Source organism: Coregonus clupeaformis, chromosome 17, assembly GCF_020615455.1.
Source record: "Coregonus clupeaformis isolate EN_2021a chromosome 17, ASM2061545v1, whole genome shotgun sequence".
NCBI lineage: Eukaryota > Metazoa > Chordata > Actinopteri > Salmoniformes > Salmonidae > Coregonus > Coregonus clupeaformis.
Window position 1 is genome coordinate 3,182,456 of NC_059208.1, and position 211,498 is coordinate 3,393,953.

Genomic DNA, 211,498 nt, shown 5'->3' on the forward strand with positions numbered 1-211,498 from the left:
TGTTAGAATGGATCAAGAGTGTTTTACTGTTGATCATGGTTTTCAAGGGGTACAATGTATAGGGTTGAATGGCGGGAACCTGGTTACCGAGATTTATCGGGATTTACCACCCAAAACCACTGCCCTTCCCGGGATAAATTACTGCGAGAAACCGGTAAATTATAATAAATTATTTATATGAACAGCATGGTGTGAAATGGAACTGTTAAATGATATGCAATGTCTAAATCTGTCTTCTCTACGGCCTCTGCATGATGAATCAACGCTCAATTGGGACAGACCCATCTCAGTATGGAGCATAGTTCAGAATGGATGTAGACCTATCATCTCTTCATGGTAACTTTTTTCTTGTGACAGGTAGGCCTACATTTGCTACAGCATAGCCTATGCTACAGTAATATAAAGACCAAATGTGCTTCTAATTTACCCATCTCCATCTGGCTTTTGGGGGTCACCTTGTTTTTTAATTATAAAGATGTTTAATTTTTTATTGCAGCTGCAGAGTTTTAAAACAGCCTATCACTCGAATATCGTTGCTTTAAATCACTGCAGGGGCAAGCACTCTCTCACAGTCTTTCTCTCTCTCCATCAACTCCATTCAAATTGCATCCAAAATTGATAATCCTGTTCTAGATTGATATATTGCCCTATATATAGATGTCCTAGCCAGTGCCAATTTTAGCATGTCAATTTTGGTGGTTAAAGCTCAATTTGATTTTTTATGCATGCCAGCAATGCCACTACACAACACAATACTAAACAATACATTATTTACACTATAATGGTGACAAACGATGCCCACAAACTGTTAGGGCCTACATTAAGCTGTCCCAACAGCAGAGCTTTCTTTTGAAGACCATGGCGTGAATCCTCACCACTGCTACACCTGGCTATCAGCGGAGCCTTGTCTGGCAGCGAAACAGTTAATTCAGCCTCATTTACTGCCTTTAAAAAAAACATAGCTGATATAGCTGACTTGCTTAAACAAATGTGGTTTCTACCTACAATTGGGATGTACAAACTATGGCATAAGGGGACGACGAGCGGATAAGAGGCAATCCGTAATTTCGATTAAGACATTTATGAGCGAGCTAGGACAGATGTAGTCAATATAACTATTTGCTCAGCACTTTTGAAATGTACAGCGACATAATTCAGAACATGGGCCGTTCTTACAGTATTCTCCCTGTACACCAAGTCAGAACCGTAGGATAAATAAAGGGGGCTATAAGCAGACAATGAAAGCTCTTACAATATTCAATGATTACATTTCTCTAAAACAGGCTATAAGCTACATGTGCACCACCAAGTCAGAACAGTAGGCGAAGTTATGAGGGGGAAAGGGACCAAATTATTAGGGTGAGGTACATGGGCTACTAACAGCTTACTACACAACATACACTTAGTATTACTTTCTTAGCTACAGTATACATATCTCCCTGGCATATTACATCATTTATGCAGCAGTATACAATACATTTTAGGACACCTTGTTGTGCTGTGCTCATTTGAACAGGAAGGTGGATCGGCGGTCCTTCTTGTGGGCAAATTTTGTCATCAAACTTTGTCATCAAAGTCTGGCATTCTCTGGATTTATGGTGCTTTCAAGACAACTGGGAACTCTGAAAAAAACAAGGTTGAATCATGACGTCAGTGATCTTCAGGTTGAAGCTCTAGAAAGTGGCCAGAGTTCCCTACTTAGAATTCCGAGTTGGATGACCGTTCAAAACGTATTTTCCCAGTCGGATCTAGTTTTTTTCCCCCAAGTCCCCAGTTGTCTTGAACTCACTGAAGTCTGAGATTTCCCAGTTCCGAGTTTCCTGTTGTTTTGAAACGTAGCAGAAGTCATGCTGGATTGACAGCATTGCCAATGTATTCAACCTTTTCTGGCCCATTGTGTCGCATGCGAATGTTTATCCTTTTAAGCTTGGAAAATAAACCCTTAATCCCAGACTTGGACCACACACCTACTCCACAGGCTAGTGATTGCTTTCCAACGCTTGCGGTTAGCCACTGATTCCTCTCAAACCTCTCATTGTTGAATTTGTGACTTCCAACTTGTTGCGTAATGTTTATGTCCAATGGCCGATGAGCAGCGATATGTTTTATCTATAATGTATCTTCATATGACAAGGATTGAAAAGGATTAGCCAGTAGATTGTTGACTTGATTCATGATGATGACTGCTTGTCTAGCTTGCTAGCTAAGATTTTGAAAGTATGATGTTGACATGATCAGTCCAATCAAAGCTACGGTAGATATAACGTGATTTGACGTCATTTTATCTGTGGCCAATGACCTTGAGCCTTCTTGGAAGGGCACTTCTAATGTAACTCTATGGCAGCACCCAAGGGGCTTGAATATTCGAGCTCTCCCCGTAGTGACGTAGTGTCCCCATGAGTGACAGAACACTGAGCCAATCACGGCGCAACTAGAGAACATTACCAACCCCTACACTCCGTATTTTCCGCTGGCTGCCCCACCACCACAGAAAGCACTGAGCTAGGCTGAAACACCTGCATTTTGGAGCTGCCTTACTCAAGAAAGCAAAAAAGAGACCATGTTTGTATGCGGCTTTATTAACTCATTGATTTAAAAAACCACAACATTGTTTGCAAACTGATATGTGACACGTACAGTGGGGAGAACAAGTATTTGATACACTGCCGATTTTGCAGGTTTTCCTACGTACAAAGCATGTAGAGGTCTGTAATTTGTATCATAGGTACACTTCAACTGTGAGAGACGGAATCTAAAACAAAAATCCAGAAAATCACATTGTATGATTTTTAAGTAATTAATTTGCATTTTATTGCATGACATAAGTATTTGATCACCTACCAATCAGTAAGAATTCCGGCTCTCACAGACCTGTTAGTTTTTCTTTAAGAAGCCCTCCTGTTCTCCACTCATTACCTGTATTAACTGCACCTGTTTGAACTCGTTACCTGTATAAAAGACACCTGTCCACACACTCAATCAAACAGACTCCAACCTCTCCACAATGGCCAAGACCAGAGAGCTGTGTAAGGACGTCAGGGATAAAATTGTAGACCTGCACAAGGCTGGGATGGGCTACAGGACAATAGGCAAGCAGCTTGGTGAGAAGGCAACAACTGTTGGCGCAATTATTAGAAAATGGAAGAAGTTCAAGATGACGGTCAATCATCCTCGGTCTGGGGCTCCATGCAAGATCTCACCTCGTGGGGCATCAATGACCATGAGGAAGGTGAGGGATCAGCCCAGAACTACACGGCAGGACCTGGTCAATGACCTGAAGAGAGCTGGGACCACAGTCTCAAAGAAAACCATTAGTAACACACTACGCCGTCATGGATTAAAATCCTGCAGCGCACGCAAGGTCCCCCTGCTCAAGCCAGCGCATGTCCAGGCCCATCTGAAGTTTGCCAATGACCATCTGGATGATCCAGAGGAGGAATGGGAGAAGGTCATGTGGTCTGATGAGACAATAATATAGCTTTTTGGTCTAAACTCCACTCGCCTTGTTTGGAGGAAGAAGAAGGATGAGTACAACCCCAAGAACACCATCCCAACCGTGAAGCATGGTGGTGGAAACATCATTCTTTGGGGATGCTTTTCTGCAAAGGGGACAGGACGACTGCACCGTATTGAGGGGAGGATGGATGGGGCCATGTATCGCGAGATCTTGGCCAACAACCTCCTTCCCTCAGTAAGAGCATTGAAGATGGGTCGTGGCTGGGTTTTCCAGCATGACAACGATCCGAAACACACAGCCAGGGCAACTAAGGAGTGGCTCCGTAAGAAGCATCTCAAGGTCCTGGAGTGGCCTAGCCAGTCTCCAGACCTGAACCCAATAGAAAATCTTTGGAGGGAGCTGAAAGTCCGTATTGCCCAGCGACAGCCCCGAAACCTGAAGGATCTGGAGAAGGTCTGTATGGAGGAGTGGGCCAAAATCCCTGCTGCAGTGTGTGCAAACCTGGTCAAGACCTACAGGAAACGTATGATCTCTGTAATTGCAAACAAAGGTTTCTGTACCAAATATTAAGTTCTGCTTTTCTGATGTATCAAAAACTTATGTCATGCAATAAAATGCAAATTAATTACTTAAAAATCATACAATGTGATTTTCTGGATTTTTGTTTTAGATTCCGTCTCTCACAGTTGAAGTGTACCTATGATAAAAATTACAGAAAATCTACATGCTTTGTAAGTAGGAAAACCTGCAAAATCGGCAGTGTATCAAATACTTGTTCTCCCCACTGTATTAATGCCAAAATAACATGCAAAACAGGCAACAACAACAAAAATATGTATTTTTTATTTTTGTACTTTTCTAGCTAAACAGGTGGGGCCCCACCTGCCCTGAATGACGGGTTGCCACTGGTCCTAGTCTACTTCTTTCAGGTAAAAGGTCAATGCAGTATTAGTCTTATATTTAGCTAATTAATGATGGGTTATGCATAATAAGCTTCTAACTTATAGCCTCTGTCTCTTGCGCAGTAGGCAAGCAGCTGTGATCTTCAGGCCTCTCCTCTGTCCCATAGTAATGAACGTGTCGGGAGTCGGGATGAGACAGAAAGGGAGGCAGCGTTTGTCAGCCAGTTGATGTCATGAATCAGCTGGCATCATTTTTATGGACATATACAAAGAAATGTAAATTTAAAAAAGGTAATACGAAACGAAGTGCAGCTAGTTTGCAGTCTTTCCAGCTTCAGTTTTGTCACGACTTCCTCCGAATGCCTCCTCTCCTTGTTCGGGCAGGCTTCGGCGGTCTTCGTCACCGGCCTTCTAGCCACTGCCGCTCCTCATCTCATCATTCCATTTGTTTTGTCTTGTTTATTACACCCACCTGGTTCATATCCCCTCATCAGTACCTGTATAAGTGTTCCATCTGCCCCCTTGTCTTTGTGTGTGATTTTTTATTGTGGATGTTAGATTAGCTCGGTGGAGCTCTTTGTATTTTGTATCGCCAGGATATTCACCCGTGTGCCTTGTCGTTTTCCAGGGCGCCGTATTTCCGCACTGGAGTGTTTGACGCATTGCTGCGTACCGCTGTGTTACAGAATAAACCTTTTATTCTGTGATTTACCCTCCTGCGCCTGACTCCTTCTAAATCACTCACCACAGAATCACACACTAAGACATGGAGTAAGCAGGAGAAGAGAACATGCCTGGAGTCGTGGCACATTCAACTATGCTAGCCAGCTTGGGAGAAGCGATGGATCGGGTTCTCCAGGTCGTCCAACGCCTGGAGAGGAGAGGACCCGACCCTTCGGGACCAGCTGAGAGACCGGATGCAACCACCAACACCCCAGCACCCAGAGGGATTCATCTATCCCGACCAAGGGATTATGACGGGACAGCTGCCCGCTGCCAGGGTTTCCTCCTGCAGCTTGACCTCTACTTCTCAACCATCAGCACGGCTCCATCGGAGCGGGAGAAGGTGTCCGCCCTCGTCTCCTGCCTCTCGGGGAAAGCCCTGGAGTGGTCCAACGCGGTCTGGGGTGAAGGAGGAGCCGCGTTGGACAACTACAGGGAGTTCGCTCGCTCGCCTCTTCCGGGCAGTCTTCGATCACCCGCCTGAAGGAAGAGTGGGCGGTTGGTCCAAATGAGGCAGGGGACAAGGACCGCGCAAGACTTTGCCCTTTAGTTTCGTACTCTAGCGGCTGGGTCGGGTGGAACGATCGAGCCCTCATTGACAGATTCCAGGGCAGCCTGCGAGAGGATGTCTGAAGGGAGCTAGCCTGCCGGGATGCCATGTTGACTTTTGACCAGCTGGTGGACATGGCCATCCGGTTGGCCAACCTGCTAGCTGCAAGAGGACGTCCTGGAAGGGGCCTGCCCATTTCAACCCGTTTCAACCCGGATTCAGTTCCAATGGAGCTGGGTGGTGCAGCGATCCGGGAGAATGGAGGGCGACTGCTCCAGTGTCACACTTGTGGCAGGAGAGGACATGCTACTGCACGCTGTCGTCAGGGTTCTTCCGGGTCTGGAGGCGGCAGGCAGGGCACTCTCACGTCACCCCAGGTAGCGCAAACACACACTCGTTCAGAGCCATCTGCTGCACACTGCACCATACAAGTCACCTTCCCTGATTACACAGTAGTTTTCCAGTGTAAGGCGCTGGTCGATTCAGGCGCAGCTGGGAACTTTATGGACAGGTCGTTAGCTCATAGTCTAGGTATTCCGTTGGTTCCCCTATCCATTCCACTGCTCATCAAAGCACTTGACAGTCGACCATTAGGATCAGGGTTCGTTAGGGAAGTTACAGAACCAGTCACAATGGTTACTCAAAGGACCCATAGAGAGCAAGGCACCTTTTTTATTATTGAGTCTCCTGATTTCCCTGGTGTGTTGAGTCTTCCCTGGTTAGCACTACACAACCCCACCTTTTCATGGCCGCAGAGGGTTCTTACAGGGTGGTCGCGAGAGTGTCAGTGTAGTTGTCTAGCTGTTTCCATTGGTGCAACCACGGTGGAAAGTCCAGACACTCCAGAAACACCCGTTCCTCGTCTGGACCACCGTAACCTGGAGCTCCTCATCTCATCATTCAATTTGTTTTGTCTTGTTTATTACACACACCTGGTTTATATCCCATCTTCAGTACCTGTATAAGTGTTCCCTCTGCCCCCTTGTCTTTGTGTGTGATTGTTTATTGTGGAGGTTAGATTAGCTCGGTGGAGCTCTTTGTATTTTGTATCGGCGGGATATTTTCACCCGTGTGCCTTGTTGTTTTCCAGTGCGCCGTATTTCCGCACTGGAGTGTTTGAGGCATTGCTGCTGTCAGGGGTGCTGAAGGTGGGTGTGGTGCAGGAATCAAGCGCAGGACGCAGAAACTAAGTCCAAAAGACTTTAGTGAAATATTCACGTAGTACACGAGCACAATAAGCCCGGAGGCGAAATAAAGGCGCACACAGGCGTCAAACAATAGGCGCACTAACATGTGCGAAAACCTCTCCAAAACAACGGAGGGAAACACGTAGCTCAGAACACCAAACAGAAGAGCAATCACACACAACACCTGACACACACAACGAGAACTAAATAGGACACTAATGAGGACTAACTAGACACAGGTGTACAACATCAAGACAACACCAAACGAACATGAAACATAGATCGGTGGCAGCTAGTACTCCGGGGACGACGACCGCCGAAACCTGCCCGAACAAGGAGGAGGAGCAGCCTCGGCCGAAACCGTGACAGCTGCGTACCGCTGTGTTACGGAATAAACCTTTTATTCTGTGATTTACCCTACTGCACCTGACTCCTTCTAAATCACTCACCACAAGTTTGAAGTGATTGTGTTAGCTGTGTTGTTGGCTAGCTTCTCTGAACAACAGTGTCCTGACGAGTGAGCACATTTTCTATGCCAGGCGAAATCGCGCATCATTTGCTCATTGTAATGGATGTGTCCAAATAAATGTCACTAGAAAACAGCTTAAACAAATGCAAATGCAGTTACTTTGCTCTTATTCTGGCTGCACTTTTTGATGTGACTGTAAATTAGCCGTAGTTGGCTAGCTTGCAAGCAAGGAATAAGACCGTTATAGATACATGAACAAAAAGACTGAAAGACTGGGTCGGGTTTCTGGCAACTGAACAGATAGAAGGAACGACCAGCCGGCTTCGGTAGCAACCCTATATTTGTGTCGGAACTATATCATGTGGAAGGATGAAATAGTATAATAAATAAATTCATCAAAATAACGTTTTTAATGAAAATATGTCAATCATTATTTGAATATGTTGGTAACCTGTTGTATAAAAGTGATAATGCCCTTGAAACCGGTGTTTGGAGGATATATTGGCATGTTTTGCCAGCCCTCGACTTCGTCTAGCTCCTAACAACACCCATGCCAATATATCCTCCAAACACGGCTTCTTGGGCATTATCACTTAAGTATAATACAATACAGTACAGCAATATAGTTTACACTCAAAAAGATTAGCCTACTGGAGCTAGTTTCATTTATTTACCCAAGAGAGCATATAACTAGCTACATCTATGGGCTTTTATGTTTTTCTGTCGTGCGTAATATGCAGTAGCCTATATCATACAGTAGTCTATGTATTGGATAACGGCACAATTATTTGGGCTTCTTTGGGCTTCATTAAATGTCATTAATGTAGGGCTCATAAAATGTATTGAATATATGGCTCACCAGGCTCAGGTAGGATCAGGTTTGAATTTTAATGCTGATCAAAGCTCTAATCAAATCCAGACATTTATATGCTTTATAATGCTTTTGAATGACACTTCCTGTTTTGACGAGAAATACCAGGTTACCCGGGAGAAAAGTGATTTCTTCTCGGGATGGAACATTTGTAAAATACCGGGAAAATATTACACCCTAGTACAATGACTGAAATGTACTTGAGATGGTCACCTAATCACATAATTATTGTTATAAGAATATATCTGGTAAATGGCAGCAACTGCTTGTGTATTATAGGACATCATGGCCAATGACTCCTCCAATCAGCCTATCTCAAGGCTGGTGTCACGATCGTCTATGAAGTAGGACCAAAGCGCAGCGTTGGTAGCGAACATATTGACTTTAATGCAATACACGAGAATACAAAACAAAACACGATCATGAAGTCCTCAGTGACAACGACTGAACATAGAACATAAACCCACAACCCCAAGGTGAACAATGACAGTTTAAATATGGCTCCCAATCAGAGATAACGAGCCGACAGCTGACACTCGTTACCACTGATTGGGAGTCACTGGACCAAACAATGAAACAACCAATAACAACCCAACTAATCCCCAAACACAACAAAAATGAACACACCCTGGCTCAATAATACAAAGTCCCGGAGCCAGAGCGTGACAGTACCCCCCCCTAAAGGCGCGGACTGCGACCGCGCCTCAAAGAACCCAAATAGGGGAGGGCTGGGTGGGTGTTGCTCCTCGGAGGCGGCTCCGGCTCTGGCTCCGGGCTTGACCACCTTCCTACATCCATCCCCCCGTAATGGCCCCGGTCCGATCCCACCCAGCTGGCTGGATCCGGACTGATGACGCGCACCCCTAGCTTGGCGCGTGAGGCAGGGACGGACCGGACCTGGCTGACGATACGCCTCCCTGGCTTGGTGCGCGTAGCAGGAATAGGCTGAACCAGGTTGACGACTCGCCCCCTTGGTTTGGTGCGAGTAGCCGGAACGAGCTGACCCAGGTTGACGACTCGCACCCTTAGCCTGGTGCGAGTGGCAGGAACAGTCCGGGTTGGGCCGGCGACGCACACCGTAGTTTTGATGCGTGGAGCAGGAACCGGCCGGGCTGGGCTGGCGACGCACCCCTTTGGCTTGGTGCGTAGAGCAGGGACAGGCCGGGCTGGGCTGGCGACGCGCACCACTGGCCTGGTGCGGGGAGCAGGGACGGGCCGGACAGGGCTGACGAAACGCACCACAGACTTGGTGCGGGGAGCAGGAACAGGTCGAGCCGGCCTAGCGACGCACACCGTTGGCTTGGTGTGGGGAGCAGGCACGGGCCGGACAGGGCCGACGAAACGCACCACAGACTTGGTGCAGGGAGCAGGAACAAACCGAGTCGGGCTGGCGGCGCGCACCACAGGCTCCATGCGAGGCACAGGAACAGACAGGACCGCACTGAGGACACACACCCCTGGCCCTACACGGGGATCAGGAACGGGCCGGACCGGACTGGTAACACACCCCAGTACCCTTCGCCGTGCCTCCACACCTTCCTTCCCCTTCGTGACCAGTGGCCCCCTTAACCTGGCGGCCTTTTCTGCCAACCTACTGCACTCCTCTACCCCGTACTCCTGCTGCCCCGACGTCGTGAGCCCCCCCCTAAAAATTTTCTGGGGATCTCTCCTCTCCGTGGACCAGGCCTCTATAGTCCTCTCCCAACCTTCGCTCTTCTGTCTCCACCACTCGTCATCCAACTCCTGGAAACGCTGCTTGGTCTCGTTGTGGTGGGTTTTTCTGTCACGATCGTCTATGAAGTAGGACCAAAGCGCAGCGTTGGTAGCGAACATATTGACTTTAATGCAATACACGAGAATACAAAACAAAACACGATCATGAAGTCCTCAGTGACAACGACTGAACATAGAACAAAAACCCACCACCCCAAGGTGAACAATGACAGTTTAAATATGGCTCCCAATCAGAGATAACGAGCCGACAGCTGACACTCGTTACCACTGATTGGGAGTCACTGGACCAAACAATGAAACAACCAATAACAACCCAACTAATCCCCAAACACAACAAAAATGAACACACCCTGGCTCAATAATACAAAGTCCCGGAGCCAGAGCGTGACAGCTGGAGAAGGAGAACTATCAAGGTGTTGTTTGGCATTGGACGATGAGGCACAAAAGGCCCTTATACTTTATTCATGCCAACCATCTAAGTTTCATGTTTTTATTGTCACGTGCACAAGTACAGTGAAATGGCTTTATTTTCCAATGCCCCAGCAGCCAGCTGACTCTGCTCACCTTCCAATCGCGCGACAGCGGGAAGAAGTATCATCCTCCATCTCATACATATTTTAATATGGCACACAGAGCTATCTTCATTATTCAAATAGTTTTTCCTCCACCGCTCTGATGTTAAAGGAAAGACAGTGCTTTGTCATTGGCGCCGGTCTCTGGCTGGAGAGAGGCTCCATTTTACCGTTCTGTCCCCATAATCAGCAGTGCAGTGTTTTTCATTATGATTGTCCCTGTTTCCTTATTCTCCCACCTCGATCCACAGCTCATAAAGAGGGTCTCATCTGTATGTCTTTACTGATGTGATGAACAGTTATTGTGCTGGCTTACGCTTTTCTTTAGTTTGCTTGTTGTTGTTATGTTCACCCCAGGGCACATACACTTAAAATGATTAACACTCTCCATACCTTATGGCATTGCCTAAGTCTACTGCTGAACTGTGACTGCTTTATTTGTATACACACACTTAAACAGTCAGCTTATTAATATTTTAGCAGACACTCTTATCTAGAGCGACTACAGGAGCAAATAGGGTTAAGTGCCTTCCTCAAGCATTCATCAACAGATTTTCACCTAATTAGCACAGGGATTTGAACCAGAGACCTTTTGGTTACTGGACAAACACGCTTTACCACTAGGCTGCCTGTCACCCCAGTGAAAAAGGGTGGAATTCAGTTTATAGAGAGCATAAAGTTTCTTTATTTTTACTTGATGTTGGCCTACTTTATTGGTGATCCAGAAAGGCACCTAACCAATACATTTGTTTATTATTGTAAGCTATGGTTATTTATTCAAGCCTTGAATGCTCATTTTGAAGTATTCCAAGATGGCGTAGCAGTGCGGTCGTGTTTTCTGTCGTGTCCTCGTGTAAATAGACAGTTTTTTTGTTTTTTGTCTATTTGTATATATTTCTCAATTTTACTTTTTTACTTTTCATTCTTTAACTAAATATACTTTCCTGCAACCCGCCTCACCCAACGTGGAAAGGATTCTATTATTTCTTTATAACTTTTATCAAGAACCTTAAACTGAAACTAGTCTAGCTGCAACCGAATGGCTGTTGTAGCCAGCTAGCTAGCTACTTGCTATTAGCCACCGTTAGTGGTGTAAACCATTGTCCGTGGCTTGCACTACCCACCAGCCAGCTCTAGCTCTAGCCTTGACAATTTGTGACGCTTGGATCCACCTCTATGCGGACAACACCATTTTGTATACATCTGGCCCTTCATTGGAAACTGTGTTAACAAACCTCCAAACGAGCTTCAACACCAAACAACACTCATTCCATAGCCTCCAACTGCTCTTAAACACTAGTAAAACTAAATGCATGCTCTTCAACCGAACGCTGCTTGCACCCGCCCACACGGCTAGAATCACTACTCTCGGCGGGTCTGACCTAGAGTATGTGGACAACTACAAATACCTAGGTGTCTGGTTAGACTGTAAACTCTCCTTCCAGACTCACATTAAGCATCTCCAATCAAAAGTTAGATCTAGAATCGGCTTCCTATTTCGCAACAAAGCCTCCTTCACTCATGCTGCCAAACATGCCCTCGTAAAACTGGCTATCCTACCGATCCTTGACTTCGGCGATGTCATTTACAAAATAGCCTCCAACACTCTACTCAGAAAATTGGATGTAGTCTATCACAGTGCCATCTGTTTTGTCACCAAAGCCCCATATACTACTCACCATTGTAACCTGTACGCTCTTGTTGGCTGGCCCTCACTACATATTCGTCGCCAAACCCACTGGCTCCAGGTCATCTATAAATCACTGCTAGGCAAATCCCGCCTTATTTTAGCTCACTGGTCACCATAGCAACACCCACCCGTAGTCTGCGCTCCAGCAGGTATATCTCACTGGTCATCCCCAAAGCCAACACCTCCTTTGGCCACCATTCCTTCCAGTTCTCAGCTGCCAATGACTGGAACGAACTGCAAAAATCTCTGAAGCTGGAGACTCTTATCTCCCTCACTAACTTTAAGCATCAGTTGTCAGAGCAGCTTACCGATCACTGCACCTGTACACAGCCATTCTGAAATTAGCCCACCCAACTACCTCATCCCCATATTGTTATTTTGCTAATTTGCACCCCAGTATCTCTATTTGCACATCATCTTTTGCACATCTATCATTCCAGTGTTAATACGAAATTGTAACTATTTTGCACCATGGCCTATTTATTGCCTTACCTCCATAACTTGCTACATTTGCACACACTGTATATATATTTTCTGTTGTATTTTTGACTTTATGTTTTGTTTACCCCATATGTAACTCTGTGTTGTTGTTTTTATCGCACTGCTTTGCTTTATCTTGGCCAGGTCGCAGTTGTAAATGAGAACTTGTTCTCAACTGGCTTACCTGGTTAAATAAAGGTGAAATAAATAAATAAATAAAAAATACATTTGTTATAGTGCAAATCATGGTCTTGTAGCATTTCTTCCTCAAATGTATTTGTTAGAGGATTCTGTTGAGACATAGGGCAGCAGCGGTATCTGATATGACTGTGAATATCCCATAATCCTATAGCCCACAGGAGGCTGCTGAGGGGAGGACGGCTCATAATAATGTCTGGAACGGCGCAAATGGAATGGCATCAAACACATGGAAACCATGATTTTGACGTATTTGATACCATTCCACTAATTCTGCTCCAGCCATTACCACGAGCCTGTCCTCCCCAATTAAGGTTCCACCATCCTCCTGTGTTATAGCTTCCCTGGATTGCTCTCTCTGATAATGGCTTTTAGCAGGCTCGGGATCCTCAAGACTAAATCAATAGGGAACTAGTTATGTGACCAACAGTAATGTCCCATAGCCTATTCTCAGCATCTTCTCAGTCCCTCATTGTTTCTTTCAACTGGAAACAAACAATCTCTATCAAACCAACACAACCCCTATAGTTTAACCCTCAAAATGTCTTTGTGGACTCTATGAAAGCTGTCACTGTGTTGACATAATCTAGGGCAGTTGCAGTTTCCTGATCCATTTGTTGATGCCCTGCAATCGTGGTGGTGCTTGGGTTACTGTGCCGCTGGCATTGTACTCCTCAGAGCCATCCATTATTAAAGGCCTAAAACTTTCAGATGGGCAGCAGGTCTTGCTGAAGGTACAGCACAGACAACAAAAGTTCACAGGTGGGATCTGAACACCTTTATTTGGGATTAAAAGTGGGTAGCTAAGGATGTCGAAGAAAAGATGGGTGGAATTCAAGATCTGCCAGACCATAAGCTGCACAGCTCCCGTCAGGCGAAGACACAGACCCCCTTCTCCTGCTGCTGCCGGTATGTAGGTGTCACTGTCTGTAGAAGCTTAAAAGGTTTGGTGTTTATTTTCTGTGAACTTTCGTGACCTAAATCACATTTACAATGCTGATTATCAGGGTTTGCATGGTTTTCCAGCTCAATGGCAAATCCAGAGAATGTCCCTAAATGCTATAAGTGGTATAATTTGTGATGGGGTTGGGGTGGAAGCAATTACTGCAAATGTCAGACGGACATGTTCTATGACTATGTGCAAATTGCGCTCTAATTTTATATTAGTTTTAATACCACAATTGCAGAAATAATCATAAGGAGAGACCACTATAAATTCGTCATTATATATATATATATATATATATATATACTTTTTTTTAACCCTAAGCTCAGTTTGAACAAAATGGTGAATGTTTTAACTGGGGCAATGTGAAATGAATCATGATGAGCAATTGTGCAACACAGTGACCTTGTTTGCACCTCCACAGAAAACATAATATTTATTTACTCATGCAAATGATTTCAATCTATAATCAATGTATATTTAATTTGTGTACACAGTATGTTTCCCTCTGTCATTTTTTAAATCAAATTACATGTTTTTACATTTCCTACAGTACGTTCATAAAGAGGCGTAGCTGCAGAAAACAGCCACCTATGTGACGTCAACACAATCAGTCTCGCGTTTACGTGGATAACATGGCGGCGAAGATGTGGCTGTAACAAGGAGTCTGTCTGCTCCTAATGCAAGCCTGTCGCAGTGATTTGAAACCATTACCAAACAAATGTAACGTCAACAAACAGACACTTTCCCCACAGACTCTGGGCGTATTCGCTGACACTTCGCATGAAGCCCTTTTCCTCTTCTCTCAGCCACAGTGACAACGGTAATGGAAGACGAGGAGAGGCAAAAGAAGCTCGAGGCCGGCAAAGCAAAGGTATGATAGCCTAGTACTAGCTATCTAGCCGTGGTCAATTATTTATCTGTGTTTCTGTTAGTCTGGCTTGGGAAGCACATTCATTGCTGCTCAGTAATACATTGGCTTATATCATTTTACTTAGTAGCTGTTTCGGGAGCCCCTTCCGTGTTCCCCTCCCTGTCAGCTGTCACTACTAGAAAACATGCGCCCCCATGGCATGGATGACAGACGGGGGTTTAGGTCTCTGGGTAAACCAGCTAACAAGACTTCTTTTGTCATGTGACGTCCCATGGGTATCTCATAGAAACGTGCTGTTTCCTCCTAAAATGTAGTTACCAGTTTTGAAGAAAAGTATTAATGTTAATTTAGCTAACTAGCGAACAAGTTAAGCCTTTCCTGTTAACGTCAGGCTTTATTAACGCCACGTGATTAAAATAGTGAGATTCTTGTGTGACAGGCTTTTCAGGACATGCCCCTAGTTAGCTTGAGCAAACTCACATTTTCCCATACGTCACTGATTCTTGGCTTCCTTTTTTGGCATGCTAATGTTACACAGTAACAACCAGTGCTACAAATGAGGTCATAACGACCCAGATGAATGATGTCAAAAAAAAGTTGCCAAAGGCTTATCTCATGCAGAAGGGAGGGAGCTCACACAAACTCTGCTTTCCATGAAATCAATAAAGGTTTGCAATGTATACTCACCTCACTGGCATACTATTTCAATGTATGTATTATTTTAACCAGCATTTTCAATACAATTTCGAAATATCCAGTGAACTGGCACAGTAGCCTACTTTATGATGATATGATAACACACCCTCATAGTCAACTGAGAGGGATGAAGATAGAGTAAAAATAGAATAGTCACTTCCCTGCTAGTCCCAAAAATATATAAAAGGGTGCTTGGAGGCAGATGGAAGGAAAGTAGACTGGACTCTTACTGCAGGTTAGCCGCTACAAATCCGAGAGTGGAAGACTTCTCTCTCGTCTCTAACATGTAGGGTCACTTTTTGTGAACAGTCACATCACAAGTCAGACTGTTGAATAAACTTCATTTGAACGTACTTTACCTGTTGTCTGCTGATTTTGTCCTTATGTAGGAGGTAATCTGAGACAAAATATCCACAGAGTAGTGTTATTAACAAGACTTTCAGTACGCTGGTCTGTATGTCGGTTTGTATTTTCAATGCTAACGCAATTTGCACGCGAGTTGCACAATATGTCAACAATGGCAGAGATTAACCGAAGCACAGACCAAAAGTTGTCCCACGCAATTGGCTAGCAAATTTCACAAGCTCTTCCAGCTGATTGCGAGGGAACGTGCTTTGGTTGACAACGTTCGGTTACATTCGGCTATTGTTTACATATTGTGCATCACAAGAAATGCATCAGGAGATGGAAAATACAAGCAACAGAACCTAGCAGCGCTGCAAAAAAGTTGAGTAAACAACACTTTCCTGTGGTTACCGTATCTCCACTTCCTACTTGCAAAAGGACCAACAGCATGGACAACCGGTAAAGTGTGTTTAAATATAATTGTATTCAACATTCTGGCTTGTAGAGACTTGCATCATTTTTACAGCGACTTCTTTCAGACTGATATCCATGGAGTAAGCACGGTAACAGTCTAATCTTTAGACAAACTGCAAGTCCTTTCAGAATTTGAGGTTACCGACCTTTGCAGTGTCATTCCCCTGCCTTAATCCTTTGACGAGCTTACGCCCTAATGCACAATACCATGACTTGGCACCTCTCCACTATGCCACTAGAGGTTTATTTTGAGTCATGAATTAGTCTATTTTGAGTCACTAGTATTTATTCAGTATTTGATGAGAAGGCTAGATGCTTTTGAAAGGGAAAACACTTTTTGTGTCACCACACCTGAAACTATTTTGGAACGCGCAAATCAAAACTAGCCTGTCTCAATAATCAATTAGCTAGGCTATATTTAAATGATCAATAACGTTAGCAGTAAGGCGCCACTGCACCCAGGCTGTGTCACAACCGGCCGTGACCGGGAGGGGGGCTTTCCTTGGCTCATCACGCTCTAGCGACTCCTTGTGAACGATGTTTCCTCCGACACATTGGTGCGGCTGACTTCTGGGTTAAGCGAGCAGTGTCTTAAGAAGTAGGCGGCCAGGGGGGGTCATGTTTTGGAGGACGCATGTCTCGACCTTCGCCTCTCCCAAGCCTATTGAGGAGTTGCAGTGATGAGACAAGGTCGTAACTAAATTAGCAATGGGAGAAAATGGGTTAAAAACTACATAATAAAATAAAAAAATAAGAAGTGCTTCAGAGTGGTTGCAAAAGTATAGGCCTAGGCCATCTAGGAGTCAAAGAAATGTAATGGCTCTATGGGAGATTCTCAATTATGAAAAAGTCTGTCCTCTCCTCGACTGCTTCGTCCTCCTCTCCTCCGTGACCCGGAAACCGATAAGTGGTCAAATGGTTGAGGAGTGTGTTAATTTGTTAGTATTCTCCCATCCTCGATAACCTACTTCGGCAGAGGATACACCAGAGTATCCTCCCGGCGGCTAGCGCGGAAGTGTTTAAACATTTGAATCAGCTGTTGTTTTCTCAAAAGCGTTTCAAAACGATACACTACTTATCCTTCTATCTACACTGAACAAAAATATTAAGGCAACATTCAACAATTTAAAATATTTTACTGAGTTAAGGTTCATATAAGGAAATCAGTCAATTGAAATCAATTTAATTAGGCCCTAATCTATGGATTTTACATGGCTGGGCAGGAGCGCTGCCATGGGTGGGCCTGGGAGGGCATTTTTACGGCATACTCTAGGTCAGACCCGTCGAGAGTGGTGATTCTAGTCGGGTGGGCGGGTGCCAGCAGCGTTCGATTGAAGAGCATGCATTTAGTTTTACTAGTGTTTAAGAGCAGTTGGAGGCTACTGAAGGAGTGTTGTATGGCATTGAAGCTCGTTTGGAGGTTTGTTACCACAGTGTCCAATGAAGGGCCAGATGTATACAAAATGGTGTCGTCTGCGTAGAGGTGGATCTGAGAGTCACCAGCAGCAAGAGCGACATCATTGATATACACGGAGAAAAGAGTTGGCCCAAGAATTGAACCCTGTGGCACCCCCATAGAGACTGCCATAGGTCCAGACAACAGGCCCTCCGATTTGACACATTGAACTCTATCTGAGAAGTAGTTGGTGAACCAGGCAAGGCAGTCATTTGAGAAACCAAGGCTATTTAGTCTGCCAATAAGAATGCGGTGGTTGACAGAGTCGAAAGCCTTGGCCAGGTCGATGAAGACGGCTGCACAGTACTGTCTATTATCGATCGCGGTTATAATATCGTTTAGGACCTTGAGCGTGGCTGAAGTGCACCCATGACCAGCTCGGAAAACGGATTGCATAGCGGAGAAGGTACGGTGGGATTCGAAATGGTCGGTGATCTGTTTGTTAACTTGGCTTTCAAAAACTTTCGAAAGGCAGGGCAGGATGGATATAGGTCTGTAACAGTTTGGATCTAGAGTGTCACCCCCCTTTGAAGAGGGGGATGACCGCGGCAGCTTTCCAATCTCTGGGGATCTCAGACGTTACAAAAGAGAGGTTGAACAGGCTAGTAATAGGGGGTTGCGACAATTTCGGCGGCTAGTTTTAGAAAGAAAGGGTCCAGATTGTCTAGCCCAGCTGATTTGTAGGGGTTCCAGATTTTGCAGCTCTTTCAGAACATCAGCTGTCTGAATTTGTGTGAAGGAGAAGTGGGGGGGCATGGGCTAGTTGCAGCGGAGGGTGCAGAGCTGGTGGCCGGGGTAGTGGTAGCCAGGTGGAAAGCATGGCCAGCCGTAGCAAAATGCTTGTTGAAATTCTCGATTATTGTAGATTTATCGGTGGTGAGTGTTTCCTAGCCTCAGTGCAGTGGGCAGCTGGGAGGAAGTGCTCTTATTCTCCATGGACTTTACAGTGTCCCAAAACTTTTTGGAGTTAGTGCTACAGGATGCAAATTTCTGTTTGAAAAAGTTAGCCTTTGCTTTCCTGACTGCTTGTGTATATTGGTTCCTAACTTCCCTGAAAAGTTGCATATCGCGGGGGCTATTTGATGCTAATGCAGTACGCCACAGGATGTTTTTGTGCTGGTCAAGGGCAATCAAGTCTGAGGAGAACCAGGGGCTATATCTGTTCTTAGTTCTGTATTTTTTGAATGGGGCATGTTTATTTAAGATTGAGAGGAAATTACTTTTAAAGAACAACCAGGCATCCTCTACTGACGGAATGAGATCTATATCCATCCAGGATACCTGGGCCAGGTCAATTAGGGAAGGCCTGCTCGCTAAAGTGTTTTAGGGAGCGTTTGACAGTGATGAGGGTGGTCGTTTGACCGCGGACCCGTTACGGACGCAGGCAATAAGGCAGTGATCGCTGAGATCCTGGTTTAAGACAGCGGAGGTGTATTTAGAGGGTAAGTTAGTCAGGATGATATCTATGAGGGTACCCATGTTTACGGATTTAGGGTTGTACCTGGTAGGTTCGTTGATAATTTGTGTGAGATTGAGGGCATCTAGTTTGGATTGTAGGATGGCCGGGGTGTTAAGCATATCCCAATTTAGGTCACCAAGCAGTATGAACTCTGAGGATAAATGGGGGGCACAGCTGGGGGCTGTGTCCAGGGCACAGCTGGGGGCTGAGGGGGGTCTGTAGCAAGTGTCAACAGTGAGAGACTTATTTCTGGAAAGGTGGATTTTTAGAAGTAGAAGCTCAAACTGTTTGGGCACCGACCTGGATAGTATGATAGAGCTCTGCAGGCTCTCTCTACAGTAGATTGCAACTCCACCCCCTTTGGCAGTTCTATCTAGACGGAAAATGTTATAGTTGGGGATGGAAATTTCAGAATTTTTGGTGGCCTTCCTAAGCCAGGATTCAGACACTGCTAGAACATCAGGGTTGGCGGAGTGTGCTAACGCAGTGAATAACTCAAACTTAGGAAGTAGACTTCTGATATTTACATGCAAGAAACCAAGGCTTTTGCGATTACAGAAGTCAGCAAATGATAGCGCCTGGGGAGTAGGAGTGATACTGAGGGCTGCAGGGCCTGGGTTAGCCTCTACATCACCGGAGGAACAGAGGAGGACTAGAATAAGGATACGGCTAAAGGCTTTAAGAACTGGTCTTCTAGTGCGTTGGGTACATAGAATAAAGGGGGCAGATTTCCGGGCGTTGTAGAAAAGATTCAGGGCATTATGTACAGACAAGGATATGAGTAAAGTGGAGGTAAACCTAAGCGTTGGGTAACAATGAAAGAGAGAGCATCACTGGAGGCATCAATTGAGTCGGTCTCCGCGTGTATGGGGGGTGGGACAAAGGAGCTATCTAAGGCAGATTTAGCTGGGCTGGGGGATCTACAGTGAAATAGTACAATTAGAAATAACCGAAACAACAATAAGCTAACCATAGTGACATGGGAGAGAGGCATAAAGCAATCACAGGTGTAATTTGAGAGAGCTAAGACAACAGCTGGTAATGACGACACAGTTTGGGCTGAGGCTAAACATAAACAGGATGCAGTACCGTAAAAAGGAACAGTCCAGTAGACATCAGCTGTATAGCTGAGTTATCATAAGGTCCGGTGAACAGCAATAGGATAGTTCGGAGGTAGTTCGGGGGCTGCTAAAGCACTAGCGAGCAAGAGGCCACGGCTAGCGTGTGCTAGCGGGCTGGGGCTAGCAGATGGAATCTTCGTGGTCGACGTCGTAACGGGACGGGACATGTGGGTGGGCATAGGCCCACCCACATGGGAGCAAGGCCCACCCACTGGGGAGCCATGCCCATCCAATCAGAATGATTTTTTCCCCATAAAAGGGCATTATTACAGACAGAAATACTCCTCAGTTTCATCAGCTGTCCGAAGTGGCTGGTCTGAGATGATCCCGCAGGTGAAGAAGCCAGATGTGGAGGTCCTAGGCTAGTGTGGTTACACATGGTCTGTGGTTGTGAGGCCGGTTGGACGTACTGCCAAATTCTCTAAAACGACATCTTACGGTAGAGAAATAAACATTACATTCTCTGGCATCAGCTCTGGTGGACATTCCTGCAGTCAGCATGCCAATTGCATGCTCCCTCAACTTGAGACATTTTTGGCATTATGTTGTGTGACAAAACTGCACTTTTTAAAGTGGTATTTTATTGTCCCCAGCACAAGGTGCACCTTTGTAATATCATGCTGTTTAATCATCTTCTTGATATGCCACACCTGTTAGGTGGATGGATTATCTTGGCAAAGGAGAATGCTCACTAACAGGGATGTGCACAAATGTGTTTACAACATTTGAGAGAACTATGCTTTTTGTGCGTATGGAACATTTCTGGGTTATTTTATTTCAGCTCATTAAACATGGGACCAACACTTATATGTTGCGTTTTATATTTTTGTTCAGTGTATAAAATGTCTTGCACAACTAGTTAAATTAGTTTATATCACTTTACACATTTATTTAGGGATTCCACCCCTGTAAATGTAATTTGCCTGATGAGATGCGAGTGGAGAAGTCTCATTTCATACAAGCGCATTTATTTCCACGTTTCCTCGCCTCCGCTCCTTGACTACCTTTGACCATTTTCAAAAGGAAGCTAGGAGAGGATGGACCAGGGATGAGCAACTCCAGTCCATGGGGGCCTAATTGGTGTCACACTTTTGCCCCAGCAAACACACCTGACTCCAATAATCAACTAATTATGATCTTCAGTTTAGAATGCAATTAGTTTAATCAGCTGTGTTTGCTAGGGATGGGGGAAAAGTGACACCACTCCGGCCCCCGAGGACTGGAGTTGCCCATCCCTGATATAAACCAACATGCATGGCATTTATACAGTGGGCCAGTTCAAGCTGCTTGATGCTAGATTTGATGTTTTGAACTCCTATTGTTTACATATTACCTTGATGGTATTAGTCCTTTTTGTATCTTGACCTTTCCTAGCTCATTTAAATTAATAAGCACTAGGCTATTTGTTAAACACACATGCTTTTCTTACATCTGTTCAGCAAATGTCTTTAGAAAAATACACAAACAGTAGAGCAGTATCAAAGACATTTCTTCATAATGAAGAAATGGTCCTCTGTAGCTCAGCTGGTAGAGCACGGCGCTTGTAACGCCAAGGTAGTGGGTTCGATCCCCGGGACCACCCATACACAAAAATGTATGCGCGCATGACTGTAAGTCGCTTTGGATAAAAGTGTCTGCTAAATGGCATATTATTATTATTATTATTCATGTTCTGCACTATGCTGTGCCATACATGATGATTTGGGACCTAGCAGTCCCCACAATTTTCTATCGAGAAGGGGGCATTGCTACTAGCGTTAGCGCTATCTGTTCCCATAGACTTCCAGTCATTGAGCAATTGAGACTGTCCATTTTAAAAGCGCGTCTTGGCAGAAATATATATATATATATATATATATATATATATATATATATATATATATATATATATATATATATATATATATATATATTCACTGCTCAAAAAAATAAAGGGAACACTTAAACAACACAATGTAACTCCAAGTCAATCACACTTCTGTGAAATCAAACTGTCCACTTAGGAAGCAACATTGGTTGACAATAAATGTCACTTGCTGTTGTGCAAATGGAATAGACAACAGGTGGAAATTATAGGCAATTAGCAAGACACCCCCAATAAAGGACTGGTTTTGCAGGTGGTGACCACAGACCACTTCTCAGTTCCTTTGCTTCCTGGCTGATGTTTTGGTCACTTTTGAATGCTGGCGGTGCTTTCACTCTAGTGGTAGCATGAGACAGTGTCTACAACCCACACAAGTGGCTCAGGTAGTGCAGCTCATCCAGGATGGCACATCAATGCGAGCTGTGGCAAGAAGGTTTGCTGTGTCTGTCAGCGTAGTGTCCAGAGCATGGAGGCGCTACCAGGAGACAGGCCAGTACATCAGGAGACGTGAAGGAGGCCGTAGGAGGGCAACAACCCAGCAGCAGGACTGCTACTTCCGCCTTTGTGCAAGGAGGAGCAGGAGGAGCACTGCCAGAGCCCTGCAAAATGACCTCCAGCAGGCCACAAATGTGCATGTGTCTGCTCAAACGGTCAGAAACAGACTCCATGAGGGTGGTATGAGGGCCCGACGTCCACAGGTGGGGGTTGTGCTTACAGCCCAACACCGTGCAGGACGTTTGGCATTTGCCAGAGAACACCAAGATTGGCAAATTCGCCACTGGCGCCCTGTGCTCTTCACAGATGAAAGCAGGTTCACACTGAGCACATGTGACAGAGTCTGGAGACGCCCGTGGAGAACGTTCTGCTGCCTGCAACATCCTCCAGCATGACCGGTTTGGCGGTGGGTCAGTCATGGTGTGGGGTGGCATTTCTTTGGGGGGCCGCACAGTCCTCCATGTGCTCGCCAGAGGTAGCCTGACTGCCATTAGGTACCGAGATGAGGTCCTCAGACCCCTTGTGAGACCATATGCTGGTGCGGTTGGCCCTGGGTTCCTCCTAATGCAAGACAATGCTAGACCTCATGTGGCTGGAGTGTCAGCAGTTCCTGCAAGAGGAAGGCATTGATGCTATGGACTGGCCCGCCCGTTCCCCAGACCTGAATCCAATTGAGCACATCTGGGACATCATGTCTCGCTCCATCCACCAACGCCACGTTGCACCACAGACTGTCCAGGAGTTGGCGGATGCTTTAGTCCAGGTCTGGGAGGAGATCCCTCAGGAGACCATCCGCCACCTCATCAGGAGCATGCCCAGGCATTGTAGGGAGGTCATACAGGCACGTGGAGGCCACACACACTACTGAGCCTCATTTTGACTTGTTTTAAGGACATTACATGAAAGTTGGATCAGCCTGTAGTGTGGTTTTCCACTTTAATTTTGAGGGTGACTCCAAATCCAGACCTCCATGGGTTGATACATTTGATTTCCATTGATAATTTTTGTGTGATTTTGTTGTCTGCACATTCAACTATGTAAAGAAAAAAGTATTTAATAAGATTATTTCATTCATTCAGATCTAGGATGTGTTATTTTAGTGTTCCCTTTATTTTTTTGAGCAGTATATACAGTGGGGAGAACAAGTATTTGATACACTGCCGATTTTGCAGGTTTTCTTACTTACAAAGCATGTAGAGGTCTGTAATTTTTATCATAGGTACACTTCAACTGTGAGAGACGGAATCTAAAACAAAAATCCAGAAAATCACATTGTATGATTTTTAAGTAATTCATTTGCATTTTATTGCATGACATAAGTATTTGATCACCTACCAACCAGTAAGAATTCCGTCTCTCACAGACCTGTTCGTTTTTAATTAAGAAGCCCTCCTGTTCTCCACTCATTACCTGTATTAACTGCACCTGTTTGAACTCGTTACCTGTATAAAAGACACCTGTCCACACACCCAATCAAACAGACTCCAACCTCTCCACAATGGCCAAGACCAGAGAGCTGTGTAAGGACATCAGGGATAAAATTGTAGACCTGCACACGGATGGGATGGGCTACAGGACAATAGGCAAGCAGCTTGGTGAGAAGGCAACAACTGTTGGCGCAATTATTAGAAAATGGAAGAAGTTCAAGATGACGGTCAATCACCCTCGGTCTGGGGCTCCATGCAAGAGCTCGCCTCGTGGGGCATCAATGATCATGAGGAAGGTGAGGGATCAGCCCAGAACTACACGGCAGGACCTGGTCAATGACCTGAAGAGAGCTGGGACCACAGTCTCAAAGAAAACCATTAGTAACACACTACGCCGTCATGGATTAAAATCCTGCAGCGCACGCAAGGTCCCCCTGCTCAAGCCAGCGCATGTCCAGGCCCGTCTGAAGTTTGCCAATGACCATCTAGATGATCCAGAGGAGGAATGGGAGGTCATGTGGTCTGATGAGACAAAAATAGAGCTTTTTGGTCTAAACTCCACTCGCTGTGTTTGGAGGAAGAAGGATGAGTACAACCCCAAGAACACCATCCCAACCGTGAAGCATGGAGGTGGAAACATCATTCTTTGGGGATGCTTTTCTGCAAAGGGGACAGGACGACTGCACCGTATTGAGGGGAGGATGGATGGGGCCATGTATCGCGAGATCTTGGCCAACAACCTCCTTCCCTCAGTAAGAGCATTGAAGATGGGTCGTGGCTGGGTCTTCCAGCATGACAACGACCCGAAACACACAGCCAGGGCAACTAAGGAGTGGCTCCGTAAGAAGCATCTCAGGGTCCTGGAGTGGCCTAGCCAGTCTCCAGACCTGAACCCAATAGAAAATCTTTGGAGGGAGCTGAAAATCCGTATTGCCCAGCGACAGCCCCCGAAAACCTGAAGGATCTGGAGAAGGTCTGTATGGAGGAGTGGGCCAAAATCCCTGCTGCAGTGTGTGCAAACCTGGTCAAGACCTACAGGAAACGTATGATCTCTGTAATTGCAAACAAAGGTTTCTGTACCAAATATTAAGTTCTGCTTTTCTGATGTATCAAAAACTTATGTCATGCAATAAAATGCAAATTAATTACTTAAAAATCATACAATGTGATTTTCTGGATTTTTGTTTTAGATTCCGTCTCTCACAGTTGAAGTGTACCTATGATAAAAATGACAGACCTCTACATGCTTTGTAAGTAGGAAAACCTGCAAAATCGGCAGTGTATCAAATACTTGTTCTCCCCACTGTATGTATATATATATATATATATATATATATATATATATATATATATATATATATATATATATATATACACATACAGTTGAAGTCGGAAGTTTACATACACTTCAACCACTCAACAAATTTCATTTTAACAAACTATAGTTTTGGCAAGTTGGTTAGGACATCTACTTTGTGCATGACACAAGTCATTTTTCCAACAATTGTTTACAGACAGATTATTTCACTTATAATTCACTGTATCACAATTCCAGTGGGTCAGAAGTTTACATACACTAAGTTGACTAGGCGTTTAAACAGCTTGGAAAATACCAGAAAATGATGGAATGGTTTTAGAAGCTTCTGATAGGCTAATTGACATCATTTGAGTCAATTGGAGGTGTACCTGTGGATGTATTTCAAGGCCTACCTTCAAACTCAGTGCCTCTTTGCTTGACATCATGGGAAAATCAAAAGAAATCAGCCAAGACCCCATAAAAATAATTGTAGACCTCCACAAGTCTGGTTCATCCTTGGGAGCAATTTCCAATTGCCTGAAGGTACCACGTTCATCTGTACAAACAATAGTACGCAAGTATAAACACCATGGGACCACACAGCCGTCATACCGCTCAGGAAGGAGACACGTTCTGTCTCCTAGAGATGAACGTACTTTGGTGCGAAAGTGCAAATCAATCCCAGAACTATGAAATAACACATATGGAATCATGTGGTAACCAAAAAAGTGTTAAACAAATCAAAATATATTTTATATTTGAGATTCTTCAAAGTAGCCACCCTTTGCCTTGATGACAGCTTTGCACACTCTTGGCATTCTCTCAACCAGCTTCATGAGGTAGTTACCTGGAATGTATTTCAATTAATAGGTGTGCCTTCTTAAAAGTTAATTTATGGAATCTCTTTCCTTCTTAATGCGTTTGAGCCAATCAGTTGTGTTGTGACAAGGTAGGGGTGGTATACAGAAGATAGCCCTATTTGGTAAAAGACCAAGTCCATATTATGGCAAGAACAGCTCAAATAAGCAAAGAGAAACGACAGTCCATTATTACTTCAAGACATGAAGGTCAGTCAATCTGGAAAATTTCAAGAACTTTGAAAGTTTCTTCAAGTGCAGTCGCAAAAACCATCAAGCGCTATGATGAAACTGGCTCTCATGAGGACCGCCACAAGAAAGGAAGATCCAGAGTTACCTCTACTGCAGAGGATAAGTTCATTAGAGTTACCAGCCTCAGAAATTGCAGCCCAAATAAAACTTCACAAAGTTCAAGTAACAGACACATCTCAACATCAACTGTTCAGAGGAGACTGCGTGAATCAGGCCTTCATGGTCGAATTGCTGCAATGAAACCACTACTAAAGGACACCAATAATAAGAAGAGACTTACTTGGGCCAAAAAACACGAGCAATGGACATTAGACCGGTGGAAATCTGACCTTTGGTCTGATGAGTCCAAATTTGAGATTTTTGGTTTCAAACGCCCTGTCTTTGTGAAACGCAGAGTAGGTGAACGGGTGATTGCTGCATGTTTATTTCCCACCATGAAGCATGGAGGAGGAGGTGTGATGTTGTGGGGGTACTTTGCTGGTGACACTGTCTGTGATTTATTTAGAATTCAAGGCACACAGCATTCTGCAGCGATACGCCATCCCATCTAGTTTGCGCTTAGTGGGATTATCATTTGTTTTTCAACAGGACAATGACCCAAAACACACCTCCAGGCTGTGTAAGGGCTATTTGACCAAGGAGAGTGATGGAGAGCTGCATCGGATGACCTGTCCTGTATGTATATAAACCTTTTTCAGGACCCTGTCTTTCAAAGATAATTCCAAATAACTTCATCGATCTTCATTGTAAAGGGTTTAAACACTGTTTCCCATGCTTGTTCAGTGAACCATAAACAATTAATGAACATGCACCTGTGGAACGGTCGTTAAGACACTAACAGCTTACAGACGGTAGGCAATTAAGGTCACAGTTATGAAAAATTAGGACACTAAAGAGGCCTTTCTACTGACTCTGAATAACACCAAAAGAAATATGCCCAGGGTCCCCGCGCATCTGCATGAATGTGCCTTACGCATGCTGCAAGGAGGCATGAGGACTGCAGATGTGGCCAGGGCAATAAATTGCAATATCCTTACTGTGAGGCGCCTAAGACAGCGCTACAGGGAGACAGGACGGACAGCTGATTGTCCTCGCAGTGGCAGACCACGTGTAACAACACCTGCACAGGATCGGTACATCCAAACATCACACCTGCGGGACAGGTACAGGATGGCAACAACTGCCCGAGTTACACCAGGAACACACAATCCCTCCATCAGTGCTCAGACTGTCCGCAATAGGCTGAGAGAGGCTGGACTGAGGGCTTGTAGGCCTGTTTTAAGGCAGGTCCTCACCAGACATCACCGGCAACGTTGTTGCCTATGGGCACAAACCCACCGTCGCTGGACCAGACAGGACTGGCAAAAAGTGCTGTTCACTGACGAGTCGCGGTTTTGTCTCACCGGGGGTGATGGTTGGATTCGCGTTTATCGTCGAAGGAATGAGCGTTACACCGAGGCCTGTACTCTGGAGCGGGATCGATTTGGAGGTGGAGGGTCCGTCATGGTCTGGGGCGGTGTGTCACAGCATCATCGGACTGAGCTTGTTGTCATTGTAGGCAATCTCAATGCTGTGCGTTACAGGGAAGACATCCTCCTCCCTCATGTGGTACCCTTCCTGCAGGCTCATCCTGACATTACCCTCCAGCATGGAAATGCCACCAGCCATACTGCTCGTTCTGTGTGTGATTTCCTGCAAGACAGGAATGTCAGTGTTCTGCCATGGCTAGCGAAGAGCCCGGATCTCAAATCCCATTGAGCACGTCTGGGACCTGTTGGATCGGAGGGTGAGGGCTTGGGCCATTCCCCTCAGAAATGTCCGGGAACTTGCAGGTGCCTTGGTGGAAGGGTGGGGTAACATCTCACAGCAAGAACTGGCAAATCTGGTGCAGTCCATGAGGAGGAGATGCACTGCAGTACTTAATGCAGCTGGTGGCCACACCAGATACTGACTGTTACTTTTGATTTTGACCCCCCCTTTGTTCAGGGACACATTATTCCATTTCTGTTAGTCACGTCTGTGGAACTTGTTCAGTTTGTCTCAGTTGTTGAATCTTGTTATGTTCATACAAATATTTGTTAAGTTTGCTGAAAATAAACGCAGTTGACAGTGAGAGGACGTTTCTTTTTTTGCTGAGTTTATATAATTGTTTTAAACATATTTTTTAATAAATTCTAAATGAATATCAGGAAAGCATTGAACATTTTATGGTAATCAACCTTAGTGGAGGCTCAAATCTTCCATATTCTTGAGTGCATGATCTACAATCAAGTAGGACGTTTTCCTTTCGCGTGCCATCATTTTAATCTGTGAATGCACACACAACTTTGCATCCAGAAATTGCGCCATGGAAACAAGCATCACCACTTAATTGGTATGCTGCATATAGTACTAGGCCTATAAGACTTTCAAAGATACTCGGCAACTAGCCTATATGAGATATTAGTAGACCCAGACTTAGCCTTTAGGTTTTTGATGAAGGAGGTACCCAACATAACCTGCTTGATTTAGGCTAATCCCCTGTCAGGGCTCGACGTTACTCATCTATCTATAGGCTATACTATAGGGCCCAACATCTTAAGTGTTTTATGAAACATGGCTAATCTTAAACTTTGATAATGTTATATCTTTCATAGATCTCTCCCTCAGCTCTGATTCTCTGTTATATTAAGGCTAAAAAGGACTGCAAGGTTGAGTGAATTTGATGGACCTGGGGTAAGAAAGGGTAAGAGACTGAAAATGGTTTTGCATCAGTTATAATGAAATCAGTTAAGCATTATCTGCACATGGCCACAGATTCCTCACAAAATGTAATCCATAGAAGGGTCCTTTTGGAGGAAGGATTGTTTACAAATATTTGACATTTGATCTTAATGCATAATTGAAGTTGGAATATTTGCAACATTTTGGCCTAACCCAGGCCTCCTTTAAGACTATGTTATATCTGTAGGTGCTACAAAGCAATAATTGGTGTCATATGAAGCTTTACTGTTTGCTCTATAATATGATTAGTATTTTGATATGACATAAAGATGGCAGATTACAGATAATTACATTATTTTAGCTCTATCCACAGTTTCTAAACTACGGGGCACGACATGGTTCAATGCACCAATAAATCAGCACAATCTACTTTCTCTGTTTTTGAAATTGCTGGCATCTTCGAGCTAGAATTGGGATCATACTATGCTAATGCCCATACAAAAAAAGTAATGTAGAGCAATCTACAATATGGTGAATTTGGCAAACGAGGCATTTGTGGTAAATGCATAGAGGCAGCCATCTTTATGCACGTTTTCCATTGGCATAGTAGGCAATGTAACCAATCACAAATCACCAGCAGAGGGCAACCATTTTGAATCCATTTTACATTTACATTAACATTTTAGTAATTTTAGCAGAAGTTCTTATCCAGAGCAACCTACAGTTAGTGCATTCATCTTAAGATAGCTAGGTGGGACCACCACATTGTCACATTTACTCTGTTGGTAGCCTAATGCTTACAAATTTGTTTAATAACGTTGTTCATTAAACAGACAATACACACATACTTTATAGTAAGAATATAATGGAATATAACTGAATAAAATACAAATAATATTGTTCCCACACAACTTGTCACAGGAATGTGTGGAACCGCTATCATATAAAAAGTCATATTTTGAAACAGAGCCCAAGCACACACAGACACTCGAACACACGCATTATTCTTTAGTTGTATTGTTTGTATTATTTTTGTGTTGTATTGTTTGTATATCATTGTATTTTGCTGCCTTTGATACTGTGAACCATCAGATCCTCCTCTCCACCCTCTCCGAGCTGGGCATCTCCGGCGCGGCTCACTCCTGGATCGCGTCCTACCTGACCGGTCGCTCCTACCAAGTGGCGTGGCGAGAAGCTGTCTCCGCACCACATGCTCTCACCACTGGTGTCCCCCAGGGCTCAGTTCTAGGCCCTCTCCTATTCTCCCTATACACCAAGTCACTTGGCTCTGTCATATCCTCACATGGCCTCTCCTATCATTGCTACGCTGACGATACACAACTAATCTTCTCCTTTCCCCCTCTGATAACCAGGTGGCGAATCGCATCTCTGCATGTCTGGCAGACATATCAGTATGGATGACGGATCACCACCTCAAGCTGAACCTTGGCAAGACGGAGCTGCTCTTCCTCCCGGGAAGGACTGCCCGTTCCATGATCTCGCCATCACGGTTGACAACTCCATTGTGTCCTCCTCCCAGAGTGCGAAGAGCCTTGGCGTGACCCTGGACAATACCCTGTCGTTCTCCGCTAACATCAAGGCGGTGACCCGATCCTGCAGGTTCATGCTCTACAACATTCGGAGAGTACGACCCTGCCTTACACAGGAAGCGGCACAGGTCCTAATCCAGGCACTTGTCATCTCCCCGTCTGGATTACTGCAACTCGCTGTTGGCTGGGCTCCCTGCCTGTGCCATTAAACCCCTACAACTCATCCAGAATGGCGCAGCCCGTCTGGTGTTCAACCTTCCCAAGTTCTCTCACGTCACCCCGCTCCTCCGCACACTCCACTGGCTTCCAGTTGAAGCTCGCATCTGTTACAAGACCATGGTGCTTGCCTATGGAGCTGTGAGGGGATCGGCACCTCTGTACCTTCAGGCTCTGATCAGTCCCTACATCCAACGAGGGCATTGCGTTCATCCACCTTTGGCCTGCTGGCTCCCTTCCTCTGCGGAAGCATAGTTCCCGCTCAGCCCAGTCAAAACTGTTCGCTTCTCTGGCACCCCAATGGTGGAACAAGCTCCCTCACGACGCCAGGACAGCGGAGTCACTCACCACCTTCCGGAGACATTTGAAACCCCACCTCTTTAAGGAACACCTGGGATAGGATAAAGTAATCCTTCTACCCCCCTAAAAAAACAAACAAACAAACAAAAAATTAGATATTGTAAAGTGGTTATCCCACTGGCTATAGGGTGAATGCACCTATTTGTAAGTCGCTCTGGATAAGAGCGTCTGCTAAATGACGTAAATGTAAATGTAAATGTATTTTAAAATTGTGTGACTGTCCTTGTGTATCAGTGTTTTCTTATGTTTTGTGTTTTTTGTGAACCCCACGAAGAGTAGCTACTGCTTCTGCAAAAGCTAACAGGGATCCAAATAAACAAATCCAAGCCCATGCCTTTTTGATCCACGTTTCATCTTTCCTACCCTCACTCTACTTTGTTAGGGATCAGCTGTAGTGTCTTCATCATGATACCGATAGAAAATAATACAAATCCTATTTTCAAAAGCATGTGACTCTCGTGTTCATATTTCACAACTTCTGCGGACCTTTGGAGTTGCCTATATGCGATCGGGCAAAATAATAGGCCTACACTTGATTTTAGGCTACATTATTGCATGCTAAATGTTTCTGATCAGTGATAAATGAGCAAACGAATAGATGAGCTTATACCACATCCACTTGCCCAGCAGGAAACCAATTGACCAAATAGCCTATACAGACAGATTCAGTGAAACAAAATCACATTGATTATCAGACAAGGCCATGAATTCACAGGCTTTTGGTTGGGAGTAGCCCTAGGCTACCAAGAGACTGCGAGTGAAGAGCAAAATAATACACTTGTTAAACTACATAACATGCTGACACAATTTTCTAATACATGAGCCAACTAAACAAGATGATCCTGAGCAGCACTCACCTCAATTTAGCTAACATTTCCCAGCCTAATTGTAGCCTAACCAATATCCAAACGGAGATTCAGTGAAAACCAAAATCTGATATTGATTTAACAAGACGAGTCCCCACGCTTGTCTCAAAGCAGCGCGATGGCGCTGTCCCAATCAAAACAGTGCTGAAATTATCATCTAGATGACCACGTGCGGGTAGGCTATTGCTTCAAATGTATTACAAGGATTGGATGACACTGAGTTTCAGTAAGCAACAATTTGATACATGCCTTCAATTGCATTAGCCTACTTGATTCAAATATTTTCATAATTCAGTGATATTTATTCCCACAGTAATGTTTTATTGATCCATCCAGTTGTGGTTAAGATAACAGTGCATGCTTAGTGGTGGGCTATGCGAAGAGATGGACAAAGTTACATGCCTCGCAAAGTTTATAACTGGCAGGATGGTAACATGGCGCTGCCTAGCAACCATAAAGAGTTTAAGAGCGTAGTGCGTGCCAATGCCGCGTTAGCATTGCGGCTACGTTTCATACTAACCTGTAGGCAGAACTTTACCGGAATGATTACTAGGTTGTTTGGCAGAAATAAAAGTTTAGGCTTTGATACCTGCCTAACCTTTCAGATATAAAGAAAAGGCAGAAAAAAAGTTGACGGTATGGTAAAGTTGGCGGAAAAACATCTTGCTATGAAAGGCATATAGGTCATTAGGTGGCTTTGAATTTGCCATAACCCCCTATCCCTTTCAGATATATGAAAAAGCTGGTATAAAAAAGCAGGCATGGTAAATTAGTGAGATTTTGGTCTGTGTATGAAAGGGATAATTCAGTGTTGTCCTTACCAATGCTAGCCCTCCCAGTTATGTTGCCTCTTGCCTGAAAGAATTTGACCTCCACTGCCCTGGGGGCTGTTACAGGGACCTCTGCACCCCACCAGCAACATTTGTTTTTAGGGAGAACATTGCCAATGCCATACTTTTCCTATTTCCCATTCACTTTATCAAACCTCATGGGTTTTACAGAGCATATAGCCTAGCATTGTAGTGAATTCCTCTCCATATTTCTGCACCTTCAACAATGACAGCCAGGTCGATATGCATTTGATAGAAAGTGTGTACTTTTCACTAATAAAACAACATGAACATCCTACAGTCAAGTCAAACCCTCTGCTCCATGGTGTGGTAATTGTGCCCCAACAGTTAATCCTTTCACCATCTTCTTGCGCGCCCTAATATTACGCTAAATATTTAAAGGACTGGAGCCATCATGTAGTAAGTTTTTGCCTGAGGAGAATCATAAATCCCACCATTTAATATGTTCTCTGGAGCACAGAGGCCCAAAAGGCTTTCGCTCAAAAAGAATACAGAAGAGCCTCTCCACTGTCTGCAATGGAGAACTGTTGGAAACATGAAAGACGTCTCATTAATTTTATTTCAGTTGCAATACTGTCCATTTTAGATCATTGACATGTTTTATTTTTTGCCATTATTAGACTTCGCTGCCTGTAGCCTATGCCTTTTTTGATGTTGTCGGAATCACTATGGGTGCGTTGGTAAATTCGCTCTGGCTATCTACTCCGATTTCAGAGCACTCTCGTCTGAGTGTGCCAGAGCGCAGAATAACTGATGAATTTACGAAAGCTCAACACCTGTTGAATATGGCCTGTCAGTAAACGTCGGCAAAAAAAAGCATAATTAAATTGTTGCCAGCAGCACAGTTAGTCACCAACGCTCTGGATAACATGAAAACAGCCTAACCAGTGAGGTTGTGAGGTTGTTCTCTCATTTGTGTCTGGAAGTAGCTAGTAAGCTAGCCAACGTTAGCCAGTTAGCTTGGGTGCTTGACTTCCGTTGTGAGGTCAGAACGCTCGGATCAACCCTACTCCTCGGCCAGAGCGTCCAGTGTGCGCTCTGAGAGCGTAACTCTCTGAATTTACGAATGGACAATCTGACAACGCTCTGAATTTACGAACACCCAGAGCACACTCTGGCACTCCAGATTAAATTTACGAACACACCCTATGTGTCATGATTTGGCTGAAGTCTATGTTGACATGCCAACTTTTGATTGTCGCAGCAGCTGTCAAGATGGCTGTCGGGCATTGTGCCAGCACCAGCAAGTAGCTTACCTCGTCACTGGAACGACACTAATAGTGTTTTAAAGCTCAGACACAGCCCATTTGAGTTAAGGCCTAGTTGATTTTATTAATCAGGGATTTTCTGTCATTGAAATCCTTGGGCGGCCGCCTAAGCGTTTCTTTTTTGGATAGCCTAAAATAACACAAAAACTAAATTGTTTTCGGGATGGAAAAACGCTTTTAAATTACTAAAACCATATATAAAGTATGTAGAAAAGATAATGGACCTATATATATATTTTAAGCTGCAAAATGTCACTTTTTGGATGTCTGATCAAATTGGCATAGAAATGTGAGTTATAGATCTGTCATTCTCATTGAATGCAAGTTTAAGAAGTGGTTGATATGTTCCATGTGCGCCATTTCTATGCCTCTCATTCTTAAGTTTCGATTTTGCATCTCTTACTTCTCAGTTTTGTACACCAGCTTCAAACAGCTGAAAAATACAATATTTTTGGTTATTGAAAATATATTTCACAGCGGTTTAGATGGTACTATGATTCTCTATGTCATATAAACTGAAATTAGGCAAACTATTAGAATTTTAGCAACCAGGAATAGGTGGAGCAATTTCTGCATATTGCACTTTTAATAATATAATCTTTGAGAATTTACAATCACCAAAATAAAAACGACACAGTCAGGGAGATTAAAATATATATATGTACAATGTATTGATTTTGCTATTATGTTTGAGATAATGAACATAGCATTAGCAATGCATAGAATTGCATGAAATATGCTTTCAAACTGCAACATTTTCCCTCAGTTGCAAGTCAAAATGTGTGTAGTATTGCAGGAAATTAGCTTTAAGATGCAAAAATGTCTACATCGCCAAGATAGGGGCCTCTAAACACCCCGGTTCATAAGTTTCTACAAGGTCCTTAAAGCAATAGACCTATCTTTACTTTGGGGGCTTATTGTGGGTGTATGGCATTTTGTTTCTGCTCTTGGAGGTGGCACTTTGAATCAATCCTGCAATCCCTATATGAAAACAGTCTGCTACTTCCGACTCGCAAGCAATTACAAGTTTGAATCAAGTTTGAATAGCCTGTATGGTGGTCACACTCTGTTTAGTCCATATTGATCGTACGTTCAGAGCCTTAGGGTAATTAATCAGTCTTGACTCCGCTAATGACTCCATTTCGGTCTTAAGCTATCTTGTGTAATGGTCTAGACTCCAGAGCCAAGTTACCTTAGTTCAACCACAGTCAACTGAACACATTCATGACCATTTGGAGGTACAAAACTGTTAGGCTACCTAGAAATGTTCTGTATGTAGATCCAGGTGTGGTTAGTGTATTGTTCAGCCTTTTGCCTTTTGAGGATCTAATGCTATAGCCTAAGTCATTCTAGTATTCGTCTTGGCAATGAAGACCGGTGTTACAAGTGTGATTAGGGTCCCACATATTTAGGCCTATAACTACACTACCGCCAAATTGAATCTGGTGTTGATCCTTATTCATTGTCTTTCAATCTGTGCTTGTTACAAAAAATAATCACAGTAGCTTTGTTGCTGTACCCACTAGGCTTTCTATAGTGTGATTCCACTCTGTCTAAATGAACAATCATCACTCACTTACAGCAAACATTACTCAATGTGCCATAATTGATCAAATAGAAAGCCCCAAATAACACTGAACCTAGTATGGAACAGTGTTCAGCGTTAATTGTATGAATCTATCGTTGGTATCAGTGGGGGATAAGCAGTGACACTGAGTAACAGATAATCGCTTTCTTGTAACGGCGCCAGCGGCTGCATTAGCTAACCTAGACCTTTGTGAAGCAACTCAATGATGAGGGGGAATGATTGATGCAGAAATCTCTAGAATTATTATCCAACAAGCCAGTGTTTTGATTTGAAGTGCTTAGAGTACCATAGGAATAAGCAGCGAAGGCTTAAGTAGGCTACCTGTCTGTCCCAGATAAAGAATGTTTGCTAAATGTTGTCAGAGTTACTACATCTTTGAGACTGCAGATGGCATTATACACCTACGCAGGCCTCAGTCCCATGTGCTTGTCCAACTCGATGGTCCTCTGCCAAATAGGGCAACACCGCATCATCTGTAATTGAACTCTGGGAAAGATTAGCCGAGGATTCCAAGGATTCCAATTTACTTTTGGGAGAAAATGAATTGAAATTGTTTCTGCTGTGCAAATCCCCACAGATCTGGAGTTGCTTAGACCAATCTGGAGTTGCTCAGACCATCTACAAACTATTGGCCTACATGTATTAAAGCTATGCAAGCTGAAACTCTGACATATAGTAACTCCTCAGCCTCCCTATGTGTTAAAGTAAGCCTCGATGTTGCAGTTTACACTTGGCCTAATGAAACTTAGTCTGTATTTATGAAGATCTGCAAATAATCTGTATGAACCAAAAGTATAAATAGTGTTAGGTCTACCCTTACTTTTTCAACCTCTGTACCACAAGTGTTCTACTATGATTTTAATATTGGGCGATTCCAGCGTTATGGATTATACATTTGGACGCAAAATTACAACTTTAAGGTCTCAGAGAATGCACGAACAAAATTTAAATTAAACATTTGATGTGTGTGTCTATAGCACCCCTTGGGGGGGGAGTGTACTCCTATAACCAAAAAAGCGGGCTTCTAAATATTGGCATGTTGGAGAAATAAAGCAAATAAGAGGCGTTGTGGATCTTAGCCTACATGTAATGGACAAGCGTTTGGGGGAGACTGAACATATTACCAAAAGTCTGAGTTTGTAAGGCTTAGGTCAAAACATAGATAGCCATTTTCGAAGGAAAGGCGTGGTTGAACACAAAAACGATAATTACGAAAAGATTGTGATTTCCATTATTACTTTAGAGAGGAAAAATGACCTTTATGGATGGTACAGAGTCTGAAATAGACATTAAAATTTAAACAGATTTGTGACCGACCGACTCGATTCGGTCTTATGTAGCAAAATTTGAAATTGTGTTTTTTACATTGGATAAAAGTAGAGACTCAGAGCTATAAAATGGTAAATAATACACTACAGTTGAGGAACAATGGGAAAGTAATTCTGCTTTGAAAGTTGATTAACTTGTAACCTCACTTTTGAGAAAATAGTCCTTGAATGTTTTGGTACCTACTGGAGAGCTCTTCTTTGTCTACACCCATTCAGCATCATTCACACCCTCTTAAGCTTTAGCCTCACCCATCTCTAAGGATTCACATGTGAGGCTATGTACTAAACAAGCAAAGATTTCAAGACTAAAGGCTGGCTTATACTACGGGTGTGTTTGTAAATTTTATCTGGCGTGCCAGAGTGTGTTGTGGGCGTTCGTAAATTCAGAGCGTTTCGCTCTCGGAGCGTTCAGCGTGCACACTGGATGCACTGGATGAAAAGTAGGGTTGATCCGAGCGTTCTGTCCTAACAGCAGTCAAGCACCCAAGCTAACTAGCTAACATTGGCTAGCTTGCTAGCAACTTCCAGACACAAATGAGAGAACAGCTCACTCTGACCTTTTTACTTGCCCTAGCAGAGCTGATTAGGCTGTTTTTATGTTATCCAGAGCGTTGGTGACTGCAACTGTGCTGCTGGCAACCACATGACAATGATTTTGAGATATGAAGACGTTATTATAAATTAAATGAAACTGTTTCACAAAAAATGTGCATATGAAAACCATAACTGGCACACAGATCGGTAGAAATGGTAAGATAAATTGGCATTCCACATGAGAAAGGTTGCTGACTCCTCATGTAGCCTATTCCCGGCAACTATAGGAGAGTAACGGCAGAATCTGCGAAAGCCAGCAGGAGCGGGAGGAGAATATTTGGGGCAGGTTAAAGTTTGTTTCTTCTGGTTATCTAGATCTCTGGCGCCCTCTTGAGGCATTTGTCTTATTTCATCAAACCGTAAGCATCAGACAAGCTCAATGAATATAGTTGATTTTATTAAAACACATAAAGGTGTGTCTATATATGGAAAAATATACGTTTAAAAAATGTTGACCAATCGATAAGTCGAAAGAACAGACGACTTTCGGTCGACCAAGATATTTTTTTTGGTCGGGGACAGCCCTACATAAAATACACACAAATTAGCTCTCAGAGCATGCGTGACTGTGTGAGTACACACACACAGCATGTGTCTGGCACACATGTACATAAACTTCCCTCAGTGTGCAGTCTGCACCCACAAACACATACATTTCATTTCCCTCAGTGCACAAACAGCAGGGATGCTGTACAGTTAATCGCCACAAGGGAATGCTGGCACTAATTACATGGCTTGGACAGTAAAAGCCCTGATATCCATTATGGATGAAGGGCTGGTGACAGGCACTGAGTGGGGTGAAGTTGAGTAAGTTCTAATGCAAGAGTCAGTGAACTGAATGGGAGCTGGGTGAAAGCAGGGGAGCTCACACAGCAGGCTACTGTGGGAAGCAGGTGTCACATGGCATGGCGAGCAACAGGCAGCCCCTGTCGCGAAGGATACTACAGCCTGATTACCTCGGAGGGGACTGCACCATCGGACAATGTAGCTTAAAAGAGGACACATTTCCAGACTCTGAGGTTATCCTACAGCACTAGACCTCAATGCAGCTCTACCTAGTGCATGCAGCTTTAGAGTTAGCAGGGGTCTGCAGCATGTGTCCTGCCCCGGGGGCAATTTTTCTCCTCGCCACCTGCTTTGTATTTGTATTTATTATGGATCCCCATTAACTGCTGCCAAGGCAGCAGCTACTCTTCCTGGGGTCCAGCAAAATTAAGGCAGTTATACATTTAAAAAACATTACAATACATTCATAACATATTTCACAACATATTAAGTTTGTGCCCTCAGGCCTCTGCTCTACTACCACATATCTATAACACAAAATCCATGTGTACATGTGTGTATAGTGCGTATGTTATTGTGTGTTTGTATGCATGTGTCTATGTTTGTGTTGCTTCACAGTCCCTGCTGTTCCATAAGGTGTATTTTTATGTTTTTTAAATCTAATTTTACTGCTGGCATGAGTTACTTGATGTGGAATAGAGTTCCATGTAGTCATGGCTCTATGTAGTACTGTGCGCCTCCCATAGTCTGTTCTTGACTTGGGGACCGTGAAGAGAACTCTGGTGGCATGTCTTGTGGGGTATGCATGTCTGAGCTGTGTGACAGTAGTTCAAACAGACAGCTCGATTCATTCAACATGTCAGTACCTCTCACAAATACAAGTAGTGATGAAGTCCGTCTGTTCTCCACTTTGAGCCAGGAGAGATTGACATGCATATTATTAATGTTAGCTCTTTGTGTACATCCAAGGGCCAGCCGTGCTGCCCTGTCCTGAGCCAATTGCAATTTTCCTAAGTCCCTCTTTGTGGCACCTGACCACACGACTGAACAGTAGTCCAGGTGTGACAAAACTAGGGCCTGTAGGACCTGCCTTGTTGATAGTGCTGTTAAGAATGCAGAGCAGTGCTTTATTATAAACAGACTTCTCCCCATCCTAGCTACTGTTGTATCAATATGTTTTAACCATGACAGTTTACATTCCAGGGTTACTCCAAGCAATTTAGTCTCCTCAACTTGCTCAATTTCCACATTATTCATTACAAGATTTAGTTGAGGTTTAGTAAATGATTTGTCCCAAATACAATACTTTTAGTTTTTGAAATATTTAGGACTAACTTATTCCTTGCCACCCATTCTGAAACTAACTGCAGCTCTTTGTTAAGTGTTGCTGTCGTTTCAGTCGCTGTGGTAGCTGACGTGTATAGTGTTGAGTCATTCACATACATAGACACACTGGCTTTACTCAAAGCCAGTGGCATGTCGTTAGTAAAGATTGAAAAAAGTAGGGGGCCTAGACAGCTGCCCTGGGGAAATCCTGATTCTACCTGGATTTTGTTGGCGAGGCTTCCATTAAAGAACACCCTCTGTGTTCTGTTAGAAAGGTAACTCTTTATCCACAATGTAGCAGGGGGTGTAAAGCCATAACACATACGTTTTTCCAGCAACAGTCTATGATCGATAATGTCAAAAGCCGCACTGAAGTCTAACAAACAGCCCCCACAATCTTTTTATCATCAATTTCTCTCAGCCAATCATCAGTCATTTGTGTAAGTGCTGTGCTTGTTGAATGTCCTTCCCTATAAGTGTACTGAAAGTCTGTTGTCAATTTGTTTACTGTGAAATAGCATTTTATCTCGACAAACACAATTTTTCCCAAAAGTTTACTACGGGTTGGTAACAGGCTGATTGGTCGGCTATTTGAGCCAGTTAAGGGGGCTTTACTATTCTTAGGTAGGGTAATAACTTTTGCTTCCCTACAGACCTGAGGGCACACATTTTCTAGTAGGCTTAAATTGAAGATATGGCAAATAGGAGTGGCAATATCGTCCGCTGTTATCCTTTGATGTGGCCCCCCAACTTGTGATCCCATTTTGGCAAGGAATGTTCCTAAAAACCCACCCTATCTATAGGCTATTTTGCTTTATGGCCAGTTAAAGTAGAAAATTGCATGAATTATGGCCATTACAGAGTAGGAGGCCAAGTCTCGAATAAGGCTTTTCAGTCAATCATATTTCATGGATTTTTCTAAATGGCTCACAGAGCTTGTTAATCCACTCACAGCTGTCATGTTTGTTATGAAACTGAGATGCTAATGAAGTAATACAGACCGAATTGAAGTGTTGAGTTAGGCAGGTTGCCTAGCGGTTAAGAGCATTGGGCCAGTAACCGAAAAGTAGCTGGTTCGAAATCCCCAAGCCGAAAAGGTGTAAAAATGTACCCTTGGGCAAGGCACTTAACCCTAATTGCTCCTGTAAGTCGCTCTGGATAAGAGTGTCTGCTAAATGACTTTTTTAAATTATTTTTAAATTGCTAGTTCTACAGTATTGTGAATATGTGATTGGAACAGGCAATGTAACATCCACAAACGTTTTTGTAAAACATGCCCCTTACATTGGACCGTTCTGAAACTTTGTCTGCAAAGCTTTACTTTCCTTAAGGTTTTAAATGGTCTATAATTGGTTTCTCTCTTTTTATTGTCAGTATCCCTTTTCAGCATTATGATATCCATAACGGTTGTGGATTTGATGGATATGGATGTATCATCTTCAGAAGCATGTGCATTAACCACATTGTGTGTGCTTGTTCTGATATGTATTCTTTAGACTTTTACTAAAGCAATTGTTGATACATTGAAAATGATGTGATACCTTAGAAATATATGCAGAAATGCATTCCTCATACATGGCAGTAGTGGGGTTTTTTTTAGATAGAAAGATCAGAAGAGTGTTTATCCACAATCTGTGAATAGTCCTGGCTTGTGTTATTCAAATGAAACCCCCTAAAATCTGCTGACTTAATTCTGTGTCCAGAAAAGTGGACTGGTGGTATAGACGTAGGCCTCATTTGCATACTTTTATATAATATTTAAGAAAAGGTGTAGTACCAAAAAATATAATATTTGTCTACATTTAACTGGTCATGGTTCATTTTGATATACACTACCAGTCAAAAGTTTGGACACACCTACTCATTCAAGGGTTGTTCTTTATTTTAAAAAAATTTGTACATTGTAGAATAATCGTGAAGATATCAAAACTATGAAATAACACATATGGAATCATATAGTAACCAAAAAAGTGTTAAACAAATCAAAATATATTTGAGATTCTTCAAATAGCCACCCTCTGGCTTGATGACAGCTTTGCACACTCTTGGCATTCTCTCAGCCAGCTTCATGAGGTAGTCACCTGGAATGCATTTCAATTCAACAGGTGTGCCTTCTTAAAAGTTCATTTGTGGAATTTATTTCCTTCTTAATGCGTTTGAGCCAATCAGTTATGTTGTGACAAGGTAGGGGTGGTATACAGAAGATAGCCCTATTTGGTAAAAGACCAAGTCCATATTATGGCAAGAACAGCTCAAATAAGCAAAGAGAAACGACAGTCCATCATTACTTTAAGACATGAAGGTCAGTCAATCTGGAAAATTTCAAGAACTTTGAAAGTTTCTTCAAGTGCAGTCGCAAAAACCATCAAGCGCTATGATGAAACTGGCTCTCATGAGGACCGCCACAGGAAAGGAAGATCCAGAGTTACCTCTGCTGCAAAGGATAAGTTCATTAGAGTTACCAGCCTCAGTAATTGCAGCCCAAATAAATGCTTCACTGAGTTCAAGTAACAGAAACATCTCAACATCAACTGTTCAGAGGAGACAGGCCTTCATGGTCGAATTACTGCAAAGAAACCACTGCAAAAGGAAACCAATAAGAAGAAGAGACCTGCTTGGGCCAAGAAACATGAGCAATGGACATTAGACTGCTGGAAATTTGTCCTTTGGTCTGGAGTCCAAATTTGAGATTTTTGGTTCCAACCGCTGTGTCTTTGTGAGATGCGGTGTGGGTAAACGGATGATCTCCGCATGTGTATTTCCCACAGTAAAGCATGGAGGAGGAGGTGTTATGGTGTGGGGGTGCTCTGCTGGTGACACTGTCTGTGATTTATTTAGAATTCAAGGCACACTTAACCAGCATGGCTACCACAGCATTCTGCAGCGATACGCCATCCAATCTGGTTTGGGTTTAGTGGGACTATCATTTGTTTTTCAGCAGGACAATGACCCAACACACCTCCAGGCTGTGTAAGGGCTATTTTACCAAGAAGGAGAGTGATGGAGTGCTGCATCAGATGACCTGGCCTCCACAATCCCCCGACCTCAACCCAATTGAGATGGTTTGGGATGAGTCGGACCGCCGAGTGAAGGAAAAGCAGCCAACAAGTGCTCAGCATATGTGGGAACTCCTTCAAGACTGTTGGAAAAGCATTCCTCATGAAGCTGGTTGAGAGAATGCTAAAAGTGTGCAAAGCTGTCATCAAGGCAATGGGTGGCTATTTGAAGAATCTCAAATATATTTTGATTTGTTTAACACTTTTTTGGTTACTATATGATTCCATATGTGTTATTTCATAGATTTCTTCACTATTATTCTATAGTGTTAAAAATTAAGAAAAACCCTTGAATGAGTAGGTGCTGTATGTGTGTGTGTGTGTATGTATATATATGTATATATGTGTGTGTATATATATGTATATATGTGTGTATATATATATATATATATATACACACACACACACAGTGGGGAGAACAAGTATTTGATACACTGCCGATTTTGCAGGTTTTCCTACTTACAAAGCATGTAGAGGTCTGTAATTTTTATCATAGGTACACTTCAACTGTGAGAGACGGAATCTAAAAAAAATCCAGAAAATCACATTGTATGATTTTTAAGTAATTAATTTGCATTTTTTTGCATGACATAAGTATTTGATCACCTACCAACCAGTAAGAATTCCGTCTCTCACAGACCTGTTAGTTTTTCTTTAAGAAGCCCTCCTGTTTTCCACTCATTACCTGTATTAACTGCACCTGTTTGAACTCGTTACCTATATAAAAGACACCTGTCCACACACTCAATCAAACAGACTCCAACCTCTCCACAATGGTCAAGACCAGAGAGCTGTGTAAGGACATCAGGGATAAAATTGTAGACCTGCACAAGGCTGGGATGGGCTACAGGACAATAGGCAAGCAGCTTGGTGAGAAGGCAACAACTGTTGGCGCAATTATTAGAAAATGGAAGAAGTTCAAGATGACGGTCAATCACCCTCGGTCTGGGGCTCCATGCAAGATCTCACCTTGTGGGGCATCAATGATCATGAGGAAGGTGAGGGATCAGCCCAGAACTACACGGCAGGACCTGGTCAATGACCTGAAGAGAGCTGGGACCACAGTCTCAAAGAAAACCATTAGTAACACACTACGCCGTCATGGATTAAAATCCTGCAGCGCACGCAAGGTCCCCCTGCTCAAGCCAGCGCATGTCCAGGCCCGTCTGAAGTTTGCCAATGACCATCTGGATGATCCAGAGGAGGAATGGGAGAAGGTCATGTGGTCTGATGAGACAAAAATAGAGCTTTTTGGTCTAAACTCCACACTCGCCGTGTTTGGAGGAAGAAGAAGGATGAGTACAACCCCAAGAACACCATCCCAACCGTGAAGCATGGAGGTGGAAACATCATTCTTTGGGGATGCTTTTCTGCAAAGGGGACAGGACGACTGCACCGTATTGAGGGGAGGATGGATGGGGCCATGTATCGTGAGATCTTGGCCAACAACCTTCTTCCCTCAGTAAGAGCATTGAAGATGGGTCATGGCTGGGTCTTCCAGCATGACAACGACCCGAAACGCACAGCCAGGGCAACTAAGGAGTGGCTCCGTAAGAAGCATCTCAAGGTCCTGGAGTGGCCTAGCCGGTCTCCAGACCTGAACCCAATAGAAAATCTTTGGAGGGAGCTGAAAGTCCGTATTGCCCAGCGACAGCCCCGAAACCTGAAGGATCTGGAGAAGGTCTGTATGGAGGAGTGGGCCAAAATCCCTGCTGCAGTGTGTGCATACCTGGTCAAGACCTACAGGAAACGTATGATCTCTGTAATTGCAAACAAAGATTTCTGTACCAAATATTAAGTTCTGCTTTTCTGATGTATCAAATACTTATGTCATGCAATAAAATGCAAATTAATTACTTAAAAATCATACAATGTGATTTTCTGGATTTTTGTTTTAGATTCCGTCTCTCACAGTTGAAGTGTACCTATGATAAAAATGACAGACCTCTACATGCTTTGTAAGTAGGAAAACCTGCAAAATCGGCAGTGTATCAAATACTTGTTCTCCCCACTGTGTGTATGTGTATATATATATATATATATATATATATATATATATATATATATATATATATATATATATATATACACACACATACATACATACATACATACAGTGAGGGGAAAAAGTATTTGATCCCCTGCTGATTTTGTAAGTTTGCCCACTGACAAAGACATGATCAGTCTATAATTTTAATGGTAGGTTTATTTGAACAGTGAGAGACAGAATAACAACAAAAAAATACAGAAAAACGCATGTCAAAAATGTTAAAAATTGATTTGCATTTTAATGAGGGAAATAAGTATTTGACCCCTCTGCAAAACATGACTTAGTACATGGTGGCAAAACCCTTGTTGGCAATCACAGAGGTCAGACGTTTCTTGTAGTTGGCCACCAGGTTTGCACACATCTCAGGAGGGATTTTGTCTTAAATGTAAAAATGTAATGTAAATGGATTTTGTTCCACTCCTCTTTGCAGATCTTCTCCAAGTCATTAAGGTTTCGAGGCTGACCTTTGGCAACTCGAACCTTCAGCTCCATCCACAGATTTTCTATGGGATTAAGGTCTGGAGACTGACTAGGCCACTCCAGGACCTTAATGTGCTTCTTCTTGAGCCACTCCTTTGTTGCCTTGGCCGTGTGTTTTGGGTCATTGTCATGCTGGAATACCCATCCACGACCCATTTTCAATGCCCTGGCTGAGGGAAGGAGGTTTTCACCCAAGATTTGACGGTACATGGCCCCGTCCATCGTCCCTTTGATGCGGTGAAGTTGTCCTGTCCCCTTAGCAGAAAAACACCCCCAAAGCATAATGTTTCCACCTCCATGTTTGACGGTGGGGATGGTGTTCTTGGGGTCATAGGCAGCATTCCTTCTCCTCCAAACACGGCGAGTTGATGCCAAAGAGCTCGATTTTGATCTCATCTGACCACAACACTTTCACCCAGTTCTCCTCTGAATCATTCAGATGTTCATTGGCAAACTTCAGACGAGCCTGTATATGTGCTTTCTTGAGCAGGGGGACCTTGCGGGCGCTACAGGATTTCACTCCTTCACGGCGTAGTGTGTTACCAATTGTTTTCTTGGTGATTATGGTCCCAGCTGCCTTGAGATCATTGACAAGATCCTCCCGTGTAGTTCTGGGCTGATTCCTCACCGTTCTCATGATCATTGCAACTCCACGAGGTGAGATCTTGCATGGAGCCCCAGGCCGAGGGAGATTGACAGTTATTTTGTGTATCTTCAATTTGTGAATAATCGCACCAACTGTTGTCACCTTCTCACCAAGCTGCTTGGCGATGGTCTTGTAGCCCATTCCAGCCTTGTGTAGGTCTACAATCTTGTCCCTGACATCCCTTGGAGAGCTCTTTGGTCTTGGCCATGGTGGAGAGTTTGGAATCTGATTGATTGATTGCTTCTGTGGACAGGTGTCTTTTTATACAGGTAACAAGCTGAGATTAGGAGCACTCCCTTTAAGAGTGTGCTCCTAATCTCAGCTCATTACCTGTATAAAAGACACCTGGGAGCCAGAAATCTTTCTGATTGAGAGGGGGTCAAATACTTATTTCCCTCATTAAAATGCAAATCAATTTATAACATTTTTGACATGCTTTTTTCTGGATTTTGTTGTTGTTATTCTGTCTCTCACTGTTCAAATAAACCTACCATTAAAATTATAGACTGATCATTTCTTTGTCAGTGGGCAAACGTACAAAATCAGCAAGGGATCAAATACTTTTTTCCCTAACTGTGTGTGTATGTATGTATGTATGTGTGTGTATATAAATATATACACACACACACACACACACACACACACACACACACACACACATTAGCGTTTGGCCATCTTTCGAGACTTTCATAGATCCAGATGTGTTTTTCTTCCATTTGTTCCTAAAGACATCACTTTGCACACTAATATTTAGGAGTTGGAGGATAATTGTAGACGGCAAAAGCTTTATGGGGGGTGAAAACTGCGGCTCATCCATATACCCAATTACCCATGCGTTTAAGTCATTAGATGTTTGACATCGAGGAAGTTTAAAAAATGTAATCCTTTTAGTGGGTATTTAAAAGATTAGGGGGAGCCACAACAGGAAGCAAACTGTTGTTTATTAGGGGCCTATGTACGGCAAGGATTCACATTCGCATCGGCGGTTGATAGCTCCGGGACGCATGCAATGTTTCACACCGGCTTTACCAAGCTATGTAGCACTACTGTAGGTATTTTTCTGCTTTGCATATTTTTTCCCGCTGAAAATTCTTGAATTGGAAACGCCAACTAAAGTAGTTGATTCTTGGGTAGGCCTAATCTAACAGAAAAGGCTAATTTAACTAATCATCAAAGATAATTTGAAGTTGATTTGTGGTTGCTTTTTTTGAAGGAATGTAAAGTTTAGCATAGCATTTAGCCTAGTTTGTTGTGATAAATGTAATATAGTCAGTGTTCAGTGTAGCATAGCATCTAGCCTTAAACCTAGAATTTAGCCAAGTTTGTTGGACCGCCTATTAAACAGCCCATACTCACTGTAATCTCTGTATTTAACCTCACTGACCCTGCCTTGCCTTTTTGTCTGTTCTTCTTCCCTGCTCTCCCTGTGTGACCCCAGTTGGCTGACTACCGACAGAGGAAAGCTCACGCAGACAGACAGAAGAAGCAGAAGAAGAAAAAGAGGAGAGAAACAGACGACGACCCAGGTGGAGATGGACCGGGGAGAGGGGCGGCCAAGCAGGAGTTGGATCAGTCGGTAGGGGAGGAGGTGACGGGGAGTGGGGGGGAGGTCGGAGGAGGAGGAGGAAGAGGGGAACCGGACCCCCCCACCACAGAGTTTACCTTCGCCAGGACCCTGCGTAGTGGTGAGACGGTCAAACATGACCAGACTTACACCATAGAGGTAAGGCCAAAAACCTCTGGACCATCCCTAACCATTGATTGACCATTTGAATTTAGCTTCTCCTAGCATGCAGGCGTTCTTGATATGGAGAGTCTGAGTTGAATAGACTAGAGAAACTGGCTTGGCTCAGTAGTGTGAAAAGGGATGAGAACTGGTACTTCCCCTGGCCCTGAAATTACGGTTTATTAAAATGATATTGGTCTTCTATGCTGAATTTCTCAACTTGATCTTAGACAGTGTGAATTGTTGAGCTAATCAACCGCTCATCAGGACCTACAGTGGCTTGCGAAAGTATTCACCCCCCTTGGCATTTTTCCTATTTTGTTGCCTTACAACCTGGAATTAAAATTGATTTTTTGGGGGGTTTGTATCATTTCATTTTCACAACATGCCTACCACTTTGAAGATGCAAAATATTTTTTGGGGTGAAACAAACAAGAAATATGACAAAAAAAACAGAACTTGAGCGTGCATAACTATTCACCCCCCCAAAGGCAATACTTTGTAGAGCCACCTTTTGCAGCAGTTACAGCTGCACGTCTCTTGGGGTATGTCTCTATAAGTTTAGCACATCTAGCCACTGGGATTTTTGCCCATTCTTCAAGGCAAAACTGCTCCAGCTCCTTCAAGTTGGATGGGTTCCGCTGGTGTACAGCAATCTTTAAGTCATACCACAGATTCTCAATTGGATTGAGGTCTGGGCTTTGACAAGGCATTTAAATGTTTCCCCTTAAACCACTTGAGTGTTGCTTTAGCAGTATGCTTAGGTTCATTGTCCTGCTGGAAGACTTCCATTCTCAAATCTCTGGAAGACTGAAACAGGTTTCCCTCAAGAATTTCCGTATTTAGCGCCATCCATCATTCCTTCAATTCTGACCAGTTTCCCAGTCCCTGCCGATGAAAAACATCCCCACAGCATGATGCGGCCACCACCATGCTTCACTGTAGGGATGGTGTTCTCGGGGTGATGAGAGGTGTTGGGTTTGCACCAGACATAGTGTTTTCCTTGATGGCCAAAACGCTCAATTTTAGTCTCATCTGACCAGAGTACCTTCTTCCATATGTTTGGGGAGTCTCCCACATAGCTTTTGGCGAACACCAAACGTGTTTGCTTATTTTTCTCTGTAAGCAATGGCTTTTTTCTGGCCACTCTTCCGTAAAGCCCAACTCTGTGGAGTGTATGGCTTAAAGTGGTCCTATGGACAGATACTCCAATCTCTGCTGTGGAGCTCTGCAGCTCCTTCAGGATTATCTTTGGTCTCTTTGTTGCCACTCTGATTAATGCCCTCGTTGCCTGGTCTGTGAATTTTAGTGGGCGGCCCTCTCTTGGCAGGTTTGTTGTGGTGCCATATTCTTTCAATTTATAATGGATTTAATGGTGCTCCGTGTGATGTTCAACGTTTCTGATATTTTTTTATAACCCAACCCTGATCTGTACTTCTCCACAACTTTGTCCCTGACCTGTTTGGAGAGCTCGTAGGTCTTCATGTCGCTGCTTGCTTGGTGGTGCCCCTTGCTTAGTGGTGTTGCAGACTCTGGGGCCTTTCAGAACAGGTGTATACAGTGAGGGAAAAAAGTATTTGATCCCCTGCTGATTTTGTACATTTGCCCACTGACAAAGAAATGATCAGTCTATAATTTTAATGGTAGGTTTATTTGTACAGTGAGAGACAGAAAAACAACAAAAAAATCCAGAAAAACGCATGTCAAAAATGTTATAAATTGATTTGCATTTTAATTAGGGAAATAAGTATTTGACCCCCTCTCAATCAGAAATATTTCTGGCTCCCAGGTGTCTTTTATACAGGTAACGAGCTGAGATTAGGAGCACACTCTTAAAGGGAGTGCTCCTAATCTCAGCTTGTTACCTGTATAAAAGACACCTGTCCACAGAAGCAATCAATCAATCAGATTCCAAACTCTCCACCATGGCCAAGACCAAAGAGCTCTCCAAGGATGTCAGGGACAAGATTGCAGACCTACACAAGGCTGGAATGGGCTACAAGACCATCGCCAAGCAGCTTGGTGAGAAGGTGACAACAGTTGGTGCGATTATTCGCAAATGGAAGAAACACAAAATAACTGTCAATCTCCCTCGACCTGGGGCTCCATGCAAGATCTCACCTCGTGGAGTTGCAATGATCATGAGAACTTTGAGGAATCAGCCCAGAAATAGACGGGAGGATCTTGTCAATGATCTCAAGGCAGCTGGGACCATAGTCACCAAGAAAACCATTGGTAACACACTACGCCGTGAAGGTCTGAAATCCTGCAGCGCCCGCAAGGTCCACCTGCTCAAGAAAGCACATATACAGGGCCGTCTGAAGTTTGCCAATGAACATCTGAATGATTCAGAGGAGAACTGGGTGAAAGTGTTGTGGTCAGATGAGACCAAAATGGAGCTCTTTGGCATCAACTCAACTCGCCGTGTTTGGAGGAGGAGGATTGCTGCCTATGACCCCAAGAACACCATCCCCACCGTCAAACATGGAGGTGGAAACATTATGCTTTGGGAGTGTTTTTCTGCTAAGGGGACAGGACAACTTCACCGCATCAAAGGGACGATGGACAGGGCCATGTACCGTCAAATCTTGGGTGAGAACATCCTTCCCTCAGCCAGGGCATTGAAAATGGGTCGTGGATGGGTATTCCAGCATGACAATGACCCAAAACACACGGCCAAGGCAACAAAGGAGTGGCTCAAGAAGAAGCACAGTAAGGTCCTGGAGTGGCCTAGCCAGTCTCCAGATCTTAATCCCATAGAAAATCTGTGGAGGGAGCTGAAGGTTCGAGTTGCCAAACGTCAGCCTCGAAACCTTAATGACTTGGAGAAGATCTGCAAAGAGGAGTGGAACAAAATCCATTTACATTACATTTTTACATTTAAGTCATTTAGCAGACGCTCTTATCCAGAGCGACTTACAGGAGCAATTAGGGTGAAGTGCCTTGCTCAAGGGCACATCGACAGATTTTTCACCTAGTCGGCTCGGGGATTAGAACCAGAGACCTTTCGGTTACTGGCACAACGCTCTTAACCACTAAACTACCTGCCGCACATCCCTCCTGAGATGTGTGCAAACCTGGTGGCCAACTACAAGAAAGGTCTGACCTCTGTGATTGCCAACAAGGGTTTTGCCACCAAGTACTAAGTCATGTTTTGCAGAGGGGTCAAATACTTATTTCCCTCATTAAAATGCACATCAATTTATAACATTTTTGACATGCGTTTTTCTGGATTTTTTGGTTGTTATTCTGTCTCTCACTGTTCAAATAAACCTACCATTAAAATTATAGACTGATCATGACTTTGTCAGTGGGCAAACGTACAAAATCAGCAGGGGATCAAATACTTTTTTCCCCCACTGTATATACTGAGCTCATGTGACAGATCATGTGACACTTAGATTGCACACGGGTGGACTTTATTTAAGTGATTATGTGACTTCTGAAGGTAATTGGTTGAACCAGATCTTATTTAGGTGCTTCATAGCAAAGGGGGTGAATACATATGCACGCACCACTTTTCCGTTATTTATTTTTTTGAATTCTTTGAAACAAGTTATTTTTTTCATTTCACTTCACCAATTTGGACTATTTTGTGTGTCCATTTCATGAAATCCAAATAAAAATCAATTTTGCTGATCAGCAAAATAAATATCCTAGCACTAAGGTACATGATTCAACTAATCTACAGTGCCTTACAAAAGTATTCATCCCCCTTGGCGTTTTTCCTATTTTGTTACATTACAACCTGTAATTTAAATCAGCAAAATAGAGAAGTAGCCTAATGTGTGTAGGGATACATTGTAAGCTGTATTAGCCTATATTTCTGTGGTTTCCTGTATTGTCCCAAACTGATCACTTCGTAAAAGATCATGGTAACTTGAATCACACATTTTAATTAACGCTAAATGTAATCTTTATTTCTAAAGCATTTCTACAGTTTCTAAGGTGCACATTTCTATTGCTTGGCTTGAAAAAGTATGAAAATGTATACACTCACTACTGTAAGTCGCTCTGGATAGAGTGTCTGCTAAATTACTAAAATGTAAATGTTAAATAGAATATTACAGTAGATAAAGAAAAATGTAAAAAGTTGTAGTTCAAACATGACATAAAAAGGTTTTCGTTATCACGCATATTCAATGCCGTAGACCGTGATAAGCGATTCACATTTTGTTGCATCAAAGACATTGTCTGAATCCATTCGAGCAGATATCACACAACAGTCCCAGGAAATAACCTTTTCATTTGCCATGAGCTACTTTTGTGAGTGCCGATTTTCAAAGGCTCAATATTAACAGTGGAGCAGTCAATAAGTCTCCTTGTTAGTGCTGTGTTAGCTCTTGATTTGCTGAATCACAACACCTTTTTAGCTGAATTTGAAGTTACTGCGGGCTAACTGCATTTCTTTATTTTTGTGAATATTGTTATTGTGCTAGAGGGTTGTGTTAGAGTATTATTTAGTATCTTTGTTTGTTCAACTTTGGTTAGAGAATCCGCAAAATAATAACCAAAAAGATAAGGATTTGGGTCAATAAAAAATTCTGGCTGTTTTTCCCAGCTCTTCAGACATGTATTTTTTAAGCGTCATTGCAAGCTTGCTCAATGAATCTCTCCCTCTCTTTCAAATGACCATCTTAGTCTGTCATTATTAATATAACTCGGCTCGCCGTTACATCGTCAATGCGAAATATTTTATACGTTTCACAGACAGTCGGGAAGTCCCTCACAACCTTGAGGGTATTCCCAAGCCTCAAACAGGGTGCATGCACCATGCCACCCCCAACTCTGCACTCCACCTACGCCGAACAATGCAAACTCCTCTCTTTCCTCCCTCCCTTCTGTTCTTTTGTAGCACTTGTGTCACGAACAGCATTAATAGTTTTCATTCCCTCTGTTGCTGAAAAACCACACCACATTTTCTTAGCCCCTTGTCGCCCCGAATGTGACTGTGAAATGATGGGTTGCCATGGCAACAGACAATTGCCTTTAAATAGGTTGAGCTGCCTCATTCTAGTGTTGGAGAGCCTCGTGGCCTTGCAGCACAAAACGGACCAGAGGTGATTGAATAGAGTGGCTGCTGCCTGTCTTTTCTTTTGGTGCTCGGTAGTCTTGAGGTATAGCTCAGCACTTTTTCCGTCATGACTACTGTATTTCTATAGGCATGCAGACATTTTAAACAGTAACTGTTTATGTCACGAATTGCCACTTCTGTCATTAATGATAAAATGTTCCTAGGTTCAAGATGCTCATGAGTTTAGACTCATGTCGTTGAATTCAGACTCATCTGAATCAATATTTGGAATTTGTAATATATATATTTTTTATTTAACCTTTATTTAACTAGGCAAGTCAGTTAAGAACCAATTCTTATTTACCATGACTGCCTACCGAAAGGCAAAAGGCCTCCTGCGGGGACCGGGGCTGGGATTAAAAAAATATCTATATATATATATAAATATAGGACCTAACACACATCACAACAACAATAATGAGACTGATAAATGGTTCAACCATTTAGTTGAAACCGTTTCATTTTTAGTCTGTTTCTTCTCACAACATTGTGTTTTCATTCCCGACAAAGGGTGTAATTGGCCCTGGGCGCACCATTGAATTAACACAGAGACGTTCCAAGTAGCCATGCAACTTCCCTTGGAGAGAGGGGTTGCTGTGGAAACACCAGCTTCAAAGTGTTCCCCTCCAAGGCACTTGTATAGGCAGACGGCTTCACAGAGCTCTGTGTGAGTGCTAACCTGTTGTATTGTCTCTCACCTGCGCATATCTTAAACAGATGAACCGTGTTTCCCATCTGACACAAGTGGTATAATAGAGGCAGATCTGCTGATTATCTGATGTTTTGACATCTTGATACAATCAAATCCACGATAAGCAGCTTGGCTATCTTTGAAATTCATATTCACGTTTCCGATTCATAATTTAAGTGATATGCCTACCCTAGATAAATGTTATGCTATTCCAATACCCCACAGGATCTTTTGTGTGCAAAGTTGCAAACATGAGACGTCAACAATTTGACACTTCCCTTTAAGAAATCACATCTAGTGTTGCTACTAGGCTACATCCAATGCCGTGTCCTATTCTACCTTCCCTAGAATCACCGGAATTCAACAAGCACATTCCAAGGAATATAGGCTAGACAGTTGCCGATACCAAAGCCATTCTCGATCCTCAATGAAAAGGAACTATTGGCCTACTGTGCCATAAACTCGGACAATAAAACCTCTCATTTAATTTTTCCTCGTCTTGCCCCGTAGTGATCCAGCTTTTAATCTTGTTAAAGTGAAATTAGCCCCTTTTAGAATAGGCTCTAATGATCACTGCCATTATTCCATTGAGAAAGGAGTTGTCTTATAAAGGTAGGTTGCGCCCAGTGATTGAACGTGGCACAGCATGCCTCCAAAATGCCCCATTGGATGTAGGTCAAAGGGGCAGACAGCGTTTGACATCGCCATTATTAACCTATTCTTCTCCAGAAACTGACCAGAACTTGCCGCACAAAGACAAATCGGAAATGAGAGGACAATAACCTTGTCATATCATGAACTGCTCCCCCAGAACGTCCCTCTCTCACTGTACTTTCGCTCTTGAAGTAATGGGACTGTAAAGCAGAATTCTGACTGTACACAGGACCTAGGATGGGCTTGTTTTAGCTAAAACTGCTTACTCATGTAGTTATGGTCCTTCAGTTTGAATGCACTTTGAAGCTTTGTTTTTCTCTCTGCTTGTTGTATTGTAATGCAATCCACTCTGCTCCGCTGGTGGGGCTGTGTTTGTGTGGGCCACTTGTACTGGTGACTCACGGTAGGCCTATTATGGTGAGTCCTCCCCATGCAGGGACTGATGAATCCTCCTGTTGTTTCCTATGGCAGCCAGATAGTGAAGTGTCCACCACAGCCGAAGACTACTCCTCCGAGGTGAGTTAATTTCATCATAGTTTACACCAAACAGAGAACACTCTTTTTATTGGTGTTAATATACTGTACTTGAAGGGATAGTTCACCCAAATTGCAAAATGTCTTATTTGTTTCCTCACCTTAAAAAAAGCATTTGGTTCAGATTTGATGAAAGGTAAACTGACCCTAGATCTGTTACTAAGGGCCTCTGCTATTGAGGATTAGTTTTACGGTTCGGGGCTTAGGTCCTGCCTTTTCCCAGGTTTCCTCTTAGAACAGACCACGTGACTTGGCTAGCTTGTTGCCAGGCACTCAGCTCTCCAAGTCCCCGTCTGGCATTTATCTGAACTTGACAAATCAAAGTAGTCACGCCGCACCTCTCACCTCCCCCTCCCCCTCTTCTACAGGGCTGACATTAAAAGCTCTGCCTGTGATACCGAGTTTAATGGTTTTGAGAAGGTGGCAGTCATTACATTAAAGCCTGACATGTACGATGGGACCAAAATACCACATTTAATTACATCCTTCACTCTGTGCCCTGTACACGAGTGAACAATGGGAAGCTGAACCAAGAAATCCCCCTGCATTACCAAACAGTTTTGTGAATTAACAGGTGAATGGCTGCCTTGAGATGACCGAGATCCCAATGGAGACTTCCAAGGAGTTTATCTGGGTACAGTACGACAATTGAATAAAGAACAAGCCACTGTTTTTTTGCTAACAAGCCGACTCACCGCTGCACTGATTGCACACTCTTTTTTACCGTAACACGTTTTCTCTGTCTCCGCACTGCATTCTGACGACCTAACCCTGAGATTTTCCTCAGACTAACTCACTAACCAAGTCCCTTTTATTCTCTGCTTCTGGGATCCTCAGTGTGCGCTTGTGAAATGGTTTTAATTTGAAGGCCAAGGACTGCAGAGCAGCAACAACAGCATTGTCGGCAGGCTGCTGCTGTCATCCTTTTAACTTTCACTCACCATTTTAACAGCAGGGATGGGGAGCAGGGAACGGGGGCTGCTTGACATTTCAGAGGTGTAAATTACTCTGGAAGTCAGAAGAGAAAGAGGAAAACAGAGGGAGGAAGAGAAGTAGAAAAAGAGGGATTGGGGGTGAAGTGGCTAGAGAAGGGGGCGCTGGACAATTCTACAAGAGCTGCTCATTTGCCAAGTCACACAGGTAATCTTGCCATTTGCAGGCAGGAAGAGAGAGAGAGAGGGATGGCAGAGAGAGAAGGGAGAAAGAGGGGATAGAGGCTGAGAAAGACATCAAATTAAGTGATTGACTGTGTGATTTTGTTTGAAAGTAAAGAAGTTAAAACCATTCTGAGAAGGAAAAAAGATAGAACGAGGTAGAAAGAAAAAAGAGCGTGACAGATAAGTTAAGAGTAGTGAAGTACAGATCTAAAGTGAAAGAGAGGAAACCATTGCTAGCACTGTGCTCTTTAATGGCTGCCAGTTCTTTGGCAGTTTTGGATGTTGACTAGTTCATTTCTATCATTCCCCTCAGTTCTGTGGTGGCTTTGGATACTGACTAATTGCTTCAGTGGTAGTTTTGGAGATTAGCTAATTGCGAAGCTAGCTACCATTTCGCCCTCAGTTCTGTGGCAGCCTCGGATGCTAATTTATTGCTAAGCAAGCTACAGGTACCATTTCCCTCCTCTGTTCTGTGGCAGTTTTGGATGTTTAGGTAATTTCTCATCTAGCCAATGTCCCCCCCACGACAGGACGAAGTGGACCCTGTGCTGCAGGAGGCGAGGGGCGGAAGGGTACAGGTCATGGAGGAAGAGCTGGCTGCTAAGACTCTGGTGGTAGAGGAGCTGAGCCGAGAGCTGGAGGAATTTAGAGCGGCCTTCGGCACAGAGGGGGTGCAACAGGTAATATGCTGCGTGTGCATGCGTGCTCTGTGTAAGTATGAAGGAATTAAGATTGGTAGTTCGAGAAAAAAGTAAATAACCTGCTTCCCCTGTCAACTGCAAATGTTCATATAACATTTAAATTGTTTGTAGTGTGTGTTATGAGTCTAATTCATCAAGCAGATTGCATAAGGGGTTGGCCTTGCTTAGCCCATGCTGCTGGGCTGACCTTTTGATGAGGATGCAGCTTAGCAATGGGTAGGGTAGTGGAGTTATATGAGAGCTCTTTTATGTACTGATATTCAGATTACTACTCAAATATATGAGAGGACTCTGTAAATATCAAGTGAAATGGATCACATGTCAAACACATGTAACATGTACATATAAACTATTGTTGGTATTTCCCTTTTCAATGGAATAAATCACTTTTCTTGTTTGGTTTAAAAACATTGATCTGTGGTTGTATTACCACCCATACTCCTTTAAATCACCTCTACTCTCAAATATCCCAAACTAGCTACTTCAATTGTTGAGACCACACTTTGTCTTTGTCAAAGTAAAGCCAATGTACTATTTTCTTTCTCATAGTAAAGTGTGACTTGTGAATCACTGACGTTTATTATGCAAGGTATGCGCAATGTACTCTTTTTGCTCCTCCAGCTGCAGGACTTCGAGGCTGCCTTGAAGCAGCGAGATGGCATCATCACACAACTCACAGCCAATCTGCAGCAGTCTCGCAAAGAGAAGGATGAGGTCATGAGGGAGTTCCTAGAGATGACTGAGCAGAGCCAGAAACTGCACATTCAGTTCCAGCAGGTAAGATATTCTTGCCTAGGCTATACACTACACTATACCATATTATCCCACCCTAGTCTATAATAGAATAAGAAAAAAATATTAGGCAGGTGAGGTAGAAAACCTTAACAAGCGTATGGTAAGATTATAAAAATAAAAAAAAGGGTTGTAACTTTCCCAAAATTCCCAGGTTTCCAGAGAACCTGGTTGGAAGATTCCCATAAACGGGTGGGAAAAAGCAGGAAATCTGGGAATCCTCCAACCGGAATTTCTGGAAAGCTTGGGTATTTTGGGAAAGTTACAGGAATTTTGCAACCCTAGGTTAGACGTACCTGTACCAGTCCTATTATATCCTAGCTTTCCTATGCCATCTTATTGTCTCGAAAGCTTTTCCCTGCTCTATCAACATTTCATGTATTTTAATACCCTCCTAATAATTATACAACAGATGTGGTGGTGGTGTTGTTGTTTTCCATTATTTCCACGGGAACATGAACACCCTCTGGTTTGATTGACAGCTGCAGGCAGGTGAGACGCTGAGGAACACCAGCCACAGCAGCACAGCGCAGGACCTCCTGCAGGCCAAGCAGCAGCTCGTCCAATACCAGCAGCAGCTGGAGGAGATGGACGGCCAGGTCAGATGGCACCAAGAGATGAGCGAGGAGCAGCTGCTGCGGATCAGCCAGCTCCAGCACCGGCTCAACGCGGCTGAGATGGTGAGGCAGCTGCCTAGTTGGTGTTAGTCAGTACCTGTCATTCATGTGAAAACGTCTGCTTGTATGAAATGTATTGATCTATTTAATGGATCTGTTTTATAGGTGGTTGATTACCAGGTGTGTTTTGAAATCTGATTTAGATTTCCTACTATTATTACCTTATTACCTTAAAAAAAAAAATATATATATATATATATAGTTTAAAGGCTGTTTGTAGAAGATTTATTCAAACCGTTTTAGTATAAGACTTGAATTATATTTTTGACATTTTACCTGTATGTCTAATACTTACTTTTCCTCATAGGTGGAAAGAACAGAAGAGTCATTTGCACAAAGGTTAAATGAGAAAGACCTGCTGATTGCTGAACAGGAGAGAATTATGGCAGAGCATGAGTGTTCCCTAATGCAACTTAGAGAAGAGCTCAGTCATGTGGGCAGAGAGGCTGAGGAGTCATTTGCCCAGAGGGGAAATGAAAAAGACTTGCTGATTTTGGAGCAAACTGCAATAATAACAGAACATGAGCGTACACTGACCATGCTCAAGGTGGAGCTTGCACAGGTGGGAAGGATGACTGAGGAGACTTTTGCACAAAAGTTGAACGAGAAAGAACTGCTGATCGCTGAGCAAGAGAGAGTCATGTCAGAACATGACTCCTCCCTCCACCAGCTAAAGGATGAGTTGACGGCCTCTGAGAAACGCTTAAACGACCTCAACCAGCAAATGACCGCAAAGGCCCAAGAGCTGGAGAGCTGTAAGAGTGACTTGGATAACTGTAAGAGGGACATAGAGAGCACTAAGGGTGAGTTGAATAGCTATAGGGTTGAGCTGGAGGGCAGTAAGGGTGAGTTGTATAGCTGTAGGGTTGAGCTGGAGAGCACTAAGGGTGAGCTTGAGATCTGTAGCGTTGAGCTGGAGTCCTGCAGGGGCGAACTCTCAGCCTCCAGGCAGAAGGAGCGGAAGTCCTCCAGCGAGATCCAGCAGCTGATGGGCACCGTGGAAGACCTCCAGAAGCGATACCACAAGGGCAGCCTGTCAGAGTGCGACACCCTCCAGAGGATGGAGGAGGACTCAGCCCGCAGGCTGGATCATCTCAGGATGGAGCTAGATGAGATGTACGGTGAGCAGATAGTCCAGATGAAGCAGGAACTTCGCTCGCAGCATTCTGCGGCCCTGGAGCGGGTCACGGAGGAGCATCGCGAAGAGCTAGAGCTTCTAAGAGCCCAGCAACCTGCACCCAGGCCCAGTCCCGAGGTGGTGATCGAGCTCAAGGACAAGATCGCAGAGCTTCAGCAGAGGATCCAAGAGGCCCAGGCGCTCCGTGAGAAGGCCAGACAGGAGCTGTCCCAGGTGGCACAGGAGAAGCTCAGCCTCCAGGGTCAGATGGTTGACCTGCTCCATGACCTCCGCTCAGCCCAGGCCAAAGTGGAGCAGGCCTCTCAGAACATCGCTGTCCATGAGAGTCGTCAGTGCGAGCTGCAGTGCCTCCAGGAAACCATTGATGACCTGAAGGCCCAGCTAGCCACCGCTGTGGAGTCGGCAGAAGAGATCGAGGCCAAGCATGAGTCAGAGACAACCAACTACAAGATCAAACTGGAGATGATGGAGCGGGAAAAGGACGCAGTGCTGGACCGCATGGCCCAGTCACAGGAGGCGGAACTGGAGAGGCTGAGGACACAGCTCCTCTTCAGCCACGAGGAGGAGCTCATTCTCCTTCGGGAGGACCACCAGAGGGAGAGCCAGCTCAACGGCGAGAACCTCCTCAATGAGGCGTCCATCCGGCACAGCCGAGCCCTGGAGGAGTTGCGGAACGTGTACGAGGACGAGCGGGATGAGCTGTTACACCAAATCATTGCACTGAAAGATGACTTGAAGATGGCGCTGCACAGCTCGAAAGCCGAAGAGCTGGTGGTGCAACTCAAGGAACTTCAAGTGGAGGTTAAGGAATTGAAAAAGGGTGGAGAAGAAAGGGTCAGAATGGAGAGGGAAATCCAAATGCTGCTGAAAAAGAATGAGCTGCTAGAAAACCAGTCCAAGGAGCGAGAAAAGAGCTGGGACAACAAATGGAGGGAGCAGGAATCTGAAAAGAGGATTTTGATGGAAACCAACAACGCCATGAAAGAGGAAGTGGAGTCCAAGGTGGAAAAAATTAAATCCTTCACGACAGAAAATGAACAAAAGCAGCGACAAGTAGTGGAGTTGCAAGAGGAGAATGAAAAGCAGCGGAATACATTCTCTTTTGCCGAAAAGAACTTTGAGGTGAACTATCAGGAGCTCAAGGAGGAGTATACGTGCCTTGTTGAGGTAAAGGCGCAGTTGGAGGAGAGGATTCTCAAGGAGACACTCGTGTATGAGTCAAAACTCGCTAGCCTCCAGTCGCAGATTCAGGAGCTGAGGGAGAACAAGGAAACTAGCAAAATGGAGGACAAGTCCAAAGACAACGGCGGTGCTTCGATAGAGAAAGACACTACTGAGCTGATGGAGAAGCTGAAGGTAGCTCTGACAGAGAAGGAGGAACTGGCTATGAGGCTGTCTAAAGTTACTGAGCAGCTGACTGTTACAGAAGGTGAATTGGATGAGCTGGAAGGAGAGTTGTGTCAGGTCAGGAGAGAAAACAAGGAGGTCATCGCCCAAAATGAAAACCTGGAGGAAGAGCTCGAAAGAGACCGGGAAACTCTGAAGGAGAGAAAGGGAGAGATAGAACTGCAGAGGCAGAGAGAGGAGGGAGGGAGAGCTGCTCAGAGCCAAGCGAAGCTCCAACAGAGAGGGCAGCCTGTTCAGTCTGCATTCCCAGCTTGCTCCATCAAGGATCATCACCTCCAAATCGAATCTCTCCAAGGGGAGGTAGAGGTGCTCCGCTCCTCCTTAAAGGCCGGCGAAATAGAGCGAGAACGCCTCCGACACACCCCGGAGGCTTGGCACCAGAGTCAGACACCAACTCCGTCTGCAGCCCCATCTCAGATCTTGACTGTGGGGGAGGGACCTGTTGAGCGTAGCTCCGCTGTGGAGCCTACAGCCTCTGGGTCATACAGGCGCAAGACACAGCAGCGGCGAGGAAAGAAGAAGCGCCAGAGCTCTGCCCAGACAAAAGAGAAGAGGGAGAAGCAGGAGGTGGTGGAAAGAAACAAAGCTGGAGGTGCTACTGCTGCAGCAGAGCGGGAGCCTCGGGCTCAGATGGAGAGCCAGGTTCCGTCTAGCTCGCAGCAGAGGACCGGGGAGAAGGACTCCACAGACGGGTACCACGGAGACGGAGCGAGAGACAGCGTTGTGAAGCAGGTAAGCATTCACACACAGCAGCTGCTGCTGCAGTCGTCTTAGCTGGAATAGCCCCTGCTATGGAAACGACAGGCCTTTTATCTTTTCCTCTCTCTCTCGCTCTCTCTCTCATTCCCTGCATTTTCATAAGTCTGATGAAACGATCTTTCTGATTGAGCTGTTAAAAGGTTTAATGGAGTATTTTCATTTTGGTCGTATGTTAATGCTCAAATTGACTTGTTGAAATAACCAGTAAACAATTGATCATGTTCACAACCAGTACTACGTGACGATGTATCATTACTCCCTTGTTAAAATCAATAACTGTTGATCATTACTTGATGCAGGTGAATGGTATTTGTATTCATACACTACATAGACTGAACCGAAGGCTTATTTAAAAAACCTGGCTGAGATGAGGTTTGCCTGTTCTAGCACTGAAGTTTTATTTTTTATTCAGACAATCTGTAATGATTGATGGGCTTAATTACAAAGTGCCTGACAGAGGCTGGCTCTCATAGGCAGTGAATAACAGAAGTACATCCTTAAGTAAAAAGAGGCTCAATATTTTGTCTGTGGTTGTCAGGCCACACATACTACTCATTATAAGCAGGAGAGGCTGAATGGGAGGCATCAATTGGATCAATACACAGAGTCTGTGAAGACTGTAGAAGAGCTTGTTGCATAAACACACAGATCATTTAAATTATTAAGTTGAAACCACGATTAAGCTTTACTCAAGCTGTTATATAAGAATTATAATCAGCCTTCTATGACTCTTATCTTCAAAGCCAAAAAGAGCCATGAAAGACACGAAGCGTACGTCGTTATCTCTCATGAATATCCTTTTCTAGCTAGGAACTTATTTGCTTTTATGTAGAGAAACGTATACATTGTTGTTTCTTTTTGTCCTGCAGGGAGTAAGTGCTTGAAGGTGAGAAGCCATTTTGTGTTACTCATGTGTCTCACTTATATGTCCAAGGCTTCACCTCAGTAGAGCAATGTCAAGGATGCACAGAATTTGGTATCAGTGCACCACATAGACTATATGGGTCTTTCTATAAATAATGGGGCCAATGTGTGACATTGGGATCAACATTTCCAAATAATTTGAGACAAAAATAAAATTATTTTTATGCAGTTCCACATTGTATTTAGAGGAATATATGCAAATTGGCCCATAACTCCACCTTTACAACAACATAGGCCTAGGACTATACATCCTTCAAGCAGGGTTCATACAGACATTGGCAAGTCAAATTCAAGTACTTTCAGGGACTTTTTCAAGCACTCAATTGTAATTTTCAAGGAAGTCATTGTTATACAATTGTATAATTTATATATATATATATATTTTTTATTTTTTTATTTCACCTTTATTTAACCAGGTAAGCCAGTTGAGAACAAGTTCTCATTTACAACTGCGACCTGGCCAAGATAAAGCAAAGCAGTGCGATAAAAACAACACAGAGTTACATATGGGGTAAAAAACATAAAGTCAAAAATACAACAGAAAATATATATACAGTGTGTGCAAATGTAGCAAGTTATGGAGGTAAGGCAATAAATAGGCTATAGTGCAAGATAATTACAATAGTATTAACACTGGAATGCTAGATGTGCAAGAGATTATGTGCAAATAGAGATACTGGGGTGCAAAAGAGCAAAATACATAACAATATAGGGATGAGGTAGTTGGGTGGGCTAATTTCAGATGGGCTGTGTACAGGTGCAGTGATCGGTAAGGTGCTCTGACAACTGATGCTTAAAGTTATTGGGGGAGATAAGAGTCTCCAGCTTCAGAGATTTTTGCAATTTGTTCCAGTCATTGGCAGCAGAGAACTGGAAGGAATGGCGGCCAAAGGAGGTGTTGGCTTTGGGAATGACCAGTGAGATACATTGATACTTTCTCTGTTAAATCTGACAAGACCCTGCTGTAAATCAAGCAGGCAACAACAGATGATCAACATAAATTTGCTAGGGATATTAGATCCAACATGGATCCAGGCACAACTGACAAATATTATGGACATTCTTCGCGAACAACTTTTTTTCTAGCACTTGGGCTGTTGTTGCATCGCATGCGCTATCACAACAGCTGTTCGTCACTTGACTGTCATTCAGAAAATTCCTTCTTGGATCAGATGATGATGTGTGAAAATATCATTGAGTAATTAAACACTTTGACATCAATGCACATCCAACAAGTATTATGCATAAATATTGAAGAACCACGTTAATGACAGTATCGATTTAGGTTTTAAGTGTCAAGATAAGGTGATTATTTTGTTTAGAAGCATTCGATTTTGATTTCTGGGGGATTTGTTTGCCCATGAAAACTGTTTTCACCCCATAACATAAGGAGACACTAAATGTTACGTAGTTACACTGCATTTCTGAGATCTCTATACAAAAAACTATCCAACAGCTAGATCCAGGATTTGTACAGGGTTCAAGTTCAATGTCTAATTTAACTGATTAATGCTTAATATATGATATAATGACAATTTACACTGTCATAAATGCATTGACAGAAAAGTAATGTTTTATGTCACACTATTTTGGACAAATCCGTCAAGACACCAACCATGAGAAAGGGTTAAACATGAGTTTTAAATCAACTTGTGAATTTTATTGAATTCTACGGTATGTTCCCCCCTTATATCTTAATATAATGACATTAAATAAATTAGCAGATTATTATCAATGACTTATCAATAGCTGTGACAACTTGTCCAGCGTAGGAAATCCTCACTGGTACCGTAGTTTATAGAAAGACCCACATTTTATAAATGCTTATATCAAAAACAAGAAAATGGTGCTATTGCCTCTTGTTCTTGGTTTCAATACTGTGTGCAATGAAGTACACCTCCATATTTGTGACATAAGCATTCATTGCTATTAATGAATTCCTAATAAAGGTATTATGAAATGCTTACGACGCTGTCTTAGTCTTTACAGTGTGGCCTTCTCAGTAAGTGTTTCACTGTGTTTTATGCCATACGTACTGTATTGTTGTCGTCAGACCTCATCAACATTTTTTATTCACGTTTAACCTCTACGGGATCAGTGTCTCGTAAACGGGACGGTTGAGCTAACGTGCGCTAGTGTGATTAGCATGACTGTTGTAAGTAACAGCAAACTTTCCAGGACATAGACATGTCGTATATGGGCAGAAAGCTTTTTTTTTTTTTTTTATCTAACAGCACTGTCCAATTTACAGTAGCTATTACAGTGCACAACAACAAAAAACGTATCACGGCAACTGGTTTGATACATTCACCTCTGAAGGTAAATAATGTACTTACATTCAGTAATCTTGCTCTGATTTGTCATCCTAAGGGTCCCAGAGATAAAATGTAGCATAGTTTTGTTTGATAAAATTAATTGTTATATTCAAATGTAGGAACTGGGTTCTACTTTTTGAACCCGTGCTGTCGCTGGCTCCACACCCACCCCGCCCAGCCATCTAGATGTGTGAAAGTTAGTGTATAAGCTAATGATCCATCATGTACGACATTTCTGGGAGTGTGTAAACTTACATTTTGTATTACCATATAATTTTTGTATGTTATGTACTTGAAAATGTATCAATTGACGAATTTGGCACATTTGGGCAGACTTGATACAAAATAGTCCAGTATTGCAATGCTTCACTGGATCAATCTGAAACTTTGCACACACACTGCTCCCATCTAGTGGCCAAAATCTAAATTGCGCCTAAACTGCAATATTATATTGTGGCCTTTCTCTTGCATTTCAAAGATGATGGAACAAAAAATATAAGTTTTTTTGTTTGTATTATCTTTAACCAGATCTAATGTGTTATGTTCTCCTACATTAATTTCACATTTCCACAAACTTCAAAGTGTTTCCTTTCAAATGGTATCAAGAATATGCATATCCTTGCTTCAGGTCCTGAGCTACAGGCACTTAGATTTGGGTATGTCATTTTAGGCGAACATTTTAAAAACGGTCCGATCCTTAAGAGGTTAAACTCTTCTGTTACAATGGCTACTTTTTTCTCCTCTTTTCAGGGGAAGAGAGTAGATGGGATGGAGTGTCGGGCGGACCCTGTAGCGAAGCGAGAGGAGGAGGACAGGGACAGCAAGACCACAGAGCATGTAAATGTCCCCTGAGCTCACAACCGCCTGTACTTTTAGCTCCGGCCTGAGTCGCTGCCTTTGATGCATCAGAGAGTAGTACAGTGGGTTGGGAAGGTCAATCAACAAGTGGAAAAGCTTAATACAGAACTATGGGCACCCAGTAGTAAGACTGTGATGAAAGGCAAACCTTTCTTTTGTCACCGATTTTATTATCATGAGTAATACTTGTCTTGGTTGTTATGTCAGCAAGTGTTATACTGCCCACACTGCTAATAATCATTGTGAAATAACCAAAGTAAGAACTATGAATCGGTTTAGGAAGTTGCAGTATGCAGTTATTCACCCTTTCAGTTTCATAGCAGTATTTGCAGTGTCACATTCTACATAGCTACATGCATTAGGCTACTAAGCATGTGCTTGACATCAATTTGATACATTACCTACTGTAATATGTATAGCGCTTGAGTGGGTTTGATAAATTGCAATCTAACAAAGCGTTACGAAAGCAACAATGTTACCATTCCACACAAAAACGTACTGCACATAGCAAATAGCACTGTTATCAAAGGAAAAGAAAATCACGATTCCACGAGTGTAGCTGGGCTCCCCAGTGGCGCAGCGGTCTAAGGCACTGCATCTCAGTGCTTGAGGCGTCACTACAGACCCCCTAGCCGGTGTAGGCCGTCACTGTAAAGAATAATTTGTTCTTAACTGACTTTCCTAGTTAAATAAAGGTTAAATAAAAAAATTAAAAAACACATCTGCGTTTACACATCCATCCAAGGATGAGTGGAAAGCCTTGCCAGCTCCCCATTGTGTTGTTGGCTGTAGAATAGATAATAGCTGGCCCCTCATTTGTTGTGCTAAAGCCCAGGTGCTCCCACCTGTCTCTTTTTATAAAATCAGGGCAACAGGCATTTCTCATTTCCATTCAAAACAATGTCCTATGGTGGGTGGACTGGCCAACATAATAGGTAGTGCTCCATTTGTTTAAAAGTACACTCAAAAATATGGCATCATACACAGCAGGCTGGCTTCCTGCTTACAGATATCAACAATAGGCAAGCCTACAGTACATTTTGAGGGGCCAATAGTGGTTGACTATCGTCTTGTTGTTGATATGTGTATGATGTCATATTGCTAAGAATACCTTAAATTCATCATGTGTAAGTTGCAACGAGTACATTCTATGATGTGGATTGTTTGTGTTCTACTCCTGAAACAATCTCTATTGTGCCATGATAGGTGGACTGAGGGATTATGTTCATTCTGGTCTATCTAATTCTATGCTCTCTCCACTCTCTCTCTTTGTGCAGGTGGAGTGCAGGCTGCAGCTGGAGGCCCAGCGGATCAGCCTGTCTCAGATGCACGCTGCACAGCTGGAGCTGCTCCGGGAGCAGACAGACGCCCACGCCAGCACACTTGAGCTGGGTCGCTTAAAAAAAACACTGGACAAAGGTGTGTGTGTGTGTGTGTGGTTTTGAGTGCAGGTTGATGAGTTGTTGTCTGGTGGTGTGGTTGAAGTAGGGATATGGCAAGTGTGTTTGTTTGGTAGGAAACCTTGTGTGTTGCTGTGTGTACGTGTTTCAATGTGTGTGCTCACATGCATATTTAATTATGTGTGTGTATTTGGGGGTGTGGGGCTAGACAGGGGCCACATGGAATTTTTGTATTTGTATCTATCATTCATGATGTCAACCATGCTACAAATTGTAGATAGAAAACAGGAGACTGACTCACACGGAAGTTATTCAGTCACTTTTGCTTTCATCCTATTTTAGTAATTGAATAATGTTAGTGTACCATGTGTGCTCAATATAAGCCAATAATAATGTATGCTTTTGTTGTTTTTCTCAGACTTCACAGATCTCAAAAGCTCTAAGTACCAGAATGTGGTGCAAGTTGTGTCTGAAGAATGCAAGCAGCTCATCCTGGTAGTTAACATTCATCACACACACACACACACACACACACACACACACACACACATAAAAACAAGTATTTTCCTTTGCACTGTCAATTACTTTTAATTTGAGAACGTTATTAAACAGAATTATTTCAGGTTTAGACATAGATTTTTAGCACATGAGTGCATCAAATATTTACTGAGACATCAGTTTTGTTTGAGAGCTATTTTGCTATTCACTTTACAGTCCTTTGCTAAAATTTTTGGAGAGGAGTTCTTGGAGTATCTCCAACCCACTGATGTCGAGGACTGGAAGATTCATTTGTTTGAAAAGGAAGAAACAAGGGATTCCAGTGCTGTTTTACAGGAGGCAAAAGGTGCTTTATTGGTTGTGATGTCTACCCGAATGAGAACAATACTACGTAATGAACACGCAGCCTATGAAAAAGTCTAAATAAGTCACACACCGATCTTGACTGCTGCATGGTAAAATTACAAATGAGTATATATTGTGTTTGTGTTTTCCCCCAGTTAACATTTGCATACACACATCAAATATAGCTACATCAATGATAAATAGAATATCTTATAGTAGTGAAGATACTTCATACACTGAGACTAACAGCATGAGGACATATTTGTAATGGACATTTCTTCTGTCTCGTTCTATAGAAATGTATAGAGACCTTCAGCAGGTGAAGCAGAGGATTGAGCAGGAGCACGGTCGTCTACTACAGCTCCAGTCCTTACTGAAGGCAGATGGCAATAAGGTAGGAAGGACTGCTACATATTGTGTGTGTAAAACGGTTTATTTAGTTAGCTCTGGCAGACATATCAGTATGGATGACGGATCACCACCTCAAGCTGAACCTTGGCAAGACGGAGCTGCTCTTCCTCCCGGGGAAGGACTGCCCGTTCCATGATCTCGCCATCACGGTTGACAACTCCGTTGTGTCCTCCTCCCAGAGTGCGAAGAGCCTTGGCGTGACCCTGGACAACACCCTGTCGTTCTCCGCTAACATCAAGGCGGTGACCCGATCCTGTAGGTTCATGCTCTACAACATTCGGAGAGTACGACCCTGATTTACACAGGAAGCGGCACAGGTCCTAATCCAGGCACTTGTCATCTCCCGTCTGGATTACTGCAACTCGCTGTTGGCTGGGCTCCCTGCCTGTGCCATTAAACCCCTACAACTCATCCAGAATGCCGCAGCCCGTCTGGTGTTCAACCTTCCCAAGTTCTCTCACGTCACCCCGCTCCTCCGCACACTACACTGGCTTCCAGTTGAAGCTCGCATCTGCTACAAGACCATGGTGCTTGCCTACGGAGCTGTGAGGGGAACGGCACCTCCGTACCTTCAGGCTCTGATCAGTCCCTACACCCAAACGAGGGCATTGCGTTCATCCACCTCTGGCCTGCTGGCTCCCCTACCTCTGCTGAAGCACAGTTCCCGCTCAGCCCAGTCAAAACTGTTCGCTGCTCTGGCACCCCAATGGTGGAACAAGCTCCCTCACGACGCCAGGACAGCGGAGTCACTCACCACCTTCCGGAGACATTTGAAACCCCACCTCTTTAAGGAATACCTGGGATATGATAAGTAATCCTTCTACCCCCCCTTACCCCACCCCACCCCACCCCCCCAACAAAATTAAAAATAAAATAATAATAATTGTAAAGTGGTTATCCCACTGGCTATAAGGTGAATGCACCAATTTGTAAGTCGCTCTGGATAAGAGCGTCTGCTAAATTATGTAAATGTAAACTCTTTCCACGGAGGGCCGAGTGTCTGCAGGTTTTTGCTCCTCCCTTGTACTTGATTGATGAATTTAAGGTCACTAATTAGTAAGGAACTCCCCTCACCCACCTGGTTGTCTAGGTCTTAATTGAAAGGAAAATCCCAAAACCATCCGACACTAGGCCCTCCATGGAATGAGTTTGACACCCCTGTTTAGGCTAAGAGTTTATGAATTGGTGGGGGAAAACATGAAATGTCATTGATTGATTGGATATGTTTAGACGCCACGACACCAATGTCTTTGTTAGTGTTTGACATGTAATCACAGTATTATGACTGGGATGAAAAGCAACAATAATTTGATTGATTTGGGTACAGTAATTGCTAGGACACTAGCACTTAGCGTTTACATTTTTAACTGTGCTAGTTAATAATGATATGACGAATGAAAGCTAATTGGCTTTAATGATAACGCCAACAAACACTGTTGTCAAATTCTTATTGTCATTCTTAGATTGAGGCGATGCAGCTGGCTTACGATGATCTGAAGCGCAGCAGTGAGGAGAAGATCACCAGCCTGCGCAGGCACATCGAAAGCTCCAGCATCTCCACACACAACCTCGAGGGTAAATTGAGATATGTACTGTATGTCTAAACCAAAATCACCTCAAAATGGTGCTGGGTTATGTGGTGTCCATATTCTACACAATCTGTTGTGCATTTGGAAAGGTCTGCGGGCCTCAATCCCAAAATGAATGGGAAAGATGGGCACTGTCTACTTCCATCTACATAGCCATGCTAACACTATCGCTCTCTACCCAGATCTGAGGGAGCCGACCGCGGCCTCGCCATCCTCCCACACTGCTGAGGACATCCAGAAGCTTAGGGCCAATGTCCAGCAGCAGCGGGCCCAGCTGGAGGAATGCCACAGGCAGGAGGTGGAGCGCCTCAGGGCCTACTACCAGCATCAGGCCAAAGCGACCGAGGAGCGATATGCTACCGAACTCATCGTGCTACAGCAGCACCTCGATGAGGCCACAGGCACCGAGGCCCAGTTCAGGTAATAGTGATGATGATGGTCATTAGAAGTGGCTTACATAAATCACACGCAAGAGCTTCTCACGGTGTATTTATACTAGACACTACTTCCGTCAAACTACCGGAAGCAGTCATTTTCAATGGATGGAGGATAAGTTTTCTATCTGAATGTTCTGTACCATTGCATCCTCCTGAACAAGCCCCTGGTATCTCGGTGGTATGTTACAGACCCCTAGAGGTCATGGAGGATATTGCAGGGGTCGCAGTGAGGAGGAAAACTAGCCTGACGACTCGCACTAAATTCTTCCGCTGCTCTGTCGTTCTCTACATACTTTTGTCTGAGACTGCCATAATTGAAGTCATTTGTGATGACGAGGGGCACGAGGGGTGTTGTTCAAAACGAAGTCATCAGGGATTGGGCTCTAACCAATCAGAGTATCAAAGCCAATGACACATTTTCAAACTGCCGCTTTACCCACGTGTGTTCTGGCTCTGGTCCAACCTATCGGTTTCTGGACCAATCAGATGTCCCCAAATGTATTCGCATTCGGCGTAGGATTGGGGAGGTAGTCAGATCCAGACTCATTGCCGAGAAGAAACTAACATTAGTGGGCGTGGGTTAATGTTTGGCCGGAGCAAGGAGTCTGGGTATCCAGGCAAGAGGAAAACACCATAATCAACCATTTCCCATTGCCTGTAATCTTGACACAAATCATTAAACTCAAACTAAATCCAACTCATGAATCCAACTCAACATATGAATTGGTTAGTCCACAAACACATCAAGGGTAATACATATTATAGAAGAAACACAACCACTGGTGCATAAGTGAGAAAGTAATGTTTCATCTCCCCCATGGGAGTATCTGAAACAGTCATGAGGAGGATCCTACTCCTGTGTGTGCGTGCATGTATGCGCATAGAAAGAGTGCAGCAGCACTTATCAGATCACTGTGACCCGATACCCCCAGGCAGTGAAATTGTTCAGCAGGTATAGCCAGACGAGAGTTGTCTCCGGTAGCTTGCTTTTATTTAGGTAAAACACAACTTTTTAACAGAGCATTTGATAAAAATAACCTAGCAAATTACATTGGTTGTCAATCAACTAATAAAGCCTAATATTGCGGAAGCCATTTTACAAACATTTGAATGGTGGTTAAAAGCATTACAGACTGGAGTCATGTTAATTACTAACCCACAAAGTACGGTTTCTCCTGCCTAACATCTCTAGGCAAAGAGCAGAAGCATCTCCCCATTTGGCCCTCCTCAAGGTGTTTCCATGTCAGTAGAAAATTGAAGGGATTATTCTACCAAATTTGAAAATTATATTTGTTATTTACACTGTAAGTAGTCTATGGAGAAAGATACTCCTCTGGCTTCATGCTAATTTGGGAAATTTGAGTGTCTCTCTACGCATGCTACGTTAGGTTACACTATGATAAACCATCTTCGAATCTAATGGGTATGATTAACTGAGATACTACTGCCCTCTGCTGTTAAGTTATATTAATACTTTGAGCCTTTTGGTAATCGAAGCAAGAGGGCTTATTCAGGGAAGGGCAAGGTTACCGAACGTTCAGATAGAAATGTATCATGTACAAAAATAAATGCTTATCTGTACTTCTCTGTCATGTAGAATAATAGGGAATCGTATGTCCGTTCTATGCATTACATTTCTTCCCGCAAAGTTTAAAACATTGCAGCCCACTGTACATGCCACATGATGACATTGATTGATAGAATGGTGCCAGTTAGCTAATCCCAAAGGGGAATTTGGACAGGGCACTTTCCCTGTACAATTCACACACTTCAGACAAGTAAACCATGAATTCCAATCTCCTAAAAAAAAAAAGTAAGATGTTGAAAATAATACTAGTAGATTCACTAGTAGGCTATCTATTTACTATAGTGGATGTTTGTTTACCCGTTACCGTTCACTAATGTCTTCGGTCTTTATATTTAATTCTGCCTTGTCTTTCAGCCTGTCCAGTGTTGCCCAGCTTAGCTTGCGGATCGAGGAAGAGGACGCAGAGGAACTAAAGGTTTGCTCCCTTCCTTCTCACTTTGCAAATCTTCCCCCGTCACACACCACCACCTCTCGAGGCCAAACACTGATTTTAATTAAGACTCCATTAGCCGTCACTGCGAGCAAAGGATGAGGAGGAGGGATGGAGAAGGGGGACGGAGGAGGAGGATGGGGGGAATGCTGCCTTTGGCTAAAATCTGGCCCAAATCCCTGGGTGGCTGGCTGCAGTGAGACGCCACGTTCAAATCGATGTCTTTATCCGAGGAGAAGTTGATGAGCCGAGGCGCCTGTTATGTAAGCGGTTAGCGTAGCGTGGATGCTAGCGTTAGCTATATACTACTACGGTACTCAAGTCTTCGCCTGCATTAATGGACTATTCTGTCCACGTGAGTGACCCGGTCCTTTTCAGTCAAGTCTCCCTTTCTCACTATCACTCCACCTCCCGCTCGTTCACTCGCTCTCGCTACCTCTGTTGCTTTCCAGTCTAGCAGCGTGAGACGCTGTCTCTCACATCAGAGAAGATAGCAGGAGAATAGAGGAGCTCAGAGATTGTGGGAGAAAGAAAGAAAAGAAAGAAAGGGTGAGAGATAAAAATGGAGAGATGTCCGGTGAGAGAGAGAAAGATGGGCAATGCACGGAGTAGACTGAAAGGTGGAGGGAAAGGACGAGCGAGAGGAAGAAAGGAGATGGAGGTAGGAGGAGAGTGATAGAAAATGAGTGATCGAGAGCATCCAACACCAGGCACTATTCTAGCACAATAATGATTCACTGAGAGAGACATAGCTGAAAAAAAGAGAGAAAAAGGAAAGACTTACTATTGTAGCTTGACATACTGGTGCTCTAGCCGAACTGAAACTCTGCTCTGTAGGATGTCTGACTTCTATTTATCAGTGCAGCATTCAGCCTTGGAGGCATAGGAAGTAAAATCTGTGAATTTATCGCCAGCGGGTGGCTGAGGAGTAAGGGGAAAGGGAGGGGACACACTCTCTGAATCTTTCCCTGTATTTTCTCCTCTAACTTTCGCTCAATCCCTATGTTTTTCTCTCCTCTCCTCCTCTCCTATTTTTCTTTCCATATACGTTTCCCTCCGGTTCATTTATTTTTGTTTGTCTGTGTCCATCCTTTCCCCACCCTATTCCTTGTCCACTCCTCCCCCTCATCTCTAGCTAGTGGATGAGGATGCATTGTTGGTGGGCCTGGGCACGGAGCTAAGCGGGCCGGCCAAGTCTATGGACCTGGCGGCGCAGCTGCAGACGCTGAGGAGAGCGCTCTACCACAAGTACCTCCAGGAGGTGGCCGCGCTGAAGGAGCAACACTGTGCCGAGCTCACCAGACTCAGAGAAGAGAGGGTGCAGGAAAAGGGAGAGAAAGTGAGGGAGGAAGGAGAGGAGGATGTGCGGTTGCAGGTGAAGCCGGACCCGGAGGGCATCAATGGGGGCGTCCGCTCTATCGAGGCACCCAGCACAGAGGACCAAGGCGGGCAGGAGAGGAGACACAAGGAGAGGGTGGAGGAGGAGATAGCTAAGGTAAGATGTTTACTGCTGAACAGGCAATTTCGAACGGAGACAATTATTAAACCCCCTGAAAAACAGAGTTATTGTAGGCTACAGACGAACTTAGGTATGCAATTCATGTTTTCTACATACACAGATTTCTACATACATTTTTGTATTCTGAACAACCTCCGTTCCTGACGTGTTTGTATTTCTGAGGTCCTACTGTTCTTTGAAGAGTATGACCCAAAACTAGTCTGCAATATATTTTTCCTCTTGTACAGTGGGGAAAAAAAGTATTTAGTCAGCCACCAATTGTGCAAGTTCTCCCACTTAAAAAGATGAGAGAGGCCTGTAATTTTCATCATAGGTACACGTCAACAATGACAGACAAATTGAGAAAAAATAATCCAGAAAATCACATTGTAGGATTTTTAATGAATTTGTTTGCAAATTATGGTGGAAAATAAGTATTTGGTCACCTACAAACAAGCAAGATTTCTGGCTCTCACAGACCTGTAACTTCTTCTTTAAGAGGCTCCTCTGTCCTCCACTCGTTACCTGTATTAATGGAACCTGTTTGAACTTGTTATCAGTATAAAAGACACCTGTCCACAACCTCAAACAGTCACACTCCAAACTCCACTATGGCCAAGACCAAAGAGCTGTCAAAGGACACCAGAAACAAAATTGTATACCTGCACCAGGCTGGGAAGACTGAATCTGCAATAGGTAAGCAGCTTGGTTCGAAGAAATCAACTGTGGGAGCAATTATTAGGAAATGGAAGACATACAAGACCACTGATAATCTCCCTCGATCTGGGGCTCCACGCAAGATCTCACCCCGTGGGGTCAAAATGATCACAAGAACGGTGAGCAAAAATCCCAGAACCACACGGGGGGACCTAGTGAATGACCTGCAGAGAGCTGGGACCAAAGTAACAAAGCCTACCATCAGTAACACACTACGCCGCCAGGGACTCAAATCCTGCAGTGCAGACGTGTCCCCCCTGCTTAAGCCAGTACATGTTCAGGCCCGTCTGAAGTTTGCTAGAGTGCATTTGGATGATCCAGAAGAGGATTGGGAGAATGTCATATGGTCAGATGAAACCAAAATATAACTTTTTGGTAAAAACTCAACTCGTCGTGTTTGGAGGACAAAGAATGCTGAGTTGCATCCAAAGAACACCATACCTACTGTGAAGCATGGGGGTGGAAACATCATGCTTTGGGGCTGTTTTTCTGCAAAGGGACCAGGACGACTGATCCGTGTAAAGGAAAGAATGAATGGGGCCATGTATCGTGAGACTTTGAGTGAAAACCTCCTTCCATCAGCAAGGGCATTGAAGATGAAACGTGGCTGGGTCTTTCAGCATGACAATGATCCCAAACACACCGCCCGGGCAACGAAGGAGTGACTTCGTAAGAAGCATTTCAAGGTCCTGGAGTGGCCTAGCCAGTCTCCAGATCTCAACCCCATAGAAAATCTTTGGAGGGAGTTGAAAGTCCGTGTTGCCCAGCGACAGCCCCAAAACATCACTGCTCTAGATGAGATCTGCATGGAGGAATGGGCCAAAATACCAGCAAAAGTGTGTGAAAACCTTGTGAAGACTTACAGAAAACGTTTGACCTGTGTCATTGCCAACAAAGGATATATAACAAAGTAATGAGAAACTTTTGTTATTGACCAAATACTTATTTTCCACCATAATTTGCAAATAAATTCATTAAAAATCCTACAATGTGATTTTCTGGAAAAATAATTCTCATTTTGTCTGTCATAGTTGACGTGTACCTATGATGAAAATTACAGGCCTCTCTCATCTTTTTAAGTGGGAGAACTTGCACAATTGGTGGCTGACTAAATACTTTTTTTCCCCACTGTATTTCAAGGCCTACCTTCAAACTCAGTGGCGCTTTGCTTGACATCATGGCAAAATCAAAAGAAATCAGCCAAGACCTCAGAAAAAAAATTGTAGACCTCCACATGTCTGGTTCATCCTTGGGAGCAATTTCCAAACGCCTGAAGGTACCACGTTCATCTCTAAAACAATAGTACACAAGGATATACACCATGGGACCACGCAGCCGTCATACTGCTCAGGAAGGAGACGCGTTCTGTCTCCTAGAGATGAACGTACTTTGGTGCGAAAAGTGCAAATCAATCCCAGAACAACAGCAAAGGACCTTGTGAAGATGCTGGAGGAAACAGGTACAAAAGTATCGGTCGTGGTCAAAATTTTCTGAGAGTGACACAAGTATTGGTCTTCACAAAGTTCGCTGCTTCAGTGTTATGAGATATTTTTGTCAGATGTTACTATGATATACTGAAGTATAATTATAAGCATTCCATAAGTGTCAAAGGCTTTTATTGACAATTACATGAAGTTTATGCAAAGAGTCAATATTTGCAGTGTTGACCCTTCTTTTTCAAGACCTCTGCAATCCGCCCTGGCATGCTGTCAATTAACTTCTGGGCCACATCCTGACTGATGGCAGCCCATTCTTGCATAATCAATGCTTGGAGTTTGTCAGAATTTTTGTTTGTCCACCCGCCTCTTGAGGATCGACCACAAGTTCTCAATGGGATTAAGGTCTGGGGAGTTTCCTGGCCATGGACCCAAAATGTCGATGTTTTGTTCCCTGAGCCACTTAGTTATCACGTTTGCCTCATGGCAAGGTGCTCCATCATGCTGGAAAAGGCATTGTTCGTCACCAAACTGTTCTTGGATGATTGGGAGAAGTTGCTCTCGGAGGATGTGATGGTACCATTCTTTATTCATGGCTGTGTTTTTAGGAAAAATTGTGAGTGAGCCCACTCCCTTGGCTGAGAAGCAACCCCACACATGAATGGTCTCAGGATGCTTTACTGTTGGCATGACACAGGACTGATGGTAGCGCTCACCTTGTCTTCTCCGGACAAGGTTTTTTCCGGATGCCCCAAACAATCGGAAAGGGGATTCATCAGAGAAAATGACTTTACCCCTGTCCTCAGCAGTCCAATCCCTGTACCTTTTGCAGAATATCAGTCTGTTCCTGACGTTTTTCCTGGAGAGAAGTGGCTTCTTTGCTGCCCTTCTGGACACCAGGCCATCCTCCAAAAGTCTTTGCCTCACTGTGCGTGCAGATGCACTCACACCTGCCTGCTGCCATTCCTGAGCAAGCTCTGCACTGGTGGTGCCCCGATCCCGCAGCTGAATCAACTTTAGGAGACGGTCTTGGCACTTGCTCGACTTTCTTGGGCGGCCTGACGCCTTCTTCACAACATTTGAACCTCTCTCCTTGAAGTACTTGATGATCCGAAAAATGGTTGATTTAGGTGCAATCTTACTAGCAGCAATATCCTTGCCTGTGAAGCCCTTTTTGAGCAAAGCAATGATGACGGCACGTGTTTCCTTGCAGGTAACCATGGTTAACAGAGGAAGAACAATGATTTCAAGCACCACCCTCATTTTAAAGCTTCCAGTCTGTTATTCTAACTCAGTCAGCATGACAGAGTGATCTTCAGCCTTGTCCTCGTCAACACTCTCACCTGTGTTAACGAGAGAATCACTGACATGATGGCAGCTGGCTATTTTGTGGCAGGGCTGAAATGCAGTGGAAATGTTTTCTTGGGATTAAGTTCATTTTCATGGCAAAGAGGGACTTTGCAATTAATTGCAATTCGTCTGATCACTCTTCATGACATTCTGGAGTATATGCAAATTGCCATCATCAAAACTGAAGCAGCAGACTTTGTGAAAATTAGTATTTGTGTAATTCTCAGAACTTTTGACCACGACTGTATATCCACAATAAAACGAGTCCTATATCGACATAACCTGAAAGGCCGCTCAGCAAGGAAGAAGCCACTGCTCCAAAACCGCCATAAAGCCAGACTACGGTTTGCAACTGCACATGGTGAAAAAGATCGTACTTTTTGGAGAAATGTCCTCTGGTCTGATGAAACAAAAATAGAACTGTTTGGCCATAATGACCATCGTTATGTTTTGAGGAAAAAGGGGGTGGCTTGCAAGCCGAAGAACACCATCCCAACCGTGAAGCACGGGGGTGGCAGCATCATGCTGTGGGGGTGCTTTGCTGCAGGAGGGACTGGTACACTTCACAAAATAGATGGCGCCATGAGGAAGGACAATTATGTGGATATATTGAAGCAGCATCTCAAGACATCAGTCAGGAAGTTAAAGCTTGGTTGCAAATGGGTCTTCCAAATGGACAATGACCCCAAGCATACTTCCAAAGTTGTGGCAAAATGGCTTAAGGACAACCATGTCAAGGTATTGGAGTGGCCATCACAAAGCCCTGACCTCAATCCTATAAAAATGGTGTGGGCAGAACTGAAAAAGTGTGTGCGAGCAAGGAGGCCTACAAACCTGACTCCGTTACACCAGCTCTGTCAGGAGGAATGGGCCAAAATTCACCCAACTTATTGTGGGAAGCTTGTGGAGGCTACCCGAAACGTTTGACCCAAGTTAAACAATTTAAAGGCAATGCTAGCAAATACAAATTGAGTGTATGTAAACTTCTGACCCACTGGGAATGTGATGAAAGAAATAAAAGCTGAAATAAATAATTCTCTACTATTATTCAGACATTTCACATTCTTAAAATAAAGTGGTTGATCCTAACTGACCAAAGACAGGGAATTTTTACTAGGATTAAATGTCAGGAATTGTGAAAAACTGAGTTGAAATGTATTTGGCTAAGGTGTATGTAAACTTCCGACTTCAACTGTATGTACAAAGCATACTTTTTAAGCTGCACCGAAGGTCTTTTGATAGGAAGATGCTCTTTTAGCATTTATTTGTGAGGAGCAGTGCTTTTAGTCCTTCTATCTAGATTGAATTGCCTTTTACATTTAGTTGAAAATAGACTTTATATATTTTGTTGCCTCTTTCTTTCACTTATCAACAGTACATTTAAACCATTCATTTTACATTTACATTTCTGTCATTTAGCAGACACTCTTATCCAGAGCGACTTACAAATTGGTGCATTCACCTTATGATAGCCAGTGGGACTATTCCACTATGATGCCTCATACAGTGAGAGAAAAAAGTATTTGATCCCCTGCTGATTTTGTACGTTTGCCCACTGACAAAGACATGATCAGTCTATAATTTTAATGGTAGGTTTATTTGAACAGTGAGAGACAGAATAACAACAAAAACATCCAGTAAAACGCATGTAAAAAATGTTATAAATTGATTTGCATTTTAATGAGGGAAGTAAGTATTTGACAGCTCTGCAAAACATGACTTAGTACTTGGTGGCAAAACCCTTGTTGGCATTTACAGAGGTCAGACGTTTCTTGTAGTTGGCCACAAGGTTTGCACACATCTCAGGAGGGATTTTGTCCCACTCCTCTTTGCAGATCTTCTCCCACTCCTCTTTGCAGATCTTCTCCAAGTCATTAAGGTTTCGAGCCTGACGTTTGGCAACTCAAACCTTTAGCTCCCTCCACAGATTATCTATGGGATTAAGGTCTGGAGACTGGCTAGGCCACTCCAGGACCTTAATGTGCTTCTTCTTGAGCCACTCCTTTGTTGCCTTGGCCGTGTGTTTTGGGTCATTGTCATTGTCATGCTGGAATATCCATCCACGACCCATTTTCAATGCCCTGGCTGAGGGAAGGAGGTTCTCACCCAAGATTTGACGGTACATGGCCCCGTCCATCGTCCCTTTGATGCGGTGACGTTTTCCTGTCCCCTTAGCAGAAAAACACCCCAAAAGCATAATGTTACCACCTCCATGTTTGAAGGTGGGGATGGTGTTCTTGGGGTCATAGGCAGCATTCCTCTTCCTCCAAACACGGCGAGTTGAGTTGATGCCAAAGAGCTCGATTTTGGTCTCATCTGACCACAGCACTTTCACCCAGTTCTCCTCTGAATCATTCAGATGTTCATTGGCAAACTTCAGATGGCCCTGTATATGTGCTTTCTTGAGCAGGGGGACCTTGCGGGCGCTGCAGGATTTCAGTCCTTCACGGCGTAGTGTGTTACCAATTGTTTTCTTGGTGACTATGGTCCCAGCTGCCTTGAGATCATTGACAAGATCCTCCCGTGTAGTTCTGGGCTGATTCCTCACTGTTCTCATGATCATTGCAACTCTACGAGGTGAGATCTTGCATGGAGCCCCAGGCCGAGGGAGATTGACAGTTATTTTGTGTTTCTTCCATTTGCGAATAATCGCACCAACTGTTGTCACCTTCTCACCAAGCTGCTTGGCGATGGTCTTGTAGCCCATTCCAGCCTTGTGTAGGTCTACAATCTTGTCCGTGACATCCTTGGAGAGCTCTTTGGTCTTGGCCATGGTGGAGAGTTTGGAATCTGATTGATTGCTTCTGTGGACAGGTGTCTTTTATACAGGTAACAAGCTCAGATTAGGAGCACTCCCTTTAAGAATGTGCTCCTAATCTCAGCTCGTTACCTGTATAAAAGACACCTGGGAGCCAGAAATCTTTCTGATTGAGAGGGGTTCAAATACTTATTTCCCTCATTAAAATGCAAATCAATTTATAACATTTTTGACATGAGTTTTTCTGGATTTTTCTGTTGTTATTCTGTCTCTCACTGTTCAAATAAACCTACCATTAAAAGTATAGACTGATCATTTCTTTGTCAGTGGGCAAACGTACAAAATCAGCAGGGGATCAAATACTTTTTTCCCTCACTGTATGCATCTCTCCTAGGTCATAGTTCAGATGTCGGTGGAGTTTGCCCAGCAGAGCGAATTGGCCCGAATCACCAAGAGTGCCCGCGAGACCACCTCAGCCATGCAGACCCACTCCGACGAGGAAGGGGAGGAAGAGGAGGAGCAGACCCCCAGGAGCTCACTCACCAAGGGGATCTCTCTGGAGGAGGTGCAGAGGAGGTTCGCAGAGGAGAAAGAAAGGCTGGAGAAAGAGCTGGAGGAGAGGACTGCGGAGCTCCATGGGATTAAAGAGCAGCTTCGGCGCATAGGTCCAGGATCTGAGCAGGTTAGCATTGGGGGATTTCTGGATAGTGCTTTAATGAGTGAGTTTGATTTGCACAGTAGCATGTGTTCACTTTTTATTTATGGTTTCGACACCTAGGTTGGCATCAGGTGCTAAGATGCACAGGCTTAGCACTTGGAAGAGTTTTTAAGCTCTTCGAAACATGCAGTCTAAAAGACCACATAAAACCACCCTCCGCTGAAGCTGAATGTAGTTCTGTGTTAAATGAGGAGTTTGAAAATGAAGGGAAGTGATTTTCATCCACCTGCCAAGTGTTGTCTCTTCTAACCCAATTATCTCCATATTGAGAAGCACTTAGTGGGTTAAACCACTTGATCGCCTGGGGAGGGATATTATTATACCTCACATGATGCGGTTTGCTCTGTACAAACCCTTCAGGGGTCTTTTGAAGGATAACACTGTGTCCTTACACTAGTTGTCCCTCCTGCTCCTTCTAGCTCTTTTTCTCAGTGCTTTTTTTAGCCTAAGCCATAGCCTACTATCACATCATGTCCAAAGTGTTTCTAATTGAAGAGGCTGTGATGTCTAACCGAAGATGCTTCACTCGGCTGCCATATTGGCTACACCCACAAAGTGCATTTTTCTTTAGGAAGACCATAGCCTGTTTGCTAGCATTGTCACCTAAAGTAAGTGCTAGACATAAACTAACGCAACGCCAAAAAGTATATGTCATACTAACTTTTCGTTTAGATTTTTGGGTTTGTTTAGCTACCACATAATGTTCACGCCACTGCTTCACAAATGTTCTAACATTTTGAGTCAAACTATGATGCATCAAACAGTCATTTTATGTTATTGTGAATGTTATAATTTTGGTCATTTAATAAATTTAGGCTACTTGCTTTTTGATTGCAGATGGGTTATTCCTCTGATGGAGATGGAGAGAGTGAGAGAAAAGAAAGTGGAAAGAAGAGAGCAACACCGCAAATGAAAAGCAGAGGCTCACAGAAAGAAAAGGTTATATTTTTATTTTACAGTTCAGTTGCACCTCTACTACTTTACACCTCAGCCTAAAAGACATCAGAGTTGCACTCAGAATCCATAATGATAATGCAGTTTTTCAGTGTTTGATGGAGACTTACTCTCAGTAGTGTGAGTTGAAATGTCTTCAAAGTTGTGTTCAGAACGCCTAAATTATACAGTGTTTCAGTGATGATGAATAGAGACTAATCCCTCAGGGGTGTGAATGGAAATAGAGTTGCGTTCAGAAACCCTAAATGTTATGCAGTGTTTGATGAATGGAGACTCTCTCTCAGTAGTGTGAATTGAAATGTCTTTATGCTATTTTTATGCATCCAGCCCCCGAAGGCCCATGATGGCTGTCACTTTTGGCCCCTTGATGTGTTTAGTTATTAATATGTTATACCCTCAGTACATTAAATCCTGTTAATCTATTGACTGCATTTACTGACGTTCAGTTGGGACTATATGTGCTCTTTGCATAATAGCCTAACTTATTATGACATGAAGAGTACCTACTCTATAATAGTTTTTCGTTTAATTTAAATGTCAAACTGTTAATCTCAACCAAATTACGAAATATAAAGATTGGAGCTCAAAGGTAAAAAGATTGTTGCAGAAACCTCAACAGCTTTCACCAGTACACACAATGTGGTCATTTAGGAATCAACGTGAACATCTGTTGATTAGTATTCTATCTGAATGAGCAGCATTTCTGTTCCCTCACCATGAGAGGGTGCCACTCTACTTCCTGCATCAGCCCATTGACTCAGGTGCACCTGTTGCCATAACAGCACAAAGATACTAGTGTTTCCCTGGCTTGGATGGAGGTGAATGTGTTTGTGAGTGTGTGTGTGTGTGTGTGTGTTTGTCTGTGTGTATTGGTGCGAGCTACGACTCTCGTCTGATTTGAGTTCACATTTCTTATAATGGTCATGCCTTCAGCTCGCCTGGCCGTCGCCATCTCATGTTTCCAGGAATCGTCAACTCAGTGTGGAAGTGTGTGCTTTTTTGTAAACGGGTGATAATGACAGGGCTGTTGTCGTTCTTCTCCCTCCTGCCGGTCCATCCACTGCAGAAGAGGGGAGAAGAGGAAGATGAAGAGGTCAGGAGGAAGAGGGCCGTGGGTGGAAATGTCTCGTCACAAGATAGAGGGGATGACTCTTCCTGTCCAGATCATCAGGTTATCACTTCTGAGAGGTATGACTATAGAACGATAGAAATGTTCTGTAGTTTCTATTTCATTTATATTGTAGAGAACATATTTAACTCCTGTGCATGTCATGATTTTACCTCTGCACATTTATTGTACATTTTCGACCAGAGAATTGTTTTATTTTTTATACCCACATATGAACTGATAAAAGGTTAGATGGACAAGGGACCCGACCTATACTAAAATGTCTAAGTATAAGCTGTGTTATATACTATGACAATGTAATACTTGTATATACAGTGCCTTCGGAAAGTATTCAGACCCCTTTACCTTTTCCACATTTTGATAAGTTACAGCCTTATGCTAAAATGGATTTAAAAAATAATAATCCTCATCAATCTACACACAATACCCCATAATGACAATGCGAAAACAGTTTTTTTGACATTTTTGCAAATGTATTAAAAATAATAAACCGATACCTTATTCACGTATGTATTCAGACCCTTTGCTATGAGACTCAAAATTGAGCTCAGGTGCATCGTGTTTCCATTGATCATCCTTGAGATGTTTCTAAAACTTGATTGGAGTCCACCTTTGGTAAATTCTGTTGATTGGACATGATTTGGAAAGGCACACACCTGTCTGTATCAGGTCCCACAGTTGGCAGTGCATGTCAGAGCAAAAACCAAGCCATGAGGTTGAAGGAATTGTCCATAGAGCTCCGAGACAGGATTGTGTCAACACACAGATCTGGGGAAGGGTACCAAAACATTTCTGCAGCATTGAAGATAGTGGCCTCCATCATTCTTAAATGGAAGAAGTTTGGAACCACCAAGACTCTTTCCTAGACCTGGCTGCCCGGCCAAACTGAGCAATCGGGGGAAAAGGGCCTTGGTCAGGGAGGTGACCAAGAACCTGATGGTCACTCTGACAGAGCTCTAGAGTTCCTCTGTGGAGATGGGAGAACCTTCCAGAAGGACCACCAACTCTGCAGCACTCCACCAATCAGGCCTTAATGGTAGAGTGGCCAGACAGAAGCCACTCCTCAGTAAAAGGCACATGACAGACAGCTTGGAGTTTGCCAAAGGGCACTTAAAGACTCTCAGACCATGAGAAACAAGATTCTCTGGTCTGATGAAACCAAGATTGATCGCTTTGGCTTGAATGCCAAGCGTCACGTCTGGAGGAAACCTGGCACCATCCCTACAGTGAAGCATGGTGGTGGTAGCATCATGTTGTGGGGATGTTTTTCAGCGGCAGGGACTGGGAGACTAGTCAGGATCAAGGTAAGATGAACGGAGCAAAGTACAGAGAGATCCTTGATGAAAACCTGCTCCAGAACCGCTCAGGACCTCAGACTGGGGCGGAGGTTCACCTTCCAACAGGACAACGACCCTAAGCTCACAGCCAAGACAACGCAGGAGTGGCTTCGGGACAAGTCTCTAAATGTCCTTGAGTGGCCCAGCCAGAGGCCGGACTTGAACCCGATCGAACATCTCTGGAGAGACCTGAAAGTAGCTGTGCAGCAACGCCCCCCATTCAACCTGACAGAACTTGAGAGGATCTGTAGAGAAGAATGGGAGAAACTCCCCAAATACAGATGTGCCAAGCTTGTAGCGTCATACCCAAGAAGACTTAATGCTGTAATCGCTGCCAAAGTTGCTTTAACAAAGTACTGACTAAAGGGTCTGAATACTTATGTAAATTTGATATTTCCTGGGTAAAAATAATAATAATTAGCAGAAATTTCTAAAAACCTGTTTTTGCTTTGTCATTATGGGGTATTGTGTGTAGATTGATGAGGGGGGGAAAAAACAATTTAATCAATTTTAGAATAAGGCTGTAACATAACAATGTGGAAAAAGTCAAGGGGTCTGAATACTTTCCGAAGGCTGCTCTTAAAGACCAAAATTAAAATATTTTAGCTACTTTATTTTTATTTTTCAACACAAAAGTTTCTTCAAAAAGAGATGAATATGACCAAGTACCACATGTTTCTATGTACATACAGTGAGGGGAAAAAAGTATTTGATCCCCTGCTGATTTTGTACGTTTGCCCACTGACAAAGACATGATCAGTCTATAATTTTAATGGTAGGTTTATTTGAACAGTGAGAGACAGAATAACAACAAAACAATCCAGAAAAACGCATGTCAAAAATGTTATTAATGTTACAAATACTTGGTGGAAAAACCCTTGTTGGCAATCAGAGGTCAGACGTTTCTTGTAGTTGGCCACCAGGTTTGCACACATCTCAGGAGGGATTTTGTCCCACTCCTCTTTGCAGATCTTCTCCAAGTCATTAAGGTTTCGAGGCTGACGTTTGGCAACTCAAACCTTCAGCTCCATCCACAGATTTTCTATGGGATTAAGGTCTGGAGACTGGCTAGGCCACTCCAGGACCTTAATGTGCTTCTTCTTGAGCCACTCCTTTGTTGCCTTGGCCGTGTGTTTTGGGTCATTGTCATGCTGGAATACCCATCCACGACCCATTTTCAATGCCCTGGCTGAGGGAAGGAGGTTCTCACCCAAGATTTGACGGTACATGGCCCTGTCCATCGTCCCTTTGATGCAGTGAAGTTGTCCTGTCCCCTTAGCAGAAAAACACCCCCAAAGCATAATGTTTCCACCTCCATGTTTGACGGTGGCTATGGTGGTGTTGGGGTCATAGGCAGCATTCCTCCTCCTCCAAACACGGCGAGTTGAATTGATGCCAAAGAGCTCAATTTTGGTCTCATCTGACCACAACACTTTCACCCAGTTCTCCTCTGAATCATTCAGATGTTCATTGGCAAACTTCAGACGGGCCTGTATATGTGCTTTCTTGAGCAGACCTTGCGGTCGCTGTAGGATTTCAGTCCTTCACGGCGTAGTGTGTTACCAATTGTTTTCTTGGTGACTATGGTCCCAGCTGCCTTGAGATCATTGACAAGATCCTCCTGTGTAGTTCTGGGCTGATTCCTCACCGTTCTCATGATCATTGCAACTCCACGAGGTGAGATCTTGCATGGAGCCCCAGGCCGAGGGAGATTGACAGTTCTTTTGTGTTTCTTCCTTTTGCGAATAATCGCATCAACTGTTGTCACCTTCTCACCAAGCTGCTTGGCGATGGTCTTGTAGCCCATTCCAGCCTTGTGTAGGTCTTCAATCTTGTCCCTGAAATCCTTGGAGAGCTCTTTGGTCTTGGCCATGGTGGAGAGTTTGGAATCTGATTGATTGATTGCTTCTGTGGACAGGTGTCTTTTATACAGATAACAAGCTGAGATTAGGAGCACTCCCTTTAAGAGTGTGCTCCTAATCTCAGCTCGTTACCTGTATAAAAGACACCTGGGAGCCAGAAATCTTTCTGATTGAGAGGGGGTCAAATACTTACTTCCCTCATTAAAATGCAAATCAATTTATAACATTTTTGACATGCGTTTTTCTGGATTTTTTTGTTGTTATTCTGTCTCTCACTGTTCAAATAAACCTACCATTAAAATTATAGACTGATCATTTATTTGCCAGTGGGCAAACGTACAAAATCAGCAGGGGATCAAATACTTTTTTCCCTCACTGTATGTGGTTAACCAAAGCACTTGTGCGATATGCATCTTGCCAACCTCACACGTACCAAAAATATGTGTTTCAAGTGAATGAAAGACCATAATCTTTGGTCCAAACAACATATTCTTTTTTATTTTTTCTCTTTCCACAGGAATCTGCTGCGTAAGGCCAATGAGAGCCTCCGCCAGGTGCTGAGTGATGTGCTCAAGACCACAGCGGCCGCTGAGGAGACCATCGGGCGTCACGTGGAGGGGCTACTGGTACCCCCTTCCTTCTTACAGAGACCCACCTGGCAGAGAGCTGCTGGTGAGCCCTTCAAGCCTGCCACAGGTGCTGCTGGAGGTTAGTTGAGCAGCCAATTCCAAATCAAACCCTACCACCTATGCATGTTGTGAGAAGTAAAATGGGGTCAGCAATATGGCTCCTCCGGACCTTATCTCTAACCAACACATCTGATTACTCTTAACTGAAGACCATGATTAGTAGCTAGGAATGCAACAAAAGTATGACACCAATCAGGCCCCCTTGGGGATCGAAGTCTTGGAAGAGCTCAATCCCACTCCATCAAGATGATTTAGATTTCATTAAATAGAGCCAGACAAAACCAAAAGAAGATAAAATGAGGGAGGGAAAGAAGTAGATGTGCAAGGTTTGAGGTCTGGGTGTGTAACAGAAATATACACAGGAGAGGAAAGAAAGATGGGGAGAGAGAATACTTATTGCCAAAAATGCAAATGGTAAATATCAGAATTAATGAAGTCTTGCCAGTTTCAAACCATTATTGCCAGTCTAAAGAGGTCCTGACTGACTGGTTACCTGCTACCAGTGGCGGCTCCTGAAAAAATTCTCAAGGGGGGCAATTTTTCTGATGATTTAGGTGACCTACACACATTTTAAAAAAGATATGTCCAGCAACAACATGAAGACAGGGGCAGCATATAAGTCAATACCAGAAGCATTTATTGACTGATCTCAAAAGTGTTGGCTTACCAGGGTTGGTGGAGCCCTCAGTTTCATCTTTGCCTCGCAAAGCTAACTCAAACACTCCGCAAAACTTCACACACTGGATTAGCCGGCTGAGGATGTGGCGGTTCTTGCTAATGTCGTAGTAAATATATTTGTTATAGTGAATATGGAATATGATATGTTGAGTAAAATGTTGTGCTAAGATCTATTTAGGTCAGGAGCTGGTTATAAGTTCTGTTCCTATCCAATAACAATGGACAAAAAGGTCCTATCTTGTCAGCCTTGTCAGTTTCAGTTCTCCAGTAAACTTGTGATTATCAACACTAACCTCATCGTTGTGGCGGCGGACAGCTAGCCTGTATCCCTCATCCAGTTGAGTGGGAATGTTCACTCTCCCCAAAGCAGACAATCTCAAACAGCTATCCATGTGGGTCTTTGACAGCTCATGTTTCTTAATCTTTCCTGAAAGATGGTGCATGTCCGTTACACACCAGTCGCTGTCCAAGCGGTGCTGTCTGCCGTGCCGCCTTCAGGGTGAAAGAGTAAGCAGGGGGTAGCAGAAGACTGCATTAGCTACATCGCAGCCTGCTAGCCAGGTTTTTCGTTCGTACCAATTTTTGGAAAATCCTCGGGTGTAGGACTTCCCCCCTTTAGTAGAAACCTGTTGAATTATTAAATTTGGTCTGGGAGGTCCTAATTGTTTCGTTGCCAATTTATCTTCATTTGTTCGCCGACAAAAAGGAACTTCTTTCAAAGACACAATCGAGTTGCACTGAAGCCTAGCCATTTTGACAGTAATAGTGAATTGATTGACGCTGCTACCCGCTCTTTTCTTAGTTACGTTCATGGTTACGTTACGTATGACGAAAGCACGTAAGTGCAAGCCCTCAGAAACCCATAGAGATTGTATTGAAAGCTCTGATATTTGAAAAAAATAGATTTTACATGGGAGTCTATGACAGACTTCTGGGCGATTTTCAACCTGACTGAAATCGCCCCAAAAGGGGGGGCATTTGAAGCACGACTTTAGCCTGATTGGACATTTAGTGGCACTGTGGCAGATCAGACGTCTAGATTACAACACTGATAACTAGTGTTGCCGTGATATAATTGATTAGAAAAAAAATCCCTTCCTTTTCCCGTTTGGCAGTGCGTCGCCCATATCGCCCTATTGAACACACCGCCCCTGCCTGCTACCTTTCTTTATGGGACCTTGCTCTGTGGGACCTATGCATCAAATTGAATGAATTGTTGATGTACACTCAGTGGCTAGTTTATTGAGTACACCACCCCGTTCACGAAAATGGTTCACTCCTACAGACAGTGAGTCACGTGGCCGTGGCTTGCTATATAAAGCAGGCAGACAGGCATCAAGGCATTCAGTTACTGTTCGATTGAACGTTAAAATGGGCAAAACAAGTGACCTAAGCGACTATGAGCGTGGTATGATCGTCTGTGCCAGGCGCGCCGCTTCCAGTATCTCAGAAACGGTCAGCCTCCTGGGCTTTTCACGCACGACAGTGTCTATGGTTTACCGAGAATGGTGTGACAAACAAAAAACATCCAGTCAGCTGCAGTCCTGTGGGTGAGAACAGCTAGGTGATGAGAGGTCGAAGGAGAATGGCAAGAATCGTGCAAGCTAACAGGAGGGCCACAAACAGGCAAATAACGGCGCAGTACAACAGTGATGTGCAGAACGGCATCGCGGGACGCACAACTTGTAGGTCCTTGTCACGGATGGGCTATTGCAGCAGACGACCACAACGGGTTCTACTCCTATCAGCTAAAAACAAGAGGAAGCAGCTCCAGTGGGCACGCGATCACCAACAATAGACAAACATCGCCTGGTCCGACGAATCCCGGTTCCTGTTGCGTCATGCTGATGGCAGAGTAAGGATTTGGCGTAAGCAGCTTGAGTACATGGCCCCATCCTGCCTGTTGTCAACGGTACAGGTGCTGTAATGGTGTGGGGAATGTTTTCCTGGCACACATTAGGTCCCTTGATACCAATTGAGCAACGTTTCCATGCCCCAAATAATTCTGGCTGTTCTTGGGGCAAAGGTGGTTCCGACCCGGTACTAGATGGGTGTACCTAATAAACTGAGTATATATCGTTTACTTTGCCAATATTCAAAACTTGTATACAGTTTGTGTGAAAGTCAACTGCGTACCGAACCAAGCTGCTAAGGATACAGGGGGAAAATTCCTATACAAAAATATAACTCAACATACAACAATTAAGATTTTACAGAGTTACAGTTCATGTAAGGAAATAAATCAATTGAAATAAATTCATTAGGCCCTAAACTATGAATTTCACTAGACTGATGAGGGGCACAGCCATGGGTGGGCCTGGGAGGGCATAGGCCCACCCACTGAGCCAGGCCCAGCCAATCAGAATAATTATTGTAGGGCTCAGAGTTTTTCCTGGTCGCTGCCCCATACGACTACCTGGTTTTAACAGAACGTATAATTGCCTCCATACAGTATTTGCTCATAACCTTTATTTCACACATCATAGAATCACACGACTAGATAGCTGAATGAAGCAATTGAGGTCAGGTGCACTTGCTCAAGGGCACAACAGCAGTATACCCAACCCTGGATTTGAACCTTCAATGTTATGGTCCATCTATTCCCCCAACCACTCCCTAACTATCAGACAATAGTAGTTATACCATTACACTCCTTAGCATCTATATACTCATCTCTTGGTATGTGGCCCAAAGGCGGAGTCCCCAAACAAGACAAGTGTGTTTTAAGACACAATGCCCTGCCAAGCTTAACCATATGCCTCTCCGTTCTGTGTCTACAGGCTTAAGGGGATACTGCGAGATTCTGGCATTTAAGTGCAATGACTGGAAGTCTACAGGTACAGTAGTAAAGCTAGTTAGCGAAACTACTGCTAACTTCCTTCATACTGCACGCAAAGACATAAACATGTTATTTACAAGTTCATCTGACTCTGGGTAAGTAGATAAATGCCAGAATCCTGCAGTATTCCTTTAAGTGGTGAAGTCTGCTCTAGTGTGCGAACATCTCCCCTCAAGTAAACATCTGCCTGCCCTCTCTACACACACGAAACACACATACACACACGCGTGTACACACACATACTGTAGTGTGCATATGCACATGTAAAACAAACGCACGGACACACGCACGCACAAATGCATAACTAGGGTTAATTATTGTGGTTAGATTTTACAGTTCAGAGAACTTGCTAGTTAACCAACCGTTTGACTTTTTTTAAAACCTTTTTCATATGTTCTGGTTTTTTATCAATGAAGTATAGCTGTTGACAGGGTTTATTTGACTGTGAAGTGAACTTGATGTTTGGATAAACTGAAAAATAATCAATGTGCACAATAGTACTGACTCCTTCCAAGAGGATATTGTTATTGAGATTTTGTTTTCACAAAGTACATGACATTCAGGATTCTCCTCTTCCCCCTTCACCGTCATCTCATACTCTGGTATCAACCACACATATCCTTACAACTTGCATGGTGTCTGTGGCATGTGTATTTGCATTCAAGTGCGGTTAGCAGTCATGATAGAAGATGCCAACTGATCCGTACTCTCTCCCCCTGCATTCCCTTGCTAGAAAAGTGTGGACCAATGCACTGAAAAGAGAGAAGGAGAAAGAAGTAGAGAAAAGAGAGATGACTTGTGTCCCTCCTGAGAATAAAGAGGCAATTGTGGATCATTAAATGTCTGTTCTTTGCTGTTTAGTGTGTGTGTGGTCGTGTCTGGGGTGGCACTACCAGTCAGCTAGGATTGAGACTGTAGTAGTATGAATGTGATATTGTAGATGGTGATTTTAACAAAGCATATTGAGGAAAACGCTACAGAAGTTCTATCAACACATTACCTGTACTACTCACGCTTGAAAAACTCTCAACCATTGTTACGCTCCTTCCAGGATGGCTACAAGGCCCTCCCCCACCCTCCCTTCGGCAAATCAGATCACGACTCCATTCTATGCGGAATACATATTTCAGTTGAATGCGTGCAGTTGTACAACTGACTAGGTATCCCCTTCACTTTCTGCTCCTCCCTTCTTATAGGCAGAAACTCAAACAGGAAGTACCTGTACTAAGGTCTATTTAATGCTGGTCTGACCAATCGGAATCCATGCTTCAAGACTGTTTTGATCACGCGGACTGGGATATGTTCCGGGTTGCCTCTGAGAATAACATTGATGTATACACGGACACGGTGACTGAGTTCATCAGGAAGTGTATAGGGGATGTTGTTTCCACTGTGACTATTAAAACCTACCCAAACCAAAAACCGTGGATAGATGGCAGTGTTCACGCAAAACTGAAAGTGCGAACCACCGCATTTAACCACGGCAAGGTGACTGGGAATATGGTTGAATACAAACAGTGTAGTTATTCCCTCCGTAAGGCAATCAAACAGGCAAAACATCAGTACAGAGAAAAAGTGGAGTTGCAATTCAACGGCTCAGACACGAGACGTATGTGGCAGGGTCTACAGACAATAGACAATCATGGATTACAAAGGGAAAACCAGCCACGTTGCGGACACAGACGTCTTGCTCCCGGACAAGCTAAACACCTTCTTTGCCCACTTTGAGGATAACACAGTACCACCGACGCGGCCCGCTCCCAAAGACTGTGGGCTCTCGTTCTCTGTGGCCAAGGTCAGTAAGACATTTAAGCGTCTTAACCCTCGCAAGGCTGCCGGTCCAGACTGCATCCCTAGCCGTGTCTTCAGAGCATGCGCAGACCAGCTGGCTGGAGTGTTTACGGACATATTCAATATCTCCCTATCCCAGTCTGCTGTCCCCACTGGCTTCCAGATGTCCACAATTATTCCTGTGCCCAAGAAAGCAAAGGTAACTGAACTAAATGACTATCGCCCCGTAGCACTCACTCCTGTCATCATGAAGTGCTTTGAGAGGCTAGTTAAGGATCATATCACCTCCACCTTACCTGACACCCTAGACCCACTTCAATTTGCATACTGCCCCAACAGATCCACAGACGATGCAATCGCCATCGCATTGCACACTGCCCTATCCCATCTGGACAAGAGGAATACCTATGTAAGAATGCTGTTCATTGACTAGCTCAGCCTTCAACACCATAGTACCCTCCAAGCTCATCATTAAGCTTGGGGCCCTGGGTCTGAACCCCGCCTGTGCAACTGGGTCCTGGCCTTCCTGACGGGCCGCAGGAGGCTGAAGAAATGCAGCTTGGCCCTTAAGACCCTCTCAAACTTTTACAGATGCACAATTGAGAGCATCCTGTCGGGCTGTATCACCGCCTGGTACGGCAACTGCACCGCCCGTAACCGCAAGGCTCTCCAGAGGGTGGTGTGGGCTGCCCAACTCATCACCGGGGGCACACTGCCTGCCCTCCAGGACACCTACAGCACCCAATGTTACAGGAAGGCCAAGAAGATCATAAAGGACATCAACCACCCGAGCCACGGCCTGTTCACCCCGCTATCATCCAGAAGGCGAGGTCAGTACAGGTGCATCAAAGCTGGGACAAGAGACTGAAAACCAGCTTCTATCTCAACGCCATCAGACTGTTAAATAGCCATCGCTAGCCAGCTACCACCCGGTTACTCAACCCTGCACCTTAGAGGCCGCTGCCCTATGTACATAGACATGGAATCACTGGTCACTTTAATAATGGAACACTAGTCACTTTAATAATGTTAACATACTGTTTTACTCATTTCATATGTATATACTGTATTCTACTGTATTTTAGTCATTACCACTCCGACATTGCTCGTCCTAATATTTATATATTTCTTAAATCCATTCTTTTACTTTTAGATTTGTGTGTATTGTTGTGAATTGTTAGATACAACTGCACTATTGGAGCTAGGAACACAAGCATTTCACTACACCTGCAATAACATCTGCTAATTATGTGTATGTGACCAATACAATTTAATTGGATTTTGATTTGATATTAGCACAAGGACAGTGCTCAGACTACTAGACCAAGGAAGGGATGGGCAACTCCTCGGAAGCCTTGTGTCTGATTAAGACCTGGGATACCATCCCTTATATTATAATTGTTGTTAAATGCTTTGCCAAAAATTTAATTGTTTGGATGAAAATGATTAAATGAATGAATGGTTGATATTGGTGACAATGAACACTATTATTTTCCAATGAAGTGTATTCTCCTGACAATTAACCTTGCCCTCCATTTAGGTATTTCCTGCCCAGATGCGTCGACCACTGAGAGTTGCCAAGGTAGCGAGACTGGGGTGGACGATGTGAGCGTGTGGTCGGGCGAGATAGAGACGGACGAGGGCCTGGAGATGTCCCAGCAGATGATGACTGACAGCCTGTTGCCAGGAGCGGAGCTTCAGCTGGAGAACGAGGAGTACCTCATGAATATTAGCTCCCGCCTCCAGGCCGCCGTAGAGAAACTGCTGGTGGCTATCACAGAGACGACCAATCAGGTACGACACAGCTTGATTAAAAATGTGCGTCAAGGTTCCCTTAGTAAGAGCGTGGTGTGCTCAGCACAAATATTGTGGACCACACACAGAAAATGAATATGTTCTGTAAATTTGTATTACCTTATACAAATGGACCATAATTTAAAAGGCTGTTGTTGATTTTAAAGCATTATGGCGCAAACTAAAGCCTCTCTGACATATCTAGCGGTAGGCTACATACTATAAATACACAATTCCGGGAACTGTGTGAGTGCAAAATACCAGTGCTATACAACGGTTGGTAATGATTGGATGTATCACCTAAACATTCTCTTGTTGACATTCCCGTATTGTTACTTAATTCAAGTTAGTTGTGGCTGTTAAGTTTTTGGAAGCTACAATGACGTAAACTACATGCGCTCTTTGTCAAATACATAAATGACATGCTTGCAGTTATTGTCAAATGTGTAATTGGCCACTCACTGACAATACACAATGTATTTTACACGGTCATAACCCCCTGTGGTTTTTTTGTCTATTCACACACAGAGATGAGACTGCAGAATCCTGTTCGCAATGAGATAGCCGGAGCTAGAATTCATTCACCACACAATAGGGCTGGTTCATTCCCAGTGATTGCCTATAGATACAGGCGGATTTGCATAGATAGCGTTGTCTCTCTTCCTCCCCCCTTGCCTATTATAATCCAGCTGGACTCTGATGACTCCTCCCCCTCAGTCTACTACTGCCCATGCACTGTGCATGTGCCCTCTGTCAGCCTAGAGATGCTTTATACATAATTAAAATGTGGTACAGTTTCTGCATCATACTGCATCTTCTGTTCTGCTTGTCCTATATTCAAGCATTACTCACGGTGTAGTGGTTGTGCATGTAAAAATAGCTCAGAAGAGATTCAAGGACAAGCATTGACTTTAAATATCCCTGTGGCTAGTTGGGGACCATCGGTAAATTACACAATGTACATGGGACAATGTAAAAATTCCAATAGCTCCAAATTTAAATAACTTAAAAGCCACAACCCAACTATAAGTTGTGTAAATTCATATACACATTTTGAAAGCATTTAATGTGAACTAAAAGGTGAGCAACATGAAAATATTATCTCATTACATTGTGTAATTTATTGACGGTCACTTACTAGCCCCGGAGATAGGCTATCCAAAGTCAAACCAATTTTGCCACAGTCGCACACCAGCCTGCTGAAGCTAATTGGTAAAATAATTTGGCTAACTGTTCCCACCTACGAACACACAAAATAGACACCCACACAATGATGCATATAAACCCTGGATGACTGATAGGAGGCGCTGTATTGTAGCCACCGCATAGCCAACTTGGTACTCCTCCTCCATTGTAAAAAATATTTTAGAAGCTATAGAAATGCATTTATTAATGTCTACATTTGTTTTTGACACATTTATTATATTACAGACACCTTAATGCATACTTTTTAATTATATATATATATATATTTTTTATTTATGTGAGTTAAACATACACATTTAAATAAAAAACATAAAAACATATTCCTTAAAGTATTTTTTTTAGAAAGTACTAATGTTACTGTCCCCACTACAACATAAAATACTTAAATACATGTAAGTTTGTCCTTGAAACATTTAATTGAAATACTGTAGAAGTCCATTCATTCCTATGAAGGACTCGACCGGTGCCTTCAAAGCCTCTCAATGGCCAATACATAGCGTAAGCAATCCAGGGGGTGTGTGTGTATATATATATATATATATACAGTGAGGGAAAAAAGTATTTGATCCCTGCTGATTTTGTACGTTTGCCCACTGACAAAGACATGATCAGTCTATAATTTTAATGGTAGGTTTATTTGGACAGTGAGAGACAGAATAACAACCAAAAAAATCCAGAAGAACGCATGTCAAAAATGTTATAAATTGATTTGCATTTTAATGAGGGAAATCAGTATTTGACCCCTCTGCAAAACATGACTTAGTACTTGGTGGTAAAACCCTTGTTGGCAGTCACAGAGGTCAGACGTTTCTTGTAGTTGGCCACCAGGTTTGCACACATCTCAGGAGGGATTTTGTTCCACTCCTCTTTGCAGATCCAAGTCATTAAGGTTTCGAGGCTGACGTTTGGCAACTCGAACCTTCAGCTCCCTCCACAGATTTTCTATGGGATTAAGGTCTGGAGACTGGCTAGGCCACTCCAGGACCTTAATGTGCTTCTTTTTGAGCCACTCCTTTGTTGCCTTGGCCATGTGTTTTGGGTCATTGTCATGCTGGAATACCCATCCACGACCCATTTTCAATGCCCTGGCTGAGGGAAGGAGGTTCTCACCCAAGATTTGAGGGTACATGGCCCTGTCCATCGTCCCTTTGATGCGGTGAAGTTGTCCTGTCCCCTTAGCAGAAAAACACCCCCAAAGCATAATGTTTCCACCTCCATGTTTGACGGTGGGGATGGTGTTCTTGGGGTCATAGGCAGCATTCCTCCTCCTCCAAACACAGCGAGTTGAGTTGATGCCAAAGAGCTCGATTTTGGTCTCATCTGACCACAACACTTTCACTCAGTTCTCCTCTGAATCATTCAGATGTTCATTGGCAAACTTCAGACGGCCCTGTATATGTGCTTTCTTGAGCAGGGGGACCTTGCAGGTCCTTCATGGCGTAGTGTGTTACCAATTGTTTTCTTGGTGACTATGGTCCCAGCTGCCTTGAGATCATTGACAAGATCCTCCCGTGTAGTTCTGGGCTGATTCCTCACCGTTCTCATGATCATTGCAACTCCACGAGGTGAGATCTTGCATGGAGCCCCAGGCCGATGGAGATTGACAGTGCTTTTGTGTTTCTTCTGTTGTCACCTTCTCACAAAGCTGCTTGGCGATGGTCTTGTAGCCCATTCCAGCCTTGTGTAGGGCTACAATCTTGTCCCTGACATCCTTGGAGAGCTCTTTGGTCTTGGCCATGGTGGAGAGTTTGGAATCTGATTGATTGATTGCTTCTGTGGACAGGTGTCTTTTATACAGGTAACAAGATGAGATTAGGAGCACTCCCTTTAAGAGTGTGCTCCTAATCTCTGCTCGTTGCCTGTATAAAAGACATCTGGGAGCCAGAAATCTTTCTGATTGAGAGGGGGTCAAATACTTTTTTCCCTCATTAAAATGCAAATCAATTTATAACATTTTTGACATGCATTTTTCTGGATTTTGTTGTTGTTATTCTGTCTCTCACTGTTCAAATAAACCTACCATTAAAATTATAGACTGATCATTTCTTTGTCAGTGGGCAAACGTACAAAATCAGCAGGGGATCCAATACCCTCACTGTACATACATACATACATACATACATACATACATACATACATACATGCATGCATGCATGCATGCATACATACATACATGCATACAGTGCATTTGGAAAGTATTCAGACCCCTTGACTTTTCCACATTTTGTTACATTACAGCCTTACTCTAAAATTGATTAAAATGTTTTTTCCCTCACACAATACCCCATAATGACAAAACAAAAACACGTTTTTAGACATTTTAGCAAAGTTATTACATTTACATTTACATTTACGTCATTTAGCAGACGCTCTTATCCAGAGCGACTTACAAATTATTAAAAATAAAAAGCTGAAATACCACATTTACATAAGTATTCAGACCCTTTACTCAGTACTTTGTTGAAGCACCTTTGGCAGTGATTACAGCCTCAAGTCTTCTCGGGTATGACGCTACAAGCTTGGCACACCTGTATTTGGGGAGTTTCTTCCATTCTTCTCTGCAGAGCCTCTCAAGGTCTGTCAGGTTGGATGGGGAGTGTCACTGCACAGCTATTTTCAGGTCTCTCCAGAGACGTTCGATCGAGTTCAAGTCTGGGCTCTGGCTGGGCAACTCAAGGATATTCAGAGACTTGTCCCGAAGCCACTCCTGCATTGTCTTGGCTGTGTGCTTAGGGTCGTTGTCCTGTTGGAAGGTGAACCTTCTCCCCAGTCTGAGGTCCTGAGCGCTCTGGAGCAGGTTTTCATCAAGGATCTCTCTGTACTTTACGTCATTAATCTTTCCCTCGATCCTGACTATTCTCCCAGTCCCTGCCACTAAAAAACATCCCTGACCAAGGCCCTTCTCCCCCGATTGCTCAGTTTGGCTGGGCGGCCAGCTCTAGGAAGAGTCTTGGTGGTACCAAACTTCTTCCATTTAAGAATGATGGAGGCCACTGTGTTCTTGGGGACCTTCAATGATGCAGAAATGTTTTGGTACCCTTCTCCAGATCTGTGCCTCGACACAATCCTGTCTCGGAGCTCTACAGACAATTCCTTTGACCTCATGGCTTGGTTTTTGCTCTGACATGCACTGTCAACTGTGGGACCTTACATAGACAAGTTTGTGCCTTTCCAAATCAAGTCCAATCAATTGAATTTACCACAGGTGGACTCCAATGAAGTTGTAGAAACATCTCAAGGATGATCAATGGAAACAGGATGTACCTGAACTCAATTTTGAGTCTCATAGCAAAGGGTCTGAATACTTATGGAAATAAGGTATTTCTGTTTGTTATGTTTAGTACATTTGCAAAAATTTCTAAAAACCTGTTTTCGTTTTGTCATTATGGGGTATTATGTGGACATTGATGAGGAAAAATACATGTAATACATTTTAGAATAAGGCTGTCACGTAACAAAATGTGGAAAAAGTCAATGGGTCTGATTAGTTTCCGAATGCACTATGTATGTGTGTATATATATATATATATATATATATATATATATATACTGAACAAAAAGATAAACGCAGCATGCAACAATTTCAACGAATTTACTGAGTTGCAGTTCATATAAGGAAATCAGCCAATTGAAATAAATGTATTAGGCCCTAATCTATGGATTTCACATGACTGGGCAGGGGCACATATGGGTGGGCCTGGGAGGGCATAGGCCCACCCACTTGGGAGCCAGGCCCAGCCAATCAGAATCTGTTTTTCCCAACAAAAGGGCTTTATTACAGACAAAATACTCCTCCGTTTCAGCACCCGCAGGTGAAGAAGCCGGATGTGAAGGTCCTGGGCTGGGGTGGTTACACGTGGTCTGCGGTTGTGAGGCCGGTTGGACGTACTGCCAAATTCTCTAAAACGACGTAGAGAAACCTGCGACCAACACTTTACATGTTACATTTATATTTTGATCATTATACATCATTGCACCCACATCGATCCACACCCCAAAACCAACTAACGTTTGAAATCAATCATGGCCGCTAGCATTTCTTAATGAACCAAATATAAAACGACGCCAAATCAGGAAGTGCAGTCGCCCTTTAATGTAGTGATAACACTACAGAAAGCACTGAGTTCATGATGGTTGCATTGATCCATAAAACATTATCATTGGTTTAACATTGAAATAATGTTGCGCTAGGGTTAGTCTAGGTTTTGGTGATTCACTGCTTGATGGAAAAAGGCTGAACTTTGCATGTAACCTGTGTGTGAGAACTTCTCTTGAATCATCATGTTGTATGATATAGGCCTGTTCCAATACACCTGTAAGAGAGCTAGATGTAATTGCATCTGATATCAGGCGTTTTAAAGACCTAACAAGCCACCTGTAACCGTAGCTTGTTTTTACACAGACAGATAAACTGCGTGTGTCTGTGTGTGGAGATCAATGCAGTATCTCTTTGCTCCCTACCTGGACAGCCCAATAAAAGTCAGTGGTTTGTGTACTCTGAACCAGTGGGCGAGTGTAAAGTTGCCAACGGTCCAACCTTAAATCAATATATTTGGGATGTTGACCAAGGTTTACGCGAATACATGTCAAACACTATGTCACTTCAAACTGGAGATAACTGCCTAGTGATGGGAAGGCAAGCTCACAAATCAGTCAAGATCTCCGTCCTCACAAGACCTAATGGTTAATTTAAAGGGATAGTCGGGATTTGGGCAATGAAGCCCTTTATCTACTTCCCCAGAGTCCGATGAACTTGTGGATACCATTTCTATGTCTCTGCGTTCAGTTTGAAGGAAGCTGCCAACTAGCGTTAGTGCAATTGCTGACTAGGGTTAGTGCAATGACTGGAAGTCTATGGGAACAGCTAGCATGCTAGTTAGCATTGGCTCGCGAAACTACCTCTAACTTCCTTAATACTGGTCACAGATACATAAAAAAATATATCCATGTGTTCATATTACTCTGGGGAAAATCCCGAACTACCCCGTTAATGGTTTTCCTTCCTGACAGAATTGATTAATTCGTTATTTGTGAGTGAATGATCGTGGATCGTTGTTTCTTGTCTGTAAGGCCTGGTCGTGTGAATAAGGCTTGATGTAATGAGTTTCTCTGGAATGTTGAATGTCATGTCGGTTGGCTTTGGAAATAATTTGCTGGAGTAGGTGATGCTCACTAACTCTCCTATTATATATCAGTGAGAGCGACATGTAAGGCTGACGTGTTGATTGTGAAAGTCCATTACTGTTTTACAGTTCACTTGCTCGTGATACCAGGGCGGCTATGGCAGTATTTTTGGGAAACCTGTCGGAACGCCTCAGTCAGTAAATCTGCACTGACGTGGAATATAAATCATGTTTGACATGCTCCTGCAAAAAGGCTGTGTGTGTATGAGGGTGTGGGAGAGGGAGTGTGACTATTTACAAAGCTATACCTGCCCCATTAGCCCGGGGGGTTGAAACCACGCTTACTACTCCCTCCCCCTTTTCACTGAAAAATATCCTGCCCATGCTATTGATCCGGAAGTGAAAGAGGGAGAGACTCTGCCTGCCTGCCTGCTGCAAAACACACTGGGAGAACAGTTTAGTTTAGACCCCAACCTCTAATTTTATGTCTGTTTCGAGAGGGATAGATCGAGACCGAGACAGAGATAGACACTGAAATGTAGGCTGGGGTATAAGAAAAGACAGGGAGAGAGAAAGAGGAAGGGGCATGGAACTAGAATGAGCTAGAAAAAAAGTGTGGTGACAAACAAACAGAAAGAGGCTAGAGAGAGGCTACAGGGATAGATCAAGAATGAGAGGGAGAGTAAAAGCGGGAGAGCGAAATTGACAGAAGAGAAAGGAGAAGGGCAGCGAGAGCCCCACTGGATCGGGCGGCTTCAGAGTTCACACTTGGTTGGCTGCTCCATGTGTAAAGCAATTAAGGGGGGACCGGGAGGCTTCCCTTCCCTGCAGGTCGGTGCTGTGTTGCCGAGGCGGCATGGAATTGTTCATGAGCTTCCAGAGGGAGAAAGAGAGCGAGGGAGAGGGCGAGCGAGAGAGTGGGAGTGAGTGCTGCTGAGGGGCAGGGTCACGCTGTGCTCTGAGAGAGTGAGCAAAACAGACAGAGAAAAGTCTGTCAGAGGTGCACATGATCTTAAAGCTAAGTCTCTCTTTATTTTACCCCCCTCAGTCACTCCCAGGATTCAGGAATGCCTTTTTGCCACAGGTACAACATGTGACTTTGGACTTTCTCCCCTACAAAGGATTACTTTTCCCCTACACGAGGAGAAGCACTACCGGTATCTTTCCTTTTATGACTTGAAACTTTGTTTCAAGGGAGGACCTCATTCTCGGTATTTACCTGGGACCTGTTTTGTTGTCTCTTCACCACGGCACGCCATGCGTGTGGATCTGATTCTGAGCTGCGACTCCAGTGTGTTTACCCAAGGCTCTGTGCGTGGCAGCTCCGTAGAGACTGTTGCCTAGAGCATGGCTGCGTCGTCGGGACTCATCTGCTCTCTGCTGCTCTCCCCTCTTGGGCTCTCTTCTTGCTTTGCTAGCCTCAGCTGAAGGATCCATCCATCGCAGCAGGTGCACTGTAGATGCTGAAAGGATCACCGGAGAATTCGTACAACCCTTGAAAATTAGTAGGGAAGAGAAGGATGGAAAGCGCTACAAGGATACACTAGAAAACCCTTAAATTGTCCACCTCCATGGATTCCTACCGCTCGTACTGGAATTCGAGCCACCAGGCCATGTGGGTGGAAGGGGAAGATCAGGATGTGTACGAGGTGGAATCTCGTGTGCCCCTGCCCCGGCCTTTCCCCCTTTCCAGCGTCCTCAATGAGAAAAACGCGGTGGTGATACAGACGCAGATCTCGCACGTCAACCACAGGACCAATGGTCACCTCCTTAAGGTGATCTCTAAGATCTCCCTGCCCACGCCGCCCTATACAGTAAGTTTACAGCTGCTGACCTGCCATGTAACCTATATGGAACTGTATAACTAGTGAAGTAAATCTGACTCAGTCTGGACAGTTACTTTACCTTATTAATCTGAAAGTGTCTTTCATTTGGCTGACTTTATGTTCTAAACCGCAGTTTTGCCCATTTATTTTATACAGTTCATAACATGACCTAAATACAACCCCTCCTATATAGGGAGTCTACACTTGTACGTTATACAGCTAATTTGCTTGACAGCAATATTTTTGACTGGGCAACTTCTACAGTGAAAAACACAGTGAGTAGCCTATACAGTCCAATATCTCCCTACTCTGCTTTCATCTGAGCAGGTGATCATGTGAAGTGAGCAAAAAAGTACTCCCAAGATTTTGGTGTGGCACGTTTGCGTGACTTCTTCCTGGTTGTCATAATGTTGCAGTATGACCTTTGCTGCTGTGGGAGATATGGATGTTGAAACATTGCTGTGGGGACTTGCTTCCATTCAGCCACGAGCATTAGTGAGGTCGGGCACTGATGTTGGGCGATTTACGCCCGGCTCGCAGTCAGCATTCCAATTAATCCCAAAGGTGTTCGATGAGGTTGAGGTCAGAGCTCTGTGCAAGCCGGTCAAGTTCCTCCACACCGATTTCGACAAACCATTTCTGTATGGACCTCTCTTTGTGCACAGGGGCATTTCCTGAAAAAGGAAGGGCCTTCCCCAAACTGCTGCCACAAAATTGGAAGCACAGAATTGTCTACAATGTCATTGTATGCTGTAGCGTTAAGATTTCCCCTCCCTGGAACTAAGGGGCCTTTTCCGAACCATGAAAAACAGCCCCAGACCATTATTCCTCCTCCACCAAACTTTACAGTTGGCACTATGCATTGGGGCAGGTAGCGTTCTCCTGGCATCCGCCAAACCCAGATTCGTCTATCGGACTGCCAGATGGTGAAGCGTGATTCATTACTCCAGAGAATGCGTTTCCACTGCTCCAGAGTCCAATGGTGGCGAGCTTTACACCACTCTAGCCGATGCTTGGCATTGCGCATGGTGATCTTAGGCTTGTGTGCGGCTGCTCGACCATGGAAACCAATTTCATGAAGCTCCCGACGAACAGTTCTTATGCTGATGTTGCTTCCAGAGGCAGTTTGGAACTCAGTAGTGAGTGTTGCAACCGAAGACGGTTGATTTTTACGCACTTCAGCACTGGTCGGTCCCTTTCTGTGAGCTTGTGTGGCCTACCACTTCGCGGCTGAGCCGTTGTTGCTCCTAGACGTTTCCACTTCACAATAACAGCACTTACAGTTGACCGCGGCAGCTCTAGCAGGGCAGAAATTTGACGAACTGACTTGTTGGAAAGGTGGCATCCTATGACGGTGCCACTTTGAAAGTCACCTGAGCTCATCAGTAAGGCCAATATTTGTCTATGGAGATTGCAAGGCTGTGTGCTTGATTTTATACACCTGTCAGCAATGGGTGTGGCTGATACGTGTGTGTGTGTGTGTATATATATAGTGTAGGTCAATGGTTTATTGCACAAGAGCAATTCAATGCTAATTCAGCCAGGAAGGAAGGCTTTTGTGAATGTGTCACAGTGCAATGTCAACTAGACCTGTCCGAAGTTAAAGGCCTAAGAATTAAATGGCAGGTCATACATGTTGTTTGTTCCTTGATGAATGTCAAACTGGGGCATAGGTTTACTAATTTTAATAAGAATACTTATATGGCATACAGTTTCACCTATTGAACTTTATAGAAAACGACAGCATGTGCACAATTATCTCACCATGATAAGGCAATAGGCCTAGTTGTAGCTATGCAGGTTCTGTATGTTAGTTAGTATTTGAAGCGAGTGAGAAAATATTTACACTGTCATGATGTGCCACTGTACAACTCTAGACTTACCGCTGAACTGTATATGGCTAACCTTCTCCACACCTCTTTGTGCATTGCCCTGTAGTTGTTTTTTGGATTCCTTACTCCTTTAAGCATAGCCACACAGGCCATGTGTGTTGTGAACCCACTGTTTCCCTCTGTGTATCTTATGTGCTGGTGTAGTTTTGTTTCACCCATTATCCTTAAGTGGGCCTACAGCTTTGATTGATTGGTCCTCATTTTTTACTTTCACTTGGAACACTAACTGGAAACCATGACTGGTGATCATAAATATTCCCATTATACCTACTGTCACAAGGCTCAGCATATTGTCCGTAATGAGAGGTTATGTCCGTAAATGACAGCAGAGTATTCATTCATGGCATGGGATATATTTAATAATATGCCATGTGCCATTTAGCAGATTGTTTTATCCAAAGCAATTTACAGTGCACTGAGTTCATACATTTTTTGTACATGTGATCCCAGGAGGAATCGAACCCACAACCCTGGTGTGACTAGTGCCACATTCTTACCAACTGAGCCACTCTGTGTGGACCAACTTACTTTAAGGCTTTGTGCATCTCAACTTCTAATTCAAAATTATTCTCCACCTCAACCAGTATTTCCTCAAAGGCTTTTTGCTCACTAAAGTAATTATCTTTGTCTTGCCACCCATCTTCCCAACCCTGATCAGCTGGAACATGCGCAGGTCACCCAGACGGAGCTGATGCGCGAGTCCTTCCGCCATAACCAGGAGATTGGCGATCTTCTGCGGCGGCAGGAGGATCTGCAGGAAAGGCTGGGGGAGGAGGGGCGCGCCCGCGAGCAGCTGGCCCTGGAGCTCCACAGGGCAGAGGGTGAGTGGGGGGATAGGTGTGTGTGTTTGTGATGGGGTTGTTTTACATTTGGGTGGATGGCAGTGAGGATGTCAGATGACAAGTGAATGTGTGTGTCTGGGGTTGTTTGTGGGGGATGGTGTGTGTTTTGGTGAGTCAGATGGCTAAGGGATCTGTGGGTGAAAGGGAAGTGAATATATGGAGAGAGTGTGTGTGTCAGGAACAGCTGACAGACAAGAGGGGTGACTGGTTCAAACATGTGACACAGCCCACCCAATTCACTAACAACGCTCAGTTCCGCACACTGTTAAGCAAATGAGGACACATCTTTTCATCCATTGGCTTGTTAATAGTAACATGTATAAGTGGTGTTAGTATTAATAGTAACAGGCATAGCAGTTTGGATCCATTGCCAACAGTTTGAATGGTGATTTGTTGCGAACATCGACTTAAGTGTATTCCTTTTGTAGTGTAAGCTAATGTCCTGCTATGGTGTGTTAGGCCTATGTATGTCAAATCTGATGGGGTTCTGAAGTATGGCAAATATTTGCTATCATAAAGTAATCTCCTCCCAACTGCTGCTTGATGTTTGCATGTGATCCACCGTTAAAATGTGCACCATCATTGTTGGAGTCTGGGATACGTCTTCATCTGTGTACGTTTCTTACATCTGAAATGCGACTCGCAGTAACAAAATTGAGTAAATACACACGGTCAAATGTAGCTGGACAAATAAGATAAAGATAGTAAATGTTGCTGCCTCTACATTTGGTTGGCATTTACTTTTTTTCATGACTCACACATAGGGTAGAATGACATTCTCATTCACAGACTCGTACACAAACAAAACAAAAGATCACCCAGATATCACGTGACCGGCAGTATTCGCCTACATATTTCAACATGCATTTCAGGCCTATAAAAGCTTTCGAAGACTCCTCCGAACACAAATTATGCTTTGTCTTCCTCCATTGTGTTTGCTCTCCCATCCACGTGTTCAAACACAGTTAATGTCAAGCTGAAATTATGCCCTCCTTTTGTCCTGTCTGATTCACTCTGTAATACCTAGCTCCTGTTGTGGTGTGGTGTGGAAAACTGCTTTCAATGAAGACGGAGGAACAGGCTTGCGGTTGCCTGATTTTGAAGATGTTCCATCCTGACAGAAACCATTAGCCAGGCTCTGAGGACACTCAAGTTTCTCAGGGGGAGTTAGGATGTAATTCTGTATTATGTTTCGCAGAGGATAGGTTTACAGTAGAGCATTACAGAGAGACATAGGCCTATAGGAAATGGAATGGCATTGTGATGCCATTGTGGACAATTGTTGCAAGAGGGGTGTGTTTATACAATTATGTGCAAAGATTACTCATTTGGTAAGAGTGTTGGCCATTATAAAAGTTTTACAGTCTTTAATGCAAGGAAGTTGATGTGTGTATGGCAGGGTCAGCACTGTAGTTAGTTTGTTTTGCAACCTGATGGATGGTGCTCTATTTGCACCTAATCATACACAATCTGTTTCCATGAGACAGAGACAACATAGATTCTTCCATGAGACAGAGACAACATAGATTATCTCATGAGACTAGGAAATGAAAGGGGTTAACTAGCCAGTTGCACAACTCAATGCATTCAACCGAAATGTGTCTTCTGCATTTAACCCAACCCCTCGGGGGCTCCCTTAATCAACGTCCACGTCATTGGGGCCCGGGGAGCAGTTGTTGTTGTGGGTTGACTGCCTTGCTCATGGGCAGAACAGCAGATGTTTCCACCTTCCACCACCGGCTCGGGGAATTGAACCTGCGACTTTTCGGTTACTGGCCCAACACTCTTAACTGCTAGGCTACCTGCCGCCCCTAGAGCCTTGTACGTTTGTCTTAAGGGATTCCATCCCAAAGGTGAGAAAATTAGTTTTGATCAGTCAAGGAAATAAAAGTTCTAAAAACATGTTGGCTCACTATTTAAAAAGAAGATGGAAAACAAGCTATAGGATGAAAAATTGCTGAGTTTTGGCGCCGGTACAGCAGACTTGCGCTATCTAACGCTACCTAGCAACAAAACAAATAAATATAATTTGAGTAATATATATCGTCCAAAATAATATTGCGATATGTAAGTGTATAAAACATGTTTTTCACCCCATGACTACCCAGAGGGCAAAACTGCAATTTCTAGTTGTAATGGAATCATGTCAACCAGTTTTGACTGTTGCAGTACCGGGTAGGAGGGTAAAGCCAGGTGGCCATCACAAGCTTCCAGTGTTAGGAAATATCAGACATAATCTGATATTATCAAGATGCATATAGGCTTCATGACTGTGGTTTAATAAAATGACATGATACTTAAGACCAGAGCCATCTCATCAGTAGTCTAATATCACCTTTATTTTTGTCAGCTTTATTATAAAATATAAAACAGTGAATTGATGGTTGGTGGATTGACCAGAGGAATGCAGATCCGAGAGTGCTGAGTTTCTGGTGAATGCCAAAGTTCTCATCTTGCCACGAGAGCAGCATTCCAAATTTCAGCGTACGAGTTAGTTAAGACATAATGAGTTATTGTTTAAACTACTCTGATGTGGTTTTAGTTCTGGTAGCTAACGTGGAGCATAGTTACAAGTGATCAATTAATATAGTGTTGCCGTGCTCGTAAACCTTGATAATTTAACACGCAAACAACATTTGTAAAGATGACACTAGCTAGGTTACCAAATGCATAAAAACTATGCGCATTTTCCCACCAGAGATGTTCCATCAAATTGACTTGTTGCGGATAAAAGACTGCGTAATGAGGTAGTGCGCATAAAAATAACTTTGGCGGTTAAATTCCCAAGTTAAATGGGTTTCCATCGCATTTTCAACTCTACTGATGGTTTTGTCACTAAAAATGTTGCGTTGGTCATGACACGTAGGCTATAGCCAACAGCTCGCAGATACAGTGCGGCTATAGCCTAGATGCGATTATTATGAACAAAATAGCAAGATTATTTTGATTTGTCAAACGGCAGCCAAGCATCGATCATCATGTCACCAGAATAAGACCCTCGATTGGGAAGCAGCATCAAACTCATCACCCTGCACTTTCAACGCCCTGTGAAGTTCATCATAACTTATTTCACCTGTAGCCTAATAAACTGCATGCTTTCCGGAGTCGTAGTGGGAGGACCACACAACATATCGCGTGACTCCAAGTTTACTTCGATATGATGGTTATTGATATCAATATTTGCGCATAAAAGCGTTTTCCATTTCTCGCATAATTAATTTTACAGACACAAAAAGATCCCACCTTGCCAGGCCGTCATTGTAAGTAAGAATGTGTTCTTAATTGACTCGCCTGGATACGCCTGGATAAATAAAGGTTCAATAATTTTGTTTTGTCAACATTTGGAAAGTTACCAACAAATGTGCTGTTTCCATCAGGGCTGTTTATCCGATATGTACTTTACTCGCATAAAAGGTTTGATGGAAACCTGGTTAGTGACAGCATTGAAATCTTTAAGCGTATTCACCTGACCTATTTAGTCTAGCTACTACTACATACTAGTACTAGATAAGATTTCATTAGGCATCTCTATCAGATCTTTGGGAACATTGCTAGTGTGCAGTCATAATAATAGAAATAATATGCCATTTAGCAGACGCTTTTATCCAAAGCGACTTACAGTCATGCGTGCATACATTTTTTTTGCGTATGGGTGGTCCCGGGGATCGAACCCACTACCTTGGCGTTACAAGCGCCGTGCTCTACCAGCTGAGCTACAGAGGACCACATGTCTTCCAAACAGATTTATCATCAGCTGAATTACATGCCAGTAGTGCATTTACCTAGTGACCTGTAACAAGATGGGTAATAATATAATATTTAAATGTCTTTGTTGGCAGCATAGCCCTCTAGAGTACACTCTGTCAAGCAAAATGGGTCGGACATTCTGCATGTGTTTGTTTGTCTGAATATTTGTTTGTGTTAGGGCTGGGCGATATATCGAATTAATTCGAATGTATGTTTTAGCGTGATGTTCCAAATGCCTGTATCGCAAGAATTGAGGTTTTACTTTTTTCCCGTTATTATGGGTCTCGTTTCCTTCGCTCCTTCTGTGTTGTGTGCACTGTGCACCTTCCCACTCGCACACAGACACCAAGCCCCTCCCACTGCCACTCACAACAACAAAGAGATTAAAGATAATTTTTTCCTCTCTGACAACAAGCAGTTTCAACTCGCTATTTGCTTTTGAGGTTTGGTCCAACATAATCGGTCATATGGACACCGAAACACATTGAGACATTATTTCACTGTAATAGAGGATAACTTACCCTTTGTAACAATATCCTTTATGTCTCAACTTCCAAAATGTTGAACAGTACAGACCCTATTAAGACGGAAGTATTAATGAACATGATTATAGAAAATGAATGCTCAGTTTCTGTCGCACACAGTTGTCTAGTCTATGTTTTATAAATGTGCAATGAGAAATAATCTTCTTATCCAGGTAGGCCACTTGATTTCAACATCTAAACAAAGTGAACAGGCTATGTTGTTCAAACAGTTGGAGACTGACAGGAGGGTGTATTCATAAATGTTCAACTATTCTACCTTGTTAGCAAGCAAATAGATCCAAGTTGGCTAGACTTTAAATATAAAGATTAGCTGGCTACTCACTAGCAGTGGGCTTGTGCTTGAGAGATTGTATATGAGACCTGTGTTAAATTTCTATAATGCCTGCTAACAGAGAAGTTGGTCATTATTAGTGGATGTGCATTGTGCTTGGTTCTGGTTTTATTTGTAATAGAAAAAGGCATTTTCATAGATAGCCATGAAAGCCAGATCAGTTTATTGCAAAAAAGCAGGTTAAACTATTTTAATAAAATAATTAAATTATTAGTGGGTGTTATGGTTGAAGACTTATATTTAGCATAAATATACTTTTACAAAACTTACCGATACGGATATCTGCCGATCTACTGTTTTACAGCGAGGAAAATGTAAAAGTGAAATTTTTCACACAGAGTTCTCAGAAATTGCAATCCAAAGAGCAATTGTCCAAGAAATATACATAAAATTTTGATTTCTTACCTTGTGACAAAAGTGATGCATCATGAGAATGGATGCAAGTGTTCAGATAACCATGAGATTACCATTTTTCATCCTATTTATTGAATATTGGTTATCGGTAGAATTATCGGCCGATATCAATATATCAGGAAAAAGGTCAATATCGGCCGATAATACCGGTGAACCGATATATCGGTCGGGCTCTAATTATGTGTGTGACGTGGCAATATGTCATTCAACGGTCTCTAAATCTATATATTAATACCCCCTCTCCTCTCTCTCTCCCCCTTAGGTCTGATCGATGGCTACACGGGTGAACAGGCCGCACTGGAGGAGCAGGTGCGTCAGAAGGAGGAGCTACAGCTAAGCCTGGAGCAGGAGCTGCAGGTGAGACACAGGCCCAGTCTATAACCACCATTATCACTGTGTTTTATAACCGTTGAGGTCTTTGTCATAATGATGGAATTTCAACCAGTTATGCCTACTTGGTAGGGTTGCAAAGCTACTGGTAGTTTACCAAAGTTACCGTAATCTTAAGTATTTTTGGTAATTAACAGAAAATATATGGCAATCTATCGTAACTTTGGTCATTTATACTTTAACTTTTTTTTTTTTAAATGTATTTATTTATAGTATTCATTTTTTATATCAGCCTCCATATTGTCCATGAATTTCTAATAGATAGATCATATGGTTCTAGAGAAAATAGACTAAATATACTGAAACAAGCATCTAATCAGCAATGGCATTATTTTCAATTAACTCTGCAACTCTTCCAACTATTGACTTTTTTCACAACTGCCACCAGTTTGGCACCAAAACATTGACAACAAATACATTTACATTTAAGTCATTTAGCAGACACTCTTATCCAGAGTGACTTACAAATTGGTGCATTCAATTTAGGATAGCCAGTGGGACAACCACCCTTTTTTTTTTCTTTTAATGGGGGGGTGTCAAATAAATAAAAGTGTGTGAAAAAATATATAAAGGATATTTCATGCTGAAACCGTCATATTGAACAACAACGGTATTCACTAATATAAGGATATTTTACAGCTTTCATTCTATTTTTTATTTGAAAATCATCGTATTTAATTATTTCATGTATTTTACATGTGAGAAGGACATACAGAGGGCCAGAGATAATTAAGACACCTGTCAAAATCTGAAGTACCCAAAAGGGCCACTAGATGTCTTGTGATGGATTACATAATTGTTTTTATTTTATTTTATTTATTTAACCTTTATTTAACCAGGTAAGCCAGTTGAGAACAGGTTCTCATTTACAACTGCGACCTGGCCAAGATAAAGCAAAGCAGTGCAATAAAAACAACACAGAGTTACATATGGGGTAAAAAACATAAAGTCAAAAATACAACAGAAAATATATATACAGTGTGTGCAAATGTAGCAAGTTATGGAGGTAAGGCAATAAATAGGCTATAGTGCAGAATAATTACAATAGTATTAACACTGGAATGCTAGATGTGCAAGAGATTATGTGCAAATAGAGATACTGGGGTGCAAAAGAGCAAAATAAATAACAATATAGGGATGAGGTAGTTGGGTGGGCTAATTTCAGATGGGCTGTGTACAGGTGCAGTGATCGGTAAGATGCTCTGACAACTGATGCTTAAAGTTATTGAGGGAGATAAGAGTCTCCAGCTTCAGAGATTTTTGCAATTCGTTCTAGTCATTGGCAGCAGAGAACTGGAAGGAATGGCGGCCAAAGGAGGTGTTGGCTTTGGGAATGACCAGTGAGATATACCTGCTGGAGCGCAGACTACGGGTGGGTGCTGCTATGGTGACCAATGAGCTAAGATAAGGCGGGGATTTGCCTAGCAGTGATTTATAGATGGCCTGGAGCCAGTGGGTTTGACGACGCAACATGTAGTGAGGACCAGCCAACAAGAGCGTACAGGTCACAGTGGTGGGTAGTGTATGGGGCTTTGGAGACAAAACGGATGGCACTGTGATAGACTACATCCAATTTGCTGAGTAGAGTGTTGGAGGCTATTTTGTAAATGACATCGCCGAAGTCAAGGATCGGTAGGATAGTCAGTTTTACGAGGGCATGTTTGGCAGCATGAGTGAAGGAGGCTTTGTTGCGAAATAGGAAGCCGATTCTAGATTTAACTTTGGATTGGAGATTCTTTATGTGAGTCTGGAAGTTGAGTTTACAGTCTAACCAGACACCTAGGTATTTGTAGTTGTCCATAACATCCTTGAAAGATACCAAAATTCTGGTAGTTTACTGGTAAACTTAGAAAGTTTGCAGTAATATACCCTCCCTTTGCAAGCCTACTACTAGGTAAATATTTTTTGTCCAATATATCTCAAAACCTCTCCATGCAGATTTAAAGAAAACAGTGGACAATTATGTTGCAAGTTGTTTCCCATCTGTTTAAAATGTTACAGCTATGTTGGGCAACTTAGCACACTGCAAGGGCAGTTTTTTTGTGCCTGAGTCTGTGTTTTTAATTGGCTAACCACATTGTCAACCTGCCTCTAACTGAATATTATTTGCTCCTGCAGGTGACAAGCAGCCGCCTACACGAACTGGAGCAGGAGAGGCTGCAGATGCAGGAGGAGCGAGAGATACTGTCACGGCAACAGGATGCCATGAGGGAGCATGCGGGCCCGCGTGAGTTACGTATGTACCCCACCACTTACTCGTTGTTGGATCTGAATGGAACAAAATATACAATTTGACAAACATTGAAATATTGCTTGTGTTTTCTAGACCGTGAAATAATGGTGAGAATGTTACTTTCATATCATGTAAAGTGTATTGGATATGCACAATGCCTATTCCAATACAGATGCTCAAAAACATGCAGTTGGTGATACTAGAGAACTATGACTACTTCTTTATGACATCACTACTCGAAAGAGTGGGCAGAGTGGGAAGTGGGGGTTATATCATTGTAATAGAAATACTAGTATTACTGAGAAAAGCCCCTCAGACCATGGCAATTTGACATGTCCGTTCTAGTAATTATATTTCTGTGGGTCCTATGACGAAGATAAACAGGCCCATGTTCTTTTGCAAACATAAGGTTGGTTTATTTCCTTGATTAGAGCTACATTTGACTATTTGTATGACTCATTGTCATCGTCATCAGCCACTCATTGGTATCATCTTATCACTCAATGACGTTTTAACAATTTTAATTCTGTTTCAAATCCTTTGTAATTTTAATTTATATACTCTGTTATTACTGTACTTTACTGAATTCCTATAGAAAGGGTGACCATGATGATTAATTCATGTTGTAATGAAGTTTGCAATTGATCATTGTTTTTTGATGGAAATCCTCTGGGATAAAACGGAATCCTGGAACATTTGTAACCCAAGCACCGCATCTGACAAAAGTCTCACCTGAGTCATGTTCATTAGGCACCAAACGTAAGAAAGTGGACTGAAACAGGGAGGAATACCTTGACTTGACCAATAAGACACACTTGTTTTCCTTTCCAAAACATTTTAAAGCATTTTCAGCTGCATTACCTCCATCCAGTACTATTTCAAGGTATTCCATAGGTTAATGAACAATCCCTAATGAAAAGGCAAGTAATACAGCAAGGACATGAATTCAATGTACACGGAGCCATTTCAGTAACACCTCACTCCTGCTCTCACCTCACGGCATTGGCTCATCCATCCTCTGCCGACACAGCTTTAACCAATACCACAACAGCACATGCAGGGAGGCCCCGCCCTCTAATTTTTTCACCTCTCGCATCCTTTCTCCTCAAGTCTTCCTCCTTTTTATGACAAAACAAGTGCATGTTGAAATACTGTGCTTTCTTATTCCTATAGGCCTAGTTGAAGCTGCAGTCGATGCAGCACCTGAAGCAGGTGTGTCCCACATCAGAGCATGGCCAGTCTATCTATGTTACTTTTTAGTCTGTAGTCGAGTGGCACTTCACAAATATATTTTTTTAACCCCCAAATACAGCAACTCACAAAAAATGCTTGGCGCTTGCTTGCTATGGGCTCACTCACTCAATCACTAACCCTTGCTTACGCTTTTTATTTTTGATTCACTTTTCTATGTCATGGTTTGTCATGTTAATGTCTTATGAGTCAGCGTGATCATTCTCATGTTATTTATGATTGAGCATGATTGAAGGAATCGGATGAGCTATATTTTGATACATGATACTGTAAGCTTAAGTATTTCCTCATTGGCAATCATCTTTGCTCCTAGAGTTTAGCTAACCCTAACCTTACTTCACATTATCCATGCTAACATCGTGACAATGTCCACTACCTTTGGAGTTAAGATGATTGCTCAATTAGGAATTTGTCCCACCCCTTGCCTGTAAATGCGTATGAGGCATGGATATTGCAACGTCTCAGCACTGTCTACGTGCTTGTTCTGTGGTTTGCACTCTCTTACCCTTTTATCTGTTGTACTAATACAATGGGGGTTTTGATCTCCTGGGTAAAGCAATGTTGGTTGGTTTAATGTTGGTTGGTTGGTTGGTTAAATGATGGCAGCGGATTACTAAAGGGATATGTTGGCTATATGCTGGGAAGATACTGGGAGTAAGATTGTTAGACCTGTTATATACAGTAGCTACGTGATGCTGAAATGGCGGACTGTATTGGGGACATTTTGTTAAAAGCAGCCAACTCAATACTGTAATGATTTTAAAATGAATAAAACACCAATTTAGAACTTCTGAGACAAAAACAGCTAAATATACTTAGATTTTACATGAATAGTAAGGCTGTAACTGATTTTCGGTTTATCGACCGACAGTCCACAACAACTCCATCTCAGCATCCTGTCCTGTCCATTGCCTGAATGAAACCTGTATGTCCAAAATCGTTGACTCCTCCCATCTGAAGCGACCTTGTGTGTGACGACTTCCTTCCATCCTTCCTTCCCTCCCTTCACCCCAGACCTCCTGGAGGAGACGGAGAAGCTGATGGCTGAGAAGGTAGAAGTGCAGCGGCAGGCAGAGAAGGAGAGCCTGAACCTCCTGCACCAGGTGAAAACACTGGAGGCTGAGCTGGAGGAGCAGGTCAACCGCGTCATCGAGCTGGAGCATGCCCGCAAGACTGAGAGCGGCGACCTGCTGCAGCAGATCCAGGCCCTGGAGAAACAGCTGGAGAAGAACCGGAGGTTCCTGGATGTAAGAGAAAGAGGGGAAGGGAGATATGAGGGAGGGGGGATGGATGCATGACTGGATGGATGGATATGGATAGAGAGATGAGAGAGATGGATGGATGGATGAATGGGGAGAGAGGGAGGGGTGGTTGGGAGAGGACCATAGGAACTATATTGTTTAAAGGTATACAGATGTACATGAATGTTATATGAATGTGCATGTTGTTTTTTGGGGATTAGGCAGTGCATAAAGCACTAAACTTGATACATAATTTATTCATCATCCATGCATTTCTTGGGGTCAGTCAGATTGGCACTGAAACAGAGAGATGTTTCCCATTTATAATTTAATTTGATATGTTATGGGTATTTCCCTTAGCTACTCTCCTTTAAAGGCGTTGTCTTAAAATCTGATCCCCAGGAGCAGGCCATCGACCGGGAACACGAGAGGGACGTCTTCCAGCAGGAGATCTTGAAACTGGAGCAGCTGCTAAAGAACAGCCAGAAGCAGCAGCCCGGCTCTGAACAAAGAAGCAGAGAGGTAACAGTTAATGGCCCCAGCATTGAGCCCTGTGGGACCCCACAGGCAGTTTCTCCCTCCTTTTGTTCCCTCACAATGGACTGTTGTGGCTCTGTACACGAGGGCTCAGTGTCAGCCAGGACAATGGGGAGGTAGAATTACCTGTGGTTACCAGAATATGATCCCAGACTAGTCAAACTGGAACTGTTGCATCAACATGTGTTGTGAAGGATAATGGACATACAGTACAGTGGATATAAAAAGTCTACACACCCCTGTTAAAATGCCAGGTTTTTGTGATGTAAAAGAATGAGACAAATCATGTCAGAACTTTTTCCACTGTTAATGTGACCTATAATGTAAACAATTCAATTGAAAACAAATTGAAATCTTCGAGGGGGAAAAATGAAAAATAAAAACCTTACAATAACCTGGTTGCATAAGTGTGCACACCCTTAAACTAATACTTTGTTGAAGCACCTTTTGATTTTATTACAGCACTCAGTCTTTTTGGGTAGGAGTCTATTAGCATGGCACATCTTGACATGGCAATATTTGCCCACTCTTCTTTGCAAAAGCGCTCCAGATCTGTCAGATTGCGAGGACACCTCCTGTGCACAGCCCTCTTCAGATCACCCAGAGATGTTCAATTGGATTCAGGTCTGGGCTCTGGCTGGGCCATTCCAAAACGTTAATCTTCTTCTGGTGAAGCCATGCTTAAAGGTGGAAAAAGTTCTGACATGATTTATCTTTGTCTCATTCTTTTACATCACAAAAACCTGGCATTTTAACAGGGGTGTGTAGACTTTTTATATCCACTGTATATGCTGGATGGGGTTTTGTTGTTCCATTTTTTCGGGGCGAGGGCTTGGTGATATTATTATTATTTTTTAACTGTGAGGGGGTTGTGGATATTATGTGATTGTAATGCATTTTGTAGAACTAGTATTTAAGGCTTTTTTATGTAATATTTTATTGAACATAATAGGTTTTAACAGTGGTTTTGTCCTTGTCACGGAACACTTAATATATTTTGTATCTTTCGAAAAAAGCAGTGTTCATGGAGAGGTTGTAGCTATCTTTCTGTAGTAAATATCATTTCTGCTGAGCATCATCGTCATCTGGACCATGGAGGTCTGTCTTTGCATTATAATGGCATGTGCTATCATAACAGCTGTGATATACTGCTTGTCTCTGGTTTACTGTACGTCAACTGAGTTGTTGTGGCTAGTTTCTGTGGTCAGAGTCTTCAGCTGTATTATAGTGGCATGTGTTGTGGAAACTTTTCACTAAAAGTCACTCAGAATTAGTTGAATTGAATTATAGTTGTCTCTTTTTAAACATCATTATAGATACTGTAGTGGCCTGTTTTTGCTAAGCTAAATGCATTTAGCTTTTCACAGCAGCCTTTCTCTGCTATCATAATCTTAGCGCCATTCCTTCTCCCTCCACCTGCGCCTATTAGTCACTGCTATGCTCATTAAAGGCCATTCTCTCTCCCTCTCTCTTTCCTCCTCTTCCTCTTTCCTCCTCTCTCCCTCTCTTTGCCTCTCCTATGGCAGGTGGATCAGCTGACCTCCCAGGTATTGCTATTAGTTGCATTGAAACAGCCTCTCTCTCTATTAGCGACACTCCATCAGCTGCATGGTAGCAACCTGTCATTGCAAACCATGTTAGAGCCCCCAACTTTCACTTCCTCTGCTCTCTTTCTCCTTTTTGTCCCTTTAAATATTCCTCTGTCGACCGTAGCAGGTGGATCCTCTGCCCTCCCAGCTATTAGTGCTGCTAGCGTCATTGAAAAGGCCCTTCTATTAAAGATCATTAGCTGCACTCAAACCCCACCTCTCCCTCTTCCCCCCTTTCTCTCCTCTTTCCCAATTCATCTCCCTTTCTCTACCATGTAGCAGGTGTGGATCCTCTGACCTCATAGAATTGCTCCCGTTTACATTAAAACTGCCGTTGTTCAGCCGCACCATAGCATAACCATCCTTGTTTCTGCTTCCCTTCTGCTCCTCTGCTCTCCCACACGGCAGGTGGCTCAGCTAATCCAGCAGCTATTGCTAGTAGCTAGCGTATACTGAAATGCAGCCTCTCTCATATTGAAGCATATCATCCATTCTGCATAATGACTTTCTTTGCCATCCTTGCCGAAGCTCTCCTCTTTCCCTCTACCCCCTAGTGATGGGGAAAGAAATCGATACAGTTACATATCGCAGTATTATTTTTGGACAAAATTATATCGGTACTTTGACTCCCAAGTATTGATTTGTAAAATACATTTGAAATGTTTTGCTACGCAGCATTAGCTAGCACTATTTGGCTGTACCTGCGCCAAAACTCTAGTATTTGTCATGCTATAGCTTGTTCTCATCTTCTTTTTAAATAGTGAGCCAACATGTTTACAGCACTTTTATTATATAATTTTCTCATGCTCTCTCTGAGCAATATGTTTGGAACATCAAATTGCAATAAAATCGCAGTATCGAATAGCAATACATATAGAATCAGGAGAATCGCAATATATATCGTATCGGCACCTAGGTATCGTGATAATATCGTATCGTGAGGTCCCTGGCAATTCCCAGCCCTACTACCCCCTCTCTTTCCCTCCCTCTCTTCAAAACGGCAGGTGGATCAGCTGACCTCCCAGTTACTGTGTTGTGTTGCTACTAGCTAGCCACATTGATACATTGAAGATACAGACTGTACGATCCTCACTGAAACCCCTCTTTCCCTCCTTCTCTCCTCCCTCTCCTCTCCCCTCCTCATTCCTCTCCTCTCCCAGGTGGATCAGCTGACCCAGCAGCTGAGGGAGAAAGCGGACTGGTGCAGCGAGCTGCTACTGGCGTCTGAGCAGTTGCAGCGCGAGGCGGGCGAGCGCAACGAGGAGATCGACAAGCTGGAGGGCCGCATCCGCGAGCTGGAGCAGGCTCTGCTGGCCAGCACAGAGACGGTGAGAGAGACGAAGGGAGGGGGGGATGGATGAAGTGAGAGAGAACAACAGAGAGGAAGATGAAAAAGAGAGGAGAGGGACAAGGAGAAAAAGAGAGCGTGCAAAAGAGAGTGCAGTGGGGAGAGTTAAAGGTAGCTAGAAAGGGAGAGAGAGACTCCTCCTACTCATTCCTGCTCTGCTGTTGATGATGCTGTGTTAAGGTTAGCGGGGGTGTGTGTGAGAGAATGACAGCGTGAAGCTACATGTGCATATGGGTGTTTGTGTGTGCATTAGTAAGAAAGGAGGCTGAGTGTACAGACAGTACCTGACGTCATGGCTGAGAATGTGTGTGTGCCCATAATAATGAGTACTGCAACCAAGTACTGCATGTGTCAAATTCGTTCCACAGAGGGCCGAGTGTCTGCTGGTTTTCACTCCACCCTTGTACTTGATTGATGAATTAAGGTCACTAATTAGTAAGGTACTCCCCTCACCTGGTTGTCTAGGTCTTCAAAAACCAGAAACCTGGCCTCCCGAGTGGCGCAGTGGTCTAAGGCACTGCATCGCAGTGCTAGCTGTGCCACTAGAGATCCTGGTTCGAGTCCAGGCTCTGTCGCAGCCAGCCGCGACCGGGAGACCCATTGGGCGACACACAATTGGCCCAGCGTCATCCAGGGTAGGGTATGGCCGGCAGGGAGGGAGGGATGTTCTTGTCCCATCGCGCACTAGCGACTCCTGTAGTGGGCCGGGCGCAGTGCACGCTGACTCGGTCGCCAGGTGTACAGTGTTTCCTCCGACACATTGGTGCGGCTGGCTTCCGGGTTAAGCGGGCACTGTGTCAAGAAGCAGTGCGGCTCGGTTGGGTTGTGTTTCGGGGGACGCACGACTCTCGACCTTTGCCTCTCCCGTGTCCATACGGGAGTTGCAGCAATGGGACAAGACTGTAACTACCAATTGGATACCACGAAATTGTGGAGAAAAAGGGGGTAAAATACCAGGGGGAAAAAATTAAATAAATACAAAATAAATAAAAAACGCAGACACTCGGCCCTCCGTGGAATGAGTTAGACACCCCTGAAGTACTGCAACCAATATCACTGTTGGCAGGCTGAAACAGAGCAGTGAAAGAAATGTCCCCATACCTTGCTACTGCCCAGATGATTAAGTGCATGAGATCGCAGCTACTGTATATGATGTATGGCTGTGTGTGGCTATCCTGAGATTTGAGTGTGTGCTTGTGTATTATTGCGTGTGCTTGTGTGTGTACATATTTGCTTGTGTGTGCGTGTGTGTGTTCGCCACATGTGACTGGTTGCTAAATAATAATGTTGTGTGTGTGCATTGCGTGCATGTGTGTTTCAGGTGGAGGATAAGAGGCAGCATGTGTCTGTTAGTGAGCCTGGGGACTCCTCACTGGAGGCTCAGCTACAGACGGAAAGAGAGGCACTGGACAGGAAAGAGAAAGAGGTAATGTATTGGTCTTATGGGGGGTTTCTTTCTTTCGCATTTTTGGAAGAGAATTTATAAGTAGCCAATCCAGCACAGTGTCAAAGCTAGCCAGCTAAAATCTCAATTGGTTATCACGTCCCCGATGATTTACAAAAAGTGGACCATTCCTCTACTTGTTGAATCCCTTTGCCCGCCATTTTTCACTTCGCCTCAAATCACACTCCTTCAATTACCAATAATGGGCACAACACAAGTCCCCACTTAGATTTCAAGTCCCCTGTTCATGTGTCGTCGCCCTGGTCCTCAGTTAGATAAATGAGAACACACCAGCCTGACTCCCCCCTTCCCACTCCTCCCCTCCAGATCAGTAACCTGGAGGAGCAGCTGGAGCAGTTCCGGGAGGAGCTGGAGAACAAGAGTGAGGAGGTGCAGCAGCTCCACATGCAGCTGGAGATCCAGAGGAAGGAGCTGAGCACCCAGCAGCAAGACCTGGAGACCAAGGACAGCCTGCTCCAGGTAACCGGCCACCACACAGCTAGGCTAGTACAGAGCATTCGGAAAGTATTCAGACCCTTTGACTTTTTCCACATTTTGTTTCGTTACCGCCTTATTCAAAAATTGATTAAATTGTTTTTTTTTCCCTCATCAATCTACACACAATACCCCATAATGACAAAGCAAAAACTGTTTTTTAGAATATTTTGACATTAAAATAAATATATATGAAATATAACATTTACATAAGTATTCAGACCCTTTACTCAGTACTTTGTTGAAGGACCTTTGGCAGCGATTACAGCCTTGATTCTTCTTTGGTATGACGCTACAAGCTTGGCACACCCGTATTTGGGGTGTTCCCATTCTTCTCAGCAGAGCCTCTCAAGCTCTGTCAGGTTGGATGGGGAACGTCGTTGCATAGCTATTTTCAGGTTTCTCCAGAGATGTTCGAACGGGTTCAAGTCCGGGCTCTGGCTGGGCCACTCAAGGACATTTAGAGACTTATCCCGAAGCCACTCCTGCATTGTCTTGGCAGAAGGACAACCATCTCTGCAGCACTCCACCGATCAGGCCTTTATGGTAGAGTGGCCAGACGGAAGCCACTCCTCAGTAAAAGGCACATGACAGCCCGGTTGGAGTTTGCCAAAAGGCACCTAAAGGACTCTTACCATGAGAAACAAGATTATCTGGTCTGATGAAACCAAGATTGAACTCTTTGGCCTGAATGCCAAGTGTCATGTCTGGAGGAAACCTGGCACCATCCCTACGGTGAAGCATGGTGGTGGCAGCATTATGCTGTGGCGATGTTTTCAACGGCAGGGACTGGGAGACTAGTCAGGATCGAGAGAAAGATGAACGGAGCAAAATACAGAGATATCCTTGATGAAAACCTGCTCCAGAGCGCTCAGGACCTCAGACTGGGGCGAAGGTTCACCTTCCAACGACCCTAAGCACACAGCCAAGACAACGCAGGAGTGTCTTCAGGCCAAGTCCTTGAGTAGCCCAGCTAGAGCCCAGACTTGAACCAAATCTAACATCTCTGGAGAGAACTGAAAATAGCTGTGCAGCGACGCTGCCCATCCAACCTGACAGAGCTTGAGAGGATCTGCTGAGAAGAATGGGAACTCCCCAAATACAGTCATGCCAAGCTTGTAGCGTCATACCCAAGAAGACTTGAGGCTATAATCGCTGCCAAAGGTGTACAGAGTAAAGGGTATAAAATCTTATGTAAATGTGATATTTCAGTAATACATTTGCAAAAATGTCTAAAAGACTGTTTTTGCTTTGTCATTATGGGGTATTGATTGAGGGAAACAATAAGGCTGTAACGTAGCAAAATGTGGAAAAAGTAAAGGGGTCTGAATACTTTCCAAATGCGCTGTAGGTAACCTTAGCCCCCACACAGCCAGGCTAGCATGTAGGCAGCCTCAGCCACAGCGCAAGGTAGCACGTCGGTAGCATTAGCCCCCACACAGCCTGGCTAGTATGTAGGTAGCCTCAGCCACAACGCTAGACTAGCATGTCGATAGCTTAGCCAACACACAGCAAGGTTAAAATGTAGATATACCCAAGCCAGACAGTTAGACTAGCAGCAACCAGGTAAAACACAACAAATAAGGATAACATGTACTTCAAGCTGCAAGCACACAACAATCCAACATATATTGGTAGCCTCAGCCACGAAACAAGGCTAACAATTACTATAGCAGCAGTTCCCAAACTAGGGGTCGTAACCCCATGTGGGGTCGCCTGATATGAAAATGGGGTTGCGGGAGAATTTCCCAAATCCTGGAGAAAAAAAAAATATATATATATATATATATTATAATATAATCTTTGTATCTCAAAGTCATTGTAATGTTGTTAACCTTAAAAATGTAAATTAAAATGATTAAAATCAAAAATATATAATTCTACCAGAGAGCACTGTTAGTTCATGGGAAAGGCACACTTGACCTTTGCTCTTGAATCATTCCCACAGTGAATGGCTAGGCCTGCTATGCTATGAAACCACACACTATTGCAGAGACTTTAATATTACCGGCCGCAATTGATATGGTGAAAACAATGTGTGGGGAGGCAGAGGCACAGAATACCTTTGTCAGATAACAATGTTAAATGAAGAATTTATGCTATTGCTAGCAATCAAGAGGAAACTGATTGAACGACTCAAAACCTCCCCAGCTTATGCTCTCCAAATGGACGTTAGCTGCGAGGGCCGAGATGCCCATGCATTGACTTTTGTTCGCTATACATGTCGGCGGATGCTATTCACGAGGACATATTGTTCTGTCTCACGATTCCCGAGCATGAAACGGCACAGGGGATGTTCAGTGTGCTGCGTTGCTATATTGACGAAAAACAGATTCCATGGGATCGAATGGTGGGCTTTTGCACAGATGGGGCTCCATCTATCATGGGACAGCGGGCAGCCCTCTGCACTCTAGTTATGAATGTCTCCCTCTGCCATATGGATGCATTGTATGATACACCGAGGGCAACTGGCGGCCAAAGAGCTGAGCACAGAACTCGGGGATATACTGCAGCAGGTAAACTAAATCAAACAACATCCACTGCGCGCATGCCTGTTCGCAGTGCTCTCGTCTGCATTAACACCAAATAGGCCTATCGATCCAGGTTGGATATGACAGCAGAGATGAGGTGCGCACTGTCGACCACGCCCCATGACTTTGAGACGGTCCTACACGACATGCATCAAGCACACCCATCTCATTAGTGGTGGTGAAATAAGAAACATTATGTCAGACTGATTTGCAATTGACTGCCTCACATTAAAAGTATGTGATGGTGAGTTGAAGACAATCAGAAATACTGTTAGAATGTTTTTCAATTGACTGCCCCAATAAAAAAGTAAATACTGGCTGTTAATTACAACAACAAATAAATCACATTGATGGGGTTGTGAGAATTTTCAGATATCAAAATGGGGTCGTGGGCCAAAAAAGTTTGGGAACCCCTGTACTATAGGTAATCCTTAAACCAACAAGGTTGAGACATGGTATCCATCTGCTAAACAAAGCTACCTAAAGACAGACCATTCAAATGATATATCAAAGGATAAAACAAGTGTGCTGTATGGTAACCGTTGCTACACTACAAAAACATATTACAATGTTTATCGATACTAAAAAACCTGCTAAAAGATTCAAACCAGATGGGATGGCGTATCGCTGCAGAATGCTGTGGTAGCCATGCTGGTTAAGTCTGCCTTGAATTCTAAATAAATCACAGACAATGTCACCAGCAAAGCACCCCCACACCATAACACCTCCTCCTCCATGCTTTACTGTGGGAACTACACATGCCGAGATCATCCGTTCACCCACACCACGTCTCACAAAGACACGGCGGTTGGAACCAAAAATCTCTTTGATTCCATATGTGTTATTTCATAGTTTTGATGTCGTCACTATTATTCTACAATGTAAAATATAAAGAAAAACCCTTGAATGGGTGGGTGTGTCCAAACATTTGACTGGTAGTGTATATGCCACATATGGGACCTGTTGGGTTAATATTTTGGTGATAGGTAGTATCCCCACCCCAAAGATAAAGAAATCCCCCCCCCTCACTGTTCCCTACTGTCTTAGTCCCAGTTTAAGGGTGATTGTTTTGTGTTGAGAGCCAGCAGATTATAATCTCCGACATATAATAAACTTTTGAAGGTGATGGAGGAGAAGGACAGGGATATAGCGCTTCTTAATGAGCAGATGGCTAAGCTTCAACACACGGAAACAGCCCCTGACAACAAGGTAACCCCATATACATATATGTTAGACAGACCACTTGTTCTTCTGTTCTCATATATGTATATCTTTGTGATAGTGGATCACTGTGTGTGTTGTGTGACAGCCGTTCATTTTATTTGTTATTTTTGTTGTGGCGTAACCCACCATTTTATTTTAGGTTTTGGTAAGTAGGCCTCTGTTGTGTTGTGAATTTTTCTTTAAGTTGGCTTACTAAGGAGACACTTGGAACACCCTAGAAATGTCCAACAAATCAGAATTGGTACCTGAAGTAGAATTATTACAGTTGTCCCAACCTAAAATGTAACCTGATTGGCTGAGACTCATATTATCTATCACATAATTATTATCAGTATTAACTATATTGCCGTGGCACAACTGTGTCTCAGGTTTACTAGAAAGCATGAGCCGGTCTTTTTCCTCAACTTCATCCTTATTCCTACATACACTGCTACGTCCTTCCCTTCAGGAAATTGACGCGAGGGATGAGCTACTGCGGGAGCTGGAGTCCCAGGTGGAGTGCATGCGGAGCGAGCAGCAGCGCCTGAAGAGGAACAGCGAGGAGGAGCTGGAGCAGCTCAACGCCGTTATCGACAAGCTCCAGGAGGAGCTGGCCAACATCGAACGGAAGCAGTCCTCGGAGACGGACGAAGAGCTCAAGGGCCAGTTGGAGAGCCAGGTCGGAGGTCCCAGCAAGGAGGATTACGACGAAATGAAGCAAAAGATGGACCTGGCCACCCAAGAGCTGGACACCATCAAAGCCGAGCACTGCTCGCTCCTGGAGAGGTACCGGTGCTTGCAGGAGAGCAGACTAGCATTAGCCGAGTCGGAAAAGGAGCTGTCGGACGACATGGCAATGGAGCTGCAAGACGCCCTGAGGGAGAAGACGGCGGCATTCGTAGTGGTGCAGGCTCAGATCCAGGCACTGGAGCAGAGCACCACCTCCAGGGTGAAGAAGCTGAGCCTTTGCGTCCAGGAACTTGAGGCCTGTGTCGCAGAGAGGGACTCTGAACTGACCCGCTGCCGGTTCCTGGTGGAGCGGGCCCAGGAGGACGCCGACGACCTCCAGTGCAAGGTCCAGGACCTGGAGGACAAGCTGAGGGAGAGGGTGGCGGCCGTGCTTGTCAGCCAGGCCCAACTGGGCGCCATCCAGCAACAGTCTCATCAATCGCAGGAGTCCAAGGGCCAGAGAACCAAAGAATCCGGCCACCAGGATCCCAGCAGACAGATGGAGATACCGGACTTTTTGTTTGCAGGAATGTCCCACGCAGCGGAGATCCAAGGTGCCAAACATGGCCCCACTGGGAAGGTGGTCCTCCTGACGGAGAAGCTCCGCGAGCTGGAGGTAGGCCTGAGCGGCATGCAGAAGGACCAGGAGCTGCAGAAGCAGTTACTCTCCAGCTCCGAGGAGGTGGTGCTGGAGTACGAGAAGAGGCTGGTCTTGCTCATGGACCTGCTCAATCAGATGAGGACGACCAAGCCTGGTGGATGCCAGAGAACGTTTCCGGTCACAGAGGTAGGTGTTCAATTTAGCCTTCACTATTGCCTATGGGAGTTAGCTCTAGCCTGCACCGCCTCCTATGAATTTGTTTTAGGTGGGGTAGAGTTAGCCTGCGCTACTTTCCATGGATGAATGAATTCTCTTACGCCTACACTGCCTGTAGATGTTTTTCACAGTTTAAATGCTGACAAGCTGCTATCTCTTTGAACTCTGAACCAGACTGCATCTTTTGGAGGCAATGAGCCGGCTGTGTCTGAGATTCTACAGGAGCTACAGAAGGTAAGGGACGAGGCTTCGGCCACCAAAGAACAGCTCAGCAGTTACAGGGAGAGCAGCAATAAACTCCAGCAGGAGCTCAAGGTATGTAATATCACACTCAACAACCATGTTGGATTAATGCTCTATTATTATTGCATGAGAGGGAGTTACAATTATCACATATTTTCCTTTTCTAGGCAAAAGAGGTCGCAATAGCAAAGTTTCAAGAAGACCTTCAAAGGGTAAGAAACTAATGTGAAAGGGAGTTCCTCTGATTGCCATAGACACAGTACAATTCTACTTTGCCTTAGAGTTGCTAAAGTATTGCAATACTTTCTTGTTCTTGACATTATCTTAAATCCATTATCTTGAAATCCAAGTTCTAGAATTTCTAATGTCTAACTATTCCCCAGGTGTCATCGGGAGGCAGTGAGGCCAAGGTGTCGGAGCTCCATCGGGAGTTGAAGGAGGTCAAAGCGGAGGCTGCTTCCACCAAAGAGGAGCTCAGCAGCTACAGGGAAAGCTGTGACAAACTACGGGAGCTACTACAGGTATGAACACAGTCAACCAGTGTTCAGCAAAGCAAAGAACTATGGGAGTCACAGTCTTCCAGTGCCAAACTGAATTGTTGATTTTGTTAATTGTCTATTTTCTGTGGATAAAAGTACATTTTGAAAATGTTGACCAAATAAGAAGTTGTATGTGTAGTCTTTTCAGTGATTAACCAATCCGACCATTTCATTTTATTTTTTTGTACCAAAGGAGAGAGAGATGACCATAGCACATCTCAAGGGAGAACTCTACCAGGTAAGTTTATCTTGCTGCAAGGAAGAATATTCCAACTCTACTCAGCAATATGGAAAAAGATCTGACTATTGGCATGTCTTCACTTGTGTATGGGTTTTGGTGTCCCCTAACTTCACCTTTTGATAATCTCTGTCCTTTCACCTCCCAGGCCTCATTGGAAGGTGACGGTGCCTCCACATCCGAGCTTCTCCAAGAGCTCCAGGAGGTCCGAGATAAGGCAGCTGCTACCAAAGAACACCTGAACAGCTTCAGAGAGTGCAGCGAGAAACTCCAGACCGAACTCCAAGTCCGCGACCTGTCCATCGCTCAGCTCCAAGAGGAGCTACAACAGCTCAGAGTAGCCTTGGCGAAAACCGCAGAGTCACCATCACCACTATCCCCACTATCACCATCTCAGTCTCACTCACTCCAGCAGCAGCAAGCGCCACCCTCCCATCCGAAAAATAAAGGCTTCAAACCGCAAAACCAATGCCAAGGGGCCAAGGGAAAAATGGCCGCCGCTGCCAAAGACAAACCATCGCTCTCCAGGAAGAACTCTGTCGCGGCAAACCAAAAGTCTTCCGACAAATTGTCCGGTCAATCGGCTGGTCTTAATGGATCTCAGCGTCTGCCTCATACAGACGCTGGCACCCAGACGGATACATTTTCCTCCCAAACATCTGGCCAGCCCAGGTCTGTGTCGGAGGAGGAAGAGGTGGAGGAGATGATCGGGGAGTACCAGGAGAAGATCGTACAGATGCAGGAGCTGCACGCGGCAGAGATCCTGGACATGGAGGCCCGGCACATCGCAGAGAGCGAGGCCCTGAAGAGGGACGCTCAAATACTGGAGGAGGAGTGCAAGGCTCTCAAGACCGTTATCGAGAAGCTGCAACGCTCCCATGAGGTAAGTCCATTGGACGACATCTGGGTTGTGTTCATTAGGCACAAAACAGAAGTGAATAACAGAACAAAAGACTACCTGGAAGCTTGTTTTCGTTTTCTGTTTGTTTGTTTTCTTCTGTTTGGTGCCTAATAAACATGACCCAGATGATGAGTTTGACATTTTTATGGGGGAGTGGGGAGGTAAAGGAACTCAAACTTTTCTGTGTACTGACCTGGTTTCATGCCCTCCAGGCCCCCTCATCGAGACCAGAGCGTCCCGCAGGATCGCAATTCAAAGACGGCTACACCAGTGGTAAGTTGATGTAGTGTCGCATAACGCACCTCCATGCCAAATGTGAGCCTCTGTATTCAATGATATGCCGAATCGCTCTCAAGAGGTCACGTGTTTTCCCTAGTAATCACAATACCCTAGGCCAGGAATAATCAACTAGATTCAGCTGCGGGCCGATATTTTCTGGAGCGGATGGTCGGGGGGCCGGAACATAATTACAAATAATTTGTTGACTGCAAATTGACCTCAAGAAGCCCAAACAGATATAATATTTGACTAAAACATAATAATTTGTAACCTTGCTTACATTTGTATACGATCACGTGTCTCGCTATTATTCGTGGGAATACTTGGGAACAGAGTTCTTAAATGAAAATCACTTGGAGATGTTTATTGGGGGGAACCCTGCCCTAGGCTATGTAACACCGTCACACTTTTTTTTTTTTAACTAGGCAAGTCAGTTAAGAACAAATTCTTATTTACAATGACGCCCTATCAAGAGGCAAAAGGCCTCCTGCGGGGACGGGAGATAAAATAAAATGTAGGACAAAACGCACATCACGACAAGAGAGACACCACAACACTACATAAACAGAGACCTAAGACAACAACACAGCATGGCAGCAACACATGACAACACAGCATGGTAAAATCAATGCATAAATTCACTATGTATGCAAAAGTAGGTGGACACCCCTTCAAATCAGTGGATTTGGCTATTTCAGCCACACCCGTTGCTGACAGGTGTATAAAATCGAGCACACAGCCTTGCAATCTCCATAGACAAACATTGGCAGTAGAATGGCCTTACTGAAGAGCATAGGATGCCACCTTTCCAACAAGTCAATTCGTCAAATTTCCGCCCTGCTACAGCTGCCCCGGTCAACTGAAGTGCTGTTATTGTGAAGTGGAAACGTCTAGGAGCAACAGCGGCTCAGCCGCAACATAGCAGGCTACACAAGCTCACAGTACGGGTGCTGAAGTGCCTAGCGCATACAATCGTCTGTCCTCGGTTGCAACACTCACTACCGAGTTCCAAACTGCCTCTGGAAGCAACGTCAGCATAAGAACTGTTCGTCGGGAGCTTCATGAAATGGGTTTCCATGGCCGAGCAGCACAAGCCTAAGATCACCATGCACAATGCCAAGTGTTGGCTGGAGTAGTGTAAAGCTTGCTGCCATTGGACTCTGGAGCAGTTGAAACGCGTTCTCTGGAGTGATGAATCACGCTTCAACATCTGGCAGTCCGATGGATGAATCTGGGTTTGGCGGATGCCAGGAGAATGCTACCTGCCCCTGTGGTAGAAATATTTGACTCAAAAGTAGTCAACTCAAAAATATCTCTCAAGAAACTGGAGCTTGTGAATCCAAAAATTAGACTTTTCTTATCTAATAACAAAAGCCGAGCAGTTCCATGGAACGGCTGTCTCTCTTTGGCTTAGAGCTCCCTTTTATACACACACAAATGCACAAACATGCTTACATGGCATATACAGTTACTCCCCCTATGGCAAATTCCTAACTTATTTTAGTTCTGCACCACCCTTCTCTTTCAACGTCCAGCTGTCACACATGGTCCACTCCAAAAAGTCATGAATACTTTTCTATATGAAGCCTCTCATTTCTATTGGTTGCGTGGCTCAGGCCCTTTCTTAAAAAATAATATACATACATTCATTTAAAACACAGTTACATACTGCATGGCTATATTCCTTATTTAAGCATGCATCTGGATGATAAAATATCAAACATGTTTATTATATTTTACCTTTGGCATCTCCCTACATTTGCCTTAATGATACATAAAATATCTCTATACCCCAATGCATAGTGCCAACTGTAAAGTTTTATTGGTGGAGGAATAATGGTCTGGGGCTGATTTCCAAGGTTCGGGCTAGGCCCCTTAGTTCCAGTGAAGGGAGATCTTAACGCTACAGCATACAATTACATTCTAGACAATTCTGTGCTTCCAACTTTGTGGCAACAGTTTGGGGAAGGCTATTCCCTGTTTCAGCATGACAATGCCCCCGTGCACAAGGCGAGGTCCATACAGAAGTGGTTTGTTGATCGGTGTGGAAGAATTTGACTGGCCTGCACAGAGCCCTGACCTCAACCCCATCAAACACCTTTGGGATGAATTGGAATGAGCCAGGCCTAATCACCCAACATCAGTGCCCGACCTCACTAATGCTCTTGTGGCTGAAAGCCTTCCCAGAAGAGTGAAGGCTGTTATAGCAGCAAACTACCAAAGGACACTCCATGTTAATGCCCATGATTTTGGAATGAGATGTTCGACGAGCAGGTGTACACATACTTTGGTAATGTAGTGTATATACCATACAGTATCAACAAACACAGAATTTCACGAGTCATGGCATGACTCTTTTGAGTTGATGCACATGTTTTCTGGTGTTTGTAACAATGGATGCTTTACATGACTTGAGAAAGTGTTATTTTGCATGCCCATTCAAATAGAGTTTTGCTTCCATTGATATGCAATGTTAACCTTGTGTGTACCCTATTGCAGACAGCTGTTCTGAATGGAGTCAGCGGACAGGCTACGACCTGCCTAACCTGCAGCAGGAGTTCAGGACCACGCCAGAGGGAGCCAGGAAAGAGACAGACGAAGCACTGCCTGACAGAATTAAGGTACAAGAACTGCATTTGGCAATGTAAAGTTAAGCATGTCTTTATATGGCAATCTGTGTATATAAGTGTATTGGTGAAGATGTCTGGTTTGCATATGGTTTTATGTTTATGAGATGAATGTCTGTACATGTGTGTCCACTCCAGAACCTGCTCCGCGAAGTGCACCAGGAGGGCATGCAGGTGCTGTCCCTGTCAGCGCTGCCAATCCCAGAGGGCGAGGCTGACCCAGCCAGCCTGTTCCACCATGCCCAGGGCTGGCCCAAAGAGAGAGAGGCCTTGCTGGCCACCGTGGAGTCCCTCAAGGCCCTCATTACCCAGATTCAGACGCACAGCAGGGAAACACAGGTACAGTACTGGTAGCATTTGTACTATGTAGCACGGATACTTTGTGCTGGTAGCCTTTCTTCAATACAGTAGGGTTTTTTTTTTTTGGTCGCAGATTAAATGAAACATAGCTTTTAAGGCTTAATTGAGCCTTCAGAAACCCTTTTCTCTCTCATTTTCTATAAATATGTGTGTCAATGTGCTTGTGTATGTTCAGACCCCAGGTAGTGCGGACTGGCGTGGGGAGCTGCTGGGGGCAGTGCAGCAGGTGTTTGTAAGGGAGCGGAGTGTGCTGAAGAGCGCCCTCTATGCACGACTGGACCAGCTGGACACTAGCGACGCGATCATCCACCTCAACCAGCAGGAGCACTGGCTAGCCGAGCAGGTAGCTAACAAACACTTAAAACTCAGGTTAGCCTCTAACCTTAGCGTTACCTGCTTATCTTATTATTAGCATATTAACTAGCTGGAGAGTGGGATATAGCCAACAGGTAACAGAAAAATATCGAGCCGTTTTAGTCTAGAGTCTATTTCTCCACTTTGTAGAAAAACTTGGTGGTCATATGCATTCGTGTACAGTTGTTTTTAAGTTCCAAGGCTAAACTGTGTCTGTATATCTACAGGACGCCCATCACAGAGATGCCATGGGGATGCTGCAGACTGCAGACAGAAGCAGTTTGCTGACAGAGGTTCGGCAGCTCCGGGCCCAGCTAGAACAAATCCAAGCCCAGGAGCCTGGCAGGAGAGGCAGATCCAATCAAGGTCTGTAGTCTGGCCCTCCAGTGGTTTCTTATGCCGTGTGTGTGTTAGTTGTAAGGACACATAGGGATGATGGATGAATGGCTTGGGGGTCTGAATGGGTGGGGGCTGGATGGATGGATAAATTCATTGATTTATTGACTGACTAATATCTATAGTAAATTGTCTTCGATGAGGTCACAGCTATTTCACTCAGTGCAACCAATATCATGAATTTAAAAAGGATAAACAGCAGCTGATTCTAATGCCTTGCATGTTGTTTTGTCCGGCTGTTTGTCCCACACAGGTGTTGAGCAGCAGAGGGAGAGAGGTGGTGTTCCGGAGCCCCACATTCTGCAGCAGGCTGACAGGGCTCTGCTGGAGGAGCTGAAGGGAGAGCTGGCCCAGACCAAACTAGAGCTGGAGTCCACGCTCAAGGCCCAGCACAAACACCTGAAAGAGCTGGACACAGTCAAGTAAGGTTTTAATGCACGCTCACACAGTTAGACGCATAAAAGAGCAGAACATTCTCAGGTAAGACTATTTAGAGATATACAGAAACAAACATTGACTTACACTCCACTCCCCTTCCCAGCCTTGGTATTACATACATGTGTAGTTTACCTTCCTAGTTGCTGTTGGATGGATCCAACCCGGTGTCTTTGTTTCTAGAACGGAGGTGTCACAGAAGGCTGCTGAGGTGGACACCCTGGCGGACAGACTGGCAGACGAACAGAAGAAGGCCAGAGAGCTGCAGTGGGCCTTTGAGAAGGAGAAGTGTAAATCAGACAAGAAAGAGGAGCTGGAGAGAGAGGAGCTGGAGGTAATACAGTTTGTAGGAAAGGTAGAAGACTGTAATTTCACACAAGTGTGTTCAGGTATAATTGCCTACTTGTTTCCACGTCTTCACTTTAGTGTGTTTTACTTAAATGTAGTGTTTTACTGATATGTTCACCTTAGTCACTGGGGTATTATCTACTCAGGTGTGTTTCACAAGTATCTCTGTCTTTACACCCTGTCCCTCCAGGATCTCAAACTGGCCCTGGAGGAGCAGCAGAGTCACGTAGCCCAGCTGACCTCAGCCCTAGGCCAGGAGCGCCTGTCCACCTCCCAGCTGTCCCTCCAGGCCGAACAGGAGTGCTCCAGGTTGCAGACCCAGGCCTCACAGCTCCACGTCCAGCTAGAGTCGGAGCGAGCCCGGGCCCAGGAGCTGAGTAGCGCCCTGGAGAGAGAGAAGGAGCTCCGCCACCACGGCTCCTCCTGGAGAGAAAACCCAGAGGGGGAGGTGGCTGAGAGGGGGGAGGATGAAGTGGTGGGAGGGTCACTGTCATCCGAAGGTCTGCTAGAGGGACTGCAGAGGGATCTGAACAAGAAGCATGCTCAGGTGGGCTGTTTGTTTGTTTGTTTGTTTGTAGATGAAGCAGACATACACACACACGTACATACACACTAGTTTACTTACAGCAAGTCGTATGATGCACTATGAGTATGTGATAAAAGGCACTATCAATGTAGCCTCCTGGCTTTAGTCTAGAAAGGCTGTTTTGATGTTGTCACGATGCGTCGATAATGAAGGGGGGTGTGTTTTTACTGGTTGGTTTCTCCTCCGTGTCTTTCTCACTCAAACACCCACAGGCAAGGCCACACACAGCCTTCGAGCGCCGCCCCCTTCCATTACAACTGTTGGATTTTCAAGTCCAAACGAGAGGTCTCAACCCCCCCAGGAAAAAACGAACATTTGAGAGAACCAATCAATGAGTCCACAGAATTTCTGAGCGAATATTGCATTAACAAACGGCCTCCTGTCCAGACCAGTGAGTCACAGCTCTTCCTCGCTGTGTGGTCTCATGGGCCAGGCTGCTATCAATGCCCTGCACACAGGAGATTCACATAAAGTGCTAGCAAAAATATTGTGTTGGCATTATGACCAGTTAGGTCATGTGATTCTACACCCCCACTAAATTGTGCGACCATATTGGCTCATCAGGTGGTGCATCTGCTTTCTCCAAACTGTCATGACGACTTTACATAGGCATTACTACTATAGTGACTCTAGTTACCTCCACTTCTGCATTCCCACTAAATCCTGTGACCATCTATTCCCTCTTCAGGTGGTTAGTCTGCTGGATGAGGTGGAGGCCCAGAAGCTGGCGGCGGTGCGACGGGAGGAGGAGTTAACCTCTGCAGCTCAGAAGTCATGCCAGGACCAAGAGGCTCTGCGTGAGGCCAAGGGCCAGCTGGAAAGTCTGGGGGAGCAGGCACGGGAGGCCATGGAGCAGCTGAAGAGAGAGGTGCAGCAGGGGAAGTGGCTGAAGCAAGAGAAGGAGAGGCTCCAGGAGAGAGTGGTCCAGCTGGGAGAGACGAGAGAGGGGGAGAGGAGTAGGACGCAGCAGCAGTCTGATAACCAAAATGTGGGTCACATTTACAGTTGAAGTCGGAAGTTTACATACACTTAGGTTGGAGTCATTAAAACTTGTTTTTCAACCACTCCACAAATGTATTTCTAACAAACTATAGTTTTGGCAAGTCGGTTAGGACATCTACTTTGTGCATGACACAAGTAATATTTCCAACAGTTGTTTACAGACAGATTATTTCACTTATAATTTACTGTATCACAATTCCAGTGGGTCAGAAGTTTACATACACTAAGTTGACTGTGCCTTCAAACAGCTTGGAAAATTCCAGAAAGCTTTAGAAGCTTCTGACATCATTTGAGTCAATTGGAGGTGTACCTGTGGATGTATTTCAAGGCCTTCCTTCAAACTCAGTGCCTCTTTGCTTGACATCATGGGAAAATCTAAAGAAATCAGCCAAGACCTCAGAAAAAAAATGTATAGACCTCCACAAGTCTGGTTCATCCTTGGGAGCAATTTCCAAATGCCTGAAGGTACCACGTTCATCTGTACAAACAATAGTACACAAGTATAAACACACATGGGATCACGCCGCCGTCATACCGCTCAGGAAGGAGACTCATTCGGTCTCCTAGAGATGAACGTACTTTGGTGCAAAAAGTGCAAATCAATCCCAGAACAACAGCAAAGGACCTTGTGAAGATGCTGGAGGAAACAAGTACAAAAGTATCTATATTCACAGTAAAACAAGTCCTGTATTGACATAACCTGAAAGGCCGCTCAGCAAGGAAGAAGCCACTGCTCCAAAACCACCATAAAAAAGCCAGACTACGGTTTGCAACTGCACATGGGGACAAAGATCTTACTTTTTTGAGAAATGTCCTCTGGTCTGATGAAACAAAAATAGAACTGTTTGGCCATAATGACCATCGTTATGTTTGGAGGAAAAAGGGGGACTTTGCAAGCCGAAGAACACCATCCCAACCGTGAAGAATGGGGGTGGCAGCATCATGCTGTGTGGGTACTTTGCTGCAGGAGGGACTGGTGCACTTCACAAAATAGATTGCATCATGAGGAAGGAAAATTATGTGGATATATTGAAGCAACATCTCATGACATCAGTCAGGAGGTTAAAGCTTGGTCGCAAATGGGTCTTCCAAATGGACAATGACCCTAAGCATACTTCCAAAGTTGTGGCAAAATGGCTTAAGGACAACCATGTCAAGGTATTGGAGTGGCCATCACAAAGCCCTGACCTCAATCCTATTGAACATTTGTGGGCAGAACTGAAAAAGCGTGTGCGAGCAAGGAGGCCTACAAACCTGACTCAGTTACACCAGCTCTGTCAGGAGGAATGGGCCAAAATTCACCCAACTTATTGTGGGAAACTTGTGGAAGGTACCCAAAACATTTGACCCAAGTTGTTAAACAATTTAAAGGCAATGCTACCAAATACTAATTGAGTGTATGTAAACTTCTGACCCACTGGGAATGTGATGAAAGAAATAAAAGCTAAAATAAATAATTCTCTCCAATATTATTCTGACATTTCACATTCTTAAAATGAAGTGGTGATTCTAACTGACCAAAGACAGGGAGTTTTTACTAGGATTAAATGTCAGGAATTGTGAAACTGAGTTTAAATGTATTTGGCTAAGGTTTATGTAAACTTCCGACTTCAACTGTATATATCCTACATTCATAGACTTTGAACGAACCAAATACAGCGCTTTTGTATCAGATGATAGTACAATTAAATTAGGTTTTAGAGAAAATGTTTTAGCTATTGATACTATGATATTGTGTCTATTTGGCTGTCTTGTTGTTAGAACCCGGCTATGTATGATAAAATAATAAATAGTACATAGCCTTATTAACTCTGATGCGCTGTGTTGCTCTGGGCAACAGGCCCTGTATGATAATCCATTATAGATAATAATGTTAACATGGTGCTGTTTTACACTCAGCAACATAATAGTAATGTAGGATAATCCACAATTTGGGCCAGTTGAGAGTCCGTTGGACATTTAGTTATTTAAACTCTGCTGTGCTATGTGTCTAGGGGCGGCAGGTAGCCTAGCGGTTAGAGCATTGGGCAAGTAACCAAAGGGTTGCTGGTTCGAATACCTGAGCCGTCAAGATTAAAACACTGTCGATGTGTCCTTAAGCAAGGCACTTAACCCATAATTGGCTCCAGGCTCCATGCTACTATTGCTGACCCTGTAAAACAACACATTTCACTGCACCTATCCATGTATGTGACAATAAAACATACAGTGCATTCGGAAAGTATTCTGACCCCTTCCCCTTTTCCACATTTTGTTACGTTACAGCCTTATTCCAAAATGGATTAAATACATTTTTTCCTTCATCAATCTACACACAATACCCCATAATGGCAAAGCGAGAACAGGTTTTTAGAAATGTTTGCAAATGTATTAAAAATACAAATCAGAAATAACTTATTTACATAAGTATTCAGACCCTTTGCTATGAGACTCAAAATTGAGCTCAGGTGCATCCTGTGTTTCCATTGATAATCCTTGAGATGTTTCTACAACTTGATTGGAGTCCACCTGTGGTAAATTCAATTGATTGGACTTGATTTGGAAAAGCACGCACCTGTCTATATAAGGTCCCACAGTTGACAGTGCATGTCAGAGCAAAAACCAAGCCATGCAGGAATTGTCCGTAGAGCCCCGAGACAGGATTGTGTCGAGGCACAGATCTGGGGAAGGGTACCAAAAAATGTCTGCAGCGTTGAAGTTCCCCAAGAACACAGTGGCCTCCATCATTCTTAAATGGAAGAAGTTTTCAACCACCAAGACTCTTCTTAGAGCTGGCCGCCCGGCCAAACTGAGCAATCGGGGGAGAAGGGCGTTGGTCAGGGAGGTGACCCGAGAACCTGATGATCACTCTGACAGAGCTCCAGAGTTCCTGTGTGGAGATGGGAGAACCTTCCAGAAGGACAACCATCTCTGCAGCACTCCACCAATCAGGCCTTTATGGTAGATTGGCCAGACGGAAGCCACTCCTCAGTAAAAGGCACATGACAGCCTGCTTGGAGTTTGCCAAAAGGCACCTAAAGGACTCTCAGACCATGAGAAACAAGATTCTCTGGTCTGGTGAAACCAAGATTGAACTCTTTGGGCTGAATGCCAAGCGCCACGTCTAGAGGAAACCTGGCACCATCCCTACGGTGAAGCATGGTGGTGGCAGCATCATGCTGTGGGGATGTTTTTCAGCAACAGGGACTGGGAGACTAGTCAGGATCGAGGGAAAGATGAACGGAGCAAAGTACAGAGAGATCCTTGATGAAAACCTGCTCCAGAGCGCTCAGGACCTCAGACTGGGGCGGAGGTTCACCTTCCAACAGGACGACCCTAAGCACACAGCCAAGACAACGCAGGAGTGGCTTTGGGACAAGTCTCTGAATGTCCTTGAGCCAGAGCCCGGACTTGAACCTGATCGAACATCTCTGGAGAGACCTGAAAATAGGTGTGCAGCGACGCTCCCCATCCAACCTGACAGAGCTTGAGAGGATCTGCAGAGAAGAATGGGAGGAACTACAGGTGTGCAAAGCTTGTAGCATCATACCCTAGAAGACTCGAGGCTGTAATTACTGCCAAAGGTGCTTCGACAAAGTACTGAGTAAAGGGTCTGAATACTTATGTAAATGTGATATTTCAGTTTTTAATTTTTAATACATTTGCAAACATTTCTGAAGCTGTTTTTGCTTTGTCATTATGGGGTATTGTGTGTAGATGTAATCAATTTTAGAATAAAGCTGTAACGTAACAAAATGTGGAAAAGGTCAAGGGGTCTGAATACTTTCGAATGCACTGTATATTTTTTTTTGAACATGCAGGCTCTGAATGGGAAGTGATCATCATGGTAATCATCATAATGATATTTCTGTACTGTGTCTGTAGCAGGCCGTGTGGCAAGGCGAGCCCACAGACCGGACCAGAGACTGGGTGTTCCAGCAGAAGTCTGGCGACACGCTCACTGTCAACCCCAGCACACCTTCCCTCCTCAAAGTCACTGGGACAGGGGGCAACCTCGCCCCCCACCATGACCCCAAACACTCAGACAAGGTCTTGGGCAAACTGCAGCTCATCGCAGCCAAGATCCGAACCATGGTCAGCAAGGGCTCTGGCAGGTATGTCACAATTTTTTAACAACTTTGTCTCAAAACATTTGTATGTTATGTTCATGATGTACAGGTGTAGATTTATGTTTTCTGTGTGGATTGATCTGTGTGTGTGCAGGCTGACTACGGAGGTGGACAGTGAAGGGCTGTCGTGGCTGCAGACCAACATTGATGAGGTCATCACTATGCTGCAGCAGTCCCCAGCGCTCCCCTCGGTCCCTGAGGTGAATTGACACTTCTCATTTCAGACTACTCAGATTAGATTGATGTTTATTGTGCTACAAAAATATATTTCCACAGCTCACACATTATATACATAAACCACACAACAGGAAACAGACTACAGTCTTAGTCAAACTTAAATAGTAACCCCCTGCCCATCACCTGCACATGTAGGGAGGAAGCTACTCTACTTGATGTATAGAGTATTTGTATGACTTCAGTGGCTACTGAGCACTGACATTTATTCTCTGCTGTGTCTACAGAGCGCCGCCCTGCTGGCGGGAGGCCAGTCCAGCTCCCTGACAGAGCGGCTGCTGAGGCAGAATGCTGAGCTCACAGGCTTCGTTAGCCGTCTGACAGAGGAGAAGAACGATCTGCGCAACCAAACCCTCTGCCTGGAGGATGAGCTTCGACGCTACCGCCAGGCTGGTCTGGGATCAGGGGACAGCGTGAGTTCCAATACTAGATGGGATGTCGCTCAGTTGGTAGAGCATGGCGTTTGCAACGCCAGGGTTGTGGGTTCGATTCCCATGGGGGCCAGTATAAAAAAAAAAAATGTATGCACTCACTATCTGTAAGTCGCTCTGGATAAGAGCGTCTGCTAAATGACTTAAATGTAAATGTAGATCTAATGCAATTAAGGGCTAGTGACAGGTCTGGGATCAGTACAATACTAGTCCAATACTATACAGGGCCAGTGGCAGGTCGGGAATCTAGGGACAGGGGACAGAGTGCAATACTCTAATGGTCCACTAGCCGGTGCCCCCGCACATTGACTCTGCACCGGTACCCCCCTGTATATAGCCTCCCTACTGTTATTTTATTTTACTGCTGCTCTTTAGTTATTTGCTTAAATTTTTTTTTAACTTAACACTAAAAAATAAAAAATAAAATAAGAAATGCATTGTTGGTTAAGTAAGCATTTCACTGTAATGTCTACACCTGTTGTATTCGGCGCATGTGGCAAAGAAGATTTGATTTGATTGCAGAGGCACCTAGAAATGGTGGAGAAGTAGCTTGTGGAGACATTGCTTTAATTTGCACCAACCTAACACGACCCCTCTCTACCTCCTATCCCTCCCTCCAGTCCAGGAGGAGAGGTGGCGTGGACAAGCAGCAGGAGGCGGCCAGCGTTCTGTTCTCGTCAGAGCGTGAAGCCTGGACCAGGGAGAGGAGCCGGCTGGAGAAGGGCCTGCGTCTAGCCCAGGCAGAGGTGACCCAACTCAAGGGAGAGATCCGGACAGAGTCCCTCAGAGACATGACCGGACCGGAGGCAGACAACACCACACTGAAGGTGAGCTCAAAGCTGCCCTGCTTCTCTCCATGACACTCACCTCTTTCAAATCTACCACTTTTCCACTCTTTGTCAGAGTTGAATAGTAAATACATTGTTGCACATCTATATAACCCACTTAACTATCTCACACACTTTTTCAACCCTCCTTTCTCTCTCCTATTCCCCTTCTCTAGAATATGTATGGCAAGTACTTACGCGCCGAGAGTTTCCGCAAGGCCCTCATCTACCAGAAGAAGTACCTGCTGCTGCTGCTCGGCGGCTTCCAGGAGTGCGAGGAAGCCACGCTGTCGATCATCGCCCGCATGGGCAGCCGGCCCTCCCAATGCAGCCTGGAGTCCCTGACGCAGAGCCGCCGGGGGCTGACGCGCTTCCGCTCGGCCGTCCGCGTCTCCATCGCCCTCTCCAGGTAAACAATGGGAACTGGAGTGGTAGGATGGTGTTGCACCTGTTAGTATAGCTGATTGCTTATGATCATGCAAACATACTCCACAGTTTAAGGGTTTTATTATTAGCATATCGCCCTCTCCGGATAAACAGAGCAGCGTAGACTGTTGTTGTTGTGAGGCTATAGCTGCTAAATTATAATGCTCTGCAGTTTAAAGGCATTTATGATGAGCTTATAGCAAAATTATACTTATTAAAAGCCTTAATCAAGCTTATACAGTAAAGGAAAAAAGTATTTGATCCCCTGCTGATTTTCTACGTTTGCCCATTGACAAAGACATGATCAGTCTATAATTTTAATGGTAGGTTTATTTGAACAGTGAGAGACAGAATAACAACAAAAAAATCCAGAAAAACGCATGTCAAAAATGTTATAAATTGATTTGCATTTTAATGAGGGAAATAAGTATTTGACCCCTCTGCAAAACATGACTTAGTACTTGGTGGCAAAACCCTTGTTATCAATCACAGAGGTCAGATGTTTCTTGTAGTTGGCCACCAGGTTTGCACACATCTCAGGAGGGATTTTGTCCCACTCCTCTTTGCAGATCTTCTCCAAGTCATTAAGGTTTCGAGCTTGACGTTTGGCAACTCGAACCTTCAGCTCCCTCCACAGATTTTCTATGGGATTAAGGTCTGGAGACTGGCTAGGCCACTCCACGACCTTAATGTGCTTCTTCTTGAGCCACTCCTTTGTTGCCTTGGCCGTGTGTTTTGGGTCATTGTCATGCTGGAATACCCATCCACGACCCATTTTCAATGCCCTGGCTGAGGGAAGGAGGTTTCTCACCCAAGATTTGAGGGTACATGGCCCCGTACATCGTCCCGTTGATGCAGTGAAATTGTCCTGTCCCCTTAGCAGAAAAACACCCCCAAAGCATAATGTTTCCACCTCCATTTTTGATGGTGGGGATGGTGTTCTTGGGGTCATAGGCAGCATTCCTCCTCCTCCAAACACGGCGAGTTGAGTTGATGCCAAAGAGCTCGATTTTGGTCTCATCTGACCACAACACTTTCACCCAGTTCTCCTCTGAATCATTCAGATGTTCATTGGCAAACTTCAGACGGGCCTGTATATGTGCTTTCTTGAGCAGGGGGACCTTGCGGGCGCTGCAGGATTTCAGTCCTTCACGGCGTAGTGTGTTACCAATTGTTTTCTTGGTGACTATTGTCCCAGCTGCCTTGAGATCATTGACAAGATCCTCCCGTGTAGTTCTGGGCTGATTCCTCACCGTTCTCATGATCATTACAACTCCACGAGGTGAGATCTTGCATGGAGCCCCAGGCCGAGGGAAATTGACAGTTATTTTGTGTTTCTTCCATTTGCGAATAATCGCACCAACTGTTGTCACCTTCTCACCAAGCTGCTTGGCGATGGTCTGGTAGCCCATTCCAGCCTTGTGTAGGTCTACAATCTTGTCCCTGACATCATTGGAGAGCTCTTTGGTCTTGGCCATGGTGGAGAGTTTGGAATCTGATTGATTGATTGCTTCTGTGGACAGGTGTCTTTTTATACAGGTAACAAACTGAGATTAGGAGCACTCCCTTTAAGAGTGTGCTCCTAATCTCAGCTCTTTACCTGTATAAAAGACACCTGGGAGCCAGAAATCTTTCTGATTGAGAGGGGGTCAAATACTTATTTCCCTCATTAAAATGCAAATCAATTTATAACATTTTTGACATGCGTTTTTCTGGATTATTTTGTTGTTATTCTGTCTCTTACTGTTCATATAAACCTACCATTAAAAGTATAGACTGATCATTTCTTTGTCAGTGGGCAAACGTACAAAATCAGCAGGGGATCAAATACTTTTTTCCCTCACTGTAGCTGATTAGTTATTATTTCAAAAACAGGTGCTGGATTGTGAACGACTGTTATTATGAGTTCATACAATATCAGTAGTTATTTTGATAAACACAGATGGATTGTTCTGGTAGATAGTACTGTAGGCTAATGGTCCTCTGTACTCTAATGGTCCTCTAGCCTAGGGGTGTCAAACTCATTCCTTGGAGGGCCTAGTGTCTTCCTTTCAATTTAGACCTAGACAATCAGGGACGGGAGTTTCTTACTAATCAGTGACCTTAGTTAATCAATCAAGGGAGGAGCGAAAACCTGCACACTCTGCCTTCCGTGGAACAAGTTTGGCATGTGCTCTAGCACATCTTTTTGAATCAGCCTGTTCTGTTCTTCCAGAATGCGTTTCCTGGTCAAGCGATGGCATAAAGCTACGGGGATGAGCTCCATAACATCTGTCAACGTGAACAGAAACGGCCTGGGACTGTCACCAGGTATGAAAATCACATTCCCTCACACAATACCAACACAAGGAAAATGTACTGGGAAAATCACATGGAATGAATGAACTGATTATTTAGTTAAATGGTAAAGAACCAAGCTAGGCTAACCTAGGCTTACACACTTGTAGTCAATGAAGTGCTGATTGATCAGGTGGTCCACAATGCTAGCTAACCTAAATAAATAACCTGAATATTCTAAAATGCCAGGTTCAATACAAACCAGAAAATTAATAATGACCTTTTCATTGGCTGACTCATTGATCCTGTTTTGTGAGAGAAAACCCCCACAGAGTACTGACAACGGTTTCTCTTCCTCTTCAGGTAATGAGGTGAGGACAGACTCACCCTACCTGCAACCGGGGAGTGTGGAGGTGTACGGGGAGAGGAGAGGTGCCATCAGGGGACGAACTGGACGAGACTCCCCCAGGTCCGCCCTCTCCTCTGCACAACACAGGTTCCACATGGCTGGGGACCCTGGCACTCTGACCTGCTCCCACCTCCAGAACTACGACCCTGACCGAGCGCTCACCGACTACATCTCCAGACTGGAGGCCCTGCAGAGGAGACTGGGGAGCGTGCAGTCAGGTAAGACACACACACACACACACACACACACACACACACACTTCCAACCATACTACCTCACACAATCTAGAGTTAAATACTGTAATGCTATAAGCAGAAATTGCCCTCTCATTCAATCACTAAACAAAATATGTGCAGATGATGCTTGCAATGTTCTTGTCAAGAGTTCAGTCTTGGGATCTAAACCACTTCATTTTGCCCTTCCTAGGTTCTTCTTCATATGCTCAATTAAACTTTGGAATAAAAAGATAGAAGTCTATAATTTACATTGGAACTGGCTTGAAGAAACTCAGTTGCCTTTTCTTGTGCTGAGCTTCGGTATTTTGTATCATTCTGCTGTGTACAGTATATTACGTGGGGACCAACAAACGTTTTTTGTGTGTAGACATCTTATAATCGGGCTTTTTGTCGCCAGCACTTGAAACAGCTTCTATGTTTGTAAACTTTGGTCTGCCTCTTTGTTGTGGATGAACACAATCATGTTAAATGTATATTTGTGGAATGCTAATTTAAAAGAAAAACCTGGAATAATTTAATTTATACTGTGTATGTTACTTTGTGTGGGTGGAAGAATACGTAGAGCAGGCTTCTCCGGAGAACTCCAGTCCTGGATAGGAACCGGGTGGGCGTGCAGGTCTTTGCTCCAGCCCAGCACTAACACGCCTGATTTAAAGTAACCGTGGTTTCTTAAACGGAAGACCATGATTGGTTGATTATTGGAAATTGTTGTTAGTGCTGGGCTGGAACAAAAGCCTACACACCCAGTAGCTCTCCAGGATGGGAGTTGGGAGAACTCTGCCATGGAGAATGTTTGACTTTACTGTTGAAGAGGCTGCTACAGGATCTATATACACCACACTGTGTTTTATTAGAATGATATCTTGGACAGACTACAGAGGACAATTTGTAGAAGACATATTTTTGTAAAGGTAGGAGCTTTGAATTTTCTGGGTATTTTGTCAAAAACTGAAATAAATATGAATTTTAACACTTGGAAGATGTGGTCGCAACGTTTTTTTTAATTCAGCTTCATGACACAACAATTTGATTTTACAGGTACACATTTAATTCGTTCTAACAGTTGTATAACAAAATAAAACTTTAACTAAAATGTGAATCTGTTATGGGGTAAATGTACAGTCAATGCAATTATGGTGTAAAGACAAATTGGACATGAGATTTTGCCTCCTGGAATTCACATGGGATCATCTCTGACATTATTTTTTATATATAAAGGGCCAATGTTCACAAAACTAGGCTTCAAATAGTCAAATCAATCAAAACAAAATTGACTAATAATTTTCCATTGTCACGGCACTACATTGGTCATACTGACCCATATTACCCTGACCTTCTAACATTCCCACTCAATACACTTAGTCGTGTTTATTAGGGCACACAGCAGAAAACAGAAATGTGTCTTGTTGAGCAAGTGCAGGTTGTCCCTCCCTGTTTCAAGTCCCTTTTCTTTGTTTGACCCAGCTCAGGTCCTCTTATCTTTGTACAATTATATGAATGGGCAGTAGTACATACAAAGTCAGTGCTCGTCAGTTTGATCACTGATCTCTTTGAAGGATCAGTGGTTTTACTATTTCTCACTGCTCTGTAAAAGGCAGTGCTTTTTACTCCAGTAATATCCATCCTTACTGTAATAGTGTCACTCATACACACAGAAGACTATCACATTTCAGACAGTGGAAGCTTGAAAGCCTACACTGAGCACCAAAAGTATTGGGACAGTGACACATTTGTTGTTGTTTTGGCTCTGTACTTTTGGCTCTGTACTTTGAAATGATACAATGACTGATATTTATGCCTCTAACTTTCTCACTCATTATTCATGATTCATTCAGGATCATCTGTAATCATGGTAGCATCCACATTAATGTAGAAGTGTTTAGAAACATTATATTCTTATTTACAATAAAAGTGACTCCAAAATGACACACTACATTATTTACCATGCATTTCTATTGGGCACAAAATAATCTGAAATACAACCAAAACAATTAGCAAATGCATTCAACAAGTTTGTAGTCACAAGCATGATGTAATCTTTGCGTGCTAGAAATATGGGACCAAATACTACAATTCTGACTACTTTAAAACACATAAGTGAATTTGTACCAATATTTTTGGTCCCCTACAATTGGGGGACTATGTACAAAAAGTTCTCTAATTTCTAAACGGTTCACCCGATATGAATGAAAATACCCTCAAATTAGAGCTGACAGTCTGCACTTTAACCTCAAAGTCACAGAGGCATAAATATCATAGTCATTGTATCATTTCAAATCCAAAGTGCTGGAGTACAGAGCCAAAACAACAAAAAATGTGTCACTGTCCCAATACTTTTGGAGCTCACTGTATATGTATTACCGTGACAGTTGAAATAGAATGGCCAAAAGATTAAGCCTGGTCCCAGATCTGTTTGTGCTGTATACTGTAGCCAAATCCTATGGTCATTGGCATAACTGCACAAACAGATCTAATCTGGGATTAGACTACAAAAGAGAAGCCGTTAGTGAAGAAACAAACTGATTCAGTGTACATTCTAACAACTCGTAAACATAAGGTGAGGGCAACACAAAGTAAAGTTGTTTGATTTCCACCAAGTACAACAATTTTCTCTAAATCAAACCATTTAAGGTAAGTAAGGTTGTTTGTTGAGGGAACTCTGAAATGGCTCCCTATTTCCTATATAGTGCACTACTTTTGGCCGCAGCCCTATGACGCTCTGGACAAAATTAGTACACTATAGAATAGGAAGCCATTTTGGACAAAGCCTTGCTCTTCTCCTGGGTGTAACCTCTTTTCTGCTGTGTTTTGCTCTGTGTCTTTTAGTGTTGCCTCCTCTTGTATCTGATGACTGGGTTGTGTGGGGTGTGGATCATGGTTGTGTAGTTGATTGTGGGGAAGTAGCCATCGACCAGGTCAAATTCGTAAAGGCGCAGCATGGTAGACCAGATGGTCTTGATCTGAACATAGGCAAAGTTCTCCCCAATGCAGCGGTGTCGACCTAGAAGACAGAGAACATCAGTGTTTTGTAATGAGGGTAAAATCAGGTGAAACTTTGTGGCGTGAGACAGCTTGGTATGGTAGTAAAGTTCATATTTTCATATATTGAGCAAGAGCCCTACCTACTGACAAAATACTTATTTACATATGAGAACACACTGTATGACAGATGTTTCCCCTACCATTGTGTATATGCTTTGACACTCATGTTTTCTCTTAAAGATGGCAGATCACCTAACTTATAACATGCTGTTAATAGGGATGAAATAACAACAAAATATTCTTACCGGCTCCAAAGGGCACATAAGCAAATTTCTCAACTGCGGCAGGGTTATCATTGAGGAAGCGGTCAGGCCTAAACTCCATCCTCTCTGTCCAGGTGTCCTGCAGACGGTGGTTGACCGTCGGGGACACACACACCTGGTGGCCGGCTGGGATGGTGTAGCCTGCTGCAGTCTGGGGGTGGATGGAAGCAAAGGGTCAGGGTTGTTCAATGGTCACTCACCTATTATACACATGCATTTAGCTGGGTTGGGGCTCCATTCCATTTCAATGTAAAAAAAAAAAAAAACTTTTATATGGACAATTTAAATTATGGCCATTTCTCTCTCAAATTCAGTGTCCCCAAAAACAATTGACACTTTTTTTTTACTGATATTCTAATGGAATTGTAAAATCTCTATGAAGGTAGTAGGAATAACTTCATGGGCATTCGTAACTGCCCAACAAATAATGACATTGATCATACCTGAGGAGAGCGTGCCATTCTCATCATGGTCATGATGGGTGGACGGAGTCGGAGGGTCTCTTTCAAACAGCGGTCCAACAAAGTCAGGTCCTTCAGCTGATGAATGAACAAGAGAACAGGACTAGGTAAGTAATGACCATGTCAAATATTTAAATTATCAAAACTGTCGAAATGAATAGCTGAACTTATGGTTTAGCAGTCTAGAAAAACGGTTCTAAGCTGAAGTTGCTTACATACAATATCCAACTACCCAGTTTAAATGGAATATGGTCAAAAAATAAACTGATCTAAATAAGTTTCAACAAAATAATTCATACAAATGAATGTACCAATTATGTAATATAATTATGTGAATATAGTCTTAACACATTTGTAAGCCAGTATAAAAACATAATTCATATTTTCAACAACAAAGTTCTAGTGTAGTCTATGGCCATTTATGTGCAGTTGGCAATATGCCAGTTATGGATTATAACCTGGTCAAAGTTGAGTGGGGGCAGGTCTTCACCACATGCAGTTTTCTGTTCAGCGTAGCAGCGGTTCTGTAGGGCCTTATCTTTGCCCAGGAAGAAGCCCAACCAGGAACTAGTGGTGGAGGATGTGTGCTGTCCAGCCAGGAGTAGACCAATCAGCATGCCCGCTATCTCATCATCATTCAGGGGCCGCCCATCCCTTAAAAAGGGCAGAAATAGTTACGACTAAAATGGGGAATCAGTCTAAAATGGTTAAACAGTTGTAGAACACCTTTAAACCAAACACCCATTCACTTCAGTTCTGTGGGGAGGTATAGATACTTATCCCATACAGTGAGGGAAAAAAGTATTTGATCCCCTCCTGATTTTGTACATTTGCCCACTGACAAAGAAATGATCAGTCTATAATTTTAATGGTAGGTTTATTTGAATAGTGAGAGTCAGAATAACAACAAAACAATTTATAAATTGATTTGCATTTTAATGAGGGAAATAAGTATTTGACCCCCTCTCAATCAGAAAGATTTCTGGCTCCCAGGTGTCTTTTTATACAGGTAACAAACTGAGATTAGGAGCACACTGTTAAAGGGAGTGCTCCTAATCTCAGTTTGTTACCTGTATAAAAAACACCTGTCCACAGAAGCAATCAATCAATCAGATTCCAAACTCTCCACCATGGCCAAGACCAAAGAGCTATCCAAGGATGTCAGGAACAAGATAGTAGACCTACACAAGGCTGGAATGGACTACAAGACCATCTCTAAGCAGCTTGGTGAGAAGGTGACAACAGTTGGTGCGATTATTCGCAAATAGAAGAAACACAAAAGAACTGTCAATCTCCCTCGGCCTGGGGCTCCATGCAAGATTTCACCTCGTGGAGTTGCAATTATCATGAGAACGGTGAGGAATCAGCCCAGAACTACACGGGAGGATCTTGTCAATGATCTCAAGGCAGCTGGGACCATAGTCACCAAGAAAACAATTGGTAACACACTACACCGTGAAGGACTGAAATCCTGCAGCGCCCGCAAGGTCCCCCTGCTCAAGAAAGCACATATACAGGCCCGTCTGAAGTTTGCCAATGAACATCTGAATGATTCAGAGGAGAACTGGGTGAAAGTGTTGTGGTCAGATGAGACCAAAATCGAGATCTTTGGCATCAACTCAACTCGCCGTGTTTGGAGGAGGAGGAATGCTGCCTATGACCCCAAGAACACCATCCCCACCGTCAAACATGGAGGTGGAAACATTATGCTTTGGTGGTGTTTTTCTGCTAAGGGGACAGGACAACTTCACCGCATCAAAGGGACGATGCACGGGGCCATGTACCATCAAATCTTGGGTGAGAACCTCCTTCCCTCAGCTAGGGCATTGAAAATGGGTCGTGGATGGGTATTCCAGCATGACAATGACCCAAAACACACGGCCAAGGCAACAAAGGAGTGGCTCAAGAATAAGCACATTAAGGTTCTGGAGTGGCCTAGCCAGTCTCTAGACCTTAATCCCATAGAAAATCTGTGGAGGGAGCTGAAGGTTCGAGTTGCCAAACGTCAGCCTCGAAACCTTAATGACTTGGAGAAGATCTGCAAAGAGGAGTGGGACAAAATCCCTCCTCAGATGTGTGCAAACCTAGTGGCCAACTACAAGAAACGTCTGACCTCTGTGACCTTGGTGGTTTTGCCACCAAGTACTAAGTCATGTTTTGCAGAGGGGTCAAATACTTATTTCCCTCTTTGAAATGCAAATCAATTTATAACATTTTTGACATGCATTTTTCTGGATTTTTTTTGTTGTTATTCTGTCTCTCACTGTTCAAATAAACCTACCATTAAAATGATAGACTGATCATGTCTTTGTCAGTGGGCAAACGTACAAAATCAGCAGGGGATCAAATACTTTTTTTCCTCACTGTATGTATTAATACTGGCATCTGTCCCACTTATATCTTACTTGTAGGTGGCATCTATGAGGGTCTGCAGCATGTCGTCCACTTTCTCTCCAGAGCTTCTGCGTTTCTGGGTGACCTTGTAGAAGATGTTCTTGATCTCCCTGTGTGCTCTGTCCCTTCGTCTGTACAAAAATTACAAAACCTGTGTTTTTTCCTGCCTTATCGAAGTAAGACATTCTCATATTGCTATTACAGAATGAATACAGTATAATTAAGTCCAACTCAGTCTATCACCCAGAACCCTAACTTGAGGATAGAACAATGAGACAGTATGAATGAAGTTTCATGAATAATCATTTCCAGAAACCGTTCTGGTAACTAAGTCTAATTTGGTCTTTCACACAAAAAACCTAACCTGAAGGTGGAACAGTTTGAATTGACCCTTGGTTGAGGACAGAAAAGTATGAATGAAGTCTTTCTCTTACCTGAAACTGGGCAGCGGCAGCCAGCCAGGCAGCAGCCAGGCAGCATGGCTGAAGCCCCCGTCCAGGTCTGCGTAGAGCTGGGCCACCTTCTCGTCCAACATGCTGCGGATCTCCTTCCCATGCAGACAGGCACTGGCCGTCAGGATGATAAGCTCCGACAGGGCCTCAAACAGGTCTGAGAGAGGGGGAAGTAGCGAGATGGGGAGAGAGGAAGGAGTGCGAGAGAGGTGGAGATAGAGATGGAAAGAGTGAATGAGTGAGAGAAAGAGAACAGAGGTCAGAATTGCTGACTGGATACAGTGACTTGTTGAATTGCTATTTTGTTGCCTTACAACCTGGAATTAAAATTGATTTTTTGGGGGTTTGTATCATTTGATTTACACAACATGCCTACCACTTTGAAGATGCAAAATATTTTTTTATTATGAAACTAACAAGAAATAAGACAAGAAAACAGAAAACTTGAGCGTGCGCAACTATTCAACCTCCCAAAGTCAATAATTTGTAGAGCCACTTTTTGCAGCAATTACAGCTGCAAGTCTCTTGGGGTATGTCTCTATAAGCTTGGCACATCTAGCCACTGGGATTTTTGCCCATTCTTCAAGGCAAAACTGCTCCAGCTCCTTCAAGTTGGATGGGTTCCACTGGTGTACAGCAATCTTTAAGTCATACCACAGATTCTCAATTGGATTGAGGTCTGGGCTTTGACTAGGCCATTCCAAGACATTTAAATGTTTCCCCTTAAACCACTTGAGTGTTGCTTTAGCAGTATGCTTAGGGTCATTGTCCTGCTGGAAGGTGAACCTCCGTCCCAGTTTCAAATCTCTGGAAGACAAACAGGTTTCCCTCAAGTATTTCCCTGTATTTAGCGCCATCCATCATTTCTTCTATTCTGACCAGTTTCCCAGTCCCTGCCGATGAAAAACATCCCCACAGCATGATGCTGCCACCACCATGCTTCACTGTGGGGATGGTGTTCTCGGGGTGATGAGAGGTGTTGGGTTTGCGCTAGGAGTGGGCGATATACCGGTTTGATAGTAAAAACCGGTATTGTGCCGCGCCATGATATGGATTTAGCAATATCATGGATACCGCGATTTATTCAGAATTCATAAATTCGAATTTTGCATCAATATTTTTTTGTTCCAAATTTCAACTGAGTGATAGTACTAAGTAGCTACATCTTTTTTTTATTATTTTTTATCCAACCTTTCTTGGTTCTTACGAATAAAAGAATGTATGTTAATATGTTGACCTATTTTTATGAGCGCACGTCGCATGCACTTGTTGCACGCATGTAGTGCTAGCAACAAAGAAGTGTGCAGGCAGCTGCAGTTAGGAGGCAGGTTAACTATTGGGGGAAAACTTTACAATCCAGGATGAGCGAAAACACAGAAATTGATGTTGCTCAAGAGCAGGAGGATAAATTGGTTAAGAAGAAAGGGGGCACCTCTGTTGTTTGGAACTGGTTTGGCTTTAAAATCTCCGACCCCGACCAAAACACTACCCTATGCAAGTTGTGTCAATCACTTAAAAAACATACATGTCCGTGAGTATGAACAATGCACCAGAATGCGTGAGACAGTAAGCCCAGGAGCTCGCCCGAAGACAAGCCAGACTCGCACTCAACAATCAATTATATCATCATTTGCTGCCGGTACTTGCTATGAGAAGACGAGCAAAAAATGGATAGACATCACAGCTGCGATTACAAATCACATAGCGAAGGACATGGTACCCGATTCAAACTGTGGAGAAAGAGGGGTTCAGAAAGTTGATTCAAACTCTGGACCCAAGATATGAGATCCCGAGCCGCAAATATTTTAGCCAAAAATGCCTGCCACAGCTTTACACAGAATGCTGGGACAGAGTTTACAGTGAGATAAATAACATTCCATTCTTCTCCACTACTGCCGATCTATGGTCAAGTCGTACCACAGAACCTTATATAAGCCTCACAATCCATTACATAGACGGTGACTGGAAACTGAAAAGTAAGTGCCTACAGACGTCTTATTTCCCAGACGACCACACCGGGAAATAATTGCAGGTGGGCTGAGGGACATACTGTCGTCCTGGGGATTAAAAGAGTCGCGTCAAGTTTGTATGACGACCGACAGCGGATCGAACATGATCAAGGCATTGCAGCTGAACAAGTGGGCAAACCTTGGATGTTTCGGACACAGGCTGCACAATGCTATTGGTAAGTTTCAGGACTGTAGCCTAGGCCTACCCTGTATGATGCTTATTATTAAGAAAAAATACAGCTCACATCAGCCATGTACCGTAGGCTAAATCTAAGCACATCAGATTTGTAAAATGTGTAACAGTTGAATGTAAATGCCGTAAATCCTCAAACAAAGATTAAAAGTTATATTGTATTGTGATTTCTATATAAAAATGCATTATTATTAATTATTATTGTATTGTGATTCGATTATTTTTCACCCTATTATTTTGATTTCTTATTCCCAATTTCCAGAGAGGAGTGTCCAAAACGCTCCCGGGCCACAGGGTGTGCGATTTCCCGGGCCACAGGGGTTTGCAAAAAGGTGGTTAGCACGTTCTCATACAGCTGGAAAAAGCAGAAGGCCCTGATGACAGCACAGAATGAACTAAGCCTGCCCCTGCACAAGCTCATCACAGAATCTCCGACAAGGTGGGGATCTCGTCTGAAAATGATGGAAAGAGTCCTGGAGCAGGAAAAGGCCATTACACAGGTCCTGGCAGGGGACAAAAGACACGGCACCTTGTACCTACCTGGCAAGACATCCAGGTCTTGGAATCAGTCACAGCAGCACTGAAGCCACTCCAGGACTTTACAGATGCCCTGTCAGGAGAAGCGTATGTGAGCGTGTCCTATTTGAAGCCTGTCATCAATCTGTTAAATGCAGAGGTTCTAAATCTGAGCAAGGACGATACAGAACTGACCAAAGAGATCAAGATCAAGGTTCTTGATTACTTGAATAACAAGTACACTGACCCTGCAACAGATGAGCTGCTCTCCATGGCTACCTTTCTAGATCCAAGGTTCAAGACCAGGTACATGTCCGCTGAGAAACTGGAGGACATTAAGGTATTTATTCATTTGTTCTTGTTTTATTGCTTCAAATGTAAAGCACTTTGGGCTGCATTTTATGTATGAAAGGTGCTATACAAATAAAGTTTAATTATTTTCATTTTTTAAGGTGAGAGCTGCCTCAGAGACCGAAGCCCTCCTGGTGGAGAACACAGCCCTGGGAAAATCGTCTCTTGCAGAGGATCACACTGACAGGGAGAAAGAAGCTTCCACTGCTCATCAATCAGGCAAGAAGCCCAAGAAGAGCCTTGGGAGCTTCTTTAAGCAGACCAGCAGTGCACCTGCCTCATGTTCAGAGAGGCAGATCATTGAGCAAGAGCTGAATAGCTACATTCTGGCAACGGCAGCAGACAGCGAGTCTGATCCTTTGGAGTGGTGGCGATTTCACGGATCTAATTTTCCACGTGTGAGTTGTCTGGCAAAGAAATACTTATGCATCCCTGCCACAAGTGCCCCCCTCTGAGAGGGCATTCAGCACTGGGGGCAATGTGGTGACATGTCACAGGGCAGCACTAAAGCCAGAAACAGTCAACATGCTGGTATTCCTGGCACGGAACTTGTGAAGAAAGTTCTAGTGAAGATTTGTTGATATTGTTGATAATTGATGGTTGAGGCTTGAAAGGTTTAGTTTCAAACGGTTAGTTTTTTTACATATCTACGGACCGTAGCCAAAACAAACACACGTATTTGAATTTGTAATTACCTTATTTTCTTTATCTCCTGTTATTTTTTATTTAATTTTACTTAATATCTAATTTATATATATATATATATATATAGGCCTACCTACCTCATGTTTACGGAATGCATGTTTGCACAATACAAATAAAAACTTTTCAGGTCCATACGGTCCAATGCCTCACTCTTTCTGGTTATATAAGGTTCAAATACATATTTTTCCTTAACTAATATAATTTAACCAAGAAGGGATATTAAAATGTGATTCATATTTTTTTACGTCATATATCGTGATATCATATCGATATCGTCTGGACAGTGGAAAATATCGTGATATGAATTTTAGCTCATATCGCCCACCCCTAGTTTGCGCCAGACATAGCGTTTTCCTTGATGGCCAAAAAGCTCAATTTTTGTCTCATCTGACCAGAGTACCTTCTTCCATATGTTTGGGGAGTCTCCCACATGCCTTTTGGCGAACACCAAACGTGTTTACTTATTTTTTTCTTTCAGCAATAGCTTTTTTCTGGCCACTCTTCCGTAAAGTCCAGCTCTGTGGAGTGTACGGCTTAAAGTGGTCCTATGGACAGATACTCCAATCTCCGCTGTGGAGCTTTGCAGCTCCTTCAGGGTTATCTTTGGTCTCTTTGTTGCCTCTGATTAATGCCCTCCTTGCCTGGTCGGTGAGTTTTGGTGGGTGGCCCTCTCTTATTCTTTCCATTTTTTTATATTGGATTTAATGGTGCTCTGTGGGATGTTCAAAGTTTCTGATATTTTTTTATAACCCAACCCTGATCTGTACTTATCCACAACTATGTCCCTGACCTGTTTGGAGAGCTCCTTGGTCTTCATGGTGCTGCTTGCTTGGTGGTGCCCCTTGCTTAGTGGTGTTGCAGACTCTGGGGCCTTTCAGAACAGGTGTATACAGTGGGGGGAAAAAATATTTAGTCAGCCACCAATTGTGCAAGTTCTCCCACTTAAAAAGATGAGAGAGGCCTGTAATTTTCATCATAGGTACACGTCAACTATGACAGACAAATTGAGAAAAAGAAATCCAGAAAATCACATTGTAGGATTTTTAATGAATTTATTTGCTAATTATGGTGGAAAATAAGTATTTGGTCACCTACAAACAAGCAAGATTTCTGGCTCTCACAGACCTGTAACTTCTTCTTTAAGAGGCTCCTCTGTCCTCCACTCGTTACCTGTATTAATGGCACCTGTTTGAACTTGTTATCAGTATAAAAGACACCTGTCCACAACCTCAAACAGTCACTCCAAACTCCACTATGGCCAAGACCAAAGAGCTGTCAAAGGACACCAGAAACAAAATTGTAGACCTGCACCAGGCTGGGAAGACTGAATCTGCAATACGTAAGCAGCTTGGTTTGAAGAAATCAACTGTGGGAGCAATTATTAGGAAATGGAAGACATACAAGACCACTGATAATCTCCCTTGATCTGGGACTCCACGCAAGATCTCACCCCGTGGGGTCAAAATGATCACAAGAACGGTGAGCAAAAATCCCAGAACCACACGGGGGGACCTAGTGAATGACCTGCAGAGAGCTGGGACCAAAGTAACAAAGCCTACCATCAGTAACACACTACGCCGCCAGGGACTCAAATCCTGCAGTGCCAGACGTGTCCCCCTGCTTAAGCCAGTACATGTCCAGGCCCGTCTGAAGTTTGCTAGAGTGCATTTGGATGATCCAGAAGAGGATTGGGAGAATGTCATATGGTCAGATGAAACCAAAATATAACCTTTTGGTAAAAACTCAACTCGTCGTGTTTGGAGGACAAAGAATGCTGAGTTGCATCCAAAGAACACCATACCTACTGTGAAGCATGGGGGTGGAAACATCATGCTTTGGGGCTGTTTTTCTGCAATGGGACCAGGACGACTGATCCGTGTAAAGGAAAGAATGAATGGGGCCATGTATCGTGAGATTTTGAGTGAAAACCTCCTTCCATCAGCAAGGGCATTGAAGATGAAACGTGGCTGGGTCTTTCAGCATGACAATGATCCCAAACACACCGCCCGGGCAACGAAGGAGTGGCTTCGTAAGAAGCATTTCAAGGTCCTGGAGTGGCCTAGCCAGTCTCCAGATCTCAACCCCATAGAAAATCTTTGGAGGGAGTTGAAAGTCTGTGTTGCCCAGCGACAGCCCCAAAACATCACTGCTCTAGAGGAGATCTGCATGGAGGAATGGGCCAAAATACCAGCAACAGTGTGTGAAAACCTTGTGAAGACTTGCAGAAAACGTTTGACCTGTGTCATTGCCAACAAAGGGTATATAACAAAGTATTGAGAAACTTTTGTTATTGACCAAATACTTATTTTCCACCATAATTTGCAAATAAATTCATTAAAAATCCTACAATGTGATTTTCTGTTGTTTTTTTTCTCATTTTGTCTGTCATAGTTGACGTGTACCTATGATGAAAATTACAGGCCTCTCTCATCTTTTAAAGTGGGAGAACTTGCACAATTGGTGGCTGACTAAATACTTTTTTCCCCCACTGTATATACTGAGATCATGTGACAGATCATGTGACACTTAGATTGCACACAGGTGGACTTTATTTAACTAATTATGTGACTTCTGATGGTAATTGGTTGCACCAGATCTTATTTAGGAGCTTCATAGCAAAGGGGGTGAATACATATGCACGCACCACTTTTCCGTTATTTATTTTGTATAATTTTTTTGAAACAAGTAATTTTTTTCATTTCACTTCACCAATTTGTGTATGTCCATTACATGAAATCCAAATAAAAATCCATTTAAATTACAGTTTGTATTGCAACAAAATAGGAAAATCGCCAAGGGGGATGAATACTTTTGCAAGGCACTGTAACTTTGACTGTGCGCTACGGCTCAAATGTTATGACGTGTAACAAGTGATATGTGTTCATAAACAGCAACGACTCGCAAACAGATTCTATCAAGAGTGTGAAGCAAAAGGCTGCAGTCATTAGCAATCCATTAAGCATCTGCATGTGCATGGGAGATCACTGCACTCTTGAGCAACGTAATGCTACAGTACGTGACAACACATTTTGACTAGATTAGCCTCTTGCTTCTTACTCTCCTTGTTCATGTCAGAAGTCGCTCTGTTAAAACACTACTTTTGGTAATGTCATATCGCTACCCTACCTTTACAGAAAAAAATTAACTATATCTTAAAATGGATGGCAAGGTTCAAACTGTATTACAGTAGTTTACAACACATTGATTACGTGTGTATTGTTTTGTATTGCTAGGTATTACTACACTGCATTTCGCTGCACCTGCGATAACATCTGCAAGTCTGGGTTTGCGACCAATAAACTTTGATTTGATTTAGTTATGAGGTATTACTAGAGAACTTGTTGATGGGAAATTGTGCTAAATGGGTCATTTTCTGAACAGTTGACACTGTACTTCACCAAGTCCCTACCTCATGAGCTCTTATAGGTCTGAAAGGATTGAATAAGTATACTGTATTCATAATTCAACTTTGCAATCTGATAGGCCAAGTGGAAAATGTGTAATTCTGCTTACGTCTTTTCAATCCTTTTAGGTCTACATTAAGTGGCTAAAGTAGGGACTAGGGGTAGATTTGGAACTGGGCATTTGGATTTATTTCCACATGGAATACTGTAGAAACTATCAGACCGGTTGTAATGGCTCTGTCATCTTACTTTCTTCCCCACTGTCTCCCCATCGTGAAAAGTACTCCTTAGTTTCCTCCTCGATGATTTCAACGTGCTGTTTGAAATGCGTGATGTTCAGTCCTGTCTTAAACATCTTCTTCTGTTCCAGGAAAATCTACAAAAGAAAATGAGTGGCAAAATTAGACTTAATTAGCTAAGTCAATACTTAGTTTATGATAGGTTTATGTGATGAAACAATGGACAAACAAACTTCTGGCAAGACTTCTTTATGTGTGGGGACATTCTCTCTACATTTGTGAGTGTGAATGGGAGTATCTGAGTAAGTATTTATTAGCTTACATGGTTAGGTACATCGTAGGCAACCCCTTTGCCAAAAACTGGCGTGGTCAATCGAGAATAGACATCCTCTGCATTGAGATCTTCGTTCTTGCTGTTGAACATCAGTGTGGCTGCCTCACTACCCAGAAGGTAGGTAAAGGTTTTTCCCACCATGGTAAAGCTGACAACAGGCCCATACTGTGAATATAAATAAAATAAACCTTATTTTAGCACCTACTATAACTGGCACTTTCAAATGGCACTATACACCAGTAAGGTTCAAAAGCTGTATGATATGAAATAAGTTATTGTAACATTTTGTAAACAAAAATAAGTAGCACTTTGAGCACTAAAATATATGAAGTATACTTTGCAGCAGTACTGTATTCTTACCTTCTCATATGCATTCTCCAGAAATTCAATGGGACTTTTCCCAAATGCTATGGCATGACCCAGAAATGGAATGCTAGAAGGTATGCATGGTGGGTATTTCTGAGAAAATAAAAACATTAATTTAGTTTCAGGAATACAATACACAAGTCAATTGATGTTGCACAATATGCAATAGACTATGATGAGGCGTGAATATATATATATATATATATATATATATATATATATATATCTCAACTGATTTATTTTTCATGTACATACCTTGTCTTCGTCTGAAGAAGATTGTGACTGTTTGAGCACCAGTTTAGAAATATATCCCAAAGTTAGGGTGATCACAGACACTGCAAGGACCACCGATGTCACGTTGTCACTCATTTTCCCGACTGTATTTTCTAGTAGCATACTACTAACTTTATATAAATGCATAGCCATTGTCACGTCTTCTGTTGTTTCTTTCAATTCCATGTAAAATATTGTAAAACACAGCGTCAGACCGTAATCCGGTTGTGATGTCACTTCTACACCATCTAATTCGGTTTTCCAGAAGGCTCGAGGCTATTTGTATAAATGTGTAATGCACAGTCAAATCCCTCTTTATTCCAATAGCATAGTTTATTCCCTTATAACGCTAAATGATAAGAAGTGACAGCTAGTACTGTTTCACAGCATCTCCACCTGTCGATATGAAGCTAGTCCTGCCCCCGCCTGACAAATAAAGGCATTTCATTGGCTATTCGCTGTGTGTCCATCAGCTCCGCGGCTGCCTTCCTGCACTCTGGTTGGCTGTCACTACCTGGACTGATGTCTGGCTATATGATGTCATGCCCGAGTACAAACCAATCGACACATCTTAACTCCTCCTCCACATTTACTGGATTGGTTGAATGGTGCAGAAGACACCCTCCCCCGACATCTTTTTATTTACTTCTCAAGACAGTTGCGGTGATCGAGAGCATCAAAACGACTGCAGGCGATTGCTGACTGACTGATCTACAAATCAGCTTGCGTCCAGTAGCGATCACTATCTGATTTATGGTATAACCTCAGTTTGATTAGTTCAGAGGCAATGAATTACATATTTAAATTGTTTAGTGAAGTCTGTTTAAAGTGATTGAGCAATGTTGCCTGTTTGCCTTCCCAAAGACATCGGTCTTCAAACCAGTGGAGGGGTGCTTACTCTGGTGAGATACATTTAGCCTCTTGTGAATTGAAGGAAAAGTATGAATGCACGCCACTGCTTGCATCATAAATAACTACTCATTATTGTTTGCAGATCAGTCAGTCAGTCACAATTTACACATGATACATCACGGTTTTGATGCTCTCGAACACGGCCAATATGTAGGGGATCTAGTTCTATATCGTGGAGCTCCGCCCCATAGGGGAGCTCTGCTCCTATTGGTTTACCCACTGCCCTAAGGCAGCATCAGCCTGAGACAAAATTATGCACACACCTGCAGCCAATAGGAGTACAGGTGTCCCTATAAGAGGGGATGCCTCCCCTCAATCAGCCTCCCTTTATCTTCAGCGACTGGACTAGACTGAAGAAGCCAAGAAGACCCGAAGAAAAGACTCAGGACGAAGATACGCCGTCGATTTTCCAGTTCATCGACGTTGTCCTAGAATGAGCACACCAGGAGATTTTCCACCCCCAAAAGCTCTTTTCAGAGCTCAATGCAGATGCTCCTCCATGGCGGCCGGTGACTCCCACGACTTATGTTTCGTGTGTTTAGGGTCCCTGCATGCCAAAGAGGGCGTCTGCAGTCCCCCTAATTGCGCCTCCTGCGCCCTCCTTTCTGTAAAGGAGAGGAAGCAGCGTTGGGCGTTTTTTAGGGAGGATATCCCCCTAGAGGACGTGCTGTCGATTTTAGCCTCTGCTTCAGAGGCGTCATCTGACGGCGCAGACTCAGGGGACGATAGGGACTTTGAGGATGAGGCTGACCTTCCAATGGAACAGTCAGACCCCGTCCCTCATACCTTCAAGCCCCCCTATCCTTTGGATAGAGAGAGGGCTGGTAGTTCCTATGGCGATGACGACACGGGCTCTGAGAAATCAGAAGCCCTGTCCTTCGCTGCAGCATCTCTGAGAGCGGATTTTCCGGGTCTCATAGAGAGAGTTGCCAGACGGTTGGAGATACCGCTGCCCCCTATTCCCTCCGCCGCGGAGGTTGATTTAATGGGGGGCGGCCCGTACTCCAGGCCAAGAAGAGCGGCAGAGCCATTGGCTCCTGCCATGCCTTCATTGGCCAAATACGTCGAGGGCTCATGGGAGGCACCTTTAGCCGCGCGTTCGCCGGCTAAAACGTACCTCCCATTCACTAGAGTGGAGGGAAGGTTCCAGGGCCAAAACAAAGGAATCCCCAGGTTAGAGAGCGCCATGGCAGCGTATCTCGTACCGGGTTCGAGTCCTTGGCCCTCTTCCAAAAAAGCCATGTTGCCATCTCAAAAGGACCGCCTCACAGTGCAGCTGTTAGAGAAGTCCTTTAATTTGGGAGCCCAAGCTGTAGCAGCAGCTAACAATATTGCCCTCTTGGCAGCCGCTCTGTCCCGTTTAACCACGGGTAAGACAGAGCTGGAGCCAGAGGAGGTGGAGGAGGCGTCCAGGATTTCTGGCGCCATCCTACACCTAACACAGGCATCGGCCGTCTGCTCCGGGAGGTCCATGTCCACCTCGGTGGTCGCGGAGCGACACCTCTGGTTGTCTTTGACGACCATGAAGGAAGCAGACAGGACGTCCCTCTTGAACGCCCCCCTCTCTGACGACGGACTTTTCGGAGTCGCCGTCAAGGAGGCGACGGAGAGGTTTTCAAGACTGGACGAGGAGAAGAAGCAGTTGGCCAGACACTTGCCATTGGCCAGACACTTGCCATTGGCAAGGAGGTTAGGCCCTGCGCCGTCACAAGGACCATCGACTTCCGCCCCCCAGAGTAGACAAGGGTCTACGGCGAGGCGGCGTATCCGGCGCCAGTCGGCGGCCACAGGAGGCAGGAGAGCGGGCTCAGCCCCCCCAGCAGCCACGGTGGCCCCGTTGCAGCCGGCAAGGGAGGTGGTGAAGACTCCGACCTGGGCCCCCAAGGGAGGCCACAAGAGGAGGCGCACATGACGGGACGCGGGGGAGCGGATGGAGGTCACGTCATCCTCGAACGCGACCACTGTTCCCCCCCACCCTTCGGTTGAAGGGATGGGTGATGATGCTTATGCTGTTGTTGATGTATGTAATAAAGAGTTGGCTCCACCTGACTTTGTCAAAAAAGAGCCCCTTTTCCATAATACGTCCGAGAGCGTTCAAATCTCACCCTCTCTCACCTACCACTCTAAACGCCGTTCAGCCCACCAGGGGTGCGTTGCTGAACAGGCAGTTAGAGTAGGTACACATAACACTTCAATAAGAAGTGCGTCACAGAGCAGACAGCAGTCTCTGTCAGATTCTGACATGATGACGCAGTCGCTATTTGGGGATGGCGCACTATCACAGACCAAGGTCTCTGTTAGTGCGATTCAGACCCATGCTGCGTTCACAGAGGGCCCGATTACCACGGTCACGACGGTGCCCAGTGTATCGGCGCCCCCACTTCTCTCTGAACGCGCCATTACTCACCACACTGAGCGTAGTTCATCCCACCGAAGGTGCAGAGCTGAACGCACACAGGAGGTGAAAGGAGAAAAGATACCGAGACGCCGTCTTGGTATATCTCAAAGAGACCTCACATTACAGACTCCAAGGAGTGTTGTAGTGAGTGCCTCTCAGAGCAGGCTACAGCCTCAGTCAGTTGACATGAGGACACAGCCACGGTTTGGGGATGGCGCACTATCGCAGACTAGGGTCTCGGTTAGTGCGATTCAGACCCACGCTGCGTTCACGGAGGGCCGGATTTCGAAGGTTACGGGAATAACTGACGTATCTGAGCCCCCACTTCTCACAGAACGCGCTAATACTCACACTGAGAGTGATTCAACCCACCAGAGGTGCAGAGTTGAACACACACAGAAGGTGAAGGCTAAGAAGGTATCAAGGCGCCGCCTTGGGTTACCTCATAGAGACCTCATATTACAGACTCCTAGGAGTGTTGTAGTGAGTGGCTCTAATAGCGAATTGCAGGCATCTACGATGACGCAATCGCTTACTGGGGATGGTGCCCTGTCGCAGGCTGTGGCCTCGGTCAGTGCAATTCAGACCCGTGCTGCGTTCACGGAGGGCAGGAATTCGACGGTTACGAGATTAACCGACGTTTCTGACCCCCCTTTGGGTTCAGAACGCACCAATGTTTCCTCTCCCTTTCATGGGAGGCCCGCCTTGGGCTGTTCCACCTCCTCAGTGTCAAGGAACAGCGGCGGCAAGGGCCATAGAGGAATACAGGTCCTTCCTACTGAATGTACCACAGCTTCGCGCTCGGCCACTTTCTCTGCATTGCTGGCAGTGGCAGCGAAGCTGCACCCTCTCACGCTGGCTAGAACAGACGTTGCAGAAGGGTTATGCTCTCCAATTCCATCGGACCCCACCCCCGTTCAGGGGAGTGGTGGAGACGGTGATGAAAACGGCAGAAAAAGTGGCCGCTCTGGTTTCAGAGATTACGGAACTTTTGGCGAAGGAGGCGGTCACAGTGGTTCCCCAGGAGCAAAGGAACAAGGGGCTATATTCGCCCTACTTCCTGGTGCCCAAAAAGACGGTGGGAATGAGGCCGATATTGGATTTACTCATTCTCAACGAGAGCGTAACCAAACGGCCCTTTCGAATGCTAACGACAAAACCTCTGCTGGAATGTGTCCAGAAGGGATACTTTTGTACGAGCATAGACCTAAAGGACGCGTACTTTCATGTGCCGGTACAGCCGCGTCACAGGAAGTTTCTGCGATTCGCCTTTCAAGGGGTGGCGTACGAATACACGAGGATGCCATTTGGGTACGCCCTGGCACCTCGCACATTTTCCAAGTGTGTGGAGGCGGCATTGGAACCGTTGCGTCGTCAGGGAATACGGCTATTAGCCTACCTAGACGACCTACTGGTTCTCGCCCCGTCAGCAGAGCTGGCGTTCACTCACACAACACAGACAGTGATTCATCTCACACGTCTGGGGTTCGCTGTGAATTGGAAAAAGAGCGCCCCCTGGCCCAGTCATCAGATTGTCTACCTGGGGATACAGCTAGACACTGTAATGATGAGGGCTCGAATTTCGGACCCTCGCAGGGTAGCCTTGTTGCTAGCCCTGAGGAAGTGTCGTCCGAATCACACGGTGACGGCGCTGTCGATCATGTCACTCTTGGGTCTCATGTCGTCAGCCCACTCTGTGGTTCCGCTGGGACTCCTGCACATGCGCAGGATACAGCGATGGTTCGCCCAACTAAGACTAGACCCAGTGCGTCAACGTCATCGGTTGGTGGTGGTTCCCCTCTCGCTCAGTGCAGATCTGAACTATTGGAGAAACTCGCGCGTTCTCACGCACGGAGTCCCGATAGGCAAAGTGTCCTCCTACATCCCAGTGTTCACAGATGCGTCTCTGACGGGATGGAGAGGGACATGTCAGACCCAAGCGATAGGAGGTGTGTGGCCTCCTTCGAGTCGCCACATCAACCTCTTGGAGTTGGAAACGGTTCGACTGGTTCTGACCCACTTCGCGTCTATCCTACGGGGTCGCGATGTGCTGGTCTGGTCAGACAACCGGACCACAGTAGCCCACATAAATCGCCAGGGAGGAGTCAGGTCTCCTGCTCTCCACAAGGCGGCAGAGGAATTGTGGCTGTGGGCTCACGAGCACCTTCGCTCATTGAGAGCAGCACACATTCCGGGCTACTTGAACGTAGGAGCAGACCTCATGTCAAGAGGGGGTCCTCGAGACGACGAGTGGTGTCTGCATCCGGACATTGTTCTCCAGATTTGGGAACAGTTCGGGAGAGCCGAGGTGGATCTATTCGCGTCACGTGGGAACGCGCAATGTCCCCTATGGTTCTCTCTGAGGGAACAGGAAGAACCGCCACTGGGAAGAGACGCTTTTGCGCACTACCCGTGGCCGAGAGTTCTTCTGTATGCATTCCCTCCGTTGTCCTGCATTCTCCCACTGTTAGCCAGGGTGAGGTCAGGAGGGCTGTCAGTGATACTGGTAGCCCCCGATCGCCCAGGGGCTCCTTGGTTTGCGGAGATGAGTCAGATGTTGATTGCGCCACCTTGGCCAATTCCACATCGACGGGACGCGCTGTCTCAGGCGGGGGGCACGATAGGGCAGTTGCCCATAATCGGCCAACCACTGAAAGCCTGGCTGCTGAGAGGGACAGGCTAGAGCGCCGTGGGTTATCTGATGCGGTGATCAGGACCATACAGGGTTCACGTGCCAGTTCCACTTCTAAGATGTATGCCAGTAGATGGAACGTGTTTTCACGATGGTGTGTCACACAAGGTGTAGACCCCATGAGCTGTCAGGTTGAGAGTATTCTCTCTTTCCTACAGCTCATGTTTGATGAGCAGCGATCGCCCGCCACCATTAAGGTGTTTGCAGCGGCGATTTCAGCTTGTCATGAGGGGTTTGGCAGAGACAATGTCTTTAGCCACCCTCTAGTGAAACGTTTCCTTTTAGGAACGCGGCGGCTTAGGCCAACACCTAGAGCCACGCTTCCTCAGTGGGATTTGGCTTTGGTACTCAAAGCGCTATGTAAGTCGCCGTTCGAGCCATTGAATCAAATACCCCTCAAGATGCTGTCTATTAAGACAGCACTGTTGCTCGCTTTGACTACGGCTAAGCGTGTTAGTGATTTGTGTGCTCTTTCGACGAGACCCGACTGCCTAGCCATTAATGGCGATCTGAGCAGAGCGGTGTTACGTCCTAACCCGGCATTTGTGCCGAAGGTTATTAGGAGTTCATATAGATCACAGACCGTGGAGCTGTGGGACTTTTCTCCTCCTCCTCATAGAGAGAGGAGTGAGGAAAGGCTCCATCGACTGTGCCCGGTATGCGCCTTAGCGTGTTACGTCGAGCGCACAGCAGCGATTAGGTCATCGCCTCAGCTGTTTGTGTGTCACGGTGCGGCTGCACTAGGGAGACCACTTTCGAAACAGCGTCTGTCTCATTGGCTTTGTGAGGGCATTAAGACAGCTTACGAGGCAGCGGGGCGACAATTGCCTCAGGGTATCAGAGCTCACTCCACTCGTGGAGTAGCAGCTTCTACTGCCCTTTTCAGAGGAACAGGGGTAGAGGATATATGTAGAGCGGCGTCATGGTCAACACCGTCTCCATTTATCTGTTTCTATCTCTTGGATATGTCTTCTAACTCTTTGGCTCAGTCTGTACTCAGCGTGGCTGAAGGGAGACTTTGAGCAAAATGGAGAGGAATGCAGGACTGTAGAGACGAGGTCTCTATCAGGTCCGCTTCTGATAGAAGGACATATTTTTGGCATGACTCCTGACTGACAGGTTTCAGTACAGTAGAGGGCATGTATTGATCTGCCCACCAGTGATTCACTGGAGTGGGGCGGCATGATGAGGGATAATAGTAGTAACTTGGTTACGATGCTATTAGACCGGTCATGTTTATTTGACGGAATGTGATGTCATCTATCTGCTGGTTCAGATTAGTATGAATCATGTTCTGGGATCTGCCCACTAATCTCTGGAGTTCCATTGATTGAGTGAGGCGGCCTACCGTATACACAATGTAGAGTGACACGTTGTGTCATTCCATTAGTGGTCGGTAGTATTGTAACAGGATATGAGGTACCATCTATCTGCTAGTACAGATTAGTATGGCTTATATTCTGGTGATCTGCCCACTAGTCATTGGTGTTGCCATTGGACTAGGTGGGGCGGGTTTTTAACCGATGACGCAGTATATGTTGACACTTGTAAGGTTACAGTGGTCACAGTACTGCGGGACTTGGTTTGCAGCCATTGCTAGGCCTGACCTTTTCATTTCGATGGGGAAGTGTTGGGCTCGGCAGGGTACATTTTGGGAGCGCTACGCTCCGCCTTAAACCAATAGGAGCAGAGCTCCCCTATGGGGCGGAGCTCCACGATATAGAACGATTAGTTACCGGAGTGTAACTCCAGTTCTATGAGTGGAGCGGAGCCCCATAGGACTAAGGCCCTGCCGACCCTCTCTAGTCTGGCTGAAGATAAATATCTCGGGAGGCTGATTGAGGGGAGGCATCCCCTCTTATAGGGACACCTGTACTCCTATTGGCTGCAGGTGTGTGCATAATTTTGTCTCAGGCTGATGCTGCCTTAGGGCAGTGGGTAAACCAATAGGAGCAGAGCTCCCCTATGGGGCTCCGCTCCACTCATAGAACTGGAGTTACACTCCGGTAACTAATCGTTTCAGGCGTTTATTTTACACCTGCTACATTAGATTACTGCTGAGTGGGGCAGAATGTCTCAAGAGGAGAATCACATTGGTTGAACCACATACAGACTAGAATAGGTCTAGATGTCACAAAGTTCATTGGCTACTGTGGTCTACTAAACAGTGTGTCAACAGGGGCGTAATGATTACGCCGATTCTGTTGCTAAACATTTCTTAAACGGAACGAAACCGGGAGGGCCCTACCTGAATTTGTCCAATAGAAACTCTTGTTTGCTCTATTTGTTTCCGCTTGGTTCTTAAATGGTAAACAGTTTCCGTAATGAATACACCCCAGTTGTACAATCATGAAACTTGACATTTAATACAAAAAGGGGAAAATCTAAATTGTTATACCAGTGAACATTACAAAGCAATATGCCTAGATGTAGGCTATGTTTATGTAGTTTACATGGGTATAACTTGTAATCCAGATACTGTATATTATAATTTATTTCATAATCCATCAATACCCACTCTCATACAATGTTGATACATATCCAATTGCATTTATTCTCTTGGTCAAACAATAATCAATATTTTGGTATGGTCTTCACTTGGTAAATGTACATTTATGAAAAACAAATACTCCTCTCACTTTCCAACATCACAATGTCATGAACTATGCCTCTATTCATATGCCACATTTTACGTAGTGTATTCAAAGTCTTATGGCTTTGGCATATATCTTGATGGCCTGAACCTGAGAGCAGAGTGTGTACTGCCAAGACCAGAGTCTTCATAAGTTGGTCAGCTATGATAGATGCCTCCTGGTCACTATGGAATAGGTCTCTTTTGTAAGATGTGCTCTGTGACAAAAGACAAAGTTGCAACATTACCTCACTTGCCAAGCATACAGTACACAACAATATCATTTGAATAGGAAATGTATTGTGGAATGCTTGTGTATCATCCCCACTGTTCCAGGAGACTTCAGAGCTGAGGTACTGTCCAATTGGGAATATTTGGTGTCTGTCACAGATCTGCTTAGGAGGTCTGGTGAGAGGATTCCCCTCCAGCTACACCTGCCTCAGAGACTGGAGCTGGCCCAGATCAGGAGATAAAGAATGGAGAAGGTTCCCTACAGGAAGTAGCATTGTGGAGTTGGTTTCAAATCAGTGTGGATACATGCATGATGACAGGTCCTTAGAATGTACACTAAATAGGCTACTAAATTACTATAATACCTATTTTGATAGTTCACATATTCTCTCAAATATAGTATTTCTGGCTACATAGAACATGCTCTGATGGTTTCTAACTACATTATGCATGATCCCTACCTTTCAACTCAAGATGATGTAAGCTTTGCATGGATGATATATATTTGAGGAGGTAGGAAATTGAGTTGTTATTGGCTATCAGCTTAGTAAGGTGCTCCAGCTCTCCGATGCTCTCAGGAATCTGCTGCACTACATTGTCTGAGAAGTCCAGTTCCCTTAAACGTCTTAGTTTCGACAAGGTCTTTGGCAGTATGGTTAGCTGACAAGAAGACACACAGATGATGAGAAACATTTGATGTCTGTCCAAAATGTTAATGAATTGTATTTTAGCTCTAATGGTTGGTGCAAAAACGTTCTCTTCATTTATGCTCACATTTTAGTCATTTAGCAGGCGCTCTAATCCAGAGCGATTTACAGTTAGTGAGTGCATACATATTTTTTTTTTTTTTCATACTGGCCCCCCGTGGGAATTGAACCCACAACCCTGGCGTTGCGTACGCCATGCTCTACCAACTGAGCTACAACAGAGCCTGGATTCAAACCAGGATCTCTAGTGGCACAGCTAGCACTGCGATGCAGTACCTTAGACCACTGCGCCACTCGGGAGCTGACCTTGATGCCTCTCCTGTGGCAGATTTTCAACTTTTCAAGTGATCTCAGATCACATACGTTCACAGGAAATAGGAAGAACCGATTATTGGAGTCATTGTATTTCTGATGGAACTCGTCTATCTGATTATCAGACAGGTCAAGCATTTAACATGGCGCAACTCAAGGGGGAACACAGTAAGCCAATTCCCCTGAAGTAGGAGCACTTGTACTCTTTTCAGGCCGGAAATTCCTTATGGAATGGTCTGAATTGAATTGTAGCTCAGATCCAAATGGATTAGACTTTGAAGTTGGTAGAGATGCTTGGGGAATGAACCAGTGAATCGGTTTTTGCTGCGATTCAGGTGCTGCAAGGTGTGGATTTCACCAATGTCAAATCAAATCAAATTTTATTTGTCACATACACGTGTTTAGCAGATGTTATAGTGGGTGTAGCGAAATGCTTGTGCTTCTAGCTCCGACAGTGCAGTAATATCTAACAAGTAATATCTAACAATTTCACAATTATTTATTCTGGAAGTGTTGGGGGGTAACTTAGATAATATGTTTTTACTGATGTCAAGCGGACATAGAGAAAGTCCAGAGCACAGACCCATTGGGAAGTTGAGGAGGTAGTTAATACTAAGATCCACTGAGGTCAACAATGAGCAATTTATTATGTTGAGGGGGAAATGAACCCTTGAGCATTCAGTTTTTCCTCATCAATTTATACACAATGCCCCATAATGACGAAGCAAAAACAGGTTTTTAGAAATGTTAGCAAATTTATAAAAAATAAAAAACTGAAATATCACATTTACATAAGTATTCAAACCCTTTACTGAGTACTTTGTTGAAGGCGATTACAGCCTCGAGTCTTCTTGGGTATGACGCTGCAAGCTTGGCACACCTGTATTTGGGGACTTTCTCCCATTCTTCTCTGCAGATCCTCTCAAGCGCTGTCAGGTTGGATGGGGAGGGTCTCTATTTTCAGGTCTCTCCAGAGATGTTCGACCGGGTTCAAGTGCTGGGCCACTCAAGGACATTCAGAGACTTGTCCCAAAGCCATTCCTGCATTGTCTTGGCTGTGTGCTTAGGGTCGTTGTCCTGTTGGAAGGTGAACCTTCGCCCCAGTCTGAGGTCCTGAGCACTCTGGAGCAGGTTTTCATCAAGGATCTCTCTTTACTTTGCTCCGTTCATCTTTCTCTCAATCCTGATTAGTCTCTCAGTCTCATGGCCTGAGAGTCCTTTAGGTGCCTTTTAGCAAACTCCAAGCGGGCTGTCATGTGCCTTTTACTGAGGAGTGGCTTTGTCTGGCCACTCTAACATAAAGGCCTGATTGGTGGAGTGCCGTAGAGATGGTTGTCCTTCTGGAAGGTTCTCCCATCTCCACAGAGGAACTCTGGAGCTCTGTCAGAGTGATCATCAGGTTCTCTGGTCACCTCCCTGACCAAGGCCCTTCTCCCCCGATTGCTCAGTTTGGCCGGGTGGCCAGGTCTAGGAAAGGGTCTTGGTGGTTCCAAACTTCTTCCATTTAAGAATGATGGAGGCCACTGTGTTCTTGGGGACCTTCAATGCTGCAGAAATGTTTTCGTACCCTTCCCCAGATCTGTGCCTCGACAGTCTCGGAGCTCTACGGACAATTCCTTTGACCTAATGGCTTGGTTTTTGCTCTGACATGCACTGTCAACTGTGGGACCTTATATAGACAGGTGTGTGCCTTTCCAAATCATGTCCAATCTAAAAACCTGTTTTCGCTTTGTCATTATGGGGTATTGTGTGTAGATTGATAAGGAAAAACATTAATTTAATCCATTTTACAAAAAGTCTGTAATGTAACAAAATGTGGAGAATGTGAAGGGGCCTGAATACTTTCCGAATGCACTGTAGACAGGTGTGTGCCTTTCCAAATCATGTCCAATCAATTGAATTTACCACAGGTGGATTCCAATCAAGTTGTAGAAACATCTCAAGGATGATCAGTGGAAACAGGATGCACCTGAGCTCAATTCCAAGTCTCATAGCAAAGGCTCTGCATATTTATGTAAATAAGGTAAGTCTGTTTTTTATTTTTAATACAATTGCAAAAATTTCTAAAAATGTGTTTTCTATTTGTCATTATGGGGTAGTGTGTGTAGATTGATGAGGGGAACATTTAAATTAATCAATTTTAGAGTAACACTAACGTAACACAATGTGTAAAAAGTGAAGGGGTCAAAATACTTTCAGAATGCACTGTAAGTCGGTTGCCATTTAGATTGAGAATTTCCAAGGTGGCGAGATCTCCAAAAGCAGATGGCAGGTGTTCCAGTTTGTTGTTGCTTGAATTGAGGTGTGTGATATTCTCCAACTGACAGATTTAATCAGGAAGCCTTACAATTTGATTATTATTAATGTCAAGGGCTTTGAGGATGTGCAGGGAGTGGACAGCTGAAGGCATTGAAGTTAATTTCTTTCCTTGAAGAGATAAGAATTCCACATTGCTGAAGTCTTCTATTTCTTCTAGAAGTGTTTTTAGCTCATTGTTTGATAAAGTGAGGCATTTCACAGGTTTTTCCTGAATTCATTCCAAACAAAGGTTTTTCAGCCCTTTGCTGTTCAAAGATAGACCAAGAATCTGCACTATCATGAATATGTCTTCCACCATTATATCTGACTTGTATGAACTTAACTTGCGAAACATAGATAGCAGTTAGATTTGGGGCTCTATTCAATACGTTTTGGCAGAAGTTCAGCATTACAGCGTGATTTAATTTTAAAGACAATGTTCCCGCATTACCGGAGACTGCGTTCAAGTTAAACGCTGCATATGTCGGCTCAATCCAAAATTATTTTTACATTTCTAGTCCGCAATTTGTAACGGTTCAGTGACACAGATTGAATAGAGCCCAAAATGCATCTGTCATTTCCATACAGTTACAATTATGGCTACAAATGTTGTTGGTGAATGTTACAGTATTATACAAGGGGTGGGTCTAATCCTGAAAATTGATTGGTTAAAACCACATTCCAGCCAGTTGTCTATTCCACAAGTTACCACTGGCTAAAATCTATGACGTTAAAATGCCAATTTACTCTGTTCCATCTGACTGCGCAATCCACTGTCTAATCACCCCGGCCAGGCACTTTATAAACTTGATCTCCACTATAAAAAGCATGTAGACATTATCTCACATTTATTTTAGACGAACATTTAGTTTTCAACAGTGGAGATTGGTATAAACCTTGCTGTCTGTCTCTCCAACATTGTTTCAATATTCAAATTTGATCTCCTGCTGTCCCATAGTAATGAACGTGTCGGAAGTCGGGACGAGACAGAAAGGCAGGCAGCGTTTCTCAGCCAGTCGAAATCATAAATCAGATGGCATCATTTTTATTGATATACACAAAGAAATGTCAATTGAAAAAAGGTCAAACGAAACAAAGTGCAGTTAGTTTGCAGTCTTTCCAGCTTCAGTTTGAAGTGATTGTGTTAGCTGTGTTGTTGGCTAGCTCATCTGAACAACAGTGTCCTGACGAGAGAGCACATTTTCTATGCCAGGCGAAATCGCGCATTATTAGCTCATTGTTATGGATGTGTCCAAATAAATGTCACTAGAAAACAGCTTAAACAAATGAAAATGCAGCTACTGTTGTTATTCTGGCTGCACTGTTTGATGTGACTGTAAATTAGCCGTAGTTGGCTAGCTAGCAAGCAAGGGATAAGAACGTTGCCAGCCAGTATGGCAATGGAACATTTAGAACAAACGACTGGGTCGTGTCCATAGATACAGAACAAAAAGACTGAACGACTGGGTCGCGTCTCTGGCAACCGAACCGATAGAATGAACGACCAGCCGGCTTCGGTAGCAAACCTAGATTTGTGTCGGGACTATATCTTGTGGAAGGATTAAATAGTATAAATAAGTTCATCAAAATAACATTTTTAATGAAAATATGTCAATCATTATTTGAATATGTTGGTAACCCATTGTATAAAAGTGATAATGCCCACGAAGCTGGTGTTTGGAGGATCTACTGGCACAGTTTGCAGGCCCTCGATTTCGTCTCTGGCCTAACAACACCCGTGCAAATATATCCTCCAAACACCGGCTTCTATGGCATTATCACTTAAATGCTACATTGTACCTAACCAGACTCTTACGGCCTACATAAAGCTGTCCCAACAGCAGTCCCAACAATTACCACTGCTACACCTGGCTATCAGCAGAGCCTTGTCTGGCAGCGAAACAGTTCCTTCAGCCTCATTTACTGCCTAAAAAAAAAAACATAGCTCATATGGCTGACTTGCTTAAACAAATGTGGTTTCTACTGACAATTGAGATGTGCAAACTATGGCATAAGGGGACGACGAGCGGATAAGAGGCAATCTGTTATTTCGATTAAGAGATTAATGAGTGAGCGAGGACGGACGTAGTCAATATAACTATTTGTTCAGCACTTTTGAAATGTACAGCGACAGAATTCAGATCATGGGCCATTCTTACAGTATTCTCCCTGTACAACAAGTCAGAACCGTAGGAAAAATAAAGGGGGCATATAAGCAGACAATGAAAGCTCTTACAATATTCAATGATGACATTTCTCTAAAACAGGCTATAGGCTAAACGTGCACCACCAAGTCAGATCAGTAGGCTAAATTATTAGGGGAAAAGGGAGCAAATTATTAGGGTGAGGCACATGGGCTACTAATAGTTTACTACACAGCATACACTTAGTATTACTTTCTTAGCTACAGTATACATATCTCCTTCGCATATTACAACATTTATGCAGCAACATACAATACATTTTTGAACTCACCTTGTTGTGCTGTGCTCACTTAAACAGGAAGGTGGCGCGGCAGTCCTTTTGTCATCAAACTTTGTCATCAAAGTCTGGCATTCTCTGGATTTATGGTGCTTTCAAGACAACTGGGAACTCTGGAAAAATAAAAAGGACGAATCATGACATCAGTTATCTTCAGGTCGGAGCTCTAGAAAGAGGCCAGAGTTCCCGACTTGGAATTCCGAGTTGGATGACCGTTCAAAATGTATTTTCCCAGCTAGTTTTTTTCAGAGTTCCCAGTTGTCTTGAACTCACTGAAGTCTGAGATTTCCCAGTTCTGAGTTTCCAGTTGTTTCAAACGCAGCAGAAGTCTTGCTGGATTGACAGCATGGCCAATGTTGAATTTTTACCATTTTAACCTTGGAAAAGAGACCCTTAAACCCAGACTTGGACCACACACACACTACACTGAATAGCAGGCTAGTGATTGCTTTGCAATGCTTGCAATTAGCCACTGATTCCTTCCAAACCACTCGTTGTTGAATTTGCGATTTCCAACTTGTTGTGTAATGTTTATGTCCAATGGCTGATGAGCACTGATACATTTTATCTATAATTTCTCTTCATATGACAAGGATTGAAAAGGATTTGCCAGCAGATTGTCGACTTGATTCATGATGATGACTGCTAGCTAAGATTTTAAAAGTATGATGTTGACATGATCAGTCCAATCAAAAGCTACGGTAGATATAATGTGATTTGACGTCATTTTATCTGTGGCCTTGAGCCTTCTTTATCTGTGGCCTTCTTGGATGGGCACTTCTAATGTAACTATATGGCAGCACCGAAGGGGCTTGAATTTTCTAGCTCTCCCCGTAGATTTTGCAGTGACATAGTGTCCCTATGGGTGACAGAACACTGAGCCAATCACGGCACAACTAGAGAACATTACCAACCCCTACGCTCAGTATTTTCTGCTGGCTGCCCCACCACCACAGAAAGCACTGAGCTAGGCTGAAACACCTGCATTTTGGAGCTGCCTTATGCAAGAAAGCAAAAAAGAGACCATAGCTGTGTTCGAGTACCCATACTAATATACTGTATACTACATACTTAATGAGTATATACTACTAGTTCATTTTAGTATACTGTAAACGAACGGTATCGTTTCAGTTGTGCATGCTAGAGCTTCTACTGTCTACCGGAAGTTGACGCTGTTGCTATGCAACCTATTGCTAGCTTGTTAGCATAACAAATTACTAGCTAAACATTTTACGATTTCGGGTGTGTTCGTAAATTCAATCTGGAGTTCCAGAGTGCGCCCTGGGCGCTCGTAAATCCAGAGCGTTGCCAGATTGTCCATTCGTAAATTCAGAGCGCACATGGACGCTCTGGCCGAGGAGTATGGTTGATCCGAGCGTTCAACGGCAGTCAAGCACCCAAGCTAACTTTGGCTAGCTACTTCCAGACACAAATGAGAGCTGGTTAGGCTGTTTTCATGTTATCCAGAGCGTTGGTTACTATAACTGTGCTGCTGGCAACAATTTAATTTAGCTGACACAGCCATGTTGAGCGTTCGTAAATTCATCAGATATTCTGCGCGAGACTGCTCTGAAATTGGAGTAGATAGCCAGAAATAACAATGTCAATTGAAACGCACGATGACTACACCACTTAGCTAAGAATGATGTGAATAATCAAGTCATTAAACGTTGGGTAGTTAGTTAGATAGCAGATAGTTAATATACTGCCTGGTAAGTTCGATGTATTAGTAGCCAATTTACGTTAGGTAACTAGCTAACATACTGCTGTAATGCTATGCGGTTCGTAAGGATAGCGTAGCTAACAAATTGTCAGCCAACATAACTTGTAACGTAACTTATTTGAAAAGTAATTACTTTATCAAATTTCTTAACATTTGTCATAATTAGTTAAAGCAATGAATCTGTATCCGCTCTCGTCGGACTTCGTCTGCATATTTTCCACATTTTCTTCTGCAAACGTTGTGAAGCCACGCCCATTTTCTGAAGAATTGCATTATGGGCCCTAAAATAAGGAAATAGTGTCCTCTGCATGTATACTTTGTATTTTGGCGAATTTAGTACGACATCCGGGAACTTTTGGTATACTAACTATATCCATACTATGACCAATAAGTATACTATATACTCAATTCACGTCACAAATAGTAGGGTTAGTGCAGTATGAAAAATGTATGCACTCACTAAACTGTAAGTCACTCTGGATAAGAGCGTCTGCTAAATGACTAAAATGTAAATGTAAATGTATTCGAACACAGGTCTTTTTTGTATTCGACTTTATTAACTCAATTATTTATTTATTTTTTACATTGTTTGCAAACTGATATGTGACACGTATTAATGCCAAAATAACATGCAAAACAGGCACACACATTATATATATATATATATATATATATATATATATATATATATATATATATAATGTGTATATATATATAATGTGTATAAAGGTCGCCACTGGCTACACCACTTGCTGAGTGATGTTATAATGTAACGTTCAAGCTGTCTCCTGGCTGGCAAGATTCGAAGTATGATGGCCAAACTAATTTCGCATTTGGTTTTAACCATCTATCTTACCACAAAATAATGGCCATATAAATTAACTCAATTTGACTGACTTTCAGTGATACAGGAGCTGTCAGCAGGCTACGCAACAGGGCTACCATGGTTACATAATGTAAACAATTAAATTTCCTCTCCTCGTTCTTAGAAGTATGCCAATCGTGCAGAATGCCTTGTTGCCTTGCATCGTATGTCTTATTACTCAATTCAATTAATTGCACATTCTTTTTAAAGTTTTAATACAACTTTATCAACGGCGTCTTTTTATATTTTTCTCATGTGATTTGAAATGAACGTACTGTGGACAAGATAAGTAATGTATTTGAGCAGAGTGCCCTCATGTGGCAGCTGCTGCTTGTTACCGTTGCCAGTCCTTGGTCTGATTTATGACATTACATTTTCAAATAAAATTGTATTGGTCACATGCGCCGAATACAACAGGTGTAGACTTTACCGTGAAATGCTTACCTACGAGCCCATTCCCAAAAATGCGGAGTTAAAAAGTAAGGAAAATATTTGCTAAATAAAAAAGGAAATAGTAACACAATAAAATAACAATAACTAGGCTATATACAAGGAGTACCAGTACCTAGTCAATGTGCAGGGATAGGAGGTAGTTAAGGTAATTCAGCATGTACATAGGGGTAAAAGTGATTTGGCAAGCAGGCATTCAGGATCTTAGTTTACAAAACATTAAGAGCACCTTCCTAATATTGAGTTGCACTCAGTATTTCCCTCAGAACAGCCTGAATTCGTTGGGACATGGACTCTACAAGGTGTCGAAAAAGTTCCACAGGGATGCTGGCCCATGTTGACTCCAACGCTTCCCACAGTTGTGTCAAGTTCTCTGGATGTCCTTTGGGTGGTTGACCGTTCTTGATACACACAAGAAACTGTTGAGTGTGAAAAACCCAGCAGCAGTTCTTGACACTACCATACCCTGTTCAAAGGCACTTAAATATTTTGTCTTGCCCATTCACCCTCCCCTTACAAAAAAAAGATTGCAGTTTTGAAACTGCTGTAAAAGTGCAGTAACTGCAGTCGACTGTGGTATTTTGGATGCAGTAATTGCAGAATAACTGCAGTGTACTGCACTGTATCTGCAGTTAATGCAAAATTACTGTAGTAAAAAATAAATAAATAAAGGGTTATTTTGGACGCAATATTTGCAGTATACTGCAGTTATACTACACTCTGACTGCAATCCCTTTTTAGTAAGGGTCTGATTGGCACAGCCTTCTCTGGTGTGTGTGTGTGTGTGTGTGTTGGAGTGTGTGGGTAGAATATAGTGAGTGTGCATAGAGCCAGTGCAAGAGAGTCAGTGCAAAAAATTAAGATATACAAAAAATATGTATATATACAGTAAAGGGGGTCAATGTAAATAGTCCAGGTAGCCATTTGATTAACTGTTCAGCAGTCTTGTGGCTTAGGGGTAGAAGCTGTTCAGGAGCCTTTTGGTCCCAGACTTGGCGCTCCGGTACCGCTTGCCATGTGGTAGCAGAGCTAACAGTCAATGGCTTGGGTGGCTGTAGTCTTTGATAATTTCTAGGGCCTTCCTCTGACACTGCGTGGTATAGAGGTCCTGGATGGCAGGGAGTTTGGCCCCAGTGATGTACTGGGCCATGCGCACTACCCTCTGTAGCGCCTTGCGGTCGGATGCCGAGCAGTTGCCATACCAAGCGGTGATGTAGCCAGTGAAGATGCTCTCAATGGTGCAGCTGTATAAGTTTTTGAGGATCTGAGGGCCCATGCCCAAACCTTTCAGCCTCCTGAGGGGGAAGAGGCGTTGTCATGCCCTCTTCACGACTGTGTTGGTGTGTTTGGACTATGATAAGTCCTTAGTGATGTGGACACAGATTAACTTGAAGCCCTCGACCCGCTCCACTACAGACCCGTCGATGTGAATGGGGGCGTGTCCAGCCCTCCGTTTCCTGTATTCCACGATAAGCTCCTTTGTTTTGCCCATGTTGAGGGAGAGGTTGTTGTTCTGGCACCACACTGCACCACACTATTTTAATTGACTATTTGAGATCGACTGTAATTTATTAAGCCAAATTAATGTATCTTTACTTTGCACCGAATGCACAGATTTAAAAAAAAGTATGTTCATAAGACAGACTTGTATTTTCGCAAAAACGGAAGGAATTACTCACACTCATAATTATTCATTTTATTAAAATGAACCATTAAATACACGTTATTTACAACCATGAAAAATTACAGCATGTAATAATTTGAAAACGTTACAGAAATCAGAATATCAAATAAACAAAATGTGAAACGTTTTTGGTGAAAATACTTTTTCCTCAAAAAAAGCAATGGTCCAGTACAAGAAAGCAAAGCAACCGACAAAAAAGTACATGGGAATAATATTGTCTTTGAAGGGGAGTCAACCATATGCATACTTGTCTGTTAAACTTCTGTCATTCGGAGTCATTTGTCCACTCAACTTCATTAACAGTTTAACAATAAGGCCAGCCTATTGAGAAAAGAAGAGAAGGAGCACATGAATAAGCAATTTCATGTAATATTGCCCAGATTAAACTCTTCAGTTAGAGCTAGAGCTGTACGCTACAAATCATACAATCTGCCCAGGCTACAACACATTGATTCAACTTAATCACAGGTACATCCATTGTAATGACTTGGGTAAGGTCCTATAGTTACCTGTTTGGTGTGGACAATGAAGTTCATCTTGTTTTCCAGACTGTGAATCTGTAAATACTGATCAGCGTGCCCTAGCTGCCACATGAAAGAGCCATACTCCAGACTGATAAGAAGGACCTACAGATACACAGTAGAACATATGCACAAGTATCAGTAAAAGAGGGCATTTACATGAAAACATACAAAATATACAAAGCTTTTAAAATGGATACTTTTGAGGCGTATTTTCTATGCTTAGATATTTACATCCATGCTTACTTTGTGACCAGTAGATAAGAATGTATTTGTATTTATTAGGGATCCCCATTAGCTGCTGCCAAGGCAGCAGCTACTCTTCCTGGGGTCCAAACACATTAAGGCACTTGCATTACATATAAAACAAAAGATAAAACAGTACATCATAACATTATTACACCACTACATACACTACCAGTCAAAAGTTTGGACACACATACTCATTCAAGGGTTTTTCTTTATTTTTTACATTATAGAATAATAGTGAAGACATCAAAACTATGAAATAACGCATATGGAATCATGTAGTAACCAAAAAAAGTGTTAAACAAATCAAAATATATTTTATATTTGAGATTCTTCAAATAGTCACCCTTTGCCTTGATGACAGCTTTGCACACTCTTGGTAGACAATAGTAAAAATAAATAATAACCCTTGAATGAGTAGGTGTGTCCAAACTTTTGACTGGTACTGTATCTACAATACAAAATGTATAATACCACCATACAACAATATTACAATGTACGTGTGCGTATGCGTGCGTATGCGTGCGTCTGTTCCTGTGTGTGTATCTCTTCACAGTCCCCGCTATTCCATAAGGTGTATTTTTATTTGTTTTTTAAATCTGATTCTACTGCTTGCATCAGTTACCTGATGTGGACTAGTTCCATGTAGTCATGGCTCTATGCAGTACTGTGCGCCTCCCATAGTCTGTTCTGGACTTGGGGATTTTGAAGAGACCTCTGGTGGCATGTCTTGTGGGGTATGCATGGGTGTCTGAGCTGTGTGCTAGTAGTTTAAACACAGCTCGGTGCATTCAGCTTAAGTATGTTTCATGCGTCTTAGTATACTACAGTATTCTGTATACTGCATGGTTAAATAAGGTTCTCTCTGTATACATATGGCTCTGGTCCCAACAAACAAATAGCCCCGGGGCACCTTGGTCTCCATGTTCATGAGGTGCAGGCCCTTGGTGTTGACACCCACGAAGACGCGGATGACTTTGTGGTTGCTGGAGCTAGCCTTGGTGAAGACCTGGCCCGTGAAAAAGGCAGCACCATATGTTGGGATGTCCCAGCAGTTCTGCAGGAAGAGCCTCTGGAGGTGGTGCATCTCTTTGCTCACACCCTCACTCATACTGAGGCTCTGTTGGCGGATAAGGTGAAGTAAGGGTAAGAGTTTGACCCCACAGATATAAATGTATATTACGCAAAAACTAAATAATGAAAATAAACCTGACCTTATACTCATGAAGAATCCGGTTTGTCCAATGATGCGCTTTGCTTTTCACCTTGGATATCGGGACAATAGATTTCAGGTTTTCCTCACTGTTGAAAACAAAACATTTACGGTTATGTCAATAGTATATCATATTACCACAGGTTTATGTACTGTACCTTATCTTTGAATATCATACCAAGATTTCACCAGTTTTAAAGAAGAGTATTATGCTAGATTGATTCAATTCAGGGACCGATTTAAGATATTTACTTAAGGAAACCCTGCTTGTGCTTCTTGCTCTCATAGTTTCCGTAGATGATCTGCAGCAGCAAGCTGGCCAGGGTGATCAGCTTGCTGTCTAGGGAGGGGAAGAAGCCCTTGAGGAGGCAGTGTCTGGCCTCGTCAAACAGGATCAGGATGGACAGGGGGTCCTCAATCTGGGGAAGAAGATTCAAGCCAATCATGGATGGATTAATTAATTAATTAATAAATGAACTTGAACAGCAAACCCATGATCAGTTTAAATCAGGTGTATTATTACTGGGCTGGAAGTATGTACACCCTCTGGGTCTCACTTAACCAGAGTTGAGAAACACTGATCTAATCAATATTCAAAATCCAAAATCCTTGCTTTACAGATGCAGCACTGCAAGAAGAATTGCAAGAAGAATTTCCCCAACTGGATAATAAAGTTGATCAAAATCAAATTGGTTACAAACCTTTTTCTCAATGTCGAGGGGCAGACGGACATCTCTACGGAGGAAGAGCTGTGGGTTCTCCCTCTGGGGGTCCAGGACAGTGAGGTCAGTGACGATCTCTGTCCAGATACGCAGGTGCTGCAGGGGCTTGTGGTAGGGCTTCAGCTGCAGGTCTGATGGAAGACAAGACACAGAAACACACAAAGGGTATAATAAGCACAGGTGGCCTGGAAATAAGATACTACAGATACAAGGACATACTACCTAAGCCTAGATATTGGGCGGCCATTTTGGATCAGTGTATGTGTGACTCACTGAGGTTCTCGGAGCAGATCCAGATGGTGAAGTACTGCTGGGTGTCCTTGGAGAGCCGCATGCCCTCCATGATCTGCTGCACTGATGTGTTGTTGCCGTGCTTCAGCTCCACCGAGCGGTACGAGCCGTCCATGCGGTAGATGCGCACCTTCTCGTACTGCGGAACGAACACACCATTTTTGTCAATTTCTAAACGCAATAAAAGTCTTTGACAAGTCTGTTGGAGTAGCATACATGCACACGCGCATGTGCGCACGCACACACACAGACGCACACATACTTCACACTCACTGGTTTGTTATTGGCTTGCTGTAGAAGTTTCACTGTCTCCTCCCATTCGTTCTGCTTGTTCTCTTCACAGATTTGCAGGGGCGATCTCATTTGCTGATCCTCTATGTGCTGATAAAAACAAAAACAAGCAAGCAAAGTTACTTTCTTACTGCTACTTACTACTGGCAACATATTGAAGTCCTAAGCTATGATGTTCCACTGGTACCAGCACAGTATGTGGCCATTATGCAAATAGGATGGAGGATATACTGTATTCAACCAGGCTTCTCCAATTCAGGTCTTGTAGAGCTACTCGGTGTGCAGGCTTTTATTCCAGCACATTTAGTGGTTGAATTGGGAATTCAAACATGTTAGGATTAGGGTTAAGCCATGCTGACTGTCTTCTGCTGTCTCTCCACACTTTCCTCTTGTCCACACCCTGGCTCAACCCTAACCCTAGCTTCATGTCCACACCCCGGCTCAACCCTAACCCTAGCTTTATGTCCACACCCCGGCTCAACCCTAACCCTAGCTTCATGTCCACACCCTGGCTCAACCCTAACCCTAGTCATAACCCCCCCCATCCAACCCTGTCTCAGTCTTACCCGGTCTATCTCAGGATGCTGGAGCAGAAGCTGTACTATCTCTGAGTGGCCCCCTCCTGCAGCAAAGTGCAGCGGGGAGCTCAGATGGCCATTCAGCAGGTTGGGGTTACAGTTTCCCTTCTCCAGCAGTAGCTTGGTCGCCTCCACTTTACCATACCTACATTCAAAACAACACATACATTTTACTCTTATTTGACATTAGCTGTTCGATTAAAAAAAGAGAATATAAACTTTATTGTCCTTAGAGGACTAATTTTCTTTAGGGAATTGGTTTACAATCTTGTTTTAGTGTACAGCTGTGCTAAAACACAACATCCCTCATATGAGACGTACCAGCAGGCGTAGTGGATGGGGGCCCAGTGGTCACTGTCCAGCTGTTTGACTGAGAAGCCACTTTCCAGGAGCTTGGTGAGCAGCTCTGTGTCGCCTTCACAGGCACTGCGGTGGAGGGGGAAGTCATCCACCCACTGGCGCTCCCTAGGGAGGAGACAGAGAATAGGCCCTGTTCAATCACTGACTTCACAATGTAATGAGGCATTTGAAAAGGCCCAAACTCCAGAGAATGCCAGACTGAATTGGGCTAGATTAAGATTGCCTGGTGCAATGGAACCAATGGAATACTCCCAAATGTGCAAATGTCACCCATTTGGCACTAAAGACATGCTCAAACTATTTGAAGGAAAACAAATACTATTTGAACCCTGGTCTGGAGAATGCATGAAGTTGTTTTGAAGTAACATTTTGGGACGCTCACTCACTTGTCCTCTGTCACACTGTTAGAGCCGTGCTGCCACTTTTCTCTCTTAGGGATCTGGATTTTAGAGTAATCTGGAGCACCAAGGCCAAAGTAAGGGTTGATAATAACTTTGTCCACCTAAAAATTGCAAAAATAGAGAGGATACGTAGACACTTTAGTTTATGTTCATATATTTTGATAATGATACAAAGTATTTTTTGTTTAAAATAAAAGTTTGTCAGTGCAGGGCTAAAACAAAAATGTGAACTGTCTTGTAAGTCGTCCCTCGGGAGAGGGTAAGGATTGGAAAAAAATTGTATCTGGGCAAAGGGCTCTCACCCGGTTGGTATACTGCAGGTCTGATCCGTAGAGAGGGTTCTGAATGCACATGTCAACCTTCTCCAGTGACAGCATCTTGCTCTTGATCTCCAAGGCAGTGTAACCCATGTGCAAACCCCCGTCAATGGGTTTGCCTTCGCTGATGTAGGCAGGGTTACTCACGTTGGTCTTGACTCGGTCCACCGGCGCGGGCCGGAACAGAGCTGGAATGGCGTGAGGCATGGTGTGCTGCTCTGCCAGCCACCTGGATAGGGCATGTAAAAGATACAAGTTCAAAGGTCAAGGTTTAGTAGGTGACGTTCTGGTAAGGCTTACCAATGTCTCTATGGTGGGTGAATTATCTACTATGTGTCATTCACTGCACTATAAATCGCTTTAAATATCTTATGTTATTCCCAATCCCAACCCCCCGGACACCACACTCTCACGGGAAGCTGGAAGCAGCACAACAGTCGCAGTGCAGCGTGGTTAAGTGCCTTGCTCAAGGGCACAACAGTAGTGGATAGAAGTAATGATCTGAAACCAGCAGCCCTCCAGTAACCAATCTAGTTCCCCACTTTTTTCATCGTCCAGCCGGGAATTAAACCAACAACCTTCCTGTTACCGGTCCACCTCGCTAACCTCTGGGCTACCTATCGACCCCGAGGTGGCAATAATACAACAGCCATGCAGATGGTACAGTAAGTGAAGCTACCATATACACTTCAGCTCTCTGATACACAGCAAAAACAGTAAGTCACACTGGATCAGGGTGCCTGCTAAATGACTTCAATATGAAATCCTAGACAAAGACTTACTTGTCCAAGGCCAGGAGCATCTTTGAGGTGATGGGGGAGAAGTGAGCACTGGTCTCGCTACACACACGCATGATATCCTGCAGGCAGTAAAAACTGGGGCTCCCAGGGCTGTAGATAGGCTTGCTGTTATCTGTTCAGAAAGACCAATAAGCAGCACACAACAATATAAAACATTGTTAGCTAAACTATATTATTAGGAATTATTGTAATGAATGCTTTAAAAGTACCCCAGACACAAGTGGACTAACACTCTTTCACTTACAGTGGGGTCCGGAGTTATTGTATCCCTCAATAAAGATGAGAAAAAATACAAATATTGTATAGTGTTAAATAATACAAATACTGAGCTATATTGTATGCTAAAAAAATGAAAATATTATATTATTTTATACTAATACAATTGCTAATACAATATCTGTTTAACAAATAATAAATAAATACAAATTATTGGATTTTGATGCGTGCTTGGGGTTATCGTCTTGCTGGAAGATCAACTTGCGGACAAGTTTCAGCCTCCTGAACTTGGTCATATGACATGAAAATAGAGGTCTTTGGCCACGCACACCAGGGTTGGGTTTGGCCTTCGAAAGAACAATGCATATACAGAAAATACCTCATCCTAACTCTTAAATACGGTGGTGGATCTTTGATGTTATGGGGCTATTGTGTCCTTGTTAAGGTCAACGGCATCATGAACTTCCATCATGAACTACCAAGTACCAGGACATTTTAGCCCAAAAATGGTTGCCTCTGCCAGGAGGCTGAAACTTGGCCGCAAGTGGATCTTCCAGCAAGAACAATAACCCCAAGCACACATCAAAATCCACAAAGAAATTGTTAATTGATCACAAAATCAACATTTTGCAATGGCCATCTTATTCTCCGGAATTGAACCCCATTGAAAACCTGTGATTTGAATTGAAGAGGGCAGTCCATAAGCGCAGACTAAGGATATCTAGGATCTGGAAAGATTCTGTATGGAGGAATGGTCTAATATCCCTCCCAATGTGTTCTCCAATCTCATAAAACATTTTAGAAAAAGGCCCAGTGTCATGATCCTCGCAAGGGGAGGGTGCTGGAGTATTGAAAACAGCAGATCCAATCATTTTGACCCCATCTTTGAGATTCTTTTTAAAACAAAATCTATTTATCTGAGCAATTTGTATTAGTATAAAATATAACTGTTCCTCTTTTTTTTGCATACAATATAGCTCAGTATTTGCATTATTCATTTTATAGTCTCTTTTTGCTTATCTTTATCAAGGGATCCAATATCTCCGGACCCTACTGTATTTAATTATTGAGCATTTATACCATTTCTAATAATTTATAACACATTTATGTTATGTGCTGACAAGTTAGTGTCAAGTCCTACCTTTGACATTGATTGGCACAATAACGAGGGAGACCTCTTTCCCTTCATTGTCAACATCGAGAGGGAATTTGTTCATGTGCACCACACGCTTTCCTGTGATGAGCAACAGGATCAGCGCTTTGACACAGTTTGTTATTTGAAATGTCTTTCTACTCTTCATAAATATTTTACATTAACAAAGGATTCACATCCAAATCTGGAAAGCCACCATAATTACAGAAAAGCAACAAATATGTATTCATTTACCAATAAAACCCTGGTTGTTAGATATGGGTTTTGTTGTTTTGTCTACATAATCTAAAATGGATCTGGCTGTGTCCCCATTGGCTTGGATTTTGGTCGCCAGTAAGATTTTCTTCTGTTTCTTCTCTTTTCCTTCCAAAGGAAGTTCTATCAACAGGATCTAAAGGAGGGGTAACAGGGTTACACATGATGTCACTGGTGAACATAAACTGAACTAGAAATACATCTATGAAATCAAACCATAAGCTAAATAATTGTAATTTGCCATTAACAATATTTGGGTTAAAGTAAAATGATACTGAAGCAGATTTGGGGTGGCTGATATGGTAATATGGCACAAGCCAGAACTATGCACTTCCAGGGAGCTGTCCAAAACGGAGCGTCCTTACACTCAATTTATTAATAAAGGCGTTGCCACTTTGCAGTAACCATAGTCTGCTACTCGCAGTATTACTTAAACATGTATACGAAATGTGTATCCCACTTGTGAAACCAATGTAACAAATTCAGGGGGTAGCCCAGACTGGGACTCAAACACAGCACCCTGCGACTGTCAGTCCAACCCCTTGCGGTTATGCAAAGATATCCTAACCTCTGGATGAGGTCGCTAGGTGTTGCACGGTCGCTACTGTATCATATGACATATATCGTAGTCTTACCTCATAGGCTTTAGCCCGATATTCCTTAGAGCTCAGACTGACTTTATTCTTTGGACGAATGACAGCAACAAACACATCTTCAAAGTTGTCGTGGTTGCCCATGGCGTTGACTTGCCTTCAATCCCTTTCAAGCATCCTACACAAGGACCGAGTTATGAGGAAGGTGAGGAGCACCATGCCTGAAATGTTACAAATAATAAATCAGAATCTAATTGGGAGCCAGCAAAACGTGAATATTCTATTCATAATCTATGTCTTTTAACTATTTAAAAGAAGGCTAGGCTATTACACATTATATGGTTCTCATCACGGATCAATCTTGAAAAGATAAGACTTTTAAATTGTTAACTTGTAATAAATTACTTAATAATCTCTACGATCACATAGGCTGTTACGTTAATGCATTAAAATGAAATAGCATAATGATAGTAAAACTATTTGGGCGAAAATCTTTTCAAAAGGCAAATTTGATCGCGTTCAAAAGTCTAAAGTTATTATGTCACAACAAAAGTCACGCCCCGGAAACCAAGCATACGGTTGCCTTCCTGTAGAAGACTATTGATATCATCACATACATTATAAAATACAACATGAAAAGTACTATGGGGCACGAATTTTCAGTAAAGCTACATTGTGTCCTTTGAAGTAGATGTGAAACTTTACGTCAGATAACTTAACGAAAGGCTTAGGTATCGCACTGTTACATTTTGAGAAACGCTTTCAAACATACCTGAAATTATGATCTATCACAAACTTTAAAAAGTATACATTATCGGTGTTTTCATTTTCCTGGGTGTAATAAGGCATAGACACGCAGTATCAATAAGCTAGGCAAACTTCTAGGCAGATATTTGTGAGTTTCCTAAAAGCATAACATCGGTTGCCGACCACAGCAAGCGAAATGGACAAGAGTCACATTACGCCTAGACGGACTCGTTTTGACAACAGGGAACTCTGCTGGTCGGGTGGACTTAGTGCGCATATTTTTTCTTCTGAAAATGTAGACAGATGGAAATCAATTATACAGAAATCAAATCGGATGGGAAAGTAATTTGCTTTGGTATAAAATAAGGCCAAGTGACTTTTGACTCATAACTTTAGTTCTGAATTCATTTGTATTGCATTCAGGCAATCCTGGTATAAATTGTGAGTATGGGCATGTTTCAAAATATTTGTATATTAAATAGTCAATTCCAGGTACACTTTTGCTAGTTTCAGGTTATGTATGGCAGGGGTTCCCAACCTTTTCCCCCCCACAAGGCCCTCTTTTCACATTTGAAAATTTGATTTTGTTTAATTTGAGGGACCTAGGACGATTTGTGTTTTGAAGCTAATGTCCTGCAACCTAGTTTAACAAGACTCATGACATATTTTAGGTAGGCTATTTAATGATAATAATAATAATAATAATAGATAAGGAATATGAAGTCTAGACCCGATTTCCCCAAATGTAATTCTGCTAACAAGTGTTTTATTATGTCATGTCATGTCAGGCTTTTTTTGTTATACTCGATTTGAGTGGGATGAGTCACTGACATGATCTTCCTGTTTGGTTGTGCGCTCCCTCGGGCTCGTGTGGTGGAGGAGATCTTTGTGTGCTATACTCAGCCTTGTCTCAGGGTCTCGAGGTGGTCCTCTGTAGCTCAATTGGTAGAGCATGGTGCTTGTAACGGCAGGGTAGTGGGTTTGATCCCTGGGACCACCTATACGTAAAAATTTATGCGCACATGACTGTAAGTCGCTTTGGATAAAAGCGTCTGCTAAATGGCATATTATTATTATTAGTAGTACGTTGGTGGTCTGTTGATATCCCTCTAGTGGTGTAGGGGCTGTGCTTTGGCAAAGTGGGTGGGGTTATATTCTGCCTTGTTGGCCCTGTCCGGGGGTATCGTCGGACAGGGCCACAGTGTCCCCCGACCCAGTCTCAGCCTCCAGTAGCTATGCTGCAATAGTCTATGTGCCGGGGGGCTAGGGTCAGTCTGTCCTACCTGGTGAAATTCTCCTGCTGTTATCTGGTGTCCTGTGTATGCTCCCTCTAATTCTCCCATCTCTCTCTCTCTCTCTCTCTCTCTCTCTCTTTCTCTCTCTCTCTCTCCCCCCTCCCGGAGGACATGAGCCCTAGGACCATGTCTCAGGACTACCTGGCCCGATGACTCCTGGCTGTCCCCGTCCTCAGTCCACCTAGTCGTGCTGCTGATCCAGTTTCTGCTGTTTTGTCTGTGGCTATGGAACGCTGACCTGTTATGCTACCTTGTCCCGGACCTGCTGCTTTCGACCCTCTCTCTCCCTCTCTGATGCACCTGCTGTCTCAACCTCTGAATGCTTGGCTATGAAAAGCCAACTGACATTTACTCCTGAGGTGCTGACCTGTTGCACCCTCTACAACCACTGTGATTATTATTTGACCCTGCTGGTCATCTATGAACGTTTGAACATCTTGAAGAATGATCTGGCCTTAATGGCCATGTACTCTTATAATATCCACCCGGCACAGCCTGAAAAGGACTGGCCACCCCTCAGAGCCTGGTCCTCTCTAGGTTTCTTTGTAGGTTCCTGCCTTTCTAGGGAGTTTTTCCTAGGCACCGTGCCTCTACATCTGCATTGCTTGCCGTTTGGGGTTTTAGGCTGGGTTTCTGTATAAGCACTTTGTGACATCTGCTGATGTTTAATAATGCGTCAGGTCAATATAACTAATAGGGGCAGTGCTCTATAATTCAGAGAGAGCGAGAGAAAGAGAGACTAGTGTTTCAGTCAAAGGATTATTGTACATACTGTAATATGGGTCATCATTGACTTGTTTATTGAAGACAGTGTAAAAAACATTAACAGACAGTCAGAGAACGTATTGGCAGGTAGCCTAATATAAGGCAGCTGTTCAAACTAGGAACTATTGCCACAACAACAGAATTTAGTTGACCCAAATAAATGACATGCACAGAGTAAAATACATTTGATTGCTTTTACTGTGAATTTGGTTTCCCATCTATTCATAATATATGATTTCCTTGCTTTACTTGGTCCACTTGAATGAGTCTGGTTGCTGAGAAAGTGGGAACAAACCTCTTCTCCACAGTTTTAACCACCAAACTCCACTTCTCACCCACCCAAACTCCCTTCAAATCGCTGGCCCTGTCGAGAATCAACCCCTAGCCCCTACCCCTTGGCACTTGTTTTGATCAGAATAAGTTGGACAGGTCTAAACAATATTTGGCAAAAAATTCCACCAAGGGCAAGGTGGAGCTACAGCCATATTGCTTGTACCTATCTAGTTCTAAAAATGAGTCAGAGCAGGGGTGGCCATCCTTCCTCCTGGATAGCTACTGGGTCTGCAGGCTTTTATTCCATCCCTGCTCTAACATACCTGGTTTAGCTAATTAGGCCCATGATAAGCAGCTGATTAGTAGAATTGGATGGATTAGAGCAGGGCAGGAACACCCAGGACATACTACACACCCAGTAGCACTCCAGGACTGGGAGTAAGGGTAGTTTATGGACAGGGCCGCCACCTCTCCCCTTCCCCAAGCTTTAGGGAGGACTCCTCTCCTCCTCCTCTTTGCACTGACTCAAAACCTCCTGCATCTTGGCTTGGATGTCCTCCACGCGCTTGGCCCACTTCTCCCGCACCTCCTCCTCGTCGTCCTCTGTCACCGCTGTGTAGGCCATGAGGGCGATCAGGCCGATGTGGAACAGGTGTCCCAGGTGGGAGCACCGGTGCTCCATGACCCTGCGGTCTCCGTCGCAGTGCTCCAGGTACACCTTCAGCAGGGGCCTTCCGAACACCGACCCGGTGCCCATGACGCCCCGGTAGTACACGTCCAGGCTCAGGTCGCTCTTGTCCCTCTCATAGACCCACTCGAAGTCGGCCATGTGGCGCCGCGCTCCCTCTGGGTCCTTCCTCACCAGTGTCACCATGGAGTTGAAGGCGGCGTACTGGTGCTTGATGTACTCCTCGTACTTACCGAATGTCTCATTGACCTCGTCCACACGGATCTGCCGCAGGCACTGGCGGTTCTTCGCAGAGATGCTCTCCAGCTTGCCGTGCACCAACTGGAAGTCCTTGTCCAGGGCGTGCGCCTCCTCGCCCGCCAGGCCAATGCGCACCACCCCCACCAGGGAGGAGACGATGCCGAAGAGGGGGTTGATGGACGAGGCGAAGGAGGAGACCTTCTCCACGCAGCCCAGCACCTTGACCGCTGTCTTTCTGATCTGCCCTGCGTCAGCCATCGCTGTGAGCATCTGACTTTGACAAACTGCGAGAGAGAGAGAGAGGGAGAGAACGAGAGATATAGACACAGACAGAGAGATAAAAAGATAGAGAAAGAAGAAGAGAAAGGAGAGAGAGAGCAGACACTCTCAGGCTGTTGTGAGGGTAGTCAATGAACTGAACTGTTTCTGTTTTTCTTGTAGATGGGGGGATCACCAATGTTTCAGAAGAATTCCAATGTTATTACTTTTAATGCTGCAGGCAAAATCGGGCATCTTAGTTCTCAAGTTACATTCCACACATGCATTATGTCACTGTGAGTCTTTTAGCTTCAGGTATCAAGTTACAGTCGTAATACTATTGAGTGACACCTCATGAAAAAATCAGGAAGACCAGTGGGTGTGTCTCCAGGGTACATTAAATACATAATTGACCTCCTTTTACATGGCAAGTTTTTCTAAAGGTTAACAAAATGATGAAGGTACATGCCAATCTACATCAATTCAGAGATCAGATCCATTTGCCATTAGTAAATCACATTCATTTTGGTCTAACCAAGTTCATTTCCTGTATCTCCAACCAGAAACATGTATCATGAACCACTGATTTCCCTTTTGACATAAATATATCCTAACAGAGTTCCTTTTCAGATAAACCCCCAACAGATAATACAAAGCCATTGATTATTTTTACCTGAGGTCAAGCTATTGTTATTCTTCTCTTCACACAAGCTGTCAGTATTTCCAAGCCACCATTTTCCACGAGTCCCCCAGTCTGAAAAGCCCAGCCTACTTTCTGCCATATAAGGACAGAGGAACGAGGAAATGTGACTCTTGTTTGGGCTGTGCTGATTGGATGGAGGGGAAAATGCAGCTGGCTGCTTTGTGGCTGTAACCCAAACAGAGGGCAGGCAGGGTGTCTATTGTTTCAGGCATATAAAATCAATTCCACACTTTCAGTAGCAATAATTGTTGTAGGGAATGTAGGGATAAGGGTAGGGGGAATGCATCAGAGTAGAATAGATCTATGTTTATCAATTTGCATGGCAATTCTTTATTTTCTGCTTTCACAGTACTCAACCAACACACCACACCACAACTCTCTCTCTCTCTCTCTCTCTCTCTCTCTCTCTCTCTCTCTCTCTCTCTCTCTCTCTCTCTCTCTCTCTCTCTCTCTCTCTCTCTCTCTCTCTCTCTCTCTCTCTCTCTCTCTCTCTCTCTCTCTCTCTCTCTCTCTCTCACACACACACACCAGTGGTGTAAAGTACTTAAGTAAAAATACTTTAAAGTACTAGTTAAGTCGTTTTTTTGGATATCTGTACTTTACTTTATTATTTATATTTTTGACAACTTTTACTACTACTCCACTACATTCCTAAATAAAATAATGCGCTTCTTATTCCATACATTTTACCTGACACCCAAAGGTACTCGTTACATTTTAAATGCTTAACAGGACAGGAAAATGGTCAAATTCACACACTCATCAAGAGAACATCCCTGGTCATACCTACTGCCTCTGATCTGGCAGACTCACTAAACACAAATGCTTAGTTTGTAAATTATGTCTGAGCGTTGGAGTGTGCCGCGGGTATCCGTAAATAAATAAATAAATGAAAATTGTGTCGTCTGGTTTGCTTAATATAAGGAATGTGAAACTATTTATACTTTTGATAGTTAAGATATATTTAAAACCAAATACTCTTAGACATTTACTGAAGTAGTATTTTACTGGGTGACTTTCACTTTTACTTAAGTCATTTTCTATTAAGGTATCTTTACTTTGACTCAAGTATGACAATTGAGTACTTTTTCCACCACTGACACACACACACACACACACACACACACACACACACACACACACACACACACACACACACACACACACACACACACACACAGAGAGAGAGAGAAGCCCCCCTGGATGAGTTTTGGGGGGTTATGTGCCTTACTCAAGGGTAAAATGGCAGTGTCCTGTCCTATATTAGGATTAGAGAGAAGATACAGTGAGGGAAAAAAGTATTTGATCCCCTGCTGATTTTGTACGTTTGCCCACTGACAAAGAAATGATCAGTCTATACTTTTAATGGTAGGTTTATTTGAACAGTGAGAGACAGAATAACAACAAAAAAATCCAGAAAAACGCATGCCAAAAATGTTATAAATTGATTTGCATTTTAATGAGGGAAGTAAGTATTTGACCCCCTCTCAATCAGAAAGATTTCTGGCTCCCAGGTGTCTTTTATACAGGTAACGAGCTGAGATTAGGAGCACACTCTTAAAGGGAGTGCTCCTAATCTCAGTTTGTTACCTGTATAAAAGACACCTGTCCACAGAAGCAATCAATCAATCAGATTCCAAACTCTCCACCATGGCCAAGACCAAAGAGCTCTCCAAGGATGTCAGGGACAAGATTGTAGACCTACAAAAGACTGGAATGGGCTACAAGACCATCGCTAAGCAGCTTGGTGAGAAGGTGACAACAGTTGGTGCGATTATTCGCAAATGGAAGAAACACAAAATAACTGTCAATCTCCCTCGGCCTGGGGCTCCATGCAAGATCTCACCTCATGGAGTTGCAATGATCATGAGAACGGTGAGGAATCAGCCCAGAACTACACGGGAAGATCTTGTCAATGATCTCAAGGCAGCTGGGACCATAGTCACCAAGAAAACAATTGGTAACACACTACGCCGTGAAGGACTGAAATCCTGCAGCGCCCGCAAGGTCCCCCTGCTCAAGAAAGCACATATACAGGGCCGTCTGAAGTTTGCCAATGAACATCTGAATGATTCAGAGGAGAACTGGGTAAAAGTGTTGTGGTCAGATGAGACCAAAATCGAGCTTTTTGGCATCAACTCAACTCGCCGTGTTTGGAGGAGGAGGAATGCTGCCTATGACCCCAAGAACACCATCCCCACCATTAAACATGGAGGTGGAAACATTATGCTTTGGGGATGTTTTTCTGCTAAGGGGACAGGACAACTTCACTGCATCAAAGGGACGATGCACGGGGCCATGTACCGTCAAATCTTGGGTGAGAACCTCCTTCCCTCAGCTAGGGCATTGAAAATGGGTCGTGGATGGGTATTCCAGCATGACAATGACCCAAAACACACGGCCAAGGCAACAAAGGAGTGGCTCAAGAAGAAGCACATTAAGGTCCTGGAGTGGCCTAGCCAGTCTCCAGACCTTAATCCCATAGAAAATCTGTGGAGGGAGCTGAAGGTTCGAGTTGCCATACGTCAGCCTCGAAACCTTAATGACTTGGAGGAGTGGGACAACATCCCTCCTGAGATGTGTGCAAACCTGGTGGCCAACTACAAGAAATGTCTGACCTCTGTGATTGCCAACAAGGGTTTTGCCACCAAGTACTAAGTCATGTTTTGCAGAGGGGTCAAATACTTATTTCCCTCATTAAAATGAAATCAATTTATAAAATTTTTGACATGTGTTTTTCTGGATTTTTTTGTTGTTATTCTGTCTCTCACTGTTCAAATAAACCTACCATTAAAATTATAGACTGATCATGTCTTTGTCAGTGGGCAAACGTACAAAATCAGCAGGGGATCAAATACTTTCTTCCCTCACTGTAGGTCCTAAAACAAGCAGCCCTATGAGATCACAGGTTAGAAATACATTGTAAGCCTTTATTACTCACTTTACATGACATTGATCTTATACCTGTGTAACTCTTATTACACTAGTAACAACATCGTATTGATATGTTATATTGTACTTCAGTAATTTAATTAGAATTGTACAGAAATGAAATTAAGCCATTTTTAGAAACCGGGACTGTTACTCATTAAACATGTGTAATTACAAAAACTGCTCAATCCATTAGTACAACGCAATCACTAAGTTAGGATGCAACAACACTGTAGTAATTACACTGTTACTACACTACTTTTTAACCTCATATTCATTTTCTCCAGCATCATACCAGTGTATACATATGTTCTCTAGTAAATAAAAATAAGATAAAAAAGTGTTACAGTTGAAAACATAAAGATACATAATAAGCCGTATTCATAAAGGCTCATCAATGCTTATAACAACATACCTGTCTGCTTGCTCCCTTTTCTAATGTTCTCATCTATAGTGATATATATTCAGTGTCCAATGATAGCAAACAATGGCTCCATTCATTTCCTATTTAATTATGAAATTATTTCCGCCACCAAGAGTTTTATTGATGGTAGCATTGCCATTGTGATGTGAAAACAAATTTATTTGCCAGGGCATTATCGTTCACATTATATATTTCTATTTGGCACTAAGGTACATTTCATATCACACAAGCACAACAAACATACCGAAACGTGACGAGACGGTGAATGATAAACATGAATTTGCTAAACATACAACCAAAAAGATATGTAATTTCAACAGTATTGTGTATTGAATTTCAAACCACTATTTATGGTTACACAGTTGCCTGAGGGTTATGAATAAGGTAGACTTTCATTTATCTGTCTGTGTTCGCGTGCGTATGTGTGTGCGTTTATGCCTTTATGTGTGTACATGTACTGTCTGTGTTTGTGTATGTGTCTAGTGTGTGTGTGTACATCTACTGTGTATGTGTGTGTGTGTGCGTGTGTGTGTGTGTGCGCGTGCGTGCATGCGTATGTGAGCACGCCGAACAGTCGGTCTGAAACAACAGTGGCGTGATCGGTCAAGCGAGCCCCCCCTCTCACACATTGATGATGAACCCACCCGGCTTTCCATAGGATGTGCTACATCAACATACCCCCTTTTTACCCCAGGTTAGCTCGTTCGTTCACTCAGTCTGTCTCTGTCTCTCGCTCTCTTTCGCTCTCGCTCCTCCTTTGGCTGCAGGGTTGTCAGGCCGATGACTCCCACCTTTTGGGTTCAGGTAACAAGAGCATTGATACTGTGTTGGCTAGAATGGAGGACTCATGTTTGGTTCTGAGCTTAGAAAGGTTTAGCCTGCCATATACATTTATTTTGGGGTGAAATGGGTTCACATCCAATTCATTCATTGCCTGTATTTTGCCCCTATCTGTGCCCGCTTTTAATGGGCTTGCTTTTATGATGCCTACATCTGTGCTGTTTTTGAGCCACATGGAATTGCATCCTAGGTTTGTATTATCTTTAAGCCTGGATTAGAGGTTGACCATCTTGAGAAGAGGAGGATGTATTGTTTTATGGATCATCTACAAAATTGCTGTGGTCAACTCTGACAAAACAAGTAACAACTGAACATAAACTACTGTAGGTTTAAAAAAAAGCGACAAATAATTTAAACTAGCACAGTCAGCATAAGAAATAAAGTTAATATCGTTCTACTTATGTAACTTACATTTGACAAGAGTTAGATAATCAATAGTGTGATCTTTACCTTTTACAGAGCCTTTTGTATTGGGAAAACTACTCTAGGTTTCACCTGTGACAATAGGTGCAGATACAGCAGTTCCAATCGAGATAACCACCTGATCTCCTCCCCAAAAAAGCAGAAAAACATGCATCTGTTGGCATTTGCACCTCTTATGAAAACCAAACAGCAACCGGCTCACATTACAATTAAAGTTGCTTGTCTTGATTTCAAATAATATGTTTTGGTAACACTTTATAATAATTTTAATGAATGAGCATTCATAAACCACTTAATACTTTAGTTTACATGCTATTGATAACATTTATTTTAATAAATAATGTCATTGTTTTATTAACTTTATAAAGCATTTAGAAGCATGTAATACACATTTAGAAGCATTTGTAATGGCTTATTCATGATAGCTATTGTAAAGTTTTGACTGTGTAGCCTAGGTGTAGCATCTTGTCACATCTAAATTAGTACATGTGTCACGAGTGTCAGTGTAATGCGGTGGATCGAAGTCAGGCGCAGGACACAGAACTCTATGAAACATACTTTACTGAATAAGTAAAGAAACCAATACAAAATACCTCCACACAGGGAGGAACAAACCCACTCACCAACGACACACATAACGAAAAACAAACACGCACAAAACACAATGGGAGCCACCGGGTTAAATAGGGAAGGAGTAATCACATAATGGGAAACAGGTGTGTAACAATCAGACAACAGTTAAAACATAGAAACATAGAACATAGATCGGCAGTAGCTAGTATTCCGGTGACGACGAACGCCGAAGCCTGCCCGAGCAAGGAGGAGGGGCAGCCTCGGCAGAATCCGTGACAACATGTTTTGACTGTACTGGAAAGTTTTATCTTACCAAACTAAAATTAAAATGTTATGGCATATAAATGTTTTCATATTCAACAAATGGTTGTTTTACTTTCAAATACATGTAATATTATGACTGGGACTCAGAGGCAAATTTGAACTAATAATTATTTGTAAAGCCAATAAACACCTACATATCTGGGACCAGGCAGAATATAACTACATATATTATGAACATTTAAACAGAATTGTGTCAAAAATTAAACTGTGTTCGCTCTTTATAGATTCTAAAATGTTTGGGACATTACGCAGTTAGGGAAACCTATCTCCTGCTCCTGCAATGGGGTGTAAATGTGGCCTCAACTAAAGGTAGAAGCAAAAATTCATCATGCTTACTATTGCAAACTTACAATTTCAGAATCTCCTAAAAGAGCCACAAGATGGCGTTTCAACATTTAATTAATACAAAATCCTACATTCTGTGATCAATTTGAAATTAAACTAAATTAATTCATAATGATCAATAAAAATTCAGTCGATGACCCTCGGATTCTATGGGATGCCATGAAAGATTTTATAAAAAATAATGCAACTGCATTTGCATCTGGGTTGAACAAATCACAATTAAAGAAGATATCAGAATTGGAAATGTTGTTAACTGCGTTAGAGCGTTCTCAACAAACCCTCTTTTCAGACCAGGTAGCTATTACTCTTTCCAAAGTCAAGACAGGACTTAATTTATTGATAAGACAGAGAGCAGAATTTGCCATCCATTGAGTTAGACTCAACCATTACATCCATGGCAGTCGTCCCAGTCATTTACGGACCAACAAGCTACGCAGTAATGATCAATTAGCTGATGTAGCAATTATTGAATCTGAAACAGGGGAATTACTATCACAACCCAAATTAATCAAAAATTATCCTGCTTCTATAAAGAACGGTACACCTCTGATTGTAAATCCACACCAAGCCAGACTAAGTCCTTTCTAAAATAATTAAGAACTCCTCTTCTCTCAACAGAGGAAGCCATCTCAATGGGAGCCCAAATCTCTCTCAATGAACTCAAAAGGGCATTGGATAGCATGAATAAAAAGGCAAATAACCTGGATGGGACGATATTCCTTCTGAGGTCTATTTAACATTTTGCAACCAATTAGGTCCCCTATTGCTCCACTAATGATTAACACTGCCATTCATAAAGGTTCATTTGGGAGAGATGTGAATGCAGCACCCATTTCCCTTTTATATAAAAAATGAAAGGATGCCACTCAGTTTTCTCACTATCTTTGATGAACAGATATTAAACTGTTTTCCAAAATGTGGTCGTCCTGTCTCAAGACTTACTTATCCAAATTGGTCCACATGGACCAAAGCGGATTTCTTAAAAATGTTTATCCATGGATAACCTCTGTCAATTATTACATATCTTAAATGCTTCATCAGAAACAACAGCTCTTTGGGCTGTTTTATCTCTTGATATAGAAAAACCTTTTGATAGACTAGAATGGTCATATCTCTGGTCTGTCTTGGAACATATGGGAATTGGCTCCAATTTCATTAATTAGATTAAAATGCTATATGCCAATCCCTCAGTCATAGTTATAACAGGAAATATCTGCTCTGCTCTGTTCAGAATTACAAGGCGATCCAATTTCTCCTTTGCTATTTTTATTATCCATGGTTACCCCTGGCGCAGGCAATTCGTAAATCGAAAGAAATGACACCAATTTCCTTCAAATCTACTCATCACCTCATATCATCATATGCAGACAGTGCCTTTGGAAAGTATTCAGACCCCTTGACTTTTTCCACATTTTGTTACGTTACAGCCTTATTATAAAATTGATTCAATTGTTTTTTCCCCTCATCATTCTACGCACAATACCCCATAATGACTAAGCAAAAACAGGTTTTTAGACATTTCTGCTAATTTATATTTTAAAAAACCCTGAAATATCACATTTACATAAGTATTCAGACCCTTTACTGAGTACTTTGTTGGAGCACCTTTGGCAGCGATTACAGCATCAAGTCTTCTTGGGTATGACACTACAAGCTTGGCACACCTATATTTTGGGAGTTTCTCCCATTCTTCTCTGCAGATTCTCTCAAGCTCTGTCAGGTTGGATGGGGAGCGTTGCTGCACAGCTATTTTCAGGTCTCTCCAGAGATGTTCGATCGGGTTCAAGTGCAGGCTCTAGCTGGGCAACTCAAGGACATTCAGAGACTATTCCCGAAGCCACTCCTGTGTTGTCTTGGCTATGTGCTTAGGGTCATTGTCCTGTTGGAAGGTAAACCTTCACCCCAGTCGGAGGTCCTGAGTGCTCTGGAGAAGGTTTTCATCAAGGATCTCTCTGTACTTTGCTCCGTTCATCTTTGCCTCAATCCTGACTAGACTCCAAGTCCCTGCCTCTGAAAAACATCCCCACGGCATGATGCTGCCACCACCATGCTTCACCGCAGGGATGGTGCCAGGTTTCCTCCAGATGTGATGCTTGGCATTCAGGCCAAAGAATTCAATCTTGGATTCATCAGACCAGAGAATCTTGTTTCTCATGGTCTGAGAGTCTTTAGGTGCCTTTTGGCAAACTCCAAGCGGGCTGTCATGTGCCTTTTACTGAGGAGTGGCTTCCGTCTGGCCACTCTACCATAAAGGCCTGATTGGTGGAGTGCTACAGAGATGGTTGTCCTTCTGGAAAGTTCTCCCATCTCCACAGAGGAACTCTAGAGCTCTGTCAGAGTGACCATCGGGTTCTTGGTCACCTCCCTGACCAAGGCCCTTCTTCCCCGATTGCTCAGTTTGGCCGGGCGGCCAGCTCTAGGAAGAGTCTTGGTGGTTCCAAACTTCTTCCATTTAAGAATGATGGAGGCCACTGTGTTCTTGGGGACCTTCAAAGCTGCAGAAAGTTGTTGGTACCCTTCCCCAGATCTGTGCCTCGACACAATCCTGTCTCGGAGCTCTACGGAAAATTCCTTCGACCTCATGGCTTTGTTTTTGCTCTTACATGCCCTGTCAACTGTAGGAGCTTATATAGACAGGTGTGTGCCTTTCCAAATCACGTCCAATCAATTAAATATACCCCAGGCTGACTCCAATCAAGTTATAGAAACATCTTAAGGGTGATCAACGGAAACGGGATCCACCTGTGCTCAATTTCGAGTCTCAAAGCAAAGGGTCTGAATACTTATGTAAATAACGTATTTCTGTTTTTTATTTGTAGTAAATGTGCAAAAGTGTCTAAAAACCTGTTTTCGCTTTGACATTATGGGGTAGTGTGTACATTACTGACGATTCTTAAAAAAAAAAATCCATTTTAGAATAAGGCTGTAAAGTAACAAAATGTGGAAAAAGTGAATACTTTCCGAAAGCACTGTATGTATCTCAATCGCTCCCAAACGCATTGAAGATCATAGATCAATTATGCTTAATTTCCAGTCATAAAATTAATCAAACCAAATCAGCCCTACTGTCTCTCAAGACCCCGATGGAGGACTCCATCTCTACTTATGGAATCCCAATCGTTTCCCATTTAAAATATTTGAGAGTATATACAGTTGAAGTCAGAAGTTTACATACACCTTAGCCAAATACATTTCAACTCAGTTTTTCACAATTCCTGACATTTAATCCTAGTAAAAATTCCCTGTCTTAGGTCTGTTAGGATCACCACTTTATTTTAAGAATGTGAAATGTCAGAATAATAGTAGAAAGAATGATTTATTTCAGCTTTTATTTCTTTTATCACATTCCCAGTGGGTCAGAAGTTTACATACACTCAATTTGTATTTGGTAGCATTGCCTTTAAATTGTTTAACTTGGGTCAAACGTTTCGGGTAACCTTCCACAAGCTTCCCACAATAAGTTGGGTGAATTTTGGCCCATTCCTCCTGACAGAGCTGGTGTAACTGAATCAGGTTTGTAGGCCTCCTTGCTCGCACACACTTTTTCAGTTCTGCCCACAAATTTTCTATAGGATTGAGGTCAGGGCTTTGTGATGGCCACTCCAATACCTTGACTTTGTTGTCCTTAAGCCATTTTGCCACAACTTTGGAAGTATGCTTGGGTCATTGTCCATTCGGAAGACCCATTTGCGACCAAGCTTTAACTTCCTGACTGCTTTAACTTCCAGCTTTAACTTTAACTTCCTTTTTCCTCCAAACATAACGATGGTCATTATGGCCAAACAGTTCTATTTTTGTTTTATCAGACCAGAGGACATTTCTCCAAAAAGTACGATCTTTGTCCCCATGTGCAGTTGCAAACTGTAGCCTGGCTTTTTTATGGCGGTTTTGGAGCAGTGGCTTCTTCCTTGCTGAGCGGCCTTTCAGGTTATGTCGATATAGGACTAGTTTTACTGTGGATATAGATACTTTTGTACCTGTTTCCTCCAGCATCTTCACAAGGTCCTTTGCTGTTGTTCTGAGATTGATTTGTACTTTCGCACCAAAGTACGTTCATCTCTAGGAGACAGAACGCGTCTCCTTCCTGAGCGGTATGACGGCTGCGTGGTCCGATGGTGTTTATACTTGCATACTATTGTTTGTACAGATGAACGTGGTACCTTCAGGCATTTGGAAATTCCTCCCAAGGATGAACCAGACTTGTGGAGGTCTACAATTATTATTCTGAGGTCTTGGCTGATTTATTTTGATTTTCCCATGATGTCAAGCAAAGAGGCACTGAGTTTGAAGGTAGGCCTTGAAATACATCCACAGGTACACCTCCAATTGACTCATATGATGTCAATTAGCCTATCAGAAGCTTCTAAAGCCATGGCATCATTTTCTGGAATTTTCCAAGCTATTTAAAGGCACAATCAACTTAGTGTATGTAAACTTCTGACCCACTGGAATTGTGACACAGTGAATTATAAGTAAAATAATCTGTCTGTAAACAATTGTTGGAAAAATTACTTGTGTCATGCACAAAGTAGATGTCCTAACCAACTTGCCAAAACTATAGTTTGTTAACAAGAAATTTGTGGAGTGGTTGAAAAACGAGTTTTAATGACTCCAACCTAAGTGTATGTAAACTTCCGACTTCAACTGTATATTTCCTTTCTTGGATAAATTCATTGTCAGAAACTTTAACAGAACGCTCAAATCAATTCAATCCGACCTCAGTAGATGGAATAACATCCTAGTTGCTTTAACCGGCAGAATATCTATTGTCAAAATGAATACAGTACTGTGTATTGCCATGGCTGAATTTCTGTAGTTCAAAGCTTCCCATGCTTCCCCCTTCAGGCTATTGGGATAAAATCCGTAGTGCAGTTTAAAATGTATATGGCAAGGTAAGCGATCCCGGATAAAATTAACAAACTTACAAAGAGGGAAAGACATAGGAGGACTATCTGTACCAAACTTTAAATTGTATTTCCAGGCACTAACATTTCGCCCCATCCTAAATTGGTTTAGACATGATTCTTCCACCCTCTGGCTGAGTATAGAGAAATATGGTTTCTCCTATTGCCCTGGAAAAATTTATTGGGGGTGCCTCTCGCCTTTCCGACGACGGCCCGGTTGGCGCCGCTGCTCCTCTCTACGGCGCGCCTCCACCGTCTCCTCCCACGGACGGCGATCCATCCCGGCCTGGATTTCCTCCCAAGTCCAGGACCCCTGCCCGTCCAATATCTCCTCCCAAGTCCAGGCTGTCTGCTCCTGGACACGCTGCTTGGTCCTGTTTTGGTGGGATCTTCTGTCACGATCGTCAAAAGGAGTAGACCAAGGCGCAGCGTGGAATGCGTACATCTTTCTATAATAGTGTACTATACACAACTAACAAAACAACAACACGAAACGTGAAGTCCTCGGTTAACAAACAAACCTTCCGGAACAAGATCCCACAAATAGCTATGCCAAACAGGCTGCCTAAGTATGGTTCCCAATCAGAGACAACAAGCAACAGCTGATTCACGTTGCCTCTGATTGAGAACCACCCCAGCCAACATAGAAACACATGAACTAGACACTGAAACATAGAACACAAAACAATGACTCTACACACCCTGGCTCAACATATGTGGTCCTCTGTAGCTCAGCTGGTAGAGCACGGCGCTTGTAACGCTAAGGTAGTGGGTTCGATCCCCGGGACCACCCATACACAAAAACAAAACAAAAATGTATGCACGCATGACTGTAAATCGCTTTGGCGGCAGGTAGCTTAGTGGTTAAGAGCATAGTGCCAGTAACCGAAAGGTTGCTGGTTCTAATCCCCGAGCCGACTAGGTGAAAAATCTGTCGATGTGCCCTTGAGCAAGGCACTTAACCCTAATTGCTCCTGTAAGTCGCTCTGGATAAGAGCGTCTGCTAAATGACAAAAAATAAATAAATAAAATAAATAAAATATGAGAGTCCCCAGAGCCAGGGCGTGACAGTACCCCCCCCCCCCAAAGGCGCGGACTGCGACCGCGCCAACATAAACCCAACAGGGGAGGGGCCGGGTGGGCATTCCTCCTCGGAGGCGGATCCGGCTCCGGGCGTGACCACCACCCTCTAACAACCCCCCCGTAGCGCCCCTGGTCTGGTCCCGCTGGCTGGAGCTGGACTGGACATCGGTGGAGCGGATTGCTTAGGCTCCGGTGTGGAGCAGCTGACCGGTACCTGACCAGGCACCGGTGAAACGGGCACGGGCTGTGCCGGACTGACGACGCGCACCACAGGCTTGGTGCGGGGAGCAGGGACGGGCCGGACCGGGCTGACGACGCGCACCATTGGCTTGGTGCGGGGAGCAGGAACAGGCCGGGCCGGGCTGGCGACGCGCACCATAGGCTTGGTGCGGGGAGCAGGAACAGGCCGGGCCGGCGACGCGCACCATTGGCTGGGTGCGAGGGGCAGGAACAGGCCGGGTCGGGCTGGCGACGCGCACCATTGGCTTGGTGCGAGGGGCAGGAACAGGCCGGACCGGGCTGGCGACGCGCACCATAGGCTTGGTGCGGGGAGCAAGAACAGGCCGGGCCGGGCTGGCGACGCGCACCATTGGCTGGGTGCGCGGGGCAGAACAGGCCGGGCCGGTTGGCGACGCGCACCATTGGCTTGGTGCGAGGGGCAGGAACAGGCCGGGCCGGTCTGGCAACGCGCACCATTGGCTTGGTGCGAGGGGCAGGAACAGGCCGGGCCGGGCTGGCGACGCGCACCATTGGCTTGGTGCGAGGACAGGCCGGGCCGGGCCGGGCCGGGCTGGCGACGCGCACCATAGGCTTGGTGCGGGGAGCAGGAACAGGCCGGGCCGGGCTGGCGACGCGCACCATAGGCTTGGTGCGGGGAGCAGGAACAGGCCGGGCCGGGCTGGCGACGTGCATCACAGGCTTGGTGCGAGGGACAGGAACAGGCCGGACCGCACTGGGAACACACACCACTGGCCTTATACAGGGATCAGGAACGGGCCGGACTGGTAACACACTTCAGTACCTCTCGCCGTGCCTCAACACTTTCCTTCCCTCTAATGACCAATGGCCCCCGTAACCTGGTGGCCTTCTCTCCATGTCCACAAACTCGCCCTTTATCTGCCTCCAGCAGCCCCGTCGTCCATGCCATGTGCCCCCCCTAAAAATTTATTGGGGGTGCCTCTCGCCTTTCCGACGACGGCCCGGTTGGCGCCGCTGCTCCTCTCTACGGCGCGCCTCCACCGTCTCCTCCCACGGACGGCGATCCATCCCGGCCTGGATTTCCTCCCAAGTCCAGGACCCCTGCCCGTCCAATATCTCCTCCCAAGTCCAGGCTGTCTGCTCCTGGACACGCTGCTTGGTCCTGTTTTGGTGGGATCTTCTGTCACGATCGTCAAAAGGAGTAGACCAAGGCGCAGCGTGGAATGCGTACATCTTTCTTTAATAGTGTACTATACACAACTAACAAAACAACAACACGAAACGTGAAGTCCTCGGTTAACAAACAAACCTTCCGGAACAAGATCCCACAAATAGCTATGCCAAACAGGCTGCCTAAGTATGGTTCCCAATCAGAGACAACAAGCAACAGCTGATTCACGTTGCCTCTGATTGAGAACCACCCCGGCCAACATAGAAACACATGAACTAGACACTGAAACATAGAACACAAAACAATGACTCTACACACCCTGGCTCAACATATGAGAGTCCCCAGAGCCAGGGCGTGACAGATATATCCCTTAAACAATGTAAACTACACTTTGGTCCTATTATTGCTCACACAATTTATTCTAAAAGTATGGTCCACAGATATAATTGAATCTGAACAACCCTTTAACTGGAACAGAATATGAAAAAATATGACCTTGGCATCCCGTAATCCGAACCATCAATTTATACATTTTAAGTTTGTTCACAGACTGTATGGAACACCAAGGAAACATTTTCCGATGAAATTGACCCCAACTCCCAACTGTTCACTGTGTTGCCTAAATCAGGTAGGCACATTCCTTCATGGGATGGGAGGTTGTTTTTATTTTCCTGTTTATACTGAATTTATTATTACTTAAACTCTGTATGTATTTCTTACTTGTGTTTTTCTTTTGAGTGGCAGCCCATGGGTATATTTGATATAAACGGAATATATTAATTGAAATGGATATTGTACCTGTAAACACTCCAGCCCCCGAGTTTGTCAACCCCTCCTGGATGGCGGGCCTCCCGGACTGCTGCCTGCTATCCGAGGTCACAATGCCCGGCACCCATAACACCATGGCCATCTACGGCGGCGCCTTGGTTGAGTGCCAGTCCTGGAGCCTGGCGTCGCAGCTCCGGGCCGGTGTGCGCTTCCTGGACGTGCGTGTGCGCCACATGCGCGGCAACCTCACCATCCACCACGGCGTGTCTTACCAGCGGGCACACTTCGGCGACGTGCTGGAGGGCGTGGCCGACTTCCTAAGTGAGTACCCCAGTGAGATGGTGCTGATGCGGCTCAAGGAGGAGTTCAGTGAGACCATTGACATCTACGGGGCGGTGGTCAGCTACATCCACCTCTACGCCGACTGGGACCTGCTGTGGCACGGTCGGCTCATGCCCACTGTGGGACAGGCCAGAGGGAAGCTCATTGTCCTCCAGGACTTTGGCGGACCTGACCTCGGAATGCGCTACGGCTCCCTGGACATCGCAGACGACTGGAAGGTAAGGAGACAGTCATTTTCGAAAATTAAATTGTTGCTAGGCATATTTATTGAGTCTCATATGCTTGTTGTCTCCCCAGGTCCCCACCCTCCTGCATGTGGCTGAGAAATGGCAAAGTGTACACGAACATCTGGAAGCTGCCCCTGTGGGCAACAAGGCCCATATCTTCACCTATGGCAGCGGAGCGGGCATCTTTGCCTACCCCAACACCATCGCCCAGCGAATCAACGCCCGCCTGTACGACTACCTGACGGCACAGATAGGGTAGAACAGGCGCTTCGGAATCATCGCCATGGACTTCCCCGCCGCTCCCCTCCTTCAAATGATCATCAACTTCAACTAAGAGAGGTCCCTCATCTACCAAGCCTGCTACCATACAATCAACATAGATACAATCAAATGAAAATTGCTGGAACACTACATGAGCACTGGGAGTCCAATTTGCATATTGTATGCTTGTTTTCAATATGCCTTGCCACTTAACTAAGTAGTTGTCTCTTGACTTTCCACCAAGCGGGCAAAACTGGTTGCAATGATGTCAGACTGATGTATTTTCTGACGTCATGATCAGGTTGTAAACTAATTGTAAAAGGAAGTAAGACGTCCTAAACTGGTTATAATCTGGTCTCCACAACCAGAAAACCAGTTTACAACCAGAAAATTACGTTGTTAAGATGTCTGATACCAAATTTTGCCCGCTGGGCAGGTATTCATGGGCGAGTCACACCTCTAATTTCTCATTCATATTGGGATTGAGGCATATAGCTGGACCTACACAACAGATGGCCTGGGACATGGACTCATCTCAACAGTAGATTTCAAAATGTCTGATAAACTTTGATTTTGTAGTGAACATATACTTTAAGTGCTGATGCTCAAAGAAAATGGGCACATTTGGGAAGAATGCCACACCACAAAACATGAACTCAAAACGGAAAAGAGTTAAGACATTTTTTATTTCAATCCTTACTGGTGGTATTGTTTATTATCTGTTGGAAAGTGATGTCATTTAAGATATTAACCACTTTCGAACCCAGCAGTGTTTCAGTCACAACAATAACACAATGTAATTATGATTGGACAGGCTATTCAAAATTGTCACCAGAAATAAATTGCTTTAATCCGCATCAAATGTAGGCTTTGTTTGTGAATGGACTTGAATTGATTGAATGGAAATTTTGAAAGAAAACAGCTGTAGAAAGAATTTACCTGTGTTCAAGCAGGTGTGATGACAATAACTTTCCCACACTGAAACCTGGGCTTTTAACGTTCTAAAAAGTAAATAAACACCAACCTTAGTTTGACCAAAAACATTACTATGCTATTTATAGATATACAGTGCATTCGGAAAGTATTCAGACCTCTTGACTTTTTCTACATTTTGTTATGTTACAGACTTTTTCCTCATCAATCTACACACAATATCCCATAATGACAAAGCAAAAACAGGTTTTTAGTAATGTAAAAATAAAAAACAGAAATACCTTATTTACATAAGTATTCATACCCTTTGCTATGAGACTTGGAATTGAGCTCAGGTGCATCCTGTTTCCATTGATCATCCTTGAGATGTTGTGGTGAATTATTATTAATGAACTGTAGAGTTTAATGGATTATGAGGTAGAACTGGGTTAATCAAGAGCATAGAGTTAGATTTCTTTGTTACTGGGCCAGGAAGTGAATTGGGTAATTTCACTGTGTGTGTGGGGGTAAAGGGGGAATCTGACCTAGGGTCAAATTGCTGCGCTCTGCCTTAAATCCATGGCTGTCTTATCCGATCAGAGACTGAAACCAGCTTGTGGCCTTTCGTGTCTCTCTCTTCAAACACTGTGAAGGGAGCGGCACCAGGGTTGAATGGAGTTTGGGCTAGACCTTTGTCTCCTTGGTATCTTCTTGATTGATTACAGCATGATGGGGTGGGGTTTGTGTATGTTTCAAGGATTTAGGGCCGTGTCATGTTTAAACTAAACATGAGTGTGTGTGCAAGACAGGGGAGTGAGTGATTGGTTGGAGTACGTGCATAATAAAAGTAGAGTTTAGCCGCCCTCAGAGACAAAGGAAGTGGGCATGGAGTGGAAAAGAGCGGGAAACTGTAGGAGGAGGGATTTTAAGTGAAGAGAGAGACGGAAGGGGGTATATATAGAGGGAGAGCAAGAGAGAGGCGGGGCTACTCTGCAGACCGGCCTGACTTTGTTGAAACTCTAATAGAGTCATTTTTGTTGCAACAAAAACTCTGAAAGTATTTTTGATTTCTGATTGATTTTCCACAACAATGTTTCTACAACTTCATTGGAGTCCACCTGTGGTAAATTCAATTGATTGGACATGATTTGGAAAGGCACACACCTTTCTATATAAGGTCCCACAGTTGACAGTGCATGTCAGAGAAAAAAACAAGCCATGAGGTCGAAGGAATTGTCCGTAGAGCTCAGAGACAGGATTGTGTCAAGCCACAGATCTGGGGAAGGGTACCAAAAAATGAATGCAGCATTGAAGGTCCCCAAGAACACAGTGGCCTCCATCATTCTTAAATGGAAGAAGTTTGGAACCACCAAGACTCTTCCTAGAGCTGGCCACCCGGCCAAACTGAGCGATCGGGGAGAAGGGCCTTGGTCAGGGAGGTGAACAGGAACCCGATGGTCACTCTGACAGAGCTCCAGAGTTCCTCTGTGGAGATGGGAGAACCTTCCAGAAGGACAACCATCTCTGCAGCACTCCACCAATCAGGCCTTTATGGTAGAGTGGCCAGACGGAAACCACTCCTCAGTAAAAGGCACATGACAGCCCGCTTGGAGTTTGTTGCCAAAAGGCACCTAATGGACTCTCAGACCATGAGAAACAAGATTCTCTGGTCTGATGAAACAAAGATTGAACTCTTTGGCCTGAATGCCAAGCATCACGTCTGGAGGAAACCTGGTACCATCCCTACGGTGAAGCATGGTGGTGGCATCATCATGCTTTGGGGATGTTTTTCAGCGGCAGGGACTGGGAGACTAGTCAGGATCGAGGGAAAGATGAACGAGCAAAGTACAGAGAGATCCTTGTGGAAAACCTGCTCCAGAGTGCTCAGGGCCTCAGACTGGGGCGAAGGTATCACCTTCCAACAGGACAACGACCCTAAGCACACAGCCAAGACAACGCAGGAGTGGCTTCGGGACAAGTCTCTGAATGTCCTCGAGTGGCCATCTCTGGAGAGACCTGAAAATAGCTGTGCAGCGACGCTCCCTATCCAACCTGACAGAGCTTGAGAGAAATCCCCAAATACAGGTGTGCCAAGCTTGTTGCATCATACCCAAGAAGACTCGAGGCTGCTTCAACAAAGTACTGAGTAAAGGGTCTGAATACTTATTTAAATGTGATATTAAAGTATCAAAAAACCTGTTTTGCTTAGTCATTATGGGGTATTGTGTATAGATTGCTGAGGGGGAAAAAACTATTTAATCAATTTTAGAATAAGGCTGTAACGTAACAAAATGTGGTAAAAGTCAAGGTGTCAAGGCCCCCCCCACCCGGAATTGTTTATTATTTTATTGTTGGAAACTAACTTGCTGCAATTATACACATTTAGCCATGGTGCAGAGAAAAAATTGCAGTTTTATAGCTAATCTTATGCTATTCTAGACATTTTGCCACGAGGCTGAGAGATATTTGCAGTTTTAAAGCAACATTTTCTGCTATTCTATACGTTTTGTCATGAGGTGGAGAGAATTTGCAATTTGAAAGTGAATTGCCTCCAATTCTACACATTTTGCCATGACTTCCGTGTTAATTTGCTATCGGGAGGGCCCTTGACCTCCGGGGGTAATGGGATAGACACTGTGTGAATCCCCATTTCGGTGGTGCCCTTTGAAGACCCCACAGCGAGTCAGCTCAAACTGTTGAAAAAGCAAAAGCAGGAGGAGGCAGTTGCGGTACAATAGGCCGTAGTTTCAGAGGCAGCTGCAGTTTCAGAGGCAACTTCTGTTCCAGAGGCAGGCATTTCAGAGGTTGTTGCAGCCACAGTTCCAGAGGCTGCCATTTCTGAGACAGCTGCACTCAAAACATTTGTGGTTCAACAAGGGTTCTTCTAAGATCCTCAAAGTTCGTTGAAGAACTTTAGGGTTCTTGGCACTGAAAATTGCCCTCAAAAGGTTCTTCCAAGAACCCCATAGGAGGTGGGGATTCTTGTAGGAACCTAACTGCCCAACTGAAACATTTGGATTTGAATTTGGAAGGACAGCAGCTGCAGGCACTTAACTGAAACATTTAAAGATCTCAATTTAAGGTAAGGTTTGTCCCTTATATGATCTAAATTGATATTGTTTTATGATGATACCATCATTTTTTTCATATTTGTGCAAATCTTTCTAAAACAGAAAATGGACACAATTTAATGGATATCAATCAACAGGGGTAAGAATATGTAGGCTATCAGAATATGTTGAAGGCTTTTGGGTGCAGATGACTGAACTGCTCACTTTTGTGTCTGTGCCTGCAGGTATACAGACAAGGAGGCATACAAAGCTATGTCAATTGGTATTGGTATGTTATGCAGATCACATTTACCATCCTCCTCCCTTACCTCTTCAATGAATATCCCATAGGATGTCAATGAAAACCATTATCAAAACAGTTTTTTTCATTCACATTTCCCACAAAAACCAAGGTATGAATACTGTCATGTGCATGTTTTATTAATCATCTGTATAATTAAAACAAATTTGGATTCACAGACTTCACCTTCCCTACACCTCTGATGAATATAACAGGAAACATGTTTGATCACCATGCACTGCAAAATAATTCTGGCTATGGATACGGAGAACATCAACATCAACACGCCAGAGGATATACCCATTGGACTTGCTTTGCCACTAAAATCATAAACACTGACAAATAAAATATTGTGTTATTGTTGTTATCGTTATGCATATTATTATTATTCATAATAATAATAGGGGAGGGGGGGTAGTTCAAAAATGAACCATCAAAAAGTTATTCAAAAGGTTCTTCAAGGATCCATTAAAGGGGGTTCTTTGAAGAACCCTTTTAAAGAGTTAGTCAGATAACTTATAGGGGTTCCCCCCAGTTTCAATTTGAAGAACCCCTAAAGGATACTCCAGGAACCTTTTATTTTTAGTGTGTTCCTGGGACTGTCGTTTCAGAGACTGTTGCAGCTGCAGTTCCAGAAGCTGCCGTTTCAGAGGTTGTTTCAGCCGCAGTTCCAGAAGCTACTATTTCAAAGGTGATTGCAGTTGCGGCTCAAAAAATTCCCATGCCTGAGGTGGCAGCTGCAGAGGTTGCTGCTCCAGAGGCTGCCCCAGTGGCTGAGACTTTAGGTCTACCCCAGAGGTGGCTGCCACACCAGAGGTGACTAAGAAGAAAAAAAAAGCAGTTCCACCCACAGAGAACCAGAAAAAAATACAAAGAACCCCACGATTGAGGACTAAACTTTAAACGTAGCTTTGGAGCACTTAATGTCATTACAAGATGATCACGGAACAGTTCTGTTTGACTCTTGGCAATAACAGTAAATCAATTATTTTTTTGAAAGTGGAAGATGTAGTTATTTCATGACAAACTCATGGTTGTACATTGTATTCTAGTCTTTAATTTTGTCATTTCATTATTTTCATATGCATGTGTGATGCATGTCACTTTCACTGCAAGTTGATATGAAGAGTAGTTACTGTGCGCAGTGCAACTGCCTGTGATGGAGCCATTAACTTGGTCTTGTTTTCCAGGTGTCTGTACCATCCACTGATTTATTTCAGTTTCTCCTTAAGCAATGTTAAGAGCTGATATATTGGTGGACAGGACATTGTACAATACGTATCAAATCTGACAAGAATTGTCAGGAAATAAAATATTTTATTTTAACAGCACAAAACATGTAACAAAATATAGGGTAAAACAAAAAGGTATTTCCCCCGTCTCTTACATTGATATACAGTATGGAAATGCCTCCTAATGAGCATGACAAAGCACAGACCTTTGTAGGATTCGAGTGCCTAAAGTAGTTAACTGTAACACCTTTAGAAATCTAGCAGTCTGTCTGCTATACCATTGCCCTCAATGGGGTGCTTTTCACAGCACCAGGCTTTGTCCCTGCCAATGCCAACTTGTGAACATAATGGTTAAATTGTGATATATTTTGCTTTGACTTAACCGGAGTGTCGATATACAAAACACTTATGAGCTAGTTTATTTATCAAGTAAGGTAGAACCCTGAGCCTTGGACTGTGCTGGTTTTCAGCTCTTTGTTTTAGGTTCTCCAGGTCTAATGGGATTAAATAAGGAAACTGCCATTCCATGTTCAATTTCCCTTAATTCTCACCATTGAAGATCTGAGTGGATTGGATATGTGTAAGCAATGAATGCACCTTAACCTATCAAAATGCTATATGGAGCTATTAGCATATTTATTACACATACAGTATCTGTCTTTAGATCCAGAATTGATGCAGTCCCCGTATATCACCATATTGAGCTACAACAAAAACAGCAGAATGTGCACAGTGCACCCTTCAGAAATATGGATTCCCAATTCATCACTAAGTGTTGAGGCCTGGCCAGCGAGCCATTTAAAAACCTGGTTGGCTAACCGGGACGGTAAAATGCATAACAGATTCAATTTTACATCCACGCTCCCTCTGAAGAGAAAGCAACATCCTACAAGATTTTCCACAGCCTGAGAAACAATGGCAGTATTATTTTATTCAAATTGCACAGTTCATTACTATACTGAACAAAAAATATAAACACAATATGTAAAGTGTTGGTCCCATGTTTCATAAGCTGAAATAAAAGATCCCAGAAATGTTCCATACGCACAAAAAGCTTCTCAAATTTTGTGCACAAATTTGTTTACATCCCTGTGAGTACCATTTCTCCTTTGCCAAGATAATCCATCCACCTGACAGGTGTGGCATATCAAGAAGCTGATTAA

At 43.7% G+C, this 211,498-nt stretch overlaps 5 protein-coding genes and 1 non-coding gene across 15 annotated transcripts; 2 read left to right on the forward strand and 4 right to left on the reverse strand.

Annotated features, from left to right (window-relative positions):
* The first annotated feature begins 14,403 nt into the window (after positions 1 to 14,403).
* On the forward strand, positions 14,404 to 143,689 carry akap9 (A kinase (PRKA) anchor protein 9). Of its 7 annotated transcripts, none has more exons than XM_045226037.1 (55): positions 14,404 to 14,653; positions 47,503 to 47,787; positions 54,681 to 54,725; positions 55,318 to 55,377; positions 56,431 to 56,580; positions 57,223 to 57,378; positions 57,876 to 58,073; positions 58,378 to 61,347; positions 65,364 to 65,450; positions 66,749 to 66,890; positions 67,290 to 67,366; positions 67,586 to 67,715; positions 68,011 to 68,108; positions 69,589 to 69,700; positions 69,897 to 70,134; positions 72,094 to 72,154; positions 73,305 to 73,664; positions 80,323 to 80,610; positions 81,484 to 81,585; positions 82,667 to 82,788; positions 86,446 to 86,636; positions 93,466 to 93,719; positions 104,425 to 104,587; positions 109,908 to 110,002; positions 112,154 to 112,271; positions 113,442 to 113,480; positions 114,534 to 114,766; positions 115,163 to 115,282; positions 118,047 to 118,214; positions 119,556 to 119,660; positions 120,006 to 120,158; positions 123,827 to 123,913; positions 124,377 to 125,423; positions 125,628 to 125,768; positions 125,864 to 125,908; positions 126,080 to 126,217; positions 126,429 to 126,473; positions 126,622 to 127,356; positions 127,587 to 127,647; positions 130,153 to 130,274; positions 130,419 to 130,619; positions 130,816 to 130,983; positions 131,222 to 131,360; positions 131,644 to 131,812; positions 132,009 to 132,159; positions 132,364 to 132,720; positions 133,448 to 133,747; positions 137,626 to 137,855; positions 137,965 to 138,070; positions 138,332 to 138,517; positions 139,156 to 139,362; positions 139,539 to 139,771; positions 142,004 to 142,098; positions 142,429 to 142,692; positions 142,901 to 143,689. In XM_045226037.1, the coding sequence occupies exons 1-55, from the start codon at positions 14,606 to 14,608 to the stop codon at positions 142,942 to 142,944; spliced, it is 12,639 nt and encodes a 4,212-aa protein (XP_045081972.1). In that variant the 5' UTR covers positions 14,404 to 14,605; the 3' UTR covers positions 142,945 to 143,689. The 7 variants fall into 7 exon arrangements, with proteins under 7 accessions (XP_045081972.1, XP_045081974.1, XP_045081977.1 ...); XM_045226039.1 differs by having other exon boundaries at positions 137,629 to 137,855; XM_045226042.1 differs by having other exon boundaries at positions 125,628 to 125,687.
* A 1,305-nt stretch (positions 143,690 to 144,994) lies between these two features.
* LOC121585442 (lanosterol 14-alpha demethylase) lies at positions 144,995 to 158,640 on the reverse strand. Its single transcript, XM_041901787.2, has 10 exons — positions 157,695 to 158,640; positions 157,434 to 157,532; positions 157,062 to 157,238; positions 156,750 to 156,876; positions 149,305 to 149,479; positions 148,882 to 149,001; positions 146,935 to 147,130; positions 146,459 to 146,554; positions 145,998 to 146,166; positions 144,995 to 145,711 (listed from the first exon to the last, which is right to left on the reverse strand). Exons 1-10 carry the CDS (start codon positions 157,896 to 157,898, stop codon positions 145,533 to 145,535), a joined length of 1,542 nt encoding a protein of 513 aa, XP_041757721.2. The 5' UTR covers positions 157,899 to 158,640; the 3' UTR covers positions 144,995 to 145,532.
* An 8,792-nt stretch (positions 158,641 to 167,432) lies between these two features.
* On the reverse strand, positions 167,433 to 167,509 carry trnaa-cgc. The gene has a single exon. It is a non-coding gene; the product is annotated as a tRNA-Ala (tRNA).
* Positions 167,510 to 177,094: 9,585 nt separating this feature from the next.
* Positions 177,095 to 186,717, reverse strand: LOC121585970 (krev interaction trapped protein 1). 4 transcript variants are annotated; one of them, XM_045226044.1, is made up of 17 exons: positions 185,830 to 186,717; positions 185,100 to 185,278; positions 184,444 to 184,600; positions 184,198 to 184,290; positions 182,823 to 182,952; positions 182,026 to 182,269; positions 181,709 to 181,824; positions 181,284 to 181,427; positions 180,951 to 181,107; positions 180,367 to 180,474; positions 180,076 to 180,232; positions 179,782 to 179,933; positions 179,333 to 179,499; positions 179,082 to 179,169; positions 178,781 to 178,987; positions 177,607 to 177,723; positions 177,095 to 177,418 (listed from the first exon to the last, which is right to left on the reverse strand). In XM_045226044.1, exons 2-17 carry the CDS (start codon positions 185,199 to 185,201, stop codon positions 177,329 to 177,331), a joined length of 2,229 nt encoding a protein of 742 aa, XP_045081979.1. In that variant the 5' UTR covers positions 185,202 to 185,278; positions 185,830 to 186,717; the 3' UTR covers positions 177,095 to 177,328. The 4 variants fall into 4 exon arrangements, with proteins under 4 accessions (XP_045081979.1, XP_045081981.1, XP_045081980.1 ...); XM_045226046.1 differs by lacking the exon at positions 185,830 to 186,717 and adding an exon at positions 185,463 to 185,811; XM_045226045.1 differs by lacking the exon at positions 185,830 to 186,717 and having other exon boundaries at positions 185,100 to 185,446.
* Positions 186,718 to 187,876: 1,159 nt separating this feature from the next.
* On the reverse strand, positions 187,877 to 190,356 carry LOC121585443 (protein rapunzel-like). Its single transcript, XM_045226619.1, has 2 exons — positions 189,997 to 190,356; positions 187,877 to 189,349 (listed from the first exon to the last, which is right to left on the reverse strand). The coding sequence occupies exons 1-2, from the start codon at positions 190,103 to 190,105 to the stop codon at positions 188,625 to 188,627; spliced, it is 834 nt and encodes a 277-aa protein (XP_045082554.1). The 5' UTR covers positions 190,106 to 190,356; the 3' UTR covers positions 187,877 to 188,624.
* Positions 190,357 to 204,027: 13,671 nt separating this feature from the next.
* LOC121585315 (1-phosphatidylinositol phosphodiesterase) lies at positions 204,028 to 204,913 on the forward strand. Its single transcript, XM_041901711.2, is given in 2 exon segments — positions 204,028 to 204,570; positions 204,650 to 204,913. Coding segments are annotated over 2 exon segments (807 nt in total).
* Positions 204,914 to 211,498: the final 6,585 nt, after the last annotated feature.

Coding starts and splice junctions, on each gene's coding strand:
- LOC121585970 (XM_045226044.1), bottom strand. CDS start 185,201: ATGGGCAACCACGACAACTTTGAAGATGTGTTTGTTGCTGTCATTCGT. Junction 181,108..181,283: donor CCCATCCACTACGCCTGCTG/GTACGTCTCATA, acceptor TTTTGAATGTAG/GTATGGTAAAGTGGAGGCGA. Junction 178,988..179,081: donor GGATTCTTCATGAGTATAAG/GTCAGGTTTATT, acceptor ATCCGCCAACAG/AGCCTCAGTATGAGTGAGGG.
- LOC121585442 (XM_041901787.2), bottom strand. CDS start 157,898: ATGGAATTGAAAGAAACAACAGAAGACGTGACAATGGCTATGCATTTA. Junction 147,131..148,881: donor CTCATAGATGCCACCTACAA/GTAAGATATAAG, acceptor GCCCTTTTTAAG/GGATGGGCGGCCCCTGAATG. Junction 146,167..146,458: donor GAATGGCACGCTCTCCTCAG/GTATGATCAATG, acceptor ATCCACCCCCAG/ACTGCAGCAGGCTACACCAT.
- akap9 (XM_045226037.1), top strand. CDS start 14,606: ATGGAAGACGAGGAGAGGCAAAAGAAGCTCGAGGCCGGCAAAGCAAAG. Junction 58,074..58,377: donor GGCTCAACGCGGCTGAGATG/GTGAGGCAGCTG, acceptor TTTTCCTCATAG/GTGGAAAGAACAGAAGAGTC. Junction 138,071..138,331: donor CGCTCCCCTCGGTCCCTGAG/GTGAATTGACAC, acceptor CTGTGTCTACAG/AGCGCCGCCCTGCTGGCGGG.
- LOC121585443 (XM_045226619.1), bottom strand. CDS start 190,105: ATGGCAGAAAGTAGGCTGGGCTTTTCAGACTGGGGGACTCGTGGAAAA. Junction 189,350..189,996: donor TAACAATAGCTTGACCTCAG/GTAAAAATAATC, acceptor TCTCTCTCGCAG/TTTGTCAAAGTCAGATGCTC.